The sequence below is a fragment of the Agelaius phoeniceus genome, chromosome 1 (assembly GCF_051311805.1).
Source record: "Agelaius phoeniceus isolate bAgePho1 chromosome 1, bAgePho1.hap1, whole genome shotgun sequence".
NCBI classification, from domain to species: Eukaryota; Metazoa; Chordata; class Aves; order Passeriformes; family Icteridae; genus Agelaius; species Agelaius phoeniceus.
In genome coordinates this window covers 117,374,337-117,618,129 of record NC_135265.1, presented here as the reverse complement: position 1 = coordinate 117,618,129, position 243,793 = coordinate 117,374,337, and the positions used below count along the sequence as shown (strand labels likewise).

The 243,793-nt window shown below is 38.5% G+C and overlaps 2 protein-coding genes across 10 annotated transcripts; one reads left to right on the top strand and one right to left on the bottom strand.

The window, feature by feature from the left end:
• Positions 1 to 6,118: 6,118 nt before the first annotated feature.
• Positions 6,119 to 120,644, top strand: ASPH (aspartate beta-hydroxylase). Of its 9 annotated transcripts, none has more exons than XM_077185939.1 (27): positions 6,121 to 6,326; positions 22,893 to 23,042; positions 23,782 to 23,826; positions 25,088 to 25,156; positions 45,740 to 45,829; positions 47,322 to 47,396; positions 48,016 to 48,177; positions 49,848 to 49,907; positions 51,776 to 51,832; positions 52,339 to 52,383; positions 53,172 to 53,207; positions 56,390 to 56,428; positions 57,808 to 57,849; positions 59,251 to 59,304; positions 60,287 to 60,331; positions 69,873 to 69,914; positions 81,759 to 81,847; positions 83,975 to 84,061; positions 87,125 to 87,275; positions 88,306 to 88,442; positions 93,102 to 93,200; positions 93,885 to 93,974; positions 97,432 to 97,569; positions 103,989 to 104,124; positions 104,973 to 105,064; positions 109,696 to 109,829; positions 116,435 to 120,644. In XM_077185939.1, exons 1-27 carry the CDS (start codon positions 6,266 to 6,268, stop codon positions 116,583 to 116,585), a joined length of 2,376 nt encoding a protein of 791 aa, XP_077042054.1. In that variant the 5' UTR covers positions 6,121 to 6,265; the 3' UTR covers positions 116,586 to 120,644. The 9 variants fall into 9 exon arrangements, with proteins under 9 accessions (XP_054491576.2, XP_077042065.1, XP_077042054.1 ...); XM_077185944.1 differs by lacking the exon at positions 6,121 to 6,326 and adding an exon at positions 19,635 to 19,903; XM_054635601.2 differs by lacking the exon at positions 23,782 to 23,826 and having other exon boundaries at positions 6,119 to 6,326.
• Positions 120,637 to 219,367, bottom strand: CLVS1 (clavesin 1). The gene is made up of 6 exons (XM_054643922.2): positions 219,021 to 219,367; positions 208,562 to 209,178; positions 185,879 to 186,053; positions 140,312 to 140,422; positions 138,940 to 139,175; positions 120,637 to 121,887 (listed from the first exon to the last, which is right to left on the bottom strand). The coding sequence occupies exons 2-6, from the start codon at positions 208,948 to 208,950 to the stop codon at positions 121,800 to 121,802; spliced, it is 999 nt and encodes a 332-aa protein (XP_054499897.1). The 5' UTR covers positions 208,951 to 209,178; positions 219,021 to 219,367; the 3' UTR covers positions 120,637 to 121,799.
• Positions 219,368 to 243,793: the final 24,426 nt, after the last annotated feature.

The following is a 243,793-nucleotide window of genomic DNA, read 5'->3' as shown; positions in this document are numbered from 1 at the left end:
CCCTAAGCAAGAGGCCTGGTCTGAAAAAGCTTCCTACAGGGCAAACTCTATCAATTACAGCTCTTTTAAAAAACAATACTAGCTATTGTTTACCTATTTTTTGCAGGTGTTTTCAGTTTTTAAATTCTTCTAAAAACAGCTAAGTAAAGTCTCTTCAGTCTTTTTTCTGGAATGACGGAGTATGTAAAAGCCTCTCAAGGCCACCGAATCTTTCATATGTCAAGTGTTATTTATTTATAACTGAAGTTACAAAGTTCACTAGAGAGAACTCAGTTCTTTAATTTGCCAACAGGATGACTAATCAGCAAGTATGTGCTGGCCAGAGCATGGCAGCCATTCAGCTATGCACTAACCAGACAGTGCACACTATCTGAATCCACAGTGATGCTCACAATTCTCAGCGATAATGGGAGGCTACTGAAGCAGAGGTGGGAGAGAGTTTAGGGAGACAATGGAAACAAATCTCCAGGAATTTATGCACAGTATATCCTGCTGTTCCTTGGACAACTTGTTTTCTTTCCTAATGTGGAAAATTCACAAAATTATGTTATTAGACAGAGAGAACTAACAACAGTTCAGACATGGCATCTGGGGTATGCAGCTATTGGCTGATTTATAAGAATATTCCAGGATGATTTTGGAAAGCTGCCAAGTCACTCACAGAAATGTACCAACCATCAGGACAATTTATTAAATCCATTGCTATTTCTGTTCATCTATTCTTCAAGATTAAGAATCCTAATTTATGGCCAATAGAGATTTTTGCTTTTTAAATAAACAAAACTCATGAGCTTCTGACTAGAAATTCCTTCTATTCAGATAGCTCTTTAAATATCACTACTTTTGCTCCAGCAGTTTTACCAAATGCAATTGTAGGCTACAGACCTTTTCAATTCTCTCCTGCTTTTGTTAAACAATTCAGATATCTTGAAAAGAGCAGACAGTACATTGGCAGGAAAGTACCTTCTCCTTCTTATTTCTCCTGCTAATTTCAGTGGCACGGATGATGGCATGTGCTGGGAATGGCTGAGTAAGCCCCATTCTCTTGTTGCCATGCTAATGAGGATTGTATTTGTATTTAAGATAACTGAAATAATACTGATCCTGGTTTGTTGTTGTCTTTATCTGTAGTGTAATACTATTTGAGCTCTCCTTCTGGAAGGTATGACTTCCAGTTTAAATACTTTTCAAGGCTTATTTCTAACTGTTACATGTGCACAAATAAATGTCTACTCTTTTCTTCTGGGCATCTCATGCCATAAGAAACAAATCCACACTTTACTGTGTTGTTACACAGGGACATGACAAAAGGCATCACTTAAATTCTAAATATCTTCACAGTTTATGCAAAATCTAATCACCAGATAAAAATCTTGCTCTAAGAAGTTTGCTTCATTCTCAGCTTTGATTACACTCACAGGGATCAATTTACCTGAATCGGACCTGGCAAAATCTTCACTAAGACCTCCAGAATCCAAGCAATGCTGTAACAAATCCCAGATTACTGGGCCACACCAAAGGCCAAATGATATTTGAGTTACTCTTCAGTGAGGTTGATCAAATCAGCTGAGAGCAACGAGAACAAGCTTTTGACCTACATTTCACCTTTGCAATTTAAAACCAAACTTTACTTTAGCTTTAGCTATGCCTGAACCAGCTTCGCCTAGCTCAAGTTCTTTGTGTCTGAGATCCTGGATAATTACATCCTTCTGAATGCCTCTCAAACAAATGGCTGCCTTCTATTTGTCAGTAACACCAACTATTTAGAAATTGTTCTAAGATTATATAAGAATACCCAATTATAATAACAGGTGTCTACTGCCATAGAAACACTGTTAAAATAAATAAATTTATATAATTTATAAAATAAATAAATTTAAAAATAAATAAAACAGACACTTCCTCACTAAGAATAAACAGCTCAACTACACCTTACTTTACTGCAGATTCAACTAGCTATAAGTTGAACTAACTAGCTATTCAACTAGCTATAAGGAACACCAAACCAGACAATGCAGTTGTTTATGTTTGGATAACTGAGACACACTTCACTTGCTCTTCTCTCCTCCTCTTCCCAAAACATCTGATCTGTTTCTCCACAAGAGATTAATGAAGTTTGGCTGATAAATGCAAATGCCTGGAGGCTGATTCTTTGAACTGTCTGTAATCAGAAACATGATCAGCAGTTCAAGTGTCAACTAGATAATCCAGAAAACAAACAGTAAAACCTGTTCATCACTCTCTTTGCCCTATATTTACCCAAGGCACATTTTTAAACACAGCCTTCTTGTGGGAACACCTTTTCAAACTGGCTAGCAAGGTGCATAGCTCACTCCCCATGTACAAAAAAAAAGTTATCTAAGCAATAAAAACTTTTAAATCCTAAATGCCTATGTTTTCAATCAAGAATCTTACACTTTCTTGGAGTTTTTGACATGGTATTTTAAATGTCATCCTGAGAATTCTCTACCTCTTTTCAATGAAGTGTATTAAGATATAAAATAATTTTTCCTCTCTTGTTGGAGAATGGGCTTTCACTTAATAATCAATTGAAACTCATTTATTAAAGAGAAATATATAATTGAATGGAAATCTATATGTCACAGTGATTAACATGAATAACAGGCACACCAACAGAATGAGAATAAATCCTTTAAGCCTTCAATTATTATACTTTTTCATAAAAGAAATGTCACAGCTTATTGGCAGTATAACAGATGCCTTCATGACAAATCCAGAGAAAAACTGTGAATGGAAATAAACTCAGAAAACTATAGCTCTGATTTTGGCACAGGTGAAGGGGAATTTAAAATGTCTTATTCAGCTATGATATAGGAAGTGAAAAATATAGGCCTAATTTAATGGTTCCTTTAAGAAAATGTCACTCATTCTTTCATATTAATACTTTCACTCAGCATCCCATTTCACTGTTATAGGCAGGTCATATATTCACAGTTCTTTTAGAAATTGGGAGATTAGACATTGAATTCTCTTCTGTAATTGCTTCATTGCTGCTTCTGCTTATCACCTTGGAAGTGTTCCTTTCTGTCAAACAGCAGAGACACTGTGCTTGAATGAATCAGGACAGCAAAACAGCTGTGACTGCACTAATGCAAAGGTATTTATGGAAACAAAATGCACAGTAAAAACATTTTGTTTTCCAAGCAGGCTCATTAATTGGTGGCATTCTTTTAATACAATGATTTATGATATGCAGTATAATTTAAACTTAGTTTATCAGTAGTCTCAACAAGGAGTCAATTAGGACAGTTTGGAGTGAGGGTAAATGTGATTCTTGACAAGAGAAAGGATTTTTTATTTTCATTTTTTAAAAGCCTGATACAAACACAAAGGCTCCAGCTGACCACTGTGTGGTCTGTCTCATAGCCCTTGCCTTTATTTATAACTTCTGTTTTTATGGCTTTAATTTCTTTTGCCTTTGCCTTACCAACTTGCCTTACCAACCAGTTGTTACATTCTTTTTCTGCCCTGTTTCTTTTCCTCCTACAAACAAAGCTGATATTTATCTTTTTGTGGTTTCCTGCACACCCTTAGAATGTACCAAACGTGTAGCCCAAAAACAACTGGGACTCATTATAGTTAAAAAGTCAGCCATTCACATGCACTTACACCTAACCACACTGTCGGCTTTTCTCTTTGTCATCTTTCCCAGAAATGACATTATAAATATTCACTTCAATTTGCATTACATTGCAGATCAGAAGGCACTGTCATACCATTTGTAGCAACAGCCACCCTGGAAAATTAAAATCAAATTAGGTGTTCCTTTCTCTAAAAGAAGTAATATCAAGCTGTCCTAAGCTTCTTCAATGACACAACATGGATCCCATAGCCTGTGCTCAGGTGATCCCAGTAGGAAAATTAGGCCTACTGGTTTCTGCAAATTAATCTGAATGTCTGCTTCATCTAAAACCATATATCATGACAGATTTAAATGTATGATCAGGGATATCCGGCAGAAATATAAGAAAAACGTTCTCTGATCAGTAGAAGACAATAGTCCCTCTTATCTAACATTCCTCTTCAGTTTACAGTTGCCCGTGGACTGGGAGGAAAAAGTCCTGATGCTATAAGAGATCAACAGAAACCTCCAAACAACAAGATCATGCAGAAGGATGGTGATAAGCATAAACATACAACACTGTTATGAGCATTTGTACCTCTGGGAGTATATTTTAATCTTGCAAGGGAGATTTCTTGGGCAGAAGAGTGTACAAGCAGGTACTGAATACACCAATTACAAAGCGCTGGCAGCTGTGGGCCAAAGTAAACAGAAGTAAGGGACTTGAAAGTCTATTTAAAGCCAAAAAGTTCATTCACACTAAAACAATAGCAATATCTTTCTAAGTGTCCCTGCCTGTCCAGTGGCTTCAACGTTCTCAGTATCTCTTTTCTTACCAAAGTGCCATTTCCAGTAGTGTATCTTCAGGAAACTGCCCCCCCACATCAACCACAAACAGCTGTTATCTCAATTGACAGTAATTGCTACTTGCAAGAATATAGTCACACATCCCTTTTTTTACTAATTACAGTATTTTCACTAATCCCAGTACCAGATTATAATTTTTTATGTGTGTGTGCTTTTCTTAGGACAATTTATTCCTTGCATTGTACTTTCCAATTTGCTGAAATGTTAATAATTCATCCTGTCAGCTTTTTTTGTGATAAATTCTACATAGTCATGAGTACACCTACTCCTCCCAAGCAGCTTTTAAAGTTGTCCAGCAGCTTTAGTCTCACCAAACAAAAAGAAAGCATCTCAAAAAATATTAAGTACGAACACATCATGTGAAAATAAGACTCTGGTAGAGTGCCAACCAAGTGAAAAGTTCAGATACTCAACTGCACTAGATGCAAAATAACTCACATGAGAGTAGGCTTCACTCTTTTTGATGTTCCTAAAACTAGTTGCTTTTACTTCTACTGTCTGAAGTGATATCAGTGTTCCTACAGTGATATCCTGTTACTTGACTAACTATCTAAGTGCAAATCCCATTTAAAAATACTAATTAATGCTCTCCAGTAAATTAATTTCTGGTTAGCTTCATGGCATTACTATCCAAAACACAGTGCTAACCTTTGATTTGAGTAAAGGCTTCCTTCTCCACACATCCACTTGCAAAGCTCTCAAATTTGCAAAATTGTTTGTTTTGACTCAAAACACTGTATTTATGGTCAGGACTCAAAGCTGGGTTTTGATTTTTTCTTTCAGACTTTTAGTGTCATGCCAAACTGGTATTTAACCCAGTCTCAAACTGAATATCGGTACCAAGAGGCATCCAGAACTCCTGCAAAACCCCAGGTTTATTTTATCAGAGTCAATTAAAAGTATTTTTAAAGCCTCAAAAAGCCTTGGTGGGGAACTCATTGTCTGACACGACAATCTTCAAACCCTTTCACTCTGTTGGTTGCAAAGGCGCTCTCTGGAAGGTTTGCCCCGCTGTTCTGTAGAATGTGGCACAGAATGGGTCAGGTTGGAAGGGACCAGAGCGGGGCATCGGGTCCAACCTCCTGCTCAAGCAGGGTCTGCCCAAAGAACACGGCACAGGATTGTGTACGGACGGTTCTGGAATATCTCCAGTGACAGAGACTCCACAGCCTCTCTGGGCAGCCTGTTCCAGTACCTGGTCACCCATACAATAAAGAAATTCTTCCTCATGTTCAGGTGGAACTTCCTGTGCATCAGTTTCTGCCCATTGCCTCTTGTCCTATTATTTGGCACCGTCGAAAAGAGCCTGGCTCCGTCCTCTTACACCATTAGACGCTTATACACATCAACGAGGTGTTCCCATAACCTGGGCGTTTAACTGGATGCGGAGAGCGGTTTAGGGCACAGGGCGGGATGCTTTAGGCGGTATCGCCATGTAAATGTCGCCCCTCACCTTCCTCCCTGCCTCCCTCCCTCAGCGCCAGGGGCGCGCCCAAACCCTCGCGAGAGGCCGCCGCTCGCGCCCGCCTGTGCCACGTTCAAATGGGCCGGCGGCGGCGGGAGAGCGCGGCGGGCGCGCGCAACCGGCGGGCCGCCGCCCCGCCTCCTCACGGCACCGCCGCCAATCGGAGGCGAGCGGCGCCACGCCTCTCTGACACGATTGGCTAGAGGCGGGCGCGGGGGCGGGGCCGCGGAGCGCTCGGGGTCGCGCTGCCGGGGCCTAGGCGCGCTCCCGCCGCACGCAGGGCTCGAGTGGCGGCGGCGGCTCCCGACGCGCTCCCGCTCCGCCCCCTGCGCTGCCCGACGGGAGGTGCGATGGCTTCCCGCAAGAGCTCCAGAGCCACCGGCGGCAGCCCCAGCCCCGGCTCCAAGAGAGGTGAGCGGCGCTGCTGCGGGAGCGAGGCAGTAGCTCTGCGGGGAAGGGGCGGGGGCTCCAGCAGCGGCCGCAGCCGGGGGAGGGAAGGGCCCTTCCCGCGATGCGGGGCAGCCACTAGGCAAAGCGCTGGGATGCTGCGCCTTCTCCCTGCCTCTACTGCCCTTCCCTTCCCTCCCCTCCTGCCGGCCCCTCTGGTTCCTCCTGCGCTGTGGGAGCTGGGGAGGGGGACGCAGGGTTGGTGGCCGTGATGTGTCCCTCGCGTTCCCGCTGTTCCCTATCCAGGGAGTTCGCGTGGGAGAAAGTTGTGGGCCTGGGCGGCGGGGACTCCCCTCGAAACCTCCCTAGAAGGGATGAGATGAGCACGGGCAGGCCGCAGCATCTGCGGGTACCCCCGAGACCGCTTCCTCCCGGAGATGAGGTGGAACAGGGATGCCCCAATCTCAAGTCTTTCATACTCTCGTATCCAAATTGTGATGTGGAATATCTCCTCAGACTGACCCGGTTAGGTCAAAATTATTAGGTCTGTCGTAGGTGGAGCACCTAAGCTGGTGGTTTCTGTAACTATCGAGGCAAGGAGGAAGAGTCTCAGAAAAATGCAAGCAGAATGTTTTTTTGAGGCAGTGATCCCCCACCCCTCCAATAAGGAACCCCTTGACAGATCTGACTGCTCACAGACCGCTGTGTGCGGACAGTTTATGTAGGGAAAGTTTTGTGTTCGTTGGCATTTCCCAGCATAGCAGTACGCCCATGAAAGGGGAGAAAAGTGTCTGTACTTCTGGAGTCACTCCGCAGCCATGCGCACTGTACTGGAGAAAGGAGGTTTTTTACCACACACCGAGTGTTTACGTGTCCTGGCTTCTTAGGATTCGAGTTTGGTGGGCACAGAGCTCCAGTGATAAAATGTGGTGATGACACAGAAATAATATCTGTTGTCCCTCTTTGAATGTGGCAATCATAGTGAGACCAATGTTCATTAAAGGCTGAGCCATATAGGATTAGTTTGCCTATCACATAATGAATTAAGAGGGAAAGATTTCAAATATACTTAAACTTAAAAGAGTTTAGATATTGCAATGTTTGTAGAAGTGGGGTTTTTTTAAAATTTTATTTTAAAATCTTTTTTTTCAATTGCTGACCTATGCTGTGCAGTGTATGTTAATTAAATCTAGTTTTTGCTTGGACTGGACATGCTATGATGATCACCCAGTATTAAGCATACTAAATACAGATTTTCAATTTTAATGCCTTAAAAACCTGCATCCCTGTTGTAATTTTGAATACTGAATATGGTAGTGAATATTTTAAATATCACTTTACATGTTTGTCAATATCTGAAAAATAAATTTATTGCTAAACTGAATCTCTGACTAAATAAGGAAAGCATTCCATGGGTTTTTATTTGTAGTCTGAGTAAAATTTTCTCTCTTTATATTAAAAGATGTCTTTGGGGGGGATGAAGCAGTATGGGTAATGTGTTAGGCACTCTACTGACATGTAACCTCTTTAATTTGTTAGTGTACAACACTCCTAGTTAGAATCCCTTAGAAAGCCATAGCAATTACAGCGTGAAGCTGATGCTGTTTTCACAGTTGCAGCTGCAGGGAGAGGTGAGGGATGGTAACTCCTGTGTGAATAAAGGAACAGCTGGAGGAGCAGAGTGCTCACAGCAGCCAGTCAGCTTTCCACAGTCAAGGGATGTGAAAGTCAGATGAGGAAATGATTTTGAGACAGCAAGTAATTGAGACTGAGAAGTATGAAAACCTCAAATCTGAGGCACTTTTTGCTTGATAGAAATATTCACTTTCACAGCAGTTCTTAAAAGAGGATGTGGCTTCTTGCCAGGGCCTTGCTCACAGCTCAAGCCACTGAGGCTAACAGCTTATTTCAAAATCTCTGCACTCAAGACAATGCCAGCATCAATAATCTGCTTTTAGGTCTCTCTATCAGAAAATATGTACAGTAAACTCCAAATAGATTAAGTTCTAACTGTAGTTTATATAGGTGTTTTCAGGTACACTGTATTGTCCAAAGTGGAACTAAACATCTTTTAGAAATAGAAGTCTAGGTTTTACTTTCGGAAGTCATATACTAGAAGCTCTCAAATCGGTCCTAATTTTTTAAAAAAATCACTTTATTTTAGCTTTGTAGTGCTACTTAATCTTTGAAAATTACATTTACAGACTCTTATGACTATACCAATGATTTTATTTAGAGTACAGAAGTGAAAACCAGGGAAAAAATTGACAGTTTGGGGATACTTAGAGAGGGAAACATGTGTTTGTTATTTGTCTTTACTGGAAAGTTTGGCTGCTTATTGCTAGCTTGCAGAATCCATCCTAAAGATGTGGCCTCTCAAAAGGAGGAGTATCAGTTTTAAAGACTAGACAAAGTAACAGTACTTGCTGCATTGTTATTTGAAGCATTGTTAGATGAAGGACAGTTTTGTTATAGAAACAAATGCATAACACCTGGTCATGAATCAACTCCCTCAGGTTTCATGAGATGTGAAATGTGGAAATGTCTTGGACATTGGCAGGTGCCTGTGGAGAAGCCTTCCAGCAAGACTGAGGATCAGCAGGCCAGCTAACTTTTGAAATAAAGATGGCTGAACAATTATGGATTACTTTGTAACCTATGCTTACCTAGCCCAGATCATAGGACAGCAATCATTATGCTGCTGTGTGGGTACATTGTGTCTTACAGTATGTAAGTGAGGACTTACTTAAACATGATTTTTATTGAAGATAAGTTGTGCAATAATTGTTTTCTTTGCATCTCTGATGTTAAGTGGGAGAGTTTTCCATTAGGCTAGGCACCATACAAACCACACATTTACAACCTAAAGCATTGTCTGTATCTACAGAGAACTGTATCTTATATTAAAAACCCCACAGTCCTGTCTCAGTTCTGAGGCCGTGTTGCCTTCAGCGTCTATGATAACAAAGAACTCTAACATTGCTTTGGTAAATGTTCTTTAATCTCTGCAGTGATCACTGAGAATCTTCTGACATCCTCTACTTTTCTCTGCAAGATCCCAGGAGATGTTTTTTTTCTCATTTTGCTATTTTAACCATGTGGTTTCCTTATATGTGTGAATGCATTGCCATGTTTTTAACTCCTTTCACTCATCCTTTGGACCCTCTAGTGCCCCTTGCTGTAATTCTTTGATTTTTGGTGTTTCAACTTTTTTCAGATTTGTTTGGGCCTTTTTTTGATATGCATTCAAGGTGACCTGATGTACTTATCCAAATGTAATTTTGTGTTACTACAACTGTTTTTAGTTCACTGTATCACTTTTAGAAAGAAGTTGTGCCTGTTAATTTGCAAGAATTTCCACTTTTTATCTCATCTCTGTTGTAAAGACTACTTTAGAATGTGCTTTTATCTGGGTGAGGATCTCCATTAGCACTCTAGCTAACCCAAAGAGCAGAAAAGATTCATCAACTAAACAGGTTGCATTTTGCTACTGAAGTTCTTTTGCTGGGTACACTGAACTTCATGTCAGTGCTTCCAGTGCTTGAAGTGGGATTGCCCATCCATTCTGTGATGTCTCTCAGCTACTTAGCTGTGCTATGGTATAACATCTCATTTTTTTACACTGTGGATTCTGTTTAAATATGATGCTTTTATCTATATAAAAATTTGGTCTCTCTAATTTCTGACCTCAGCTGCTGTCCAGTGTGGTTGTTTATGCTCTTTACAGTTGTGTAGTATATCATCTGATTTCTTTTATTACAATCTATCCATTATTTACTTCTTTATGTTAATTGAAACCCTTAGGAAAAAGAGTGTTAAGGTGTTGGAGGTCCTAAGTGAGATGTAAATTTGGGATGCTCTGTGGAACTTAACAAATGTTTTGACTTGTCAAGCTGTTTGCTGACCAAAAGTGTCCAAAGTCCAAGAGTTTGCTGAAGCAAAAAGACTTCTCATGATTCAGTTAGTGTGCTCCTCTGTGCTTTGATTTGGCTTTTTAAATTCAATGTCAAAGTGTTTTCTTGTAACATTTTTGGTCTTCAGAAATATACAGCAAATTGTTATTACTATGTTAGAGTTTCTGTAGGTCTGTTGTGGGCAAATGAGAAATAATTTGTGTCTCAGTGGTAGAGAACTTTGTATACTGTTTAAGAAATTCTGCAGTGATTTCTTTTGTAAGTTTATCCTATTGCCTAGTTTAGTTGCTTGCAACTATATGAAGAGCTTGCATTTTTATCATTAATGCCAGATGCTAATACAAATAGCAAAACCATGGAAATGTAGACATCTCTTTATAGTTCATCTGTCTGCCTTGGGTCTTATTCAGGTTGGCCTTTCTGGAAGACATTTTAAAATATTGTAAAGTGGTCTGCCAAATTAAAAAATTGTAGCAACAGTAATGGTTCAAACATCACTAAATTGCATGGTACCCTGCAGCAGTTCTACTGGTGAAATTACTACACTTGCTGATTCTCCTCAATTCTTCTCTTTTTTTCTTCTTTTTTTCCTTTTATTTTCTAAATGTTCTGTACAAAACTGGAGGCAGTAACTCTTCAATCAAGTCAGTTTTCTAGCTCTGATTCAATGGAAGTGATATAAAAAAAGTCTTAAAATGGTTAACATAGGTATTTCTCTGCTCACTTGAGCAGATTTGCATTGAAATAGTGAATCCTCAATAGACTCTTGATTAATTTGTCTAATACTAGAGTCAAGTGAGCTCTAGAAGGACAACCCTTAAGGTTTATCTGAATGAAACTTTCTCTACACCATTAACTATTGACAGGTGCAGTAGCTGATTGCCAAAGTTACTCTGGAAGTAGAAACAATCAGTTTGAACACAGTATATGTTTTTAAGCCTTTCTGGTTTTCCCACATTGCCAGGTATTTGTATTTACTTCTTTTACTTTTTCTCAAGGATGTATTATTTTGGGTTTTAAGATTGATACTTGAGTGTAGCAGGATGGACATAAATACAAAGCACTTGGTACATTCCTCTCAGTTCTTTTTTTCCTGAAGAGTTCTGAAACACTGGGAGAATCCTCTCCAAACTTCCAGAGATGCTACCACTTGATGAAGACACCAAAGCTCTCATGCCCCTTTTGATTCAGTGTGGGCTGAAATCTTGGGCCTGCTCTGTGTTTTCTAATGGATCTTATGTGTATGCAGGAAGTCACTGTGGGCTAAAAGAAATTATTCACAGTGCTTCAAATATGGAGGAAGGTTGCACTTCACATCTGCAAGGATGTTTGCTTCAATGTACTTTTTGAGCATTTTGTGAAGTGTTTAAATGATAACCTTTTGAGGATAAGATGTTTAAAATGCTAGGTGGAAAACCTAAAGTATCTCTGGTATCAGGGAGACAGGAAGCTGGAGGATGTTTTCTCACATTTTGGCAATTCCTCTGAAAATGCCATGAGGATTCCCCATCAGGGGTCATAGCTACTCAGTGTTCAGTCACCAAGGATGTATATCATATTGGGGGATTAAGAAGTTAAATTTTTTTAACAGTTTGAGCTGCAGGTCTGTAGTCAGCTTAATCTAGTTTGAGGTTGCTCTGCAGCTTTCCTCTTTTCAATGCCCCTTCCTGGTACCTGAATTTTTGGCTGTGCAGGTGCAAGGTACAGCACACAGGGAACTGATAAGCAGGAAGCTGATTTTTTTATTTCCCTCCCTAGACTGGCTCAATGCATGGCTTTATGGAAGGTCATCTGGGGAAGAGGGAGGAGATGACAATGAGTGGGTGGGCATTAGGGGAGGGTGAGGTTAAATCCAGAGTTTTGTGTTCGATGATGTAATCATGGAGACATGGAGTGAACACTGAAAGGTGACTGGTTTGGTTTGCTATGCTGATGTAATAGCTGGATATATAAGGGCTTCAGTAAAGATAACAAAATTTACTAGCAGGGGAAGGCCTACATGTCAAGATTATTTTTAATTACAGAGTGCATAAAGAGGTGACATTTGAATGATGCTGTCTTTTTGAACTGAAAACCACTTGGCTGATCACCTGTATGAAAAGAAAGGGTTCGTTTTCAGCTGGAATCACTTTGAAACATATAATAAGAATTCCTGTGCTAATTTGTATGTTGAATTCTTCATTGTAGAGAACTTGAGCAATGAAGTTCTGATTTGCCCCAAGCAGTTCTTTCCTGATGAAGATCACAATCCGGTAATCTGTGTGATAGCCTGCAGCAATCTTTTCCCTAACTGCATCTGTGGGTTAGCTCTTTGCATGGAAAAGTTTTGAGCTATGCTTTGAAGTGGAACTCATAATGTTACGTGTCTTGAAACATGTTGGAAATTAAGTATGCAGATAACTATGTATTGAGTTTGAACATACCGTGGTATGTGTGGTTCAACTTTGTTAGAACTTCAAAGATTAAACCAATTGCAGTTTTCTTCATGTGGAGTTGCACTCTTACTATGCATGTACTTAACCTGATGTAACAAATGCTACCAAGTTGTTTGCTTAAAGACTTTCTTTACACAACATCTAATAGCTAGAGGGAATTGTAACTACTCAGTAGTGGTTTTCTGGTTTAGCAGTTTTATTTCCTGAGGTTTTGTTTGTTAACTGACAATTAATTACTAATGCAACATATCTCACTTTCTCATTCCTCATGCTGGTGTTTTTTAAATTTAAAAATTCCTAAAGGAAGTTCATGTAGTAGTTTGTAACTGCAGTCCTGTTTCTTTCTATAGTAGCTAGAGGACACATAGTGACTAGAAGACACAGACATATCTTTTGAAGCCAGAAGGTTTTACAAACAGCAATTTCTCTGCAACTGAGGTCTCCTAAATAAATATTTTAGTAACATATGAGATACCTAAAACCTGTTTTGTACTCCATAAGAGTTGCAGATGCATAGCACTCCATGGACAAACACCTAATTAAATTGGCTTAGTATCAGACTTGAAAACACTGATAAGTTTTTGGCATTTTAAGCATTTTGAAGTGTTCTTTCTTTCCATGAGCAGAAACCTGTGAAAAGCAGAGTTGTAGGTTCTTGCATGACAACTGGAGTTTTTCTATTTAAACTCCCTCAAAGCATGAGAAAAATTTAAAGAACTAAACCAACATAGTCTGTTTTCTTTATTTTGTGGCTTAATTAGGACTTGTTGCTAAAACAAATTGATGTGACCCACATTACAGGATAGGAAAATGGAACAAGGAAAAAATACCCTTAAATTAATGCCAGCATGTTATGTACGGTGATGAGGATTTTCAACCTTATGTAATAGAATCTTTTTTAAAGGTCACCACCAGCAAAATTTGCATGTTCTAGGCCCAAGTATTTCTTGTATTTCCTCTCTACATTTACCTTCCCTGAACTCTGCTCTGTCCTAAATACAACCATCTATTTAATTAACCTAGTAATTATGTAGGACTGTTGGCTACATTAAATCATTCAAATGCAAGATAGGTAGACTGTATAATTTTAGATCTTATTTCCAAATGTTCTGTGGGAGAGAGCTGGTTAATCAAAATAGCAGCTATTAAAAATCCTTAAGTAATTTGTACAGTTAAAATCAGTATTTTGTCTACTCATTGGTGTTACAGAGATTTTGTTCCTACAGCAGGAGGCAAACTAGAATTTCTTTTTAAGTATGTGATCTTAACCTTGTACCTCTTGGTTTGATGTTTGAGTCAAGGAAGTTTACAAGAGGCATGTTCTACATAGTTTTGACTTTAATTCGATGCTGTGCTTGTATACACATAAAAACAAAACTAGAGACAATTGACAGAAGTGTTTGGGGAAAATATGGACTTTTCAGTACAAATCTATTTAGATTAGATAAATGTATAACAAAACATTTTTATTCTGTCTTTACATGACTCCTGTTTTTGGATTTTTTCTTCCAGTGCTAATTGTCTAAGCTTGTTATTGTACTATCTTTAAGTTTGTGGAGAAAAGGTTTAAAAGAAAAAGTAGTCCAGAGTATTCAGATAGTGATAGATGCACTAAATATTGATTTAAATATATTGCTGTTGATAGTATTTATTGTAAAAGTCAAGTTGTAAACAATGTTGGTTTTAGTAATTTAAGCTGTGTGCACATGTGTGTGTATTTCTTCCTTGTAATAAATGCTTCTCGAGGAACTACCCAAAAAATAGTCGTCCAAATAATCAAGAACTAAAATAAAAAGCCAAAACATGGCTTGGACAAAATTTGACTAGGTTTTGGAAGTGATCATCTTTCTATCACATTTAGAAAAGAAGCAAGTGCAGATTCAGGATTTTATCTTTTGAATATACATCTCTGTCTTCTTTTCTCCTTCTCTAACTTGATCAGTTATGCTTAGATAAACAAGACTTATGAAGAAAGTGGTTAACAGCAGCAGCTCTTATGGGGCAAACAGCTGGTCTCTGCAAATCTCACTGAGCAGGGTGGAGCCAGCACTGCAAGTAGAGTCCACTGCTCTGCTGTATTTAGATCAAATGCTTTTGACAAGTCTCTTGAAACTGTGCAACCTCCTAGGACAGAATTTCTCACTAAATTTCTCCTTTTCTTTCATTTGTGACTGTTTTTCTCATAGAGACAAATCCATAGGGTTTTAAAAAAACCACAACCAACCAACAACCCTGAGGCTAGTCATTATTGTGATGGGTTTTCTGAGTAGATTTTTTGGGTATAAATTTTATTATTTTTGTTGTGTATGTCTTTGAAGAATCATGTAAATGGAAAGCAATAGGATTTGTTTATTGTCAGAAAAAATGTAACTACTGAAAAATAATAAATAAATGTAAGAAACCCCACCCTGAGGATGACACTTCAGTCAGCCAGATAATAATCTTATTCTTGTTTTGGAATTTTTTTTTTTTCTGAAGAATAAAAAATTCTGACTTAGTAACACATTAGCTTGCAGCTAAAAAAACTCTGCTAAATATTGTGATGTTCCCTGTGAGTCAGAAAGCTATCTCTAGGCCTAAAAGTACTTTGAAATATAGCAGCTTGTATTCAGAAATGGACTTGTTGACCATCTCTTTATAAACTGAATATAAAACAGCTAAAAACCTATATGTGTCTCTTGTACTTGAAGCATATTTTCAGATAATAGGATCTCAGATCTGATTTTTGAGGGACTAAAATGGCTTTGATCTTATACCTTTGGGTGTGCTTAAAAATGTCTTTTAGACCTACAAAGTTCAAACAGTGTTCCCTAGAGGACAGAACTGAGTCTGATCTTTCACATCCTAAGTGAGGAATTCAAGGAGATGTTTCAATGGAATCACTTCATCTCTTGAAGGGAGGAGCTTCCTTTCACTAGGGAAGTTCAGCAGGATGCTTATGATCCTAGAGGCTTTTTACATCTTTTGTGATGCATCCCTTTTTTTTTTGCCAACTATTTTCCCCCCTTCAGTTGGCCATTCCCAGCATCTCCACAATCAGCCTGCTTTGTTGTCTATTCCTGAATTTATGACTTTTCTCTTGCTTTCAGTATTTATGTTTTTAGATTGTTTGTATAGTGGGTTATTTTACTGTGAGAAATCTTGTAGGGATTGAAAATTAAGGACATAAAGGTTTATGTTTGGATTGATGATATGTGAAATAAAGAAAAGTTCCTCAAATACTAAGATAAAAATCTGTTAAGTGTCAGCAGGAGAGCCAAAATTGCATTCAGTTAGTGAATTTTTATTTCAAATTTATGTTCTGGTCTTTGTATTTCCTTTGAAGTTAGTTCTTTTTCTGTTCCATCAGTTTCCCCATTCCTAATCAATAAGTTTCTGATATAGATTATTAAAGTCTTCTGGCAGCCTGCCGAGGTATCTTTATAACCATATAGTCTAGATTATACAGTGTAGATTATACAAAGTTCAGATCAGAGATCTATTTTTTAATGAGAAAATAGTAATTAAAAAAGCTATTTCCTCTCCTCCTAATTTCCTTAATGTTGTAGTCCTGAAGAAAATTTCTTAAAAATTAAAAGGAAGAATCAATTTTATATTGCAAAGATTTTTTATTGAAAGTGAACCTTTACCTTAAACTTTATATCTTATCTCTAAAGACCCTGCTGCCATGACTGTACAAGAAACAAAAATTTCTGAGTATGGATGTTAGTGAAAATTTAAGGTTGGAATATTTCATAAATGATGTAAGTGTTTTAGTAAAAATCTCTGTTCCATCTGTAAAGTAAACAGAGAGAAAATAGTTACCCTGTCACCCTTTAAAAAATTATATAGTTCATAAAAGCACAGATTTGTCCATTGAAAGTGTATTATTCTACCTGTGATGTAGAGTAACACTAAGTAAAAATTAAAGATGAAAATAATTTTGATTTTGGATTAGCACTTGGAATCATTATGGTGTGGGGACTTCTTGGAATGCAACTGTTCAATATGTGCTTATTGAGTCAATTATAAAATACATATTACAAAAAGTCAGTGTGTGTGTGTATACACTCACATGACCTGTCTCTCTGTAGTGAGAGACTGAAAAAAACCCTTGTATTTTAATATAAAGGGGAAAATAGGGGAAAATCAACAGAGAAAGCTCTCAATTTCCTGAGACACTTCAGTCAAAATACTGGTTACAGACCCAATCCAATAAACCCCTCTGTGTAAAATCAGTTTAAAATCTGCAGATCTGCAGTTTAGATCTGAAGATTTATTAGTGGATGGGGCTTGCAGCAGTTGCTTTATCATTAATCATATTGGACAAGATAATTTGGCAAAAATTTCAAGCAGTAGTAGGCCGTGCTTGTAAAATAGAGGTTGTTTTTTGTTTTTGCACTGCTACTAGTTCTGCTCTTTTGGTGATAAGATGGTTCTCTTGTACCTTATTTTAGCCTCTTAATTCTCTCCTGTATCTGCTTTTTATCACACTGCATTTTGTTTTTAAAAGCATGTGTTCTAAAGTCTCCCTTTAATCTAGCTGATTGATAGCTTTTACTTCTGAAATGTGATTTTTAGTTGTTTCTTTGAGGGTAGTGTTTTATTGCTTTTTCTTTTAGTGTGTATTCTAGTTTCTAGTGACTGCTTGCTTTTGTGCACCCTTATCTTCAAGTGATAAATCATAATTTCTTCCATATAACTTCCTAATCACCTTTGTGAAAAGGCTTAGCTTGATGATTTGAAGCCTGACATTTTCTGTTCATAATTGACTATTTTTCCTCTCTAAATTTCTTTGCTTACACTTTGGTAGTGACGTAGAGGTGTAACTAATGCTGCTAGTCTGAATTGTCAATTATGCTTCTGTAAAATTAATTAAAATACATAGGCTGCATAGTTGTAGCACAACTAACTTGAAGATAGTTTTTGAATTTTGGAATGGTTATATTGGTTGTGGTTATTATTCTTCACCACTTAAATCAGGTGAAGAACAATAACTTTGAGTGTTAGGGAAGCAATTTCAATTACTTCAAAAAGAAGCAGCAGTCTCAGCATCTGAACACAGTAGAGATGAGACATTGTAAGAAGTTTACACTGTTGACTTTGCTGTCTCAATGTCAAATTGCATTCTAAGTAGGTACATATTCAATTGAACCTTTGTCTTTTATAAAACTAACAAAAATGATATTGTGTGGTATTTTGAGCTAAGCTTGATCCATCCATCTCTTGGTCCTTTTTCCTTTTGATAACTTTGAAGAGTTTCCCCATTTTAGCTGTAGCTTCCCCTCTCAGGAAGGAAGATGTTTGTCTTTCTTGCAATCAATTAATTTTTAAAGGGCACAAGAATAAAACTCTGGGTACTCAGCCAGAGGTCAACATGTATGTGTTAGTTCAGATTTGGAGTGTGCATTTGAAATTAATTTCTTGATTCTCTCAACTCACTTTCCTTATAAGCCTTGTGCTTGTTGTCCCTGAATGGAATTTGCTCACTTAGGTCTGAGTGAAAGGTGCTAAAAGGTGTGCTGAAATCATTATGGGCATTCAGCCAGGTAAGGTCTGGTTCAGAGCAATCCCCCCAAAATACCTATCAGTGGATGGCGAGGTTCCCAGCATCACTTAAATGCTTTTTCAGTGCCCTTATCGTAAGATCTGGTGTCTGCAAATGCAGGTGCAGCTGAAGTGAATTTGCTCTAGATTGCCTATTCTCATGTGGTTTATATACAATAGAATAAACATCATTGCGTGTAAAATTAATTTGAATTTTTTTTTTTATTTCTCCATGTTCAGTTACTTTCAATCTGTGTAAATTTCTCTGTGTTCTGCTCTTAATTGCTTGTGCATCAGGTATGTTACCGAAAGGTACTAGTCAGGAGGTCTTTCTTAAAGCATCTGATCCATTTAATGTATTCAAGTGGATAGTGGATACTTTAAAGAGATACTAGTGAGATAAAAAGATACCAGTGTATCTTTCAAAGTTAAAAGATACACTTGTTGTAGAATCAACTGCCTGTAGTTCCTTTTCATCCATATGAGAAGTCTTTTCATCCATATGAAAAGCTCTAGTGCTGTTTCTCAGTTTTTCTCCCTTGAACTCTTGGGCATTGCATTTGCTGGATGTTAAAACCACAGGAGATATGTGTTATTTTTCAAAGTAGTTGTAGCATTCTTCTGTTCACTCTCTCTACCTAGTAGCTGTGTTATTTAAAGAAGCATGGGGATAGGAGTGCAGAGAGGTAGATCCCAAAGCTTTTTTTATGGTTGCAGTGAGTGAGAAATTAGGGTTTTTTTCTGACTTCCACCTAAAAGAAGCTGGCTTTTGTTTGATAAGCAATGGGAAAATAATAGTTTGATAAAATTGAATATGGAAAAAAATGTTGAAAAGTGTATTAGTTGGTTTTTGTTTTTTCTGGGCCTTAAAAAGAGGGTGTATTGGTGATTTAATTTATTTTAGCTTTAAATTGTACAGGCAGTATGCATTTTGTCAGAATTTAAGGGAGGGGTAAGTGAGATAATTTAGTGTTAACCCTTTCTGGAAAGGGTTTGCGAGAAGTAAATACAATGTGTTACACTTCTGATATGAAAATTCCTTGGCAAGAATGCATGAGGTTGGTTTCAAGTAATTCTTTTAGAAGACTCAAAACTACATTGTAGAAAGTAGTTGTCTCTTTTTTTCTTAAAGTAGTTAGCAAGTTTCAAATGAGCAGTCTCTGCAGGATACTCAGAGCCTGGTAGGGGAATGCCAACATGGAGAAAGTTTCTTGGATGAGGGCCAAGGTAACAAATGCAAGCAGGCAAGCTTTGTGTCCAGACTTGTGTTTCAGCTTATGCGAATGGATTTAATGTCCTGAGAGATCAGGCACTGGGGCATAAATTGCAGCAGAAGTACTACAGTACAATGTGCTTGGTTTCATTTGCTGTTGTTTTTGATGTTGGAGGATTAAGGGGAGGGGAAAGGATCAACTACCCAGGATGCTCTGTTAGGAGGAGTAAGTGAATTTCATTGTCGTCAGAACTAGATTGCCATATGAGTTCTGAAAAGCGTTTGGCTCCTGAGGATAACTGCTCTAAAAATAGATTTGGAGGAGAGGTTTCTCTTGGGTCCAGTTTCAGGTTCCAGCTGAGCTGGCTTTAGGAAACCTTTCGCTCCTGTTGCAAACAGGAGGATAACAGTGAGGATATTTCTTATTCTGCCTTCAGCATTAATTTTTGGATATACTGACACACTCGCTCTGTTGGTGGAAATCAAGCACTAATGTTATGGCTGACGACACAGGTATAATCCTAACCTTTTTTTTTGTGAGCAAATGGAAAATGTATACTTGCAGATAGCAGTTATGTCTGATTTTATGATCAGCAAAATAACTGGCTTACTGTTCTATGTTTTCTTGCCAGTTTGCTGTCTAGTGTGTGTTACAGGCTGCCTCTGTTCTCTTTGATTACGTGTTCTCTGGACTAGAGGTATTCCATGAATTTATGGCTGGTGGTAAATTGTAAATAATATTTTGCCTAATAGAGCATAAATTAACACAAGACATACTGTTTTGTCTTCAAATATTTGACTTCTAAGTTATCTTTAGAGAATGTAAAATTGTAAGATGTCTTGAAGGTAAGCTAAAGTAAAAAGTTTTCATACATTTTTAGCTAGATGTGACTTACTGGGGGGGTGAGTGAGGTATAGGATTTTATAGATTTGCTGTTGAGCGGTAGACCGTGCTTTAAGACTTTCTGATGTCTGCATAAAGACATCTGGTGGTGTAAGCACAGGCTTACCAGATATGGCAAGTGACCTACTTCTGGCATGGCTGGCAGCATGTGTAGGGAAAGGGCTTGAGTTGAGAATTAACTGTTTGGAATGAGGTCTGAGCCAGCTTCAGTTCTTGCAGTGTTTTGTTCTGACCCTGCATGTAGCATTATTTGTGCAGATCATAGGTAAATTTTTTTGTTACATAACCTCCATTTATATAAAAGTGTTGCGTGATCAAGCTGCCATGCTTGAGTTGTTATTCAAGAGTTTGGTAGATAATTTTGCTATAAGGTAGAAAGCCCCAGAATAAAAATATGCCTTTGTGACTATTGTGAACTACATTCTTATAGCAGAATCTATTTTTGACGAATTTGCATGAAACAATCTCTTATACTGGAAAAAATATGAATAGTTCTGCTTGATTAGTTAAATAAGTTGTATTTTCTTTAATTTCTCTGTTCTTCTGATAAGTAAAGCTTCTTCCTGGGAACGCAAATAGCAGTAAATGGTAAAACAGTAAGGCAAATAGTGTGAAATGCAGTAAGATCCTCTTTCCTGTTTGCTCTAGAACCAAGTTGCAATCTGGAATAATTTAAACTGTTTTTAACCTAAGGATTTAATTTTAAATATATGCAAAGCTTTTATTGACTGCCCTACTACACAGGTGTAGTGAAGCCCTGCTGTTACATACCATAATAGTTTATTTCTCAGTATCAACATTACCAGTTCAAGAGTACTGTAAGTAATTTTCATACAGTTGAGCATATTTCTGAATGCAGAGGCTGCTTGTCTGTCCTTCAGGCTACCCCTACATTTCCCACAAGAGAAATGTTACAGTGAGCTGTGTGTATAGACCCTGCACATATGTAATTAGAGGACTGTGCAGTAGCAAATGATATATGCCTGATGCGAGGCTAAGTTACCTCAGTTTCTCTCTGAATATTATTGGGCATTTATGTTTAATATAGAAAAGAAACTAAATAGTTGGTGTTTGATCTTTGAAGGGAGTAGTGTTAATAAAATAATTCTTTTTTTCATTAAAATGCTGAGCTGAATAAGAGTTGGCGTGGGTCAGTGGTTTTTATGTTGGTCTGAACTTTGTATAAAGCACAATGAATGTAATAAAAGACTATTTTATTACAGCTGTAAACCTGCTGGCAAGCAGGGTCAGAGACTACTTATATATAGTTCCTGTTACAAAAACAAGTCAGTCACCCACCTCATTACTTATCTTTCAGATGCACCAATTTATTTTAAAAAACAATTGTGTTGATATTTAGCTTCTAAGAGCATTTTTTGTCTTTTTCTTTGATCAGTGTTGATAAATACATCTAACATTACTTTCAATTAGTATAAAGATAACTCCTTAGCTTATCACAATATTCGTGACAAAGCTTCTTGCAACGTTCTTTACATCATGTAAGAAATAGTTTTTCTTGAATAACTGGGCCTGCATGTGGCTGAGCAGGCAAAAGTTGGTTTTTAGAATGGAATGCAGTGGAATAGATGAATGGACTTGAAACTGCAGCCAAGTGCCACCTTTTCAGTAGTAAAGTCGGGGCAGAAGAGCAGACCTTGAGCTTTGGAGAAGGCCACAGGCAGGCAGCATTTTGTGTACATATTGATTTACTTTTATATATGTATATGCATATCCCTCTTTCACTAAAGCAATCCTAAAACAACAGACTAAGCAATTTATGTCTTCTGTGGTGATGATGCCCATTTGAAACTTGCTACACATATGCTGGGTCAAAGTCTTTTGCAGTCATTTATTTATAGTTATGTGTATTTTTTATATATGTCTGCTTTCCATATGTGCAGTTTATAAGTGAAATCATGATTTGTGTTATGTCTTTGTGTCATCCTTTTACTTGTATGTTCCATAGGACTGAAATTCTAGAGTTGTATAGCATGGAGCGAATTTGCTTAGTACTAAGCATCAGGGAGGATGGTTTTAGTTGGCAAAGTGTCCTGAATTTGAAGTCTTACCTTTAATATAGTTCAGGTTTTAGAGTTTTCTTAGGCTATTTGAATTGTCACGTTGGTTCTGTGAGCTATTTTGACTAGTTTTGAAGCTCGATTTAGGAGAAATGCTTCTCTTGCAAAGCTTTTCTGCTGGCCATACTGGCCTCTGGTGGCAGTCTGGGAACTGCCGGGGAACAAATGCGAAGCATCTCAAAAATGTGAAGCTCTGTGTAAATAGACATCAAAGGGGAGCAAGGCGGAATTTTCAGCTAACTTGTAAGACAAATTAGATCAGGGCTTTTGGTGTTTGGTTGGTTTGAGGCTTTTGCTTAGATAATCATCAAGCTTCTCACAGTAATTCACAGTGAAATGGAGAGCAAATAAAGGTGGTAAAGTTTTAAAAAACCCAACCAACCAAAAAACTTCACAACAACAACAAAACCCACCATTGTAATTGAAATGTTTTGTATTCTGTGTAATCTTTATAATTGTATCTTCAATAATAATTTTCTAACTCTCACATCCATTTTTTCTTCTTGTTTTATTTTAACAGAGACTAAGCATGGAGGAGGCAAGAATGGAAAGAAAGAAGGCCTCTCTGGAAGCTCATTTTTCACCTGGTTTATGGTAATTGCTTTGCTGGGAGTTTGGACATCAGTAGCAGTTGTCTGGTTTGAACTTGTAGATTATGAAGAAGTTCTAGGTAAGAGTTCTAAATCTTAAGATTTTTCTAATAATGTTAATATGCATTAAATGAATGCCATTTTATATTTTTAGATAGATGATATGTTTACTGTAGTGTTTGCAAATTATCTACATGATAAGAATAGGCAGTGTAGTTCAAAATGTATGTTTTAATGCTGAGCACTATTATAATGTTAAAATGGGGTTTTCATAAAAGGGTATGAACATCCTGTAGGATGTCTTTGTAACATGTATACTGCAGTTAATTTGAGAGGTCAGCTAAATATGCTTAAATATTTGAATTTAAGCTCTCAGAAACTCACAGCAGTGGTTGAAAGTAGGCAGTTAATGTTAGCTCTGCTCCAATGGACTGTGATGCCTGTAGGGTCGGGACAACTGATCAGTCATCCTCTCATGAGTGAGATGTTGAATGACCTCAGTTTTAAGCTTATAGCAGTGATAATTCTATCTCAATGAGACAATTTTAAGACAGTACTATTAATATAATATTTAAGGTTATAAAGTAATATCTCAAATTTCAAGATGTATGTCCATAGGTACATCTGTTTTCCCTGATGTTGTAGGATTCAACATGTACTTTTGCACCTGGTGGCTTTACAAAATTTACACATCTGTTGGTACATGCTTTTTTTTTTTGATTTGGACTGATTTTTTTTCAGAAAAAAATCTTCTGGTTTGAAACTTAACTGGGTCTAGTGATGCAAATAATGTTTTTTGTATTTTTACCATGCATGCAGCCAAAGCAAAGGATTTCCGTTATAACTTGTCAGAGGTCCTACAAGGTAGGATATTAGAGAAGTAAGCTTGCTTTACAGTGCCTTGGCTGAAAGTTTTGGTTTACTTTATTATGGTTTTAATTTTTTTTTAAGAATTACTCTTCTTCTGCAGTGACATGAAGCTCAGCTATTTCTCGTCTGTCTCATTCTTCATGGTTTTGAAGATGATATAATTCTTATTTCTAGGGAGTTATATTTTTGCACCAGTCTGCTGGTTTATCCATAAACAGATATGGCTCCTTTCTAATGGATTGCTTCCATACAATGGTGATGAACATATTTTTCTATTCTAGACCCAAGTCTAAATTTTTTCTTCCACAAAACTGATTTCTGATTTTCTAAGTACCATATTAAGAACTCAATTTCATTTATTTTGATAGCAAGAAAGTTCTACCTTCATTTAGAGAAAGACAAGTGTAGTAAACTGTCAGACTATAAGGACACAAAGTTCTGCAAGCTCTGCAGAGTTTGATCCTGTTAAAAGTTGTGTCTGAATTTTATCAAGCCTATAATTAGATAACTTTCTACTAGTTTGGTGGTCCCAGGATACTTCAAATCTTGGACACCATGCTTCTATGCTGAAAATTCTCTTTTAATAGAAACTGAGTTTTTCTTTTGCATATACTTAGGGCTGATAGAGCTGCAGTTTCAAAAACAAAAAGTGAGAAAACCGTTTTATTAGTCTAACATGAAAGGATAAACATCTTATTTTGTCTGCATGGAAAGTTATACAATTGTTGGTAGAATTTGTGAATGGTTTTCCTTTGTCTGGGAAGTAGGCTGCTTACTTTCTATAAACTTGGCTCCAAAAACTACATCCCTATATAGCTATATTTTTCCCATGAATTTAGAATTGCAGGAAGCATGCAATCAGAAAACAAATGACCATTATTTTACAAATTTTTGTTTTATTATTTTCCCTCAAACATGTTGAATGTTTCTTGTGAACTTAAATTTTATTCTGAGCAAAGCATGTTAATGTCAAATATATATCACAGACTTGCTTTAAATCTACTGGCTGCAAAATCAATGCAGGAAAAAGACAAATATGTGTTTGATCTCAAGTGCAGGAAGTACAGAAAGAAATTTGAAATATTTGTAGTATTTCCCAGAAATTTAAAATGTGGTTAAGAATATTACAGCTAGATTGTTAAAAACAGATGGTCACAACCTAGCATTGACAGTAAACTATCACACATTGAAAACTGTGCTGGGCACAAATGGCCAAATCCCTAATTGTCTTTTCTTCCTCTCTTTGCACTTCTAGGAAAGCTTGGGATATATGATGCTGATGGAGATGGAGATTTTGATGTGGAAGATGCTAAAGTATTGCTAGGCAAGTACAAATAAAGGGGGAGCAATGTATATAATTTAGTTGGCATGTTCTTGTTTCACTTTTTTATTTTTAAGTCAAAACAATATTTCTGGTTTGTTTGTTTGTTTTTTCCTAGTTTGAAAACTTAAATTGATTTCATTGTGATGGGTTTTTTCCTTAATGCAAGCTGTAGGATTGGGTGTGTACCTCACAGCAATTCCTGTTCTTTTTCTTCTAATGTAGCAATGTTAGTGGAAAGCATTTAATCTTACAGAATGTTTTTGAAATTTGGTGGTTGATGCTACTCTATTGAATGTTGAAAGGTGGTTGTGATTATCAATAAATTTATCAGATGCAGGACCTAAGATGCTTCTAGAGTGAAAACATTGTTTATGTTAACGTGTTAAGCCAGGTCCATTTTAAAATTACTTTAAACGTGCCTTTGTTCTTCTTAGACGACTATTTGTGTAGTGTATTTTTGTGTTGTCTTTCCTCTATTCTGAATTCTTCACAAGTCTGTTCATTTTTTTGCCCTTCAGAAACAATACATGACAGTAATTTTTCTTATCTGGCATTGAAACACTGGGTTTAGGCTTCTGTTCTTTGTAAGTTGTGAGATGTCTTTCTGCTGACTGTGTATCTTCAAAGGGAAATTTCAATTTCTTGACATTCTTTATGGTATTGTTGTTTACTTACTCTTTTAAAGCACTGCCTTTTTCAGTCTCAGTCAAGCCTTGGATAGATACTTCTTGCATACCTGATGGTAGAAATTTTAGTTAAGTTTACTTTTCTTTATATTTTCTTTAGTTGGTTTGTTCAAATTTAAACCTCTGCTGAGCACACAAACCTGTAGAATTAAACAAATGAACAAAGCAACGAACCCCCCAGCATAGTAACTAACACTTGGGCAGAGGACAAAATGGAATGTATCAAACTAGTCAAAGTTGGCAGTAGTTTAGGATGTTATGGTTTGCTATTTCAAATTCATACTCCGTAAAAATCACCTTGGCATAATTTTATTTTTCCTACTTTTATCTGGAGAAATAAGCAAGTCTTTGGAAGGATGTGTGTTCATTTGTTTAATCCCTTCACGGTTTATAGAAAACCCATGTAATCAACTGAATCAGTTCGCAGTGGTGTGAATGTGAGAGTCACTCCAAAGAATCTCCAGCACTCTGAATGGCTACAGAGCTACAGATTGGGTGTTAATTATAATTGGTGACTAAGATAATACTTGGGATAATTATAATCCTAATTTTTCTTTGTCTATTACATAGTGTATAGCAACTGGATAGCCTTTTCTTGACAGTGGTATACAGGCAGAAACATTCTGCTGCTTTGTTCCATTTCTGTTTTATGCAGCCTGATATAGCTGGGAGTTCTGCCAGTACATGAAAGTGTTTCTATTCTAAGCTTGTCTTATCATGCATTCAAACCTTGTACTTCAAGTGTGACCTTAGAAGGTCACATATAAAATTTATTTTTATTATTTTTGACAAGTTGCTTAGCAATACAATTTATTTTGATTTAAATTTGAGAATAATTTTTGCAGTATAAAAGAAATTATATATTTTTAAGTTTTGTGACACTGAAAAAATTATGAATATATTTATTTCTTCCAATAGCAGGCATGTTATATTATTAACTGAACTTCCCTGTAAGTTACAGTGCTTGTTTACCTTTAAAATTAAATATGAAATAAAAAATGAGCACCACAATGCAGACTGAAATTATTTCATTGATGCAGAAACTGGAAGACTGGATTCCCTCTTAAGGAATTTATCTTCCAGAATTAAGTCATTGTAGTAAAGGAAACTGAATAGTAAGCCTACTTTCTGAATATTGAGTGCAGAGCTCCTTTTATTTGTGAGGATTTTGTTAGGAAGGCTTATTACTTTCTGGATTTTTTTTCTGGGTCAGAATGCCACAACAGCAAGTGGTTTCTCTGGTACAAAAGGAGTTACTGCAGTTTGGTGTTTAATGATAGGAATTCATATGCTTTTTTCCTCCTCTGTTCTTTAGCTATTACAGCACTCGTATTGTGTATTGAAGTTGTGATATGTACAGTGGTTTAATGTTGTCCACTTCCATAACTTTTAGTTTTCCTTACAAATTTCAAGATTGAATTTCATATTAATTGTAAATATATTTTAAGTTTAAATTAATTTAATTTACATTTTGAGAAGTGCTTCTATCAGCATGAGTTTATTTTGTATTTCAAATAATGGTTTTAATAATTTTCTGTACTACTTTGCCATATCTAAATAGAATAATTAAAATTTATTATTTTATTTCTTGTTTGTATAAGGTATGATAGGATCTTTTCTTTTTTATTTGTTGGAATCAAAGTGGGTTTCATGATTAGGTTCTCTTGAGGGATTTGTGTAATTTTCAAAAGGATTTGCGAGAAGTCTGTTCTTCCCGTCTTCCCCTACTCCCCGTGTAAGAGAATTAAAAAAAACCAAAAAAACCCCAAACCACCTGCACCCCTCCAGTCAACCAGCCCCAAGTTGGTTGACTTCCCAGTTTTTGTCCACTTCACTCTAATTGTTCTTGGAAGGGTGTTATTCTTAGAGGGAGTGCTACACATCTGACCTTGCTTTACATCAGTACAGTGAAGCAGTGGCTTTAGTGGTATTACCAAAAAAGTGGCATGTATAGGGGTACCGATGTCTGTTGTAATAGTTACTTTGGAGCCAAGGTGTTTCTTGTACTTCTGTCCCTTTTAACAAGCAACAATATCCTTAGAAATTCTCCTTAAATGGTTGCAGTAGTTAGTACAGTTTTGGAACTACAGCTACAGAAAACAATCCCTTTATTGTTCTTGTGCATTTAGTTCAGAGTAGTCCAGCTATGCAAAAAACGGCAAAACTTCATCCTCGTGTGTCAGCAGTCAAATGGTAATAAGCAGTAAAATTCAAGTAAGAAATCTTCTTTTCCTCTGGTTCATCTACAGAAGGAAAATATGTTTGCAGGCAGTCATGCTGAGATTGCACGTTCAAAAAATCTGTAGTGAGATAATAGGTGTTAAAAGAATGCTTTTGCACAGTTCAGCTGTTTAGGATAAGTTTCATGCTCTTTCCTATTTTTCTTGTGTTCTACTGTAGCACTTTCAAATATTAAAGGTTGGCTTGTGCTCGTTTTCATAAGAAGAGATATTTACAGGAGAAGAAAAGCTTTGTCTTGTTAAATGCATGTAGGGAAGTCCTGTGCCCTACTGCTTGTGGTAACTACTTGAATGGACAAATATTTTGACTCCTTCATTCGCTTGGATTTAAGCTGTCGTGTTAAGACTTCTGTTGAGATAAAGTAGCTATATCTTTTGAGTCCCTGCTTTAGTAGGGTATGGTTGCTCTGCTTTGGTCACCATTTTCAGGTACTTGTTACGATGCTTCTGTGAGCTTATCAGTTTTTCCTTTGAAAAGCAGTTCTTCTTGATTATGGGGGTGAATGAAGATGAAGAGCAGATTATTAATGAGTTGGCAGTTTTTCTGTACTCTTTGTTAGAAAGCAAGATAAACATATGAAATCCTGTGGTTTTTTTCTTTAACTCAGGCTGAAGTGTTGCATGAGGGTTTTTTTGGTTTTGTTCTTGGGTTTATTTTGTTAAATTCAAAGGCCATTATCTTCATCTTGGATAATTTTTGCAAAGAATTGTAGAGAAAAGATTTAGGTTTTGTTGATTGTGTTTTTTTTTTTTTGACAAAGACTGTAAGACATATTCTTCCAATTTCTGTGGTTCCCTTTGGAGTCCTAGTATTTTCAAAAAAAATATGCTGCTGTACTCTGTTTTATAAAAGTAATTGCCCAAAAGTCTTATTCTTTATGTAATAACAGGGGCATCTGTATGATTCTGTACATGTGTACAAAAATGACTTCTTGAGATCTTTTGGGAGTAGTGTGTTGTTCTTTTTCTTTTGTTGGATTTTTTTTCTGTTTTTTTTCCCCATTTTGCTTTTATATGAGATTCTGACAGACTAGAATGACAGAAGTATTAATTCTGCATTTATAACTTAGATTGTACTTTTAGGACTTTTAGATTCAAGTTTCCATTCTTATATTGAGATTTTATTCTTCAATAAATATCCTTACTTCAGTTTATGTCTTTATATCTTGTATTATCCAAATTTTGAAAACAAATTAGAATAATTGAGTACTGTGCATAAAGTTGTTTATAAAATTTAATTTTTATAGAACTAAGCCATGGAAGAAGTTGGAGAGGGATATTTATAATACCTTGATTGCCTCCTGGATTCAATCTGTCATTTTTAAACCTTTGGGCTATCCAGTGAAAAGTTAAAGAGAATGACTGGTCACTCAAGTAGAGGTTCTGGACATCCAGGTGCAAGGATGTGGAATATCATGGACTTGGAAGTTTCTTCAGAATTATCATTGATAATTTCACTATGTGCTGTAAGAAAAATGTGTTGAAATGTGTTAAATGTCTCTGCCATGAACTTCTCTATCTTGAATGTTTCATTAACCTGCATCTAATATTGCTTTGTAATCTGCATGTGCAACACGTTCACTTAATTTTACGTTTCAATAATCTATCTTCACCTTTAGCTCACTTTTCTGCTCGTCTTTTCAAAACAAATGAAAATTTGTTCTGGTTAGAAGTGGGGGAAATCCCTCCCTCTGAAGCTTTAAAGCGTACCAGTAATTGTGTGTTGTTGTCTGGTCATTTTATTGTGCTTTTCCTAGAATGGAAAATTTGAAATGTTATTTAGTAACAATTGTAAAACAGTGATTTTAATTTTAAAAACCCAAACAAATGTAGGCAAGACCTCCCGCAAAGCAGGAGGGGGAAAAAGCATTAGCCATGGCTTATTTGCACTTTTCAAATGCCATTTAGATCAGTAGGTCTTGTAACATAAAATAGTAACTTCCAATATTAGGGTCTCTTTAGCAGTGATGAGCTCACTCTTTGCTCTTCTGGCCTTCTCTACCTCAGCTCTTTACCTTGCTTTAGATTTTCTATATAACAAAACTTATACCCTGTATTGGCTACCTACTCATTTTTATCTGGTGTTCTGTATATCTTCAGGTGCGGAAATAATTCCTGAGGATCATGTGCATCCTATAGAAATCTATTATAGAAAAAATTGGTTGAGAAACATGTTAAAAAAATGCAAAGCAAACAAACTTCAAATCCAGCAATTAGAGTCCTCACTTCTAAGCAAAATCAAAATTCTGCATGGATAAGAATGTTATCCTTAACAGTGTGCCTGTGATGAGTTTGTTTATATACTCTTTGCTTTTAAATGTTATTCTCGGCCATCAGTTGCTAGCTCTCAAAATTGAACATAATGGTTTAAAAAATAAAGAAAACAAATTTAGTGATTTTAAAGTAGTAAAAGATTACTGATAAAAAACTGTCTAAACTGGGGTAGAAAACCTAAATATAAATGGATTTAGTTTTAGGACTAGGAAGAAAGGAAAGCAAAGCTACTGCTTTTTTTTCTCCTTTTTTTTTTTTTAGTAAGATTCTGGCATAATATTTTGCATGTTTATTGCCCAAATTATAGTCTGTATTGGAAAGATTCAACTTTCTTAACATCCTTCTATTTCCGAGTTAGCATTCCTGTAAAGACTTCTGTCTATGACAAGAGATGTCTTTCACAGATCCTCCTTTTACAGTTTCCTCTTTCCACCTAACTGCTGTCTCTTTTTTCCCCCTTCCCTCTCTCTCTCTTTCCTCTATTCTTGTATAGGCCTGACCAAAGATGGCAGTAATGAAAATATTGATTCCCTTGAGGAAGTCCTTAATATTTTAGCAGAGGAAAGCTCTGATTGGTTTTATGGCTTTCTCTCATTTCTCTATGATGTATTGACTCCTTTTGAAATACTAGAAGAAGAAGAGAGCGAAGCTGCAGATGATGTTGATGGTACGTCACAGAATGAAGGGGTTCAGGGAAAAAAGACTTGTGTTATTTTGGATTTACAGAACCAGTGACTGAAAGACTAATTTGATTGGCTTTCGAAAATGTCCATGAAATCATCAACCTTAATATAGCAAGAATTTATGGCATTGAGGGGAACCTCCCAAATGGACACTCTAAAGATTGAACTGAAGTTAGCCATGCAATGCTGTTTCAGTAGTTGAAAGCCTTTCAATAATTTTTCCATTTTTGTGACAGGATGGCGAGTATTATGCAGGTGTGTAAATATATGTAGAATAAAACGTGTATCTGTGGTTGTGTAGTTGGTTTCTGTATGTGCTTCATTTTGTGCATTTTGTGCACAAAACTTACAAAGCTTAAGTGTAATAATCTCTACTGTTAACACTATAACATTTGTCTTTTTAGCAAACATTAACTGAAGCATTTTGTAATAGCCTTGATGATAAAGTATTCTAGCATGACTGCATTTTGTAAATACATATTTTTATGTTAATCCTTAATATAGTCATGACAATGATAATTCTCTTGTGAAATATCATTTTAATAAATAATTTATTTTGTGATCCACTGGTTTCTCAGATAGGTTCATTTTACTTGTTCAAAGAAAAGCACTAATTTATAAGTGCTTGAAAATTCTACAGGAACATTTATTTCTAAGTTGGCTAACATCATGTATTCAGAAGCTACACTGTCATATGGTTTATTCCCACTGACTTGTCTGTTTTCAAACTAAAACTTCAGTCATTTCTTTAATATGACAATCAAATCACAAGGGCTGTTCCAAATTTCTTTTAGTTTATAAGGTGGGCCTTCCGTGAAAGTGGGAAGTTATGATTATGTATTTGTAATGTAATATTGAATATATTAAAGACTAATTGGAAATTGGAATTTTATGTCTTCTATTCCTTGAGAAATTTAAGTATTTAATGTAGTTTTGCACATTTGAATCTTTTTCTTGTGAAACTGTTCTATGGCAGTTGTTCCAGAAATACTTTCCATGTATGTGAATTCTGTCTGCTATTATGAGGTTACTGGTATAGAAAGGGCAGTTTATAATTGTGTCCTGCAGTTTGTATCAGGTATCAAAAGCTGAAACTAAGCTGTCCTTTTAAAACATTAATAATGTACTCCAAAAAATTAATATTAAAATTGTATCAAATTGGTTTTTGTAATGCCTGCTTTGCTGAAGTTTGTATTGGTTTCCTATATGAAGATGATACCCAAGTTTAAACACTAGTAGTTGCAGGCTGAAATTTTAACATCTTTTTAAAATAAATAAAATTTCACTTACTTTGGCATGCCATTTTTAAAGCAATTTAATATGCCTGTTTGAAAAAACTTCCTCTAGATCATGCAATTCAAGGTTCTATATAATCTTTTAAAAGTAATAAAAATGTGCTAGTGTTAAGCAAGTGAAATGTTGTGATGGGCTGATACTGCTACTCAAGGTTTATGAATTAAGTCGAGCCATGAGAGCCTTGGTCACATTTTCTTCCAAATATTTGGGTATTAGGATATAAAAAAGCTAACAAAATATAAATTTAATGGGTTTTGAAACAAGATATATGAAGTGTAAGGCAAAGAAAATAAATTAACAAACCCCTAAACATTATAAAAATAAATGCTAGTAGATCTGGAATATTACTCAGCAATTGTTAGCAAGTGCAAGAAACTTGCAGTGTCTGAGATGTAGGAAATAAGTAAGCTTGGGTTGTTTTGTTTTGTTTGAGAATTTTATTTATCTTAATTTAGAAGAAGATTTTTTCTTAATTAGAAGAAGATTTGAATTAGAAATAAGAGTTTCATCACTGTTTTGGGATAATATTACCTCTCAATGTGAATTACAAATTTGTCATATAACATTGAATTCTATTGTAGATACTTCAGTAATGGAAATAAATAGCCAAAAAGAGAAGGGAAACATCTGCTATAAGAATTCCATATAATGAAGTTTATACAAAATTTTTAAAAAAATGAATTGATAAACTGGGAATATTTCAGGTGCAATTGAGGTGGATTGCTTGAACCACTAGAAGGCTAGAGGCACTGAGGTGATCAGTAAACAGTGTATTAGTTTAATGTGGGCTGCAGATATGAAAGGTGGGCCAACAGTTCTGATTTGATATCATGCAGCTTCCTTGTTGATTTTATTAAGTGTGTAGGCATCTGCTCAAAAACAATTAAGTGGGAATGAAGAATTTGTCAGGGGAGAAGGGATGAGGGGTGGATGCAAAGACCTAGTGTAAGTAAATATCTTTGTCAGATACCTCCTTTCTGGAAAACAGTCCTCTCAGAAGTGTTCAGTCTTGCCTGGGGTTGTTCCTGTTGAGTTAACAATTGAACCCTCACCTGTGGTTCTCTCTGGAAGTTTGGAATAGAGGAGTTTGGTTTTCATGTATTCTCTTAATGGTTGTGTTTACAAGCAGAACTTGGCTAGTAAGGAGGGTGATAAGATGTAGTTGAATGTTCAGTTATATCAGGATGGCAGGCTTTTTTTGGTTTGTTTGTTCATTTGTTTTATAAAGGACATTTAAAAGCAAAAAACATTAAGCTGAGTATGATGTGCAAATAAGCAAAGAAAACTGAACAGTATCCCAATTTGCTTGTGAGTCTGCCCACTTAGTTTGAAATTAGTTGAGGAACTTGAAAACTAGATTTTTAGTTTTAAATTTTAGTTAAAATTAGTTTAGTTTGATTGTTCGTGACTCTAAAAATACAGTCATTACATTTTTTTAAAGTATTTTTAAAGTGTGGGCTGAAAGCTGTGGCATTTTGACTTCTATTATCTTAGAATAATTGCTTTAGAGAGCAAGGCTGCTGCTTTCTCCTGAAGTTTCTGGTTTGAGAATTTAAAACAGGAGAAAATTAGTAGCAAACAATGTTTTTTTGGAGTGTGTGTTTTTTCCAGTGTGTGGAAAATATATTGTTTAAGTGATCAGAACTTGCTGGGTTTTATACCTGGCAAGGAATGAAGCTTTACTGATTTTATATTAAATTGGACATGTGGGTTTTATTAGATACCCTCATATACCTTACAATTAATTTATATTTAGTTTTCGGAATGCCAGAAATAAATATCTGTGACTAAAATTGTAGTCTTCCAGTTTTGTCCAGTGCTTTTAGAAATCTGTGGGCTGTTTTACTTTGTCATTTGTTGGTAAATGTTTGGTATTTTAATTGCTAGTCTTCAAACAAAATACTGCACTAACCTTCATAGCAAAGCTTTTTCTTGCTTTCTTGTGATACTAATCAAAATAAATTTATAGGTGTAAAAACTCTTAATACCCATACATCTGAAATGGCCAAAAACTTTTGGAAGCTTTGAACCCCAGATTTCTGTGACCACCTTCAGCAGTATTTAATTTGAAGGTAAAAGAGTGTTATATGGCAGAGAGAAATCACAATGCTCATAATGTACAGAATAACTTTGAATTGAAGGGAATAAAGGGTACGGAGATTGTTTGCATATCTGTTAAAATTTTTATTGCAAAGATTTTTACCAGTATTTCCCCCTGCCTCCTTTAAAAAATTTTCATTATGAGTTAGCCTCAATTGACTGACTATAGAAGAATTCAAATTTTCATTAATGTTATTGGTATAGGTTGCATTTAGATGGCAGCATAGCAGAAGAGTATATTGACACATGAGAAAGATTTTAATTTCATTTCATGGTCAGATGGGAGAGGTAAAACCCACCTGTATTGTAAATGTAATTTGGGAGCTGAGGAAGGCTGCTGTGTACAGATCAGTCATTTTGGAGAGATGTGTTGCTGAATTCCCTGTTTGGTTTCCATCAGATAAGCAGCTATCATAATGATGTCCCAGTAGCATGAAATAAATTAGGTATTGTCTTTCTCATGGTCAGTTAGGATGTGTGTCTCAAGATGAGGGTAATAAAGGCAAAATTTGCTTGTTGGTTTCTTATATCTGCTCATGCAGGATGCAGCATAAACATCCGTGACTTCAGGGAACAAAAATGCTTTCTGCCATGTGTATCTGATCTGGATTTTCTTCTGACATTAGGCAGTTAAGTAAGCAAGAGATATTAAGGCAACGTGTGGAGAATATACTGAAGTTTGGTGTTTGGTTGTTTGAGGGGTTTTTATGCTAGTTGTATGAATTAAAATTTGCACTTGGAGAGTTACAAGCTTTGGTAAAACAAGCACTCTGAGCTCAGTTAAAGGTAAGTGGGTGTTAGCTTTCTCTCAGTAAACTAATTTTGTTTAGCAGATGACCTTGTATATCTAATATAGCATATTATAAATGCACAATCATAGTTATAATTATGTGCAGGGGGATATACAAACAATCATATTTTCTTCTGACTTGCAGCTCTTCTGGAAAAGGAAAATAAAAAGGAGATAAAAAAATTTAATAATGATTTTGTCTTACAGATTTGTATTTCCTCTTTTGGTACTGCACCTTTAACATCTTTTGCTAATTTTTTGTGTAGCTAAGGAGGTTCTTGATGGAACATCATAAATTAAGGCAAGAGTTTGAACACCAGCCCTAGTGTTTTAAAACATGACACTTTATATTCTATTTTCCAGGCTTTGCATAAATTACAGAAAGGTAGCAAGTGCTGTGTCAGCTGCTTGGTGCTAACCTGGCCATTTGCTTTCTGCAGTAAATGCAAAGTAGCCTCTCCCTTTTTCACATCTAAGTGGAGAAACTACTTTAGTTAGCTTTATTTGTTTCCTGGTGCTGCAGGTTAAAAATGTTTATGCAGGTAGAGGTTGTGAAGAAATTGACTTAAAGGAAATTTTTCACATGGCAAAGCCTTTTGTCTAGCAAGGCTAATAAAGTTTTCAGGATTATTAAGTGAATAAAATAGTATTTGCACATGCCAGGTTGCTCAATATATTATTAAATATGTGAGTGCTATTTGTCAACATCTGGGAAACTGCTGAAAAATTGAGAGCTTTTTGCCTTTTTTTTTTTTTTTTTTTGCAATGCTTATCTTTCTAAGTTAAAATAGTATTTATATATTTTTCTTCTGATGCTCAACTTCTAAATCTCTGTTCTCACTTCGTGGTTGTTTGTGGATAATGTTCTTGAATGTTTTTATGGGGAAAAATAGAAGAAATGATTGGACTTTGTTGCAGAATAAGAATGCTTTTAATATTCCTGAGCTTCAAAAGGTCAGTTAAGATAGCTGACCACCTTTAAGCACTGTATGAAAATGACCACTTTGAGAGGATTATTTAATTTATAGAGTGACCATTGGAAGGAGTTATTTAAAAATATTGTAGACCTATGTTAACTTTGAACTGAACTTTTTAATTAACTAACTCAAATAATGGCCATTTCCAAACTTCCACTATACCCACGCTTGATGTTATAAATTGTATATTTTCTTCTTGCATTGCCAGCATTGGACATTTATAATGTGGGATTGAATGGAAAAAAAAAGAAGGAACTTTAAAACTAGGTCAAAACAATTGTGAAGCCCCTTGAATTGGACTTTAGAAAAGAGTCCACAAGTTCAACTACATGATTTATAGAATTCTGGACATTTGCTTGTGTGTCCCTGTGTTGTAAGAGCCTAAGTCTTGGATGAATTCTATTAGGTGCCAGATTTTGTCACAAGCCCTGGACATATCTTGGAAAACCAAGTGGTTTGCACCCATCTTGCTTCAGCATAACTGGGGCTGACAAGTAAAACTTCCCTGTGCTGTAGGGATTTCCCTTTTAGGGATCATGATTGGGTGGGAATCAAGATGTAGCAGGATTTTGGTCTTGTGATTATTGCATAATACTAATGCTTTAAAATATATTATTTTACATACTTCTCTTGTGAACAGATCTATTATTATGTTAAAGTTTACATGATTTCTATAGTAATGTCATGAATTGATAATTTTCTGAGAACTTTAGTGCTATTCATTGCATAAAAGCAGATTGAAACAAAATTACTACTTATGTGAATATTTAACAAGTGAAATAACAGTAATCAGTAACAAGCTATTTTGTAATCTTTCAACATAGTGCATATATGTTAATTTTAAAATAATTTGAAATATCTGTATGATAATTGTTGTGTATATTGATACTTGCAAAATTTTACCATTTTCTTTGTCAACATATGCTTTTAAGAGTATCTCAAAATATCCAGTAATGTTAATTCTAATATGAAAAGTGGGCAGAGGGTGTAAATTTAAATATGGCTTTGTGCAACTTTTCTGAGTACCTTTTATTGTTTATATTTTCACTGATGATGTAAATGAAAGTTGGAGTCTATTTTTCCTTTTATATGAAAAAAAAGTTAACTTATTCTTCCATACACTGCTTAGAAATAGTAAGGCCAAATAATGATTTTAGTCAAGTTAGAGCTCTGGACTTCAGCAATGGTGGTAATCTATGAGGGAGGAGCTCGAAAAGACTCATATCCCAGGTATGAATTTGTAAGGAAATTAATCTTAAACCTGTATTTTCACTGATTAACCTTTTTTAAAACAATTTTGGCCATAATGTCAACACTTGATATTTTGAAAACATGTAATATAGAAGTTAGATGCAAGGTGATTACAGTGACTTTACATTTAAATCCTTTAATTTTGTGATTTCATTTTTTTAGTATAGGCTATTAGAGTATTGTTTGTTTTTTCAGATTAAATGTTTATATATGCCACTGTTTAGGTAAGTACTGTTTTCTGGAAATCTAAGCTCATGGTGCAGATGTTCAGTGTAGGTGTTTTGTATGTCTGAATGAGAAGCCTAGTGTTGAGACATAGGAATATCTCTTCTCATTTAATAAGATTATGTATGAGTTTAAAAATACATAGTTACTCTATCTTTTCAGCTTTTCTTTACTTTCTAGTTGGCTTTTAGAGAGCAACTTACATGATTTTTGTGGTTAAAATTGCTGTATTTGTGGGATTTAAGTCTTAATCCACAGCATCATGATAGTGATAATCCAGTCTCTTTTAATGGTATTAAAAAGGTGAAGCTAAATGTTACTTGTAGTTTTGGAAAGGCTTCTGCCTTTATGCCTCTTGTGGTACTAGCTATAGAGTACAAGCAAGAGGCTGACTGCTCTCAGTTTGTTAGCTACAATGGTAAAAGACTAACTGTCTTAAGGAGTCTGGAGTAATGCAGTTAAATATTTTAACTTATGAACTGGTAACTGCTTTTTAGACCTGAGCAATACCTTTATTATTTGCTCAATAGCAAAACATTTATTTTCCTTTGGATAAAGAAACATATGTTGTAATTTATTGTAAGAAAACAGTCAGTTTATATACTCTGCAATACCTGTGTACTTGAAGGCCTTTTGAGTTAACATGTTAATAAAATACTTATAAAATTTTATAGAAGCATAAATTAGTGCATTTAAGAGGCAACTGGCAAATACTTTGCAGAGAAATCAGAGGGGGTTGTTGGTTATAATTATGTGTCAGCACTTGTCTGGAGAGAACTGAGCAATCTCCAAGTCAAGATGCTTCACAAGTAGCATCTGGTAATGTGGTACTTTTCTTTGCTTAGTCTTTCACATCAGTACTTGTGATGGTCCTGCAACTGAAGTTGCTTTATTTTTAATGAGTTAATATTTTGTATTTTTCCATAGCATTGTAGTGTGCTATGTAAAGTGAACTTTTTACATAAGATGGCAGGTTGGAAAATTTAATGTCAAGTTTATTAAATACCACAAATATGCTCATAACCTATTTCCATTTTGCAACTAATTAGGTGAGGAGCCAGGAGGGGTAGCCAAGAAAAAAACTAAACTCAAAGGTATTTTTAATGTTCTTTTTCATGCGGAACTTTATGCAGATAAGGATGTATGAAATGCATGTGCATTACAAATACCAACTGTGGGTTATAATGTTTACTAATACTAGCTATGTTGGCTAAATATTTTCTAATGGTGCAGCAAATATTGTTCTTGCAATTTCTCAGTATTTTCTTTTACTACTGATTGAAATTCAGTGGCAATGCGAGCGCTTTCCTAACTAGAAATGATATTTCGTTTGTGTGGATTTTTTTTACAACAAATGTCTTGCTTGGATTGTAAGTAGTTTATGATAACCTGATATTCTGCATGTTTTTAAGTAAGATTTTGCTCTGTATGAAATCCTCTTTGTTATCTTCCATGAATTCATGATACCATTACTATATTGCAAGTGGCCTTGAGTGCCTTAATTCTTCTAAGGCTGTACTTTAATGGTTTCATCTATTTTTTTTTCCTGTGAGAATTGAAATTTAGGCAAAGTCCAATAACTTCCCCTTTAATATTATTTGCAGGATTGATTGCAACATTTTCTGAAAGCTTAGTGTGGGATAGCTTGCAACCAATTTATGCCATATATTTATTTATAATTACATTGCTGTATGAACAGGTCATAGTGTTGAAGACAAAAAAAAGCTAATTAGCAACAGCAAACACCAAGGTGCAAGGTGTACTTCAGGTGTGTAGCTTTTTATATCTGCTCAGTTACCTCTGGGCAGCATGAGGCTATGGAAACAGACTCTATGTCACATTAACCATACAGACTGCAAGGTGTTTTTTCCTAGCAGTATATGAAAAATGCATGCTATTCACCATACAAACCTTCATGAGGAAAAACGTGTATTCGCTAAGGAAAGTTTGCTGCTCATTCCAGTGTGGCTTTTCTCAGCATCTTGCATCAAGTTGAAATTTTTAGCATTTGTTCCACATTGTGCTTGGTATAACTTGGTTGCAAACTGCATGTTTCAGAGACTGTAATAACTGTCACTTAGCAATTCTTTCCTGAGTTTTGGATTATTTTTCAATGTTTGATATGAGAATAAATAAATGGCATATTTCAAATGTTTTATGTCAAAAACCATTTGGAAGGAAATATGATGTCATTCCCTTTAGACCGAACTATGTAATTGAATTGCTCACTCCACAGAAACGTTACACAGCAGCTAGAGGCAGACCTGCTTTTTTGCCTCAACATACTGCAGTTTCTCGCAAAAGTCTGAATAAAAATAGAGCTGTTTATATGTAGAAGTCATTATCACTTTCTTAATAGTGTGGGAGTATTAATTTCAAAATTAAATGCAAATACTGGATACAGATTTAATGAAAAATCTCTGAATTTTATTGAATTAAAATTCCTTATTCTAGAGAATTCTATTGGTACTGACAAATATTTTCAAAACTATGGCAAAATGGAAGTAAATATTGAACATTAAACATTGAACATAAATTTCAAGGCTTCTGTTCTGATTGTTTTATGACATATTATCTGTATACCCTGTCACAGCCAAATGGTAATTGAAGTAGAGAAGCACAAGTGACACAACTTCAAAAGTAAAATAAAGAAAAAAATGTTACTGATAACTGAAAAACAAAGTTGTAAGAACCAATTTACAATTATTGCTTTGATTTATTTCACTGAGTTTAGTCTAACCCAGCTAACTTTTTTGGACTTGATTTAATTAATCAAGACATTGCTGTTTCTTATTACTTGTACTTCTCAATATGTACTTCAGTTGCCTTTTTTAAGTCTTTGCTTAATATGAGGTAGCAATATCAGTAAACCATTGTATTATAAATATGTGTAATAACGTTTGTAACTGTTACGCTCTTGTCCAAGGCTCAAAATTTATTCTGATTTTCCACGCTCACAGGCAAAAGTGGTTTTAGCATTCTGCAGAAGTTAGCAGTAAGATAATAGAGGCATGGTTTTCTCTAGATTAACACTTCATTTGGATGCAGCTGCAGTATAAGCCAAGGTTATTTGCTGGCTGCATGGTGTGAGATGTTCCTAAAAGTTTAAAACTAATTTGTTTAAATTGCTTAAAGCTTAGGAGTTAACTATACAAGTTTAAATCTAACAAACATTAAATAATAATTTGATCAAAGCTTCTACATGGCTGTTCATAAGATGTTTTTTGGCCTAAGAATGGTTCTCTTATTGAACATTTCCTCTTTTTTAAATGAAAAACTAAAAAGTAAAAGAAGCTATTAAAGAATCACTCAAGAAGTTAAGGGAGAAGCAGGAATCCAAAAAGGAGGAAAATGAAGAAGAAAAAAAGAAAACCAGGAAAGGAAAAGATGCCACTGATCAAAAGGACAAGAAAGCTGTTGATATGAATAAATTAAAGAAAAATTCTGACAAGGCTAAAAGAGACCGAGGAAAGGAAAAAGGCCTAGACAAAAGTATGAAATCCAAGGAGACTACAAAAAGATCAGCCAGTGAAAAGGATGGCACCGTTCAGGTGGGGAAAAGACAAAGAAACAAAAAAGATAGTTAAAGGTAATCCAAGGAAGACAAGAAAGAAAAGAAATAAACAAGAGTTCCTATTCTGCTAATGAGGAACAGACCTCAAGAATGTAAAATTCAGCATATTATATATGAATGTAGTAAAAATGGCAATAAGAAAATAATGTTTTCTGGAAATAAGTGTGAACAAAGGCTATATATAATATTTTTTTAAAAACTGTTCAGTGTGTACTGATATTATAAACACAAAGCAGAAACATCTGCTGTGAAACTCAAGTATGTACATGTGTTAATGTGCCTGGCTACCAATGTGTATTGAAAACATTCAAATGTCAGATTGATGCCAGTTACTTCAAGTCTACTCTAAATATGGGTTTGGGGTCTTCTGATTGTTTTTTTTTCTTTCCGTGTTTACTTGTATTTGCTTGATGTGGAGATGAAAGTTGAATGTTCTATATAAAATGCAAGTTTAAAAGCAATATTAACAGGCTTATCTGGACACATGTAGTGGAAACTCATAAAATATTTCTATTTCACAGAAACAACCAAGAGGTGCATTAGTGGACTGTAGTGTCCATTATTAACCCAATAAATGTAACTTATTCTCTGCCAAATTCTTTCCCTAAGGAAACTGGGTTTTTTTCCTGAAAAAACTATTTTGTACACAAATAGTCAAACCAACTTCAGAGTTGCACTTTATTGTGAGACCTTAGGGTATACTCAATCAAAATGTTCCTACATTTTGTCTTTTGATCCCATGACAATATGTTTCTGGTTTTCTTCCATTCCCTATTTACTTATTTTATTTCTCTATATTTGTGTTGGAAATCTTGATTCATTATCACTTTTTTTATTCAACTGTGTCCTGATTTTTTTCCAAGTTTGATAGCCTTTTGGTAAGGAATACTGATGAAAATTAGGCCATCTATTTCATCATTGATAAGTATTGTTGTATTCCAATTACATGTAAGATGTGATATGCTAGTACTACTCTATTCTGGTTGAACTTGTTTAGAGAACAGCTTGGGTATTTTGCAGCTATTATCTTCTTCAACACTTTCAAGTGCATGATGCTTCTATAAGCAAAATCTTGTGTTAGTTTGTTCTTACAGCTTCTGTATTTTCAGCATCAATGAAGGATTTATTCAGCAGTCTCATTAGAGTAAATAAAGTTGCAAAAACATTTCTGCAGAGATAATAGAGAGATTTCAGAATATTTTGAATCTATGGTTGCTGTCAAGTTTGTCTAGAAATGAATATTTTCCAAATAAATTTGAAAGCAAGTATATTGTATGGAACCGCACAATATAATTACACAGGATTCAGAACAACATTTGTAATGGAAGTTTAAGATTAGTTCTTGATGTACTGCAGTGTAAGTTTCAGGAAAACAAAACAAAGGAGTGAAATTGAGAATGAGTATATATATGCATGTGGATGGTAATTTAAGATTGAAGTCCTGAAGGTTAATTCTCTTTTTGGTTTTGCTAAAATTTTGTGTATAACACTTGGCAATACACTTAGCTCAGCCGTTCCATACATATGTCTGCATCATGCTTTGATCCCTAGAGTTCTAAGGTGTGATAATAAGGTTAAAGATGATTTGATTTTTTTTTTTTTTTTAGAGAAAATGAAACCTTCAAGCAGTTGTGAAAAATAGTTCAAATTAAAGCTGTAGAAAACAGTACAGTATCTTAAGATTCTGGCTGTGATAATTAACAGAGGTGATCTACTCTGAGGTATATTCTAAATACTTATAAATTCATGAGGGGGGATGGAAGAGATGTGCATTGTGAACATTACAATTCTTAGCAAAAAATATGAGAGAATGAAGATCTAATAAATGCACCTTCATAATGAACATTCTCTGTTAGGTTTTGGTGATGATAGATATACTTTTTACCCTTGCTCTGCTAAGTGTTAAAATGCATATTTGACCAGAGGAGCATTCAGATCACACTTCTCAAGGATGGTGGCACAATGGTATGGTGCACATCACTTTTTATTTTCTCCTGTAATGTGCCTGAACTTTTACCTGTGTGGGAGTGAAATTTCAAATGAATTGATGTTCTGATTAACATTGTATCTGTGACCCAAAGTTTATGTGGTTCTGGAAAGATTGGGTTGTTTTATTTTTTCCTTTCCAAAGAAACTTTTATTTGAGCAGCACTCAGGGGTTTACAGACAGCCACAAAATAAAGTATTTTTGCTCCAGACATCTGTTGTCTTGTTGTATATCTCTTGTTGCATTGTCATCAAACTGAATGCAACAAGTCACCACATTAGCTCAAAAAATGCACCAGGCAAGTAAAAGCTAAATGCAATTTTAATAAACAGAGAAGAGAAAATAATATCTTACAAAAAGTAAATTATTTGGTATATTACGTACTTGACAAGATTGAATAGAAATCAGTGTTAAGCACAACAGATGTGTATAAAAAGCTTGAAGGTTAAATTGAGAAATGTGCAAGTGAAACAAAGACACTTGTTGGTTCCTTCTTTCCTGTTAAGTACCCATAGTTCTTGTTTGGTGTGGAGTATTGCCTGTCTTTTGAAATGCTTTGAATTCATTTTTGTTCGTGAAGCAGAGTATGTGGATCTGAACATGGGGGTGGCTTATTGAAGATACAAAAACTTATTTAAAGCAGTGTATGTGTAAAGTAACTGAACTGTGTTTGTGAAAGCAAGGTGGCTGTTTCCATGCTTATGGATTCTGGAGTGTGAGAGCAGTTAATATGACTTACTAGTTTTGTCTCCATCCTAAGATGATTGTAGAAGGAAGTAACTTCTTACTCTTGTAGCCATTAATAGTCCTGCAGGAAAAGATGAATGTCTTAATAATATTTTTTAATATTCTAATAATTCTAATATGTCTTAATAATATATTTTAATATTCTAAGTGGGTGGTTTTTTAATGACAGAAGAAAATTGGCCAAAAATTAAGTGTAAATTTGGCATTTTTCTTTAGCTTCTCATTTTGACTCCAAAGTGGTGGACTCTTAGTTACACTACTTTGGGATGCAGCCCAACTACCCATCTTCAAATAATTGAAATTTAAATAATAATAATATAAATATAAAATAATTTATTTAAATAATATTAAATAATAAGATAGACCTGATTCTGTTGTCCTGTCACCATTACTTGAAATAAATACATGCTTTTCTCACAATGCATAAAATTATATCTCTACACAAATTTGGTTTGAGACATATTAGTCCAATTTGCATTGAGATATGTTTGACTCCAATAGAAATGTGGTAATTACTATTTTTTAATTGTACTTACTTGAAATATAATATTTATCCACTTAAGAGTTGCTCTTACAAGATTGCTAGTACTACAGGAGTGTTCATTATAGTTTATCCTCTGCTTTCTTACGTTCTATCTTTTCTATTAATTTCCATGTATACAGCTGTTGAAAAACTAGTTTGCTTTGGGCAGTGGTGTTTGTTGAGAAAGGAGTCTTACCTTAATTGACCTTGGATGTAGGATTATGAGCAAATGCCATTTGGAAGGGACTTTGGGAGATCCTTATTCCAACATCTTTGTCAAAACAGGGTCATTTCAGAGGAATGACCAGGTTGCTCTGGCCATTTCCCAGTGTGGTCTTTCAAACCTCCAAGGATGGGAATGCACAGCCTCTCTGCAGTCCTTTCCACTGATTTCAGTGCCCTCATAGAGGAGGGGGGTTGTGGGTGTGTGAGTTTTTTCTTATGCCCAGTCTGAACCTCTTGTAGAAGTTTTGCTTGAACCCTCTTAAAGGAGAGTTGAGAGGAGAATTAGTCTAATACCAACACATTCTTGACCATATGGTGTCTTAAGATGAGACATGATCTATCACAGCTGTATCTTTATCTCCTGCCATGATGATGGTGCTGATCGTTACATTTATTGATTGCTTTCTTTTCATTGTGTTTTGATCTAGAAAGAGACTGTGATATAGTCACAATCTTAGTGATAAAATTGCATCAGTCATACTTTTTCGATAGTCATTTAGTTGTCAAACTAATCTTAATCACATCTTCTAAGATGTAACACGTGAATTTTAAGTAATTCTTATTATGTGCAGCTTTTTGTAAAGTTCAAATTAGTTCTTCATAGAACCTATGAAATTTATCATATGAAGCACTTTTTGCCACTTATTTTAGGGCAGAAACAGAGAGAAAAATTTGCTGCCCGTTTTTTTACTGGATACTGAATAAATGTTGAGAATACCATAGTCATTTGTTCAGTTACTTTGAAATAAAAGCAAGTGCTTAAATTTCTGTCCCTTTTTACCTCCTCATTCTATGTTTGTCTTCTAAACATCTTTGTTTACTATCTGAATATGCTTTAGTCTTTTTGTATATCACTGTATATTATGACAACCCTGTAATTGTGATTGTTTGAATGCATTTTTGGAGACTGTAACATCAGTTAATTTAATTGAAAGAACTTTCTTATGTTATAACTGAATCAGTTCAAAAAGGGCATAAAGTTAACTTTATAACTGAAAAATGCAGGCCTTAAAGAAAGATCTGTCCCAGCACAGCCAGCATCACCAGAATCTGAGGAGACTGTCCAGCCTGCTGAAAAGTCATATGTCGAATCAGGTAAGACCTTTTGTCAATTTTAGACTAAACAAAAGACATGATACTTCATTTGAACTATAGTTCTGTGTCATTAACATGCAAACTCTTTTATAGATTTTGTGTTGCTTTTTTACTGAAGTTTATTTAACAGGAATCATTGTTTATAACTTTGTATAAATCACTGACCGTGAAAACTGTAAAATTTCATGGTTACTATTGTAGGCGTATCACATCAGAATAACTTTCTGATGATGTATGGTTGTGGTTTAGATTGATTTCCAACTTATATCCAGCCAGAATAACAGCAAATTCTTCACCTTAAAAAAAAACAAAACCCTCTCAACAACCAACTTAGTAAGATAATAAAGTATTCACTTTTCTGCTAAAACTACTAATATATAATAAATACAATAAATGGAGCTCCTACTGTTAAAAAAATAATCTAGACATTTTTAAAGCCCTATACTATTAGTGGAAGGTATTACCATTTAGAGGGATTCAAGAATAAATATTTTACATGTCACATTTCACATGAGTGATTTGCATTAGTGTTATTCAAAGAGTACATGTTTTTTCCACGTTATTGAAGAGGCTTATCCTATGTGATGTTTATGTGAACCTGATACATAAATATATAAATTTGGAGCATATGGCCAGTGGAATCTATGGAATATAGATTTTGCTTCAAAAGACTTGCATTACTTTTCTTAGGATATAAATTATAAAATATATCAAGATATGGTTTCCTGGTTGGGTGGTTTTTTTTATGTGTGTGTGGTTTTTGGTTTTGTGGGACCGTTTTTCGTAACTGGTGCCATTTTGGATCCTTATTTGAAAATGCAGCTGTTACCTGGTTTACAGCTTTTTTGTCAGATGTGTCATTGTAGGGTTTCTCAATGTTGATTTCAGGACATTTATATGAAGACAACACTTCATACAAATTCCTATTATGTCCTGAGCTGGTGTGTTGGATGGCAATCACTTGTCCATGAAACCAGTTTGTGATTTCTGCTGGCAGTTCGTAGCAGAACAAGACCTTGATACTGTAATGTATCTATTTTCCCTGTTTTGCAGGACCCTACTCCTGCAACTCACATTTTGTTGTCAAATATGACTTCCTAGTGATGCTGCCTAAATTGTAGGAAGATAATGGATGAAAGTATTAGTAAATTAATTCCTTAGAAGAGAGTTCTTGGTTTGAGTAGTTACCTGATGTTGTTACTACCCCTGGAAAAATATATGTGAAAAAATGCAGTGTAGATAAATTCTTCCAATTCATCTTCAGATGGACGAATCTGATGTGATTGTTGCATACTTTCTATATTGGAAAATAAGCAAGACAAAGTTGTTTTTCTAATTGTGTGAGTTGCAGAGGTTCACCAGGTCAGTCTCTAGGGAACTTTGTGAAAGGGATTAAGAACATTATGGAGCCTACTAAAAGCTGCAAGCCTTGAGTTAATGTTTAGATTTTGCCTTTTGCGCTTAACTTCACTGCAATTTATAATCCTTTTAGAGCACAAGACTGCTGACATAGAATTGGAAGAGGAGATTCAATCTGTTCTTCATAAAGCTCTCCATTCCCATCCTGGTAATGTATTAACACTTAAAAACCACTGAAGAGTTTATAAATACTGCCATAGGATAGATGAATCTCAGAGTCTGGTTTTGGTATGCACTTAAAGCACTTTTGCCTGCATAAAGCATTCAAATCAGCTCATTTGTAATTTTCAAAACAATTCAGAGAGTTCAGTCCAAATCCTAAAACGGTGTCTTCTTACCCAGACTTGTTTGGCAGTAATAGCTGAAATCATTTATTTAACAAAAGCTTTTTTTATTTTAAACTTTTTATTTTAAAACATTTAAAACGTTTTTATTTTAAACCATTTTATTTAAAACTGTGTCTTCTTACCCAGACTTGTTTGGCAGTAATAGCTGAAATCATTTATTTAACAAAAGCTTCCTCAAAACACTGTATAGAGGGCAAGAGTGGACAGGGCAGAGTTGGCCTTTACGGTGAGCAAAGAAGGTCCTGGCAAGTTGGGTTTAATGCTGGACTGTGCAGATAAGTTTTCTGTAACTCCCCATTCCCTTTGGAGACTAGCTGGAAAGCACAAAGGGTGTACTGAGGACTGAATATTTGCTGGTAATAGAATATACCAAAGAGAATGTATTCAATTTATTCACTAACAATCTGCATTATTGATTAGGAGAGAGACATGAAGACGTAGATGAAAGTGTAAGTGACCAGTGGCAAGTAAAGGAAGAAATACATGGAGAAACTTTTGAAGCTCCTGCAACAGATGACATGCTCAGAGAATTTGAGACTGAAATTTCAGAAGCATATGAGACACCAGACTCAGTTCAGAAAGGTATTTGAATGACTAAATACATTTAAAATAAATCTATAAAAGAAAACCCAAACTAAACAAATGAAAATGTGTCTCATTAAAACCTGGACTTGTAATTTCTGCTTAAAACAGAGCCTTAGGAAGTCTCAACAGAGCCTTAGGAAGTGTCAGGATTATTTAGCAAATGCATATATTTTAAGTCAAAATGGGATATTTTATTGCTATGTGTTTTGCAATCCAGATAATTGTATATTATTAATTGCTACTCTATGGGCTTTCAACAAAATTATTCTGTGCTCCAATATGCATATCTCTTCTCAGTAGAGATATGAATATAATCATATAGAATGGTTTTGGTTGAAAGGGGCTTTAAAGATCACCTAGTTCTAACCCTTCTGGCACAAAGGACACCTTTCTCTAGACCAGATTATTCCAAGCCCCATCTAGCCTGGCCTTGAACACTCCAGGAATGAGGCATTCTCAGCTTCTCTGGGCAACTGTTTCCTGAAGCACTGTTCCAGTGCTTCATCACCCTGACAGTGAAGAAGTTTTACTTTATATGCAATCTAAACCTGCTCCCTTTCAGTTTGAAGCCAAAACCCCTTTCCTAATCAATACATGCCCTTGTAAAAAAAATCCCTCTTCAGCTTCTTTGTCCCCTTAAGATACTGAAAGGCTGCAGTTAGGTCATCCCAGAGTATTTTTTCCTCCAGGCTGAGCCTCAGTTCTCAGCCTTTTCTCACACCTTTGCAGATGAGTTCCATGTCTAGTTTTTCATCTACCAGCACCTCCAAGTGCTTCTTGGTGTGGCTGCTCTCAATCTGTTCATTCCCCATCAGTAAAACCTGTATGGAGTCTGCTTCTGGACCTTTGGGTTTATTAAACTGAATTTGAGTTTATTAACACTGTCTTTTCTATACTTTATTCTCATTCTTCTTTCATTCAAATATGGCTCCCTAAGAGCATTAATTATATTTAAGTCCTGCAGAGATGAATACATCATATAAAGATGCTCCTATTTTGTCACGTTGGGGCATTTACTGGATGATGAAAATTGAAGTCAAAATATTAAAGCAGTTATATGATCTAAATCCAACTAGGGGGAAATTTTTCTGAATGCTCTTTATTTGTACTGTTGAAATTTTTACCTATCTCTTAATATCTCTTGATACCTTTTGATAAAACCCATGTTATCGATGTCATTATAAAAGTTTTGATGCCTGGAAGTGCACTGAGATTCTTTCTTCACAAGCAAACTCTTCAGTCAGAGTCTATTAAACCTCCTTGTTTCTGTATCTCTTACTCATCCCACAGCACAAGTCAAAGTAGAAGACTTTGACTAGAGGAGAAATTCAAATTCCATTTACTTTAAGTCTTTGCAATTAAGAAGGCAAAATGAACATATTCTTCTTTCCTCCAATTTGTTCAGAAATTTCTGTGGAGTGTCTTCTTTTTTTGAGAAAATGAGTATAGAGTTTATTCATATATACACATTCTCAATATTGTATATAAACAAAATAGTAACTTTTTTTCAGTCTATGTATACATATCCTGCTGCCATTAGGGGAAATTTGCTTAGAATTACAGCTTAGAAATATTACTGTTCTTACATAATATCTGTGTTATTGTTTACTGATTGGTGTACTGATTTAAAAAATGTTAAAATTTGTGCAAATGTATTTATTTCTCAGATGCTGATCCTATGGTGGAAGATATTGGAGCAGTGGAGTCTGAATCATACGAAATTCCAGGTATCATTTTGTTTTTCTTTACTCGGTAATAATGGTTTTCTGCCTCAATATAACAAATTATATGAGAGAGAAAAATAGAAAAGGTTAGACTGGTTTAGAAATAGATCCTTTTGAATTTGGTCCTTTTCTCTCAATAACTAGTTGTTTTTGTCATGGAGAATTTTGCTTTGAGATGACTGTATCATACTTGTTGTTGAAGATCTTTATTACAAAAAACAGATGACAGGTATGGAAACTGCTTTCATTGGTGCAAAAACATTTTATTTACTATGTGTTCCTGGCTGTTATCTATTATTGGGGACTAGGTAGGCAAATGATCTGTGGTTGTACAGTCTAAAAAGAGAGATTAGATTTATTGCTTATATTGTCTTCAGACAGCCTATATTACTAAGGTTCTTCTAGAATATTTTTCTTGGCATTAGGAGCATCCAGTTTTTTGTACCTTTCCTTCAGGACTGTTTGTTCTTTGTGGCTGACTCTGCTATCAGAGAGTGAGTCAACAGCAAGGATGTAATTCTGAACTATGCTTGTTCTGTCTTTCTGCACATCTTAATTAATCTTGAAAGCTTTTTGAAATTTGGCTTGGACTAATCTGATTACCTTATAGTCATCTTGATGTTATGCTTGATACCATGTACAATGGCATTAGCTCATCTTTCCCATGATGAAGAAGCATTAAGTGGATATTAAAATTTCCCTACTGTCTGATAAGTATTTTCTTCAGAATTCTAACCATGTTTCTTTATAGTATGGACAGTCTCTTGCATTTACATTAAACATTGAATTCTATTTGTACCAGGCTTCTTATGTTTGATTCAGTGTTAGCTCTAGACTTTGCAGTTGTGTTTGGTGTCACAGGTGTGACAGAAAAATAGTTGTATTTGTTTGATACAGCTAAAACTATTTCTTCCAAACTGTTTATGGGATAACTGGTTTAGAATCCAAGCTATTATACTTCCAAAGTAAAAGGATAAGCTACTCTACCTTTGCTACTGGGTTTTCTCAGATGCGTCATAGTGAGTATATTAACAACATTGAAAAGAATTGTAGTTATACAGGAAAATAACCCCCAAATTTAGCTAGGTAATGAAAGGAAGTAAATTGGTCCGAGATGACAAAAATAAAGTATGTATTGTCCAAGGTCAGTTTCTGGTTCATATCCCATCTTCTATAGATCCATCACCAAGGAAGCCTCCTGCACATTAGTAAAGAAGATACTTCACAATTTTGAAGATGGAGGATGTTTGCATGTTTTATTCATATAAATATTAAAAAATACTGACAGAGACCAATGGCTCTCATTGCTCTAGTTTTGTTCTCGTCTTATCACAGGGGTTCCATACTGTTTTCTCCTGTCACAAAAGTTTCGTACCTTCTTTGTGTTTCTTGTGGGCAGCTCCTCTAAACACTATCTCTTTCTTCTTCACAAAGCAGCCAACTGACTCCAGTTCCCCACTCAACCAGCCACCCTACTCTTTTATAGCACTCTTCTTCTCATTGGTTACAGCTGTGGCCTGTTAAAGTCAGCCTGTTCCTAATCTTTGATAATTGGCTCAGCTGCAACTCTTAGGGGTAAGATTACTTTTTACACTATCTTTATTTTCTTATATTCTATCCCCCTACATAGTTTTCCTACGGAGAGTATAGCAGAAGGCTGGAAGAGAGAGTGGCCCAACACCTTCCATTACATTGCCATGTGTCAAGTTGCAAGTGTCAGTATATAGAGTTTTACTTTTTCACTTTTCAGCTAAGCAGCTACATTTAGCCATTGACAGACTCATTATGGATACAAATTAAAACAATGAAATATTAAAGATATTTCATATTTTTAATTTCAAGATATTTATTTGTTCATATTTAATTTACAGCCTTAGATGATTATGTTGCAGATTTGGAAGAGAGAGTAAGCGATCCAGACACTCCAGGTTTGTAAATCTTCATTACTTCAAATGATAATAAAATCACACATTTTAAAATGTGCTACAAAGTGATGTGTCATATTGACTGTTTCTTCACAGTTTTGTTTTCAAATGGTTTTTAGATAAAGTAGGCCTGATTTTTATGCCACTGTTACCATTACATTTGTGAGCATAGCACTCCATGAATCCAATCTACAAATACTTACATAAGTATTTTGTTCTGTCAGGAGTTTCCCAGTCTGATCAATGGATTGATTTTTCAACACATACTTATATTCCTAACTATAAGCCTAAATACAAATATGCATAAACTTATTGTTTTATGGTGTAGTTCCTGGCTGTATTTTATAATTCAGCTGTTACTTTCAAATAAGATATTGTAGTCTTAAGTCAGTATGATTGTTTCTTTCATGTTTGAGCCAAGTATGCGACCTTTTTAAGCTCTCTTGTGTTATTTAGCTGTTGCATGAATATTCAATTGGAATATAAAATATTAAATATTTCTATTTAAGGTGACTCTGAGATAATGCCAGAAGATGCTGTGGAACATTATGCAGGTACAGTCCAAAAATCTTCTTTCTTTTTATTGAAGATTCACTGAATTTTGGCCCCAAACCAAGACAATCACATACCAAAAAAAAAAAGGCAAACCAAACCAATCAATCAAAGAAAACAAACCACAACAACACACAAGACTTTGGAGCTTCTAGGTAATATTTTTTCAGAATGTAAATTAAAAATGTAGACATAATAACTTCCTAAGGAAATGATGCTAAAGCCTACATGAGTACTACATCACTGTAATGTCAGCCAAATGGGCTGAATAATATTTTGAGGGTTGAATTTCCAGGAGAATGGGTATTGGAATTTTAAATTGTATAGAAGTGATTTTGTGGATAAAAAATAATTTAAATATGCCAGAGATGTTGTTGATTGTGTGATGTCAAGAAGAAAGTAGTATCTCTAAGTTTTTTTAAAAGCAAGTAAGCCATAACAAGTAGATGCTGAAATTATTCTGTAGAATTTAGCTGTAAATATAAATAATTTATAAATAATTCAGAATCAAAATATTTATGAATATTTATGAACCGTATAAGAAAGCCTGCTGATATTGCTTTCTTTTTTAAGTTTATCTTTTGATGCCAGAAAATCAATCAGCTCTTCTACAGGATCTGTTAGAAATCTTCACCTTTGCACTTTTATTAACTTCATTACTGTATGAACTACTATAGTTTCAAATATTTTTTAACCGAATAATCTTGACATTGTATTGTATTGTTTATGTGTATTTATTGTCTTAAAATTCCATTAATTTTCCTCCTCATTTTTCTTTCTCTTTAAACAGAGGATAGAGTGCATGAAGATTACAGTGAAGACCAAGGTATGAATGCTGCTATATTTAGTGAAATTACGGGATCAAAATCTTTTGTTAATATGCAAGTGGAATTACTTTAAAAAAAAAAAAATCCTATGCTGCCACATTACTTTGCAAGTTCTCAGCTAAGATTTTGGGCTGTCTGTTCAAACTCCCAGTGTTTGTAATCAGTCAATCAGTCTATTAACACTGGTCCAAGTGTAGAGTATGCATACTCATTCTATTCCCATGCTGGTCCTAGTGCCATAGTTTGTACGTATGTGGAAGAAGAATGTTGAAGGCTTTGCCATGCCTTTTTCCTTGTGAAATCCTGCCCAGGTCAGATGTGGTTTACTGCATCTGTTTAGCTCAGTATCACCTTTTCATCTTGTCTCTGCTACCAGTTCTTTGGCAATTACCATTTTAGTTTGATTTGGTTGATGATTTGCTAATGATTGCTGAGACCAAATCAAAAAGTAAACAAGAAGAATAGTAGTCACAGCCTTGAAACAAAGGTGTGTGATTGTGATTCCCGCTGTGATATCCTTCTGGAGACTACCACACTTCAGAAGAATTAAACATGCCTTTAAGGCACTCTTGTTTATTTCCCATGTTTATGTAACCTGAGCAAAGGACAGGGTTTCTTCAAAATATTTGCAACAGAAAACCTTGAGGTACATTCTTTGTTATCAGGAGGTAAATTCCAACATCCTCCTTTGGGATAGAAGTCAAAATTCCACTGAAAGACTTTCAGTGGCCCAAAGGTGTACTTAGCCCTTAGCCTGTGCAGAAAATAATTATTTGCCTCAGTTATGGTGCCCTTGACAAAATGCCTCAGCAGTAATCGAATAGAAAGGCAAGTGACTCTAGGTTTTTCCCAGGGCTTATTTTTTACTTGCCTTTCCAGGACATAGTTATTTTATGATCAATTCCTAATCAAGAATCACTTCTCTTGCTTCTCACACTTTGATATGAAGAAGTGCAACTTCTAATCTTTTCTTTTCATGCTCTTTCATATGTAGTGGTAACACAAACAGAAAATGCTTCCATGCCCTTGTGAAGAGACATCTATATCTCCTTTTTGACTAAGTTGATCAGTAAAAAGTAAAATTGCATCAGCTTTTTTTTAAAATCAGTTCCAAAAGCATTTAATATTCTGCAATCTCTTCTGGCACCCCAATACAATAACAGTGAATCACTGTATTTTGTGACTCACAAAATACAGTGATTCATTTACTTCAGGAAGCAGCAGTGCCTCTCTGGACTGTAATGAGAGTTTTAAATAGTGTCAGATAAATCCCCCTACACTTTCTTTATTCTTGCCAGTCCTCTGATTTGGACAATAAGGAGAATAGGAACTTCCATTCTTTTTCTCAAAAGGAAATTGTAAGGTAGCATGTGACTGCAATAAAACTATTATTCTTGGCTATTAAATTGTCAAGCTTCTTTATGTAGTAGATTATTTCCACAGTTCAACATAATCCATGGAAAACTGCTTTCCTCTTGATAAAATTTGCCTTTTCACAACATAATTTTACCTTGCTTTCAAGTTCCACCTTGAAGGTATTCTGGTTGTGAGAGAAAGCACAATGCGTCCTTTGTACTTTTTAGAGGAATTTCATTTCAGAGCTCCAGCCTGGAGCAGTGGAGAAAAAAAAAAGACCAGTGAGATGAGGCTGCCTTTCTGTCACACACCATTTTTTTTTCCTTCTCAATTCAGTCTGAGTTCAGTCCATGGAGTTTCTGGGCATGTTCATGTGCTAGACACCATTTTAGCAGTTGCACCTGTTTTTCATCCCTTTTGTCTCTAGGCCTATCTTTCTTGTACCTTTTGACATGGTTTTGGTTGGATTGAAAGTGAAACAGATTCACTTTGTTTTTGGAGAAGAGAGATTTTGGTTCCGTTTTTCTGAAGTGAAAGAATGCTTGAAGGCCATTGTGGAGATCTGAAATCCTTCCTCTCAAATGTGAAGATTGTGGTTTTGGCATGGCCTCCAAAACTGCAGTTGAACCCCACAAGAAGATTCACATTAAAGCCTTTAGATGCAGTTGTCTGTGAAATCAGCAGTACTGCTTTGAGTCAATTTCTCTTCCCCATTTCTATCACATGCTTCCCCTCTTCTGGCAAGATCTTCTGGTGAAATATTTTCTTCAATCCTGGTGCTTTCTAGAGTTCTCAAAGCTAAAGACAGTGCAAGATGATTGCTGGCCAGAGCAGTCCAATTTCTTTTGTGACTCTGGCTTTGTGAGGCTTGGTTCTTAATTCAGATCAGGAACTGCTCTAATAGGATCGCTGTAATCACATCACTGAGGTTACTGCTAATGTTAAAAATTCTTTAGTGGAAATAAGTGCCCACAGTGGAGTGTGTAAATGATTGATCATAGCATTTGGAATACAAGAACTCAGTCATTGTACATAACTTCCAGTTTTATGAAGAGTTTCCTACATTTTCTGGCCATGAAACTAGAGAAAAAAGCAACCTTGAGATTTTCATTAGAAAGAAAGAGTTCTGAATGTTTTTTTAAGGATATTCTATAAGAACTCTTTTTCAAAGGAGTATGGGGAGAGCCACACAACAATTAGTAACATACAACAATATCTTAAATGATACAACGATAATATAAAGGTGGGGGGTTTTTTTGGTTTTTTTAATGTTATGTAAATGGCCTTTTTCAGATGAGGATTAGTACCTGTTAGATGATTACATTATCCAAACTGAACAAACCTTTTTCAGTCTGAAATTCACAGTAAGTGTATATTGAAAATTCAGATAATGGATAGCATTTTGTCTATTTTCAGACATTATCTAAAATTAAATAATGAATATTCTCGATCTGTTTCTTCTTCAGAATTACAAAAATTAGACTGTGCAAAGATTAAATCTATGCAAAGATTAAGAATGTAGAAGAATTGCAGCAACTGTACAGAATGATAGATTTGTTGTAATTATTTTCAACATTTCATCTGTGTGATAGAAGGTCTTGAAATTTCAGCTATATGTACACATATGGTTTGGGGTTTTTAATGTAGAATTTCTACTACAAGCTCCAGAAAGGCTTCATGTATCTATTCAGGCCCTCAAACCAGGGAAAGTTTTTTTTAATGCTTTTGCTTTTGTCATTAACAAAATAACTGTATGTTTAACCAAATTTTTAGAATACTTTGTGCATATCAACCACCCAGGAACTTTATTCTTCTTTCCTTTCAGAACCAAAACATGAAAAGCAGACTGAGACTCAAGATACAGGTATATACCTATATATATATATATATATATATATATATATATATATATATATATATATATATATACACACACAAAAAATATTTTAGGCAAATTAGCATAAAGATAATAGATTTAATTTTGCTGTTTATATGTATTGAACCACACAATCTGTGTATGACCTTCAGTCATGCCATTACTAGTTATGGCAAAGGTTCATTGCAGCCTGTATTGTTATGAAGTCAGATTTTTGACTGTGAACTGAGAAACTTTGTTCTAATATGCCATCCTTGAGGATTCATCTTGAAGGTCTCAGCTGACACAGAGTCTGAGGCTTTTAGTGGACACCTGGACCACAGTAGTTCATCACAGACACTGCTTCTTGTAATGAGCCCTCCTGATAACCCTGCAACCAGTGTGGAAGATCATTCAAAATGTACAGGCTGTCAGTGCTAGCTCTGCTGTGATGCAGACCTCTTGCTGGAACTTTTGTCTAATTAGTAGAAGTAATTTCAAATTATTTGTCTGTAGTATTCTCTCTGAGTTCTGTATACTTTGTTGTCTTGAAATGCCTGCTCTTTTGAGGGTCATCTCAGACAGCTGACTGAAAAAAACCCACAATCATTTAGTTTAGAAGGAAGTCAAGAAGTTCTCTAGTGCAAATAAATGGTAACAATCTTTTTTGTCACCTTTGTTATCATAATCTTAAGAGGACAGTCAAATGAATTTAAAAAGTGCCATATTAAGAGAAAACAAAAATAAATTATTTTTTCTGTAGAATCCATTAAGTTGTTGAGTTCCTTTGTTGTGCTTCAAGAAAGAAATTAGGACTCACAAATTAATTGCATGTTTATCCAAATAAGACTTTTAAAGTTTATAGGTATGCAGGTTTTTTGGTTGGTTTTCATTATGTCTAGGAGATGGAGTTGATGCTGCAAAGCAAAAACATGGGAGTACTTGAATGTATTTAGAAAGATGAAGAAGTGGTTTTAAAATTTCAGTTATCCTATCATAATCCAGGCAACAATTGTTGAAAAGGTACAATTGAAATAACTAGCTGATGAATAGAAGAGCTATTTAGTGAAGCAGAAAAGAATATTTAAGGTGTATTTTTTCCCCTGGAATTCATCAAAGTGTCTGCTTGTTAATGTCAGGTAAACATGTCAACCGGCTAGCTCTGTTCTTTTGTGTAGTGTGTAAGTTCCATTGCTTGAGGGCTTGACTTCATTATTGCTCCAAATTGAATGTATTCTTAGCTGTTGAGGACGGGGTGAATGAAGCCACAGGGCCAGGTATATATTTTATAATTGTATCTTAGTGTTTTGATGAAATAGTTATGTTTGAAAAACAGATTTTAAAAAAACCAAGCTGATTATACACTTTTTCCCTTTTTATACTTATAGAGGAAATTAATGAAGATTTTGATATTGCTAAAGACCTCTCAGGTATGAAATTTTATAGCTTGAAAAAGCTTTTTTCTTCCATTTATACTTTATTAATATAATTTAAAAAAATAAACAAAACAAAAACACAGCTGAGAATAGAATAGTGGAATAGTTTGGATTAGAAGGGATATTTAAAGATCATCTAGTTCAAATTCCCTGCCATGTCTAGGGACATCTTATTCTTAGTCAGCTTGCTCAAAACTCTGTCCAGAGCCTGACTTTAAACACTTCCAGGGATGGAGCACCCACTACTGCGCAGGTCAACCCGTTCCAGTGTCTCACCACACTCATCATATAAAGTCTCCTTATGTCCAATCTCTATCTCCTCTTTTTCACTTCAAAATCTGTTGTCCTGTTGCTACAGGTATGAGTAAAAAAATCTCTCTCCATCTCTTTTACAAGATCCCTTATTGAAACCTGTGGTAAGGTCTCACTGGAGTCTTCTTTTGTCCAGGCTGAACAGTCCCAGCCTGTCAGCCTGCCTTCCTAGGAGAGGTGCTCCAGCCCTCTGATCATCTTCATGGACCTCATGTGAACCTGTTCTAACAGGTCCATGTCTGTCTTGTACTAAAAACTCCAGAGCTGGATGCAGCACTCTGTAGGGGATCTGGGAACAGACTCCTCTTTAGATGCATCCACAGATGCAGTTGGCCTTCTGGGCTGGGGGTGCACACTTTTGGCTCATGTCCAGTGTTTTATCCACCAGAATATCTAAGTCATTTTCCACAGAGATGCTCTCAATCTCTTCTTCCCCCAGTGTTCATTGATTTTGGAGGTTGCCCTGACCCTGGTCTTGTTGAACTTCATGGCATTTTTATGAAGTGCTTATTCCATTGCTCAAATTGGAGCTCTCTGGTAATTTCCCACATGGCTACTCAGAAAGGTTATGTTGTAAATTTTTGTTTGCTGTATTGTTCTTGAAGAATTTTAAATGAGTACTGTGTTAAATGTAATTTAAAGATCTGCTCTAAGAAGTTTAAAATTTTGTTAAGAAGTTTTTCTCAAACATGATGTTGGTTGAGTCAGCTAGAGGAAAGTGATCTAAACAGTTTAGTCTGAGCACTGTGTGTAGGATTTAATGCTATATTTATTTAGGTTTTCAATTTTAAAAAATGCATTCTTTTATGATTAAAAGAGATAACATATTGTTTCACACAAACAACAATTGTAACTAAAATCCTTCTGGTGTGTGCAGTAGAAGTCCTACTTCTAGCAGGTAAACTTTTGGATGTGAAATGCATTTAGTACCGTTTTTCCTCCTCTTCAGTTAACTGAACTTGTTAGTTTGTAATTTAAGTATTCCTTTTTGTTTGATACTAATTAAATTGTGTGGTTGCTGGGAAATAAAAACAAAATTATGAATGTAAAGTGAATAACTTTCAACACTTCTTTTCTATCTAGGAATAGAAAGTAAGCAAACAGAAGATGATGTGGCCATTGAACCAGAGGAATCAGGTTTGTATATTGTGTTTTCCATGCATTTGCTACTTTAAAAATTAATAAATGAGAATGATAAATACTATGGAATAAGATTCTATGTTGCATTAAAAATACATTCATAAGTTTTTTCTACAGTTGTTCTCTTTCAAGGACAAATATGTCTGTGCTCTTGGAATCTAGCATCTTGGGCTTTTTAATGACATATTTAATGGCTTAGAAAGCACTCTTCAGTTTTAGAAGTCAGGAGTGCTTTTTTACAGAAAAACTGGTACCGATAAAAATGACCATATTTGGTTATATGATGGAACTGAAAATATCTTTTCTATGCTCTGTTTCCCATCAGCCAGTCAGGTGTGCATACTCAGGAAAGAGGGTATATGTAAGGAATCAAGTGGAATGTATCCTAAGCTTTGAGCTCTTTATTTATGGGCTTCCCAAATCAGAGAATGTATTTCCCCTCCTCAATTCTTCCTGTTATTTACAACCAGCATCCTGGCTATTGTTAAGTTTTTCTGGTGAGCCTGTGTCCTTCCAAGCATGTGTGCAGACTTCAGTCTGTTAGCAATAGTAACACTAGGTGATGTGTGACATGTCTAATTTAAACATACATATGGAAATAAAAAGTAACTGAATTTTAAAGTCAAGTATTTCACAGTTACACCTAGAAAAATAATAGGTATATATGGATGTTTTCTAAGCCCATACTGTAGTAGCATGTGAAACTGATATATGTGTGCTTTGGATAGTACAGTTTCAGAAATCTGAAATATCGTTTTTAAAACTATGCAGTCCTACAATAGGCTCATTGGCCTACTTAAGTATGAGTCTTTCTCTTGGAAAAAATTAGCCAAAGAAGAAATTTGCATCCCACTTCTGTAAAAATAGTATTACAGAGCATTCTTAATAGGTCACTGTGGAAAAAAAAATAAAAGGGGGCTTTTTGTAAATATTTGGGAAGCAGTTGAGTTTGAATTATATTTACATTTTTTATTTACAGAAAAACCTGTTAAAGCTGAAGATTATTCAGATGATGTTCAAGTGGGTAAGTCAATATTAGATGCTTGGTTTTTTTCCTAAAGTGAAGCTGTAGCTACATGGAAATTAGTAATCAAATTACTTTGCAAAGGGATATCATTATTGTCAAAGTTGCTTCTTGGTTTAGAAGCAATAATTTTTCTGTTTTACTTGATAAATGCCAATGATAGTTACTGGGTTATATAAAAGCATTCCAAATAAACTAGGTAGTTTTAATTTAGAATTTATTTTTAATGATTTCAGATAGAACTGAATACTTTTGAAAGGGAAATACAACAATTTCAGGTCTCAATATGCATGTGCTTCCTCTCCAGAGCAATTATCATGGACAATGACAGTGTTACTTCTCTGTGTGTCAGTCAGATCTATTGGAATCTGACTGTGGCACATTCTTTGGGCACTGATCTGGAAACAGGGACTGTTTTGTCATGCCATCACATTTTTCTTGGCATAACTGATTTTAAGAAGAAGAGCACTTCCAGTTCTTCCATCTGTTGCCTGACAGTAGTAGACATGGATTTTACCAAAACCATTTTTAGCACACATAAGTGGCTTCTAAATTCAAGAACTGCATATTGTTGCATTTCTTGGAGTTAACTATTGCAGTTTGCTAATTTGATGGTTGTACCAAACTAGTTGTGTTGCGTGGAACACAGAGTTGTATCTCAGGGCAGTATATCAGAGAACCTGCAATCCAAGACCTCTAACAGCTGTATTTTTGTTTTGTGCTGGTTAGCCTGACCCCCTTTCTGGGTTAGTTATTCTTTGTACTATGCAGGAGCTCTTACAAGATGTAGTGTCCAGAGAGTTCTGGATTGGTTTTTTTTCCTTACAGTATTTGTAGGTTCTTAGTCACGCCAAAAGTAGCCAGAGAAGTGATGAAAATCCAGGAGGCCTTTTGTGGTTGTCCAGTACAGATTGGAGGCATAGTTTAGTTCATGTTTGAGTTTGTATGCTGAACCTTAGCTGAGGTGGTTTGAAATGCTTCTATTGGTGCATAATTGTGTTGTCTGCAAGGTCTTTCCAAGCTGTTTATCACAACAGCCATGTGGTGTGTTGGAAAGTTTGAAGCCATAGTTATTATTTAATAGATGCATTAACTGAAAGTGTTTTGTTTCATAATGAACATGAAGTATTCTTAACCAAAGCTTATAATCAGTGTAGGAACAAACAGTGGTTATCTTTGACAGTATGGGCAAGAAGTTCAGCAAAGGTAATCTTCACTCAGTTTGTTATGCATTAAGTTGGAACTGGAGAAGATGAAAAGATGTTTTCTCTCAGAAAAGGTTGCTGTTTAAAGTTAAAATAATAAAAAGGCCCTTAAGAAGTATTACAAAATTTCAACAGTAGATTATTCCACCACACAATGTCAGTTGAGGATATTGAGATGATTTCTTGAATTAAAGATACCATTTTAAATTTCAATTCAGCATAGAAGTGCCAAGTTGAAATCTTGGGGTTTAGGACCATATTTCTATCAGTTTTTTGTATTGTAATTTATGGCTCAGTCTTGCAGCTGTAAATTAATTTTTCTACCTTCACAAAGAAAAAAAAAACAACTTAGGTATTTTATATAGTAGTGATGGATTTCAAAATATGCCATTTCAAATCATAGCATCATTTAGATTGGAAAAGACCCTTAATGTCAAGTCTAGCTTTAGACCTAAAACTGGCAAGTCCACCAATAAACCATGTCCCCAAGTGTCATATCTACACATCTTTTAAATGCCTCCAGGCTGGGCACTCTACCTCTTCCTTGGGCAGCCTGTTCCAATGTTTGACCACCCTTTTGGGGGAGAAATTTTTCCTCACACCCAATCAAACCTCTCCTGGTGCAAGTCAATGCTGCTTTCTCAAACTATCTCTTGCTACTTGACAGAAGAGACTGACCCTCACCTGGCTACAACCTCTTTTCAGACATTTATGGAGAGCAGTAAGGTTCCTCCTGAGCCTCCTTGACTCCAGGCTAAACAACTCCAGCTCCCTCAGCTTATGAGACTTTGCTCCAGACCCACCCCCAGCTCTGTCCTTCTCTGGACAAGCTGCAGCACCTCAGTGTCCTTCTTGCAGTGTGGGGCCCAAAACTGAGCACAGGATTCAAGATACAGCCTCACCAGTGCCAAGTGGAGGGCAATGATCACTCCTCTAATTGCAGATGTATTTGCAAATAAGATGGTAGAATTGAACCTAGTTATCCACTCTCCTTTTGTTGTATTGTGATACTGAGAGATTCCTTGCCATTTGCAAACACTGCTAGAATGAGAAATAGCTTGTTCTCCTTGGAAATTGAAGGCATTTCTGAATAAATCTTTTATTCTTTTTTTTACCTGTGGTTGTTTTCAAAATTGGTGCAACACACCATTTAAATCACAAAATTAGCTTGACATCTATCCTGGCACAGCTTTTGGAAACACATAATAGCAGCAGCACTCGAAGGAAGGAATTATTTTCTTCTTCCCTTCATAGGGAAAAAGTAAGAGAATCAATCAAAATGTGTTTTAAAGACAGTTATTAAAGACACAAGTAATTATTAGATGTAGTACAATGCTCATGATCCTTTGTTTAGGAGGTAGAAAATGAAAATAATTTGATCAGCACAAATTCTGAGCACTGCACTAAGTTAGGAATCCTTATGATTTGTGTAGTTGTCTGGGAACCACTCTGAAGGCAGAAGAACCAGTATTTATAACTTTTTCTAAAAATCTTATTGTTTCGGCACATAAAGTTCAAGTAGCATTTTGGGAAACTGACAAAAGAAACATAGGACAAACTACTGACAATGAATAAAATTCTATTAAATTATTAGTTCTTCTGCTATTAAGTATATTTACATGGGTTTTTTTTTTAATGTGACTATTTCATTTTGAAAGCAACATCTCTCTCAAATTTTCCTCTCAGATTATGACATTCATGTTTCCTGGTTTTCTTTTATATCTCCTTTGTGATGGAGGATTCAGTATGGGAGATTTTGTTGTCAGGAGACTTTCTTCTTTGTTTGTGATTTTATTTCATCAGTTGTTCAAAGCTAATATTTCCTGTTCTTTAAGCAGTAGCAAACATAACTTCAGGTAGTGTAAAAGAAATTCAGAAATGTCACTATGCATTCCTTATTCTTCAGTAGTTTAAATTATGCAACTGCATTTGAAGCATGGTGGCACCAGTTTGTATCAAGTTTGGAGTAGTTGTTTGGTTTTTAGCTAAAACATAAGAACTTAGTTTTTTGGAAAGAAAGCAGGAGATAGCTCAGAGATTGAATTTAGCTATTAGGAACATTCTGATATCACCAGGGAAAACACTGGGTGTGGGATTTGAATGTGCTGGAGTGCAAGTCAAAAGTTTTTTGCTGACTTCAGGGCACATCACAAGAAAGTTCATACTAGTCAAGTACATCCTTAGGTACCTGTAAGTCCGGTTTTCCAATTCTCTGAGTTTACTTCTGAAATTACTGCCAGTATTCTCTTCCAGATGTAGGATACTTCTGCTGTTATAATCTGCACTTTTATAAACCAATGGACTTTATAAACTAATGGTTTGATAAACTAGCTTGAAGTATTACTGATTTGGATTTTCTGGCTAATCATGCTTTACACTGGCACATAAATTGCAGTGGTTGTGATAGAGTGGTACTTGCTGGACACATATTTTAGGGACACATTGCAGGTTTGGGGGATACCATTACTCTCTATATTTGCTTGTATGTGTTTAGATCTAAAATATCTAAGTGTTGCTCCACTCCTCCCCTTTGCCTTGTATCCTTGCCATTTTTAAAACTCTACATTTATTTTACCAACTGCTGAAACCCCTTATATGTAGAGAAGTTTCCACTTTAGAACCTTGACCCTTCCTCATTCCCTGGCTCCTCTTTTCTGGTTGCCTTTGACTTTAACAAATAAAACCCAAAGTGAAACCAACACTAAAAACCAAACCAAAACCAAAATCAAAATATTTAAATGGATTTGTGGCCTGGCCTAGATATTCTTTACAAGGTAAATAAAGTGCCATATGGTGATAAAAAAATTACTGCCTGGAAAAATACTTAAAAGTTTGTTTCCCACCTTATACAGCAACTTTGTAAATATTCAATAAAGTAGCTCTTAGAAATGATAGCTTTTTCATATTAACTAGTCTGATACAAAGTTGCATTTTTTAGCATTTAAGATTTTTTTGTTGTTGTTTTAGAGGAAGTTGTGTTTTGGTTGGTCCTTTAATATAGATTTCCCCTTATTTTTTCAGATACTTAAAGCTTCAAAAGAAAAGTCCCTACATCAGGAGGACCAGTCCTAACCATACGCTACAAAAGGGGAGCAGATGGTTGAAATAGACTTTATGATGTAATTACCAAGCAGTTCAGGGTTTGGGGAATGAACACTAAGATGTTGTAAATGGGTTTTAGCCAACTGTCATTTTAGTAAGCATTTTTAACACTTGGATGTTTAGTTTACATTCCTGTCTGATATTTTTTTTTCCCTTGGTCAAGTTTAGTGAATTCATTATTTTTCTTCTGTGTTTGTGACAAAGTTACAGCTTAGAGCTGCATTTCATGTACTGTTTAAGCAACTGGTAATATTCTATTTATAACATAGCAGCAGGTACGTTTTTTTCAGATTTTAATATATATCTTTTGTTGTGGATTCATACAGTATGTACAGAGCAGTTTGGTCAAATGAAACATATGATGTTATGAATTTTTAAATGTTTCATAACTGCTGATATAGAATACAGACTAATTGCATTTTATTAAAGAACACTAATCAGGCACACACTATGCTGTGAAGTTTGACAAATATCTTTTTGCACTGATGTTATGTCAAAAGTTAACGACATGAATTTCAGGTGATTTTTAAAATACCATAACAAGGTATAAAATGTGTGTTTAATTCATACTAGTAAAAGGCCAGATTACAAAATTAGAGTTTTCAAAAACCTGTTATGCATGAATTAGCACTTTTTATTTATGCTCATTTGAATTTTTCAAGCAAAAATTTCTAGAGACTACTAGATGCTAGCCTGACCAAGAGTCAGTGGAGATTGCAACAAGACTGAGTTGCTGGAATCAGGTTGAATTCAGTTAAATTATTCCATTTTGGTTCACCTACCAATATAATGATCTCAAAAGCTGGCTTTAATAAGCTTTATATTCAGTAAATTATTTTAAAAGTCAAATTTGCATAAATATTTGATTTGCAAATTTTATTTTAAAAAAGTACTTGGAACCTTAAAAAAAACCTTAAAAAAATATGATGTCAGAATTTAAGACCTACTGTTATGAATGCTCTTAAAAATGGTACATCTGAAATTTAGGTACTGTGAGTGATTTAGAATTTTAATATAACAGGTGTGCTTTTTACCTGTTCTGTGCTGCTGTTCCACAATTACAAAGACATATTTTATTCTTTGATATTTTGCATGTGTTCCTTTTTGGCTCAGGAATAATTGCTGTGATTTTAGGAAGTTGCCAAGCCTGTTACAGGACCTTAGGAGAAGTAAAGTAAGATAAATTTATAAAAAGAAAAACCAATTTGGTAACCCTAACAGCTGGTTGCCTTTTGGTTTACAGGAAGACTTTCAATTTCTGTAAGACTGTTTTGAAGTCAGGGTTTTAGATGCTTACATTTGTAGTGAAAGGGGCATCATATATGCTTGCCCTTGTTTTGGGCTTGGGATGTCAGTAAGACTCCATATGTGATATCTGATCAACAAATACAGATGTCCCAAAGTGATATCTTTAGACTTTTCAGGAAAGCAATAATACTCTTAGACTGTGATGTGTTTTGGGATGGGATATTCTAGTAAAATTACCTGTGATTGTGAATTGCAGAGCAATAATTTTTACAAAGCCATATTTTGTGAGATATCTTGGGAATTATTTTAGAATGGTGAATGGAGGACTTTTTATATAACAGTGGCAGCCTATTTGTAGAATTATGGGACTGTGAGAGTATATTACGCTGTGATTGAATTTTAGTATTTTGTAACTGGGTATGTGATTTTACGTGCTTCATGTTTACAAAAAAATGCCAAGCTAAGCAAGGTCAAGTGGACTATTAAAAATATGTATATTTAAACCATTTTAATGTTTGGCTGCAATAAAACACAGAAGAATATCTTTGTCGTTCTAGTGTCATTATTTATTCCCAAATGTATTAAATATTAGCTATAGGGATAAATATTTGACTCAGCCACTGATTAATATTTTTTTAATTGTGAATTTGAATATTAAAAAATATACTTGAAAGTATTGTTTACAAGGGGCAAGTAGCAAGTAAAATAAATTAATTTTATTTCTGGCTGCTGTTATGTGAAGGAAATAGACAGTATGCTAAGGTCTGTGTCTTCTATAATTGTGTTGTGATTGTCTTTTTGGAGTATTGACATTCTGCAACCAGCTAGGCCTGAATTTTTTCCATGAAACATCATTTCTGTTTGTAACTTATAATGGATGAGATAGCATTTCTTAACAAACACAAATGTCTGGGAAAAGTGATATATCTGTTTTGCATACAGAATATTATGGTTATGGTCCATAGTTTAAACCAGAAATCTGATAAGGTCCATGCACTTCTGTGAAAGCAAAAATCTTCCTTGATCTTTTCAGTTTTCAGACACCTCCATAGCTTTAATGGTCTGGTATTGCTGAATAGTAGTTTAAGAAAAAGTCAGAAGATTACCTTTTCCTTAATATTTTCACATTGCTACCTAGCCACTTGTTATATGTCAGTGAATCTATGAAATCTTGGATTCAGTTCCTTTTTTTTTTGAAATCACAGGAAGAAATAGCAGTAAGCAAAGAGTAGAATACTAAAGTTGTATTTTAATACTGCCAATTTACTACAGTTTAAGTGACTTTATAACATTCTCTGTAATTGAAAAAGTACCATATCATTGCACTTCTTTCTAGGAAGTAAAGAAAATGGCTAAGATTTCATATAGTAAAGATACTGAAAAATGTGATGATTTAACCGAACATCATTTGTAATTTTACATGTTTCAAAAATTACATATCTGTAAATAAATTGTGTTGTGCATTTATAGTGTTGATTGAGATTCCTGTAAAATCTCCAAGGTCTGAAATACATTTTTAATTGTGACTTGGGTTGTTCTCATATGCAGTCAAACATTTAGTTGTAATATGAAAAATAAATTTATTCTTCCTGATAGAAACCTGCTTGGGAGTCCCTGGTGCCTTCGTTACATACTGGTAGCACTCCTAGCCTACAGAGATTAGCTAAAGCTGTTTTTTCAGTGATTTTCAGCTTTGAATTATTTTGCTGGATATGAAGACATTGCATAAAGGATGAGAGTGGTTTGAAAAGCTAACTTTTTTTTGTTTGTTTGCTTGAGCTACAGTTGGTTTAAGTTGATGAAAAAATAGTCTCAAGATTTATTATCATATCCCTGTCTTTGAGAGAGCACATTTTTAAGCCTTTGTCAAAAATAGCATGATTAAAACCTTTTGCACCATTGAAATATGCTAGGGATCAGTGTGGAAGGAACAAAGCAATATGTGCTGAATATGATGCTGAAGTGAATTCTTAGTGAAGTGTGAATTCTTAGCTTCAGAGCTAACAAGATCAAGTTGTGATGAATTTCAAAAGCAGCTACATAGGAGGAAAAGTGGGAGTATTTAAAGATCATTGGAGAGGCTTTGGTGAAGTCAATGGCAACTAATCTAGCAGAATACAGGTTGAAAATAGTCTGAGATTTTGGAGAACTGATTCTAGTGCATAAATAGCTATAGAGGGCTGTAGGTTATGTTGCATGAGTCTCAGGAATAAAGATATGTGAAGCCAGACGAGAAATGGGAGATGGGAGCAGGCTTTAGAGTGATGAGGTCATATACATTGTTCTTGCTGTAATGGCAGAGAAGTTGCAGAAGTAACATGAATGTCCAAGATTGGACAAGGTGTGGAAGCAGGTTCTCCAGTGACCTAGAATGAGGTAGAGAGAACAGGTCAGGTGAAAATCTCAAGTGTTGCCGATAAAGGAGAGGATATGTGGAAAATGGGTGGGTAACTAGCATGATGTGTCATGGTAATGGGAGGTGGTAAAAATAGAAATATGAGCATATGAACTGGTTTGTGTGAAAACTGTAAAACTAAACTATTATTTCTTATGGGGCTGCATTGTTGCTCTTTTTAAAATGTAGTGTTTTGGATGACATATAACGATTTTATTGATTGTATGATATGTGCCAAAAAATACTGAAGCCAGGGTTTTAGGAAGTACTGCACAATGCTTTCATTAATATACTGCTACAGTAATAATTGTTCCTAATATGTAATTGACCCTATAGATCTTTTGTCAAGTCTTACAATTTAATTGACAATCTAGATCTCATGATGTAATTGAAGAGGTGAATGACTTTCAGCATGACCATATTTATTTAATTTACCATATAATCAAGTTAATGCTCATTCTGTCTTGTACTGAATATAAATTAGAGTTATAGTGTCCATACATTCAGGAATAGCAGTTGTCAGCCTATAGTCAAGGGTGAAATTAGAGTGTTAAAAAATTTGCTTTCATGTGTGTGCATAATCCAGTTTCTTCACTAAAAAATGCCATGTTTTTCTGCATTTTAAAATGTCATATTCACACTATAATGCTTCTGAGCAGTCAGTTTAAAAAGCAGTAAAGACTGAGTATTCAGAGGTGTCTCTAAATTACTTGGAAATTAAAGAAAATGTTTTTTATATATGTAAGAATACCTCAAAATTAACCACTATATGTTAAAGAGGATAGTAACTAGCTAAAAAGGCAACAGACCTCCCTATTTAGTGTTCTTTAAGTTTATTAGGAGGAAATACTGGAAGCATATTGGAAAAAAAATGGAAATGGAAATGGAAACAGAATAACAGTATTAGAATTGTGAGGCAAGATGCTTTTTATGTTATAGAGTAGGGCAGGATCAAAAAGTGGCTTGGTGGGGGGGGAAGATCTTTCTGTATCCACCACCTTCATGAAATACACATACATGATTTTTGTCCAGGATTTAGTTTGTCTTTGCTACAGGCTGTCCTGATGCTTAGTTAACATCTACCTCTGCAGTCAGATGTTTGCAAAACATGTTACATTGTTTTAAAAGTTGAAAAAAGACAAAAGCTTCCAAGTGGCCAAGTCACTTCTAAAAATGAGACTTAAGTACCTGATTGATTTTGTTTTTCACATTTTAACCAAATGTATTGTGTATTAAGTTCGTGTTTCCAGTATCTTTTAATTAGTAAACAGATTTTGTTTCTTGCAAAATAGCTTGCATTGTAAGTGTATATCAACAAAATCTATTAAATATCTAGAGGAGAAATTCTGTGAAATGTTTTGTGATGGAAGCAATATTGTCATATTTGAAGCATCTGCAGGGAAAGACCTTTTAGGTAACTATATAGTTCAGAAAATGATCTATGGTTATTTTAAAAAAGAAAAATGAAACAAAAAATTCCTGTTGACTCAATTATGTTTTGAGTATAAATTGTAAATTTCTTGTATCTCTTTCCTATCATAAAATGTTAGCATAAATTTATTTCAATGCAATTATATTTTTAATGTTCTAGGGAAAAGTGAAAAAGAAACTGAACAAGACAAAACAGAAAAAGGTAAGTCTGAAAGTAACATTCTGTTCTGAATTCAAAGCCATGCTTTCTGGGAGGATTGATTTAAATCACACTAAAGACTAGTGAAGCTTTGCTTCAGTACATCTCATGTAGATAAACTGGAGTTGAATAAACATCCAGAGAGCATGTACTTTTATAGGTGAACGCTTGATTTTTTCCAAGGCAGTTGGCACCAAAGTATGCCAATCAATCTTACCTGGTTGCAGAATGGAATGATAGAATTGTTTAGCTTGGAAAAGACCTTTAAAGTCATTGAGTCCAACTCATAACCTAACACTGAACCATGTCCCTAAGTAACACATCTTTAAAATGCCACCAGGACAGCCTGGCAACCTTTCCGGTGAAAAAATTTTTCCTCATGTCCACTCTAAACCTATCCAGGAGCAACTTGAGGCCATGGCCTCTTGTTCTGTCCCTTGTTACCTGTGGAAAGAGACCAACCTCCACCTCACTATACGCACTCCAATCTCCTTTCAGGATGCTGTAGAGAGTAATAAGGTCCTTCCTGAGCCTTCTTTTCTCCAGGTTAAACACCCCTAAACACTCCCAGCTGCCTCATCAGATTTGTGCTCCGGACCTTTCACCAGCTCCGTTGCCCTTCTCTAGACATATGCCAGGACCTCAATGTCTTTCTTGTAGAGAGGGGCTCAAAACTGACCCCAGGATTTGGGTGCAACCTCACCAGTGCTGAGTAGAGGGGGACGATCACTGTCCTGCTCCTGCTGGCCACACTAATGCTGATACAGGCCAGGATGCCATTGGCCTTCTTGGCCACCTGGGAACAGGCTGACTCATCAGCTGCTGTAGACCATTGCCCCTGGCTGCTTTTCTGAAGGGCAGCTTTCCAGCCACTCTGCCCCAAGCCCGTAGCATTGCACTGAGTCATGGGATGGTTGTGACGACTCCTGCAGTTTCAGGCCTAGAATGTTCAGTGTCATACTCCTAGATTAGTATTCTGGAGGTCAGAGTTCCACGAAGCCCTTTGTAGCTCTGAGGGCCAAGAGGCAATGTGAGCTACCTGGCCCCTGGGGCTGGGGTCAGCACTGTCAGCTGTGCTAAGTGTGAAGAGACAAGTGACATTGTCATGGTTTGACACTGGCACAATGCCAGTGCCCCCATGAGAATACCCTCTCCCTGGTTTCTGCTGTGAGATGTGACCAGGAGTAAGCAAAGCAGGCTCCCACTTAGGGAAAAAAAATTTATTAACTAAACTACAAGGGAAAGGAAAACAAAAAGAAACACACAAGAAAAATGAAAACTTCACAAATACATCTCCTCCTCCTCCCCACCAAATTCCCAATACAATACATCCCCCAAATCTTCGACTCTCGGTCTGTCACCACCCTTCAGAATACTCAATCCTCAGTTCATCAAGAGGAGGAGGAGTCCTTCTTGTGCCAATGGTGACCTCTCCCTTTCATGTCCAGTGCTCTCACCACTGAACATGGACCAGAGCTGCTTCTAGGGTCGACTTTTAAGGATGCTTCGTCCCACTCCAAAAAGGCACAGTCTCAACTTTGGGACACCTGTCCCCCCCATATTTTTCACCCCCTGGGGCCGAGGGGCACCAACACTGAACCCTCTTGGTTCTGTGGCCATTGCCTCCCCCTAGATGCAGTCTCTGTATCACAAGGAACACAGTTCTGTCCATGGCTGTACTATTCTTCCAACATCTCTCACTTGCCCAGACCTCCCTCACACTTGCCCATTTCCTTCTTCATCTTCCACTCTATCTCTCTTCTAGGAGAGGTCAATGTTCTGTAAAGTTCTCATTCTCCGAAAAGGGGTTAAGAGCTCCTACAAGTGGCTGGCTGCACACCCCCCCCCCTTCTTCTCCGTCCCAGCCGTGCTGCTGGCACAGGCCCATGTTTATCCAGTTTCAAGCTACAGTCCCAGGCAGCTCTCTCTCTCTCTCTCTCTCTTTCTCTCTCTCTCTCTCTCCCTCTCTCTCTCTCTCTCTCTCTCTCTCTCTCTCTCTCTGTCTCCCAGGGGGGGCTGCCCGATGGCTCCTGGTGTCTCTCTCTCTCTTCCACCCTTCCACCCCGGGGCTCAGGCCTACCTCTCCCGGCCACATGGCTTTTCCCCTCCCCCTGCCCAGCTAGCAGCTGGGCCGGGGCAGAGACCCGAACTCTTTCCCGCCGGAAACCCAAGAGGACCCTCCCAGGGGAGAGCTCTGCTTTTAACCCCGTGTTCTCAGAGGCATGTCCAATGTCCCAATGGCCACATTAGGTGCCAATATTAAAATCTGAGCACCAATTGGCCTGACCACAGCATCCCAGAAAACATATTTCCTGTCAAACCACCACAGACATGCAAATCAGTCCTTGTTGAGACCATGATTGCATAGCCTGTCTTAGGTTAGGTAGGAAGGTGCAGAGACAGATTAGATGGAAAAGAAGTGAGGTTTTGCTGAAGAGCACTGTGAATCTGCTCTCCCTGCAGTGACATTTGTTCTGGCCCCATGCATTCCGTGTCACTGCACAAAGCGTGCAAAACCTCCTTCACTGGGATCATGGCTGGTTGCTGGCAATGCCCAGAAACCTCAGGGCCTGTGCCAAAGGATTCAGTAGCTCTACTCCTTTTTCATTCTGTTTCCATTTTCTTTTTGGCTGTTATTTTATATTTGAATATTTAGAAATGCTGCTTTTCCAATATTTTAATATGGTTTATTTGGTTTGGATTTGTATATTTGTAGTTTAAACATAAGTTTCTAGGACTGGCAAACTTCAGACATTTAAGTATTTTAAATATGTCACATGTAAGCGTAACATATAAAAAGTAAAAAAACCAACCAAAACAACTTGGAAAGCTTGGCAATTATGCCTACACTTCCATTTATTGGCAGGGAGTATCTTACTGCAATGGATTTACCTACTTGACTGTAGGAAAAAAATCACCATTATGTGCTGCTTTTACTGACCTATTAGAAAAGTACAATAAAATCATGTACAAGAGCCATCCAGTTTGGGAAAAAAGCAGTCATAGGTAAAAATTCCAGCTTGTGTAAGAAACATACTAGTATGCAACATTACTCATCAGAGCCTGTTGAGCCACTAAGAGCTTTACATTCTGAAAGTATGACAGAGTGGAGCAACTTCCCTTTTATACCCTAGGTGCTTTGTGGTTTTGTTTCTTTTTAAACATCAACTAAATAAATGTCACTGCAGATTACAGAATTTCTCTAAAGTAGGAAAAGGGATAGTTTTTTTTTCCAGGTTAAATTGCTGGAATTTTTCATCCTACCAGGAAAAACAATCCTGCATTTTAATGAACTTTGTTTATGGGTACACTGTTTGTATGATTTTCATACAAGCTGAATGTTGTTGAACTTTTTTGATAGTTTGAACTGTTTTAGTTTCCATTTTCAATAAAAGTGGTTAGGTATAGATGTCCTAGTCACAGGAAGTGGTATAAGGTTCTAGTCACTTTGTTAATTTTAAATTACCCTAATAAAATACAGCAATAAATTGATGAGAGATGGATTATAAAATATACTGTACTGTGACTGGTATATGTAGGAAACTTGGAAATCTAAGGAGTTGGGAATTTGAAACTTCATGTTTGGCTTGTGTTTAGGGTTTGGTTCTGATTCTGAGAGTACATTCTGATGTGCAAGTCTGCATTTGTTTTGTGGTATTTGAACATACATGCTCTGAAGAGCTTCTGTGCAGAAAGTATTTATAGCTTTGAGTAGCTCTTGCAACATAAATATTTTTTCCTGCTGCAGCCTTGATAGTACTTGGTTAGCAAAGTGTCCTCCTAATAATTATGTAAATTTTAGTATTCAACAGTAATTCATCAAGTTTATTAAAAGTCTTACTGAAAATTCTTTGATATTAACAGAACCCCTCTCTGGAAAGTTCTCTAAAGAAATAAAAATGAAAATAAACTTGTTTCTAACATACAGTTGCTTCAAAGTTTCTCTGTTATATTTAATGGAGGTGGATTCTTCATCTTCTCCATAAGAATGTAATTAGACTTTAAACAAGTAATTGAAATACAATGGGTATTCCAGGTGAATATGAGAACTAATTCTTTAAAAGGTTTCACAGGTAGTACAATGCAGGACATATGTGCCACATCCATAAGTTGTCTTTCCATCTGAGGTGGTGTTAGTTGATTTGATCACACAGACTAAAAAAAAATTAACTAAGAAGCCTAATTTTTCAGATTTGATTTATATTGGACATATATTAAATATTTATATTGGTGAACAGATATAAAAAAATGAAAAAATCATTTTCAGCTATGGACATGTTTGTTTCATATAGTGAACTTCAGCATAGGTGCTATTATTATATGTAATAATTTTTCCATTTCAAAACTGACAAAGCATGACAGTAGAAAGGAATGGTGTTTGGTTGGAACACTCAGTTGCATTGCATTTGGAACAGAAGTACATTAAAAGTACATTAAGCCAGGCTTAGGACAATATCGTTCCACACGTGGCCCTGCCCCTTGGTGTCATTTTGATAACAGGTCAGTATTCACCACTGTTCACTCTAGGCTTTTACCTTTGAAGATATGTAGGATTCCACTGTGATACCAGTAGAGGTCTAATCTGGGGAGATTAAAGCACTGCTCTTCTGACTAAATGTAGGGCTTTGCTGCAGGGGTTTGCCCTAAATTCCATTGGGAACAGAGCTCTGTTGTCTGGAGAAAGAGCTTACACAGTTAGGTCACCTCCAGCATTGTCTCCTGGAGTTAGGTGGGCTGAGTTCCACCCTTTCGAGCCCTGCTAATAACAGTATACATATTACCTATTGATTTGCAAATTTGATACAATTAAATATTTGTGAGCTGTGTGCAGAATGACCAACGCAGAAGTGTAGTTGTCAAAGTCCAAAACTGCTGCATAATGCCATTCTGAGCTAAATATACAGGACATTAGAATGTTAGAGTGTATTTTTAATAGAAAGTCAATGCAGAAATTTCTTTCTGGTTTTGTCAGAGGATTGCTTAAGTCTAGCCTTTGAGTGAATCCAAAAGTCTTAATGGTGAAAGAGAGGTGAATGATGGAAATACATGCCAAAACCAAAATTATTATTCTGCTTTTGTTTCTTATGATCAACATCTAACCAACCAACCAACAATAATTTCATACAGAAAGCCCTGTAGAATACTTTTTACTGCAAGGGAAATTGTTCTGGAATAACTGCAGTTTAAGATTTATTATAGTAATTAGATTCCAGCTTTATTAGTCTCTAAAATGCCTCAGTTTTTATTGTCTGATTACTTCCCCAGATAAGTTGATTATAGTGGTTTTGCCTGTTCTACCAATAGAGTTTAGAAAGATCTTTTAATTATTCTAGTGCTCCTGGCTTTAAATTGTGTAGCTGCAGTTTACTTGGTTTTATACCTTCTAAGTTATCATTTCTAGAAGCCCATATAACAAGTAGATAACTTACACTCTCTGTATCTCACCTAATGAGCTTCCCAAACAACAGGACAATGACAGGAGTTTTTCATCATCATCAAATTCTCATTCAAGTGTCCAGTGAGATGCAGCACAATTTCCAAAACTAATTTGGGTAATGATATGGGGCTGGTATCAGGAGGGAGGACAATTACTTGAGAAAATTTTGAATTCCAAGTAAAAGTCTACTAATATATATATATGTTCTTCAGAACATAATTGAAACTTTGAACTGGGAAGGTGTAGGGTTGATAGTGGGTGGCAAAGGGAATTAGTAAAACAGAAGGTCACGAAATTAGTTGGAAAACAACTACAGACCATCATCATCAGTATCTACTTGTCATTGACCCACACTCAGAAGTTGCTATTCACAAGTTGCCAAGAGCATTATTATTGAATTTGTATCCCAGCAGGGATGGGAGGACGTTTGGAAAACAAAGCCTATGACCCCCTCTAGAAATTGCTTCCTTAGTTTTTCAAAGTTTAAGACAGAGAACTGACAGGAGGATCCTTTGCTGCAAGTGACTGATGAGACTGTATCATATGAAGGGGTTTTTATTTCAGATTAGCTTTAGAGATGGCATAACATAAGGAGACATAACTATATAGTTATAGTCTCTACAATTAAATAATTATAACGTCTATTAAAACTTAATTTAAGACTCAAATCATAAAATTATAGAACAGTTTGGGTTGGAAAGGACCTTTAAAAGGCCATTTTGTCCAACCCCTGTATTGAGGTCATTCAATTTTCTGGCTAGCAGTAAGCACAACATACAGTCTGTGGAGTAGGATTGTTCCAGTGTATTTTTCAAATCAGTAACTGAGGACCATGTGTCCTCAAGGTGGCTGTAAAGACCAGCCTTTATCTTGAATCACTTATATCTAACAGAGTAATTAAAACTGGAGTCCTAACTCCTCTCTGTTTTGCATGTGAGTAATAGCAGATGTAATATCAAGGAAGCCACCAGGAATGCTCCCTTAACATCACAGTGACAATGTGAATGAATCAATAAGTGAATAAAAAAATCTAATTACAAGAACCAAACCACATTTATGAGGTGGTTTGTTAGATAGAGAATAGTGTCTTTCCATCCTCAGGTTTTCTCCCCCAAGTCCACAGAGGGATTGTAATGTTATTGTCTCACCATTTCTGAGGACCTAGAAATTTCATTAAAGACAAGATTAACAAGAAATACTTATGCTAATATGTAATATGGACTCTCACAGAGCAGGCCTCTCTCAATTGACTGTAAATCTCACAGCATTAGTTTCCAAAGACTGAAGCAAGACTCTTTATCCTGTGTGGAAGGCAACCTTTCCCCCAAAACCCCAGGTCAGACCAGCCAGGCTGTCACTCATTGCTCTCAGTGAACAGACCAGGTTCAAAATGTCAGCTTCAGCACTGGAGGTAAGCCTGCCCCCAGCCACACCAATATTCTTAGGCTCTGAATATAAGAAAGGGAGCAGAAAGCCTAGGAAGGGAATCATTAGTACTGAGAGCAAGAGGGAGGAGGAGAAAAGGGCAGCAAATGGAAAACTGCCTAAGGTGGTCCTAGTTGTGATTTCCTCCTGGTCATGGTTGCACATCATCTAACAAGCTCTCTGTTTGAGGTGTCCTTCCTGGCATGTCCATTGGGACAGAATAAAATCATAGAATTGTGGAATATCTGCTCCAAATATTTTACAAAGCACAAGAGTGAGAGATGATTTGTATTAAGTGTATGGAAGTGCATACTGGTTTTTAGATACAAACACTACTTGTTCTGGAAGTGTTAATAGCAGCATGATGTTATCTCCTACTCACTTTGCTCAGGAAGAAAACTGTACATGCATCCTTTGATCAGACGCTCAGAGTATGGCAGCAAGGACAAAACAATTCATGCTATGTGTTGTGGTAAAGATACCCTATCTTTTAAATTATCTTATCAGGAAACAACAATTTGAAGCCTTTACAGTGTAGAAAATACCTTCACACACTTAAATTTGCTATCTGTTAAAATGCCAGGTGTGTGGCGTCTCTCTAGGGTAAAAGATGTGTGTTAATTGTGAAAGCATCATGATAGCATGATAGCATTCAATATTTTTTGTCCAGTAACATTAGACATTTTGTCTAATGTTAACTGTTTTGATGTACCAGACTGATATCTTATCAGGCAGGTTATCAGTGTTTTCTCTCTTAGGAGAATGAGATTTTCCTTAGCCTGGATGATGGTGTTATATTTCAGATGAAAAGATGAAATGGAGAGATTTCACACACACAGCCATTCCCACTTCTCTGGAAGCTAGAGAGGATTCATTTGCTTCATTATAGAAGTGGTATTATTAGTTATTTGTGACATTTCTGAGTTTTTTCTCTATTGCTTTGGACTTAGGGTCATATGTAATCAATTTTTTTATCATGTACTAGTTATCTCTTTTTGTTTTCCTTGTTTCTATGTAACTGCCTTAACATAATTGTCTACATGGTGTTTTATACCAATTTCCAACCTTGGGTTCTGCTCAGTTACACAAGAATTTGCAGACATTTGATCATGTGAGGACATTTGTCTAGAAATTCTAGAAAGTTTTAATTCCTTTATTATTATATCTTTAGCAGCTTTTCACATTAAAAGTTATCAAGTATCAAGAAATGTAATTTTGTGTATAAATCAACAGTTTGCAAAATTGTTTTTCTGATGCTGTTTAGATGATTTCTTAAGGTAAAAAGATCTGCTTCAAATGAAGATTTACAGAACTTGATTTTTTGAATGTTATTAGTATTTTCTTTTTTACAGAAAAAGCTAATAAGAGCAGTGGGAATTGAGATTGCTTTCTATCACAAGACAGTGTTTTTAATCACTTATGGCTTTTCTGGAATTATAGCACTGAGGTGAAATTTTGCATTGGGAAAATTTTTGGAGCTTCAATATTCATTGCTGGCATTGAGCTAGGAGGAATCTCAGCTACTGAGATGACTGGCACAGTGAGCTCCTGTGAGGGTTTCTTTGGTTGTCAAATGAGGGAGTGAAAGTTACTTGTGTAGGTACAGTGTTGGCACTAAAGCACATTGACTTATAATAATACATTACAAAAATTGTAAAACATATGACTAAGTGGGACCCTAAAGCTTACTTTGTCTCTTTGGTTGACTGAAGGCCTTATTAACTGTGTGCATTGTTCTTGGCAGATGCTTACACATCTTGTTAATTCAAATAAACAGAATTTTCAGTAATTAGAGTTCCACAATTGCCCTCAGCAACCTGTTCTACTGTGCTTGCTCAGAGATAGTAGCTCCAGATGTTCAAGCCAAATTTTCTGTTATAGCCATTTTAAGCCTTCTCTTCCTTATCCTAACTATGATGATACAGAAAATAAATTATTCTTTTCATTTCTGTAGCCGTGTTTTACAGAGTAGTGTGTACCTGTCTTCTCATGGCAAACTCTTTATTACTGCCTTTTTACGCTTTGTTTCTATTGTCGCTCCCCTCCCCACTCAGTTAAAGGCAAAATATTTTGAAACCAGTCTTCAAGTGTGATTCAATTCTGTTTATTACTTTGTTTACTTTTCCTTAATTTTGATGTGATTCTCTTGTGGTCTGAAGAGTATCCAGCAGTGTGTTCATTATTATTCAGAAGGAATTTCTCTGTCCCTTGTAGAAAGTAAGACTGTCACTGCTTTTGGTGATGACAAGGTGCTTTTCAACATAAAACCAAAATATGCCTGGTATTTTAGTTTTCATTTATCAAAACAGTTATATGGAATATTTTATCAAATTTCATTGGATTATATATACAGTTTACTGTACATTTAATGTAATACATTGTAATACATTGCTACTTCTATTTTTTTTTTATTCTGTATCCTGTTAAATGAGATATGAGATTGCTTGTCATCACTGGTACTTGTTTGTCTTGTCTCCAGCAAAAGAACTAACATAGAGTTTCTTGTGAGACTTCAGTTTCCACTGAACTGTTTCCTGAATCCTATGACAGCAGTCGTAGGATTCAGGATCCTATGACAGCAGTCCTAGATAGAATGCCTATTCTCCAAGGCTATTATTGAAAATCCTCAGTAGTATTCTTGAAACTCCAGGATTATTACCATTAGGTAAAAGGATTATTACCATTTTAATGCTCAACCTGATTTGGACCACAAACCGACCAAGCAGTTGTGTGATCATGCATGACTTCAGTGTCATGGTGAAATTTGTCATTGAAGAAAAATTACATATATATTCCTCTGAAAACAGATAAGTTAAATTCTTTGTATCATTGAATTTAATATATTGGGTCACATCTGCTAAAGGATTATTGCACTGGAAGGAGGTGATGGATAATTTATTAAAATACCCCTGCAGGGAGATAGCAGGCTATCTGCTTAATATAGAGGAATGCTTGATGGTTACACTGAAAGCTCCCTGGTGAATCCTTTAACATAGAATAGAATGGGGGATGAAAATGATTGCTCGTTATATAATGTTTACTGTGTTATATTGGTGCCTAGCAGATGAATAATATTTATGTTAACAACTCCTTTCCAGCTTTTTATATTGATCTCCTGCTGGTCTAGGGCTGATATATAATTGTACGGAAAATAGGAAGATAGTACTTTTTTTTGTAATGGAGGGTGGTAAATAGGTTCTTCCAACATATCACCCAAGTTGGATATGAAAAGGAAGATATTGTATATTTGTGCCACAGACTTGTAAGATTTTAATTTACTTTTTTAATTTACTTTTTTTTTCTGAGCTCTTTCTCATGTCCTTGTAAACTTAAATGAAGTGTAGAGAGTGTCCCACAGGCAGTGGGAGTTTCCTGGTGGGTGGGAAAGCTTCTTTCCTTTGCCTCAAAGGAACCTCACTGTTGCCATGCTTACTGAGTTTGAGAAAGACCAAATGACTGTCTTTCCATGAATGCTCAAAGCTAAAAAGCTGACTAATAGCTGTCCTGCCTCACTGAAATACAGTTCCTGTGTAGCTGGCCAACCTTAAATAAAGATTTTCATTCATGCCGTAAGAACTGAGAACTCACATTTTAGTTGCTGTTTATGTTACTTAGAGAACAGAAACTAAATCAAGCGTTTTGGTGGCAATATCCCATTGGAAGCTCCCCAGATATTGTACCCAGAGGAACTGACAGGCCTCAGTTTTCTTGCTAACAGCAAAGGACAGTTTCACATGGCAGCTAGGAGCAAAATGAACCTAAAAAGTCCTCAAGGTCACTTGCTTTCATTGGTTCCTTAGGTTGATGTTTCTGCATTCTTCTACTGCTGCTGTTAAGCAAGCCAGGCCTTAGAAATAGCAATGGTTTCTTGAAAAACTGAGCTGGCATATTTTTTAAAAAGAAAAAAAAAACAAACACAAAGCCTAACAAACTTTTTGCATGTTATGGGTTGTTCTTTTCAGGCCCAATGACATTATGTGAGGAACTTCTCACCACACCTGTCAGTCACTGTGGACTGAGGGTTTGGAGTGGAGGGATCCTCGCACTTGTAATAAGAGCTGTTTGTGTGAATTTCACTGGATTTTACCTGGAAGAGAGCCGGTGCTGTGCTCCTTAACCATTACTATCATTAAATGCATGAAAAGGCAGTGAAGACATTGCTTTCCTATGAAATGGAGGATAATAAATAAGACAGAAAAAGACTGGCATCAGTGACAGATTATTAACCTTGGTGATCTGCACAGTAAAGAAGTTCTTCCTTATGTTCAGGTGGAACTTCCATGCATCAGTTTCCGCCTGCTGCCTCTTGTCCTATTGTTTGGCAGCACTGGGAAGACCCTGACTCCATCCTCTTGTCATCTACTTTTAAGATATTTATACACATTGATGAGGTCCTCTCTCAGTCATTTCTTCTCAAGGCTGAACAGGCCCAACTCCCTCAGCCTTTCCTCATAAAAGAGACATTCTAGTCCCTTATCATCCATCTTTATTGCCCTCCACTGGACCCACTCCAGGAGTTCCATGTCTCTCTTGTCCTGAGGAGCCCAGAACTGCACACAGCACTCCAGATGCAGCCTCAGTAATTGCTCTAGGCAAAGCATATAGTCACAACTTTTAGAAAAATGACTAGTGTGCTCTGATGATCATGTTTTTCATGATACCATATAAATGTAGGAAAATAACAGTTCCCTTTGCTCTTCCACCTCAGTTGAACCATTTGGGAAAAAAGGATTCTTGACTGTAATGTGATGAAAAATGCTTTATTCTAAACTTAACTGCCAAGTTACTCAATTTGAATGACTGAAGTTTGCTTTTCCATATAGGAGTTTGTGACTGTAATAAGTAAGAAATCAGTTTCTTTTCAGTGTAATTTAAAACTGCCTTACTTGAAAATGATGCACTTTGCCCGCACAGTCCCTAGCTAAGTGTTACTCCAGGCAATTGAAATACGAAAAAAGTAATGAACTGTCTGTTAAATCTTCTAGCTAAAAAGAAGAAGAAGCCAAAGCTCTTAAACAAGTTTGATAAGACCATTAAAGCTGAACTAGATGCTGCAGAAAAACTACGTAAAAAAGTAAGTTTTGAATGTTTCACTCGGGACTGTACACAATGGATAAAAATCAATAAATTAAATACTTGTAAAAAGGGAGAATGAATTTTAGATTACTTTATTGAAATTAACTTTTTGAAATAGTCAGTGTATATTTGTCCTTCAAGTTTAATTTCTGCTGGATAGTTTGTCTTAAATTTTTTAAAGTTGTAAGTGAATGTCTGTTCATATGTGTTTGTTAACCTTGAAGATACGTAGCTTAGTCGTTGAATTTCTGCTGAAATGGATCACATCAAACAGGTCAGTTCTGTCCTATTACTCTTGTCCAGTTGACTACTGAAGTCAAGTGCTTCCAGATAACTCTGTGTCTGTTAGCAGTGATCTCTCAGTGAGTGCTCTGATGCCTCATGAGCATTAGGTGCAGATCACTGGAGCAGGTGCTGTTTCCGTTGAGATTCTGAGTCCTGGGAGTGCCTAGGCTGCTGTACAGCTGCTTAGAGGATGAAACAGATGTTCCTGCTTCTCACCAGGGGCAGCAAGACCTTAACATCAATCATTCAGTTTGGATAGTTCTGAATTTAATAATTTGACCATGAAAAAGAAACAAAAAGCCCCCCAAGCTCTTCAGTCATCTCCCCCTTATAGCTTCCAATTTTATACTTTCATTTGAATATTTCAGAAAATAATACCTTTGCAGAGATGTCCCTTTTCCAGATAGGAGATTAAGTTAAAAAGTGAAGCAAGATTGTGGCTGTTAAAAATTAGGAACTTCAAGTCTTTTGAATGTATTTCTTGTTAAAACTCTGATAGATAGGAGATTAAGTAGTGAAGCAAGATTGTGGCTGTTAAAAATGAGGAACTTCAAGTCTTTTGAATGTATTTCTTGTTAAAACTCTGATATGTCTCACAGACAGTCCTAGAACATAAAGAACATCTGCAACTCTTTGCTGTACCCTAGATTTGAAGTGGACGAGCAGTGAGATATAATATTTTCAGTACAGTAAAATAAAAGCCAATTTGGTCATTGCAGGTGCAGGATTATATTTGATTTTCAGGACAAACTGTGCAGTTTTGACTTTATCTTGCCATCTATGCAGCCCCAGAGTTCTGGTAGACTGGAGGGCTCTTGCATAGGGAGCACTAACCTCTGGCTGCCACTGCTGCTGTTCCTCCCTAGAAACCTTCTTTACATGTTAGAATACAAAAACAAAACAAATGTTCATGCTTCTTGTTACTTAAGCAATTGGTTAATCAGAAATAGGCATAGTAGACACATTTGATGAATCTGTAGGGTCAGCTTGTTGACTCTCTTTTCCTGCTGTATTTCTTGATAAGTTACAGATAGTCATACATGTCATGTAGGAATCAGAATAAATTTAGGAGCAAATCAGGCATGTATAATATTTGAAGATAGCAGAGCAGTTGTGTATAATTCATACACATGTAACTCATATTTATAAGGCTGTAAAGAGGTGGAAGTGGCAGCAAGATCTTTTGCCAAATGTTGCCAAGCAGTGCTAGTACCTATTTGACAGTGGGGCTGGTTCTTCTCAACATCCATCTGAACTTGCTAGTCAGTGTCCATCATGGGATCATCATCCATCATGAGAATACCACAGTTACATTTGGAATTGTGTGACATGTCCTGAGGGACGTTGTCATGCAAAAACTTGGGGGAAACAGCCATACATTGTGGTTGAGTCTACAGTATTTCCCTTAGAAGAACTGTACTTATGATGCTGTTCATCATGAGAGGTATGAAGAGGGAAAATTTCCACCTGTCTCCAGAATTTTCTTCCTGTTCTCTATTATTTCTGGTCTGGAATTTGTTATTAGCAGTAGGGTCTTTACTTTTGTATACAGACAGGTTATTTTCATCTCAGCATTTTGTCCAGCAAACAAGGAAAATTGAGTAAAGTATTAAAAACCAAGTTATTAATTTTCACCATGAAAATTAGATTATATTGTTTCATAAATAATGACGATTCATCTTAAAAAGGCAATCTCAACAAAAGTATGAGTGAAAGTTGTTGATTCAGTCTGCATTGTTTTGTGTTTGTTCTTTAATTGTAAAACTAATGTGTTATTGGGTCCTGCATCCTTCAGCATTTTTATTAGATAGAATTGCTGATAAATATCTCTGCTTTTCAGGGAAAAGTTGAAGAAGCTCTAAGGGCCTTTGAAGCATTAGTGAATCAATATCCACAAAGTCCTCGAGCAAGATACGGGAAAGCACAGGTACTTAAAAAAAAAATGATGGGTGTTGAAAAAAGCTAAAATAAACATTTTGTTTTACCAATAGAGCTATAAACACCAGTTGAAACTAATTTTTAAATTTATGCTGGTTTTCTAGGTAAAAAAAGGATCATGTGATCTGTCATATGTATCTCTTCAGTCAACTGTCCTTCCCCAATTGCTTTGGCAGCTTTTGTGGAACTTCAGTGGGAAGTACTGTAAATAACAAAAAAAAATAAGGTACATCCTGTAGATCTCAGGAGAACTGTCAGGTGAATGGCAAGAGATAAATACCAACTAATGCCCCAGTGCAGGAACTACAGGCAGAACCTACCTGTTACATACTATTTGCTGTAGCTGGGAAATCAACACGTCTGTCAGCCTGGGATAAATGCTGCTTTTTGCTCTAGTGGGAATAGAGAAGAGGATTTGAGTTTTTAGAGAGAGAGAGTTAAAGGATAAAGAACACAAATTCTTAGGCAGTGAGGCTTAATTAGCTTTACTTGTAGAGTGAGTTGTGTTTCAGGTGTTTCCCTTCAAAAAAACCCTAAAGAACCCAACCAAAACCCAGAAGGCATCAGAAAATAATCTCTGCATTTATAATACTTTTAGGCTGTGTTGAGATGTCTCAAAATTGAATAATAAAAGGATAATCCTGCTGCACTAGGAGTAATAAAAAACTCCTTGAACTCATGTTAATCAGGATAAAAAAGTGAAGCCCTCACTGCAGGAAGGACTGGTGCTGTTAGACAATTGATGAGGACCTTGGAGTCACAACCAGTTTCCACTTGGTTAATAATAGTCATGATAAAACCAAAGCTGTGATTATCCAAAAATCTATCACACAAGCACTTGATACAGAGCAGACCAAATGCTTCAGTGCTCTCTGTGGTGACAGTTTGCTGAACTCTCTGCCTCTTTACAGTAGGAGACCACTTTGTTCATACACATGATGACTCCTCTCTGTTAAGTTACACTTTTAATATTTACCAATTTATACAAATCTACTCATTATATCTAGTAGAATATGCTTCCTGCCTCTTGAATGGCTTTAGGGAGAAGGGCAGATCACTGCAGCCAGTTGTGAAATTTATTCTCATTCAGAATTCCCATCTCAGTGACCCAACTTCATTTGTCCATTTACAGCAATTTGTAGTTGCCTACTGCTACTTTAGTAATCTATGAAAGGTCAATACAGACCAAGATCTGAAGAAATAATTAGGTGCATTTCCTGGGAGTGTGTAAAAACAATGATAAATTCATTTCTGTAGCCTTTGAAGGTTCATACTAGTCATTTTACTGAACACTCATATTAATATTATCAATGGCAATTTTATTGAACCCAGTATGTTTAAGTTTAAGCTGTTTGAAGGAATAGGAAAACCATGGGCTTCAGGCAGATGAATTATTCTTAATATTTGCATTGTAGCACAGTATTATTTTTAATAGGGATCCATACCAACAAAATCAATTTAAATTTGCTATTTCTCATCATTAACTAAAATTAAAACTGCAACGGGTAAGGTTAAAGGCCTTGAAAGTTGAAGCTGAAGAAGGTCAAGGATTCACCACAAAAGTGTAGTTTTCCTTTTCTTTGAAGCATGAACCAGCACTACATGCTAATTTTGTAGATTCAGTTTTTTAAAAGACATGAGGATTGATTTTTCTGGATCCTTTGATGGTTTAAAAGGCAACTGTTTTCCAAAAATACCTGCAAAATATTTCATTGTTGGTGTGTTTTTCAGAAATATGAGCAATTCTTTATTTGCTGTCTGAATTACATGTGAGCCAGATAAAATTATACTCTACAGAATTCTTTGACATCTTTACAGCTGAAAAGAACAATGGATAGGTTTTTACCCTCCTTATATTATTTATACTGGTGGAGTGATGCAGATTTTATGCTGAAAATTTTTGCTTGTTATATATCTGTAATATTCTTTGCCCTGCAATTCCTTTGAGAAAAGGAGAAATAAATTTCCTAGTGAATGTACATCAGAAAAAGTAAGTTATTGCTTAAAACTGATTTTTGAAGTTGTCTCTGAAAGCTGCTTGATGAAATGTTTGGCTGAATAGCCATAATTTTTGGTATTTCCAATACTAAGTTTTAAAACAACTCAAGGAAAAAATTAAAGGACAGAAGTGCAAAAAGATTTCAGATACTTGTTATAGCATATAGAGATAACACAGTTGAAGGAATTTCATTTAATGTGTGCATCTTTGATGCAATAGTGAATTTAAATAGACCAACAACAGCTTCTGCGCCATCATCCTCTGTGGCTCTTGTCTTAAGAACAAATATAAGCCAATAAATTTAGAAATATTTGAGAAGAATGCATCAAACACGTGAAAATGCATGTATTTATATAACCAATTCAAAGTAAGGCTTTAAAAATTCTGCATTTGAGACATAGTCTTTTTCAGCTATGGAAGCAAAGTATGAACGTGCCTTACCACTGGTGAGATCAGTTACAGCTTCTGTTAGATCACTGAAGCTGTAATTTCAGTATAGAGAGCTCATATATCCTTTGATCTGCTTCTGAATTTGATGAACAAATTTAAGTGTTGAAGGAGTTGTAGGGTACATGTTCTATCAAAGTATGCAAGGCAAAAGGCAATTCCTAATTCATTTTGCAATAAAGAGTGTAAATAAATGGGTCAGAAGAGATAAAAATGTTTGTGGGTGTGTTTTAACCTGTGTATTGCTTTCAAAGTAAGGCTTAGTATACAAATAGTCCATAGGCAAAATTTTGCAGTTCTTCTATGTTATTAAAACAGATTGCTTCATCTGCTTTTGAAAGCAGAAATTATGAATTCTACAAATATTAAACAAAAATCTGTATTAATGTATGTTTTAGGTGCAAATTTTCTCGTACTTCTCCTTTCAAATAGTTTATAGGTAACTGTTGTATTGCACTAAAAGATTTAATGGTAATTCTATTGTGCTTTCCCATAAAGCAGAATCCATATTCTAACAAATGCATAGTTTGCCTGGTAAGAAAATAATTGGTTTTAAGCCTAACGGATTATTACAAGTTCTAATAATGATTTTGTTGTTCTTTCTAGTCTGAAGATGACTTAGCTGAGAAAATGAGGAGCAATGAGATGCTGCAACAAGCTATCAACACCTATGATGAGGTGGTTAGTCTGCCAAATGTCCCTTCAGACCTGATAAAACTGAGCTTGAAGCGAGAAGCAGACAGGCAACAGTTCCTCGGTAAGTTTTGAGGATGGTATAAAAATTACAGAAGTTGTCTGCACAAGGATTTCAAGACACCACTAAGGATTTTAAGATGACAATTCCATTGAATTTTTGTTTGGACTTGTCTTCCTAGTATCTTAAATGAAAACCATTTTTACATTATTTAATTTTTTTCTAGGTAACTAGTGTCTATAATTGAGGATAATAGTACCTATTGAAAGCTGCAGCAGGTGCTCTGAGAAGCTATGATGATAGGTAGTCAAAAATTTTTGTTGACAGACAAAAAAGAAACTTTTCTTTTTCTACTGAAGCTGAAGAAAATCAAGAGGAAATTACTGGCATAAGCAGAGTAAATACACTCAGAATAAACTTTCACTAAACATAGAGAAGAATGGAGTTGAACATGGGGAGAACAGCCCCAAGATTAGGTTTAGATTCTACTTTTAGATCTCAATTCTGTGATGTATGAGAGGTGATTATTAGAATATGAGGCAAAATCAAGAGTTCTGTTCCCATGGGTTGGATTTTTAATATCAAGTTATTTAGTTCTTGCTTTTCTTTAGCAAGACCTTATTTAGGAATCCAAGGAACATACTTAATTTTAAGCACATAAAGCATGATAAACTTCATAACAGAAGTAGAGTAGAACTATTACTTAACACTATAAATCAATAGAATTTATTTAAATAAGGTGAAGTTTTTTACTATATGTTTACTTAGTTTTTTCCAGTGCTTTGCTATCTGTGTATGATAGAGCAACCAAAGCTTAAATTATGTTATTTCTGCACTGTGAAGGGTCCTCCACAAGAGGCTGCCATAACACTGTGTGATTGCAGTGATTCTCTGAGATATTCCTGCTACACCCACAGTGACAGCCAGGCAGCTGAATGTGCTCCTTTCTGCTCAAGTTTTTCCAGGTTCTCCTTGATTGTCAGTGAAAGTGAACCACTTGCCTCTGATTTGTGTTTCCTTAGATGTTGTGTAAACATCTTGCAACTGTTCCTTATATCTGCACTGGTAATTAAGTCTTGTTCAATCAAATCAGGTCGCATGAGGGGCTCCCTGGTTACTCTACAGAAATTAGTTCAGCTGTTTCCCAGTGAGACTTCATTCAAGAATGACCTTGGTGTTGGTTACCTCTTGATAGGAGATAACAGCAATGCTAAGAAAGTGTATGAAGAGGTGAGTTTCCATTCCAGCCAAGGAAAATTACTATTTACATTCCTATGTTCATTTGAAAGATTGATTGATTCTAACTTTTTTAGTTGTTAAACATGTCACATGAGAGATTTTTGAAGGGTTAATACAGATATAAGTTTTTTTCTAATGCGGTTATCCTCTAATTTTAATTTATATTTTCTGATACTGTCATACTAACTTTTTTCTCATTGACAGAGGAATGCAGGTTATTTCCATATGCTTAATAATAAAAATCTTCTATCTTCTGGTAATCAGGTCTGGAATATATTGACAACACATCTAGGTGTGTTGTATATACATGTAATACAGAATGCATACTATAAAAATGATAACCAATCTTCAAGACAAGGGAAGGAGAAGTAAGCCAGTTTATTTACAGGAAGAGCATTTCTAACCATGTAATCAAGTAGTTCAGTTCTCACAAATCTATTTTACCTTAGTTTTTTCATCTTTTTATAAGTAGCTTAAAATCTGCTTTTCTTTCATGTTTGTAGTGTGGACAATTCACTGGATTTATATTTCTGTCTTATACTGTGGTTATCTGGCTGGGGGAACTTCACTGCCAGGAAAGGCCACTCTGCTCCTGTGATCTAGAAACCTGTTAACATCTGGAAACTGTCTGACAGATGTGGAGTCTGACATCATTGGTAGAGCACAAATCATCACACCTGACCAGGAATGGTCCTGTTGATGTTGGCACACTCACGGTGCTTGTGTAGGGCAGGCTTGCTAATTGTCTGGTTATGGAGGCTGGAAAGGGATCAGCAGGATTAGTGCCACCTCCTGAGAATAAAGGCTCATTTTCCATCCCCCACATCTGGGGGTCCAAAGAGATTCTCATCTCTGATTACTTCTCAAAGAGAAGGATGATGTTCAGCCACATGGTGGGAAGCAGAAGCCAAACACTAGGAATACCATTTTTTTTCCTCAAGCTCCTCTGGTAGTCTCAGATGTTGCCAGAATAATGTTTGCTTTGCTACTTTGGTTACTTTTTAGGTCCTTCCATAAAACATTTCTATCCAATAGTTTTTGGCTTGCTGTCAAAATTTCTCAGAGTATTGGAAATATTGGCTTTTTAAAGGTAGAATTTATTAAACAAACCTGCTAGTCAAGCTGCAAGGAATTTGAGAAAACAAAACCATACTCCTTTTGGGCAAGATTTTCCCGTGCAATTATTCAGTGTTTTGTTGCAAACAACATAATTGTTAGAATTTCTCAATAATCACAGGGATTTTTATACATGGAGGAAGGTCATGAATTTGCTATATTATTACATTGATACTGAGTTTTATATACTTCAGAAGAAATACATAGGGCTCTGATTAAGAATAGATATGCAACTGGTGTGCTTTTAACATACTGGTTTCCATTCTTCTTTATCCAGTGTAATTACTCTGTTTTGCAGTTCACTAACACTGAAATAGAATAGAGCATAGTGATGTTCTGTCATTGTAAAAGGAGGATAAATATGTTTTTAAGGATTTGGATTAATTTTTTAAAAAATCATGGTGGGTTTGTCTGTATTTTAGGTATTACTCAGGCTGAATTCCAACACAATAATGTATTTTTTTTTGTTGTAATTCAGGATAAGTTTACACTAAGGATTTTAAGAAATAATACCCAAAGAAGCAGGGAGAATCTCATGTGTAGCTGCTTTGGTTCTTGGTTCTACTGAAGGCTTCTTGGATGACTTTGGGCAGATTGCTTAGGGGCTACATGGCCTGCTCTGGGATCACAGTACATGCCATTTCAGACCAGACCTACCCAAGCTTCCATAATCTCCAAGGAATTGAATAGAAGCCCAGGGAATCCTAGAAGATGAAAACTTTTTGCTATGCTTTGCATTTAATAGCTAGTTTACTTATTTGCCAGTCAAGTCTTATTTTTCTTTCCAAATTTGTTACATCTTAGCAGCTTATTTTAAAAGTCTTTAATATATGTTTCTTCTTTTAGCTACAGAAGCAATGTATATAAACACTGAACTTCAGACCAAGAGAATTTTTTGCTTCCAACTGTAGTGTGGTATAGTATAACTTGCCCAAAATACACTTTTCTAGTTTGTGTTTGCCAGAATTTTTTGCTGAACCACAGATAGAAAATGGTGTCCAGCTGGAGAGGATCTCAGTTTTGCCTCTAATATTAAATAATTTTGTTTTGAATTCACTTAGGGACATGGAAACATAATGTTAAGGATAATCCTAGTAGAATTCAGAACTATTTCTATTTTCAAAGAAAACACAACTTTAAAAGTAGTCCTGGTAGAATTAGAACTATTTTTGGTTCAAACATCCACAGATTATTAAAAAAAAAAAAAACACAGCAAAAGAGAACATTGTAGGACTGGTTACTCAGCTAATAACTCTTTTTCTGCCTCCATGCTGGGGCATGTGTGCATGGTTCAGTGCAGCATTACAGAGACAGGCATAAGCCAGCTCTGATTGAGCTATCTCAGGTACCAAAACCAGAATATCCACATTAACACACTACTCTGCCATGGCTAATTAGTCTCTGATAGCCCCAGAGGTTAATTCCTATATTCATGATTAATATTTAATGGGCTATGAGCAGTTTAGTAAAACTTATTTCTAAACATAATTAATATTGCACGCAGCAACAGCAACAGAGTAATACAATTTACATTAAATACTTCCAGTGTAATTTCTGCTGATTGTATCTCTTTGCTTCTCTTTAGGGGCTCTGAATGTAGATCATTCCTTAATGCAACTCGGCATAGTTTAAATGAACCGTAATACAGAAAATTCTATTCTGTCTTAATTAATCAGATAGCTTTGTCCTATAGTTAAAGAAACTGTAACGAAATTATGTGGCTAATAAATATTTCTGTCAGTCATTTCATTTCACCCTGCAGGTACAGATTCTTGGATCAAAATAATTATACACAGAATCCTGTAGTCAAAAGGCATAAGATGCAGAAGGTGGTAGTGTAGTCTTATACTAGGGATCAAGCTCATCCTTACTGTGGTACTTTTCCTAATAATGTCTCATACCATGGACTTCCAATAGATTCTCAAATTGTTTGTTCCTTCATAATAAGCATTTTCTGTGAAATGAAGTAAAATGTTGCTATTTTTAACTCATAACATTTTGTACCTTCATGGCTGTGATTTTCGGTTTTGCTTGGATGTAGTTGGTGTGTTTAAGATTTGAGAAAAGAGAGAAATTTGTCCAGAAAACTTCTTATGATTTTGCTTGTAATTATTTTGATTGAAAAATTATGTCAGACAGCGACTGGAAAAGGCAGAGGGAAATAACTATAATGTATGCAGGCATTTTATCCACAGCATAAGTTTAGTAGCTTCAAAAATGGATTTAGGCAAGAGAAATTGCTCATCTGTCTGTTGTTTTGCAATTAGCAGCTGTCTAGACATTCAGTGAATATCAGCCTCTGTAATTCCACTGCCTGCCAGGCTCCTGTGATGATCCTCACATGCTGGGGGTCTATCCTGATAAGACTGTCCACCCTTATTTTAAGGAAAGAAGAGATGTAAAAACAGATTAACTTAACCATGTAATTGATATTGCATAGAGCTACAAATTATATTGAATATAATGACATCACAGAAATGCAGAGCTGGAAAGTAGATCAAGACATTCTCTCTATTTTTTGCCCTCGGCTGAGGCAGACCAAATGCACTTAAATTATCTGACTGGTGTTGGGGGTGCATATTTCAGAATTCAGGTTGGCAGCTTCACACTTCCTTCCCCTGAAACACTGCCCCGTACACTGATCCTTCCCTACATCTGTCCCTGTACTCACAAATCCTTCTCTTCCACAGTCCCCATGAAATATCCATCTCTGGACATTTTCCCATGAGTTTCCCTTTTCTGCAAAATTAAACCAGTTTGTAAACTCAGATATGATCTGAATCTTGTTGGTTCAAAATCTTTTAGCTGAATTTAGCATGCTTGGTCTTGGTCAAAGAGTGCAGCCCACAACTACACAAGAATAATTTATCCATCACCTTCTAGTGTGAAAGCACATTGAGTCACTGCTGCAGTACTCTTTTTATTACCTTCTTCTCATGGCCAGAAAGGTGCACACTGTTCCAGAGAGTGCTCCAGTCCACCACTGTGCTGAGAGTGCCCTTGGTGTTCCAGGGTTTGCACATCCCCATCTCACGATGCTGGCATTACATTGCAGCTTCTTTCTGAATTGTAGTTGTTATGCTTCATGTATTTTCTCTTGCAAAAACTTGTTTGCCACCACTGGAAATCTATCTAATTTAAAACTATTTCAGGTATGTTTCTGCTGCAGATTTTTTCAAGAGTAGCTACTTTCCTTCTGATTAGTCCAACCTGGAATAAGTAACTTAACTGTTGATAGTGGGTTTAATTCTGTATTGAAACATGCTATAACTCAAGAGACAAGTGTAGAAAAGGACAAGTGAAAAATAAAGAAATTTCTGTTGAAATAATTTTACTTCTGAGACTTCAAAGTTTGGTTTGTCTGGAAAAGCACAAAAGTGAATGAGGAAAAGAAAGCACAGACAAGCCAAGGGTTTACCTGAGAATCTGTAATGGAAGAAAATACAATTGCATTACTAAATAGTGTTATGTATACAGGTTTGTTAATTTGCATAGATTCATACAGGTGTATTTAATTCATTTTCTCTCAAACAGGTTCTAAGTCTGGCTCCAAATGATGGCTTTGCCAAAGTACATTATGGCTTCATCCTGAAGGCAGAAAACAAGATAGCAGAGAGCATACCTTATCTACAGGTACTTTTTCACCCACAGTAAATGTTTTACCAGCAAACAGTAGAATTGGAATGTATAAAATGTGTCAGACTAGAAATGTGCTAATTACAAATCACTGCTTAAGTTATTTGTTGGAGTTATACTGGTGTATCACTACTTATGAACTGGAACAAACTTGTACATTGAAAATCATAAATTCTTAAACATCAAGTATTTGTTTTATTAATGGTTAACCTGAAGTACAGAGCTCTGAGCCTCAAATTCTTTGAGGTTGGTAGTATGCTGCAGATCTAAGGTTCTTGAAAGATCCGGAGAAGCCTTACGTATACTTCTGAGTGTTTGGGAAGAAATACTACAAAATAAAACCTTGATCCAGCTGTATAAAATGCTTGTGTACATGTTTATAGGGTTAGGGGCAAGTATCCATCTCTGAATATGCCTCTGTCTTGGAGGGATTGAAGGGAGAGGCTGGGGGATTTGGAAAACTGGTTAAGTTTCTCAATGATTTTCTACTGGCATATTGTGGTCATTCAGCTTAAATTCCAGGTTACCATGGTGGTTACATTTTTACCTAATTTCATAGCCTGTGTCTTGCACAGGATTGACAGACTATTTACAGCAATCAAATGAATTCTTTTAGAAGTCCTATTGAGGTTTACTTACATCTTTCATTTCTATTTATTTATTTATTTATGTAATTTTTAGGAAGGACTGGAGTCTGGTGACCCTGGCACAGATGATGGACGTTTTTATTTTCACCTGGGTGACGCATTACAGAGAATGGGAGACAAAGAGGTGCATGTTTAACCTGTTCTTGCTTTAAAATCTAAATCTGTGAGTGGCTGCAGACTCCAGGAAAGCATTTAATGGTGGGCTTAATGTTGCAAACAAGAGTAGTTTGATTGCAACAACAATCCAGCATGTGTGAGTAGAAGTCAAGATGATCAACAGCAAAAAATCAGTTGTAGGCATTACAATACAATCTGTTAGCATCCCTTGCTTTAGATTTTACTGAAAATGTTGAAGCTGGCATAGGGCAGTTTGAAACAAGGGGCTAAAAATTTACAAAAATTTTAAATGTTTCTAGAAACTGTGTTCTGCTTATATCACCTTTCAACACAGATTTTAATGAGAGTTAAAATAATCAGTTACATGTATATTACTATATAGAAGTTCTTGTATAACACTACTTTGTAAATCTTCCTTTCTTTCAAAGGAAAAAGCACCAATGAGATTGAGATAAAAGAGGATCATGAGAGGACTGAATGTGTGGGCTGAGTTCTGAAATTTTTTTCCATAACTAAATTAGCAAATCAATCAGGAAAACAGAAATTTGTCCTATGTGTCTGTTGAGAGGCCAAAAAAAGCAAGCATATGATGCTGGAAGCCATAAGAGTTTCTCTTTTGTTTATTTGAAATCAAATTATACTTAAAAGTGAAATTTAAGTGTATGACTTTGCACTACAGTGATGGAAGGATAGCAAAGGATCTTTTTTGAAGACTCTGATTGGTCAAGGACTTTAATATGGGCATGAATTTAAAAACAACAGCAAAAAAAAAAAAAAATCCAATTCCTTGGTGGGAAATATGAAGAGAATAAGCATAAAAAATCTGAGTAGAAATAGCCATGAAAATCACTGCTTTTTAATTACTTAACTAGTAATGTGTGCAATATTAATACCTAAAAAACTGTAAAAATAGCTGACCCCTTTAGTGCTGTGGCCCAGTCAGTAGGTGGTTCTCCAGTATGAGCTGCAGACAAGTGGGCTGTGGTGAAGCCACTGTATGTGGTCTTTCTCAAGTCTAGTTCATCAGTTTACCTTTTTTTTTTAATAATTCCTGGAACTTTTATTACAATACTTTATACATACAGTAGATCTAGAATGTAATATCTGAATTTTAAGCTAGATTGCCTTCCCTCAATACACTTCCAATGACATTTTTTTAATTGTTCATTTATAAGTGAGAATTAGTTTACTTCATTTTACTTAGAAACACATGCACACACAGAGTCTGCTTTCACACTCTATCTGACTCTGTCTCCTTCTCTCAAATCCCTGTACATTTGGGATTTGAGACATTCTGGGTTGAGTTGCTGAGCCTAGAACATCCCATTGCCATTTGTTTAATACCATGCAGGTGTAATTAATGTACAGCATCTCTAACCCCAGGATAATTATATGTTAATGTTTATGGAGTTAATGGCTAAATCTGCTGTAGAAAAAGTTTAATTAATGACAAATGAACTTCTTGGGATAGAGGAGACTTCTAAATTTATCAGTGGAAAGTCCATTGTTCAGCTAAATTTTCCTCACTGACCTTGCTAGACTTGCTGAATTTCAAGATTTAATCAAGGAAACAGATCAATATTTAAGTTAGATGTGAAATTGCTATCACTGAAGGTTTGTTGAAGGGAGATATTCATCTATTAGAGCTAAATTAGGAATTATAAATGTGGCCTTGGGAAATGTTTGGGGAACAGTATTGAGTTTGCCCTTTCCAACTACAATTTGATAAAATGCCATATTGGCTTAAGAAAAGAGAAATTAAAACCGTGGAAGTTGTTACACAACAAAGCACTCTTCACACAGAATGTATAAACTGAGTGCATCTCAAACAATTTCTGTCCTGGAAAGGAGAGCTACACTGTTGTAGCTGTCCATGTTTCCCTGCCAAGACCTGCATGAGAAAAGAAATTTTTGACTGAGTCTTGGGAATGGAAAGGATGAGTGAGGCAGCCTGTCCCTATTCCATCCTGGTAAAGGCAATTTCCATAGCACAATTCTTCTAATAAATAAAAATTAATTGTATTACACATCATAATTATAGCTGATGTATCTTAAACAGCAGCAACATTCATACTCATCACTCAGGGGCTGAAACAAATAATTCATTCCCCTTATCATTTGGGCTAACTCCAGACTCTGCCATTGAGTGCAGGCAGTCAGCATGAACCATCTATTGATATCTCACTGGTATTTCAACTTTGGGGAACAAATGTTATAAATCCTAATGCTTCCATTTCAGACAGTTAACAGAAATAACATCAACATTTAAAGATATATTGTGTATTACCTTTATGTGTTACCTTATTTTTTTTTTTGACCCATGCACAATTTTACTGAGCTTCTCTAGGGAGGAAAAGATGACAGTTTATATATGATCTGCTGTTATTCTGTTCACCCACGCTACTTTTGTGTACTTCAAATAAATACTGTAGGGCAAAATGTATTGGCACACTTTGCTCCATACTTTGGGAGACTTACAAAGATCAGAGTACCACATTTTTCAAAAACCTGAAGAAAATTTACAAAATCTACTCTCAACAAGGACTTTCACCAGTTTCTATTCAAGGCATGGATTGCTGCCCGCCTCAGTCCTTCGGCTCTGGAATTATTGTTCTCATATTTCCCTACTTAGCTGTCCTGAGTTTTTTTTAGTTTGTGGTAGGTTTTTTTTGTTTGTTTTTGGGTTTTTTTGGATTTTTTTTTTTTGGGGGGGGGGGTTGTTTATTTTTTTATTTATTGGAGGATTTTTTTAAGTTATGTTGTCTGAAATATTGCAGCTGTAGCAGCAATGCTGGACAGGAAGGAGGCAGCTCTGTATAACTTTCTCTGCATGTGGTTTCTCACAGTACTACAAATGCTGGATCTTTTTCTCCAAGAATCTAATTTTCTTTTTTTGCTGCTATGCAGGGGTAAAACAAGTTGTGTAAAGGGAGAGTAAAGACGAGGAAAGGTCCAATATTAACTTCAGCAGGTTTCTGTCATGGGATCAGTTAGGGTGTGGTGAAAAACATTTGAAGAAACTCATGTGCATTTAAGTATTAGACAATTAACACTTCAAGTCATCATCACAGCATCTCCACTGGCAGCAGAACACAGTCATCTTTCACTTGTAGGTAGAGGATTGAAACAGAAAATTAAATTGACCAAGATGAGAAACAATTAGATATTCCAAGTCCAAGGACAGGGCATGAATTACAAGCCTATATTTGATGTGAATGGTAGTGAGAAGATTATCCTGTTTTGTTAATGTTGCACTGGACTCTCTTGGCCAGCTGATCTATTTTGTTATTTGGGATTTTTTGTTTGTGGGTTTTTTTTTCCTTAAAGTATTCATTAGTACAATTTATTGAAAGAATAACCCCAGCATCTGAAGAGACAGTCTGCTACCTTGCCAGGAAGTGTTACTTTTTTCCTGTAGGAGCTTGGCTGAAATGAATTTGGTTTTTTGCACTGCAATGTTTTAGGCATACAAGTGGTATGAACTTGGATACCAAAGAGGTCACTTTGCATCAGTTTGGCAGCGCTCCCTCTACAATGTCAAGGGACTGAAAGCTCAGCCTTGGTGGACAGCAAGGGAAACTGGGTATACAGAACTGGTGAAGGTAAGGCTTCAGTATACTTTTGTTTTTATTAAAATTACAGCTATAATTTCATTTATTAAGCAGAGAAAATGCTAATCAATAAGGTCAGAACTACTGACTGTGAATTCCAGACAGCACTCTCAGACTGAGCACAAGAATTAAATAAGATACTATAAAATAAACTTAGACAAATTTGAGAATGGGAACAGGATGGCTGAAATTATTAATAAATACAAAATTTGCATGGTAGACAAATGTAACATCTCAAGTGGAAAATGACAGCACAATTTGGTAATGTCTGGAATACCCATGGTGAATTTTTAATTAGTCAGGAAAGGCTGTGCTTTTGTGCCCTTGTGTCATATTTAGTGATTTTAGGGGCTTTTAATTGCATGAGAGAAACAAGCGTAGATTCCCAGTGATGGATTTAACAAAAGATAATAATGCAGAATTTAAATTCTTTAAAAGGTTTTTTGTTTATTTAACGCAAGGCAAGTAGTGTGGTTATTGTTTATAACAATAGCTTTTATTTCCAAAATTGCATTGATTTTTATTAATTTGCTACATTTCTAATAATAATTCCTAAAAAGTTAGGAAGAGCCTTTTTTAGGCTCTTTTTAGGAGTTTTAGGAAGAGCCTTATTGGTGTGTGGTTTAGAGAAACCATTATGGATAAATGATTTAAACCCAAAAATGTATATTTGTAAGGAACAAATTCCTTCAGAATGGTTGTTTTTTTATACTTAGTAACATAGCATTAAAAAAAAAAACACTATGGAAGGATGGTTATTTAAAAAAAAATAAAAATAGTTCAAAAAGGAAGATTGCTCTTTGTTATGGTTTTGATGGCAACAAAAATAAGGCTAGAAATTTAGATTAAAGTGTGATTCTCCACTGTGATCTCAGCCACACCAAAAAGCAGTGAGCTTTATGGGCTAGCACATGAAATGTGCTCATATTGAACTAATTCTTGAGGTATGTGGGGAATGGATACTTCTTGCTATAAAAGATATGGAGAAACTGGGAACTTAATATGTTTCTGTCAAACAAAAAGGAAATATGCATATTATTTGACTGGTGTTTCAGAGCTTGCATGCAGTGTTGTTTTACAGTTCCTTAAATGTAAACCTTTCAAATTCCTAGGTCACAGAAGGTAAGGATCCATTCACCCTTGGCATGAGTCAGCTTTGAAGGGTGAAATCAGTTGATGTTATAAAATGGCCAGAGCTTCACCTTGAAGGTTTTTTTCAGGTGAATCAGGCCATATATGAAGGCCTTGGTCTGGATCAGCACCTTGAGTGGCTTCTAGAAGAGCTGCTCAGAAAACCAGCAAGGATAAAAATTCACCCCGACCTCCACAGTACAACTGCCTCTCTGGAATTCAAGAATACCTTTTCATTCCAATCATTTGGTAGTACATGTTTTAGCTGTTTTATTAGCAATATGTCAGTGAATCTAGATTAAATTGTCACTGGTAAATTACTTGTACAGGTATTATAATTTGGGAGCAGTAAGATCTTTAAAACAACACTCACAGTTTAAAGTATAAAGCCAAAATGTAGTTATATGCATCAGGACAAATATTTGTATTGTTGTGTTTTTTGTAACTCAAGAAAATACTTGAAGTTTTGAAAGAAAGCAGGTTCAATTCTAATTACATGCAATGCTGTAAGCAAGCAAGCAAGACTAGAGGTAGTATTCTTCAGGAAGCAGCAAAAAACTATTGATGACATTAGTTTTCTAATTTCTGAATTACTCCAACTTCTGTACATGGTTTAGTTAAAAAAATTATTTCCCCTTCTCACAAAGCAGAAACCAATCAACAGTTAGTTCCTACTGCTTCATTTCATTACATTCCTCTTCTGTCTGTGTGGGAAATGTGGGAAATGCTTCCAAATCACCATGGTAGAATTCAATATGGATATATACTGTATACATTGATATATGCTGTACACACTGATATATACTGTAGACAGCACTGGAGGCCCTGACCTTCTCTCTGACTTTCACTGCTTGTTAAATGGGAATGAACTATTTTCAATAGCTTGGTGTCTTAATAATGCTAACTGAGCATTTATTTGGGGCTGGGGCAGTAGTAAGGCTGAACTCCCTCTGGTTCATTCCATTAACCAGCACAGCTGTGGTCAGTGGCATCTTACAGCACAGTCCTGGTTTGATTTTCTTATGAAGGGTCATCTAGTTTCTTGGACCTAGAGATGGAGATGTGAATTTTGACACTGTCTTGCTTCTTCCATAGAAAACCCTAAAGAGAAAATTGTCTTTTTACAGTATTCTCAGTTAAATAATTTCCTTCTGAGGGGCATTCAGCTTAACTAGCTATAATCATACAGATTGAGACATACTGTCCATGCTAGTGGCTTTGTTTGCAAGAGAAAAAAAGGGTATTTCCACAGGATGATTCATTTTTACAATGCTAAATAACTGTGTAAACATGGCATGTCTCCTTTTCTGGTGTTAACTGTCCTACTGCTTTACTTAAAAAATGGGTCCTGATGCTTAATTTCCTGATGGGTAAGGTTGAAATAAGACAATCTCCTACTTTATCTCTTTTAATATTACCTGCTTGCTTGGATGTCTTAAGGAAGAGGGTTTTGGGTTGGGTTTTTTTTTGTGGGGGGGGAGGCAGGGAAGACAGAATATCTCAGTAACACTTATCAGAACATTGTAGACCTTAATTAGTGGAACTGTGCTGAAGGGGAGTTTTGAATCTCTCTGCAGCTCACTGAGGCTTAATGTTTTTCCTTCAAAGACTGGGGAGAGGCACCTGATTTCTCAGGGAGAAGAAAATGTAAACCTTTATATTAGGAAGGGTGTGGTGAGTGATTTATGTAGAGATGTTTCTACTAATGTTTCTGATTTACAGGCATTTTAGGCCTTTGGATCTGGGAATTCAAGAAACTGTCTTCCTCTTTTGACCTCAGTTGAAAGGAAACCTTACTTTCATCTTTGAAAGCCCATCCTTTTCCCTTGGAATGCTTAACTTTCCTCAGCCAGTCTTTCTGAGTCATTGCATCTTTCTCCAGTACCTTCTGCAGAACCTCATCTATAGCATTATTCTATTCTGGTGCTCATTTAAAAAAATAATAAAAGAGATACAATGGTGTTGGATCCTAGAGACTTTCCACTGGTCTGAAATTAATATGTAGGCAATGACTTAAATAACTTTGTCCTTTATGCATGTTGTGTCCTTTGCCATTTGGAAAGGTCCCAGATAATGCTTTGCCAATAATTTACTACAATTTACTGATGGATTAAAGTAGATCTTATATTGTTGCTTTTCTCTGATGTCTTAGATTTTATTATATAAATTTTCAAGTGCATCAAGAAAAGTGCAGAAAGACAATGAAAGTATTGGCAACAGAACATATCTTTATAGTTTTCCATAGGTTGACAGCTGTGCCTTAATGGTTTAGGTAATAGTAGCTAAACATTCATAGTTAAGGGAGAAATTAAATTAAAATGTGTATTTAAATGTGTGGTTGAATGCTTTAAGGGGAGCCTTGTGTTGGAAAGAGCAAAGATGGTGCATACAAGTCCTGATGTTTAAGCTCTGTGAGTGATTGGATGGGTGCAAGGAATCTATTTTGAACGGTTTAAAACACTGCCCCTTGCTTGGAGGTTACCAGCTTTACCCAGTGGAGATGTGGCAACTGATTGTGAATGCTTTCCTATTCTGTTTCAGGAACAAAGTGAAGTACATTAAACTCTTAGCCACGATCTTATTTTATAGTTCAGTGAATTAAAATGGATGTGTGGTCAGTAGTTATGCCTCACAGGAGGGGTAGCCACCTCTTAATCTCTTCCTGTGTCATTTATAACCATGCTTTGAAAGGGTTTGACAGAACAGAGTAAGGATACTTTCAATGTAATAGTCTCACATAAAAACCTCCCATATTAAACAATCCCTATTTAAATAAAATCTACATTATTGCCAGATGCACAGCAACTGTAAACTTCAATTGTTATTAGAAACTGTATTTAAAAAGCCATATGGAGGTTTATGGGAATCAGCTGCTAGCAAACAAGTACATATGCTCCCAGTGCTTGTTGCCCCCTGATTTTTCAGTTGTAATCAGGATACTGCACCAAATATAATATTAATTTTTTTTCTCTAACCTGGAGCTTGAATCTTTGCATATCGTGGAGGCATAAGTAAGTACATTTAACTTTTTTTTTCCTGCAGATACCAACTCTTAGATCAGGAGCTGTCAGTCCAAGTCCTGGACTTAAACATGCTTGAATGTTTTCTCTTGTTCTTACTGTTCAAGATATCCCTGAGAGTCTGTAGTATCAGGGAGACCAAGGCTGGGTAGTGTTTGAACTCCCCATTTTATTTCTCCCAAGAGTTGTCTGTTGGTCATTATAAAGCACTGTCAGTGTGTTTTACAGATGGGGGTCTGTGTTTTCAGGACAGAAACCCTATTGATATGTGAGCAATTTATGTCTACAACCATTGAGGATTTAGCTCAAAATTGATGAGATGTATTCAAATAAATTTATATCTAACATGTTAGGGAGGGAGCCTTTAAACACAAGGACAAACACTCACCTTTATAGGTTAACCTTCAACCTGTGGCACTTGACAGAGAGCAGAGGTGACAGAGCAGCTGCTGCCTACAATGCCTTGGACCACCAGTGCTCTTCATGTGTTGTCTTGTCTGCATGGATGAACGCTCCCTCTTACCTTTTTTCAGCTGAGGAAGTAGGAGGAGTTTGAGGAAGCACAGAAGAACTTGGAATATCTTTGAATCTTTTCCAGCTTTGTTGCTCTATATCACTTTAAATTGAGGCTGGTGTGAGTGTAGGTTATTCTTTTCTTTTTCTTCTCCAGCCAGTGCAAAACCAGGTTCTCAAGCTGGAGTTTCCTTTTGTAGATAGGATAGTGCTGAATAAGTAGCAGCACTGTTCTCACATACATCTCTGATTAGGTGGAAATTTTCAATCTTTTTTTGTACCCTACATTTTGGAAAAGTCAGTTTTCCAAAGATATTTTATTAAAAAAAAAATACCAAACAACTCCAAAACAAGTCTTTGCAATTTTACTTAATGCTAGCTGTTAAATGAGTGTTATAGAAACCATCAATGAGGGAGAATAACATGAATACACTAGGAAAAATAAGTGTTCTTCCCCATTTTTGATAGGTGAGAGAAAAAATCCAATTTGTTATGATAGAAATTACTGTAATAACAGAATTGAAATCGATATTTTCATACATTTTAGCCTAGCTAAAATTGTTCTAGTGGGAGAAATTAGCTGTATTATAGACAATGTGTTCTAGGCAAAGTTTGCTTTGTTGAGCCATTTATGATCTAGCAATACAAACCAATTTTGTCAGAACAACTTTTCCTTTAAGTAAAAAAAACTCAGGTGGAAAATGTAACTGTTTATTTTATATGAAGATGGCTAATAAACATATGAAGTTTATAGCTAGGGGGCTCTAGCTATATCACCTTTTACTCATCATATAAGGAGTTAGTGTGGGAGCATACCATAGCTTATTTCAGTGTGAAATGGATTGAAAATGTCTTACAGAAATGCATTGTTCAAGAGCACAAAGGAGTAATGAAAACTATTCACCCAAAATAAGGTTTAGTGAAAAAAGTAAGCTGCTGGGAAATTGAAGTTACTTTTATCCAGATCCATTTGTTATACTGTGGGTTTTCCATTTATATTGCTATAACATTAAAATTACTTATTATTGGTAGAATAAAAGGTTTTCTAAGCTATCTGATTTCTCTAAATATAATGTCCTAAGGCAGCAGAGAACAGAAATTTTAATTCTGCTATTTTGTGGGTTTGTATGTATGAAGTGTCAGGCAGCTCACACATTCTCAATCATTGTGTCCATAAATGATCACCTGGCATTTCAAGTTGTTTATGACTTTTGCAATAGCATCAACCTATGCAAGTGAATTTCAGCAAGACTTTTTGAAGGCTTTCAATCATAAACTTCAACTCAATTGGTGTGTTTAAATTTGGCCTCTTTGGCCTGTAATATTCTGCCTGCACCTGGAGTTCCAGGTTATGTAAGTGCTTTAACAGTTGCAGGACTGAATCCAGGGTCACATGCACAGCATTTAGGAAGATCAATATATTTAGCTTGCAATACAAAATGATCACTTAAAGAGCCCTTAGGCTCATCAAAAAGCAAGTCAAAGTTAGGCCTGGTCTGCAAAGAAGCTGGCTATTGTTGAAATCTAACAATCTCAATGTAATTGAATCTGAAGAGTGTGAAAGTTATTTTTCCTGCCTTAACATGTCAGAAGGGAACAGAATTTAAAGCAACTTGATAATAATGGCAAACACTCTTTTATTGCTTTTAAATATATAAAAAAGCTAATAATGGCAGGAAGAAATAAAAATGGTACTAAAGCCAAACACAGTAATTTCTCAGTGCAGTAACAGTTCTCTCACAACAGTCCTTAGAGAAAAACTGGAAGCTCATTCGGGATGAGGGTCTTGCTGTGATGGATAAGAAACGAAGCCTCTTCCTGCCTGAAGATGAGAACCTGCGGGAAAAAGGAGACTGGAGCCAGTTTACCTTATGGCAACAAGGTAAAACATTCTGTATTTCTTCTCTCTCTTTAATTTCATCATCTCAGATTAACATAGTTTAGTAAGAAGTATCAACACAACTTTTTCTAAAACTATTTTTGTGATCAGTATGTACAGAGGAAGGGAATTGATAAAACAGTGTTTGGGATCCCTGTGACCATGAGCAGGAGTTCTTCATTCCAAACCATGTTGTCTCCAAATACCTCTAAGGGTCCCTTGACTATGGTAACTGTTCAATGAGTGCCCTCCTCTTCTGGCATAATGCATAGTACAGGGTAAGCCTGAGGGAAGATGGGGACCTGGGAGAAGGCACATCCTCACTTCTGGGTTGCCAGCTAGGGGAGCTCTGTCATTCAGAAACAGTGTGAGCAAAAGAATATGACTTTAATATGCCTGCTGCCCTGCCCCTGAGCTGTACACTGGGAGGCCAAACTCTTGGAATGAGCTTAAATTCTTATAAAACTCCACATATGAAAGAGTACTGTAAAATAAAATATTAAAAGCAAATTTATATCAAAATATGATCTGGTGTTGAAATTTTATGATACTGGGGGAATTTTAAATCTTTTTTTTCCTATGCATCCACATTAGTGATTATACATTTAAAATAACACTTTTTAAATGGTAGAAAGCCTGGTGTTCACAAATAATGTAAAAGTAAAATGTGTAGGCTGCTATGATATTACAACATGGAGGTACTTAGCTTGCATAGTCCTAAAATGAGAACAGTAATATTTACCTGCCTCTCAGTGTCAGGTCTTTGGCAGCTTTGTTGCTCTTCTGCAAAGCAGAAAATGTAAATGTTCATTCATTGCTCTTACCAATGCTCTATCCATTATTTTCACTAGGAAGAAAAAATGAGAATGCTTGTAAAAGTGTTCCGAAAACATGTGCTTTATTGGAAAGATTCCCAGAAGCTACTGGCTGCAGAAGAGGGCAGGTACCTGGCAAACTTCTTCATTTTTGCAAATTCATAATGGTGGGAGCAGGTGATTTTGAGGAATAGAGGGACATGTATAGAGGAATGCACAATTTTGGTATATTTAATGATGCCTCAAGCACGCAATAAACTTAACAATAAAAATATTTTAACTGTCAACAAATACCAGGTGAAATATGTTAGCTGAAGCCTTTCTGTGGACTCTTTAGTTGAGCCATTTTACCTTGTGTTTCCTGGGAGCTCATGGTAGGTAAGTAGGTATTTGCCATGGGTCAACCACTAAGTAATGCCTTACTAAACCTCAGCCTGAAGTGACCTGATCTGACCCATAGCCTAACCTCCTTTGAGCAGGAGGTTGGATTAGGTCCTTTCTAACCTGAGCTTTATTTTCTGATCTAAACCTAATTTCACATGACTAATTTAGGGAGCCACATTTTCACTGTGATAAATTTCACCTGTCTACCCCAACCTGGCTGCATTAGCCAGAGGGAGGATCACCTTGTGGAAGCCAAATAGTGCTGCCAGATGCTTCCTTCCTGAAGGTGAAGGAAAGAAATTTTACATCCATGAGTGTGGGTGCCAACAGCATTTGTTTCACGTGCCTACAATGACTATTCAGTTATCAGTAAACCTCACTTAATCATGCAGTAGACCTGTATAGGTCAATGCACATGCATTGGTTTTGTAGGACATAAGTTTTCAATTTTTTCCAAGTTATTATATTTTGTCTACAACGACTATGTGAGAATATCCTTCACATGGCAAAATTAAGAATGCAAAAGTTGAAAAGCACAGTGCTAATGTAGCCCTAATTCAGACCCTTGAGTGTATGTGTTCATTTTTTTGACCAGTCCCTTGCTTTTGATGCGCAGAACTGCACTGGGTGGCTACTGCTATGGGAATGAACAAAGCTGTTGTTCCATGGATTGGTTGCAAAGGCAGGTTATAGTGAATATAACTGATTAGAAGTTATCACACTCAATGTGGCTATGAGAAAATTGCTCTCAGTCACATCCAGAGCCAGAGGATCTGTCCCTGAGAGCAGATTCTCTTGGAGAGCTACTGTTTTGTTCATAATTTCTTGGTGCCCTACATGTTATCTCCATGATATGATTTGCAGAGATGTTGTATATTTACAGCTGTAGCTGTAGTCACATGTTTTGAACATATAAATGTAAAATAATCTGAAAAGTCATGCTTTTTTTTAGAAGTCTAAAAAAGTTTTGCATCCACTATTATGAAATGCCTAGGGCAATTTTAGTTTTATGCCAGCCATGACTCAGATGTTACTGCTAAAATAAACTTAAAATATCAGCTGATTCCTAGTCACATATGGAAGCACCACTAAGCAATGGGAACAAACACAATCAGGAAATAAGGAATTCTGTGGTGAATAGACTATTTGGGTGCTTTGGTCACCTCATGCAGTGACAAAGATAAATGAAATGTAGAATAATGAACTACCTGTTCAGTGCTGCTAAGACACTGTCTAGAACAGTAGGAAGTGATCAAAATTGTAACATTCTTCTTAAAAATAGCAGTAAACTAAAAGTATCACAGCTAGTTTTAATTCTGAACATTTCTTACATTGCAGCCATAGTACAACTCATTAGTAGTTTAGAACAATTTACCTCTAGCACTTGAGCACTTGAGCAGGCAAATATAATTCACAGACATATCCAGACTGATCTGCATGGGCAGATCATGTACATGACAGCAATCAATGTTCAGTGCTGGCATATTGGCATTACAGAAATTGTTTAGCTCAGATATTAGTAAGCATCCTGCATCACCAGTTGTTTGCATTGTGTCAGGGTCTAACACATCACAGGTAGCAGAGTTGGGTGGGAGGATCTGTGTTCACCACAGCCACTGGAGCTCATCACTTGCTGTCATAAGAAACTGCCAGTAAGCTGAAACCTCAGCTTAGAGGCACAAAAAAACCCCTCAGACAAGAGGCACATGCTGTCTTCTGCTGGTTTTGTTAACAGTTGAAGAGCATATAGCACCTTAATCTGGAAGATTTACCAAAACTACTCTCTCCCAGCCAAATGTGCAGATTTCTCACTTGAAAAGGTGCTTCTCATCACTGTAATGCATTATTCATGCTTCCTGTGCCCTGAGTTGTCATAGAATGAATCAAAAAGGTCGAGGTGAAGAGGGACATGTGGAGATTACCCTTGCTTAAAGTATGATGAATTAGAGCAGGTTGCTGTGTCCAGCCAGGGTTTGAATGCCCCTGAGGATTGACACTCTACAGCCTCTCTGGGCAACCTGTTCCTGTGTACAGTAAAAAAAGTGTTTCCTTATGCTTAAATGGCATTTGCTGTGTTTCAATCTGTGTCCATTGCCTCTTTGCCTTTCCCTGGATGCCATTGAGAAGAGCCTGCCTCTGCCTTCTTCACTCCTCTCATCAGGTATTTAAATGCATCGATAAGATCCTTCCTTGAACCTTATGTTCTCCAGGCTGAACAGTCCCAACTACCTCAGGTTCCCCTTGTATGTTAGATTCTCCCATCCCTTAATCCCCTTTATACCCTTCACCTGCTCCAGTGTGTCCATGTTTTCCCTCACAGTAGGTAGCACAGAACTGTCCAACATTTAAGACATCTCATGAACTCTTAGGGGAAGGATAACCTCCTTCAGTGGGCTGCCAGAGCTCTCCATAATGCAGCCCTGGAAGCTGTTGGTGGCTTTGCTGCAATGCTGGCTCCTGTTTAATTTGGGCACTGTGAGGACCCTTTAAGGGCCCCCCTGTGAGGACTCCACAGTCTCTTTCTAGAAAGTTGCTTTCCAGACAGTTGTCCATCAGCCTGTATTGGTGCATGCCTCCCTAGTGCAGAATTTTATGCGGCTTTTTGTCAAATATTTTAAGTGTTTCCTCCTTTCTCCATCCTGCCAAGGTCTTTATGAAAGGCAGAAAAGAAAAAAAAAAAGTAGTGTATTGGCCATTCCTATTGAATTTTCTATCATCTGCAAACTTACTGAGGGGGATGCACTCTGTCCCATCTTCTGAGTCACTGTGGAGCTCTTAAACAATGCTGGACTCAATACTGAACCCTGGGATGTACTTCTGATGAGTGGCCTTCAGCTGGACTTTGTGCCTCTGATCATAACTTGTTGAGCCTGGCTTAAATGCCAGGTTTCAATCCTCTTCACTGGGAACTTATCTAGACTCTATTTCCTCACTTTGTTGATTAGGGTGTTTATGGCAGACTGTTCAAATACTTAGTGTTGAGATAAACAATATCCACCAAGCTAGAAACCTCACCACAGAAAGCTGGTAAAGTACAGAATCCCCTTCATAACACAGGTATTCTTTTCCTTCATGTGTTTGAAAAATGTTTCCAGGATTTCTTGTTCTCCATCAGCTTTGGCTGAGGTGAGGCTGACTAGACAGTAGCTCTTCAGACCATCCTACTTGTCCTTCTTGAAGACAGCAACATTTCCTTTCTACCAGGGGACCTCTGCTGGTAGCAGCGACCTTTCAAAGACTGCATGGATTATGTATGGATTCACATCATCCATTTCCCTCAGGCCTCATGGATGGATCCCATCAGGACCCATGAACCAGATTGTTGGGTTTGTTTAAATGTTCCCTAACCTGATCCACAGAAGATCAATCATCAGTGCTCCAGTGTTCTGTTTCACCGGTCTCAGGTGCCTGCAACTCCTGAAAGTCAGTCAGACCAGCAAAGATTGAGGCAAAGAAGACATGTAGTGCCTCAGCCTTTTCCATGTCCTTTGTCATCATATATTCTGTCATGTTTAGTAGGTGGGCATGTTTTCTGTAGACTTCCTTTTATTGCTGAGATATTTGTAGGAATCTCTCCTGTTACCCTTCAGTTCTATCTTCAGATTCAGCACCAGGAGAGCTTTGACTTTCCCAGCCTCATCCCTGCCCTTGCAGAGAGTGTCTCTACAGTCTTCCTGGGTAACCTGACCGTGCTTCCACTTCCTGTATGCTTCCTTTTTGTGTTTTGGTTTTTTCTGATTGCCTTGCTTCCTGCACATAGGAATTATTGAGTTTGGACAAGGTGCTACTTAAAAATCAACCAGCTGTCCTAGACCCCTCTTCTCTCACGGGATTTTTTCCAGCAGATCCCTGAGCAAGACCAAATCTGCTCTCCTGAACTGTGGGTAGTAATTCTGCTTTTTTACTTTCTCCATCCTCTCGTGATCTTGAGCTCCACCTTCTCAGGCTTGCTACAGCCAAGGCTGACAGTGACCTCCACAGACATGTCATCTGAGAGGGGCTGGCCAGTCTGATGAACACAGACTTGTGTCTCCTATTGTCCATCCTTTTAAATCTCTCCATAGGAAAAAAGGTGTTTTTCTGACTGTAGGAAGAAGATAATTATTTTCAGCCTGAAATGTGAATACTGGTTATTTTAAGTAAAAATTAAAACTGTGTACTTTCACACACAAATGGTTTCACACACACACCACAAGACATATGTTTTGTAGTATTAAATGCCTTCAGGATATGAGAACTGCTGCTGAAACTCAAACAAAAGATGGCATTACACTTTTCACCCATCACCAAGAATGAGACTAAATGAAGTCCTGACTCCCTGCAGCATGGTTGTGAAGTGAAATGTGTTAAAAAATGTGCCTTTCTCTTCTTGCAGATCAAATATTCTATCATGCACCCAGGGACTCATGTCTGGCCCCACACAGGGCCCACCAATTGTCGGCTGAGGATGCATTTGGGCTTGGTGATCCCTAAGGAAGGCTGCAGAATACGGTGTGCCCAAGAGCACAGGTATGGTTCAAATATTGGGGGTTTTTTTACTGTTTTGGGGGAAAGGGCCTTGCTTGCTTGCTTGGTTGTTTTTTTGGGTTTTTTTTTCCCACTTTCCTCAAGGCTGAAGAAGGGATGGGACTGCATGTAGTTAAAAAAAAGAAAAAAAGGGATTGTTTTGATGACCAGGATGTGTAATATATCTCATTAAACAGGCAATTTGCATTCTGACTCATGGTACAAACTTATAAATATCAATTCTGAAACAGTGTCAGGGGAACCTTTTGAGACAAACCTGTTCTTCCTTGCTATGGCATGGAAATAACAATGGGTTTGGTCAATGGGGTCTCAGTTTACTTTTACAATGCCAACCTACAGAGTTGGCTTTACAATGCTGCCAACAGAGTTCCTGTATTTATTTTGATTTTGGAGAGACATAGAATTAGTTGCTGCTTTGGCAGAAGCTGACTAAGATACAACTACATTTTCACTGCTGTGACAGAATACCATGGCACTTCCAGAAGAAGCCTCCTTTTCAGTTTGTATTATTTGTTATAATTCAGTTAAAATATTCCAATTGAAGTTGATCTCAGGATGAAGATATCTATGAAGTTTTAGGCCCAATGAATTACTCAGGTGGCAATTTTATTTTAAAGTATGCTTCAAGGGAAGTTTCTTACCCATGAGGGAAAAATTGTACTAACTTTTCAAGTCAGTTTTATCTCTGTTTGCTCAGTCCAAATGAAATTAAATGCAATAGCTTATACATTTACAATCAGGGCATATACTCCCCTTAGAAAGCTGGGAAAATGCTAAGTTTTTTGTATTATATTATTAAACACAGAAAGAAAAATGTAGTGTTAACTTTATTGCTTATTGCTTGCAGGCAAAATTTTTCTGGACTTAAGAGAAGTATTAATATCTTTACATATATTTTGATTAATATATTAATTAATATAATAGTTTAATTAATATCTGATTCTTAATATCTGTACATATATTTTGAAAGATTGTGCAGCCTCTGAAGGCTACAAGTGCTAATTTTGAGTTATTTTCAATGTAATAATATAATTAATGGTAGAAATAGAATTAATTTGATATTGAGAAAGGAAATGCTACTCCTGTCTGCATGACTGCAGTACATAGCAAAGGAGGTTTTTTTAATAACATTTGAAAGCAACCACAACCAGAAATCTTTGGAATTTTTGAGGATAGAACTATCCAGCTGTTAGCAACAAAAAGTGTTGTTGCTATACTCTCCTGCCAACATGTAGCTTATAGTCAGTGTTACAACCTACACTACCTACATCTAGAAAGTGACAGACATTTTTTTCCAGCATCCAATCCAATATCCAGATCAAGTTGGGTGGAGGGGGAGGTAGCTAATTGCCCTAGAAGACTGATATAGAGGCATGGAGTCTTTTCACTTTAGGACATTACTGTGAGTTCAGATTGGTGGTGACTGCAAGGCATTACCATTTCATGGCTGTTTAGTAGCTGGTGTGAACAAAATAGTGGTTTTGCTCTGCTGCCAAGAGAGCAGGTGTCCACAGCTCACCACCTGTTATAAGGCTGCCACCCTTCTTTGTCTTAACCTGGACAGAAGGGATAATCCTGTGGAGAAAGAATTTAACAACCTCCTTGGTAGACACACTCCCTCAAAGTCAAGAGCAGAAAAATGCCTGTTGCTGCAGACAGAACGTAGAGCATGTCAGTGTCCAGGTTCCAGAACCTGGGTCAGTCTTATGCATCAGGCATATTCATTTAACACATAAAGCACTCAAGAGCTGACTACAACTTCTGCTGAAATATGTTAAGATCAATTGCTTACAGCAAGAGCTGTACACTCAGAAACAAGGGCGAGATTTTCCCTGGAAGCACTCAAAGTGTGTCTGCTGCTGGCAGTGAAAGGGCTTTTACATATCCTTCCCCTGTGGCAGAGGGGGTGTCTGAACTACTGGCAGAGGGAATGGTGCCAGGAGGAAGACTTAGCTTGAGCAATTTCCATTCCTTTCCCTGTGGTGCTTCAGAGCAGTGGTAAACTGGTGGTTTCCAGTAGGAGAGCTGGCTGGGAGAGGAAGATTACCATCATCATGGCTTTTCTGGCCTCCTGTGCCACTGCTGGGTCCATGAGAGAGAGAACAGAAACAATGAGAATTTCATGCTTGGTTACCTCTGTGCCACCCTCTCGGGGGTCTCTGTGGTCATGATGACCCCGAGATGTGTTAGAGAGTCTCTTTTCCCAGCCCAGCAGCCAAAGGAGTCGAGATTCTTCTGTTCTTATTCTCAAGGCTGTTTATTATTTTTTATCTATAACATTCTTTCTCTGACCCACTGAGGTCTGTCTGGCAGGTTGGGTTGAGGCACACCGACTGCCCTCAGGGCAGTGTTATCTTTTATACTAAAAACTACGTGTACTTTATTTACAATAATTTTCCAATACCTATCACATATGTAGTTTGTCTCTACCCTAAACCAATCCAAAAGTGCCACCATCACAGCAGAAGATGGAGGCCAAGAAGAAGAAGGAGCAATGCAGGACACGCCCAGATTCCTCCATCTTGCCTCCTGAACCCCCATTCTAAAAACCCCAAAATTCTACATTTCACCCTGTGATAAACTCACTAACATTCTACTCAAACTCTTGTGGCTGGTAGATCTTCATACAAAGTTGGTAATTAGCCATTTTTTCCAATGGCTAAAATCAAAAGCACAGGTGTTTTTGACTCCGTGCCTGTCAGGGTCTTGAGTCCTCCAGGGCAGCCAGAGGAATTTCCTGGGTTCTGACACTGTGACTGTGTTCACAGGGGTCTTAGGATGAGGGAAGAGACAAGGATCTGACTCCATGTTTCAGAAGGCTTGATTTATTATCTTATGATATACATTATATTAAAACTATAGTAAAAGAATAGAAGAAAGGATTTCATCAGAAGGCTAGCTAAGAATAGAATAAGAAGGAATGATAACAAAGGCTTGTGGCTTGGACTCTCTGTCTGAGCCAGCTCACTGTGATTGGCCATTAATTAGAAACAACTCTATGAGACCAATCACAGATCCACCTGTTGCATTCCACAGCAGCAGATAACCATTGTTTACATTTTGTTCCTGAGGCTTCTCAGGAGGAAAAATCCTAAGGAAAGGATTTTTCATAAAATATGTCTGTGACACGACACCACCCAGCATGGTTGTTTAGAGTGTTACAATGGAACTCACCATTTGATGGACAGGGAAATCAGCACTGTCTAGTGCTGTTTTACTCCTTCATTTACAGATGAGCTTTTTGCATCTGTTTGGAGTTGGTGTATCTTGGGTGAGGGCCTCAAAGATGATCAGAGGGATGAAACACTCTTTTATGAGGAAAGGCTGAGAGAGCTGGGGTTGTTTGGCTTTGAGAAGAAAAGGGTCCAGAGAGACCTCATGATAGCCTTTAAGTACTTGAAGGGAGCTTTTAGAAAATATTGGGACAGTTTGTATCAGATAGATTGCAACAAGACAAGGGGTAATGCTTTTAAACTTAAAGAGGGTCTGTTTAGATTATATATAAGGGAGAAGTGTTTTATAGAGATGGTGGTGAGACACTGGAACAGGTCACCCATAGGAATTATAGATGTTCCATCCCTGGAAACATTCAAGATCAGGCTGGACAGGGCTTTGAGCAGCCTGATGGAGTTGAAGATGTTACTGCTCATTGCAGGTTTTGCCTTTAAAGGTTCTTTCAACCCAAACTATTATGATTCTATGTTTCTTGTTCTGTATAGCATTGATAATTTTAGGTCACTTGGCCATTTTGAAGTCCCAGCTCTGTAAAATGCAGGGTATAATGCCCAAAAGTTGTAGGTAAATAATATCTAATTATCATAATCCAACATTGCTATCAAGGAAGGTAACCTTATCTTGAAATGAAGGTGAAGCTAGAGCCATTGTGCAGAAGCCAGTCTGAGATCTCACCTTTAACAGGTGACACTAGAGCTGATATGGAGAATTATCTGGAAACCACCCCAAAGTGGCTCAGCACCAGACCCGAACAATATGGTCCCTGTGTTACCACTGAGAAGTGTTTCTCACACCATCAGGCTTCTAGAAAATATTTATTTGCATGCTAATGGTGGGGTTTGTAGCCTTTTCAAAAGGGGCTAATAGTCCCGTCAGCTTTATGACTTTTTCTTTGTTGTGCAAAACAGCCGATCCCATTATGATGCAAATTATAGATCCCGGGTTTTAACCTTTGAAGCTACTTCATCTGGGTGCCTGGGTTTTTATTGTCCTTAACCGAGTTGCACTTTCAGGCTATTTAGAGCAGTTCTTTTCAGGCTTGATTTAATTAAAAAAAAAAAAAAAGAAAAAAGAAAAAGAAAAGAAAAAAAAAACCCAGAAAAAAAAAAACCAACTCAAAAACCCCCTAAACCAACGGAAAACCCAGCTACTCCCCCAACAAGAAAAACAAGACCAGATATCAATTGCTCCAAACAAAGCAAAGCCAAATCCCCCAACCCTCCCCACCAAACACCCCTGGTGCCACCTCCCAGAAAACCCCTACTCAAATCCACCCAAAATCAACCTCCCCAAAAAAACTCCAAAAAACCCCAGAAGAAACCCCCCCCAAAAAAAACCAACCCCAAAACACCAAACCAAACTAATAATACCCAAAGTCTGCTTGAATTTTTTTTACCACATTTAGCATTGCAAATGGTTTACTGCCATGGACTTTAATAAAACCAATGTAACTTTAGTGCAGTACCAGTAACTCAGGGTCTGTGTGACATACAACATTTTCATTACCAGATAACTGATGTGGTAGCAAAAAACTCCACATGTTCATATCTGAAACCTGCAAAAGGCTGTTTATCTGGGCCTTTAAGGCATGTGCAAGTCAGTGTGAAATTTTTTTTACTATGTTATGCTCTCTGGTTTCTCTACTCTTGTTGAAATTATGTTTAGCTCATTATTTCAATTGATCTATTTCAATTTCTTTTCAGAACATTACAGCACAGCCCCATAAATTTTGATAGTTACTTTTTCCTTTTGCTGAATTAAAAATATGGAGATGAATTGGAAGTATGAACCTGGTTTTCACCCTGTTTTTGAAAAAGAAAATTGTTTTCTCAGTAAATGAATACAGCAGAATGAGCTTAAGCAATGCATTTCCATCTTGGATGGCAAGGCCTTTGTTTCTTTACTATTTTTACTGTTCATGGTGCTTCCTTCCCTCTGAGGGCATCCATCCTCTTGGATTGCTTCAGCTCCTGAGGGATCCTGTTAAAAAAATTGAGTGTGTGTTCATGGTAGAGTGACTTTAGGAAGGAATGTTCCTTTGACTGTTGCTACCTTGACTGATATTCATTCATCCAGTCTCACCTGGAGGTTTATAATCAGGTGTTCAACTTCTCTTCAAAATTATGAATCCAGGTCTCAGCAGGCTGGAGAAGCTGCCAGCTGAAATGTGATGAAGTTCAATGAATGCAAAAGCAAAGCCCTGCAGCTGAAAACAGATAAACACCTGGCAGCTGCAGTGGCTGGGTGATGACTGCCTAGAAAACAGCTTTGCAGAAAAGGGCTTAAGGACCCTAGGGGCCAAGTTGAACATGACTTATAATCTTCTTTTGTATTGATGAAGTCTAGCTGTGTACTGGACTGTGTTAGTAAATTTGTAGGAAACAATTTGAGCAGTACAATTTTTTCCTCTCTCTTCTGCATTCAAGACACTACTTCTGGAGTACAGTGTCCAGTTTGGGATATTTTAGTACAAAAAAAGTCATTGATAAACTAGAAGGACTCCAGTGGAGGATGAATAAGATAAGATGATTAGGAGGAGAAACTCAACAAACTGGTTTGGAGTCTGGAAACCAGAAGGCCATAGAGTAGCCTAGTTACTTCTTAACTACTGAGGGGTGACTGTGAGGAAGACAGAGCCAGACTCTTTTCAGAGAGGTGCAGTTGTAGAATGAGAGGCAATGAACACAAGTGACAGTGAAGGAACTTTCATCTAGGTAAAAGGGAGTTTTCACAATAAGATGGTAGAGTGCCCATGGTTGCAGATATCTCAGACTTTTTATGAGTGGATTTTTTAATATTTCATCTAACCTCAAAGTTGGATCTGACTGCAGTGAGTCCTTCTATGAGCAGAGGCTTGGACCACACGACCTTCCAAAGGCATTTGGAAGGTCTGATTTTTAGAAAAACCAAATTGATTTAAAATAATTTAATTTTCAACTGTATGACCATGTTATTAGTCATTCCCTCAGTTTCCATCACTTATGTACATCACTGATGTGTCTGATTAGAAATGAAGAAAAGTGGATTATCACACCAGTACTTTACTCAAGTAATTAAAAGTATAATAAATAACATACACCATAAATATCTGAATGTGTTTGTGAGCATAACTGTGCAGAATGAGGGGGAAGGATCCCTCAATAATATAAAGGTCCATTAGACTAATCTTTCTGTAGTTTCTTTAAAGCTCCCATACTCCAGTCTCTCTGGATTAGGCAGTGAAATCTTGACTATGCAATCTGTACTGTTTAAATCTTTCTCATATGTCAAAGAGCATCTTCAGAGCTGATCTATAGCTTACCTGCTCCATGGCCCTTCAAGTACATTGAAGTATGTTCTTCTTTGTTTTGCAGAGACTGGGAAGAAGGGAAAGTTCTTATTTTTGATGACTCCTTTGAACATGAAGTATGGCAGGATGCTGAAAGTTACCGCCTGATATTCATTGTGGATGTGTGGCACCCTGAGTTAACAGCTCAACAGAGGCGTACCCTTCCTGCTATTTAGGGGCTTTCTTCTGATGTGTGGAGCAGAGGAGTATTAACTCCTTTGGAGTATGAAAATAGGATTAATTTATCCAGCATACAAAGTATACAAGCATTTTAAGGGTAAGGAAAGATAAGGATGACATTCTACAATCAAAGTGGACTTGGTTTAAAAGCAGAAAGAAGCCATGTTTTGTTTCATACTGATACAGCACTGATGTGTATTGTTTTTCTGGCTGCAAGTCTGAAAACACAAGTTTTGTCAGCCAAAAAGCAATAGATCTGGATTTTCAAGCTGAGGAATGTGCAGATGTTTTTACCATGCCTGTATTTTCTTTACAAAACCAGTCAGTCAGTCACCTGCTTGACTGTGTTTAAGCACATGATTTATGATTTTATATCTAGGGAATATTTCCTGGCCTTCTATCTGGGAATCAACATGTAAGATATTTGCAAACATATGCACACAACTGACTTTGAAAATCAGTATGCAGGTATGATGTTAGCTGCTTTAGGCATAGAACATGTCCCTATGTTATCACTGTAGATAATGTGAATGGATTATGTGTGTTTTGTACTTTTTCTACCTGAGTAACTGTATTTTTCTAGCTTAATTATGAACAAATCTCCTTTAATTAACCACTATTTTTTTAAAAGGTGATATATATACAAATGTGTCTCTAGCTATCAGCAGAAGGAAAACACTATATATGAACAAATTTAATTTTTGCCAAGTGTGGCCTTGTTTTGCCTTCCTAGAAATGTAAACAGAAACTTGCATAATAGCTGCCTAGTGGAACTTTGTTCTTCTAAAACAGAATAGTTCTCTTAGTTAGCAGGTGACCTTCAGTTTGATAATGTGATTTTGGAAAATGCTGAGCAAATCTGACATTTTGAAGTACTTGACCATTCTTAGGATTATATGGTGAGCTGCTGTTTCTCCTATCATTACAAAAGCTTCTGGTGTGATATCCTTTCTCTACCCACCAAGGGTCTGGGGCCCCTCCTTCCAGGGGCTCTTCCTTGGCTGCCCTTGGGTGATCATTCAGCAGAAAAAAAAAATGTATGAAGAATTTCATGTGCTTTGGGCAGAAGGACAAGGTCCAACTTGGCTTCCTGCCGGAATGCAGAGCAGACAAAGACCTTCAAGTTATTACCTTGTATTAACTTCCACTGCCAGCATCCTACAGAGTGCTAGAATGATCCTATAATTGACCTCATGCCATTTTCCTTGTCTTGAAATGCGTGACATAATGCTGAAGTAGTCTGATCCCGGTACTGTTTACAGTGTACTCTGTGTTTACCATACAGAATTCACTATATGATAAAAAGGCCTATTTTCAAGAAAGAAAACTAGTTAGATGTTTAAGCAGATGGCAGATCTTTTAGGTCTGTACTGTTTAATGGGAGCTGGGAGTGTACAGGACCCTTCATTTTTAACTTCTAAGAACACTAACAGGAGAGAGAGAGCAGAGATTGCACTGCTGATGTTTGTGGCTGGCTTTATCTCCTCAGCCACAGCACCAGCTGGGTGTGGACAGGGGTGGTAGGATGCTCTGGGCATCATTACTGAGGGTTGTGAGTGACAAACACTAAGCAAGGAGGCACTGAGATTACTTATTCTCTGCAGCTTTGACTTTCTCGTCCAAAAGACATGGAACAGTTTTTATTTGTGTAGTACTCAGTGGTTTATTACTGCAGAGTCTACATCATGGCATTGGAGTATCGTGACCTGAATGTCACATTTGCTGAAGCAAGCTGCAGATAAGAGCTTTGCATTCCCATAAACTGAATGCTTTTCAGATTCTTGTATTTTACTAGGTCATTAAATCTTCTAATGCCATATAACACATGGTGACTGTACCATAAATTAGTGTGTACAGTTTCTGGAAATGTGCACTTTAATTTCCTTTTTTGAATATTAAACTGATAAACCCTGTCTATTCAAGAGTCACTTTTAGACAGCTAAGATAATTAGGTTTTAACGTGTTGTCCATATCAAAAATAATGAAACTATACACAATGTACCAGAAAGTAACAGTTCTCAGTTAATAATAATGAAAAACTTTAAAGATTTATAAGTTTCCCATAATATAAAAATGAATTTGGAGATCATTTGGAGAATCATGCAAAACTGGAAATAAGGTACTTTTTTGTGGGAGATAAAAGAGTAAAAATATTTTTTAAATATCCCATTAGCTGTCAAGTCAGAGCCTATATTTTATATCTTTTTGAAATGATCAAGCAGTACAAATTATAAGATAATTTTCTAAAATAAAGATGGTGTGTGTAAAGAAAAAAATCAAGAACTTCTTAAATAAAATTGATGATTTAGAAATATTTTTATTAATGTTGCATTTTAGTTTCTATAGCTCAGAGTAAATGTTAAAGGAGTGGTAAAAGCTTTGGAGCTTTATTTATGAAAATCCATGCCATCCTTCAGATTGTTTCATTGTTCCTTTTTTAGGCTCCTACTTTATCTTGTCCAATTGCAATTGGCAAATAGATAAAATTGGCAAATAGATAAAAGTAATGTCCCCAAGATGTGTGTGTGCCAGAGCAGCACTGTTTATTAGATTGTGTAGTGATACATTAGCCATTTAAAAAATCTTAAGTGCCTCAAATAAGACAAGGTGTTCCTGCAACACTGAAGGGAATCTATTCTATGCCCACCTGTCAGGGAGCAGAGAGTGGATAATTCTGTTAGGTACAGTTACTGGATTAGCTCTGTATGTGGGGAGGATATATAGAGCAGAAATTCTGCAGTGAATTACTGGCATATTGTTTTAGGTGTTCCTGTTTGCCAAGTGGTATTCTGTCTTGGAAAAGCTTTTCAACATTAGAAATGCCAAGGGAGGAAGTGAAGTGGTTTTTTCAATGGAAATCCATTGCAATTTGCATTTTTTTTTGTTAGATTTATTTACAGAAGGAAATGGCAGACAAGGGCAATATAGTTTGTAACACAGTATGTACTCATGACCATGCTCCTCCCTGCCTGTTGTTACCTTGCTTGCACAGAATCTGTGTAAGAGCCTACAGTTAAATGCAGGCTTCATACGGTTATATACAAGGCATCATATGTATTTATTCGTATCACAGTTAAAGGAAGTAAATCATTTATCCTTTGTGAGGTTTGACCCTCAAGGACTAGATTTCAGTGGTATTTGCACTTCTTGGGCAGGACAAGACCCACTTTAATGAATAGTGATTGTAACAGATCGTCACAAAGATTCAATGGCAGTGGGGGTAAGTGTATTAACAGAGAAAAATTGTAAACCAAAGTAATTCTTCCTCAATGCTGCAGTATAATAGCAAATGTCTATCTTTTTTTGTCTCTTTTGGTTTTTGCTTTCTGCTTTAAGCACATTCTCTTTGACAAATCCAAATGCCTTTTAGTCTCTGTGAGCCCAGGGAAGAGAAAGAGCTGCTACCAGGCCTTGACATCCTTGTTTCCTGTAATAGGTGGTGATGATGTCAGGTAGGGGGGGGAATGGAAGAAACCCCAAAGATAAATGGGCTCAGTTATATTATTTTTTTAATGTTCCTGCAAGCTTCTGCTTCTTTTTCTCACTCCTGTGTTGCCTTGCTGGGACCATCCACAGCCTTAAAAGCTGGCTCTCTGTCATGGAGGCCAGGCTTTGTGTCAATGACATGTTGCTGCAGTAAGAGATTAGTCTGAGTGAGGTTATTCTGTACAAAAACGAGGGGGTAAATCCCAGGTGTGTTGATAGGATCTGGCAGGATGTCCTTTGTGCCCTGTGCAGCCATAAAATGTTATTGTAGATAAAGGCAGTATTTTGTTAGTCCATCCTTTAGGGCTGGCCATGTCCACTTGAACTGTATCATCACTTCAGCCTAACACTTGAGAATTCAGTGGGTGTTCCAGTGCACATTAAAAACCCTTGTGCCCATTATCATCTCATTTTCTATGTATGGTTTACACTGCTACCTTTGATATATTATTGCCAGCTGCTTGTTCTAGTGAATTGTCAATGTATGGCAATCTAATTGAAGATTTAAAGTGTGTACAGTGATTGTAACCGTTTTAAGAAATAAAGTCACTGCACATGCAATTTTATAATGATTGTTCTTTTATTTCTTTAATCCGGTTTCCATTTCAATGAAGGGATGGTACTCTCTTTGCAGCTAGAGCAAACAGAGATAAAACAAACTGATCTTTGGCATTTCAGTTCTTCTATTCTTCAACATTTCCTTCTAGCAGATACTTGTACTGGATAATTAATTCTAAGTTTTCCTTTTTCATTATAACCATGGCCCACATCTGCAATCAGCATACCTTTCTGGCTACACTTTTCCCTGACTGCAGGAGGGGAGGGGGTAAATGGTTCTGCAGAGCTTTCATTTGCTGTTGTGACCTAAAGGAAACAATCTGGATTGAACCAATAATCACTGCTGAATTTGTCCAGTGTGTCTCCCTGGAACCAGCCCCTTCACACGTGCACACACATGCACACGCACATGTCTTATAGGCTCCTAAGTTGACTGTGGAAATTTGAATCATCATTAAAATCAAGTAATTGCATTTCAAATTGTGTGTGTCTGCTGCTCACACAACTCATTCCACTTAGCTGGCAGTTTTAGAAGGGCTTCAAAAGTTGAGAACAATTTTTGCTAGATACTGAAATGTAACCCCTGTATAAGCTGCATGGATGAGGCAGTCACAACGTGTCATGTTGAATGGCATTATGCTGGCACTGGGGTTCTTTTTTAAATGCAAAATCCTTCTGTAAAACTCAAGTGCTCTATAGATGCTGATGATTTTTCCCTCTAAGCCAGATTACACTTGCTGATTACAGAGTAAAGTTTAAATTTGAGATGCTTTTCTTTAAAACTCTTACAACCTTCACTTCTATAAAATGAACATCCCTGATGGAGTCTTCAGAAACACTATGAACACACCCTGGTTTCTTTAAACAGAGAATGCAGTCCCACCATTTCCAATATTTTAATGTCACAAGTCAAAGAGAAAAAAAACAGAAATCCAATTCTTTGTGTATGGACAGACTGCTGTGTCAGTAGAAGTTTCTCAGTTCTTGCTCAGCACCAGCCCTGGGGACAGATGGCTGGTGACGCTTGTTACTGGTCAGGAAACACGAAGGACTTGTCATCAAGCGAAACACGTGTGTGTGCGTGCGTGTGTCTGTGTGTGGTGTGCTCCGTGGGGTTCTGCCATGGTGGAGGTCTGCTCATGGATCTCCCTGGGGCTCCTGAGAGCTCAGTCCAGAGCCAGCAGTGGCTGGGTGTTCTCACTCTCCCCCTGGTCTTCGTGTTTCAGTGTGCCGGCTTCCACCACAGACTGGGACCTGAATGCAGAAAAACACACATGATAGTAATGGCTGCTGCAGATTCACTCACCTCCCTGGGGTCCCCGTGCTTCTTTTTATGATCTTTGCTTTAGTCCATTCTCATCTTTATGGCTTTTTAATTCTTTTCTGTGGAAAGAATAAGGAATTCGGGAAACACTCCTTTAAATACAAGCAGGGAAGGGAGTCGTTGAAGATCTCAAATGCTTTCAAAATATTTAGTGCTTACCTACTATCCCTAGTGCTGAACGTGCTCAAGAGCTTCCAGGGCAGAGCTTTCATGAGGTACCCAAGACCAATAAAGAAGACAAGGTTAATATGATGATGAGGGAGCTTCTGGTGTGCCCAGTCCTGCAGTTTATCTCCCTGCCTACACCTTTGAAGTATAACTTTATTTAAAATTCATTTCTGTCTTCAAGGTGGGAAGCATATTTTATACTTTGTTATTAATGGATTAAAAAAATCCCAACATGGGAAAAATGAGTAAGCATTAGAGAAAGAGGAGCATCATGATTTCTTGCAGTAACAAAAGATGAATGGGATCAAAATTGTGGGAAAATTCAAGACTATTTAATTTTCTGAGGTCTGTGTGCTGTAATGTTTGCTTGCTGAGCTATGAAAGGAGGAGCTAATTAATTAATCCTTATATATGGAGATTTGTTATCCTCCATTTTCTCTGTTTTGGGCTAGGAGTTGCCTCCCAATTTGGAGGAGACAATGAGCAAGATCTCTGAGTGAATCTGGTACTTTTAGAAAGAGAACTTTTTCACAAGTGATGATAGAGTCATCCACACCAGGCATTCACATAGTGCATAGTATTGTTATAGAGAGCCAGTTTTCTCATGGTTAGCTTTTAGAATTAGGAGTAGCTGTCATTCCATACATGATGCATTTGTAGTTCCCAATTGTTCATTTATGCTTTAGCTATTTTGTGAGATTAGATGTCACCTCTCTTTTGATAAGAATCCTTAATAAATTACATCCTTTGGTACTGCAGGACTGAATATCGTGACTGTGAATAACTTGTATGATAATTACTCCTATTCTTATGCCTGGAGCTTTCATTAAAGCATAATAAAAAATTTTCATTTAAAAAAAATCTCCAAAGAAAGATAACAAAACTGGGTGCTCAATGGGAAGACTTCATGCCATAATTTTCAAAGAAATTATGTTTGCCCAAATGTTTTCACTGCGTATTTTTTACAGATATGTGACATGAATAGTGATTTATGGTTGCATTTTAATATAGAAAAGCAACTGATTTGGGAGATTATGCTAAATGGCAATTTACATATTTCTACTATGAGGCAGCAAAAAATAATCATGTGGCTTTCAAACTGTTATGGAATGGATTGAAATCACAACATCACCAGGTTTTTATTTTCTTTTTGACTACCAGATAAGATTATTATTAAATAGTACCTGATTAATACTCATCACCAGTGTATTGTTTCTGTCTGACCCACTGCCCTTCAATGGATATAAAAAGTTGTGTGTCCTTTGCGGCATTTCCCAGCTGCAAGCTGAAAGTCTCTGCTCTAAGTCAACTGTGAAAAATCTGAAAATTTTTCCTTTTGTCATCACTGCTGATCATCTCTGCTTTTATCTTATTACACACTCAAAAATTCTTGCATTCTGTAACAGCAAGATTCAGGTTTTCCCACCACAATGGTACTTGGATGCACACCACCTTGGGAGCAACATAATCCCAAATTCTGTTTTCAGGTCCTATGCTGTTTCTTTTTACACAGAAACAAAACATCCAGAGCATTGAGTAAATGTGTTGTAACCCACCTGACCTCCAAAGTCCAAAAGCCATATTATTCAAAAGCCCTTCTGAATAATGTGGGGAGGGATCTAACTGAGATTTTTGTATCTACTAAGCTCCGCAGCAACAACTTCTTTTCTGTTTCTGGTAAAAGCTGCTTAGATTACTATCCTAAAATAAGCAATTCTGATATCTATCTGTAGGGCACAGTCATGGTTTGAACAATCATTGCTCTTTTCTAAGACACTACAAAAAAAGAATTTGTGTTTGGATTTCCATTTTCCAAATACGTCAGGAGTTTCTTTGCTGAAAAGTGTTTCCAGTTTTATTTTTAACTTACTTTTTATGTAGAAAATCAAAAAATCAGTCAATTCTGAAAAAGATTCCAAAATATTTTTTTTTCACATTCTTCAGTTATGGTAAGTATTAAAAATGTAGATGGTCGGGTTTTGACGATATGAATCTATGCAGCTCACAATCTAATGTAATACCTTAGCATGAGATATATATTTCACTGGCCTAAAACATCCTGAGTGCATTCTATAGCTTTACTTTATTTAATGACAGAGAAAAGATGATTTGCAGTAGGCCACCACTGCAGAAAGCATTTTCAGCTGACTAGTAACTGTAGAATCACAGAATCACAGAAAATGTTGAGTTGGAAAGGATCCATCAGGATCATCAAGTTCAACTTCTGACCCTAGACAGGACCATCCCCAAGAGTCACACCATGTGCCTGAGAGCATTGTCCAAATGCTTCTTGAACTCTGGCTGGCTGGTGCTGTGACCACTTCCCTGGGGAGCCTGTTCCAGTGCCCAATCACTCTCTGGGTGAAAAATCTTCTGATATCCAAAATATCCTGACCCACCTACATGCCCTTTCCTGAGGTGCTGTGACTGGTTAGGAGAGTAAAGATATCACTACCTTCTCTTCCACTTCCCCTCATAAGGATGCTGCAGACCACAATGAGGTCTCCCCATCTCTTCCAGGATAAAAAACCAAGTGACCTCAGCTGGTCCTCATGTGGCTTCTTGTCCTGTCCCTTCACCATCCTCATTCCTCCTTTGGACACTCTAAAATAGCTTAATAGCTTTATATTGTGGTACCCAAAACTGTACACAGCACTTGAGATGAGGCTGCCCCAGTGCAGAGTGGAGCAGGACAATCCCTCCCTTGCCTGGCTGGTGATGCTGTGCCTGGTGCCCCCCAGGACACGCTTGGCCCTCCTGGCTGCCAGGGCACTGCTGACTCATGTTCAGCTTGCCATCAACCAGGAGCCCAGGTCCCTTTCCACAGCACTTGTCTCCAAGCTCTTGTTCCCCACACTATTCACGCAACCAGGGCTGCCCCATGCCAGGTGCAGAATCCTTGTTGAACTCTATATGGTTGGTGATTGCCCATCTCTCTAATTTGTCAACATCTCTCTGCAGGGCCACCTTGCCTTCAAGGCAGTCAGCAGCTCCTCCCATATACTGTTGTAAGTATTCCTTCAAGTCCTGCATCCAGCTCGTTCAGGAAGCTATTGAAGAGCACAGGGCTGAGGATGGAGCCCTGCAGAACCCCACAAGTGACAGGCTGCCAGTCTGATGTCACCCCATTCACTGTAACTCTTTGTGCCTGACCCGTGAGCCAGTTGCTCACCCATCACATGGTGTGTTTATCCAGCTGAGTATTGGATATTTTGTCAAGAAGGACACTGTGATAGCATAAAAAGCTTTGCTGAATTCCAAAAAGATTTCATTAACTAGCTTTCCTAGATCAACTAGGTGGGTTACTCTGTGGTAGAAGAAAATCTGGTTTGACACGCAGGACTTTTTCCTCATCACCACTCTGAATGGGACCAATGACTGCATTATCCTCCAGGTGGTTTTAAGTACTGCCCAGAATATTTTTTCTGTGATTCTACTGGGCACTGAAGGGAGACTAACAGGCCTGTAGTTTCCTCCTTCTTGCCCTCCTAGAAAACTGGGACATTTGCCAGCTTTCAGTCAGCTGAGACTTCTTCAGATCGCCAAGGCCACTCAAAAATCATCTAGAGAGGCATTGCAGTGACATCAGATAACTCTTTGAGGATTCTCAGATGAATCCCATCATCCCCCATGGATTAGCAGGGATCCAGCTTGAGCAGCAGGTCCTGCACAAGTTCAGGGTCAGCTGGGAGTTGATCATTCTCACAGTCATGGTCCTTCATCTCTGGGTGCTGAGATTCCCTGTATTTTTTGGCTATAGAAATTAATATAAGACAAATACTATTTGGAAGAAGCACCCTATCTATTGGTTTCAACTGGTTTCATTTGTGTATCGACTACACATGTTTAGTTCAAGGAAAGCAGTCACATTCCAGGTATGTGCAAATTTACACACTATTTAGGGGGGGTCTGTATGCTGTCTCTAGCACTGAGCCTAGGACTAATAGCACCCCAAGAATGTTTATTTCTCTGCCATTTATAGCACAGAGTGACCATAGATGTCTGATGATGAGACAAATCAAAACACAAGTGACTTATTTTAAAATTACTGCTCCCTGTTATAGCTGCATTAACATTTTGTTCAGAGGACTTTACAACCACATTTCACATTTTTGAGACAACCTGTTCATGGTTCTTGAAAAGGTGTGTATGTATCTAATTGCACCTTAACCTATTGAAAAATAAATTGCAGTAAGACCCCAAAGCACCTTTGCTCTGACTAGTCTTTGTAAATTACATCTTTGCATTCAAAGGACCCTCTTGAGCAACAAATTAAGCCATTTTGATTTAAAATGATAAATGAGCAGTTCAAAACTTCCCTTGTTTGGCACGCAGGGGTCCAGGCTTTGGTCCTGTCAATGCAGTGGACACTGTTCTGGTGGTGTCATGGCCAGCAGAAGTTGTTCATGGCACCAGACAAAGGCATTTCTATTTTGCTGTCTTCCCATATCAATATGTTGTGATGGGGTGGAGTAGTAGAACATAAAGGAATCATCTCAGTGATACTCAGTGACAAAGGAGCAACAGACACAGATGGAAATACCGGAACTTGCATTTTTTACTGCAGAATGTTTAAACACTGAAACGAATTGTTCAGAGAGGTTGTGGAGTCTTCATGCTTAGAGATATTCAAAATCCAGATGGACACAATCCTGGACAACTGCTCTAGCTGACCCTGCACTGAGCAGGGGATTGGGTAGAAGATCTCCAGAGGCTTCTTCTTCAACCTTTTTGTGATTCTGTGCCCACAGAAATACCAACTTTTCTGAACCATCCCAATTCATCTTTCTCTATCCTGACAGGGCAATTATTTCCTTTACAAGTAAATTATGCCTTTGGGGTGTCAGCCTTCACAGTGTGGATGACATTCAGCTGCTAAACATAGATATCTATGGCCATTTAAGGCACCATAGGGTATCCAAAACAACTGATTAGGTAACTGAAGGTTATGGCTCTTGGTTTTATAAAAGACTTGTAGAGGATTCATGTCCTCCTGGAGTAACAGATGGAGGCCAAGAGGCCATCATAGTGCCTAAAACCATTTAATTATACTTTGCAGGATGAATGCAGCTACTTTGTCATGTCCAAGAAATGTCCAAGTCATTTTGACCTGAGCCAGATATGAACTAATCATCTAAGCAGGAAACAGAAATAGCACTGGCCTTCTCCTGTCAATACATTTTAGTTTTTTACATTTTAGTGTTTTGATTCATCTCACTATCAGACATCTGTGGTCATTCTGTGCTGTAAATGGCAGAGAAATAAACATTCTTGGGGTGCTATTCATCTGATTTGTTCTAAACATATGGTATAAACACATGATTCATGGGTTACCTGCATTTGAGTCCCTGCTCTGATGCGTTCTCATCTGTTAAAACCAGGCAGAACAGATTTCATGACTTATGAGGCAATGTTTCCTACATATCACAGCCACAACTGCCTCACACCTTCATTATTCACCTTCACTATATTACCTTCAGTACTCACTAGAAATGTGACACTTGTCCTGTGTGTTCTGCAGCTCTGGAATTATCAATGATTGTATGTGAATTATCTTCTGGTTTCCTTCCTTTCTCACCTAAAAATTCTGAGTAACCAGTTTGAAAGATACTTGGCTGTGGAGAATGTGGTTGACTTAAATTTTAACACAAGTAGACAATTGTTTGTATCACACGGATAGGGTCACTGCCCTCAGCTGGCAGACACTGTGCCTGTCTTTCCTTAACATGATCCCTGTGGGAGACTTAGCTCCTGTAAGAGTATGTGATCACAGTGGTGATCTGAAGTAATTAAAAGACAAGTCAATGCCCATAGACTTTACTAACCTAGATTCCAAGGCTAGGTAACCTTTCTTAGGAGAACAAAATGAAAATGGAAAGAGGAATGAATTCTCAGTCTCACTTCTGAACCCTAGGTACCATTTGAGTGTGGTCCATTTAAAGCGTCAATCAAACCCCCCATGGTTGTTTTACTGTTCAGCAAGAATATTTGGAAGTCTGGAAAATCAACAATACCCAGCTGTTTCTCCAGCAGGCTGGCCATATATTTCAAATGACAGCACTGCATAGGTATGTACATCAATGTCTAAGAGAACAGATGGCTTTATGTGTGTGGCCACTTTTATGCAACTCTCTCCAATTCAGTCAAAAACCATGTAAGAAGACTGGATGCAGACTTCCTAGCTGTGCTGTTTTCAGAAGGCTCTTCTCAGAGTAAAGCTGCAGTCAACCAGCTCACAGGAATTGATGCTTGTTGGGTATCAGGTTTGTTTCCCATAAAAAACACAGTACAAAATCCTGGGCTGAGCCAACAGTAAGTGCCAGTGTATCACAGCATGTTTGTCTTTAGAGATATCCTCCAATTCTCTGATCCCTCATTTTATGCTCTTCTTCACAGGAATGCTGATGTGCTGCAGCCCACAGGAGTGAGGATGTCTTTGTGCTGGGCTTCCTTTCAGGGGGTTTGGGAAGGAAAGAGGAGGGTGGTGTGTCTTATTCCCTAAATTCAGGAGGCTTCAAGCTCTCAGAGTGACAACTGCAGATCACGTTGAGTAACCCTGTTTTCTACCTCTCACCTCCCATCTGCTCATTTCACTTAAATTCCATTCAGATTTCACCAGTACCTTAGGGCTGTTCATCTCCCAGTTATTCATTCCCTTTATAGAACATATTTTTTTAAATCACACTCATGAACATTTCTGCTGACAAGGTCTGAGGGACATTTTTCTCTCTGCCTTTCTCCCTCCATCAGACTGTAGAGGGGGGTGCAGCACCTCAGAGTGTGTTCTGCAACACACCTCACTCAACTGTATGGCTTCACTGCGTGGGAAAAACAAGGATTTCTCCTTGGTATCACAGAAACAGTGCAAATGTACAGGTGTAAAGCAATTGGGGCATAAGGTACTCTTTTGTTATTGAAGTTGCTTGGAAAGGAAATGCTCCCCAGGTGGTGTGGGCAGATTTGGCAAGCCCTGCTCAGCAGTGCATAATCCCAGTGCAGCAGCCACGGCGTGGGGTTCTGTGCCCAGGCTCACAAGTACTGCTCAAATCTCTTGCCAAACCAATTTTACAGCTTCTACACTGGTGTTGGCTCACAGCTGTGCATTAAGACAGCAGAGTATTGTGTCACAGAGACCTTCCCAGAGGACCAGCTTTGGTACACCAATCTCAGCACTGCAAAGAGATGCAGCAGCACCAATGTCTAGGGGCCCAGGTGGGCTGGCAATGATCCACTGGCATGATGAGTCAGGGGCAAGAGCAGTGTCAAAACTCTGTCATCATCTTTCTGACAAGGCTCAACCCTCAGGACAGTGCTGTCAAGCTGCTGCACTTCCCAAATGGAAGCTGACTTTGTGGCCACTCTGGCAGCAGTGACCATCCTTCTCCCCGGTGGTGAGCCCACCCTAGTGAGAGGTCTCGGAGTAGCTGCCTCACTAAAGAGGCAACTGCTGCAGAATGAACCCCAGCACAAAACCCCTGATCCTCCCTGCACCCACCAGTTCTTGCCATGCCCCTTTGTAGCTGAGAGCTGGCCACAGCTGCTTCTCTCCACACAAACCATGAGCACAGCTCACTGCAGGGTGTGCACAAGGAGGGATAGGGATGACACTGCACCACATTTGGCTCTAACCATGGCCTGGCTGTCTGAGCACCCAGCCCTGACCTGTCCCTTAGCCCACGCTGCTCTCCAAGGATGCGGTGTGTGTCCTTTGGCACTTGCTGTAAAAACAGGTTTGTGACTGGCTATGAGAAGTTCTCAGCTTATTACAGACACTCTGAATTGTATAAACATACAGAAATGCTTAAGTGTGTGACAGCACATACAGTCTCATGCCTTCAGGCCACTGAGACCCAGATGGAACCAGAGCATGTGCAGGGCAAACACAGCCAGACTCCTCTGGCAGGGCCTCAGAAATGAGGACAGGAGTTGGTCTGTGCCATCAGCCTTGGAATTGGGGTGCACATCTCAGTCTTTTTTCATCAGTGTGGATTTGCCCAATATCTCCTTCTCCTAAGTGTTCTGATCTTCTGTGTCAAGATCTTGCCTCAGTCCGGGGCAGGGTAAAGGCATGGGTGGGAGCTTTTTCTGGCCATTTCCTTTCTCTGCCATAGACTGAATTTTCCACGTTTTTTTTTCTCATAGAAGGAATAGCAGCACCTGCTTCAGTGAGGATTTCCTGGAAGACCCTTAGTCCTCTGGAATCCAATCTGTCACCTATCACATGATAAGCCTAGTCACAGGATCAAACAAAGACAACCCTGCAGCAGCAAACACCAATTTACACCAGATTCAGCAGAGCTATTATGAAGTATGCAGCATTTGATATCTAAAAAAAAGAAATTCAGACCATGTAATGAAAAAAATATCTTCTCACACTTTATGAATATTCACACATGAACACACATGCACTTGTCATGACCACTCATGCTTTTCCTGCTTATCCCCATTTCCTTGCCCACCAAGCTCTCTGTCAAGCTCAACAGCCTCCTTTTTCCAGACAATCCAGTGCTTTACTCCTGCCTCATCTTTCAGTCTGCCATTTTTAGCTCCCATTCCAGTGACTCCAGTTCTCAGCATCTCAACCAGATCTGCCACTGTGTCATAGTCTCTTCACTGCTGGGTGGCAATACCAGGGAGGACAGAGCAAAAGAGCAAAGGGGGTAAGTCTTTCTACTTCCCCATCATACATCAAAAGTTCCCTGTCCTTCAGAAGAACAGCACTACAGCATGAAAGCAGCCCTGCAGATGTACTATTTAGAGTGGAAAGTCAAGCACCACCATAGCATGAAAAATTAAAATGTAGGTTGTGGGAGCAGCAGTCCCTTGGCCAGGTGTGTGTGGGTGTTCAGACCTGTGCCTTGCACCCTGGCCCCAGGAGCACACTCTGTTCTTTCTCAGAGGGCTCTTTCTTCCCTCAGTGCTCAGCATACACAGTGCTGTGCTAGTAAGTGGCTTTTTATTCTGCTTTCTTGTGGTGATTCAGCACGTGCCTCTGTGACACATTTGCTGCACATTAGTCCCAAGCTGCTCTGAAGATAGCCTTTTTTAATTCCCTCCTGAGCTTTTCTGTGGAGTTTGTCAATGCAGTACTTGTGTGCCTCCTAAATGCTCATTCATTTACTGCCATAGCATGACTGTGAGAGTGGGTTTTCTTTTTATTTTCATTTTGCATGTGGAGAGCTGAAACACAGTGAGATTAGGGTACAAGTATTCCTCCAATGGGGTGCCCAGTGCTGAAGGTCTGATTTTGCAGATCCCTCAGCCTTAAGTGGCAGAGTGTGTCACTTGTTCAAAGCACACGTCCCATGGATTTCTGTTGCAGGCAGCTGCTGAGTATTTCTGGGAATTAGACTCCACAGTCTATAACTTGGCATGTTGAAAACAAGCAACATGCAATCTCACAGTCTCTGTGAAGTTTGGCTTAAACTACTTGCCAGGCTGACACAGGGGCTCAGGGGGAGAGAGGAGAGCAGGATCTGCTTCTCAAGGGTTGTACCCAACAGACTGAACCTGGTCTCCATCAGCCATTTGTTGCCCACCAAGTGTGTGTCCTAGTCCATCTGCTTCCACTCCTTTGTGCCCACCTCATCTTTCAGTCTGCCTTGTGGCTCCCATCCCAGTGACCCAAGTCTCCAGTACACACATGGGTTCACCACTAAATCCTCTTCTCTCCAATTCTCCTGCCAACAGCAGGGAGGATGAAGCCCTGCAAGCAAAAGGTGTCAGTCTTCCAAATCCTGGCTCCATGCCATGGATTGGCCTAGTGCAGAGACAATTGTGATCACAAGTAAAAGATGTAATTACAAAAACCCTCTACACCCCACGGCCTAGGCAGGAGATGCACATTGTGGGCATTGAACCATCAACACAAGCTGAACAAGTTTATTTATGTTGGGAGGCCAAGCTAAAGCATGAGGCAACAATCTGTGGGGCCATTAAATGCTAAAATTAAATATGTTTCTACAGGGCATGTGTGAATTGCCCTTTCAAAGGCTTGTAACTCAGCCAGATGTAAGCAGATTTTTCACAGGATAGCAAAAGACATGAGCAGTGTAAAACCATTTGTTTTATTAAGTGTCATGTCTCTAATCTAAACTACTAAACTTTTGGCAAATTTATAGCCAGTTGAAGACATAATTTACAACACAGTATTTTAGTCAGCCTGAACAGCACTGGTTCTGCCATTCTCACCTCTAGCCTGTGTTTGTGCACCCATGCACTGGGAATTGAGTGCTGCAAACAGATGAATTGAAGCCCACACTGCAATGCCCCCAGAGAGCAGCTGATTTCCTGCCTCATCCCAGGGTATCTCCAATACCAAGCTACCCATCCCTCCTGTCCTTGGTTCAGCTGTGGCTGTGCAACTCACTTGGCTTCTCTCACTACAGGTTCCTGAGGATATTCTGCAACATCTCCCCTGTAGCCTCCCGAGGACCTGCTGATGTGCCAGATCCAGCAGCTGCTTTCCACTTCTTTCTGATGTATTCACTGGATTCTCTTTAAAAGCTATAAACTTTAAACAGAATATATAACTTTAACCTCTATATTACTAGATAATGCGTACATTACACAATATGCATGTCCCTGGGACACCTTCTTTACTACCAATCCATGTCTCATTCATCATCTGTCTATGGGGGAAGCATTTCTGCAGAAGCATTCAGAAATTCTCCTTTGTTTGAAATAATTTATAATAGAATAGTGAATGTAAGCCTTATGTTATAGGTCTTGTGAATGATAGAGTTATTTTATCACAAATTTTTCCCTTTTGCCCCAACACAAGTAGAAATACACCCCAGCCCCAAGCAGAGCAGCCCAGCTGCCATCCACGGGCAGTGGGAAGTGTTCACACATTTTCATACTGATTTTTATTTGCTGGTATTTTACTACTTCTGCAGTAAATTGGTGCTGACTGTGAACTGGCATAAAACATGACCCATAAAAGCAGAAACATATGGCCAAGGAACATTAAGGTCACACTAAGGATAACAACTAGAAAGTCTGCCTTGCAGAGCCCAGCTGGGCATATGGAGAAACAAGTCTGAATAAATAAAAACCTTACATAAGTCACCCCCATGAATGGCCCCTTTTGGTTCTAAAACTGTTCCAGTCGGCATTAGGGCGGACCAGTTGTAAAATCCTTTCTGGAAGCAGGATCCCATTTCTGAGAAACAGCAATTAGTTTCAGCAGTGAGTTCATTTGAATATATCAGGGCTTTTGAAAACACACACATCAGGAGGCAATAATGGCTAAACCCTCATCTGTATTTTAAAATCCTTTCACTCTAATCTGGGACATAAAAATCCACATGCTGTAACTCAGCATCATGCATTCCAACAGACTTTTTTCACTGCATTTTCAAAATGCATAATATGGGGGCTTTTGATGAGCCACTAGTCAGGCCATTGAGTCTTTGGGTGCTCAAGTCCTTTAGGAAACAGCCTCAAGTTCTACCAGGAAAGGTTTAAATTAGATATTAGGAAAAAATTTCTTTACTGAAAGGATTGTAAACATTGGAACAGGCTTCCCAGAGAAGTGGTGGAGACACCATTTCCTGGAGGTATTTAAAAGATGTATAGATGTGGTGCTTAGGCACAAGGCTTAATGGTGGACTTGGATTAACTTGGACCTGGTGATCTTAAAGATTTTTCCCAACCTCAATTATTCTACAGTTCTATGATTCTTTAAGTTTTTATTTTACATAGAAAAACATAATGCACAGATTGTACATGTTCATAATTAGTATGCTTGGCTCTACTTTAAAAGTTTTACCCTAACTCTGAATTTACAGAGTCTCTGATAAACTTGACTCTGTGTTAGTAATGCTCTTGCAACCCATGTTATCCTAAGAATAATTTTAACCCCAAATTTGAATAAAGTTTTCGTTATTTATATTTTGATTAAATAACTTTGATTAAACAAGCCAGGCTGCTTAGCCAGAATATATATGTAGTTGTTAGGTAAAATTTTCTTCTCTGCAAGACAATTTTAAATTATCAAACCTGTTTGCTCTGGCAGCAGGTTAAAAGCCTGGGATTCTTTTGATGCCTGGGAGGGCAGAGAAGGAACATTCAGCTCCCAGGCTGTGCTTGGTGCCTGTGCAGGGAACAAGCAAAGGCAGAGAACAGTCTTCATCACTTGGACTGAAGAGCAAGTTCAAACATCAAGAAGTGACCCAGATGCAGCTGAGGAAGGGCAGTTCTTGTAAAGAAAAGTGAGTCAAAGAGAGGGAACATGCTGCTGCAGCTTACTTGTTGCTGCTGGACCCCAGTGTAAGAGCAAGGGTGACACTGGAGAATAAAGGAAACTTCAAAGAACAGACCTCTTTCACATCTTCCCCATCCCACGGAATCCATCCCTTTACCTGGGGATGCTCACCCACTGCTTTTAGGTACCCAAATAGCTACAGACATGGATCTCCTACTGTTGGGAGAATGGGGCCAAAAAATTGTGCCCTATTGGCACACTGATGTGCTGAGAGCAGTCTCTGATTCTTTAACTGCTAGGCTTAACCATCCACCATAACTATTTGTTAAACTGTACACCCAGATAAAACCTCCTGCTGCTCCTTAAAACAACACTTCATCAACAAAAGCCAGCATGAACGCCTCAGGCAAATGCTTTGCTTTTGTGTGAGCTCCCTGTTGACTCAAGGCCCCTTTCTGACCATCAGAGATCACAGAAGACTTGGCCACAGCTGAAAGGGAGGTCATATTCTTCCCTGTGCTCCAAATTTTACATGACTCTGAAATCCCAAAACTCTTGAGTGACAGGATTCCTGGATAGATCCAGATCCATCAGAAGAGGGCCTGTTGCCATTGCTGCTCTCAGGACTGTCTAATGGATGCAGTCAGGCTCTCAAATTAAACTAAGTTTGCTGTTTTAATGCTGGGTTGCATGTTTACTACCTTGCACATTTCAGACTTCACTGAGCTGAATCTTAACAAACATACATTCTGAATGGATTTTTATTATTGTTGCTCCCCCTCCCCTCCCCCCCTGGTAATTAAGACTCATTATGTGGAGTCATCAGCTGTTTTTCTTTGTTTCCCATCTGTTCATAGTGTACTTGGGATCCCAGACAATACTGCAGATGGGAATGCCATTTCCACTGGTTTGGTTTTGCTCCAGTGGGACTTCATGTGGCCACCGGTGGAAAAAATGCAATGGTTTTGATTAAAGATTTTCCATATTGTAGACTCTTGTCAAATCTCAAAATTTTCAAGATTATGTCATTGACTAGAGTCAGTGGCAGCCTTTCTCTGAGAGGATTTTCACTCCTTTCCCCATCTATAACACCTCCATTCTCTGAAGTCAACAAGGACTCTTTTTTGAGAACAAATCTTGTGCAAGTCACAGGCAAAACCACCCCTGCCTGTGACTGGGAAGAAGATAATGTTCTGGTTCCATTGCTGTTAAATAGAGCAGAAACTGGAATCTAATGAGACTTTGCTATGCAAGTTTAATCTGCTGTAGCCCCTCCACATTGGTCTTTCACTCCTGTATCAGTCTGACTGTCACACTGGCACACTGTTTCTGGCCTCTGATTTGCAGCCAAGGTACACTTTGATCAACTTATACCCATTTGATCCCATGCCTAATGCCTAAATTGTCCTTTTTCTCAAATACTTGTTCTCTCTCCCCAGATTTTATTCCCTTCAAATCCATTTCAACCTTTTCTCTCTGAAGCTAAACAATCCACTGTCTTCTATAGCTTCTTGCTGGAAAAATATGCTCTGCTTTCTTCATCCTCCCCAGAGTTCTCAGGTGAACCTGTTTCAATTTACACGTCCCTGCCATGGTGACAGGAGCCAAAGCCCTGCTGTCAGTCCTAAAGCCAACCTACAGGCAGGTACCTGCTCCAGCTTCAGCCCCTCTCACTGCTGCTCACTGCCTCATTTTTTCCTGGCCTGCATTTGGAGATTTATTTTAGTTCTCAGTTTGATCTCAGGAACATCTTGAAAATGGCCTCCTTCCCCCCCCCTGCATTCATTTGCTAATGTGGGTTACATGGCTACTACATTATTTTGGTCAATGATTCTCTGATTCCATTTCCTGGCAATTTTCTTCCAGATCTATAATTCATACCTTGATTTCTCAGCCTCTAAAATTGACAGACACTATTTTTGGAGGAGGTGTCAAGGGTGAGCTTCTCTCCAGGTGTAGAGAATGGAGGCATTTCATTTCATGGGGACACATCTCTGTGGTCACAGTGTAAGGCTCTCAGCTGTTATAGCAGCGCTGAACTCAAAGGTGCTTTAACACTCCTCAGGTCCAGTGGCATCCTTTAACAAGGATGGGCTTGTGTGGCTTTACAGCAAGTGGCCACAGAGCCAGGAGGGGCTGCAGCTCTGCATCCCATCACACAGCAGGACAGTGCCACAGCTGGGAACAACCACTGCAGTTTCAGCCCCCAAGGTAAAGCCAAGTCTCATAAGCACTGCCCTGCCCTGCAGCTGGTTACTGGGCAGGTAAACTGCAGTGATGTCTGGGCAGTCAGAGAGGAAAGGTCCTGTTATTGTTCAGGCTTTTCAGCCTTAAATTGTAGAAACCTAAGAAGGCTCAGTCTTTGCATATTTGCCCCTTTCAGTGGAACATGGTTGCCAAAGAAAAAGTCACTGACCTTTACCTTTATTTTTTGTTAAACCAATCATTTCATCAGAAAAACCACAAAATTAACATGTTACCTAAGAGTGTATGCCAGGGCAGGAGGCCCAGAGGAGATATTTTCAATAAAACTAGAAATTGTTTTAATAAGAGAAAGAAATGATAGAACAATTGTGAGGGAGTTATATTTAAGATGAAGAATAATGTCAGAAGGTCACCTATGCCTATGTCTGGAGTATCCAGAAATCTCAGTCATAGCCTGAGATTCACATTGTGTTAGAGACAAATGAACCTAAAGAGGCAAGGAGGGGAGATATATAAAGACAGGTAATGCTGGTAGAAGTCTGGAGACCTTTTAAGATGCCCTAGATAAAATCTGATTTTAAAAAATCTAATAAAGCATACAATCATGCTTTCTAAACATAGGCTTTTACCTGTGATTGGGCCAAACCATAATTTCAGGAGAAGAAGAATCAAAGCAAATACTCATAGGAGAAAATCTGTTGAAGCTGTGAACTTTTCACCTTTAACAGCAAGTAGTGACCACGGGGTGCAAGATCAGATGGTTGACTTAACCGCCGAGTAACGAAATTAGGCTAAAAGTTAGATCTAGTCTGCCCAGAGGCAACATGACAAATTAGATTCATCCCCTCCCTGTATTTGTATTAGTGCACTTTTTTATTAGTGAACAGATTATAAAAGAAGGCTTTGCCTCAAGGCAGGGTTTTCTGGCACTGAACTAATTTTCAAGCTGAGGTTCTCCCCTGAGGGCACAATAAGACCCTCCCTTCTTTGCAGCCAAGGATCAGATCCTCAGCAAAGATTTACCTGTGAACAGCTCTCAACATATTTGGAGCTTTAAAAAACAGCAGATTTCTTTCTATAAAGCTACGTAAATGGAGATATAGTTTATTAATAAAAAAAAATTAGTAATTTTCTAAAATAATTCAGTGTGTTTCACTGACAATATTTATTAAAAATAAATTGGTTTCAACTCAGCTCTCTGGGGCAGGCTTTGTAAACTCGTGCTGGCTTCCAGCCTCAGTTGGTGGTCAGGAGTGAGAACTGCTGACAATGCAGGTGGCCACCCCTCTTCATGACAAAGATGCAGGCTCATAGCCTGAAAGTCTTGTGGCCCTGTGAGCTCTTGCAGTCAGTCATAAGTGTTAGTGTTTCCAGCACGAGGCCTCACTTTGCAGACACAGCTGCGTGGCATCCCTCTGACCTGGAAGGGAGCTGTGAATCAAGAATGCATTTCTTTTTCCTCTGAAGATGAAAGACTTTCAAAATTAATTGCATGACATTATGGCCTGTCTGTGTTGTCAGCTTTGATTTTGCTGTGACAAAATGATGGCCGCTCCCTGTCACGGAGAGTGACGCCGTGCCTGTGAGCACGGCACTCATCAAGTGGCAGCAGCGAGGAAAGCATCACTGTGATCTGCAGGGAAAGATTTTCATGGAGGGGATGCCAGGGGTGAGGCAAGTGGAGATGTTACACTCACACAGGGGAGCCTACATGGCCATGGCTCGCTGCAGCTGGTGCTGGCTGAGCCATACCACCCACAGCTCTGTGCCAGGTATCCGACTTCCTGACCCCATCCCCACAATCAGTCCAGCTACTGAGGGTAACACGCTCCAGAGGTGTCATTTTGAGCATTCAGAGCTGAATGCACAACCACTAGAACTAAAATCAGAGCATTTAAAGAGCAGCTCTGCAACTGCCTTTGCAGGGCTTTGCAGAGCAAGTGGGAGCAGAAGCAGAGGGAGAAGACCAACTCCTTTTCCCTTTAGAGGGCAGTGGTGTTCATCATACAAAAGCTGCTTTTTCAAGGAGGTAAATCCCTCATGGTTAACAAACGGGTCAGCAGCAGCAGAGCAGCAGCAAGGAATTTGCACCAGTGCTGAAGTGCACTGGGTGCACTGCACCGTGCAGGACAGCATCTCACCCTGATGTACTTTCTGTAATGCTCTGTGCAGGGGCTCATTAATTTCCCCTCATTTTCATGCACAGTAATCAGACAAGTAATTACGGTTCCACTGTGGCTTCCTTTCTCCCACCACACCACGAGCACAGCCCAGAGTGAAGCGCTCCTCACCATCAACGTTTGCCAAATTACTGCCTCCCTTCGAGCCAGATGAGCGCTTCCTGTGAGATTTAACCCGTTCAGGGAGCCAAAATAGAGCTGATTTTGAGGGCAGTACCAACCTTTTCATGGGCTTGGGTGAGGCCTCCCTCTCCAGGTTGGAGGAGGCGTGCTTCACGTGCATGGCATTGTAGGAGGTGTGGGTGTACTCGTTCTCATCGCTGTAGTCGGGACCCAGCAGCGTTCGAGCCCACGTCCCCATGTCGTAGGGAGGCAGAGTCCCCCCAAACTCAGAGGGCAGGCATTCGGGGTGTATTAGCTGGTGGAGGCTGTTCAGGTTGTTCCCGTGAAGAAAGATCTTTAACAAATAAAAAAGAAAGTTCAAAGTCATCACCCACTCCTTACTTCATTAAGTACAATCACAGCAGCACTAATGGTGTGTGGGGCATCATTAGTTGACACTGCAGTTTCAGGTGGGAATTTCAAAAGCTCTCAGGGCTTACTCAGTTGGCAGAAGAGGGGGGATTAACTTCAGGGTGGGCAGCTGAAGAATTAGGCTGGTACTACTAACACTTCTGATTCGCTTGCTTTTGGCAGTTAACAATTTCAGTTTCTTAAGTACCAGATCAGGAGAAGCAGAAGTCAGGAATTATGACTGATTATTGCTGCTGTAAGAGGATAGAGGCTTACATGAAGAGCAGGGAGAAGAAAAGGGTGACAGTGGAGCTTACTAAAAGCAGGCATAAAGAGGACTTCAGCATCTGAGGGGGCCTCTAGCCCTGCACCCCAGGACAGACATTTCCAGGGGGGTATCAGGCTGTGTCACCACTCGGTGCTGCTTCAGCAACACTTGGTTCTCTAATCCCTCTTTGCTTTCAGCTGGGTCCTACCCTTTTCCTGCCTAGTCAGACCCAGCTCAGGGTGGACTCTGGGGTCTCCTGAGGGATTATTCAGCTGTTGTCTGGCAGACTGCAGAGAACAACTGGCTAGGATGACTGCAGACCCACCAATTCACTTGGGTTTCAGTGGAGAGGATCTGCCTCTTCTGCAGTGTGAGCAAACAGCCTTCAGGCATGGGTACCTTTGGTGGAAGCAAGTGAGTTAGCATCATGTGAAAACAGTCACCCTGCTGGAGGAATGTAATATGATTTTTTACTCCTACAAAAAGAGTTGAACTGAATTTTCCCTCGCTTTCAAGCAACTTCAGCCAGGCCTGATAGTCCCTCCACATTGCCAGTTCTCTCTATCCCTGAGCATGTCCCAGTAAAATGTATCCATGCTTTGTTAGTGATAACAAATTTCTAGCCCGTGGCCGAGTTATTGATTCAATCCAGACCATTCCAAACTCTAATTTTTAATAACAGCAGCAATTCTCTTATACCATATGGAAAATGGAGGGGAAAAAAAAAAAAAAAACTAGAAAAGAAAACAGGCAGCTACTTGGAAAATCCAGGTCTACAGGTTCCTCCCCACCCCCCACCCCCATCTAGTTACCCTTTTCCTTGTCTTGTCTTTGAGGAATGGTTTGATTAGCGTGTACAGGGCATGGATGTACCAGGGCTGATTGACAAAATGGACTCCTCCAAAACGTGCAGGAAAGCTGTCCTATAGAGAGAAAGAAAGGAAGGCAGTTAAGAGATGCAGTGCTTTACTCCTGCAGTCAATTGGATGAAAGTCGGAGGAAAAATCTGTCTCTTTCCATCTGCAAACGAGCACGGGGAGGGGGCAGGAGGAAAATGGAGAAACAAAAAGGATGCCTGTAAGCGTTTGTATCAGTTTTCTCTGCGGACAGAGGCAGTCCCTTCGCCCCTCCACACACTGGCACATCAATTGCCGAGGAGATGCTGAAGATTTAAAGTCGGGTCTCCAGCCACTTCTCACGAACATTTTTTAACTCCGTCAGGGCATCTGACTCGGCCGGCCTGGGAAGTGAGAGGGGGTTGACGAGGGGAAGCTTTCTAATTTCTCATTGTACAGCGCAAGGCAAGCCCCTGGTTCCCACGCACAGCGCTGCTCAGAGCTCACCTTTTCACCCTTCGGCCTCCCTGCCTCCCCCTGCTAAAATCATCATTACAATGGCTGACCTTTCGGGGTGAGCAAGCAGCGTGTTACAGGGAGGAGGATGGGTGGGAAATGCTGATAAGTGAAGGTGTGGGGAGAGCGCACCATGGCAGCACCATGGAAACTGCGGGAGCCGCTGCCCGGCGCGGCACGAACAGCGCGGGCATCATTGACATGCAGCGAGCGTCCCGCTGGAGAGGCGCTCGCACAGCATCCTCCAGCATCCTCCGCCAGCTCGCCACGCCCAGCAGAGGAGGAGGTGGCGGCTGGCCGGTCTTTACAGGCTATTGTACATTGCGAGGGGTGTTTTGTACCTACGAGCTTATCCAACAAACGCCAGTCAAGGAAGAGCCTAGGATTTTTTTTTAATTTTTTTTTTCGGCGTGGCATAAATAATGGGACGACCGCTGCGGCTGTGTGCAAATACGCTTCCAAGGGGAGGAGAGCAGCCTGTCTTTCCGCTGTGAAGGGAATTCTGATGAAGCCGTCCTCATCTTGTGTGTGCTCCTAACCCCTACAGCTCAGCATGAAAAGCAGAGTATAATCAGGTCTCCTCCTTCAGGGCTTTGGCTCTGGGACCCAGGCAGGTTCCTTCCCCGCACAATTAGCACAGGGTGTCCTGGGGCTTTCTCTCGCCTTCCTCCCGAGCATCAGAGATTGAGCACAGCTGGTGAGAATACAGGGTGGATTTGTGAGATGATATGAAAAAATCCCCTTATACACCTGCTCTGCAGAGCTTCTGTGCTGTTTCAAGGTCAATTTTTCCCCCAGATTTAGCAATATGTATACATACAGCACCTCCTGGAACCCAGGGCACATCATCAGGACTCTCCACACTCTTTAGCTGTGGTTTGTCCTGGCTGACATCTAAAACCATACTAGAGTAATGTTTGTGAGCAGCCTCAGGTATTAAGTGATATCTTTTTCTGTTGCTATACAGTGAAATAAGCCACTTTCACCTCAGACAGGTCAGTAGATCTGAAATCATTACAAATCTGCATATTGGATATACTGTGAAGGACTATGGGGTAATCAGGCCAGCACAGAGGAGGACAAGCAGTGTAACATTACAGGTGATCCCATTTTAAATTCCAGTAAATGATGAATTGAGCTTTTGAGACCCCATCTGGTCTGGGGTCCTTAGCCCATGAAAGATGTCAGCTTGCTAGAGTGAGTCCAGAGGAGGGCCAAAAAGATGATCAGAGGAATAGGAACCTTTTTTTGTAGGAACCTTTCCTACAAAAACAGGCTGAGAGAGCTGGGGTTGTCCACCCTGGGGAAGGGAAGGCTCTGGGGAGACCTCATTGCAGCCTTCCAGTACCTTAGGGAGGCTGCAAGGAGGGAGAGGGACTTCTTATCTGGGCAGATAGTTACAGGACAAGGTTTTAAATTAAAAGAAGGCTGGTTTAGATTAGATGCTAGAAAGCAATTCTTTTCTGAGAGGGTGCTGAGGAACTGGAACAGAGAAATTGTGGATGTTCCATCCCTGAAAGTGATAAAGGCCAGGTTTAATGGATCCTGAGCAATGTGAATTAATGAGTGGCATCCCTGCCATGGCAGAGGGATTGGAACTAGATGACTTTTAAGATCCTTTCCAACCCTATGATTCTGTTCAGTGATTTCATGATTCCATGATTCTCTTTAGGGATGACATATGTCCTATTGGGGTGTGCATTTTCAATAAAGAAGAGTATGTTTCCACTGCATTTCATGGGAGTTTAGGATGCAGATCTGGCTGAGATAAAGTGCTGCAGTGCTGCACGTTGCAGTGACTTCAACTGACTGCTGAGAAACTGCTGCAGAGTCTGAGCCCACCTAGCAAAACACATGGACTGACAGAAGTGTGAAGCCCAAAGTGATTTTCTACCATGTGATAACCCAAAATTGTGTTTTATAGCAGACCAGAGCCATAAAATGCCCATCTCATGCAAAATTCACAAATTCAGTTGCCTTCCTCACACATGGGAATGAAGCTTTTAAGATTTGGAGCTTTTCACAGATTATTCTAAAAAAAAAAAACAAACCTAAGACAAACTGGAAAGTTCCATATTTGCCTTTCTTTCTTTCTTTCTTTCTTTCTTTCTTTCTTTCTTTCTTTCTTTCTTTCTTTCTTTCTTTCTTTCTTTCTTTCTTTCTTTCTTTCTTTCTTTCTTTCTTTCTTTCTTTCTTTCTTTCTTTCTTTCTTTCTTTTCTTTCTTTCTTTTCTTTCTTTTCTTTCTTTCTTATTAATTCTATATTTTTCAAGCTGGCTGCTATCCCACAAGTTGTAACTATAAGGAAGAAGTTTCTGACACCTTTGCTCTTTGGAAGTAAATTGTCACAGTTATTCCCAGGCTGTACTGTAGCAGCTAATGTCAGTGTAGAAAATCCAATCTGAGTCTGAACCACAAGAAAGTAAAGAAATGAAAGACTGGAAGCAGGGGAATAACTTTGAAACACAGAGATTTATAGTGACCTGAAAAAGAAAAAAAATTTGCCTTCCTGCTGGAATGCACAAATTATATTAATAATTTCTAGTGAGAAACATCAGTCAGTCTTCATTTTCAAGGGGAACATGTATTTTTTAGGACCTGTTGACTAGCTTTAACAATACCCAGAAAGGCCCTAATACTGAGAATTATAGGAACCAGCCAGAGGTTTAAGCTAGCAGTCTGCCTCTAGAAAAAAAAGGAGCAGGATGCACTTTCTTATATGGAAAATTAATTTTATGTCCACCCAACGTAGGTTGTTGAGTCTATAAGCTAGCTTCTATCTCACACACCTGTGTTATAGGAAAACCCTTAATAGAACAATTTTATTTAAAGGCAATTGCTTTCTTTTAATTTTGAAGGTACACCAAAAAAGTGCACAAAGATCCTTGAAAAGGAAGCATGACAGTCAAACAAACAAACAAACAAAAAAAAAACTAACCGAAGAAGATTTTATTATATGTGTGTAACTTTCTTCTGAACTTTGTTCCCTGCCCTATTAAGCACATTAAGTTCAATTTGACCTTCATCCCTCAGTCCACCTGCTTTTGTAAGCCTGTCAATTAGAACAAGGACAAAGACTCTTTTTTAAAGGGAAAAAAAACCAAACCCAAAGAAATTTGATATGGGAATCATCCAGAACTGTTTAGAACTGCAACATACTAATTTTGTAGAAGTCCCTAATTAGAGCAGAGCTGTCTTGGAAAGAAAAGCTCCTGTCTGGAGGTCTGCCTTGTGCAGTTCCAGGAAGATGTATGAGACATTTCCCACACCCCACTTAGTGTCTCTGCTGCTCTCCCTGGGGCAAGGTGAAAGTAGCTGAAATTGATTTTCTGCTGGAGAGCTTTTGCTTTTAGGAATTCTCTTTTGATTTCTCATGTCTTGTGATTCCTTGGGAAGGTCTATTTTATAATGAGGTACATTTTTGGAGTCCACTGTGAAATGGACTCTGGGATCATGGAGCCTCTTCTTAACCTGATTCCTTCTCAAAAATACCCAATCCTGAGGATATACTGGGTTTTATTCCAGTGTTATAAATGAAACATAGCACACATGAATTGTTCTAATTATTTTTGGGCATTACTGTCTTCTCCTCTGAAGACAAGGCTGGACATATTAGCATGTTGCTCAGCAATGAAATTACAGAGTTGATAAATACATCCAATCCCATCCTAACCAAGCTAACCTGCTCCTTAGCAATAGCAGGGAATCATGGAATCACAGAATGGGTCAGGCTGGAAGGAACCACAGCCATCAGGTCCAAATTCCCTGCTCAAGCAGGGTCATCCCAGAGTACATGGCACAGGACTGTGTCCAGATGATCCTTGAGTATCTCCAGTGAGGGAGATTCCACAACTCCTCTGGGCAATCTGTTCCAGTTCTCACCCTGGAGCACAGGAAAGTTCTTCCTCATGTTTAGGTGGAACTTCCCATGCATCAGTTCTTACCCATTCCCTCTTGCCCTATTGCACTTGCTGGGGAGGCATCTGCCCCTTCATCAGAGTCATTGATGAATAAGTTAAACTGAACCTTGTGGGATACCACTAGTGACAGGACCCCAACTTGACCCTGTGATACTGATTGTGGCCCTCTGGGATCTGCCTTTGAGCAGATCCACCTCACTGTACACTCATCCAATCCACACTTCAGTGAAAGAACTTCAGATATCTTCTTGGACAGCTGGCTCGCTCCACAGTCAGACCAGGCCTTCTTCACTGAGACTTAAATTGATCTAAAATAAGGAATATATCTATCAAGGTGCTGCAGTGGCACCTTCCCAGAGCAACAGAGGCAAACTGAGAGGGAGAAAATAGTCCAAACATAGAGTTTGAGTTGATTTAATGAAACTGGGGCCATTGATGGGCCTATTCTTTTGCCTGATTTGTCTTTGTTTTGCCTTATATATTTGCTTCTTTGCTGTTTTCAGTTATTCTCCTCTTTATCATGCCTAAAGAGAAAGTAATGAACACAGTGGAGTTGCAACAGACCCCCCCCAAACCTATGCAGGCTTCAATACATCTTTCATTTCAGATAGAAGAAGGGTCTCCAAGCTTGCAGGTCAGAGCAAAATGTTATGGGGATCATCATTTCCCGTCTCTGCTCAGACCTCCTGTGCAGAAAAATTCTTGAACTGAGCCTGGAACTGAAAACCTTTGGTCCATAATATTCCATTTAATAGCTTAGGAGGGGTGCTTGGAAGCTATGAGGCTGATTAGAGACAATTGTTCTTTCTTTCTGCCTGTTCTTGCCATGAAAACACCTATTTCTTTTGGCATGAGCATGCATCAGAAACCTTTTACTATGATGTTGTTTGGAACTGCCTGGAAGCTAAAAATCAACATGATTTTCCAGCAGCTCCTCACGCCAAAGTGTGTCGGGAACACAAAGCCCTCTTTGGAATATGAAAAATAAGAATGAATCCAACCTGATTCTCAAGGTCATTCCTTTCAAACTACATGAATTGACATCATATACCAAAGACCTGAGCTCAAAATCCATATTACAGCATATTTCTAGGTTACAGAATGTCTGAATTTTGAGAAATAAGCATTTTTAAAGTGCTTTCATAACCTTTGCCCTTCCTAATCAGAAAACCAAGCACACACCCCAATGAACTTCTATCTCAACTATACTTGACAGTTTACTACAAATCCAAATACAATTCCCCTGGAAAGAAAATAATTTCCCTCAGATTCAGGAAGATATCAGCCATAAACAAAACTGTTTAAAGTGAAATGTCATGTAAATTGAGGATAAAAACAGCATCTTCAGGCCTGTCCTCTTACATAATCAATTCCCAAAGTGGATTAAAGCTCCCAGTGATGGTATTAATAGTTCAGGAAGATTTTATTAATAGTTCAGGGATAGTTTCTCTATGGAGAATTTCCATGAGTGTGTGATTTTAATGAATTGGCACAATAAGGGAAGGAGGATTTCTACTCTTCAGCTCTTCAGCTTCAGATCCAAATTCAGCCTCTGAAAGAGTGACAGTGCTTGAAAGTCACTGTTCCCTGATTTTACAACTTTGTCAGATATTGGATAGGCTGTGTCCATCAAAAACCTGCTCCTGAGCATGTTCGAATGAATTCCATGTGATGCCCTTGGTATGGACAGAGTGGGTTGTTGAATAGGGCATGCTAGGCAAGAAGGCAAAGTGTCCTTCCATTGCTGCAATTTCAGCTTCTAATTTTAATGCAGCTCCTAAGAGATGGATGTTTAGTTTGGCAGGAGGCAGGACCAGGGCCGCTGGGACTGGGCTGCTCCTGCACCTCTGCAGGTGTTCCCTGGGGCTGCAGGAGCTGGGGCTGCTCTCCCTCACCTTCTGCAGTGCCTCCACTGATCCCAGGCACATTCCCAATCTCCACCCCAACAACTTGCTTGTCTTTCTCTTATCTCTTTTTGCTCCCCTGTGTTTTTGAAGAGATGGGAATGCAAAATTAATGTTGCCGGTGGCAATAATCGCAAATCGCTTGCTTCTACCTTGGCATGCCCTCAGAGTACATGGGGCTTGAAAATTGCTGCAGAGCAGGGGAAAAACAGTAAAAAAAAAGACATTAGGGCTAGCAGTATGGCAATTCTAACCTGCTTGAATACAACCATAAAAAGAACTCTTGCAATCGTGAAGAATTCATTGATTTTGGGTAAGCTGTGACTGTAATTGCTCCCACCAAAATGCTCTCTTTTCTTTGAAGCACTAATAGCAAAGGACTGGAGTGAAATCATGGGAAATTGTGAGTTCTTGGTTTATTTTTACATCTCATACCCACATATGTAGATGAAGATGCTCTGAAGTACTTCTGTCAGAGAACCAGAACTGCAAAATGAACACTAGGATACATTCTCCAAGGCATTTTTTCATAATGTTTGCTATCTCTCCTGCTACATTCAGTAACTTTAAAAATTCAGTCATTTGCAGTGGGTTTCTCCCAGTCATTATTGCACACTAGTGAGGTCCTACAGAGCATCTGTTCATGGGTATTGGCAGATGGCACCAATAAATCAGGTTATAGAACACAGATTTGCTCAGTAAACTTTGATTTGTCCTGATAGAATCATGCTGTCATGTCATCTGGTCTAACAAAATAAGTTGTAACCTTGGGGCAAAAGGGGGATTTCTTCACTACCTTTTTGCAAGAAACCCTTTTCTGAACCAGCTCAGAATAATTTAGGAACAGAAAAATTTCTAGAAGCAGTAACTCTGTTGGATTGACACCATGTCCTGGTGCTACTTTTTTGCTTGGCATGTACCCCTCTTTTATACACTAAAGGTAGAGAGTAAGGCTTCCTCCAGAAACAACAAAAAAAATAGATAAATAAATTATATTAATAGAGAAACAGCAGGTTCATTCAGGGGCTTGGTTGAGGGGGTTTATAGGGAAAAGAGGAATTAAAAATGTGATCAAAAAGTAAAACCCAGGGCACTGAGACACTAATTTGGAAGTAGCTCATGCATGTGTGCAACTGGGGTGCTGCAGACTGCTCTAGATTAGGTCATATTAGGTAAGGCCAGATCAGGATGCTTCTGGTGGAACAAGAAGAGTGACAGTCACCCACTAAGCTAAGCAGGGGTAGTTTGGGTCACAGGCAGGTTAGGAAGGGACATGAATTAGCTGGAGGCTATTTTTCAGAGTTAGTTTAGGAAGCTGGTATGATCTTTGCAGCCAGCTCCAGCAAACCAGGCTGCATTGTCTCCAGTGTTCTGATTTTTGGTGTAAACTGTAGCTCAGAAACCTGTTTATATTCAGCTTTCCTAAGGCAGGGTAACTGCAAGCTGAGTTGCTTCTATTCCTGTATCTCACTGAATGTGAACGTCTGAAATTAGTTGTGGGGGAAGGAAAAAGCAGCAGGAAGATCATCAAAGCTGAAAGCAGTTGTGGGCTTAATTAGAAATGGCAAAACGTGCTGGGCACAGAGCAAGCCTGGCCTGGAGACCTGCTGGGCGAGCACAGCTCAGCAGGGATGTGTCACACACCAAGCCCTGGGCTGAGTGTGACCCCTGAGCTTTGGCTGCTCATTCCAAATCATCATGGCAATAAAGTCCCTGTGCCAGATTTGGGTTACTGAGAGGAGTGACCTCCCTCCAGTCCCTTCTCCCTGACACCAGGACATAAAGTGGTGTGTTTATCTCCACTTGAGCTGTTGGTGGGCGTTTGTGGGTGTGAGCTGCTCTCAGTTTTGGGGTTGTGGTAAATAAGTAGGTGTTGTATTTTGAGCTAAAATTTTAGCTTTTATTTTAATAAGACTTTAATGCAGGGCATTCTGAAGTGAAATGCCCACTAGCAGAATGAGCACCTCCACCAAAGAAAGTAACAGTCAGCATTAAGACAGCTTTAACCAAGGAGCATCCTAATTCCCTAGCACCTGGAAAAGAAACTCCTCAAGAGCACTGGGGTTGAAAGTTTGGCATTGAAAACTTGATCCAAAAAACGTTCTATTTTTAATATATACTTTTTGAAAAAAGAATAGAGAGGATAGGGGTTTTTTGAAAGTAATTTTTTAGAGTTAAGCTTTAAACCAAATTAATTAGTACCATTAACCACTATAGTAAAGAACACCACTGTTTTCTTTATCTTATCTTATTTGGAGCTCTCTACAGAGATATTTTTATTTCCATAGACAGACCTTGCACTGATCCTGAAGGGCAGTAGATCTGTAGGACACTATGATTGAAAGCACAGGGAGTGAAGGAGTTTGAGCAAAGAAGGTGGCACTGAGGCAAATTCAGCAGCATTTAAAACGGTCTTGAAAAGAATGAGTTGAGTGCATGCAAAGTCAGTAATGAAAAGCATAACAAACAGCATTTATGCCTTATTTCTTGTCCAGTACTGAGATTTTAAACAAAAAACCCTGTATGGAGTCTGTCTCTTTAGATATGCATTGTTATGCTGAGATTCTCTACACTGTCTTTGTAATACATTTTTTCTAATTTTTTTTTCACGCTGTCACTTGCATGTATGTATATATATATATATATATATATATATATATATATATATATATAAAATATATTTGTATTTACACTTGCTCTCTATTGAAATAGTTGGGCCTGAGCAAAGGGCAATGAAGGCCAAACTGCCATGGTGAGGACAAATGCCCACAGCATTAGTTAAAGCAGCCAAAGAAAAGCAATTAAAAAGGTCTTGTGGCACTTGCATTGCTTCTCAGGAGACCTATTGACTTTGCAGAGAAGCTTTTCATCTTTGCCTATGGAAGCACCAAGGTATTAAACAGAACTCCTAAAGTCGCATTACACTTGTGTTGTGATTGAAAGCTGATGATGGAGGAAAGGAGATTTTGTTATTTATAGTGCTAGGCAACCTATTTGCTGCTGAACAGAAGTCTGATCTAGCCTGGCTTGAACAATGCATGGAATCATCTTAAAAGCAGCATGGAAAGGAGATTATAAACCATCATTGTGGTGAGATTATAACCTAGCATGGTCAGAAGAAAATGATCAAACAATTTTCTTATTGGCAATTGTTGATGGACTGAAACAAAGTATTTGATGGAAATCATTCATTTTCCAGTAAATATCCTTGCATCTAGCAGTAAGTTAAAATAATCCTTTGTGTTGACTCCTCTGTACAAGTCCTTGTAGGTCTCACAGGCTCTTAGCACTCATTTTCTCAAGCTATCTGTTAAACAAGAGCTAGATTCCTGTCTTATTACACAAAGAATTTTGTATTTTACTCTAATTTGTTTGAGATGGAAGCCTCATTTTAAAATTCAAGGTTTCCCTTCATCTAGCACTTGCACAACCCTTTTTTAAAACAAGTTTTTTGGTCCCTGACAGCTTTGATAAATGTCCCATAGTGATAAGTGTCCCATGGTGAAGACATATTTTCCATTTTTATTGTCATTCAACAGGAGTGTGTGAATATGTTTGTATGTGTATGAAAGCAAACCCCATGAGCTACTTTGTTTTAAAGGGAGTCAAAATGCCAAATGCCTGCACACTGGGGGAGACCCAGCTCTTGGTGGGTGCAATATGAGACAGCTCACACTGCCTCAGATTAACACCTGATAGCAGCATCACCTTTGCCTCATATACAGCCTCTTATTCTTCAGACCAAGAGAAGCCTAAGGAAAAAAAACCCCACCCTCTAATTTTTTGCGTGATTCAGTCTCTGTCCTTGTCCAGTCTCCAAGTGAGATTGCTTTGCTGTCTTATCCTTTCATGCTGAAGGGAAAATTGTTTTGTGTACAAAGTCCCACATAGTCATCACACTGATTTAACAGAAGCAGACCAATGTGTCAGTTCTGCAATAAAACATAATCTCTTTGTGTCTGCCCTTTTGTGATCTCTTTCTCTCTGTATTTTTTTTAATAACAGAGCAGTGCCTTGGTAATGAGAAACCTGACCATAATTTAATGTCCTTGGAATAAGTTTTGATAATAAAAAAATACGAGTCATGTTAAAAATACATGTGGAAAGATATAAAGGTACATTGTGGAAAATATATTTTTAGGAAAGCTATTTTTACAATATCAGACTGCAATTCAAGTTTCATGACATTTTCAACAACATGCATTTAAGAAACGCGTCATGAAGACCATTTTCTTAGTGAAGAGCCTTGTGCTGTGCTGTACAAAGAATTGATATTTTTCACTGATGTTTTCCCTTGTGGTTATAAAAGCAGGCATTGCTAATAGCACCAACAATAGCTAAGATTGTCTGATTGTCTGACTTGTGGCAACTTTGCTGTAGTTACACATTTTGGGCCCAAAAATTTCAACAGAGAGCCAGACATATTTTTATGGGAACAGTGTTGGAAGCTGGGGGTGGGATGACAGTTTCTCCATAGGCTTAGAGAGAAAAAATATTGTTTTCTGCACATCAAAGTATTTCTATGATTATTGGAGGGTGGAGATTTAAATCTCAGAGCTTTTGGAGCATGGACCCAACCTTTCACAAAAGGTTTTCCTGGCACACGTGGATTTAATGACACAGAGATAATTTGCAACTCTGTGTATGTGTGTATCCAAACTCAGTCAAGGAATTGTGGAGGCTGTTTCATAGGCCAATTAGTCACGGCCTCTTGCCTTAAAAGCTATGATCAGTCAAAATTCTTGGAGTTCATTAGCTGTGTTCCCCCAACAGAGAGGGAGGCTGCAGCCCCAGCCCACAGGTGGGAGGTGGAGCTCTCTCTGCAGTGGTTTCTCCCAGAGATGTCATAAAGCACTCAGGTGTCCCCGAAGCTGCACTTTGATACTCAGATTTTTCCTTTCCTAAGTGCGTGACTTTGCCATTTCGATGTTCTTTTTGTGCTGTGTTCACCACCTAAAGCAATGCTAGGCAGCAGTCAGTGCAGCTCATTGCATAATCACTCAGAATCAGGGCTTTTGTCAGTTTGGCAGCATTAAATGTCACCTAAACTTTGTACTCTTTGCTACACAAAATACATGCTTATACTCTCTGCAATGGCTCTTTCATTTCCACAACACATCCTCCCTTCAGTTCACACTTTTTATTCCTCACTACCTGGCTTTACTGCCACCTTAACTCTGACTACAAAACAGCTTTAAAAGAGAGCATTAGAAAAATGGTGATGTCTGTGTAGGTGCAAAAAAATTTCTGATGTCTGTGTAGGTGCAAGAAAAGCAGAGCATTAACAAGTGCAGTTTCTCAGTCTTTCCAGTATCATTAGCCAAGCATGGATATCAAACTGTGGATGTAGTACCAGGTCACTGTTCAGCCCTTTGGCATCCTGTATGTCACCTGCTCCCACTACAGACCCTAACAGAAGCAGTCTGAGACTTACCAGTGAAGATTACTGCCTGAGTAGTGCTTGCCCTCCCTTCAATAAAAGTTATTCTAAATTGTGTTTTCAGGCACCACAGCATCATGCAAGCTCATGATTCCTTTGCTCTCTGGTTCTACTCCTTAAAAATTTGCTCTGATTATTTTTTTCAGGGCCAAGAGCAGGGAAGAAGTTTCTTTGAATTTGCTAAAACTACAGTTCACAGGAAGGTGTGACCCCATTTCTCAGCCACCTCAGATTAAAAAGCTATACAAATTTTCATTCTCCTCTTTCTTTTCATATTGAGTTAAAGTCACACATTAAGTACTGCTACATGAAATCTTAAATGAATTAAGTTTTTTCCATGCAGAGACTGGATGGAAAAAGGGGTATCCTCTGTCCTATCTCTGGACATCATTAAATTTGCAAGGTAGGTACTGGACAGCCTATCTGTACCTTCTTTTTTGAAGGCTTCCCATCAAGAACTCTTCTCACATAATTGTAGGCAGCAGCATGTCCTCCTTATTAAACTCCAAACACGGGGTGCCAGTGCAAATTTGCAAATTACTTGGTGTCATTGCAAGATTTTTGGCACAGTGGCATGTATTGTCCCTCTAGCAAATGGCAGAGATTTTGTTTGGAGTGGTAGTGCTTAGTTGTAATTTCAAAGTTTGCCCTGCTTTAAGCTATGAGTGGGATCTGATCTTCCAAACTAACTTATCCCATGATTCTGTGGTATTTCATGTGTTAAGATACATGTGCATGTCAAGTTGTCAGACTGTTCCTGCCCTGTCATGTTCCACACTTACTATTGACTGATCACTGCTTACTCAGGGCTTCAGGTTACAGCTTCCATTTAAAGCTGAAGCTTTTATCATCTTTATAATATGCCATAGAATTTATTATAGAAATAGGCAGGAAGGTAAGGCTTATTTATTATCTGCTTTGCTGCAAACCCCATGAGCATAAATGACAGCAATAAACAAAAGAAAATAACCTGTTCAGACCAGAAGAAAATCTATACCACTAACTCCCTGCATTGAACAGTTGTTCCAAGAATGAAGGATTTCCTTGTTCTTAGGAATGTGCCAGGTGAAGAGAAGTTATCAGAAAAGCTGCATTCCCTATTACCTGCTACAGAGTGTTGCACATGTGCAATGCATATTAATCCCACTTATGTCCATCAACTCAATTAAAACCTCCCCATTATTGAAATCTATAACTGGCACAGAAAGGTACCCGAGCTTAGTAAAGAGTGTTCATTATGCTGTTCACTGGACAGCTCTCCAGTAGTGCTTGGTTATTTCTGGAAGGAAGTAAAATATTTTAGCTGAATATCCAGAAATTTGAAAAACATTTGGAGATTACAACCAAGGCCAATGTTTTTCTGCAAGTGTTAGTGAGAAGCTAATAGTATTACTGGATGCTTCAGTAATTTGCAGATGCTTCATCTGGGTGCTTTGTGGGGTTTTTTTGCTTTTTTTTTTGACAATGACACACTTTTATCATATGTATACCGTAATGTACATGTTCAGTACATCTTTGCACAGAACCTGAAGGTAAGTTCCACTGACAACACACTTACTGTGCAGAGGTTACATTAATATATTTCCCCACTTCTGTCAGGACCTGTTTGGGAAAATTGGTTCACCACTTTTTGGCAACTGGTACCATCAGCTTCAAAATTTTAAGAATAAAAAGTTAACAAGCATTTTTTTTCCCACCAAATTGTCTCCTCTAGGTACTGTGTTGTTTCAGTTTTTTGGTTGCATCTTAGATGCACTGTGTTATACAGACTGGGAGATCTCTTAAATAGATTCTGCTATTTGAACTGATTGAATTGTGAATGGGTTCAGACTACAAAAATCTGCTCAGTGTGAAATCCACTGCTGCATACAGCAAATTCCTCACTCAAGATGATTATTGAACAACTGATTTTCTCAATAATAAACAGAAAGAAAATCTCCCAACAGAAAAACAGAGAAGTTAAACAATTTGTCAAAATCAAAACTCTTTCAGACCACAGAAGGTAGTTGAAGTAGTTTGCCCAGCACTTCAGGCTGTATCCATAAAACAGGAGTGCCAGTGTTAAGGTAGCTCAGTTTCTGACAGAGAAGTTGTAAAGCAACTTGATTGGTGAAATTATTTTGGGAAAAGAAGGTTTATTATGAAAGATTATAAAAGCAATTTAAGCACTACAGTCAAGATAAAGGGAAACGTGAGATTTTTGTTTTCAAACAAACAATTCAATATAGTAAAAATAAAAATTTGGCTGTGATTTATAGAAAGGTAAAAAAGTTTAAAAAATTTTAGAATTCAGTTTGTGATAAAATCACAGATTCTGGGAAAAATTATTCAAAGAAATTCATACTGAAATACCCAGAATCTACTTAGAACAAAGCATTTGAAGGACCTGCCTGAAATTTGAGAAGGTTAAATGCTGCTTTGGTGTTGTGAACATGAAAATACCCCCACAATTTTTCTGCAAATGAGACTGAGGCAGGAAAGCCTAACACCAGCAGTGTGGGAATCCACAATCCCACGATGGAGAAACACAGGGTGGACAAACAACCCACACAAGATAATATCTGCAGTTTGTGAAAGGATCACAGCACCTCACAGGCATTTAAAAGCATCAGGAGAGATCTGTAGAGGAAGAAACACCCTTCTTCCTCATGGCAGCCAAGGAAATCAGCACAGCATCATAGACTCATGGAATATGTTGAGTTGGAAAGGACCCACAAGGATCATCAAAATCCAACCCCTGGCCCTTGACAGCACCATCCCCAAGAGTCACACCAGAGAGTGGGACTGAGAGCATTGTCCAAAGGCTTCTTGAACTCTGCCAGGCTTGGGGCTGTGACCACTTCCCTGGGGAGCCTGTTCCAGTGCCCAACAACCCTCTGGAAAAAAAAACCCTTTTCATAATATCCAGCCTTAACCTCCCTGGACACACCTGCAGGCCATTCCCTTGGATCCTGTCACTGGTTACCATAGAGAAGAGATCAGTGCCTTTCCCTCCTCTTCCCTGTCCACAGAACACAACTGATTTTCCATGATATTTAGGTGCACCAGAGACACCAGTATCAGCAAAGACTATTCACTTTTGGTAGGAGTGAAACTCTGGTCATATAGAGGTTAACTTTTATTATATAACAAATTTGTGCCACTGAATGTTTGGACAAGGAATAATATTAAAATTTAGGGAAAAGTAAAAATTTCTAATAGTACCAGAAGTAAAAAAATGCTTATTATTGAGCTAAAAGGATGCCAGTTCTGGATCTCAGAGACTGAATTCATGCAATGGACAGACAATTGTTGGCAGCAACTAAAAAGGAACCTAAGGATGCCTCTGGGAAATAAAGGAACTCTCAACAGAGTATGAAATAGAGATTATAGGGTCAAGGTGGTCCACAGCTCATCTACCCAGGAAAGCTTCTCTTGCCATAATTTGGGCTACAATAAGAGAAGCCTATTGCTCTAGGGAGGAAAGTATAATGAAGAAGAGCAAGTGAATGCATTGTGCTTACAGATCATGCAGAAAGCAAGCAAAACATTGAAATATTTCATTTGCATACGAATGACCTGAAAATGGCATCTATCACAATGTCTCTAATGAGGAACTGAAAAGGCAGTAACACTCTGGGAGGTGACCTTATGAAACTCAGGCATCCATACATGCATGATCATATTCTCTTCATAAAATTATTTCCTTGGAATGCCATTGGGTTGCACTTGGAGCCACAAGGCTTTTTCTTGGAAATTCAAAATATTTGACAGTGTAAACAGTACTAAGTTAAATACAAATGATGGGGGGAAAGTGTAAAAAAAAATTCCATCTGGAGGCCTCAAGTAACTCAGAAATGCTGACATAAACTAAACAAATTAAGATGTAAAGTGTAAAGATAAATTCCAGTGGAACTCCCTGGGAATGTCTCCCCCAGCAGACTCCTCACATGAGGGGGCCAAAAGGAAATTTGCACCTATCAAGCTGCCTGCAGGACCAGCTTGAGAGAGCTTCTAAGACACACACAGGAAGGGTAGGTCACAACCCAGTCTGAATTTAATGTGAAATTACCATGGCACCAATGATGCACTGGAGGTCACAGGAACTCTGAAGACAAGATGCCTGTGCTTGTCAGGCAGCTGTCAGAGTCACTTTGGTCTCACAGGTATCTTGAGACAGATAGAGCAAAGCAGCAAGTCCAGTATGGTTTGAGGAATGTGATGAAGGTGGGAAGCAGTCATGGCAATGTGCAGTGAACTTGTCCTGGGTGCAAGCCACACTGCTGCAGCAGATGGACACAAGCAGAGGAGGAATGGGTTTCCTCATCTGAGACAGCTGAGCTCAAGGACCTGTGACAGCAGGAATGATGGACCTGGCTGTGGCAGAAATGACAGTATGGATATTAAAACTCAGATCTAAGGGTCTGTGTGATGCTACAGCACACCTTAAGAGTTAATTGGACATGGATATAGGATGGTCTTTGGGATTCTGAATTACTTTAGAAATCACTGATGCCATGGTGAGAAAGAGGAGTTGGGGGAAAATAGCAAACTTGCAGGAGGATGTTAAAATGTCAATAAATGGCAATAAATGATTACTGGTTCCTTTCTTATTTCCATCAATCCAGAAATGATCGGTTTATAGCCCCTTCTGTTGCTGTGCTCACAATTTGGAGTGGAAATGTGAAAGAGCATTTTCTTTGTATTTCTTTTAAAAGTGGCAGGAGCAGCCTCTTTTCCCTTTCAGGGGATAGGATAAGGATAAGGTCTCCCACAACTGCTTACAGAAGCCACATCAGTAGGAAGCAAAAGTAAGGAAAAGAATATAAGAAGGAGGCAGTAAATGTGTTCTCCCCAATGGCATTTTCACAACAGAATAATTTCTCTGGCTTCAGATCCCCTGATTATAACAGCAAACCATCTGCTTGTGGAAAAAGGACACTTCAAGAAAGGATGTTTGGTTTCATCATCCTGTCACATCATAGCTCTGCAGGGTTTCTTTTATTCTAGTAAAGAGGTTTTCATTTTTAATCCTGTTTCTGCACTCTTCAAAGAAACATTTAGATGTTGTTTTCATAGTTTAATCTGACAATTCTAAAAAGCATCATGAGACAAATAATTGAGCATCCTACAGAAGTATAAAGCTAGTAGTACCAGCAATTGCAGTAACAATAAAGCACAACTGCAGTTAAAACATAATGGAATCAGGTACCCCAAAAGACAGTTTAAAGCATGCATGGACTCTTTACAATAGGAATATCAGCCATGTTTAACACCAGTGACAACCAAGGATATGCACAACACTGGTATTTACAGGGGTGCAGGACTCAGCTCCCTGTGGCAGGTCCAACTCCTCTCCAGGATGCAGTCCAAATTATGGCCCTGTGTGGGCTAATTTCATAGGGCCAGCTCCTCCCTGTGTGATTGGATTTGTCCTATGCTCATGGATGCATACACTTGCATGTTGCACAGTCCTTCATTTTGTCTCTGACCCTCCCTCTTGCCTCCTCTGGCCTCTTCTCTCTGAGCTGGCAGTGTAATGTAGACCAGCTGGAGGCAGAGGTGCAGGCTCATGGGACACTTGTTTCATTTCTCTGATTTTTGCTGCCTTTTCCTACTCCTCCAAGAAAATCCCTCTCTAGTAGATAAGGAGTATTTGTTTCTGCTGTTCTCCAAAGCTGCTTGTTATAAGGTTTCATGTGCCTTTTTGGTCCCTTTCCCACCCCACCCCCCCCCTTGTTGTCATTCCTTCACACTTCCTATCATTAATAGTCCTCTCCTGGCTCAGCTAAGTTTGTTGAAACAAAATCTGTGATGATATATTTCAGTCTGCATTCTGTATTTCATTTGATTGACTTCACGTGTGTTTTTAGAGCTGTAGGTCAAAAGCTCCATTGCCCCCACTGCTTTACAAAGCATTCTTCTAAATAAATAGCACATACCACAGACATGCCTGATCATTTCAGCAAAATATGAAGCTATCCACACCAGCTGGAAGCCAAAGAAAATAGCACCTGCCTGCACACAGCAAATCTGTGTAAATCTAGAGGCAAAATGAAAAGCCTCACCTCTGCTCAGACATGGGAAAATTTACTGTGAACTGAGGCTCAACATGAGAAAACAAGCATTTCTGAAAAAGCAGGAGAGGTTACTGTCCCATCAGTAGTCATAACCTCCTTGAAGCTGCTGGTTACTATCCCTTGTGGAACCTGGTCCTCTGAGGGTCTCTATAACATTACATATTATCCTTTCACCTGAGGATAGCTTAGGTGAACCTGATATTTCTGTCCTGCCCCATCAAAAAGTATTTATGATCCACAGCTGTGGAAAACTGCAAGATGAGGGCTGGATACTAATATGTGCCCAACTCTGGGAGTCCTCCAAGTGTACACTCATGAGGTTTGAGTTCCTCCAATCAATCTCTGCAGAATTGTGCTGGGTTAAAAATAGATACACCATCACTTTTCACCTCCACCAATTAAAACATGGTAACATCTAAATTCTTTTTAATTTCTATCTGTTCAATCATATGTTTATTCTCTAAGTGTTTATAAGAAAATATCTTCTCTTGTGCTTGAGTATTTTAGAAGCCAGGTAACTGAATAAAATGTTAACACCTAGCACTTGCTCATTTTACACACGGAACTATGGACAGTGCTTTCTCTATTTAGAAGAGGACCTGAATATAAAACTTGTCAGTGCATGAAGCAGTGAAATTTGTGTGTATGACTTTTTTTCCCTGCCTGATGAGTGTCTTGGCTTTATGACAGATTTTAATGTCAGTGGAAACTGTAGCTCCAAAGCACAGTCCCAGCTCCAGTGTCTTCAGGCTACAGATTTGTTTGTCAAAATAGCAAAGTTTGGAATGACTCTGGCCTCAAGGCTCTGACTCCAGTGAGTAGAATTAGGAACTTCTCCATCTAATTCTACTTTCCATCTGATTTTACATATTAAACTTTGCTTCAACCTTGTACTGGTTTTGCTTATTTTGTAGTATATAATACAAGTCAAGTATGTTTTGGTGGAACTGGCAGCAAAACAGGAGGGAAGATTTGAGCCATGACTTTTTGCCATGCTGTTCAGCACTGTGTTGTGACTCCAGACATGCTGACAAATGCAGCAGGCAGGACTCCATCATCAGGTGGGTTTCAGTGGTGAGCCAGGGGGCTGGAGAGGTGGCAGATATGGCTTTGAATTTTAAACATATTGCAGTGGCTCTTCCTGCAAGAGCTTCACATGCCCTCCCCTAAAGAACTTGATATGTCTTTTCATACTTTGTGGTATCAGACTTTGAGGAAACACCTGCAATATTAAGGCAGTGTATTTTAAAAGGTACCTTCATTGTCATGGGTTTGGAATGATGAAATAATCTGACATTTAAATGTAACTAACATTGAATGCTGATTGTGTGATATCTTGAAGGACTGTGTTCACTGATAGATGCCCACAAAGGAGAGCTGACAGGCCACCTTAATGTGAGACCACCAGAGGGAATATTCATCAAGCAAAATGAAAGGGATCAAACATGTCTGGCAGAAGAGTCCCTTGATGGCTTGACACCTTGGACATTTTCATGAGAATCTGCTCACCTTCTGCTTTACTTTTCATTAAATCAAAGTGTATATTGAAAACCCTGCCTTGTCATCTTTACAAGTCGTCCCCATGGTCTCAGTGGTCTCCTGTGAGGCATGGTCTTGGAAAATTCTCAGGCTACCTCCCTCTCTAAGATTACCTTCTAACTTCTTCCCTTGTGCTCCCTTCTTTGCTCTTCAAAGGACATATGGCTCTGGCAACATTTAAAGGTGGGCTTGCACAGGTGATCAATGACCCAGGTGTCCTTGGGTTTGGTGCATGAATGTTACCTGGCCTTTTTGTTGTCAGGGAAAGCAGGAAATACAAGATCAGGAAATTTCATAACTCACACAACTAGATCTGAACATTGCTTCCTTCTCTTCCATCCTTTGACTTTACTTGCTTGTGTTAATGACTGCTGACACCAGTGTGATCTCTGATTGCCTTTTATTTGCCTCTGAGTAATTAACAACAGGACAAATGCTCAGGACCTCAACACTTTGTTCCTCAAATTCAATTTTTGAAAAAAAATAAAACTTGCATAAAAGAAGAGGAAGGTCCTTGCTGAGCCAAATCCAGCAAATTCAACACCCTATTCTGGCAGTGGCTAAAGGATGTAGTATAAAACCAGGATAAAATCTGGTATATTCACAGAGTACTCTCAGTGTTCAGTTAAGAGCTTCCTGTGTTTGCTTTTTTCCTGAAAGATCTTTTTTTGTCTCAAATGATGTGTCTTCTCTAATGACAATCAGGTCGGTCATAACTCTCCGATCTATGGATGGAAAAGAAAAATAATTAATTAAAGTGATGGAGATTTTGAAGATGTTTTATCCCTTAGGAGTCCAGAGAGGCTGTCTGGGAATAAATTGCAAGGTTTAGTTTTCTTAATCAAAACATTTATTACTAAAACAGAAGGGACCCAGTCATCTGCAATGCTCTCCTGGGTATGTTATGAAAAAGGGAAGGGGACACCATCATGATTTCCTTTTCTCTGGTTTTGCCTTTTCAGCGTATTTTAGTATTGCCACAGTCAATAGCTAATCACTTGTTTCTCTGAAGTACTCTTTTGGGATGCTTTGGATCCTGTAGAAGGATTTTCCACTGGAAAAAATAACAAAATGCATTTCTGTGAGGGTGGCCAAGATTATCACTGTCCTGAGACCATGAATCAGGATCCCAAATTTTGTAATACAAAGTTCTTTCAGTTTCTTCTCCTTCATGTCTCAAGTCAGGTACCATCCTGTGGGTAACACCATGTGTGCTCAAGGAATATTTCAGTGCTAGCCAGGAAAATTTTACATGCACGCCTCAGACACTAGTGAATCCTGTAAGAGCTCTGCACTCCCATGTAGTGCTTAAACAACAAGGTATAAAAACTTATTTAAAAAAATTCAGGATCTTTATGATCACATTGGTTATTTTGCTTATATAGTAGACAATTTTGCAAGTCATCCTTGGAGCTGAGAGCTGCTGAGCAGATTTCATGGTGTGACAATGACCTCAGGACCCAATGGTAGCAGATCTCCTTGGACTACCTGAGAACCTGACCTGACTCAGCACTCTGATGTTGAACATTTGCAAGTACAAACTGTGACTTTTCAAAACACTTGCTTGTTTTTCATTAGGTTGACATTTCCTTTTTAGATTCACTTCTGAGCCTGAGGCATGTGGGCTTTCTAAGGTGAAAAAGAGTTGAACAAAAGCAGATTTTTTTCAGCTTCTTTTCATGATTAATTGTAAAAAAAAATTTCAAGGAAAGAGAAAACAGCATGTCACTTCACCTGGAAGCACTTGCCATTTGAAAGGTCAGCACTTGCCATTCTGTGATAATCTGCTGCAGTATTTCTGCACCTCCTGATATTGCTAAGTGTTTAGGGGAACTCAGTGTAAAGGAAAAAGGGTTGAAAAGGGTATTAAAGCTATCTCAGTTTACCAAAATACGACATATTTAGGAATTCCTTACAATTTTTTTATACTAATATACCTAGAATGGTAGAGGAAATATTGACTCTGTAAGATCATGAGGACTACAGTAATTTATAGAAGGTAGAATACATCCCTTATTCCAGTGCTCTTTATTTTTGTAGCTATCTTTACTCCTGGGAATGCAATAAAGTGTACTTTCTAAAAATTCCACTAAAACCACCCTTGCATTTGCAGCTATTCAACACACTTTCTGTACAGTTTCAAAACAGGTGAAGATAGAAACAAGCAGTTGTTAAAAAAAATCTATTCTTGTAAATCAGAATGTCTCATCCATAAAACCTTTTGGTTTAGGAAAAAAATCAACAACCCACAACAACCATAAAGCTTAATTCAGCCTCTTGGTAGAAGCAATTCACTGAATCCTCCCAGAATGCTGGAGGATTGCAGTGCTTGGTTGAGAGAAGCAACGTGGTGCAGTCTGCCCTGCTTACATAGGGCACATGCACATTCTTCCCCCATTAGAGCTGAATATCCTCACCATAGGTCAGTGCTCTGTCTCAGGACTTCTCTCTGCTTCCTGATCCACAGGGAGCACTTCAATCCTCCTCTCCCTTGGCCCTGGCAATACCATCTATTCTGCAAAGTAAACAATCTCCAGACTAGGAAACCACAGGAAGCCCTTTATAACACTTAAGCATTCTTACGTGACCATGTAACCCTTTAGACAGGCAAACAATAAATTGTTTTGCAGACCACATGACCAAATTGAAGCTCTGCATCCCTCAGTGAAGGACATCAACTCTTCCACCCAGTGCTATCTAGTTTTTCACACTGCAAGGGGATACAATTTGGTACCAATTTGTTTCAGGCAGTAACAGCTGGACCACAACGAGAAAAAAGCACTTATTTGGAAGATAGTGTTTCTAGCAACATCAAGCATTTGCTGTCTGAGTCAAAAGTTGTTCAGGAAAGTTACACAGCTACACTGACATGAGAACATATTTTAAATAACACATATACACACAGCTCAAGGGGCTTTCTTAGCTCAGGTGGTTGTCACCAGAGAAATTATCCAATTTTCAGACTGGCACTAGCGAGTGGGGTGAGAGAGCATCTGTCTGCTTCAGCTGTAGAGACAAGACCCATGTGGTCAGAATTTGTTAAGAAAGTGGTTTATTCACTGAAGAAACAAAAGATTGACTGAAATTACTTGTATTTATCTGATGAAGCATCTCACCAAAAAAAGGGTGAGGGAAAAATCAAGCAAATGCACAAACTGAATTATTTCCAAGTTTTGTTTTGATGTGTAACTGCAGTGTGATATGAAAAGGGAGAAAGAAACATTCAAAAATGACATGAAGCCTTTTGCAAGTCAAAGAATGAACTGGATGTTTTCTGTTTTGTTTTGACCCACAATTGCTCTTCCAACTATAATAGTGGGACAATGACTTAGAAAATCAATTTGTTCATCTCTAGTCATTAAGTGTGTAATGAAGCATTCATTGTGGTTTGTGGCCACAATGAATAAACAACTTATTCAATGTCATTAACATTTTTGGTCTGTGAACTCATGAACACCCGATAGCACTCTTTGTTGTGCAGATCATGTGAGCTGTCGTCAGTATAAATCACTGTCAAAATTCAAGATAATATTTTACTTTTATTGAGCATTATAAGTACTTCTTTATGGCAGAATCTGAACAAAACAGTCTGGGAATATCATCTAATGATATACATGTCTTTTTGGCCAGTGGAATATTTGTTGGATTGTGCTGAACTGTCCATTAAACTAATGAGAAAAAACCAGGTATAACCAGGTGTAGCAGGAAAAAATGTCTGCATCATCCTGCCATGTGGTTTTGCTGCATTATGTAGATGTCTCTCATATCAAGCTGTTGCAGGTATCCTATTGTCACCCTCAGGATGAATTTTAATTAAGCACTGTATTGAATAGTTTAATTATTAAACTTACAGCACGTATTTTACATGGAAAAGGTGATATGTACAGCATGAAATTATAATTTGATTTCCAGATCACCTTCTCCATAATAGCACAGAGGGACTTGGATTGCACCCACAATCCATCTAGTCTGGTATTCTGTGATAAGCTCTCTCAGTTACTGATTTTAGTTATGATACTGAAAATACAGCTATTATTCACAACTCTATAGCTGGTATATATTCAAAATCTGTCCAGACACCAGAAACCCTGAGCCTGATTCAGGCATATGACTTGAATACATGTTAGAGGGTAAGTGCTGGTCCTGCTGCTTAACATAGAGGAGCTTCAGGCTGTGAAGTTCTAGTGCTAAGCAGACATGTCTGACTGAAAACCTGAAAATTGGGAAGCAATCCTGTTCTTGTTTCCCTCATTTGTCTCAGAGCGCCATAGCATGGGTTGGTCTAAAGTTGGAGTTGTTCCTGACTGGATGCTTTTTTTATATTATCCAGTAGTCTTAACACAGCTTTACTTGTTATCTGGAAAAACTAACTTTGAAATGTACTGATATTCTTAAATTGGTCTAAAGTTTTAAATGCTTGAAGTTGCCTGGTTGAACTGACTTGAACAATCTCATAATCTCATTGGCAAATAACCTTGATTGGAAATAAATTCAAATCTCCTCTTAAAAATCCATCATTCCCTGTTGATATGAGAAATCACCTGCCCAGACATGAACAGATAAGGGACAAAGTTTTGCTTTAGTAACAATATTAACACACAACTTTGAATTAATCAGGCTGGTTATTATCACTTGAAAATTGCACCATCCCCTGTTGAGTTCAATTTCTGATATAATGAATACATATCTAAGCATCTTCGTTTTCTTTCTTGTCACGGCTGTTTTGCTTTAAACTATTTTGCCTGGGACATTTAATATATTCAAAATAATTTTACAATCTCTATTTCACTTAAGACACAAAGATCTAAAAACCCAGAGAAAAAATACAACAGAGGTATTACCTAGGCACATTATTTGAAGAGATGTAATTTATAAATCAACATGCTCAAGGACAATTCAATGACAAAGATTTTCTTCAAACCTCACTAGGACAGGGATGACACATGCCTGGGATGTTAAAATATACTTGATATTCAGAAAATAATTTGACTTGTAAAAGGGAAGGAAATGAGTCAACAAATCTAAGAGTACCAAAATCATCCCTACACCTCATCACAGAGTGCATCCCTTGACTACATGTGGCCTAATTAAGTAATTCCACATGATGCTGTGTGGATGTGACACACCACACCTGAAGCAGCACTCTTTCCTTCACATCAGTCTCATTTAGCTCACAACTAGGTCTTAAGTTGAGTATCTTTTGTCCCTTCTCTTGCAGTATAGATAAGCTGTATTGGGTACCTCGCCTGACTCAGTCTCCAGTTCTAAATGACCTGTTTGTCTCCCCCAGCATCTGAAGTTCCTTAGGCTGTGTCCTGAACAGGCATAGGAAGACCTCCTGATGGGAGAAGTGCTGAGTGCTTTCACTCTGCATCATTATTTTCTGAATTAGTAGGTATAGCTTGCTCTGTGTCAGTTCAGTCACCTTCATGCTAGAATAATGGGGATTTTAATTACATGATGTTAAACCTCTCTCTCTGATGTTGCCATGTATTGGAAGGCTCATCATCAATTCAGCAGTCGATTGAGGAAACCTTGGATAATGAGAGTTTATTAACCCAGGTTAATGAGCCCCAGGCAAAAATGAGGGATTTTGCCCAGCTGAAGAGGAGCACTGAACACAAACAAGGCTACATGAGCAGAACTCAGCCCTCTTGAGATCTGCCCAGGAAATACAGAGCATTTGGTAGAAATACCAGCAACTGGATGCTGAAAGCGGGACATCTGTGTTCTTGGGAGCTACATTTTTTAATCATGTTCTCCAGACCTCTGAGGAGAGGCAGTTATGCCAGCAAGTGCACTGGGAAACAGGGAGGAGAATGGCTCAGAGGAGCAGCAAGCAGGATGAGTGTCTCTCAAGAAGTCCCTTAGGCTTTTCCCTCAGGGTCTCCCTGAGGGGGCTCCTTCTGTTGTCCACCCTGGAACTGACAACATCTGTGCTCCCTCTTAGTCCTTGGATCTCATATCCTGTCCTAGGTGCAGAGAGGTGCAAAAAATCTGTGCAACAAACAACAAGCTACCTTCCTTCTCTGGGAGATAATCTTCTGATAAAACAATGTCCCTCACCCATAAATTCACATAGGTTCTGTGGAATGACTTACCAGGGATAGGGAAAAGGGAGAACTCCCATGACATCTGGAACCACTATCAGCTGTACAACTTCAGCCTCTCATGCACATCTCCTGCCCTGCTCTTCTACCCTGACCAGGCACCAATAGGTAAGGAGGTGAGAAACAAAGCATCATTGCAACAGGAAGAGCATTTATTTAATTACAGCTACTCACTCTCAGTTCATAAAGAAGTATGGAATTTTTTAAATTTGTTTCGGTTTTTTTCTGCACTTTTTTGAATGGTTGTATATGCAGCTGAAATAACAATAATATTATTTCAGAAGTTGTTTATTTATTTGCAAGTTGTCATAAATGTCAATCACAGCTAGAAAGAAAGACAGACATTAGCCAACAGAGGAAAAATGCATGAACTTCTGTGATGTGAAATACTACTCTTTCCTGTAATAAATGCATTAACCATTGAAAACATAAATGAGTATCTGCAGTTCAAAAAGATGGTACCAACAGATTCCTGGATTCACGTTTTTGTGTCCAGTCCCTTTACTGTGAAGTCTGAGAATAGCAAATAATTCAAAATTACTTACGAGGCTGAAATCTTTGGTTCTGAAGTCAGCAAAAGATTTGCCCTTGTTGTCAGTTCTGGGAATTTGTGTACGTGTTACATTTACTTGTCAGCTCTTGCTGTTGGCAAAATTCAAATGGATACAAAATCTTTAAGGTAGTGGATGGAAGACAAAATGGCCCTAGAGAAAAAGGCTCTTGATTTTATGAACTTAAATAAAAGGAAGTTTCTATTTCATATTTTTGCATCTATTGCAAAATATAACTCATGAATCAAAGTATCTTACCACCTTCCCTGTAGGGAATCTTATCAATATTCAAAGAAGGAAAAAAGGACTGCCTAAAATATCAAATGCTATGAAATACCCGCAACTTTTGAAATTAAAATAGCTGGTAAATGGCTGAATGAATTGTACATGGCCTAAAGAAAATTAGGTGCATGTTATTCTTATTATTCTTAGTCTCAATATATGTAAAATTTTAAAACTGTGATTCAATGAAAATAATGGCAGCTATGCCAAAAATGTGTCTGAGACATATTTGAATAAGTTTATTGTAAAGTCAGCTGTAAAACTTCCACTGTGCTTCTTCTTTAGAAGGCAAAATATTGCAGTTCTTATTAAAGACCTCTGCTAAACAAAGCACACACTTGTACATACATAGAAATGGTCCACAAGTGTTTTCCAAAATTAGTAACTTATAAAAAAACAGTTATACAGTTGTCATACAGTTGATGACAGACAGAAGCTCTGCATGGCCATGGGTAAAACCTTGCCTGCACAGGAAAGTTCTCTTTGTGCAATTTTTCTCATAACATTTATGCACCAGCGTGTCCGTGAGGACGTGCCACTTAGAGATGACAGCAGATCCCACAGGGCCTTTGGGCTCTTGGAGAGCATGAACTGAGGTGGCTGATCCATGTTCCTGACAGTCCTGCAGCAATTCCAGTAACACAGAGAGAGGTAGGTCTGTGTGGAGCTCACTGGAGCTGCAGCAGAACATCAGTGCTGGAAGAGACCTCCATTGAGCCACCATCATGTATGTGCATATGTATGGATATATGTTTGTATTTATAAAAATATCTGAACAGACTGGTGTTTGTTCCTCAATTACTGCTGTCAGGAAGGTGGCTACTGCTGAACAGTGCCATTTCATGAGCTGTGTAGGAGTGTTTAGAAAGGCACAGGGGATTTATACTAGACTTACAGTGAAGAGCTCCTGCAGCCCGGAACATAACTGCAAAAGGGGTCTTGCTTTTCACCCCTCACACTCTTAATTCAAAAGGTAGAAAAAATAATTGCTTTCTCATGCTATAAGGCATGACAAAAGCTTTACAAGCCCGTGTGGCAATCATCTTTTCTATAGTCTGGGGTATGTGTGCATGTTGTAGAATAATTTCCTAGCTCTCTGTGAAAGACCCCAGCAGTCAAGTACTTCTGTGAGGGAGGGAGGGGGACTTTGAAGGTTTGAATTAGAGGATATAAGGAGCAAAATAAATAGAGTAACACAAGGAGTATTTTTTAAGTCTAGATTAAAATAGCCACACGTCTTCAAATTTTCTGATGAACTTTAAGAAATGTACCTGCATCGTAGTATTGACAATTCAATTTATAAAATCCAAAGGTACAGAAAGAGCTAAGGGTATTGATTAAACTGTGAACAAGTATACCATTCCTATTTTTATGGCTGTAGCTACAATAAACACAGGGCAGATTAAAGTTTTAACCTGTTTGTTACCAGCACCCAGAGAAGGCTCCAGATCAGGAGCTGAGACAAACTAATAATTTAGGAATACAGACGCATGTGCAGCCAATCATTAGGGTTTTTGAGATTTCAAAGCAGAAATCCTTCCAATCTCAGTAAGCAAAAGAGAGAATACAAAGGAATACCAGTTCCCTAGTGTCTACATTATGTTAAGAGGCTTATAAATTTGTGAGCTCTTTAGGAGGCTGACTGGTGGAGAGGAGGTACTGTGGCAGAGGCACGCTCACTTCTGTCATGCTCAGAACTTGTTCTGGAGCTGACACTGCTTTCAACTCCAATTAGCTTACTCAAAATCATAGCCCTGACCTTTTTTCAAAGAACTGTTATGTATGAATACACACAAACTGTGCTAGAAAAAAATGATGATTCAGTGAAATACGGTCCTGTGAGCTTTTGGTACTAGAAAGACACTCCCAGGAGTGATGGAGGCCAGCTGGTGCTGAGCACTGTTGCCAGAAGAAGATCTGGGGAGTGAGAAAACCCCCCCTGACTGTTCATAAGGATGCTAGCTACTTAAAATACTGATGGCATTTTCCTTCGGATGTAGTGTTAAGATCCTTCCGGCTTCACATGCTAATTGAGAGAGTGATAAAGGGAGGGTAACCTCCACACCCCCCTCCTGTTTTAAACAACTCTCTTTTCTATATTTAGGGCCATCAGCAAGGTCTAGATATAAACTTTGTGCAGTATTATGAAATATTAAAGTTGACTATATGCTTAATTGCACTTGCAGGCTCCTTGTAGACCACCTGACAGGCACTAGTGGCCCTGGTTATATGGAAAAGGAAGGTTCCTTTGCCAAAGGATGTGATGTGTGTTTCCCATTTCAAACCAGGATCACTGCAAGAACACCTGAGTCATGTGCCATAGATATCCCCACACAACCTGTTCAACTTTGCCTATCCCTTTTGGCTTAACAACCTTGGAGACCCCTTACCCATTCCACTGAACCACAGCCCACAGCCCTTATCACTCCAAAGTTCCAGTTCCTGTTTTTTTTCTAATTCCACATATTCATCTTGGACGAGAGTTTCACATAAGTTCTTGGTGCACAGCAGACCGCCCATCTCCTTCAACCCAAAAAGCTATCTAGAGCAGCACCTAACTCTGGGTCTCCTCAGTTCTTCCAACCTTCTGCTCCAAACCTCCTCCTACCTAAACCCTCAGCTTCCCTACTCTTCCCTCCCAGACTGCCACTGCCATCCCTCACCATTCCATGGTCAGGAACCCCAAACGCTGGTCTCCTGGCAGTGATTGCTGCTCAGCTCTCTGTCCTTGGACTCCTCACCTCTGCTTGAACCATCTGCCAACACCTACACCCACCACAATGAACTTCCATGGGACTTAGAGCCCACCTTTCTCCACTACAGCACCTCTTCCCTTTCCACTCCCCCAGAGGGAATGACCCAACTCCTGCATCTCACACGGAGAGCCCAAATACAGGTTGCAGTTTCCAGAAATATACTTCAAAATGATGCAAAGAATAAAAAGCAAGATCTGTTTTAGGAAAACCAGATGCATTTAGACCCTCTATTTCCTTACTTTTACTCTACAATTAGATCTGGAACTTCCTTTTTTATAGGATTTGGAAAATAACACTGGAGAAAATGCACATGTATTTTTTCCTTCCCCTCCACTCCCTGCCTGTAACAACAAAGAAAGCATTTTTAGGTTAATTTTCCTCTCTTTAGTCCTGTGTTTGTGAAGAAGGTGGGGGAGGTGAAAGGCAACTAAGACTCAAAGAATTAGAGGTTACTTGTTCTTCTTTGTAAATAATTGCCATGCCATTGACTGAGTGCCCCGAAGCCCAGCTGCCTGCTGACAGACTGCTGTGTCAGCAAAAATCTCTCTTGTTTTGCAGGAGGCTTTAAAGTCGTGATGGGTGGAACACAAGGCAGAGCACAAAAACTCACTACCAGTTCTTGATAGCACACAGTTCCTTTTCAAATTAAAACTTTTTTTCCTTTCCACTTACACCAGGGGTGCTACCTCAGTGATGCTTGTTTATCCATTCTTCCTTTCTCATGGAGGATGCAGAGTTCTCACTCAACCATTTTTTTTTTCCGATTGAGATCTATCATTGCAATCAGAATGCAGCTTATTTCACCACTTTATTAAACCTATTTTCACTTTTGGAAAAGACATTTTGTTCCCCTCTATTTATAGCACATTAAAACACTGTGCAAGATACAGTTATGGATCAGCACCTTATTAATCCATTTTTTTGTGATAAAATAGTTGTGTGAGGAGGTACAAGGACCTCACAGATAAAAAAACATTGCTAGGTGCCTCATTTAGACCTTTTCCTATTCAAAAACTCCTTATTCTGGTACAGGAACTAATGTGCTTCCTTTTAAGCTGTACATGCTAATTTTCCTCCTAGCCTCATATTTCTGCCAGTGTTAAAGAGTGGGACAAAAAATCCAGGGTACAACAGAGCTTACAGCACTAGAAGTACACCATGCATTTGAAAAGCTGTGGAGTGAAACTGAACCAGTAGATAATCTTGTTTTCCAGCCATGTAGAGCTTTACATGCTAGAATAAAGCAAGATGGAAACCTGATCTGGACTCTGAGTTCAGCAAAGGTCTGAACTGAAATATCAGCAAGTGGTGGCTGAAAACTGCCCAGTAAATCCAGCTAGGGATAGCACACAACTTCAAGTAAGCCTGAAAGCCTTCACTAGCATAGCTCAGGTGGTGGAGGACCTACTGCACTCCTAGACAAGATGCTGAAGTGCCTGACAGCACACATCACTCTTTTCTGGTCAGAACTGTTCTTTCGACAGGAAGAGGAAGGGCTCTCTAATGTCACTAGAACAACTTTCTGAATGTATGGTCTCCAAATAAAACTTTGCCCATTTTTCAATGGACAAGATGAGCTGGTTTTCCATCTAAATCAGCAGTGTGAGGCTCTTCCATGTTCAATTATCCCCATTCCATGGAAGTTCAGAAGGTGTGCAAGTGGCAGTAAGATCAAGCTTGATGTTTTGGTCTGATTCTTCAGTGCTAGTGTGAACAAATGACAACACAGCACTTCATGCTCAAGGTAAGCATGTTCCTCTGATGTAAAGAGGGAGAAAATGATATCCTAAATATTAACCTTTCAGTCTGAGAGAAAAAAACACCCCTCATTGTCATTGCAAAAGTAAGCATTGAGGGTCTTTGTACATCTTGTACACTAAAGAGAGTCCTTTTGACAACATCCAAAGCAGGATGTCTTTTGTAATGAGCTACTTTAGCTGGAAATAAACAGCATTTCCAATTAGAAAAGACCCTGATGTGAATTTGGTGATGAGGCAAGTGATGGAGCTGATCAGAAAACCTTGCTTAGGGCAATGGAAGCTTTGTGTTATTTGGCTGAGAGAGGTTGTGCCTCTCCATCCACCTCTCCCCCTCCTCCATCCAACCAAACCACAATCCCATTCCCATCACAACCATATCCAATGCAGCTGTCTCTTCTGTGAGGCCAGCAGCAGCAGCCAGCTCACAAGTGTGCCCTGCAAGGGAGGGAGGATGTATATAAAACATATTCTGTGGAGACATAGAATCAGCACTGTGATTTTCAAAGATTCTCTTAAAGCTGAGCATTAACTTCCTGTGATAGTGCATGAAAGCCTGGCTTTTATTCAAATGGGGAGAAATTTTTTCCAGCATTCATGCAGCCAACAAAATCTTGAAGGCATTAACTGCGAGCACCTCAAAGACTCAAAATCTAGACTGCAAATGCAAAATAAGGGTTTTAATTTTTTTTTGCACTTCCATATCTGTTTAAAGAAAAAATCCATGAGGCTAAGGAGATAAAAGAGATGAGGAGTGTGGGGTTTTTGGATGTTTTCAGAGTGAGACAGTAAGCGTATTATGAAGCAGCTGCTTTGACTGGCAGTCTCTTGCCCACCTGGAGGAGAGGACCTGCTGTGAGCTTTCCATGCACTCCTCAAAGAAAGCCAGGTAGAAAGCAGCAGTAGCACGAGGGGTCTGGATGAAACTCTCTCCCCTTTGATTCCTGTGGTTTGTGCAGAACTTATGCAAAGCTGAAAAGCACTGGGGAAAACTGTGTGGTTTTCTGCCAGAGCACAGCTCCAGCTGAGGAATTCAGGGGTCTTTTGCTGTTCCTGGTCTTTGGTCAGAGGAGTAATAGTGCTGCAGTCCACCCTTCATCTCATGGTCACAGTCTCTGGTTTCCCTGACACCAGGACACCAGGGGTGTGTGTGGGACTGCTCAGGAGAATGGAGAAAAAGCCTCTGTGGTTCTCCCCTCCCTGCTCTTCCCATCAGCAGAGCTCACTCCAGCATTACCAAAGGATAAATAGACCTTCAGCTCAGCAGCTCCTGCCCCCACCCACCAGGCCTTCACTCTGTCCTCTGCAAAAGAGTCACAGTGCCTCTTAGGAGCAGTGGTGGATCAGTGGGGATCACTGAATGCTCCATGCTTTTGGTCCACCAAACTCTGCAATGGTCATGCTTAGATAAGCACGGGGAGAAACAGTCAGTTTTCCACTGAATTTCAGAATTTACTACATTTTTACTAGCATCTTGTTTGCTTGAATATGTTTATTTTTATCCCTCAGGCAAATATTTCTGCCTCCTGTGAACCTTTCATGTAAATCAACAGAGGCATTTGGCAAGCTATATCAAAACTGCAGCTTTACATATCGCTGAAGCGGAAAATAAATGGAAATAATTACTGATGTCTCCAAGTACAGATTTGTTTCCAAATGAAATGTGTAACTTGGAGAGGGTGGGCAGTATGTATCTAATGATTTCCTGTTAGCTTATATAGCATTGGCTCAGACATTTTTATTTCATTCCAGGATTAGTTTTTTGTCTCTTTTGGGGGAGATCAGGGAGAGATAGTGGCTGTTTGTTTGCTCATTTAAACCATATTGAACAGAATCAGATCTTCAGTTAGCTGATAAACCACTTCCCAACAGGAAGCTTATGTTTGATGAGTTGCTGTGGAGCTAATTTGCATCACTCTGACACTGAACAAAAAAACCTGCTGAACTAACCAACCAAAAAATCCCCCAAAACTCAACTAAAAGAAAGAGAGATGGCATTAACTGTTCTGCTTCACAAAATGTCCCACCATGTCAACACTCCAGCTTGTGAAGCTCTGCTGTGCTTTAAGAAAGCCCTTGGAGAAATGCAAGGGAAAAGTCAGCTCATGACTGAAAGTACAAAAAGGTAGATAAAAAGAAAATGACAAATAATTTTCAAGTTGATGGTTTGCTGCATTTTATCATGTTCAAACAGCATTTTGAATCTTTTAAAGGATGCAAGATCTGCTTCACATGCAACAACAGCTGAATGGCAAAGAAATCAGAAGGGATGAAAGTCTTCACCTATGTCACATCTTCCAAATCTGTCCCTACTGAGGTGGCAGGTTTCTCAAAAGGATGTAATCTACACAGAAATCAACAGACATTTCATTGTTAGTGAAATGTTCCTGCCAAGAGTTATTTCACATCTTCTTTTAGAGCACCAACCAGCCCAGATGAAAGAGGCCTGCCTTGAAAACACAGCATCAAGGGTCTGGGGAAAGGTGGCGTGGGCTTGGCTCTCTGGGCTTGGACAGCACCTCCCAGATGTACAAATATCCAAAACAAAGGAGAACAATGATTCTTGCCTGTGGTTACCGCAATCAGCTTTGTTTTGCTGGTGACATAATTAAGCATTCACTGCACTGAAATCCTTGATTGCTTGCCCCGTCTATGCCAGAGGCGTGGATATTTACTGACCAGTCCAGGGCAATTTGAGCAGACCCAGACCTGAGGTACTGCTCTGAGGGGAAAGTGCAGCCTGACAGCAAACTGCTCAGAAGTGCCTTTAATTCATGTATTTATTTTCAACAATGTGAGTGTCCAATAAAACACGCTGCTGCTGACAGCTAATTTCTGAAAATCATGTTCTGATGTTGTTACAGAATTTGTACTATGTAAAACTTCCAATTAAAAAAAATTCATCAAAGATTACTAATTTGCAAAGTCTCCTTTAAGCATGCAAGCTTATTTCCTGACTTTTTCTTTCATTCTCTCTAAACCTGGTATGTTACAGACGTACTTTCTGCACAGGCTTCAAAGAAAAGGAATGCATTACTACAAAGGGTTGGTTTTTTTCTTTTTTTTCCCTCTGTATACACAAAGCTGGGCAATCCTTACAGGTAGATACCAAATAAATTTACTCAAGCTAATAAAAATGTTCACTTATTTTGTTAGTTTAACAAATATTCTTCAGCTAATTTGCCTAGAATATCTTTGCAAAATAAATGAGCTCAAAGGAGTGCAAGCAGTCAAAATAAAATAGTTTAAACATTTGAATTAATTTTACCACAGACAGCAGGAATTTACTGGTAAAGTTATTTATACATTCTCAGGCAATACTGTTCAGGTGTAACATCTCTGGAATAAAGACAAATCTGAGTTCTTTTCATTGTCTTTTAAAACAGTTCAAATGGAATGTATTTGCCTTTCTCACTCAACAAACTGGGTAAAAAGTCTAGCTCTTTAAATGCTGTTGTTCCAGTTTCAGAGTAGAGAGGTTATAAAACAGGGGTGCTTCATTAAAATACCATGGCTGGCACCTCTCAGAGGCACAGGAAAGGAATATTCACTGAGTAAGTAACACATTATAAATTATAATTGAGATTCAATTCTCCCAGGGAGAAGAGAAGGTAACTTGTCATTTGAAGTGTTGTGAGTTTCTGAGAGTGGACCAGGAGTTTAGAGGGTATAATGATATCATTAAGAAATGCCCTTGCAAAGCAAGCAAAATTATACTGTGCTGTTTCTTGAAAACCACAGGAACTCTTTATTGTTCTGTCAGCAGCAGTTCAAAGAGCTATGTGACCCCATTAACATTCATTCAGGCATGTATAACAAATTGGAGGGGGGAAATTTCTTGAATAGTTAATTATATTTTGTGTGTTTGAATACCTAACACTGTTAGCCATAAGATCTCAGCACCATAGAATACACACCTTGCACACCTGGTTTACCTCACAGCTTTATTTTTCTTTTCATATTTAGAGGAGAAAGCACTATCAAAGGTAGAGAAATAGCTGGGAGGTTGGAAAGTGGAAAAAGTAGATAATGGCTAGCTGATTTGATGGCTGTGGTTGAACTCCTCTAGTATTCACAGTCCTTCTTCCATGAGCAGCAAATATTAGAAGATGATGAGAAAATCCTTTGAACATACATATCCATATCAGATAGGAATATGTGGGGTGATACACTCTAAACATAAGCTAGAATCTTGCAGGGAAACTGAGCTATCTCACTTTTGATAAGACACAGCTCTTGTGGCCAAAGTATGTATGCATTTATTTATTTATTCATTTATTTATTTATGTGTGAAAAGTTGTCCCAGAAGCTCTTTCACACCCAGTGGCAAATGACTTCAGTCTCCACACTGTAGTGATCATAGACTCAGTTTAAGCAAAGACAGTGGCCAGCAGCAGAAACTGAAGTTTGCCTGGTTTGTTTCGAATGCGAAAATTAATCTTTGGTATTTTTTTTAGAGAGAGTGATTGGTAGATATTGTCTCCAATGCTAACAGGAAGCCCAGTTACAGTGATTAATTAAGTCAGAAGCTTTATCTGTACCAATTAATTAATTTCAGTTCCACTGCAGATTCAGGAATCCTTATCTCTTTAGGACTGTCTCCTTGCAGCTTCCCTTGCACTTGGAAATGAGATTGATAAATTATGTGATAAAGGCAAGGACCATCACAAGGAGTTTAATGCTGTCTGTGTTATACTGAGGAGATGTTGTTTCCTCAGAATTTAATTCAGGTTCTCTGTATTTCTAAGGGACACCAAACAAAGTTTGGATTGGCAGTGGGACTCTTCAGGAAACTTCTGTGTGAAGTTGGACTAGGACCCTTTGTAGCAACTGCAGGTGTCCATTTACATAAACATTCCCACCAAGCCACAGGAAATAATTTCTTCCAGACACTGGGCATATATGCTACTGAGCACACTTACTAATTCAAAGATGATAAATTCTAAATTCTCTTGGAAAATAGAAGAATAAAATTTATCTTGCCCTATAAGCCTAGGCAAGCTTGCATTCTATTTTCAGTTCATTGAAATTTCTGCTGTTTTCCTCTGTAATTCTTACACAGCCATCAAGTTCTTTGCTCATCACATATATATTCATACTTCTGCCTTTCTTCTGAAAAACTGTCAATCTAATGACCTTCCAAATGTATCTGCTATTTGAAGAATATTTGCATTGGAATTATACTTGTGTTAGCTATGTTGTTTCTTTGCTGCATTTTTATTGCATGTAGATTGGAGTTGGTCAGAAAGCCTCCTCTGAAATGGAAATTATTTTTATTACCCTTTGGCCTTGCTTTAAACTGATTCCACTGCAAACAGTTTGTAACAGTGGGAGTGTGCTCAGACTGAAAATCAGAATGTACATTCAAATGGTCTAATGGTCTAATATGTCTACCAGAAAGGGACGAAAAACACATCCTGAACTAATAATAGGAAGTTTTGAATTACAGGGAAGTAGAACTATTGGATGAATTCCCACTGAAATACTTTTTTTCCTCAGAAAATGTCCATTTACTGAAACCACAGCTTAGTGGGGCAAGGGACAGAGATGGTGGAGAAGGAAATAGGTTGAATATTTCTCTTGCTGTTTTCAACATTCCTTGGAAGACTGTGGTGTTTGAGGTTGACATTTTTACATCAAGAAGCTCCTGCTATTCAGGAATGCTTGTTTAATTTTAAGATTCCACACAGTTGAGACATGAAAATATTTGAGGACAAAATGGAGTTCTTCAAGATCACTAGGCAAATGTCCTTATTGATGTACAGAATTTCCAAAAAGTGCTCAGACATTGAGGGAAATTTTGTGCAAGCTTAGAAATCTCTCTTGAAGTGGAAAATCACTTTCTGCCATGATTTAATAGGGATGGAATGACAGCCTCCATCAAGACAATGGTAAAAGTTCTATTTGCATCAGCTGGGACTTCACCTCAAACTTACTGAAAGCATTGTAGTCTCCTTTGACCATGTTGATCATACACATATTTGCCATACAAATATGTATGGCCATACAAATATACATGCCATAAAAGATTTGAGGAATTCTTAAGTTCCTTTGTTGAGGAGGAGATAATAATACATGAGGATTTAAAGAAAATTGTTATGTGTGCAGAAAAGTCCTAGTTTTCTGCACATGAGTCAAACAACAAGTAGGCAAATGTTTCTAAAAATCATTGCCTTTCTGCAGAATTTTAAAATATTTCTGACAGCAGCTTTTTTTGTTAAAAACTTGCACCAGAAATTACCTTGCTTAGAGGAGCAGAATGAACTCAGAGAGCCCTCCCCTGCACCTGTGTGAGCTGAGCTGCTGGGTGCTCCACAGCAGAGGTGAGGGAGCCACAGGCAGTTCCACTGATGCAGCACGTCCTTGAAGGCATGTGCTAAAGACAGGGCTGTGAGCCAGGGGTGTCAAGGAACAGCTGATCTTATCCTGCCACAGCTGCCTTCCCTGGAGATAGGAATTGCAGTTCTGCAGTCATTAGTGAAGGCTCCAGCATGGGTCTTCTCCTAGAGACAGCCAAGTCCTTGTCTACCTGTGCTCAGGGGATAATCGATGCCACTGTGTACAGTCAAATCAGAGTGATGACTCCTCCTGCTCTCCCTCCATCTCCCTGTACACGTGTACCTCCATTGCCACCCCACAACTCAGATAAAATAACACCTATTTCAACTCTGTTGTTACATAGTTCTCACTGAACCATCACTATTCCTGTCTATTTCTAATCTAGTCTTGTATATGCAATGTCCTTTCTATTTTTGCATAATCACTGTGTATATTTGTCACAGCAAGAAATTACCTGTAAGTAAATACTCTCTTCAGGAAGCATTCACTTGTTTCCCATGCTAAAAAGGAGAAAGCTTTTGGAGTTGTAAAAAAAAGTTAAACATATTACAGATGTATCATTCCTGAAATTTTATGGAATTATGAAGCACAGGGATAATGTAATTTAATGCAAGTACCATTAGACCAGGTTCATATTTTATGAGAGAAAGAAACATTCAACATTCAACATAAAACATGATCTATTTATGCCTGTGTTGGTGGGAAGGTTTGAGCATGACTGGTGTTAGCTCTAGGCTGCTTTTTTACTGTCTACCACTAAGAAACAGCTGCTTTCTGTTCAAGGCAGACTTACTGCAATGAACTTTCACATTTCCTTGCTGGGACTGAAAGACTATTTTCTTTCTTTCTAATGCTTATCAGCAACTTGGTGAGATCTTTATTAAAATGTAATAACTGACATTAAAAAAGACTTTCCATTTAACATATGCAGCTTGTCCTTTACTTGGAGCCAAAAGCCCCAAAGCATCCAACTGATAAACATGGCAGGGCTGATCAATTCTACTAAGCAGTTAATTCCAGTTTTCAAGTGAAAAATGTGAGTCTGCAGCCTGCTATCCTTTGCTTTTTCCTTGTTCCAGTCAGCTCCCTAGAGATGATAGACACACAATGAACATAGGCCTTCTCTTGGAGAGAGCAAAGTCTGTTTATCTACCTTTTTTTAATATAAAATGAGTCAATCCCTCTTCTCATCTCCTTTAATTTCAAAGGCTCCCTCACTGGCAGCTCAGAGAGTACTCACTCTACATATCACAACAGCTGCTGGAGACAGATAGCATGAGCATTTCTGGAATGATTCAAACTGACCTTCTTTCAATGGATACTAAATGCTCATCATTAGCTGTGGCTTCATGTTCCAACACAGGTCTCTTACGTGAAGCACATTCTAATACTGAAGGAAAAGGTAGCAAGGTAAAGAGATTTGGGAACTTTTGAGACAGTCTTTAATGAAAGAAAAATAAATTGTATGCTTTTTATGCTTTATATTGCAAATTATTTCATTCAAATACTTGTGTATATATGCAGTCTGATGTCTCACATGAGTAGAGGATAGAGGACTTGAAACCAAGAAAGTTTTTTTGCTACATATGTTTAGGAAACAGAATATCCAATTGCATCTTAAAGCATCTAATAAATTCTGATCTTTAGGCACTTCCCAGTTGCTGAAGATCATTAGAATTTGAAGTTGTCTTATTTTAGGAACAGTTCAATCATTCTTACTGGGAGGAGGTCTCTATTTCCTTCACAGACCAGACTTGTAGGCCTCCTTCTGTAGTTTAACCCATGATTATATAGCTCATATTGTCTCTATGGAAATAAGCTTGAGTTCCTAGCAGATCTTCTGGAGTTACTAACAGGCACTCTTCTTTAGGAAGCTGCAACATGCCTTTGGACACATGAACACTTGTGATTACAACACAGGAACATCCTGCTTTTATATTCTGAGGAAATCACTTGTCCTCTGGTAGGACACTACTAAAGGTACAGTTAGGACCCAGCCTAGGATATCCCCTTTTCTTCAATTTCCATATCCTGGGGAAGATAACGACAAGGCTTTTGCAAAAATCCAAAATCTAAGTATTTCCCTAATTTTTTACTAGTCTTTAAATTCTGGACATAAATTTGCAAAAAATGTCTACCTTTAGGTAGGTTTCTTTGTAACAGTGGAAGGGAAAGAGAGACAGATTCTCAGCTGCCACAGATCATCGTTTCTCTGCAGATGTGCGCAGAACCACAGCCAGTTACACTGTTCCAGCAACTGGCCTCAGCTCTCTGCTCACTTTTGTCAACATGAAAAGCTGAGGAGAAGCCAAACAATAGAATGAACAACTTTTGAATCTGCAGTCAGTCTCCAAGAGATAAACTGTTGAATCTACACTTAGGGTCTTTTTATATGAGGTGCTAAGGTTTTTTTGGCTTGTCCCTGTGCAAGCCAGGGGATACATGAGCCTGTACATGGTTTTCTCTGCATAGCTTCTGTCACTGAGGATTTTATCTGTTCTGACTTCAGCAGGCAATGATAAAGCTCTGTCTTTCTATTAATATGACCTGTTATAAGTACCAGTGGAGACATAATAGCATCATAGGATATTTATAGCACAGGCAGACTTAACCTTACACTACAGATTTCTACAGAAAGGCTGAGTGTTTATCAGCTTTTTACAATGAGAATTCTCATTCACTCTAAATTTTCAAGTATCAGCAATATTATTGTTCAAAAACTCTGTGGAAAGAAGAGTTATATCTTATACTCAGTATGCCAGGCATCTTATACCCTACATCCTTCACATGACTCATTAAGAGTTCTACTAGAAGTGCTTATTCAGACAAAGAGATCACATTTACCTTGGTTTCAGAGTACAAAGGTGTTGAAGCAAGGAAAGAAGAGATCCTTGCTCCAGTCTGGAGACTCCACCCCAGTCTGGGCTGGTGAAGGAGACATCAACTTTTCAGGGCAGAGGGCTTGGTGAAATCTCCAAACACTCAAGGACTGCCTCAGTTCTGTTCAGATGCCCAGTTTGACCATAATAAATATTAAATTATGCCCATTAAGCCAGACCATGATGCTCTGAAATACTGTTCCATTGCCTCCACTTGAATTCAATCTTCAAAAAGCAAGAAATACTAACAATTAAGGCAGAAATCAAATGCTTCTTACCACTCATAATGAAATAGATTATTAAGCATTTTCATTCCCAGATTAAAATTTTTGAAACAAACATACTTCCAGATAATTTTGGAAATCTGTTCCACTGTAATAATGCTATTCTGAAAATACAGCATACTTCCAGGAAAAAAAAAATGGTTCTGACTTGAAAACTTTTATCAGCTCTAAAGACTTATATTTTTCAGTAAGATTTGGAAAAAAAGCCATACAAAAATATTATACCTTCAGCATAATATTGGACTGTGTTTTTTTCCTTTAAGATCTACATTCTTCTTCACTTTTGAGCATATTTTTATATTATAGTTCTTCCTTCTGAAGCACAAAATGAAAAATATTTGATTGTATAAGATTATGCCAAAAGACAAGTAATTTGCTGCTATAATTTAACTAACATTAGGTTTCTTGATTCTACAAAATTACAGTAGGAGGAAATAAAAAATAATACTTTTAAAATCTATTGCTTATGTTAAAGATCAAAAAGCTTCATATGGTTCTTAACAGGCTGAGTTTTTCATAAACTGGCATCTCATTCTAGATTTCGAAGTGGAATAATCTCCAAACAAACCTGTTACCTTGATTTTCTGATTTCATCTAAACATTAATGCTATTCTGTAGCATTAGCAAATGTACCTTTGACAATTTTCTAAGAGAATCTTATACAATTTTCCCTTATTTGAAGATTTTTTCAAAAATTTTTATCTGTACCACTATCTGATCAAAGTGTTCTAAAGCCAAGCATCATTGATTTCCTTTCCTTTTCCCCTCCTCACAGAAATGCTAGCTTCAAATTTTGGCTGGATTATGATAAACTGAAGATAAATTAAAGAAATTTAATTGTTCTCCTAATGTCCTTTGTTGGTCAAATCTTCTGTCAAGTTATTGCCAATGAAACTCAGGAGACAAATTCCTGCTTACAGATCTCAGCTGTTCCCTCCTGTTACTGCTGTTCAATGCAATGATTGTGAAATTTCAATCAAAGCCCTGTTGAACCCTAAAGACTACTCCTGCAATGATTAATCATTGTCACAAAGTAGGAATATGGTTTATTTCTTAAGAGTCACTGTAATCACATTTGAGGACACCTGTGTATGACACAAATGTCAGAGAAAGAAAGAATACAGCCAGGAAATAACCATTCATCCTATTTCTTGTTTCACTACCTTGAGACAGCCTTGGGGAAAGTTACCTGTTAGATAAGGCAGTATTAGGTACTCTGGAGTGCAAAGCTGATCTTCAGGTCAGTTTTGAATCCAGTTTGGTGATTTGTGTCATAAGCCACCCAGCTGGGTCTTGGTAGACCATAGCCTTCTGTCTTGGCTTTCATCAAAGAAATAGCAGGCAAGGTCAAACCTTCTGCTGTTTTGAAGGTTTTGGAAGATTTCTGGATGCTATTGAGAAGTTATTGCATTTCAATTCAGAGTACTGGCTGGGGGAAATTCTAAATTGCTCTGTGCATGCATATACGTGAACTGCAGTACAGAGCTCTGGTGTTGGATAAGGCAGGAACAAAGAGTGTTTCTTTATGCTCATTGGTAGACCATGAAATCAAAAGTCCTGTCTGGAGGCCAACCAACCACATCCTCAGAGCAGAAACCACCCAGCCTAAAAAATGTCTGGGTTTCACTGGACATGAAGGCTGTGTTCACTGCAACACTTCAGCCTTGCTTTCCAGGATTATTGGGGTCTCTGAATGCAGTGGTCAGTAGCAAACATCCTGTGTACTGAGAAGTGGCCATTTCTTACATGCTTCACCTGCATCCCTACCTTAACATGGGTTTCTGACCTTTGCTGTTGGACTCTGATGCTTCTTCTCTGTTATGCAAAGTGCCAGAAGATCAGTCTTTGACTAACTTAAGCCACAATTAAATTTTGTCTACCATCATAAGATAATTATAAAGTCAGCATGGCACACAAAGAACTGTGACTTCATAGATGAAGAAAACAGGAAAAAACATGCTGTGAAGGGGGAAAGCTGTTCATATTAAAAGAATGAAGATTAGAAGTGAAAACTCAGAAAGATATTGGCAAAATAGATGTATTTTAGATACATCTCTTTCCCCATCTTTCCATACACATGAAAATCTTGTCCTTTATGTGTTAAAATTCAAGAGATCTGTAAGATCTAGGAAGGAGTAGAGCATGAGCTCAAAGCATTCAGTGACAATTGTGCTAAGAGAGAGAGCAGAGCTTGTTAATCAGAGATGGCTTAGGCACTACAACGACATTTGTCCCCACACTGCTGTGACATTATGAGAATTGCTATACTGTACAAATACTTATTTAACATCTGAACTACTGTTGTTTGAAGTGGAGGCATAAGGGCATTTTTAGGTCATTAAATAACGTAAGTAACTGAGATACAATGAACTCTCTTGTGTGATGCAATATAGAGAAATCCATACAGAACAAGGAGTAGTATTGAGCAAAATGTGCATTCAGCAATGTGGTGATGTAACTCCTATTTCATCTTTCTAAGTATTTACAGATTTTACAATGTTTGAAACTGAGCAGCCTGAATAATATTCATTTCTGCAGCCAAGTGCACTAGATTTGACTAGTGTTTGTTTTACTACTCAAGATGTATTAATATATGCACCTGTAATACTTGCTGTCTGCACTTTAGTTGTAATGCATTGTAGCAGTAATTTGAGAAAAAAATTAATTGAAGGCAAATGCAAAAACATGGAATTGCGAAAAGATTAATTAGCTGAAAGCAACTTGAATGTAAGAAAAAACTCAAATGCAAAAATTATTAAATACCATTTTTTAAAGTAATTCGATATGTCAGAATGTGATGGTCTGAAACAATGAATGACAGTTTTAAAAACTATAGGAAAATTGTTCCTCTATGGCATTAAAATTGGCATTACATAGGGAGAGGCTGAAAGTTCCTGGCACAAATAGCAACATATGGGTTCAGCTCCAGGAGAAATTGTAAGAGAGAATTATTTTCTTTCCATCCACTTAGACTTAGACAGGACTTAACATAACCCAAAATCTCTTCATAGAAAGGAGGACTGAGATAGCCATGTAATCTGCCTGTCTGAGGATTTGTACTTGTACAGCGCCTTAGCTATGAGAAAAAAACAAGAAACTAAAACAATCTGCTTTTATTTCTGGACATCATCATCTCATGGGATCATGACGTTTTTACTTTCAGTGACCTCCAATGCAGTGACTCTTTTCCTAAAGTATGTAGGTATCTCCTGCATTTCAACTACATTTCACACAAATTTTACACTAGGATGGCACTAGTTCTTCTACAATAATAATAGAACAAAGTCTCAATGAGGGGACTTCAACAGCAATGGTGAGAGCCAAAAACACCCCCAAACTAAAAAGCCCCCAACATCATTGTATGCTAAATATGTGCTTTATAAGCATGAATGTCTTGCTTCTAAAACTGGTAAAAAGGAATGCAGCATTCACAACTCCTACTACTCCTACTACTCACAAAGCCAGTGGTTAGCTAAGTTTAGGACATGTTATCCCAATTTGTACTTTCAGAGAGAGTCATATTTTTACTAATCTTGGAGAAGACAACAGTAACTCAACTTCAAATAGGAAACTAAATGCACTTGCATACTCAAGCAAGGCAGCCTCCTTCAATTGCACAGCACAGGATGTCAGGCTAATGACAGAATTATAAGATAAACTTTTGTACTTCCAGGCTTCAGTACTTCCAGTATTGCTGCTGACAAATGCAAACAAACTGGAGGCACAAAACCTGGCGGTGCCATGGCCAGAAATTGGATGGGATGAAGGCTGGATTGGCTTCGTACTGAATAGATGGAAAAGCTAAATTTGGACATGCACAAGGATGCTTTGCTAGAATTTGATTTACTTATGAATGTCACTTGGCTTTATCTTCCTTCTGACTAGAAGTTTTTTTGAAGCACAGAATGTTGTTCTGTATGAAGTGATAGTATCTGCAGGATACTGTATCTGCAGGAGAAGATAAGGTATTGAGCTAAGGACTAATTGCACAGCTTGACTTTCTAATTTGTTAGAATAGATGAAAATTCCTCACAAAGGGGAACACAGGCTTAAAACTGCTGGCAGATTTTTCTACCTAATTTGTGAATAATAAAACAAAGCAGACACAATCATGATCTAGTTGTAGATAATTTGCTAGTCAAAAAATTAGTTGAACAAATTGTTCCTTCTGGAATGTAAGCTAAAATAAAAATGCACACACCAGAGAGAATTTTTCTTGAGGTGTTTATGACAACAGGATATCTGGTAAGTACTCAGCAAGAAAAAAATAATTACTTATCTCTCCTTTGATATATGTAGCAGCATGAAAGCATGGTCCTTAAGCAAGATGGTATAAGATTGAAGTCATCCCCGCTTTGAGCAGGGAGTCAGACAAAGTGATCTCCAGCTCTCCTTCCAACTTAAATAGCCCTTGGATTCTATGAAATGCCCTCAAATAGTAAGGTTATGTAAAAAGTCCTTATCAGGTCTAACACCAGAGATGGGCTTGGACTTTAGTGGAAGGGGCTGAAGTCCTCTCTGACCACCACAGGTTATCCTCATCCTCAGGTTGTCCCATCCTCAGGTTGTCCCATCAGTCCCCAGCTGCCTTGTCCTCACCTCCTACCCAACCCCATGACAGCACATGGTTTCAGCTTGCTCCTATTTATCTGCAAGCACCAAGTGGAAGTGCAGCCCCTCAAGAATCTGAACCATAAAGCAACAGGATCCTGTGTGACAAATGAAGGCAGTCAGAATGAGGCCACAACAGGGAGCCTGTCCTCCCTCTTCCTCATTTCTGTCCTATTCAAACACGTCCCCATGAGCACAGCAGCTCTCTTCCATCTGCTGAAGGAGCTGCTCTCATCTCCTGTTACCCCCCTCTGCACACACATGTGCTTGCATGTGGACTGCACACTCCAGAAAGCAGACACTGCTGGATTCTAATCCCCTTGAATTCTCTCATGGATTAAACCTCAAATCTCTAACTCTCCTTCTTAATGCTGTGGTAAGTAACACACATCCTGGCTACATTGATTTACAGCTGAAATAAAAGTGAAAGACGGACAAAATGAGATGTCTGAAAATCGATCTATGCAGCAAGTGGATGGAACATTAAAGCATTCTGGATTATTTTCTCCTCCCTTCACTTTGCCCAGGGCCTGATGAAGCAAAAATCACTGTCTGCAGCAATAAAAGTTGCAGGTACATGTGTTACCCTCCACCTACCTGTAACCCTTCAATGGCCAGTTTGAGGATAGATGGTGTAAGCTTGGAGGCTTGCTTGAAGGAGAAGTTACTCCAATCTATAATTAGAATGAAGCCATTTATCTGAAGCTCCTGATCTTCAATGAGCACTTCCAAGGAAAGCAGAATAGCCCGAAGGATATCTATGAAGGAGTTCCTAAAGCAAAAGCAGGGGGAAAAAAAATCAATGGTTGCAGTTGTCTTCAAACCTCAAGATTCTCAGTTTTGTTATGGGTGGGGCATGAGTGAAGGACAGGGATTTATTCTGGTAGAATCCTGAAAAAGAGTTGTTTCAGAGGTGTCTTTAAAGAGTTCAAAACTGCTCCAAAACTGCTTGGTGTGATAAATCCTGGTCACTGATGGATAAAATAAACAGTGCATGAGATCTCCTCAATTTTACTAGTAGTCCTTTCAATAGATTTTAGCTAAGCTACATTGGGAAACTATTTTTCTGTGATAAAATGAAATAAATTCAAGCTATCAATTTAAATCCTTGCTCGCTTGGATATACTTAACCAGTTTGTTCCCTTTCTTCTTACCAGTTTTTTGTTTCCCTTATTTTCAGAAAAGGAAATAAATCAGTACAATATTAATATAAAAGATATCATACAACTAGGTTCTGTGCCTTCCTGCTTGAGTATAAGGAATGATCCAAGGCTTTACACAATACAGTTTGACAGTTGCCTTATTTTTGCAAACCAAATGCAACATGAAAAATGGCTACGTATGCTCAAAATGAGAGCTCTTTATTAATTATCAGCTACAGTAGGCTGGCCACAAGGCTTCCCTCAGCTCTGGGAGAATAATTAAAAGCCTTGGAGGGCCTGAAGCATTTAACAAGTAAAAGAGAAGAAAGTGCTGAAATGTTTTCTTTAATGTGAAAGTCTGCTCTGGGAAGCCTGGGCTGCTCACCCCTTCCATTTTCTCACTACTTCCATTTCCTCACTACTTCCATTTCACAAAAGCAAGACCTGGACACTTTAATGACTAGTCCATACTTACACCCCAGCAAGCTGAATTAGGTGCTCTCCTCATCTGTCCTTCTCATTAAGATTATTTACAAACAATACATTCCATTAGAGAGTAACAAGTAAGGAAAGCTTCACAAAGTGCAGCATAACCTTGTATAAAATGAAATTGTGATATACTGCTAGTGCAATCTGTTTTACCTTAGCATTATTCTCAAGTTTTCATGAGACCTGAGGTCTTTTACCGGGAAGGTTCATGCCATCTTCTCCCATGGAGATTTTAATTTATTTCTTTTCTGCTGTTTTCATCAATTTAGAACAAATCCCCTCAAACCTTCAAGAGCATTGTTTCAAATTCTGCCTGAGAGAAACAAACGTATGTGCAGTCAAAACAAATTTCTCTACCATTGGCCTCTACCCCTGAATGGCATCAACACATGTTAAATTTCTATTAAAAGTAAATGGTGAATTGTTCTCTGATTCTTTCTCTTTTCTCTCAATAGCTTTTGAGTGGACATGTACATTCCTTCTATAAAGACCTGATCCCTTGTAAAAGCTGCTTCTGCACTCTGCCTTTCTGCAAAAGTTAGAAGTTTCTTTTAAGTATAATTATTGGGGCAATAAATTGAGCTTATTGAGCTTAAAGACACATAATATTGTTCTTGCTGCATACCAAGTCACCCCTCCCTCATTTACAGTTACAAGACAACCTTGACCTTTTCAAACCCTATGGGGAAGCTCTACTAAACAGCTAAAAGGAGGAGTATTTCCTTAGCAATGTCAGGTGAAGGCATACTGATTGGATTGGCAATTGGCATGTATTTTAAGTCTAAATTTATTTTGAAAAACTGTGATATACTACATACTGCTTAACTGAAATGGTGATGACTTTCAAGCAGCAGCATCAGGTGACCACATTTGGTGGAAAAAAACAAATATACCCTGCTCTAGGGTGACTCTATGATGCTTATATCCCCAGTCATCTCCTCTGTTTATGCTAGATATTGTGTGCCATTAAGGCTGGTTAAGAAAGCAAAGTGGGGGAAAAGGAGCATGGAGTTTGTTTTCAGAAACTGCACTCACTCCTCCACATTCCTGCTTCTGGACTGTGTTGTCTGCAGCATGGATGGACAGTGGGACAGAGCTCTACTTTTCTTTTTGAGTTAGTTTTTAGTTAGCTGAGGCAATGAAGTTCCCTAGACTGTGGCTTTTCTTTTTCTTGGAACTGTTCAAACCTGCCCTGGACTGAAAACCCAGAAGAACACCTGGAGCTCACACCTGTGGCCCACCAGTGCTGGAGGGACTGATAAGAGACTGAGAGAGCTGAGCTACAGACCACAAAATGACTTTCTGAATTTGCCATCTCTTCTGTAATGCACTCAAATTCTAAATGACAATGGAAATATTTCAGTGCAAAATCTTCCCCTTGGACTTTGTGCTGAGGAATTCCAGTCGTTTTCTTTGAGTGTCTTTTGTTTGAGTGTCTACATAAATTGCCAATTTATCAAACAATTACTCACCTGTACTTTCCTGTACTTTCAGTAGAAATTATTTACCTGGGAGATACGGCACTCAATTTTCTTAGTTTGCAACTAATCTGGCTGTCCCTGAGTACATCCCTCCTCTCTCTATGTATTTGCAATATAGGAAATAACTCAGAGTGAGCGCAAAGACGTTTTTCTGATGAGTACAGGGAGACATAAAAGCAGCACACAAGTCCTCCAGGTGGGTTGTTTGCAGACACACTGTTCCATGAATGCAGAGCCTGGATAGAAATCAGACAGAGTGCCACTTGAGTCTCAAGCCCTCTGCTCTCGAGTCTTGGGGCTTTGAGACAAATCATTCAGCTGTGTGACTGATTTGCATCCAAATAATTCTCTATGCATGAACACAGAACCACTTTTTATTAGCCCATCACTTTTGTTCCGTTGCTTAATGTTCCCTTCCCCTTCTCCAGTGCTCCTCCTCACCAGTTTAACCCTCTCACACAGAAAAAAAGTGAAATAAATTACAACTACACAAAGGGAAATGTATAAGGTCCTGTAAGGATTCAGCATGACGCCTACTGAAGTGAGCCACTAATGAGTTACAAAAGATTTGCACAAGCCCCAGAAAGAGAAAAAGGAGGAGGGAGAGAGTGTGCCTATCTGCCTTGGCTGAATAGAAAGGTACCACAAAAGAGACTCTTCAAATACCCCTTGGAAAATGGGAAGTTAGCCCAACATAAGCTAGTGGTAAGGAACAATAATGTAACACAAAAATGAAGATGGTTTAGCTGAGGGATTTGGTGGGGAGATTAGCCAAAGGCATAACATGAAAATAAATAAGAAGAAATTACTTAATTATAAGAGGTGTAAGCAGGCTGTGAGAGAACCAGAAGGCTCAGTGGAGTACCAGGGTGCAGTGGGAACAATTAAAGGGGATAAAGACATTGCAAGGAAATTAAATGCTCTATTTGCATGTATCTGCCACCAGTCATTTTGAGGAGATCCGTGGATAACAAAGCTGAGGGACTGTTGGAAAATAAGGGGGCAACCAAGACATACTGAAAGAAAGTGACACATTTTGGAGAAGACAGCATCAGTAAAGGCTTTTGACATTACTCCTTCTGAAAAACTAAGCACAGGCTCTGTTTTAGGCATGCTAGTGAAATTAATTGGATTATTCAGATAGTTAAAAGTACAAATGTACAGAAGTACTGGCAGCTGAAGCCATTAAGATTGTCTGGTAGTAAGCAAAAACAAACTGTCACTACAAATCCTGACTGTCCCCTGAGATGGCAAACTAAAAACTTTGGATGAGTGCCGCTATCTTGGCAGTTGCAGATAATTCAGCTTAATATCCCTAAGTTAATATGCAGTAAAAGCCTCTCTCCTCTAATACTGAGAAGGTGGCCAAAGCTCCATAACATTTGGCAAGCTGCAAACATGGCATAGATACAAATCAAGTAAGAGACCACATCTTGCTTTGTTCCCTCCATACACAAAAAAATCACCAAGAGAACAAAAATGCATACTTAGCTTCTAAATGGGGAGAGCTGACACTGCCCTGCAGAGAGGATTCCCAGTGAGAGTAAAACACAGAAGAGGAAGCAGAAAAAAAGGTCCAGAAATACATCTTCAGGTTGCCCCAAATTATTTGAGCTACTCCAAGTTCAAGAAGCTGGTTGCATCTCAAATTCTGTGTTTAGTTTTGGGTCTCTCACTACAAGAAGGACACTGAGGTGTGGAGCAGGTCTGTAGAAGGACAATGGCTCTGGTGAAGTGTCTGGACCACAAGTCTTGTGAGGAGTGGCTGAGCAAGCTGAAGGTGTTTAGCCTGGAGAAAAGGAGGCTCATGGGAGGTCTCACCACTCTCTACAACTACCTGAAAAAAGGCGTCAGGGTGAGGGTCAGTCTCTTCTCTCAAGTGACAGAACAAGAGGAAACGGCCGTAATTTGTTCCAGGAGAGGTTTAGATTGGATATTAGGAAAAGCTCTTTCATTGATAGGGTTGCCCTGGAGACATATGAAGCCATGTAGATGTGGCACTAAGGGGCATGGTAACTAAACCATGCCCCTTAGTGCCACATCTACAAGGCTAGGTGGACTTGGCAGAGCTGGGTTAACAGTAGGACTCAATGATCTTAAAGGACTTTTTCAGCTTAAATGATTCCATGATTCTATGAAAAGCTTAGAAAGGGAGACATGAGCAACACAGCAGATCCATGCAGGTGGAAGGCACATTTTTAATTGTTCCCAAACACAGCTGAGGTATGTTATCCATGAAATATGAATAAAACAAGGTCCCTGGAATCCAGTCAACAGTGGGCTTTGAAAAGGTGTTCATAAATCATACAAAGTCATTTATTTCATCAGATTAAATTCTCCTTTCTGCTCATGAAGTATTGATAAGAAAGTCCCAAACTTCCATTGTTGTATTCTTGGAAAACATCTGTGTTTTTTTAATGTGCATATTTATTTTAGAAAGTTAAACCTCACCCCTACTGAAATCAGTACCGGAAATTATTAACACACAGACCTTGAGGATTCATGTCTTCAAATTCATGATCCTGAGTAACTACCCTGCCTCTCTGGCATCAGAGGGAAATGGCAATCACTCTAGCTGCTGCAAAACCTGATCTTCACAGCTTATCACTTTCGATGAGGAAAGGTCTCTCATGTGCACAATTCAGGTCAGACCTTGGCTAAAGAATAATCAGGAAAAATAAGTTCAGGATGAAGAATCACAAGTGAACACGGTGATTCACTTGATTAATCCTGCTCTAGAGAGGATGAACAGTCAAACAGAGGAGCTCACAGCTGAGTCATGCACTGAAGAGGACTTGTCTCCCCTGTCTGAGGTCTGAATAGCACTCATATGTGCAGGAATTAGCAAGGCTTGCCTGCAATTCAAGGAAATGGGTTGCATGAGCAGCAAATGCTCACAAAGAATATTTTGGCCTGCTGTAGGTAACTTTCTTCATAGAATAATTCAAAGCCATATAAACTTGTTAGCTGCAAGAAATATGAATAATTTACTGACATACAAACTGGAAAAATTATTGCACAAAAATATAAGGGCAATTTTCTTATTTTGTGGGGTACCATACCCTTCTTTGTCATGCCCAAGCTAATTTTTTTTTTTCCCTCTGTCAAAACAGAATGCATGTACAGGAAACTCCTACTGAGTAAAACACGGGTTACATCAAGTTAATGTCAGAGCTCCAAATTAATTCTTCTGTCGCATCCAGCGTAGCTATCTTTGGTTGTTCCAGTATGTCAGCTTCAAACAAGCATCTCCCCTGTTTTGTAATGAAAAGAGAGCAAGTTTTTCCCCACAGCATCTGTGTCATTCTATAAATAAAATTTACAAGTGACTTTACATCCAGGACAACAGACTGGATAGATGGTGTACTGTTTTTTTCTTCAGAAGTGCTTAGTCCAATAATGCATTGGATGTTGGAAAGAATAGCATAGACTAAGCTGAGACCTGAACTGTATTTCACATTTCTAATGTTAGAAATGCATGGCTTAGCTTATAACTGAATGAAGGCCATTCACACACAGATATCTGGCTAGATTTGAATTCCTGCTTAGAATGAGCTGGAAGCCTCTGCCACAGCCAAGTGAAGAGGAAATGTACAAGCCTGAGAAAAAAAATGGCATCTTTTTTTTTTTCTTTTTATCATGCAAAATTGCCTCTCAGTGACTTCCTTGAAGATATAAAAATTTTCCCTTGTTATGTTTCTGCTAGAGGTTTTTGTACATAAAATTATTATGAGCTGGTTTTTTTTGCTGTCAGTTTCCACTTCAGTTGGACTCCATAGCAACCAGTAGCCCACGAATTACACATTCTGCATTCAAGTCTGTGCTATGAACCTCCTCCCACATGCAGTCATTCATATTGCAGGCACCCTTACCAAATGAATACTTGCTCCCTGATGTTAATGTGACTGAGCAAGGACCACATGTAATTTGGCTGATGAACAGGGACCTTCACAGACCCTGGGTTTTGGGAGGGATACTTCTGGTGGTGGGGCTCTTCAGACAATTGATAGAACCAGCTTCCACCCAAGGGAAGCTGGCATCTGTTCTTCCCTTTGCCTCAGCCCACAGAAGTGTCACACCATTTAGCAGGGGATGAGTCCAAGATAAAGCAAAGAATTTTTACACTCCCAAGACTTAAAAAAAATCCCTCCCAGAGCTCTCCAGAAACTTGATCCCAAACAGAGCAGGCAACTGATTGCAACCTATCACAGCACAAGTTCTTTGACTGCTCCTAAGGAGTTTTTGTGGATGCAGCAGGGCTTGGCTGGCCTCCCAAGAGCAGTGTACAACTCTCCTCAGCAGCCTGCTGCTGACAGAGAAGGCCAGAATTCAATCTCAAGTGCAGTAGAACTGTTCCTCTGGCTGTGGGTTTGGTTTATTCTTCTAGGAATTAAGTATTTCTGAGATCCACATTGGTGATTTTCTCACCTTTTTAGCACCCAGGGCCATGCCATGCTCGCACACCGTGTAAATTTCTCTGTTGAGAAGGAATAAATGACAATCTCAGGCAGTGTGATATTGTGGAAATTATTAAACGCCCTAAGTGCAACCAATAAATCAGTTTGACAGAGCCACTGCTATAATTTGCCTGGCTATTCCCAAAGGCAGTGTCCCCTGTGAGGAGCATGGGGGAGAGGCAAAGAGTTCATTCCAGCATGAGCAGAGCCAGGGAGTCTTCGGTGGTTTCAGGTTAGTGGCCTCACTATTGGGAATTTAGCAGATGACTCCTGGTAACACACAGATCAGGATCCCATTTAGGAGATAGTTTTTAATCTCCTATGGTGATCTCACCAGTGTTGTGGTGGTTTCCTCAAAGCACAGCTGTAGTAATAATGAACAAAATGAATGGCTGGCACATGAATGGCTATGGCCAGAATCATTAGGATTGATGACCTCTGTTGTTTATTTTACTCTGTGTGATTGCATAGCCTTTTCTTATTCCCTCTTGCATCCTTGCATCACACTAAGCTATTTGCTCAATTTCTTGCACCATTGCATTTCACAAGTTAATTTTTCATTACCGAAAGGGAAGGGATTTTCTTTTGAACATTATGAAGATACTGCTTAATGGCTGAAAGCAATTATACAGCTCCTTTGCTTTGTTTTTGGAAGGTACAAATGGCACCACTGATTCAGTTTCCCTGGAATCATGTTTTCTCTGTGTGATTCCACTATGTCTTCTCTAGTTATATCTCCTCTGCATCTTCAACATCTTCCCATCTGAAATAGCCCTGAATTTTTTGTTCTCTCCTGATGCAATCACCTCTCTTGTTCATAACACTAATGAATTCCTTTCATTGCCTTTTCTTTTGCTTTGGTCAGATAGTTGTATTTTTTTACATCCCTTTCTTTTTCAAATAATACAGGATAAAGCGAAATTCATATTCAAGGTGAGTTTGGAATATTAGCATGCATAAAAGAAATCATTATGTTTTCCTATTTCTTCTCCATCTTATTCTTAATGCAGCCTAACAATTAACTTTTCTGACCACCACTGCACAATAAGCACACTTCTTAATTATGGTGTCCATAATGACATAATGCTTTTCTTAAAAGGTTAAAAGTAATTGAAAATCCAGACAAAAGCGCACATAGTTAAGAAAGGGTGAAGGATGTCATATCAGGTGTGGCCACATATAAAAATCCAACATGTTCTTTGACTTCTTTGCACAATAAGGCTGCTTTTCCAGGTCATTCTAGAGTTTTCCACAATGTTTGCTATTCCTCACTAACCTACTTGACTTTTCATTTATTTTTTCTCACACCACCATTCACCTCACTTGTCTGCCAAAAGATTACTACTGGGTGATATGATAACATAATTTTGCCACTTGCAAATCCTACTTTCTGTCTAAAGTATCAGGACCCCTTTTATTTGCAAAATGAAACTTCAGCTGTATTAAAAAAATAATAATAATAAAAAGTTTACAGGAAGATCTTTTATTAGCTAAACAAATGGCATATTTTCATATTTTACATTAAAGAATTCCAAGAAAATTGTCTAATTGTCCCTTTGCTTGCAAAGAGAAACTCTTACAGCAGACTTCAATGATGACTAGATCAAGTAGCAAAGTTAAAATCAAATAACTGCTCACCAATGCACATATTTTGAGAGTGCTGTGTTCAGAATGGCAAAAGTCATATTATTGTTTGTGGACATTCAAACAACACCTGGTTACTCATCCCAGAAAGCCTCAAAAAATGTATCTCTTGAGATACATTTGGAGTAAGAGGTTAACAGGACATTAGAAGAAGCAGCAGAAAGTAGAAATGCAAATATACATTAGTAAGCACCTAAACTGGCTGTTAAATGAGATAATATATTTGGCTTATGCCTGGACTTAAATCCAGGCAGTGAAAGTAGCAGATATTAGAAATATGTACAAAACTCACGTCAATCACAATAAGATTTATAATTTGTTTTAGTTAGAGCCCTCCAAGGCACATAAAAGACAGACACGAAAATATTCTAATCATTTCTTATAAATAAATGAAAAATTGTGTCAAGTATTATATATCATAGAGGTTTCCCACTGGAACAATAAGCAACTTTGATATAGCTGACAATATGGAGGAACTTGATATTATTGATGTAGAAATAATCACTGGGGAGCTCAAAACAGATGCAATAAACATTCATAAGACAGCAGTCTAGAAAAGATTACCTGCATCTCTCTACAGAAATAATGTTGAAAACTTGTTATGATGATTCAAGTGAACAGGAGAGAAGGACCAGGAAAAAAAATGAAACTGTGTAGATTTATGTAATAAAGACTGATAAAAGTATATAGAATCATGATGCTGCCAGCCACAAAGAAACCACTTTGCACAGTTATACTGAAAAGGATATACAGTGCCATGAAGCTCAAGAAAAATGAGCATTTTCACCCTAGCTCCTTTTGAGTGGATCATATTTCACACAATTTCATTGAAGAAAGTGAAGGAATGAATAGCAAAAAACATTCCCCCTTAAAAGGCAGATTTATTTTTTCTCCCCAGAAAGAGCAAATAAACCACTTCTGTAGAAGACTGCAGATTTTACAGAAACTTTAGCAAGGCAAAAATAGGTTATGATCCAACCAGCAATGAAGAGTCTGGTGATATGTCACCAGTGAAATTTAGAAAAAGGTATGTCTTTTTACTCACATTCTCCACGTTTGCCCCAGATTTCATTGGGTGTCCAACCTCCTGTGTGGACAGCAGCTGGCAGAAGGTGCTCTGGGAGGCCTGGATTCCACAGGCACATGACTCCCCAATATGTCAATCAACAAAACATGATAACTGAATGAATTTTATAAGTAACTGGTAGAAAACGAAAATTATGGAATGACATCATCAGTCGCAACCATGTTGCAGTGGAAACCTTAGGCATGTAATTCTGTGTGTTGCATAAATGACCACCACTGTAACATCACTGGCAAGTGCAGCAATTGCTCTTTTGGAAGGGGAATTACTAAATACAGAAACCAAATATCATCAGTGCTGTTCCATGTGGTGTTACAAGCCTTTCACCAAGGGTATTTTTGTGTGGATGGCAGCAATGGAGCAAACCCAAAGCCTAACAAAAGCTTTTTTTTTTCTGTGGATTTTACTACCACTTAGGCAGAATTAGTTGGGTTTGATGAAATAAAAAATGTTGAGATCCTGAGATGGCTGCAACCACCTGATGCTGTGAAATTGAGGAATGTGAGTATTCCTGGGATGTGCAAGGTTCCTTTGAAAAAAATAGTCCTTTGTAATGGATTGGGGTTTTGGGGGTGGTTTTTTGGCCTTCAAATTGCAAATTACAGTTTCCTGAGAGAACTGAAGCTCAAAGGGAAAAGATGTGAGCCTAGCATTACTCCCCTGAAATTTTTCCAAAGCAGCAACCTGAACAAATTAATGTCACTGGCCCAGCTCATTTAGAAATATAGCAGTGCTGAGACTGGCCTTCTCAAAACAGATGAAACAATTACAGAATAAAAATCTTAAAGTTCAGGCTGCAAATTGAAAATTAGAAACTGCCAGGGTTGCAGTTGTTTTCAAAATGCCTTTTGCGCAGGATCAGTGGGCAAAATAAGCTAGAATCAATTTTTAAAGTATGATTTTAGATAATCACAAAAGGGAAAATTAAACTTGTTTTAAAACTCTAAGACCAATATTCATAATTTTTGAGTACTTCAATTTATGCGAATGCAGACGCTTAGTACGTTATTTCTCCATTGTTAAAAAAAACAAAACAACAAAAAACAAAAAGAAAAAAAGGATTAAAAGATCTGTCAATCTACCTGAAGAAATTAATCAATGCTTCACTTATGGTTCAGTATCTGGATTTGAAACCTTGAATTTCTGAAATAAGTTCTGCCATTTGACTAAGGTTTCTAATTCTATGATCTAGCATCATGAAGGATTTTTCTTGAATGGGATAGGGTAGACCTTGGTGTAACATGCTAACAGCAATAGTGGGTAGTAAGTGCTTAAGCTGAGATCCCAAAGGCAACAGAAATAGAATTGTGGAGCCTTGCATTGGGCGTATGGTAGTGGAGAAAAGAAGCCCAGGCTGGCATCCTCACTCCCCTGAAGCCAGTACAGTTTTATGGCACGTGCCAGCAGCTCCCAGCAGGGTACAGATGAGGGTTGCAGGTGCAGTGTAGTCCTTGCCTTGGAATAATAATATTACATAATTAGTTTGGGGAGACCATCAAGTTTTCTTAGGAATTTCCAGAGAGAAGTAATCTAAGTGGTTCATAAACTATTAAAGTGAGTTGAGCTGAAAAGAGAATTTCATATGAATTTCAATGTTAGGGATTCTGAAATAAAAGTTTCACTAATTTCTTATTAAAGTAGTTACCAGCAACCTCCTAAATTACTCTGACCTCTAAACAATAGAGTATATTTATATGTGTGGAGATTTAGTCTCTTCTTTCTGGCAACTGCTGTTTCTAGTTTGCTGTTTCTGGGGGAAAGGGTTGCATTTGAAGTTTCTAACCAACTGGAAACTGTAAAATGACAATGTAATTAATAGTCTTCTATTTCTGTTTGTATTTCTTTTTATTATGAAGCTAAAATAATTAATTTAAAATAATTTTTTCACACCTCTAATAAGAACTTTCATATAGTCAATACAGAGAATACTGAAGAAATGTGATTAGTTGAAGTCACGACTCTGTACTGCTAATTCAATTATAAATAATTGTTATATAAATAATTGTTAATGAATTATTAACAATTATTTATTATTGCAAGAATTAAGTTCAGGACATACTAGGAAAAAAATCAGTGCTTTTGAACTCAATGCACAGTGATGTCCTGCCTGACCCTGTGCTGGTATTTGAGGAAAGCAGCTCTGGAATGAGAAAGCTGGAGCAACCAGGACTTTTACTCCAAACACAAGCACTGAAATAAAGATACAAGACAGCAGGGAGGCCCTGTTTTGTCAAAAGGCAGCCAGAAAGAGGCAGAAAAAGAATCAGCAGAAATTGCCACAGCAAACATAGTTACATGGCCCAGAGAAAGACTTAAGAAAAACTTGATATTAGGAACAAATGTGTAAATCTTGAACAAATAAACCACTGCTTGCTTTTACTTCCTCTTGTTTACAGAAAGCATGTAAAAAAATTTTACATGTTTATATTTGTGCTAGCTTTTTTTCAAAGAATACCTAATTTTTTCATCTTTTGCTTTCCTCAAAAAAAAACCGAAACAAAAAAATCAACCAACCAACCAACCAACCTACCAAAAAAAGAAACAAACCAGCAAATCTTTAATTCTTTTTTTAATCTTTAAACTTTTAACCTTTTTTTTTAAGTTGCAAAGCCTGCTTTTCAGGAGATGTCATCAGAGATGTTTTCATGGTATCATGGGATGATTTTTTAAAATTTCTATGTTTCTTAATACTACACTGATTATCCTTTTTTTGTATGTTATTGTCTCACAGTTTAGACTATATTGAAAGGGGAAAATCAGGTAGGGACAGTCCATTTTATAGATCTCTGCACAGCCTTAGGACACATTTATTACAACAGCAGAATTAATTTTCATAAATGTAACTGTAGTGCATACTTCTCTTTATTCTAGACAATATTTTGACTTCACCAAAGGATTACTAAAAAGGCCTAATGCAGTATCAAAGAATAACTACAAGCGATCAGGTCTTTGCAAAATTATTCTAATTATGTTGCAGCTAGTTTCCTTCCACAAAAACACATTTCAGACTCTTTGGGATATTTCATCTTGATCTGGCAGAACCCTTGACCACTCCATTCCCTTGCATTAGTCTGACTTAGCTTTGGTTAATATTTTTTGACAGTGTTTAATGGCCAAGTAAATGCAGTGCTTTCGTTTCTGCATGAGAAGTATACTGAGTCATGAGATATTTAAGCAAGTGTCTGAAGCAAAACATATCAGTAGTGTCATTGCTGATGAGGAGCCCACAGAAAGCCACAGTTGCCTGTATCTTAGTCATTGCAAACTGTTTTCTAATATTTGGAACTCAAATTCTGTTTAGGATTTGGCATAATTTTTCTTTTATTCTATGTATCCACTGTTTACTACCACATTTTGTTAAGGTAAATTGTTATATATAGGAATAATTGAATCCCACCTCTTATTATCTTCAATTTGTATAACATTGTCATATTTTTCAGACTTCTTGTTGCACTATTCTTCTGACTCAGCTCAGACTTGGCTCTTGTGCTTGTACTTAGGTTACAGGACAGTTGAGGTGGGTAAAGGTGAGTAACTCCTGCTGTCCTGCTGACAACATTCCTGTAATACAGCCCAGACTCTTTGCTTCCCCAGTGATACCACTTTGCTGTACATAATTTCATTTGCAGTCCATTCTTTACCCTTAAATCCCTTTGTGCCCAGTCAATATTAGTTACCCATGAACACCTGATTTAAGAAATCAAGAGGTGAGAAAATCCCAGTAGAGACAAACCTGTCAGGCAGGATAAAACAAATAATGGCAGGTGTGCCTGGTGTCTCACAAGTCTCCTTGGCTTTTAACCTGGAGCCTACATCTGCTAAGCCTCTTTCTGAAGTAAATCCCAAAATGACCCTGAAGTACTTTTAAATAATTTGTATAAAATGTTCTCTGAAAGATAGTGAATGTGCATGTACCTGCATATACATTTCAGCGAGAATAACAATAAGATGCTGGAAAAAGAAAAGGCACTCATTGGCAGCACAGCATACACAAATTGACATTTCCCCCAGACTTGCAAAACTCTTTTATTCAAATAGAATTGAAGGCTTTATCAGAATAAAAGTGAATTTAAATTGCAGGAGCCAGCTAGAAGTGGCTTACATGTAAATGAGAATCTAAGAAATTGAAAGATTTCCCACCATCTCTCCCTAGGTCAGAGTTTATTCCTCCTCTTTTTCTACTTAGTTTTCAAATGAATATTGCAGTAGATTTGGAAGCAGGATTTTTCATTGGTCTCTTTCTCTTTCACTATAAATCACATTTCCTCTTTTGTACCTATACAACAGCCAGGTGGGATTAACCCTGGGAAAGCAAGGCAATGCACACTTATGGAGAAACATCACAAAGTGGGAACAGCTTAGAGGAGCACAGCTCCAAGCTAACAGGAGAAGACTAAGATAACTTAGACAGGGTTATCACCCCTAGGTGTAGATTCTCCTGGTTAGAAATACCCATACAAAAGCAATCCTTGTGTGCTATCACATAGCCTAGCACTCTGAAGTGGTGTAGGCAGCACACATACTCTGTAGACTGATCTGTGTATATCTAAAATATGCAACTGGCATCTCTTGGATTTGCTGTGAAAGGAAGCCAGGAGGAAGGAAACAGTGAAATGTTTGGCCCTGGCAAGGGGAACAAACGTTTCTGATCACACCATAGCAGTGGCCTTGTGTTGTTTCTCCTTTTTTTCACCTAGGTTACATCATCCATAGCTGAATTCATGGAATTGAGTTCCTCTACTGGTATGTTATAAAACCAGAGAAGCTGAGATTGCAACTTCCTGGAAAGGAGCACAGGGACTATCTGTAGGAAAGAAGGAGGAAGATGTGGGGATAACTTGTAGCTAGAACACAATGAAGAAAAACATACTGGTTTAAAATAGTTTAAAAAAAGTCTTCCTGCTTCATTAATTCATACCATCAGGTCTTGGTGCAGTATGTGAGAATATGTGTGTTTTAAAGTACATTTGAGAGTGGTTCTATGGGATCAGATCAAAAGGTCTCCTGCCAGGAATAGGAGGTTTGATACACAGCAGGTTGGCAAGGTTAAAATAGACACCATACTAATCTTACACTGAAAATCAAATATTTTTTCTTATGTATGTCGATATGGCAGTCACTAGCTTAATATTTTCAATCAAATATTCAATTTTGGTCCCTAAAATGTATTATGGGATATTACATAAATACTCCATATAACCTTCTCAGATAGGTTGTTACTGAACCTCTAGCACCATAACTTTACATGGTGCTGTGATTTATATTGCATGTGTGAAAGAAAACTGGCACCACATGTGGTAATGCATGCACAGACAAGTGCCATCCTCTGCAATGGAATAGTGGGAAAGAGATATCATCTCTCTATAAAGAAAAACATATTTGCATATTACCTTTCTCCTTAAAATGAATTTTTACTAGCTTTAGTTTGCCCAGCATGGACAGTTTTCATAAGCAGTTACATAGGAAATTGTGTCAGCAGGAGGCTAACTGGCTTGCTTTGCCCTCTGTCCCTGCAACAAATGGACCCTCAAGGAAGTTTCCAGAGCTGAGATTATCATGGTCTGTGAACAAGGGATAGTTGTTTTTTGCTGCTTTTGTGGTTGCTGCACTTATTAAAAACAAAAACTGTGAGAGTGCAATCAAAATTTAAGACCAAAATTTCCTCTTTCTTAAGAAATGATTCCATTTTCTCATTTTTAGGAATCAAATCTCCATCCATGACATATTAATTATGATGCTCCAACTTTTTTTTTGTTTTAACCATGACAGAAGAGGCAAAACACAAAAGACCTTTAACAATTCAATTTTTTTATCTGATTTATTGGAATTACTTTACTCCTCCATCCTTCCACCTGCCCTCTATTCTATCTGCTTGGTTGAATTTGCACGTGGCAGCTGGGTGCTTGTACCACTTAGTTTCCCACATCACTGAGAGCTTCCCCTGGTCATGGCACTCTCACCAGCACAACCACAGGACCAGCCATGTCTCCCTCATCCTCCCCCCTCATCATGGCCAAGAAATGCCCTGCAGCAGGGTGAATGTGGTGACAGGGTAGAATTTACCCCAGAGTGCTGTTCAGGTATTTCACAGAATTGAGAAGCCACCACAACATTCACATCCTGACCAAACTCGTGCTGTCTGCTGCAACTCCTGTGGGATCACCTGATCTGCTAACAGCACCAATTCCTGAGCATCCCTTGTGCTGTTCTGAGGGTGCTGGACTAGGAGGATGCTCAGCACTTGACAGAGTGAAAAAAGCAGATATTTCAATGTAAAATGCAATTGGTACAGGGCTCAGAGTTCAGAGAAAAAAGTCTAAAATAAATCATGGCCTGGGGAAATAATATATCAAGGAAGTATTAAAATTTTAAAATTTCAAATGTATTTAAGGATTCCAGCTCAGTATTTCTATTCTTTTCTGATGCTTCTACTGCATGTAGCTTATTAAATAGCTGGCCAGAGAATTAATATTTTTTTCCTTCCCTGACTCGTTTCAGTTTGTTCCTGCTGCAATGCCTGAATTTGCCTTGGCTGCTTTTAGTTAGATTGTCAAATTAGAAACTGATCAGAATATTAGATATTTAGAAAATTTGATTTGAGGAGTGCTGTGACAAAAAACTGTTTTGGTCTCTTCCTAAAAAACTTCACCTCAAAAAGCTGCTATTTATAAGAGCGTTCATTCATGGTTTCCAGCAGTTTCCAAAGTTCAAAAGGGCAAAGAACCATGTGGGATGTCACATTGCTTGGCTTCCTACTATTCTGTGGATGTAGCTCTGTTGTGGTGCTCTTTTGCAGATCCCATCTGTGAGGATGACATATACAGCCCACGTAGGACTTCGGGTCGTTCTTTTAGGGACAAGTGCAATCACAACTGTATGGAGCTTCTCTTTTCTTACACCAAGACATAAACCCTTATGCAAAAAATGAGTCTGAGAAGAAAAGCAGGGGATGTGTATGTGTGCCTATGTGTTTCCTGTGTACGTATGTTTGTATATTTTTCTTTATCAGCTGTCCTTCTTCCCACTTTATAGAGCATGGGAATTGGATTGGCTTCTTTTCACCACAGGAGGAAGGTGACACAGAGCCACTTTCCAGTCTGCCCTACATTTTCCTGTGTTATTCTGGGGGAGAGCTCCTGTAACTGTGCTTCTCACCCCCAGGCACTGTCCTTCACAGCTCTTCAGTCAGCCCTCAGCCCAACACCATCCAGTCACCTCTTCCCTCTAAAATGTGTTTGATTGCCAATCCCTCTCCATGGATTTGTTTTTTCTTTTCAGTCAGGCTTCTCTCATTCTCCAACATATGCTTCATAACTTTCCCAGCTGTTGTTTTTCTTTCTCTTTTTTCATGACAAGACATTTTCTTTGTCTTTTTGGATTCCCTTTGCAGCACAACACAGGATTCTCATTTTTGTATGTCATCCTGCTGTCATTCAGATGGGCTACAATTGCCTTCCCAAATATGGCTTCCGTAATAAATGGTACTAACTGAATTAAGTTGCCACCTGCAAGCAAATTAAAACATTTCAAGAGAGAGCTTCTTCTTTTCTTCCTTGTCCAACACTTAATTTACACATCTGTTACTTTTCTAAATGAGTATTATGCTTCTGCTATGCTACCTTCCCATACTATTCCGAATTCTGCTACCATTTCAGATCAGCTCAGTAATGTACTATGAATTTTTATTTTCTGCAGCATGCTTCTAAGCTTTTTATTGGTCAATGCAATGCTTGAACCACAATGCCAATCTGCATTGCTGTAAGCATCTCCCAACACAGAATCACTAGCTCCTAACCAAACCCAAAGATATGATGTGCAAAAATCATTATGGTGTCAGGGCTGGCTGCACTTCAGCTGTAATCTCTCATGATAAACAGACATGGGGCTGAGTTACTGCCACAGTTCGCCTGTGACTATAAATCAGTCCCAACAGATGTTTGTTACCTCATATTCTATTAAGCATCTGAGACAATGCTTGAAATATATTAGAACAATCAACACTTGAGATGTATTCTTTTATACCAACAGGATCTGATGATGATGATAATATCCTTGTAATTACACCACTTTGAGCATTCTCAGGAAGGACATAATTGGGTTTTATTATGATCCTTTAAAATATTTATAGCTGTTGGTTTACCTCTGTGTCAGAATACTTCCTTTCCCTTTAGTCTCAGTACACTGTCCTACAGAATGGTAAGTATCTGGTACTTGAGATTCCCTGGGTAATAAAAGACAGTTTATGGCTAGCAGTTGACTTGGTATGTTGTAAACAAAGCAGCAGGTTTTCTCTGTCTGACTCACAGAATTTTTGGAGCTATGTGACAGCTTCTAAGGCACAGACATGAAGACAGAAATTAATTACCATCTTACTGAAAAAAAACTATGAAAAACATTCTGCTCCCAACCCCAAGCCCTATTTGCAGAGTATTGTGGTTAGAGTCCTTCCTCTGGCTCTCTACACAAAAATAAATTTTACGTTGGCTGAACAACCTTGAAAGAAACACTTTTGCTTGGAAGATTAATGAGCACCTTCTGCTGAATTACTTGTTCACCCAAAGCTCCATCTCCTTGGAGTATGAGCAGCTTGTATAAGAAGACAGTAGCAGACATAAGAACAGCTGTGGGAGTTACTGAAAGCTTTCCTCAATCCAACAGATAAGACCCTCTTACCTAACTTCTTTAAAAGCTTCAGATTCACTACAGGTGGATCAGAGGGGTGAGGGCTTAGATTTGGTGAGAGTGAGGAAACAAAAAAGTGTGAGAAAGAGTATTGTTTTCCAGCACATGGAACATTTTTTTTACATTAAATCCTTGTTCAGGTCTCATCAAAACTGTGTGTATGTATTTGTTTGTTTTACAAACTGGAATTTTTTATCATGCAAATTATTCAATAAAAATTTTCATTACATGATCAGTTTGACATCCTTATCTGTCTTTATTGCTGCACAAATTTGCATTCAAAATAATGTGCTCTGTAAGAAGTGGTGTAAGTAAAGTCTTTGTGGGTTTCAGGTGGGTCCACACCTTGAGTTCTAATCAGAGTGAAAAATGTCCTTCCCCTCTACTAGTTTACAGTAATATAACTCAACAGGTTTTTTCTCCCTCACTATGGAACTTATCTGATCTCTTTCTTTTCTATTCATCTGCTCATGTTCATTTATTCAATACTGAATAAGTGAAAATGAAGGAATTGAATATGTGATTAACTTTAACTAAGAGATCCAAATTATACTATGCAGGACCTAGAGAGAAAGTGATGACATCATCTCTAAGAAATCTGAACAATGGAGAGAAATCAAACCTATGCAGAATATGCTAAATTAGTCTAACTCTGGAACTGTGATAAATCTCAGCTAGGATTTGGCAATAAGAATCCCTTGTGGTTTTTTTCCCTGTCATCAAAGATGTTTTGGTCAAAACAATCATCATTATATTTTTGAATGATGTGGAAACAAAAATAAAATTTCTGCCAGTGAACTTTGCAGATGCCACAAGCCTCTTGAAATGATAACTGGGAAGCAGGACTTGTTTAGCTCTGCACAAGAGCGTGAATCACATGCGAGACTGTGCCCACATTATGGATGAGAATGTATGACACATTTACCAGTGGCATTTGTATTTTAGGAAACTGACTTGAAGGCAAATTTGAGCTGAACATGAGCTCAAAATGGGATAGAGTAGTTAAGAACAGAGTGACAATCTTGTGTCTAAAAGGAGGAAACTACTGAGCAGATGAGATAGGGTTATCACTTGGTGATTTATTAGTGAAAATTTTTATTTAGTTCATCCACCAGCACCTTAGCAACAACACTTAAATGACAGGAACAGTCCAGAAAAGAATGATGAAGAGTATTTTAAACCTGGAAAATCTCCCCAGTTCTGAGAGATAGGAAGTTAAAACTGTTTAAGCTTGGGCATCTTAAATGTGTTGTGATACATTAATCTAGTGGATTGCTCTGCAGAACATTATCTTTGCTGTGCTGGCTGCTCAGAGGTGTGTTCTTTACCTTGTGGACAACACACAGGTTTGTTTTTTTTTTCCTTGAGGACAAAGGTGTTAGCTGTTTTACTTTCCCCATGGCTGGAGGTGAACACAAGAACCTCTGCTGCAGAGTCACTAATGCAGTATCTTCTTGCCTGACAGTGACTTACCCTACAGTGCTGCCTCCCCAGTGAACTCAAAAATAGGTTAAGTGTGATGTGGTCGGGACACAAAAATACAAACATGGGAAACTGTCATATTTTTGTGGTACATTTAAACTAATGTGATCCAGCAGCTGGAAGCTGAAGCTGGAGATATTGAGACTGGAAATTAAAACCTAGTTTGCTAGAAATGTCAGGTCTATCAGTTGCATTCTGGTGGCTGAAATTACAAATGTTTCTAGAAGCTTACATAGAAATTCTATCTTTGATATGGGAAGTACCTTAGAAACATCTTGGATCTGATTTGTCCAAGCAGTCATATTACACAAATAATGACATTTCCTGTTTAAAATCAAGATATTTATAAGCACAGAATGTTCCAAGGTTGGCCTCTTTGACGTGTGCTAGCAGCAACCATATTCCCAGGCACATAAATGGTAAGGATGTCTGGACTGAAAATCAACTTATGGACTATAGCTATTCTCATTTTAATAGACCCCTTAAAAATTATTATTTCTTTATAAACAACCCTTCATAAATTAAATATTGATCATAAAGAAAGAGAAGGCAAAGCCAGTGACAGATGAGATTAAAGTAAGGAAGGGCAGGCTGAAGGGTCGGCTCTTATTTTTGCATCATGGCCGATTCCATTAGCATTCAGCTGAAATGTGAGCTTGTGAACATCCTGCAATCACTCAGAAGACATGTCTGCAGAAAGGTTGCCCAAGATACATTTATGTAAGATGTGCACCATGCCTTTTTGAGCTTCTTTGTAAAACTTGTGTTTCTTCTGGTCAATAACCTGCTCCCATGCTGCTTAATAGGACATTGCACTCACCATTTCCTCTCCTTAACAGCTTTTCCTCTTGTTGATGTCTCTAGACAGCAAAAAAGGAGGAGGATATCCATTTACTTACAGCCCAAATCCTGTCTCAAATCCCTGTTGCAGCTGGAGTACCACAAAAGCCCACAGAAAAAATACTTGTCATCTGAATCCACAGAAGATATGAGGTTCAGTGGCTGAACTGAGGTAAAATTTGCACATGATTTTTAATGTCACTGAAGGTTCTTAGGAAAGTACATCCTATGGTATTTGCCTCAGCTTTTCTTCCTTGAAAGTTAAAATTATATTTTCAAAAATATGCAGGGTTGCTTTTTGCACACACAGACACACACACACACACAGACACACACACACACACACACGGATGCATATTGAAGGTCTTGGAGAAAATATGAGCCAAAACCTGACCAGAGTCATTATTCTGTCAAAATTTCATTGCAGGAGCCTTAGACACCAGCACCCTCATCTTTCCAAGAGCCGGACCTTATGTACAAGGTTAATCACAAAGATTCATTTTGTAGAAGGATCAGAAACCCAAAGCTGGCTCTATGTAATACCTAAATCCCTTAATGCAACCAGCAGTTCCACTGTACTTCTGTCCTCTAAAGCTGATGCTTTCTACTAATTCCAGATACCTGTGCATTCATCTTTCTTTTCAGGCCAATTGCTAACAGGAGAGTTCTGTGGTTTCTGAAAGAAAGGCAAACTTGCAGTTCAGAAAGACAGGAGATAAACTGCTGGCCTGTTTGTAGGTAATAGGACTTTTATTACTGCCCCCAGTTCACCTTTTAACCAAACATGTTTGATTATGCAAAGTTACACTTCTGAATCATTTTCTGTTCATTTATTCACATGCGAATGAGAATCAGAAACACTTCTGAACTCTGCTTTTCACATGGTGATGAAAGGTTTTCCCAGAAAACAAAATAACATGAAAAATTGCAGGCATATGTGTATTGTTCTCTAATAATTTATATGCTGTAAAATCAAAGCTCCAATCTACTGACTCCTAAGGATAAGACTTTTTCATCAAAGACTTTAGATCATGGCAAGACAAAATCCTACCTGGAAATCATCAGAACTGATGGTACTTAAAACCTGAATCTGAATTTTGTTCTTTCTTATGATGTTTATCACGATCCAACAGAACACATGGTAAACCTACAGGTGATTACACTTCTCCATCTCACCATGAAGTCAGGGATAATGGAATGGAATAATTTACAAAGATGAGAACAATGTGAACATGATATTCCTGGACTATCCCCTTTTCTCTGTACCACTTCAAATAGGTAATGAAAGCTGACTAATCGCATTAATTTAAAGACATTATTTTATAATAATTGTTAGGATATATCTTTGTTAATGCCACTCTGTAAATAAATGGCCTGAACAGAAAATATGCTTTGTGTGACTCTCCCATTTATCAGACTAACAACACAGAGCCACCAGAGTGTGTAGAAATCTCAATGCAGTTTGAGGAAATAGAGCAGAGGCTGCAATTCCCAAAATGGTTCAAACAAACAAACAAACAAACAAACATGCAATCTGTTAGAAAGTCTGAAGATAGAATAAATATTGTCAGTTTCCTCTGCACCAGGAGAGCTACAAGAATCTCCATATGTTTTGAGATGCTTTCTGTCAATCTGTTTGGTTGGTCCGCGATACAGCTGAAGTAATTGTATGATAGACATTAATGTACGTATAGCAAAATTACATTATCTGGATAAAATTTGGAAATATTTCTTTAAAAAAATCCAGACATGAGCTACTTATATGACACACTGATATAGCCTTAACTCTCAATAGCCCTGTGTCCTAAGAATGAGGACTGACAGGTGATCAGGTGAGATGGAAGTTATAGCGTAATGGAGATATGGTTACAAAATATTTTGCTGAAAATGGCCTTGCTGCTTCAAAGATGGCCACAAAAATTCCATTAGGAGTTGAGTGTGAGTGTGTGTAAAAAGATAAGGACACTATCTACATTTACCTACTCTGATCCCAGTTGGCTGCAAAAAGCAGAAGAATCTTCCTGCCGCAGTGGTCGCGATTTTCCAGCACTCCCGGAAACCCGTCTGTCAGAGCCCGTTTGATTCCTGGGTCATCAGCCTTGAAGTTTTTGAACATATCCAGATTTAATTGGCGGTATTGGAAGTACTGAGCCAGCAGTCTGAAGGCCTCCGTTTGGTGAAACTTTCTGGCTCGGAGAAATCTCAAGATGAAGGCATCATCTGTACGTAAAAACCCAATGTCAGGCCTCGTGATGATCATGTCCCTGACTTGCTGGATATCCTGGTGCAAAATGTCTGGGTTTTCATTCAGTTCCAGGCGGGCTTTCTCTATAGTCTCTGGACTAAGTCCAGCTTGTAAATGGGTCATCTCTGCAAAAACCTCTTTTCCAAATCCTTAACTTCAGATATTTTAGTAGAAGTGCTGATCCCATTCAATTGATGGTCTGCTGTGAGCGTGAGCCATTCAGATGCTTTTGGCTATCAAACTGATATTTAACAAGTAAAAGCAAAGGGCTTTCTTATTCTTGCAGAGTAACAGGCAGTTCACATGTACTATAATCCATCCAAAGGAAAGTGTTGTTTATTCCACCACTTACTAAAAGAAAAAGAAAATATATAAAAGAAAGATTAAATGTGTATATAAAGCTTGTAGGAATGCATTTCTGAATTTATTTAGCCATAAAATTTCTTTGTGTAGGAGGATAGAAGTCACATAAATTCAGAATGGGTGCATTTAAGATAAGGCAGTCACTAACATCTTGAATGTATGTTTTCAGGCTTTCAGAAAAGCAATCTGATTTATTGACAATTAATACTAAGCTGTATCAACTTGCTATTAGAATACACTTCTCAAAGCTGTCTTACAGAAGTGTGGGAATTGCAGCATCCCTAACTTCAAGCCAAGGATGATAGCAGCAAAAATAATAGTATTTTTTTTCCACTATTAACGGAACCAAGATTTCAGCTCCATAATTAGACAGATTTACCAGCATCATACTAAGCAGAGCACCTGTTTGATTTGGCTTTATCACCTGTACTATCAGCTTGTAGCTCTCCTTGAATAAGACCATGAGCTGTCTGTAAAGCTGATTTTTAAAAAACCCAAAACTCTACCAATACCAGGGATAATTTCTACTTTTTAGAAATCCACTGGAGATATTTCCATTGAGATTCAATATGTCTTCATGGGAAACTTCCCACAAATAAGGTTCTTGATGTATCCAGTCTGGCAGGATTGGTGTTTTAGTTGAAAAGAGATGTATTTTATTCAAAATTCCTTTTTTCAGTATATTGTAGCTTTCCTGAATGCCTAGTTCTGAATTTCATTTTGATTTTGGTACTTTACCTAGAATTTGTTTTTACAAGTGTTAGAAGAAAATCTGCTTAAGCTGTTATGTATGAGCAAAATGGTACAGTGAATCTCTCACATTTCAGTGACATAATTAGCAAGAGGCTGTCATCGAAGTCTGTGTAGCTACACTTGTGTGAAATAAGATCAAGGTCTGTTCCAATGTGATATATGTGTGAGGAAAGATCAAGATCCATACAGTTTTTCAGCCATCACAGAAACAGACAAGCAAACCACCCCCCCCCCCCCCCACCCCTCCCCGGCTTAACAGATCTCTCTTCCTAATTTCTGAAATAGAAAAATGGGTTTTAAAAATTTAAAGGGAATCCCTCAGTAAAAGATATACTTTTTGTATTTGAAGAAAGCTGTTTGGAAAGTTATGAATTATTTATAGCAAAACAACCATTTCATTCAGCTACTCCCCTGGGTTCAGCATTCTCAGATCAAACAAAGGGGAGAGCAGCAGCCAAAGCATTTCTTGGTCCCGGATTTGCTCAAAGTTATGTTGCAGGACCTAGAAGTCAATGAGCTCAAGGGATGCTTCAGTTCCCTGCTTTGTGACCTTGCATGTTATTGATAAAAAAATACATTTTAGATGCCACAGCTGCAGCCCCAGGATGAAATCCCAAAATTTAAATACAGAATGTTTCTGCATATTTGCTTAAAGGACATTTGTGGTGGGAGATAAGCTTTTCATTTAACACCAAACAAATTGGACTTTTTGTGGGTGACACAAAGGAGAGTTTATTAAGCATCCTCTTTCTGTATTCACTGTAGAGCTGGAGTTGAAAAGAGCTACCTGCAGAGCAGAATATCTGATGATTGATCAGCATGGGAAAACTCAAGGAAAGGCCAGGCTGGGAGAAAAGAGGGCTTTGAAAAGGCACTATGGAGTGCAAATGATTCCAGAAAACAAGTCCCCAGGTTTTGAGGGGTAGTCCATGCTTGCAGGATATTCAATTCTTAAAGAATTAGAGCTGTAATAAAGGTGGATTCCTTATATAAAAATTAAGCAACACTTATCTTTACTCTTGCTTTTATTAGACCAAATTGGAGTAATTCCAATGGTATCAACCAAATTACACCGATGTAAAATTACAGTAGGCCATAGAGAAACCAGGCTAATATTTTGTGACTGATATCTCAAATTAATGGTGATATCAGCATTTTCTTGCATAAATCATGGGTTTATTCACAACTGCCTCCTTGAGCTATTTAGGAAAGCTAGGGGTATTTAGGGTGACACTGTTATTAGGGGACTGTGGTGCCAGGATTGGTCCCTCCCTAGTTTCAACAGCATGTGTAGAGTATGGAAACTCTTTGCTCCCAAGGGTGTTAAGCAGAGATCTGGAAGCAAGAACCTTATCTGGGGTCTGCATTAGCTCTGGCTTAGGACCTAGTATGAATTATAACACCTTTAGAGTTCCTGTGGCTTAGAATCACAAAATTGTGGAATCACAGAATGTTTTTGTTTGGAGAGGATCTTTGAAGGTCAGCTGGTCCAACCTCCCTGTTCTGGGCAGGGACATCTTTCACTGGATCAAGTTTTTCAAAGTTCCTTTCCACCTGGCCTTGAACACTTCCAATGTTTGAGCATTCACAACTTCTCTGAGAAACTCGTTTCAGGGATTCACCACCCTCATCATAAAAAAAAATAATTCTTCTTTATATCCAATCTGAATCTGTCCTCTCTCAGTTTAAAAATGTTAGCCCTTGCCCTGCTACTACAGGCCCTAGTAAAAAGTCTGTGACCATCTTTCTTGTAGTCCCCCTTGAGGTACTGGACAGCTGCTGTAAGGTCTGCCTGGAACCTTCTCTTCTTCAGGCTGAACGACCCCAACTCTCTCAGCCTGTCCTCATAAGAGAGGTGCTCCAGCTCTCTGATCATTTTTTAGCCCTTCTCTGGATCTGTTCTAAAGCATCCAAGGATTAGTAGCAGACAACAATTGCACACACACACACACACAATTCCCAGTGGTTCATCCATCTTCTAGGAGTTTATAGGAGTAAAACTGTCCCTTCCTCTGCTGCTTTCCTGTCTCCCACCTCCACCAAGATGCTTCTTTGGCAATAAGGCAAATTCTTAAAAGGTCAAATGCTGCCTGCTCCAGAAGGAAGGATATTCCTCTGCTCCAAGGAAATAAAGTCTGGTCTTTTTTATTGGTTCCCCAACTATTTAATGTCAAAAAATATTCTGCTTATTTTTATTAAAGCTTCCTACTGTTTTTAATTAATTTAAATGTTCAGGATTATCCCAAGGTGAGGGAGATACAGTTCTTTCTTGTCAGATGTTGTTGCCAAAAAACAACTTGCCAATACTCATTCTATCAGGAGATCCATTTTTAAATGCATTTCAGAGTCTTCTGATAGTGAGCTGAGCTATAACCATGGATTACAGTTATCTATAGATTATCCTGACTATCACCTGCAACAGACCGCACTAAAATACTTTATTGGTGGGAAGTTATATATTGTAAAATAACCTAAAATATGTATGAACAATTTTGTCACTCTCAGAATCATAGGGAAATCATGAAGTTAGCAATCCACACTAGCACCGTTGCCTTCAAGGAGTCTGATATGCCTAATATACATCAGTGAATGATTTGGTTCTCCCACTGCTAACCTTGACAATAAATTTAGTGCTCCATAACTACCCAGTTTAACTGTCACTGCACTTTCTCAAATGGTTCTGATTTATTCTGATTCCCAAGATATAACAGAAGCTTCATCTCCATTTTCACCTCCTCCCACACATGGCAATTTCTCCTTCTCTTCCAGTGTTGTGTACAGCTCTGATCCATCTGTCAATTTTTTAGATGTTTACATCTTTGTTCAGTTTGGTGCAGGGTTGTTTTTTCTTCCAAAGATGTTACTGGCCTTCTTTCCCTATTTTGAATATTGTTGCTGTGTATTGGCACATTAAAATGGGTTATAGTCTCAACAGCTGTTTTCCTATCTTGTGATTCTTTGTTCCCAGGGGACTATTTGCTCTTCTAATGTCTTTTCACAGCCACTTATAATAAATCATCCCTCTAAAGGAAGAAAATTCAGCCTTAAATGAAAAAAAAAATTACAGAGTTTTGAAACACGACATACCAAAATCAAAACAAGGAGGGAAATTTCCACCAAAAATTGTGGTGTCACATACAATTTTGGCTGATTAATTTTCAGTCCCAGCAAGGGAATGACAAGGGACAGTGAGTGTTCAGCATGAGTAACATACTGCAAGTGGGATACAATTTTCAGAGAAGCAGCTCATATTTTTTGCATAATCCTCAAAAGGAAAAGTTAATAATAAATTGGAAGTAATATTTACTATACAAACTAAAATTAAAATAATACTTTTCCAGTATACAAAGCACTTTTCATTCAAAGATTTTAACATGCCTTACTGCTCTCTCTTCAGAGACAGTTTCTGGGTCAGCATTCAATCCCTATTTGCACTGCATGCCCTGGAAAATTGGTCAAAACCTGCCTGCAGTGATGATGGCAATTGTCTGGATCATTTTGTTCCTGCCCACTTACCAGCCCCTGCAACACCACTTGCTTCTTTAAACACCTCATGTCCATTTGGCCCTTCCTCATCCAATTCAGTTCCAGAAAGATTTTAGCTGTCTCTCAATCTACCAAATGTTTTCCATCCAGTCTAACGCTATCTGCCATGTGAAATTTCATTACCACAATTTTCAAATTGAGAAGGCACTAACATTTCATTCTCACCTGGCATTAAGAGGCATCACTGCTAAGTTTTGGCTCATTATATAATTCCTAACTCCTAGCATTTATACAGATATTAGCTGCTGAAATCATGCCAGAGAGGAAGGGAGTGGGCAGGGAGGGAGGGAAAATGGTAATATAGAATGATTTTATCTCAGAGTGTGGGTGTCATCTCATTAAATTTCTTTTCGAAAAATATTTTGATGTTAATTCTGGAAAATCTCTAAGGGCTATGTTCTGCTTAGCAGGGGTTGCTCCATAAGGACAGGCGAGGATGAATCCATACCTGTACCAATAGGAATGGCTCCTATGGCCCTTTGTGGCCTTGTGGTGCCTTAGTAGAAACCTGCACTGGAAGTGGAGTAGTCAGACCTAGAAAGGAATCTAACTCAGTTCCATGAAGCAATTTCAAAAGAGCAATGAGCAAAACTGACTCTCATCCTTGGCTGTGAGACCCTGACATCTTCCACAGATTGTGGGGAGAAGCACAGCCCTGAGTGATGTGCCTGAGATCCCAGAGGACACATTTCCCAGAGCTGGGAGCAGATCATATCCCTCCTGAGCCATAAGCCTACATGTTAACATCCAGGGAATCTTTCCTCATCATCCCCTGGACCCTTTGTCAGACTTTCTCTTATATTTTCATGTCTCCCTTGTAATGAGGGTCCCAAAAGAGGACCCAATACTCCAACTGTGGCCTCACCACTACTTCTCTGTAGTCTTTCCCAAGGGACCAGGTTCTCCCAGTGAACATTAATGAGTTAAATATTGTAAGTCTTTCTGCTCCAAGTACTGGTGCTCCTGTAAACCTTCACTAGGGATTTGTTCCTTCTTGTCGTGATGAAAATTGTGAATGTTTGTGACTGTAACAGCTGTGTGGGGAATTTGATGGTTTCTCACATTTTCCCAGGGTAGAATCTCTCAGCTCAGGTACAAAATCTAACATTTCCTTCAGTTCAGTAAAAACAACACATCATGCATTCCTACTCATTCTACAATCTTTTTTCTAGTTGGAGTTACTTACAGATTGCCCTCAGGCTACATCTAAATGTCCAGTGGTGCCAATTTAGCCATGGCACAGCACAAAACATGGCAGAAACTCAACTGATCTTCTCTGCTCTCTGCACAGTATGTAGGGCAGGCATGTCTGCAGCACCAACCTGAAGCTGTCCTGCTATTCTTACAAGCTTCTAGGGAGGAGGAGAGACAGGCAAGGTTGTCTAGCAAATGTAAAATTAAAAAACTCCCCCGTTGTCTTTTGACCTAAAGTGTGCAAAACTTATTAATTACCTGAATATTAAGGAACTGGACCACATGCCAAGGAGGGGAACTTATACAATACAGAAATAAAAAAGTTAAATATAACAGGCTCAACCTCAAGAGTTTGGCTAAATTTTTTCTTCAAATCTTAGTTTTTAAGTTGCAAGTATTCACCAATCACAGATAATCTGCAAATCCCTATGGGAAAGTATGGCCTGACCTGTGGCATGCCAAAGAAGCAACAGCTTATGAGCAACTTCCATGTCTGTCACAGAGCAAGCATCACCAAGCAAAAGCACCCTGGCCACTATGGGACAGAGGTCAGCTCTTCCAATAATACAGAAACATCATGCAGCAGAAATTAACAGCATGCAAAGCATGAATTCTGACCCCCAAGCCTCATAAAGAAGCTATATGTAGAAATCTGACAGCACACAATCATAACATTGGTGTCCAAAAATGCCTAAATGCTGTAGGAGTTATGTTACAACATCTGCATGAAGATATACTGAAGAAAGAGCAAAACATATTAACAAGACATTCAGTACAGCATCTTTAATAACATGAAGTTCATCTAATTTTGCAGTTCTTTTACTCCATGCTTTGGAAAATTATGTTCTTTCAAAAAATATGAAATGCAATGGTGATATATTACTGTTGACTTCTGTCTGCTTTATATATTACGCCAGAGAAAAGCATCTGTGTCATATCATTGTGGGAGGAGAGGGAAAGGGAAGGGAAGGGAAAGGGGAAGGGAAGGGAAACGGGAAAGGGGAAAGGGGAAAGGGGAAAGGGGAAAGGGGAAAGGGGAAGGGATTTCTGCCCCCAGGAATCAATGCAGTCCTTCTGGGGTTTTTTCTCTCATTTCTACTAAGTCTGAGCACAAACACAAAGCACATAGAAATTTCTCTCAAACTTGTAGAAATGAAGCTTAATAAAACTTTATAATACTGTGTGGGTTTGTTTTCTCAGTGGAGAAACATATCATATTTCAAGGGGTTTATTCCTATAAATATTACTGAAGAAATAAAAATAAATAAAGCAAACCAAAATTCCAGTAAAGTGTTCAGAAATTCTCAAATTAAATCAATGGAGCAGCATTAGATCAAGAGGGAAAGGAATTACCACTCTTCTGATGAAAACCACGTGAACTTCGGTTCAGTTTTTCCACTATGTAAGAGACTAAGGTTGCTTCCTTTTTTCTTGTTTTGTTTAACTAGTAACACCCAATTGTCACATCTTGTTTGTGTCTATGCCAGAGAGACACTACAGTACAAGGCTGTGAGAGAAAATAAAACTCACTTTCTAAGCAATAGCACAATGGCTTTGATAATTGCATGCTTAAGTTAACAACTGCGTGAGTTTACATCTTTTTAAAGGAAGTATTCTCCATCCTTTTATGAGGCTGATCATTACTATTTCAACTGACATGGGCCTTTTTTGGAAGATGAGGAGGCTGCTGTTACATATTTCAGTGAAATGACGTCTGTGTTCAAGGCACATAGAGTTTAAGGAATCATGACCCAGTGCTATGGCGTGGATTCTGCAGTTCCTCCACTGCTGAATTCAGATGCACTGCTTACTCTACTACTCAGCAGCACTCAGTGCTACTCAGAATATCCTGTCTCTGCAACAGATTTTAAGCCATAAATTGTGATATAATAAATTAAGAAGGTTTTCTTGAAAAGTTGGCAGTACCTTTCATCGTTTTATGTTTTCCTTACAAAAGTCCATTTTTTAGAAAATACTCAATCGTTTTTAGAGGTAGATGAGTCAACAGAATTCTTAAAATCATCAGCACAGGTACATGACAGCACAAGCTGGCCCTGTAAACTTCAAGGTAGGATACAGACTGCAAATGAGGAAAAGCTCTACAAGGTTATCTGACTTATTATAGGAAAATTAAACCACTACTTTTGCTATGCAGTGCATGGCATAATATTGTTACATAATATCTCGTGCAAATGTCGGCATTGTATTAACTTTTAGTACCGGAGATAATCTATGTTATCATCTGATTACTCAGACAGCACATGAAAGCAGACTTTCTGTAATTTAATTTTTTCTTCCAAATATAATCCTGTCACTATTTAGTGATGGACAAGAAGTAGCCATCTGCCCCTTAACTTAATTATTTACAGAGCTTGTTAAAATTGAGGAATCAGCATTTTGAAAAGGGGAAACTCCCTTTCTCCTATGACCTTCCTCACCCTCTCAGGATTAAACCATTGCAAACAGAATTAAAGTCAGGCCAGTAGCATGCATGGGGTTTCTCCAGCTGTTATTTTCTTTGCATTTATTTTCTGTATGAACACCCTCACTTCTTGCAGAGACCAAAACTTAATTCTTGACTTTCTGCAGCAAAGGACCCACACGCTAGATGTGATTCACTTCACTTCTTCCCTGCACCCATCACTGTTTACCACCAGGAAAGCAATACCATTGACTGACCTGGCACATCCCCCCCTCCCTTTAATCTCTCCTCTCTCTTTGGAATGAGAGCAACTGGTCAAAACAGGCATCAATGTGCTGAGGAGCAAACAGGTATCTGCTGCTCTTTGACAAGCTCCTCTATGTCAACTCCTGGCTGTAGCTCTCACTTCATTTACTTAGCTCCCAGTTTTAGCCCTTTCCTCTGCACGCCTCTCGTCTCTCCTGGGTCTCAAATTGGATCTGGACTTTCCCTTCCAACCTGTGCTCTTTTCCTCCCTTGCCCAGCGCCTGGGCTGCTGAGCTGATTTTTACAGTGCCATGCCCCCTTGCAGGAAGGATTGAGGCTGGTGATGGAGAAAGAAGACAGGAGGGGAAGAAAGGGCAGAGAACAGCCAGGGAAGGCAGAATGGAGGAAGGCAGAGAGAAGAGAAACAGAGAGACTGGAGGAAGAAGAGGCAGGATATATAGGAGGCAGGAAGCAGTAAGCAGGGCAAGGAGAGGCAAGGGAGACAGGTGAAACAGAGGAAAGAGGGGAAGGGAAATAGAAGCAGCAGGGCAAAGAAGAGAGGCAGGGAACAGGATAAGGAGACAGGGAGGGAGCAGGTCAAGTAAGAGGCAGAGGAGGCAGAGAGTAGGGAGTCAGGGCAGGCATGAGGCAAGCAGTGGAGGCAGGGAACATAGAGACAGGGAAGGCAGTGAGCAGCAGAAAGAGGCAGTCAGGGCAAAGAGCAGGCAGGCAGCAGGGACGCAGATGCAGGAGAGGTCGGTTGGCAGACAGGAGAGGTATGTTGGGAGGCAGGAGTTAGGGCAGCCAGGGAGCTGGACAGGCAGGTCAGCAGCCAGAGCTGGCAGGAGGCAGGGAACAGGAGGAACAGGACAGGCAGAAGGCTGGGCAGGCAAGGAGTAGGGTAGGCAGCAGGCAGAGAGCTTGGCTGGAAGGAGGAAGGAGACAGGAGGGAATAGGGCTGGCAGGAGACAGGGACCAGGACAGACAAGAGGCAGAGCAGGCGGGGGGGAGCAGGGTAATAAGAAAGAGGCAGGGGAGAGCAGGGCAGGCAGGAGGGGGCAGGAGGGAGCAGGGCAGGGAGCCGGGCAGGCAGGCAGGGAGCAGGGCAGGCAGGGACGGAGCAGGCAGGAAGGAAGGCAGGGAGCAGGGCAGGGAGCAGGGCAGGCAGGAAGGGAGCAGGGCAGGGAGCAGGGCAGGCAGGCAGGCAGGGAGCAGGGCAGGCAGGCAGGGAGCAGGCAGGCAGGAAGGGAGCAGGGCAGGCAGGAAGGGAGCAGGCAGGGAGCAGGCAGGCAGGCAGGAAGGGAGCAGGGCAGGCAGGCAGGAAGGGAGCAGGGCAGGGAGCAGGGCAGGCAGGCAGGCAGGGGGCCGGGCAGGCAGGCAGGGAGCAGGGCAGGCAGGCAGGGAGCCGGGCAGGCAGGCAGGGAGCAGGGCAGGCAGGCAGGGAGCCGGGCAGGCAGGCAGGGAGCAGGGCAGGGAGCCGGCAGGCAGGCAGGGAGCAGGGCAGGGAGCAGGGCAGGGAGCCGGCAGGCAGGAGCCGAGGCCGGGCGGGAGCGGCCGGGGCCGGAGCTGTCCGCCCCGCGGTGCTGAAACGCCGCATCCCGGGCCCGGTGGGGCGGGGGGAGCGCCGAGAGCCGCCCTGCGCAACCCGAGAGAAGGAGAATCCAAATACCTGCACAGCGCCGGCAGCTGCCGTGGGGCGGCGGGGGGCTGCGTGGGGTGGGCTTTTTCCCCCTGTAGATGTCCTTGCTGCTGAGCTGTGTGGGCGAGAAAGATCTCCTGGCTCCCGGGTTCCGGCTCAGATCTCTCTAGAAAACTGAATGAGCGAGCGCCAGCTCCACGGGGCTGTGATTTTTTTTTTTTTTTTTTTTTTTTTTTGGTAGGAGGCGTGTGCGCCAAAGCCTGGGTCCTTCCACTGCCGTCCCCCTGGGTCCTGCCGCCCGCCCGCTGCCTCCCGGCGCTCCCGGCACCCCGGGATGCGGGCTGGGAGCTCCGCGCCGCCGCGGGAGGGGTGGGAAGGGGCTGCTGGCGGCCGGGAGGGCTCAGCTCGGCGGGCTCCCACCCAGCGGCATTGGCTCCACCGCCTGTTTCTAGCATCGCCTCTTCCCCAGCGAAAGCCGGGCAGAGCACAGCCTCCTGCGGCATTTCCAGCAGCCATGGAAAGGTGATCTTAATGGGCCGTGTGCTGTCCGTGGGCTGCCGTAATGAACATGGCAGCCTGGGTTTAGAAGAGAAGTTTGTCTGGGTCAGACTACAGGGACTGTCATCAACAGCACCCACAGCAAACGTTTAGTGAAGAATGTAAAAAACAGGACAAGCTTCACCCCTGAACTCTCTCAGCCCCTCTTCCAACTACTTCAGGTTCAGAAATTTTCCCAGCAATGTAGTGCCTGAGTTTTCAGGATGAATTTGTCCTCCTTGAATTCTCACAGTCTCTCCTAGAATACTTTTACATTTATAGAATGTCCTTCCATAATGCCCTTTGATTAGGCCATCTACCTACTTCACAAACTTCTATTAGAGGAATGTGTAAGCTTTAGCTGGTGGTGTGGAAAGAACAGGAGAAAGGAACTTCTGTTATTAAATTAAGTTCTAAAATCACTTTCTGTTCAAGCTGCATAAGACCTGTATTAAACTGTACTTGGAAGACTTTGGGTGATGCAATGACCAAAATTCACACCCATCTGTTCCTACCAATATCAAAATAATATTAAATGTACCAGCAAAGTAAATTTCTTCTTTTGTTATGCCTGTGCATTGTGGAGTATAATTCCTGGGAATTGGTGGATTAAAGTCAACTGATTTTCTTGGTCTCTGCTTTGGACATGTTTCCTGCGTCAGTTACTGAAGGATCTTGTGCAGAGAAAAACTAGGTGGTAAATTATAAAGACCAAATTCTGCATAGGAAATGGCTAAATAGAGTAGGATTCTTCAGCATGGGAAAAAAAAAAAAAAGGAGAGGACTAAGTGTAGATAAAATAGCAGTGTGGGGTTTTTTCATCATTCATAGTATTTCTTAATAAAGAGCAGTGTGAGGAAGATAAACCTGAACAATATCTCAGTATCATTTCCAGTTTTAGGAGTAGGAGAAATGAAACCCACTAGAGACTAGCTTTGATTCAAACAAAAGGACATACTTCTTCACAAAATATTGAGTGAAACTGTGGAATTCATTTCCACAGGAATTCACATTTCAGAAAATTGTAGGACATATCTATGGAAGAAAAATCTATTAAGACCCTTCAAACATGAAGTCATAGCCTCTGGCTCAAGAAGACCCCGTTCCACAAATTACTGAAGGCTGGAGTAATATTTGGGAAAGGGTGATTATATCTCTGCCCTGCTCTTATTCTTTACCTTAACCATCCAGTGATGATCACTGCTGGAGGTAGACACTGGGCTAGATGCACCTTTGATCTGACCCAGTACTGGCTCGTCTTATATTCTTACATACAAAGTAGACTTTGAGAATGTGAACACAATTGGATTCCTTTCAGCTTTGCTTTCCCTTAAAAGGGGAAGATGCAGTGGTTTTGCTCTTTTTCAAAGAGTATGCATCCAGAATCACTTGCTTTTTAAAGAAACACCCCCATATTAATGAGCAAAGGCAAAAAGAATCTGTAGGGATGTTGATTTGTGCTTTTAGGATGATTTCCATGCAGAACCATTAATTTAGCCCACAGCATGTGTAAAACTGGAATATGAGGTTTTAGCATCCTATGACCCAACCACATTGACTGGAAGAGAAGAAGCAGAAGCTCAAAGGCCTAGAGCTCAAAACTCTCACAAGAGCATTTGTCCCAGCCCTTGATGGAAAAGCGTTTCTAGCCCCAGGGAAGTTAATACTCAGTTAGTAAGTAGTCTCATTAGATCATTATTTTCTGCATAGAGATCAGTTTGGAGATAAAAGAATAAGCACTCTGTTTTCATAATCCTGTTCTAAGCTTCCACTCTTGCACGTATGATAAAGATTAATGTACTAGCTACTGTAACTATGCTGAACTTCCCTGGGAATTGTTAATAATATTAAGTGGAATGAACATGACTCTATAAACCAACTGCCTTAGGCAGTCAAATGAGTTGCCAAATTGGATGTATGCTTAATATTTGGGGATTTAATATTTTTATTCAGTTTAATTGATGTGTTTTTTCCCTCCCTTACTGTTGCTGTTAAGTGACCAGTGCCTGCTGAGGCCCTGGATGATTGACATGTACCACAATGCTATGATAGAAGCACATCTCTAAACATATTACAGCAGGGCCTTATATTGATCCCAGTGCAAATATTCTTAGGTTTCTTTCTCATCACCACTTTATCACTTCTTCATCACTTTCTTTGTACAAAATCTACTCTGTACTCTGAGACCATGCTCCAGGTCATATCATTCTTTGCATTGTCCCAGTCATTACACCTCATCTGACATTACAATCTCAGGAAAAAAAAAACAGTGTTGAAGATATAAAACTTTGAGTTTCATAAAGGTATGCCTGGGACATTAGGAACTCCCTTGCTGGTGTGCTCAGACTGGAGCTGCAGCCCTTTCTCATTTACAGTAGAATATACACAGCTAAGGAGAGAAAAATATGCTGGTTATCACAGTTTGTCACTGAAGGCATCAGAACTGACTGCACACATGGAGGAAATAGATCAGTTTTGAAGGGGAGGATATTTTATGCAGCCTTTTCTGAAAGTAAACCAGAACTTTGATATGAAATTTATTCTAAACTGACCTTCCCTACTGCCACACATACTGATACTCTGTTAAAAGAAAAAAGAAAACCAAAAAACAGGGAGGTAACAAACTTGAAAAGGAAATGAATATTTTCACCACCAGTCAAAAGGATCCAAATACCTTTCTTAACCAAGGAAACCATGGAAGGTCAGAGTAGCTGATTGCTCCATAGTCTAGGCATGATAAATAGTCTCTACTCTATTTGCAGTAAAATATTCTGTCTTAACTCAGTTTGGAGATAAAAGAATCCTGCAGCATTTTTGATTCCCAAGATGTGTCATGAAACTAGGGGCTAGTCTGAACATTTATGCATCTCTGATATTACTGATATTACTCATTCATACAAAGCCCAAAACCATTGAAACATTTTAATTCATCACTGAAAGGAATGAATTTTTTAACCCTAAAAAAAATATTCCAAATAAGTGGAAATCTGGTTTCACTCTGCCTTAAGACTGAAGCAGAGATATATATCTTTGTATCACAGACACATATTGATCTTCAGCATTTTGTGGGGTTAGTGTATGTATATGTATATTCCTTAAGCAGGGATGCTGGACCAATTAACCCCACTAGCTGTCTCTTCCAACCTTACTCATTCTGTGATTTTCTGATATAAGAAGGAGAATAGATCCTTGATGCAATTCAGTATATACCTGGTGTCATTTACTTTCTCTATGTGATTTCTCCAATATTTAGAATGCTTTTTACCTCTTGTAAACAGGGAATTAGAGAAATAATAGAGTATTGGATGTTCTTGTAGCTTTAAATTTTCTTTTGCAAACAATTTGTTGCAAGTTTCTAAAATTAACAGTCAATTTTAATAAGTAATTGGGAGTTCATTCTTTTTCTCTAATCTACAATTACCATCTGGTTTTATTTCCTTTGAAAGTAACCGTACTGAAAGCCCCAGTAGGTTAAAAAATAATAATGCTAAAACTGCTTAGACTCAGTACATCATTATTCTTAAAGGACAAGTAACTCTTAGATCACAGTTCAGAGGGATTCATGTTTAAATCCTCCCAGGTTTCCTGAACCTTTAAAATATTTAAAAATTTATGCCCAAGAATGCAAAACATATGCAAATTGATTGTTCATATTATTTATTTAATGAGAAGGGTCCAATTTTGCCATTTTTAGTCTTGATGTAGAGAATTCACTCTTTTGCTGAGTTCACATGCAATCACCACTTCTGCCACTCTCAGAATAACATTTAAGTGGGACATGAGCAAAGCTTTGGCCTCGAGCATGTAGAAGGGTAAAGATGAAATGTTCCCAGCTCCGTGGGAATTACAGGAGCTGGTGATAAGATCCAACACAGACCTGGAGGCCAGCAGCAGAATTCAAGTAAAGTCAAGCTCTCAGAACAGCAATCCAGAACTTTCCCCCTCAGTTCTTGCCTGTCTCTGAACCAGTTTAAACCCCATAGATGGCTTATTTTGGGATTGTAAAGTTCACAGTGTAGACCTAGGCTGAGTAGCTTGGATCTAAAGATCAATCAGCATTTGAAAAACTACAGATATCTCTCTGACATTTTGGTGTTGGAAACGTTGACTTTAGGCCCAGATGTGCTGTTAAAGTAAGGAGCAGATTTGGCCTCATGTCTTCAGTCGTTTTAACTTGGCAGCACTGAGTGTGCTGACTTCAGTGAGATAACTGTGATTTAAATCACCTGGGGACCTGCTTCTATTGAGTGCAGTTACTTACAAAGTCAGTGCTTCTCTGTCTAAACAATAAGGCAGTGTCTTGCTAAAAAAACTAAGCATCCTTTTGCAGAGAGAAATAAATTGTGAGTTTTCAGGTTTTGCATAGCTACAACATAAATTATATGACCTTTAAAGAATAGCACAGCAAAACTTTGCCATACTGTCTAAGATGAATATCAGAAATAATGTTCTTCCTGATGCAGGGGTAAGGCAGCCTAAGGTAGGCTGGTAGGGCAAAAAAAGTGTACAAGGAGGTAAGTAGTCCAAAAAGTAGATGAGTTCCTCTCATCAAGGAGAGGATTTAGGATGACTGTTTAAGGTTTAGGATGACTGTTAAAGAATTGATTCAAAAAAGTCCTCTTGGGAAAAACCTGGCTGATAACTGCTGCCTTGCTGCATTGGGATCAGTTTGCACATAAGCAACACTCCAGTCTGATTTGTAGCATACTGGTCTCATATATGATTTGTTAAGAGCTTGAAATATGTCAGCTGTTTAATGCCAATTCTCCAGTGTGTTAACTTCAGGGTTCCTTAGCTTCCCAAAGTCTGTTGTATATTTCCCTTTCTGTATAATAGTTGCAACTTGCTCCTATGCATTTGGCCAAAGTAACTTTAACAGTGGGCTCAAAGTGTGAGAATGGAACATGTGAAGTGATAAAAGATGATTTGAAGGTTGGTAGTTGGATTGAAATAGTTAGAGATCAGGCAAATAACAGGATACTCATCTGATTTCTTAGTTTGTTATGTGATGATTTATTTCTGAAATGGTTTTAAATTAATGGTGTACATAAACACATGCAGCTTTGGATGGCAATAACATAAATCAGCAACAGTAATAATGACTGTGAGTTCTTGCATGTGTAAACAAGCATATGTGCAATATAAATTCTATTATCTCAATGCCACTGAGGATATAGAATAATCTCACATTTGTGGCCGAGTAAAAGCATAAATTTTTGCTGGAGATATAAACAGATGGAGGACACAATGCTGCACTGGATAGCTGAAGTCTGTTGAAAACTGAAGAATGTGAATGTATTTGTATACATGTACAAAAATAGAGACAAGAATTATGGCTGCAATCCTGAGCAGATATAAATCAACACCATTTCACTGACTGTGGTGGAGGTGTGCTAACTAGCCAGCACAGGAGTAAATCTCTGTATATAAAACAACTGTTACACCCATCAGCAGTCTGATGTTTTACATTACTACTTCATCCAGGAGCATAAAGGATGTATCAATCTGCTGAAGCCACTCCACAGAACCATTGTACTCTTCCTGGGATTCAGCACTGGAATCAGGGTGTAAACAGCACCAATCTCATCTTACAAACACTGGGTATGCTTTAATGTCATCGAGAAGCCCTGCTACAATCCATTTGGAATATATATCCAACAGTGGGGCATACAGCAATCATGTACTTTTTAACAGGAGGGAGGTATTTTGCTTGTCATAGCTGGTGAGCCCCGAGGGAGGTGAGGCTCCTGCCATCCTGGTTCCCAATATATGCTGATTCAGTCATTAAAATGTGCATTCATCTTCCTTCTCCCAAGACCTAGCTGTGCACAGCAGGTTTAACTAAATTGCCAATAAGAAAGCCTCTTAAATCATCTGCAGCCCTGACTGGCAGCCTCACAAGCAGATGCAGCAACTGATCCTGAGGCAAACGGAGTCTGTTCAGCAGCAGCTTTGCACTTCTGTGTGCACCAGCTAGGTTGTTGGTTTTTTTCTTTTTAAAATCATTAATGGGTGAATCCCTTGAAGACAGCTGGGAAGGGAAAGGTGAGACTATCAGAAAATCCTCATTTCCTTTTCCAATGTGGTACCCTCTCTGCAGCTGTAGGACAAAAGGAACAGCCCCTTCTCTTCAGTGCCCCTAGCTTCAGGGTGTGGAGAACTATTAATCAGCTTGTTCTCATGCAGCAAGGACCTGCAGGAGGGCTGGCTGGAGAAGTGCCAAGGACTGTCACTTCACTCATCCTGAGAAATCTCCTCCCTTCAGCCAAGATTTTAATGGCTGTGGGACATGCCTGTCTGTGTATGTGCATGTATGCATGTAGAAGGGAGAGGAAATGTATTCTCTTGTCACTCTTCCATCTCTCACATACACTGCTGCAAATACCTATTTTTTCCTCTGTGTACACATGAAAAGTGGTTTCAGCAACTGTTTGCAAAAGTGCTGGAAAGACCTGGTTCTGGCAGGAAGCCCTCACTGTCAGGCATTGTTGGAGTCTATCACAGCTGCCAGATCATCTCTGGAGAGGCATAAAATCCCAGAAACTCTTTAATCAGGTGTTCAAGCTCAGTTATTGCCTAACTAGCTGGGCACGGTTAGCCTTGCTTCTCCTTCAGTAAAAGGTCAAGATTTAACTGTGGGCTGTGATTTTCCAGAGGGGACTGTGTCTGGCCCTCCTCGATACAGGGCTTACCATCAATCCCATGAAGGCATGCAGCAGTTTGCTCCACACTAATGCTAAGGTTAAATTATTGGTCTGTCACTTTTCCTAGGATGTGGTGCCTGCACTGGACAAAAGCCGAGAAACCATCATTAAATTGGATTGGCTCTCTCCATGTGCCGGACATCTCGTTGCAGAGGAAAGGCTGTCCAAGTCCTGCTGCTGAATGTTAAGTGCCACAGACCTGCAGCAGCCTTCAGGAGGTGTCAAATACCCTGCATGGGTGAATAACCAGGTGGTGGGTGAATAACCATATGATGGAGTGGCTCAACATGGGTATTTGTGTGTGACACAGTTGCAGTCTCTCTCCTCTCACATGTATTTTTTCCTGTGGAACTGCAGTAAAATGTGAAGAAGTGGCAAGTATCTACTTGTCTTAAATTGTGCTGAAAACCATGTGCTTCTCAGCACCTCTGAAAAGCTATAGACAAGTGTAAAACCTGAGGAAAAAATTGAGAAGCATGTAGTACTCAAAATACATTTAAAAAAAAAAAATCCCTCCTTGAATTCCAAACCAATCCCCTTAATCACATAAGCTTATGAGATCTGGAAAACACAAAAAGGAAAAAAAGAAATTAAATGTCTTCCAAAGGGGTACTCAAGATGGAAGGACTTTGCTAGCAGATTTATACATTGCCAGACAGTAACTTGTCTCTAGCGAGATCAGAAGGAAGACAGGTATTTTAGATCTCCAAAGAAATCACTCCACTCTAAGCCACTGAGAGGGAAGCATCTGGTAAAAAAAACGAGCCCAAGGGAGACCTCCTGAAGAACATTTGTCAGTATAATTGGTGTCCTAGTGATGAAAGCATCAATAGTTGATGGTAGTTAGTGGAAAAATTATTTTGTCTCTTTTGCACCATCTTTAGTGTAAAAAAGAACTCTGTTTGCAGAAAAAAATTTCCATGCACTTGGTATTAGCACCCTATGTCTGATTGCCCAGTTACTTTTGCTGACTTTTCTTCCTATAGGCAAACGTTCATCACATAAAATGGCAGATCAGAGATTCACAGAATCAGTCAGGTTGGAACAGACCTCTGAGATCATCGAGTCCAACCTGTGACTGAACACCAGCACATCAACTAGGCCATGGCACAGAGTGACACATCCAGTCTTTCCTTAAACACCTCCAGGGATGGTTATTCCACCACTGCCCTGGGTGGCCCATTCCAATGCCTAGTCACCCCTTCTGTGAAGAAATTCTTCCTGATGTCCAATGTGAACCGCCCTGCTTGAGACTATGCCCTGTCCTCCTGTCACTAGATCCCTGGGAGAAGAGGCTGAACCCCACCTGGCTACAACCTCTTATCAAGGTTGTAGAGAGTGATAAGGTCTCCCATCAGCCTCCTTTTGTCCAGGGTAAACAATCCCAGCTCCCTCAGCTGCTCCTCATCATACTTGTGCTCCAGACCCTTCATCAGCTCTGTTGCCCTTCTCTGGACGTGCTCTCATGTCTCAATGTCTTTCTTGTAGTGAAGGGCCCAGAACTGGGCATAGCACATGAGCCGTGAAGGAGCACAGAGGGGAGATCCTTTATAGATCACTGTAAAGGGTGTAGAAGCTACAAGACAGATTCAGTAATTTCAGTTTGTTTTCTATGATGAATGTTCTGTGACAAGTTTTCTTTAAAAAAGTCAGTCACAAAAAGCTTGAATTAAATATGTATTTTTTCCTATAAAGTAGTGCTAACTTCTCAAAAATTAGCATATTCCCTAACAAGTAGTAGATTTAAACCAATAAGTTGGCAATTTTATGTTCCAGAATAAATCAAAGATTAAAAGCTTTTTCTGGGACCATTTAGGTAAAGAATATGAATAGAGGATGGTAAGGAATTTGAACTCAATTTTAAAACAACTTTGTTTTCCTCCTTCAGTTCACAGCTAAATCTCTCTTTTCTGTTGGTTACAAAGCTCTCTTTCTTGTCATCCTATGCTTATTTGATTTTCTCCCTCTTTGTTGGTTTTTTTTTTTTTCCTTAACATTGCTTTTCTAGAGGACAGGACAGCTACAAATGCCAGTGTTTCTTTATACAGAGCAATGAAGTTTCCAGCTAATTTTACTTTTCTAGGCCAAGAAAGCTATCTCAGGGAGGACACACCTCTGTTGCACCATGGACTTGTACTGTCTTGGGCCTACCAATCCATCAAGCAAGGCACAGCACTGTACAGGGAACCAGTCCAGACCCATGGGCATGATAGGGACATTGATGTAGCTATGTTCTCTTAGCACTCACAGAGAAAAAATTCCTGTCTCCAGCACTAAGAAAATCCCAATAGCTGATTTGACATCTATTTCCCATTTGAAACTTTTCAAATAAAGAAAATAGGTGATATTTCACATGGTTTTTGATTAATGTCTTGCACATTATGCTATACCAGGAAATTTTCCAGCTGTGGCACTTGCTTTTTTCATGACCACACTATACTGGTGGCTCATAATCCCCCTGTAATCAACAAGTGCCCAAGGGTCTCCCTCCTTCTCTGTCATTTTCCTATGAAACTCCCAATTTGCAGAAGTTCATGTTATAAGCTCATTAAGTGTATGACTTTGCACATTATGCAATTAAATTTCATCCCATTTCTAATACTCTACTCTCAAGGTCATTTAGTTTTTCTTGTACAATATTACATTCTCCCTCTCTGTTGAGCTTTGTGTCATCACCAAACTTCATTAGTACATGCCAACTTCTTATCAGGGTCATTAATGAAGATGTTAAAAAATCAATCCCAAATGTTTAAGGATTTCCACTAGTGGCAGCTTTTTTTCCAGACTAATTATTGTTTCTTTTCTTTTGCTGATTCTGAACTCATATTTCTGTTAGGTGTTGGTAGCTAGCTACAATTCAGGTAGATGAGAGTTAGTTTTTGATTTAGTGGTTTTTTTCATGTATTTTTGTCCTGTATTTTACACAGATTTAGTCATCTTTGGTATCAAAAGGTAAAATAATCATCTAATCAAACTATCACTATCACAACTAAATCCATATTATATGTTGTCCTGGTTTCTACTTAATTTCCTGGTTTTGAATATTCTCCACATCAATATTTGTGCTAATCTTACATCTAATTCAGGTTAAATTCTTGATTCTGGATTATTTGCCTCTCCCTATTGTATATATGGGTAGTGTGTTTGGTGTTTTCTAGTCAGATGATGCTACTTCATACCCCATTAAAAATTCACTCTTTTTTCACATTTCAGTGTGTAAATCATCTTGTTTTTCAAAGGAACATATTAAGCATTCTTACATCCAGATGTGGTCATCTCTGTGTCTGTGCATTCCTGCCCATTAGCCATTTGCCCTCTGCATTCATCCCATCAGTGTCATATTTCTTACTGAAAAATGAGGCAAATTATTAGCTTGGATTTGAAGTCCTATCATTATTATGTTTCATATTTTGCCTGTACTCATTATGCAGAGGACTCACTTCATTATTTATTTGCATTATGAGATTTTCACTACTTATTTTAATTTGATTTGCAAAATCTAACCTTGTTTTTCTTATCCATTTGCACTCTACAGCTTTATTGTTTAGAACAAGCATGGATTACAGTCCTTTCCCAATTCCAAATGATGTACAGTTCTTCCCTCCACTGTTACTTCTAGTGCACTTTCTCCATCACCTTTTATTAATAATCCTCAGTGAGACCACTGGTTTGTGGCACCTCAGTAATGCAGCTGGAACTACAAAGGTGTATGAACTGCTGCCAGCTCTCAGAAACTGCTGGAGCTGCCCTCAGTTCCCTCTGGATCCACCAACCTGTGGCTTCCAGAGGGGGGCAGAGTGAGCAAGAATTTCTGGGAAAGGATAGGATGGTATGAAGTGTGGGCTCATTATAATCAGACAAAACCTCTTCAAATGTACACTGGAATGTCTGAGGTTTGTTACATCTACCCCAGAAATAACATTTTCTCTTTGCTGCTCTTGGTATTAAGATATTTAACAGAGGCACATCATCACAGGGCATGAGAACATGTTATGTACAAAGGCTACTACGCAAGCATTTGGAAATGCTGGGAGAACCCGTTGGCGTGACACGTTCCAAGGAACAAAATTAAAACACTGGTTTATATTCAAGGCTCTGAGGGGTGGCTGAGCATATGCCATGAACATATAAAGTTGCCACCTCTCAGCAGATAAACCCTAACGTATAGGATATGAATATACTCACCAATTTAGCTTGTTTCCTTTGGCTTTAAAGCTCAATGGAAGAGCAGCACTTCATAGATGAAGTGCTCTGAGAACCCACAACTGTTCCAAATTCCTGTTAACTTGCCATAGCCTGATGGAAGGCATGAGTCCTCAGTGTAGCTTCTGATAATTCAGTGCCAGTTGTTACTGCTTATAATAGTAAAAGGAGAATCTTGAAGTACTGACACCCCAGTTGTGGGATTCAGAGGGTCTCCTAAATGACAGTGAATAAAATTGTTACTCTGATTTCTTTACATTTCCTTCTCTGTAGACTGAGAATAGGAATGCTAGCCTATAGCATATAGGTCCTAATTCTTTAATGGGGATTTCTGAATCATTAAAAAAAGTGTAAGGAAAGGTCAATAGATTATAATGGTAAATAAGCTACACATTTTGAGGATTCAAGTTTTTTTTTTTGAAAGCCAGTGTTTTAATTCTTAAATAACAGTTTATCTTAAGCAAATGCTTCTGTGTCTTATAATAGTAAGAAGTGACACTACAAAACAACAGTTTGAGACAGAGCCAAGATAATTTCTACTCCTTTAAACTGGAACGAGAATTTCTCAGCCTTGAAGCATGACAGCTATTCAGGAGTTGATTTTTCTGGCTTTGAAATCTGAGTTGTACTTAGCTATGGGATCTGACAAGTTTCTGCTGCCTTATATCATCCCTGCTCACCTGACAGCACAGAAGAAGGTGTCTCACACTAATCTTGTCAAGCTGAAACTCCACTGAGAGGACAGTGATGAATGTCAGTTTGAGTCTATTGAGCTTGTGGTGGGTGGGCAATGGATAAAGGTTAGATAAATAAAGCAGCAAGGATTATAAGATGAAATATAGTTCTTCATTCTAGTTTATTACATATAGTCTGATTCTTTGTGTAGTCAAAATGAGGTTTTCTTGACCAAACAGTGATCTTTCCTAAATCAGCTGTCCGTACAAGCCCATGTCCCGGTGAGGTTTTTGTCTACTTGAATTACCGGCCCTGGAAGAGAGTACCATACCTCTACTAGGAAGAGTATGGTTTTGGGAAAATAATAACCACTCTGCAAGAAAACAATCATCCTTTTACTTATATATCCCCACACCACACTGACTGCTCAAGTGAGTAATCTCCAGCTATGCACGAAGGCTCAGTGTATCACTCCTTAGGCGAACAAATTTCAACAACAAGATGAGCACAGTGAGTGATTCTTAAACACTTCTAATGCTGCCAAGCCAAATAAAAATTCCTTCAGAACAAGGCTGCTCATTGATGCCCCTCCAAAGGTATTTTCATAATGTCTTCAATTAGGTTGTGGATCAATACAGTTGTACTCTGTGGGAATATTTTAGTTCATCACATGGTGCAATTATCCATGACCACAGACACAAAACCAGCAATCACTGGCCAACTGAACATGTGTTAATTGGAAGCGTGAACGCTCTAAAACAACCAACAGCACCAGTTCCTTACATAATCACAGCTTTTGTATTTCCTTCTTGTTGTGGATACCTCTTTGTTGTGGATGCAGCTAGGTGAGGGTTTTATTCTCTACTTCCCTATTCCCAAACTTTCCAGTTTCTCTACTTCCAGGGACATTGCTCAATGCCACATGGTACAAGACACAGCCTTTCCACTAGATCTCATCAGTCACTCAGTAAAGGGCAGTGCCACAGCTACCACTAGGTTTCAACTCCCTCTTCTTGTCTGTACTCTCTCTTCCTTGTAAAAAAAAAAAAAAAGGGGCAGGAGGTTGTTTCATTAAAGCAGCCTATTAAAGCAGCCTGGTAAATTTTTTCACAGTGTTATTTTTGTTAAGCATGTATAGCAATTCAAGTCTGTATTAAATAATAATAATGTATCTTTCAAAAAATAAACCCTGGTGTGTTTCAAAGCAAGGAGAAAGGCATCCCGTCTGCACAAAAGAAATTCAGTTAGACACAACCTCAAAAATCTGCTTGAGATTGAAAATGAGAAGAAAAGTAAGTTCAGAAAATGCTTTCAATATGAGAGATAACTGCTTTTTACTGCTACATTTATTGCGAAAAGAGGAGGTAGTCAAGCCAGCTGATCTGTCAGAAAGATGATCAGTCACAGATGACAGAATCTGGCTAGATAGGGTGGATCTGCCACTTTTCTAGTGTGGAACGTGTCTGAGGGATTTTAGACATTAAATCTGCTGAAACACCCACTGAAAGGCATACCCTGTTAACCTGAACTGTTCTTACCATGTAATGAAGGTTTGGTTAAGGACCTATGGGCCCGATATGCTCTCCTCTCCAGCTTTTGGCTCTGGATCGCTGATCCCTCGGCAGAACCTCCCCTGGAGTCAGAGTTCTATTCCCCTCTTCCTGCAGGAGGCAATCTGACTAACTTAAAGGAGTCTAATTGACTCCAAAGTCAACTCCCTCACTAATAAGAAAAATCATGAAGAAAGCTGGAAGAAATATTCTGCCCACCAAGCTTTCCCTTGGGAGCTGGGGCTCTGTAGTTTGGCCACATCTCTTCTTCATTACAGCTCTGTGAGTCCAGCCCAAATACATCCTTGGTCCTGACCCTGACTCTGATCCTGGCAGACTGACTTGACTTTCCATCTGGATCTTGAACCAGCCTAACTATAATGGGTTAGCAGGGCTGTCCCTGGGTTAATGCTGAGCCTCATCACTGTCCCTGGACCTGATCCTGACCCTGCCTGGCTAAACTTCCTGACTTCTTGTGGGGGAGGTCACAGACCCTGCTTGTCTTGTTGCCACCCTCTGCTCCTGCCCTTGCAGAGCATCTTGTCCTTGCTGCTCCCTGACATCTGGAAAGCATAAACCCACATTCCTTTTTACAGAAAATAGATCTTTAAAAGACACTTTGTGGCTCTAAATATATACCAAAGCATCCCAGAAGTCACAATCTAAGGCTCTGTAGTTGAATCATGAGAACACCAATGCAGCAGAATATCAAAGACTCATAAAAGCATTTTCTGGGAAGGACCTCTTGAGAAGTCTAGTCCAGTCTCCTGTTAAAAGTGTTAAGATCATGTCGAATCAGCTGTAGCTTTGCCTATCTCAGTTTTTGAAATATCCAAGAATGAAGAGTCTCTGTACAACCTGTTTCAGCAGTGCATTACCCTCTTTCTTCTCTTAAACTTCACCTCCCAAGGTGCAATTTCTGGTCATTTATGGTTGTAATCAGCACAATACTTGAATTTCTCAAGTTCCCCTGAAATCCTTTAAGTCCCTTATTTATAAAATCACTAAAGTCCTTCTGGTACAAAGTCTGAGTTATCCTTGGGGCCATGTCAATGCTCTCTTTCATTCTGGTCACTTCACTGTTTGTTTGGTGTTTGTTTTTTGGTTTCTTGGTGTTTTTTGTTTTTTTTTAGTTTTAGAAAGATTCAAAGGTTCATAATTTCTTTTAAAGTACACATGGACAATGAGATCCCTGCTGTACATTTATACCTTTCCAGCAGGTGCTGAGAGGGTGGACTGCATATAGCAGGCTAGGATTTTACAACACTTGGAAAGGTCCATCGTACTGGGTTCCTGCTGGAGTCCCGGGCTTGCAAGAGAGACAGGCACAGCCCTGGCCACAACACCTGGTGGAATTGCCTTTGATGGATCTAACCATCAACCCACTCATGGGTTTTGTTTAAGAGATACTCAGTTGTTCCCATCCAGAACAGATTCCAGGACAAATCTAGTCTGCACGCTGTGCTCCTGGTCAGGGAAGCGGGACCCCGGAGTGAAACAATGAGTAATCCAAGCTGACGGGCCAGTGACCTGCTGACCCCGAGATAAAGAGCTCATTATTGTGCTGTTAACACAGGGAAAAGAGTGATCCAAATCTTCTTAAGTATTTCCACTAGATGGACAGTTTGTCAGGGAGCAAGACATCTTGATTGACATCTCTTGGTGAGTGAAAAGGTTGCATTGGCCAAGTGTCACTTTTATTTCAGTCATGTGACACTTAAGGCGTACTTTACCAATTTGGCATTGCTGTATTTTGCTCAAATGCTCTGTTAAGTATTTAGTAAAAGAAATATCATAATGCTGCTTATTCTTTTGGAGTCAAATGGAGTTGGAGAACTGCAGAGTTTACTCTTGATGAGGAGTTACTACAGCCTGATATGGATGTTTTGGAGCACAGGAAAAAAAATGACAGGGAAAAACAGCAGAAGTGCTCCCTTTCAGTATTTCCTGTGTAAGAATTCTGAATAGAGCCCTCCATACCACTTTCTTTCTGAAAACTTGGTGACAGATTTCCTGTGTAAATGCAGAGATGGTTTTTGCTGATGTTGTAGGACCTCATCAACACATCTGAAGAATGTGGTGAGGGACTCTCCAGTCAGTTATCAAGCTAATAACTATTCTTTCAGGAAGGGACTCCATTGCTTTGGAGAATTCCAGACCAACTGCTCCGAGAGGGCTAGGGGAAATTCTTCTCTAAGTTGTAGCAGCACTAAATAGCAAACCAACACTGAACACCAAACAGCAAGTGATGCAGCTGAGGAAAAGGGAAAAGAAAAAGCACAGAAACATAGTTGGGTGCTTCAGACTATGACAGTCAGACTGTTGCCAAGAGTGAAAAAATGTTAAAAAGCTTATATAATAGACATTTACAACTAATATTATCACTGGATTTCCCAAATGTAGGCTGTGTTCCTTTCAGGCAAGCACATTCAGTTTCTACCTTATTTTTGCCCTCAATGAATCATAAATACTGACTCAGAGAGACGGGAAGTGCTTGATAGCTATTTCTCTTCCGCATTTGGAATAAAGCAGGCACACGTTCCTGTCCCTTAGGATATGCTGGATAAAGGACATCTGTGACAAGGAAGGATAAGAAATCTGTTAAAGAAGCCCAGAAAATATAAATTAAAGTGGAAGCTGGTGAAGATCTTCCTGAGCATGCTAATGGTTAAGCAACTTGAAGAATGTAGTGTACAAAAGACAGAAGGATGATTGGGTCAAATCCTCATATTTGAAAGGGGCTTGAAGACTTCAGCATTTATTATCAGTTAGCTTAACATTACCAGCATGGAAAACAAGGAATTTCATCTGAAGCAATGTACCATAGAACTTAATTTATAACTCCCCCCAAACAAGCCCTCGCACCCAAAAGCCCCGAACCTTAAACCTTTGAAAAGACCACAGCATAAAAACTTAGAAGTTTTTTGGGTTTTTTTCTGAGAACAAAATAAAATAAAACAAAAAGAGGTTCATTGGTTGAAAAATTCTCTCTGTTGACTATCTCAAAGCATGGATTCAATGTCATATTATATCTTGGCTAAAACTTCACACCCTAAGAATGAGGTTCTCTCTTATGATGTGATGCATCACTACTCTCCACATCTCTAGGAGACTTTGAATGGGTCTGCTCTTCCTGTCTAACCTTGAGGAAAGTATAATGATGAATAAAACACCTTTAACCATAACAAATGCCTTTCTATTCTATCCAGAAAAGGTGAGGAAAAATTAAGGCACAGCTATGCAGATTATTGCAAAAGACTGCTGCTCAGCTCAGCTCAGCTTAAGTGTCTCTCTACACTGACTTTTGGCTTGCAGTTATGTGTATTTGAATCTCTTACCTGCATTTATCTAACAAGCCTTTTGTTCATGTGTCATAGAGCTAGAATCTTGCCACAGGATTATCTTACTTTATTGCTGTAGTGCCCAGTACTGCAGATAAAGCTTCTTATAAGTTATAAATTCACATAAATAAAGCAGCTTAATTAAGTCTCCAAAATGGAGACCAGAAATCAACTGTAGATTTTATGGACTCTTAAGAAGCAGTGATGGTTTTGAAAGTTGGGTGGTAACTCTGCAGGCACTGTCTTATTTTAGAAGTCTGAATGGAGAAAATGTGAGACTTCAGACAGGGACTGCTCAGCAATGTACCCTCACAACTCACATTAAAAACAGTGGCTGAATTCTGCATTTCTCAAACATCTGGGGAATCATTTAACACCCACCCTTTAAGGACTCTTAAAATCCAGTGTAATGAGGGACATGCAGGGATGGGCTGATACAGCCTCTAGATGTATTTCTGGAAGAACATGCCTCCATATAAAAAAATGTGAGGAAGATTTGACAGTGTGTTCACAAAGGTAACAGCAGGTTCTGAAATTAAACGAGGCAATAAGCTTTCAGCTCAGAAATCTCCTGTGAGCTACTGTAAAACAGCCACAGCACCAGGCAGTGTGATATCTTCTGATCAAATGAACTGTAGGACATGAGCTCAGAAAAAAACTGGATCAGATAAGCAGCCTGCTCCAGGCTGCTTCCCTCTGTGACAAAAATATGTGCTTCATCCCGTGACTTTGCTGCATTGTCTGCCACAAAAGGCTTTTCTTTGTTAAGAACAGAAAACACCATACAGCAATGTGCCACTCCCCACCTGATGATGCCTGTCCAACATTCTTATCCTCAGCAGCCAAAGAGCAGCTGCATCTGCCTGTGTCTGCAGTGTATAATTGTTGAAAGCATTTTAGATGCTTTCAAATGCTAGGTTGGCTAAACCTAGCTGTAGGCATGAGGTAATTCTCCACGTGAATGCAGAATATTCAAACAAATACACCTTAGCATGTGTGAAACCATGATAGAAAGGCATGCACAGTAGCTACAAAAATAAACACAATGATTAGACAAAACCACTCTACCTCTTTCTTAAATACAGGAAAATCAAACCTAAGGAGACCTGACTGATTCCACAGGTTAAGTCTTAGGAAGCAGACTAGAAATTTCTATATTATATTAAACACATAAATATGTTAGAACCCTCCTAACTGCTTTAGGCCTATTCTTTCCACTTTCTTCCATGTTAAGTGTCACCAGTAAATTCCAGCATGAGCAGCTTGCTGACACTTTGATTAATACCAAACTGACTATAATAGTCACAACTATATCTTCACACAGTTATAGCCATTTCAAAATAGTCAAATAACCAGCCAGTATGGCATGTTATATGCTGCTAGTTCAATATGGCACAAACTTGCAGAGCCCCCAGCAGAGCACTGAGCAGGGTTGTGTACTGCATTGCACACAGAGCCAGGCGTCAGTTGAGACACTAAAAGCAGTGGACACACTTAAGCTGAGATAAAGTACAACCCTTAGAATGCTGCTTGTCACTCCTCAGTCACTGTAAATGTAACCAAACAGAAAATACTATCAATCTTTTAGCAGCTACAATAAGGAATGTGTTGGCATGTTGTGCTAAAATACCCTTGTGCCGGGCTGTTTTCAACACAGTGTGTTATTACTGGTAGCCTTACAACCAGGGACAGGTGGGAAAAGAAAATATTTACCACAAGCTGCTCCAAAGAACTTCCTAATTGCTTTCAACAGCAGTGAACACCCTGTTCCCTGTTTTTCAGAGTGGCTGCTATGGACAGATCTCCACAGGAGACCACACAAACCCTTAGGTCACACTACCTTGCACCAAAGATACAAGAAGAACTGGATATAGAAATGGGGTTCAAAAAAACCCTTTTTTTTTTTACATTCTTTAATCTGCTTATGTTGAGAGACATCAGTTTTCTTCTTATCTATAAGATTTACTTGCTAGAGTTTGATTTCTTGCAAGCATTAATCCAAATTGATTTAATTATGGGAGCTCTTCAGGATAATGGAAATAATTTCAAAGCAAAACAGATGCAAGCAAAGGGTGTTTGTAGTCAGGTGGGGGTTGGTCTCATTTTGTGGGCAGCAACTGACAAAAAAGAGGACACAGTCTTAAGCCGTGCCATGGGAAATGTAGATTGGATACTTGGAAAAAGATTTATGGAAAGAGTGATAAAGTACTGGAATGGTCTGCCCAGGGAGATGGTGGAGTCACCATCCCTGGATGTGTTTAAAAAAAGGTTGGATGTGGCACTGGGTGCCATGGTTTAGTTGAGGTGTTGGGGCATGGGTTGGACTCAATGATCTTAAAGGTCTCTTCCAACCTAGTGATTCTGTGTGACTGTGTGTGTGAAGTAAATGAGGAAAGAGGAACCTGAATATTTCAGGTCAATTCCATTCTGTTTTGTTCCAGTTTTACACTAGATCACAAAGCTGCGGTGAATAGCAACTGAAAGGTGAAGACATCTGTTTCATTTTCTCATATTGATTATTTGCAGAATCTTTATATTAAAAGACAAAGAGAGACATATTAATTTATGTTACCACAGCAAAATTTATCTTTTGTTATAGAAATTATTCTCTCATTAATTATTAGGGAAATACCACTTTTACAGTGAGGTTATTAGAAACAGTAATTGAGTATGCTTCGTGTCATAAATTTAGTACATTGTAAATCAGCAGTCATCTATATTAACATTTAAAAGAATCATTCGTACTTAGTAATAACCCAGGAGGTGCAGGACAGGTTCAGTGAATTGATGGAGAAGTGGCAATAGCTGGTACTTGAAGCAAAGGCCACTTATCCCACTCAGCCAATAATCCCCAGGAAGAGCACTGTGCCAAGGTTTGAAAAAATAGAAGAAGGGTTTTGCTTTTGGGTGAGTGAATCTTGCATCTTGAACACATTGAAGAACAGATGCATGCTGTCACATAAAGATGTGTAAATTTTTCATGTTTTTACATTTGTATGCGATTGGATAGAGCTGGCTGAATACTAGCTGATGTTTAAGGCACCTACCTTTTAAATTCAAAGATTTCCACCATTTTGGAAAGCAGAATACATGTTTGCTTGTAGCTTAGAAAGCACTGGAATGAGAATCAGTTATGAGTTTTTATCCAGAGTTCATTTGTGACACCCTGGAAATCAGTTCTGTGAGTTCATTGCTAAACACCTGCAGAATGAGGATCAATAAATGCAGAAAGAGAAATTTAACAAATCTTGGTCATTACGCTAATTAGCAAAGACAGTTACAAAGGATTTTACAATCTGTAGAAATTAAATATAGAGTAAATAACCAGATAGGATGAAAACAGAGAAATTCAGTTTCAATTAATACAGTTAGCTCAACTAATAGTTATGCCAAAGCTCTGTGGAAATCAGTGGTAGTTTTTAGAACAGTACATATGAATACAGATTTATAGCAAATATCATATTCCCCTGATGAATTTAGTCTCAAAAAGCTCCTAGAAAATGCAGAAAAGGTCTGTGGTAGGATAGTGTGAAGGTTAAAGCTATGAAGAGGACTAGGCACAAATTAAAAGGGAAAGGTACAACTGAGAGAGGCAATGTCCTGAGTGTATGAAACAACAAAACAAGAAAAAAACAGGCATTTGAACATGGTTTGGCCTATAGACTATGACAAGGAAAAGAAATATCCATACTGAAATGCAACAGACATAAAATAGTACAAGTACTGTATTTTCTACCAATTAATCTGTGTGGATTGTTGTCACAGGTCTCCACTGAAGGAAATTAGAGTAGTAGATTCCTGAAAAGAGGAGCACCTGCAGCTCAGCCTGAGATGACCATGGAATATGAACTATGAATCCTCATGTGTTGCAGTCTCAAGCCAGGACCAGCTGGGTCTCAGAGAAAAGTTCTTCTTTTGTGGCCCAATAAGAGAGAAGTTCTACGGTTGAAGTGCAGATGTTTTAGAAAGACTGCTGCTTTGTAATGGCATCACAGCTTTTGTCACTGGTTTTACACATCTGGAGGATAGGATTTGCTATTTACTGAGAAATGTAGTATTAAAATGCCAGCATGAATGTTACGCCTTTTTAGTGCAAGTGATTCATATTCCTCTAAATCACTAAAGCTATGAGAATATGTTTAGCTTTTTATTGATTGCAGGAAGTGAAAAAACTGAATGGCACTGAGGACCTTGCATTGAAATCAAGTTAGCTATGTATTGCAAATTACATTGTGTTTTTTATCTGTTAATCCAAAAGCAAAAGCTATTTTAAAACAGATTGTTGCTTAGTGGTTAAAACCAAGATGAGGTCTTAGTTATTCTAAATTATATTCTCAGCTCTGAGTCAGAAATCTTGTGTGGATTCAGACAAGTTATTTAATTTCTATGCATTTAAACTTCCTCATACCTGAAAAATGGATCTGCCAAATGAAGATGCTGCTGAATCATTAAGAGCATTCTGTGTTCCAGACATGAAAACTTTATGGAAATGCAAAGTGTTATTACTGAGCTTTGTTTTGAAGTTGACAAATGAGTCAGATTCCTCTAGCTGTCACCCCACATAAAACAAATGTAATTATATAGTAACATCATAGCTGGGAACATTTATGTGAGTGAAATTCTAGAGTTGCCGTCTGGTATCCCAGATACAGCTTGGCATATTTACATAGGTGTACAGTGGGAATTAGGGTAGACTGTTCCCTTAAGATCTATGTTTGTTTGGGGTTTATTCTGCCTGTCTCTCTCTTTATGTCTCTCTCAGGTAATCTCCCAGCAGTTCCTAGGTCACAGGGCTAGTCACAGTTTTCACATTGAAAGAGCATCAAAACAAGGTATTTCCCCTGCATTGCATGAAGCAGTGCCATGGATGTCAGGTGAACTCAGGACAGGAGCTGCATTCCTGAGCTACCCTCCCTTTCCTATCAGTAGATAATGCAGTTCCTTAATAGTGAGGGATATTATGTGAGTGCTGCTGATTTTATACTGGTGTACATCGCACAAAGGTGACCTGCAGCTTGTCTGCTCCCAATTACAAAAAAATGGAATTGAAATAATAATCCTCTTGGATTTGGCAGATTTGATTATACCTTGCTGCCATGCCTTTTGGATCCAGGCTGGCTCTTTTCCTCCTTATAGAAAAATCTTTGCCTGCATCCTCACAGGTGCTGGATGATGCTGGAGGGGGCATTTGGGCAACCAGGAGGAGACACACAAGGTTTGGTATTACAGCTGGGAGCCAATTTACTTCTGTCTGCCCAAGCTTGCTGCAGGCAAAAGAATGGGATGAAGGTTGTATGCAAGAGATAATCAGAATAAATGCTCCCAGCAATAGCACCATGAGGAACAGACTGTGTAGACAGCACAAACACAGGGACACTTCAGGCAATGTTCATGGTGACTAGATGCCTGCAAGTGACGATCTCTGTGCTCTTCTCCACGAGCAATGCCACCTCCTGGTGTCCTGGATCAGGCCCAGGAGAAAGATCTTTTCTACAATGGATGAAAGAAATAATAAAAATGCACTGAAACTCACACAGACACAAGAATTTCTTCCTGTTTGTGTTAATGTTGTGATTATTGCTGTTTCATTATTTTTGTGCTCCTCTTTTCACATCTGCAAAATAAACAAATCACCCCGCTTGAGCATCAGTGAAATTACTGGGAACTGTAGATGCCCTTCTCCAATTTGCAGAAGAAACATCAAATGTAAGCACCAATTCTAAAATCTTGGTTCTGCTATCTTGTGTAAGCTCCAGGGTTGAGGCCATGGAATTGCCTCACTAGGAAAAGAGTGTTACAACATAGGAACTAAGGCACAACATCTTTGTTCTGCATGGTTCAACCTCAGCCTGAACAGTGCTGCCACTGGGGGAAAATAGCTCAGATTCTCATTAAACATTTGCTCAAATGCTGAGAGAGCTGGAAATGTTGCTGGTGATGTGAAGTGGAGAGCAGAACAGATTCCCTCATCTATTTCCCACAGCTGATAAACAGTAATGCCCTTCAGTCTCTCCCCAGCTGGCCCAGCTTCAGATGAGTAGCGCAGTAATGAAACCTCCACATCCCATTAGCAGCTCTCGGGCCATCCGTGGTTCACTGGAGGAGCTCCTGCTCCAAGCTGAGATGGATGGCTCCCTCCATAATGAACACAGAGCCAGGCTGCACGGGGAAAACCTGCCTCTATCTCATCCCTGTGCAGCAGGAACCATGCTTGCAGGGGGGAGTTTTGGTAAGGATCTGGTACCTTTGTTTCACACAACAAAGGAAAGACAAATGGTACCACATTCATAATTCTAACACCAGTTTTGACATAGTAGGACAAAATGGTGCCTGAGGATTCCTGAGTATCAAGCAGATGGGCCATCCATTATTTTCCCTCAGGTCAGGGGTCATCCTAAAACGAGAGTCAGCAATCATTTTGCAGGGTATAACAAAACCATTTTTTTGCCTGCTTCTTAATCCCAGAAAGCACTACTGTCCTCTACTTTTGTCCACATACATTATCATTTTTGTCTATTATCTGCATCCCCAGAGACCTAATAGTCTTTTCTTCAGTGCAGCTTGATCTGGAGCAGCTGTAAGCTTTGCTGCAGGCACTGTCTGACAACTGCTTGCCTCTTGGTCAGTGTCGGTTCCCTGGGGGAGGGCAGGCATTCATTTCATTATTAAAGCATGGAAAAAAATCCTATATTCATTTAGATCCAGAATGAATACATAATATTTGGAACAAAGGGCCCATGTTCCAGTCCAGCTGGCAGTGCTTTTACCATTGCCATTCTTCAAGGCTAGCTCCTGCTTAAAGCATGCATTAAGGTCATTTATTTAAAAATAATGGAATGTGCTGCAAAAGCCCTTTTTTTCTCTGTCAGGCTAAATTTCACCTTCCAACATCTCCCATTGATCCTCAAGCACTAAGAGCTTGTGTGGAACAGCACTTTTGTGAAAATAAAGATTGTTCAATTACAGCACTTGGGAGAAGAGAGCAATACCCAAGAACAAGCTCAATGGTGTTTTGTTGTGGTTTTTTTCAAACCTATGTCCGAGTCTTATTTTGCCATATGTGTTCTCATTCAGGTGTTAGGTGAGTACAAATTTTGTCTATAAATGACCTCCTACTTTACTAGGGTAAAATGGAAGTTGATAAAAGTGTTTATTGTTAGCTTACTACAGGACAGCCTAGTACTTCACATGACTAGCCAAGGTAAGATAGTGAGCTTCAAAACTGTCCAGTGCTTCTGCTGCAGTTGTCCAGCACATCTGTTTATGTTCCCTTTGATTTGAGACATGGAAGAAATGGGCTCTAAACCAGCTAGCTCCTCTTGATTTCAAGAAGCTAACCCTGAAAATGTGCATCATTGTAGAGGATTGGGATTAAATCTTGACCCTTTTGATGTTAATGGACACAGTCATTTACATCAATAGAACAAGAAGAATCTCTGTGCTAAAACACAACTAATATTTCAGCCAGATTGCCTTCTTAGGGGCCTCCAAGGTGAGTCAGCAGATGGAGGCTCCATTCTCCAAAGACTATGCAGAAAGGTAACCAAAATTGAAGTGAAAGGCACTTCAAAGGTAAAATCAAACATCTGTGGGTCATTTGATACCAACTTTTAAAAATTTAAACTGAGATTTGTCTGAAGAAATGGTAGCAACTAAATGCTAAGCATGAATTCTGAATTACCATGTTCAGAGAGTGATTTATCCATCCACTTATCCTTACCTTAGATGGTGGGATTATCTTTATTATAATTTATGTTGGAATAAAACCATACCTGAGATGTTTTTAAATTCTT

Coding starts and splice junctions, on each gene's coding strand:
- ASPH (XM_077185939.1), top strand. CDS start 6,266: ATGGCTTCCCGCAAGAGCTCCAGAGCCACCGGCGGCAGCCCCAGCCCC. Junction 45,830..47,321: donor AAAGTCATATGTCGAATCAG/GTAAGACCTTTT, acceptor TAATCCTTTTAG/AGCACAAGACTGCTGACATA. Junction 56,429..57,807: donor GACTGAGACTCAAGATACAG/GTATATACCTAT, acceptor TTATACTTATAG/AGGAAATTAATGAAGATTTT.
- CLVS1 (XM_054643922.2), bottom strand. CDS start 208,950: ATGACCCATTTACAAGCTGGACTTAGTCCAGAGACTATAGAGAAAGCC. Junction 140,423..185,878: donor TGGCCATTGAAGGGTTACAG/GTAGGTGGAGGG, acceptor TTCTCTCTATAG/GACAGCTTTCCTGCACGTTT. Junction 121,888..138,939: donor TCACCCAAGCCCATGAAAAG/GTTGGTACTGCC, acceptor TTCTGCATTCAG/GTCCCAGTCTGTGGTGGAAG.